General features: G+C 39.1%; 3 protein-coding genes, 1 long non-coding RNA gene and 3 pseudogenes across 17 annotated transcripts; 3 read left to right on the plus strand and 4 right to left on the minus strand.

Moving 5' to 3' along the window:
• The first annotated feature begins 4,452 nt into the window (after positions 1 to 4,452).
• On the plus strand, positions 4,453 to 14,872 carry LOC120237925 (AKT interacting protein). 4 transcript variants are annotated; one of them, XM_039241464.1, is made up of 10 exons: positions 4,453 to 4,543; positions 7,632 to 7,745; positions 9,520 to 9,725; positions 11,784 to 11,848; positions 11,936 to 12,036; positions 12,522 to 12,610; positions 12,687 to 12,785; positions 12,884 to 12,991; positions 13,782 to 13,842; positions 14,007 to 14,872. In XM_039241464.1, exons 2-10 carry the CDS (start codon positions 7,704 to 7,706, stop codon positions 14,115 to 14,117), a joined length of 882 nt encoding a protein of 293 aa, XP_039097395.1. In that variant the 5' UTR covers positions 4,453 to 4,543; positions 7,632 to 7,703; the 3' UTR covers positions 14,118 to 14,872. The 4 variants fall into 4 exon arrangements, with proteins under 4 accessions (XP_039097395.1, XP_039097375.1, XP_039097403.1 ...); XM_039241444.1 differs by lacking the exon at positions 4,453 to 4,543 and adding an exon at positions 4,647 to 4,738; XM_039241472.1 differs by lacking the exon at positions 4,453 to 4,543 and adding an exon at positions 4,647 to 4,738 and having other exon boundaries at positions 14,010 to 14,872.
• Positions 14,861 to 67,191, minus strand: RBL2 (RB transcriptional corepressor like 2). Of its 4 annotated transcripts, XM_039241422.1 has the most exons (23): positions 66,813 to 67,184; positions 63,944 to 64,074; positions 60,961 to 61,161; positions 57,807 to 57,871; positions 54,000 to 54,128; positions 49,762 to 49,922; positions 49,605 to 49,669; positions 48,793 to 48,979; positions 44,748 to 44,914; positions 40,760 to 40,869; positions 39,941 to 40,044; positions 37,061 to 37,198; positions 35,362 to 35,526; positions 34,740 to 34,851; positions 31,044 to 31,313; positions 30,584 to 30,864; positions 30,313 to 30,489; positions 23,864 to 23,935; positions 23,080 to 23,185; positions 22,276 to 22,481; positions 21,025 to 21,189; positions 16,137 to 16,308; positions 14,861 to 15,988 (listed from the first exon to the last, which is right to left on the minus strand). In XM_039241422.1, the coding sequence occupies exons 1-22, from the start codon at positions 67,050 to 67,052 to the stop codon at positions 16,138 to 16,140; spliced, it is 3,423 nt and encodes a 1,140-aa protein (XP_039097353.1). In that variant the 5' UTR covers positions 67,053 to 67,184; the 3' UTR covers positions 14,861 to 15,988; position 16,137. The 4 variants fall into 4 exon arrangements, with proteins under 4 accessions (XP_039097353.1, XP_039097344.1, XP_039097336.1 ...); XM_039241413.1 differs by lacking the exons at positions 14,861 to 15,988; positions 16,137 to 16,308 and adding an exon at positions 19,233 to 20,093 and having other exon boundaries at positions 30,584 to 30,825; positions 66,813 to 67,191; XM_039241405.1 differs by lacking the exons at positions 14,861 to 15,988; positions 16,137 to 16,308 and adding an exon at positions 19,235 to 20,093 and having other exon boundaries at positions 66,813 to 67,189.
• LOC120237952 lies at positions 41,333 to 42,954 on the minus strand (annotated as a pseudogene).
• Positions 51,241 to 52,115, plus strand: LOC120237945 (annotated as a pseudogene).
• Positions 67,192 to 82,870: 15,679 nt separating the features above from the next.
• On the minus strand, positions 82,871 to 238,662 carry CHD9 (chromodomain helicase DNA binding protein 9). 8 transcript variants are annotated; one of them, XM_039241375.1, is made up of 38 exons: positions 237,088 to 238,662; positions 192,544 to 192,875; positions 179,508 to 179,619; positions 175,711 to 175,857; positions 174,719 to 174,787; positions 174,580 to 174,635; positions 173,792 to 173,909; positions 170,426 to 170,512; positions 170,095 to 170,232; positions 162,335 to 162,456; positions 158,490 to 158,733; positions 154,196 to 154,372; positions 152,658 to 152,801; positions 152,282 to 152,537; positions 151,013 to 151,223; positions 148,989 to 149,184; positions 145,343 to 145,510; positions 144,408 to 144,587; positions 137,439 to 137,549; positions 132,445 to 132,641; positions 131,781 to 131,980; positions 127,732 to 127,891; positions 127,205 to 127,294; positions 121,521 to 121,624; positions 120,909 to 121,026; positions 120,221 to 120,278; positions 116,939 to 116,981; positions 115,521 to 115,740; positions 112,509 to 112,711; positions 108,907 to 109,203; positions 107,145 to 107,305; positions 105,810 to 106,082; positions 104,916 to 105,084; positions 98,296 to 98,435; positions 97,092 to 97,313; positions 92,722 to 92,850; positions 89,636 to 89,740; positions 82,871 to 86,383 (listed from the first exon to the last, which is right to left on the minus strand). In XM_039241375.1, the coding sequence occupies exons 1-38, from the start codon at positions 238,543 to 238,545 to the stop codon at positions 85,490 to 85,492; spliced, it is 8,109 nt and encodes a 2,702-aa protein (XP_039097306.1). In that variant the 5' UTR covers positions 238,546 to 238,662; the 3' UTR covers positions 82,871 to 85,489. The 8 variants fall into 8 exon arrangements, with proteins under 8 accessions (XP_039097306.1, XP_039097296.1, XP_039097287.1 ...); XM_039241365.1 differs by having other exon boundaries at positions 107,145 to 107,308; XM_039241356.1 differs by having other exon boundaries at positions 105,858 to 106,082; positions 108,295 to 109,203.
• LOC120238623 lies at positions 92,503 to 92,597 on the minus strand (annotated as a pseudogene).
• Positions 174,931 to 192,991, plus strand: LOC120237956. The gene is made up of 3 exons (XR_005530091.1): positions 174,931 to 175,077; positions 181,073 to 181,251; positions 192,803 to 192,991. It is a non-coding gene; the product is annotated as an uncharacterized LOC120237956 (long non-coding RNA).
• Positions 238,663 to 288,358: the final 49,696 nt, after the last annotated feature.

Genomic DNA, 288,358 nt, shown 5'->3' on the forward strand with positions numbered 1-288,358 from the left:
AGATATGCTCTATAAAGTTAGAATCATGAAGTGATTGAAAATGTTCTATAGCTAAGATTTAGAATCAGTTGGGGTTTTTCCCCAGTACTTTATATATTTTATTTTTATTTTTAAAAACATTATTTAATGTTTATATTTGAAAGAGAGAGCGCGCACATAAGCGGGGAAAGGACAAAGAGAGAGGGAGATACAGAATCCGAAGCAGGCTCCAGGCTCCCAGCTGTCAGCACGGAGCCCGACAACAGGCTTGAACTCATGAACTATGAGATCATGACCTGAGCCAAAGTTGACCGCTTAACCGACTGAGCCACCCAGGTGCCCCTATCTATTTTATTTTTCCTTTCATGTCTCCTTATGTTTCCTTAATTTGCACACAAATCAAATGAAAATGCACCAGACCAAAGCCTTAAAACACAGACAAGAAAAGAACATTAAGTATTATTGTGAGTGCTAATGTGGCTATCATGATTTTTATGTTATTTTTCCCATACCCCCACCTCCCCTATGGGAACCATGAGTTTGCACTCTCTACAGTTAAGAGTCTGTTTCTTGGTTTATCTCTCTCTCTCTCTTTTTAGTCTCCTTTGCTCATCTGTTTCTTAAATTCCACAGATGAATGAAATCATATGGTACCTGTCTTTCTCTGACTTATTTCACTTAGCACAGTACACTCCGGCTCCATCCATGTTGTCGCAAATGGCAAGATCTCGTTCCTTTTTACAGCTGAATAATATTGCATTGTGTGTATACAGCACCTCTTCTTTATCCATTCATCCATCGAGGGACGCTTGTGCTCCTTCCATAGTTTGCCTGTTGTAAATAATGCTGCCATAAACATAGGGGTGCATGTATCCTTCTGAATTAGTGTTTTTCTGTTCTGGGGAGAAATACCCAGTAGTGAAATTACTGGATTGTCGGGCAATTCTATTTTTCACTTTCTGAAGAACCTCCATACTGTTCTCCAGAGCAGCTGCACCAGTTTGCATTCCCACCAACAATGCAAGAGGGATCCCCTTTCTCCACATCCCCACCAATACTTGTTTCTTATGTTTTTGATTTTAGCCATTTTGACAGGTATGAGGTGATCTCTCGGTGTAGTTTTGATTTGCATTTCCCTGTTGATGAGTGACATTGAGCAGCTTTTCACGTGTCTTGTTGGCCATCTGAATGTCTGCTTTGGAAAAATGTTGTCTTCTCTCTTTTTTAATTGGATTATTTACTTTTTGGGTTGTTGAGTTTTATAGGTTGTTTACATATTTTTTTGGATACCAACCCTTCATCAGATATGTCACTTGCAAATATCTTTTCCCATTCAGTAGGCTGTCTTTTAGTTTTATTGTTTCCTTCGCTGTGCAGAAGCTTTTTATTTTGGTGGAATCCCAATAGTTTACTTTTGCTTTTGTTTCCCTTACCTCAGGAGACATATCTAGAAAAATGTTTCTGTGGCCGATGAGAGATTACTGCCTGTGTTCTCTTCTAGGATTTTTATGGTTTCAGGTCTCACATTTAGGTCTTTCTTCCATTTTGAGTTTATTTTTGTGTCTGGTGAAAGAAAGCGGACCAGTTTCATTCTTTTGCATGTTGCTGTCCAGTTTTCCCAACATCATGTTGAAGAGCATCTATTTTCGTCTTAGAGAAAGTACCTTGAGGCTGCTTCCATTCCCTTGGAGTCCATCATCTTCATTTTCATAATGAGCTACTTTCTTGCTGCCGAGCTGGGGGCTTACAGGTTGGTAGGTGTGTTAAATTTGAGATGCTTCTGTCCTTCATTTGTCAAATATATGGTGCATACCTACTATATCCAGCCATTGGACTGGCTGTTGGGGAGACCATGAAGAGAGAAACTCATGGTCCCTGACTCCTGGAGCTTACATATATTGTGGGAGACAGACCCTAATAAGTCCTCTCCCAAATGAGCGGAAAATCACCCTGAGGAAGTGGTGTTTCAGCTGAGATCTGTGTCGGGGAGAAAAAAGAATGTTCCAGGCAAAGGGAACAACCAGTTCAAATGCCCCACCTTGCAATGGGATGAAGTGAGAGTGCCTCACACCTCAGAGGCATGCAGGTGACTGCAGCCTTGGGAATATGGGGCCCATAGGTAGGTGTTGGCCTCGGCACGCCATTGGCTTTTGTCCTAAGAGCTATGGAAAACCACTGAAGGGTTGGAGTCTTCAACAAAAATTGAGGCCCTGTCAGCAATGAAGAAGAGGGGCATGGATATCAGGTGCACAAGGGACAGTACCCCTAGAAACACCCCCAAACATTATCTGAAACAGAACTCTCCCATTTCCCACTCCCCCATAAATAGCATGATTTGCTGTTTCTCATCCTAGTGAATGTCTTCACCATCCATCCAGTAGCTCGGGCCAAAAATCTAGGCCACATCCAGAACACCCCTTTTGTCTTCTCGAACCCCTATTCCCCAGGTCCTCTCCATGGCCAAGTCCTGTCGACTCCCCCTTCTAAATATCTCTGCAATGCATTCACTTCTCCATCTCCACCATTACATTCATGCAGAGGTCTCTTGTGCAGTGACTTTCAATGGCTCCCCAAATGCTCTCCTACTCTGGTGGCCTTTTCAAAATACAAATCTGATTGTGTCCATGCCCTGCCTTTAGGGAGGGATACAGGGTAAATCTTGATTGGCCTTAGCCCATCATGGCAGACTCCTTCCCCTTGCCCTTGATTGGTTTTGTTGTGGGCAGAGACCCAGTGACTCATTTCTGGTCACTGGATCTCATGTGTTGCTTCTGAAGGGCTTCTGGGAAAGAAATTCTTGCTCTTCGGAAAAGACCATTGGAAGAAAAGGATGCTCTTTATTTTTCGGGACACTGTCACATTTGGGTATGCTTGGGATGGCGGCAGCCATCTTGCTTCCAGCCGGAAAGTGCGATTCCAGGGACGGGTGGGAAGCGATGTCTGAAGCAGCGGGTGCTACTCCCAGAGCCTGCCCTCCTACCGTGTGACGTGAATCCCCTTGCTATATAAGGCAGCTTGACTTAGGGTTTCTGGCACAAGCATTCTCGGGCACCCAGTGCGACACTGACAGTTGTACATAAGCAATGGAAGCTTGGTGGAGAGGTCTGAGCTGGAGCAGGTCCTGGGGGAAGCCTGGGGGAAGGAAGGAGCTTACCAAGGAGAGAGTAGAGGGTGACTCCAGAAAACGTCTGGGAGAGGATGGTGAGCCTGCAAACAGGGTTGGGAGGGATTGGGCCAGAGAGGTGCCCAGGGAGACCACCCGTGGCCAGAGGGAAGGATTTCCCGCTTGCCTTCCGCTTTATATTGATTGAGGCTAGTATTAAGGACATGACAGCATTCCTAAGGGTATTCGGCCTCGACCAAAGGAAGCGACTGAGAAGTGTTTTCAACTAGGGGAGGAAGTTGGATCTCAGAACCAGCCCTGGGGATTAACAGGAGTCTGGCTGCCTGCCACTGGAGAAGGCCGTTTCACCAGACTTTCCAAGGCGACCAAAAATGGAACAACTTGACCGGACATTATTTCTCCTCTTCTGAGTGTAAGATACTGAGTCAGGTGGAGATTGGAAGGACATTCCGGGAGAAGGCAACATTGTAAGAAAAGGCGTGGCGGTGTGAAAGCCAAGGGCAGCCATCACAGAGTAAGGCTGGAGACAGACACGGGAAATGAGATGAGAATATGGGAAGGAGGCCAGCCTGAGGTGTGCCCTCTAAGTCTGGCCGAGTTCAGATGTATTCAGCCCAAAAGGGCTTCGGTGGAAAACTTCTGAGCAGTAAAGGGGCAGATGCGCTAAAGGTGTTCCGGATCGAAGGGAGGGCTTGGGAGGTAAAAAGAAAGCCAGTCAGGGGACCAGGAAGACGTCGTCAGACTTCAGTTTGCGCCACACCACCAGAGGCGCGTGTGACAAATGTGCTTTCCTGCTGCTCACCTCCCCCCATGCGGATTCTACGGGCTCAGTCTGATTGGTACATTTTTTGAAAGCTCCTCTGGCGGAAGCTACTGCCAAGTGATGACCTGGGAGTTTAGTTCCCACCATGGGCTCCTCCTACTCCGCGACAGAGAACACGGGCGTCTGTCAGCGTTATATAAAACATTCCCGTAGATTCCTCCGACCCGACAGCCACTCCGGGCGGCCCCAGGAGGCAAGACGAAGGGGCCCTCGGAGCTCGTGGCTCCCCGAAAGGGGGGCTCACGCCACGGGCCCCGCCCGCCCGTCCGCAGGTCACGCTCGGCCCCACCCCGGCCCTGCCCCGGCCCTGCCCCGGCCCTAGCTTGGAAAGACCGCAGTCGCAACAGCCGCCCTAAAAGGCCGCAGTGACCACGCACTAGCCTGTGGGCGGGTCTCTATGATGACTGGCGGATGCCACGACCAATTACGCTCAAGTGCTTGTTTGTTTCCGCCCCCTCCCACCCACGGGGCCGATACTTCCGTGAAGGACAGTTCACTCCCAGCGCTGTTACGTAAGGGGAGGGTCCGGCGCTGCCCCACCCGAGAGGAGCAGATTTGATTGGTAGGACGGAGTGCTGTCGTCCTAACGCCCCCGGAAGAACGTCCCTGACGGACAGGTATGGGAGCCAGTTGGCGCCGGGAAGCTGAGCGGAAGCGTCCAGGCTCAGGGGCGTGGGGCAGGGGGCGGGGCCCGACACCCAGAGCAGGGCGGGGCGGGGAGTCGGCAGGGGCCGGGCTGGTGCTGCGGCCAGAGATGCTGTGGGGCCGCGACGGCACTCAGCTGCCGGGAGCATTGCGTTGAAAACGTCGAGGTGAGGTGCACTGCTTGCCCAGCTGCGGCGGGGGGGCCGTGAGGGCCGTGGAGTCCTTCAACCCGGGCCGCTAGGGTCCTCGGCCCGGCATTTGTCTGTCCTACCCCGTTCTCTGGACTCCGGAGCGACGGCGGCCGCGCTGGGACACGGGGGCGGGGCCGGGCACCTGTCTCTGTTTGCAGGCACCTGCTGCGCCGGCTGCCGCCGGCCTCGGCCCGGGGCTGGGGACTCTCCGGCTGCTAGGCAGGGAGGCAGGCCCGACCGGCTCGCCTCGTCTGCGTCCCGCCCTCTCCGCCTCCGTCCTGCGCTCTGGTTGGGGGTGGGGGGAGCCGTCCCCGAGCCCTGGAGGCCCTCAGCACCCCCCCGGAGGGGCTCGGGCCCGGCCTCGAGCTAGCTTCGAGGCTGGGACACGGCCCCTGCCTTGCATCACCTCGAGACAGGTTTGTCCGGATTCCGTGCGTGTGCAGAGATGGATTTCCGCCCCGGGCGAGGGTGCCCGTCCCGGCTGTCCGCAGGGAGCCGGGCCAGGGCCAGGGCCGGGGCTGTTTTCGTCTTTTCTCGGGGCCGTGCTTGGTCTCCTCTTAACGTGGAATTTAAAGCTGTTCGGGGTGATGTCTTAAGTTAGTGCCTATTTAGGGACCAAGGCACGTAGGAAAGCAGCCCCTTTCTCTAAGTTTTGGCTCATGTCACGTTCAGATCATTCGTACAGGTCCAAGATACTGATTTCTCAGCTTGTGACATAAAGGAAGACCGTGTGTTTGGTTCATATGGCCAGCATAGGAACCAGCAGAAATTTTCAAATTGTGTCCTAGGGCTTCCTTCCATTCGTGTCACTCCTGTTGGAAAATGCTGTACCGGGCCTGGGTAGACTAGACATCTAATAAACGGTGTAGGTATTCTCTAAAAGGGACTATATTTCCAGGCGATTATGCTGCTCTTGGAAACATTGGCAGCAGTAGAAAAGATTTTCAGCTTAAGGATAGGAGGCACTGGCGGCAAGTTTTGATTCTTAAAGGCACCGTCATAGAATCATTATGCGTTTAGACGTGGAAGGGACCATACAGGTGAATGATCCACCCCAATAAATTTACATTGTATCTTAACCGGAGGGCGTCCCCTGTTAAGTCAGATCCGTCCTAGATGACAGCGGGGTGCTGGACAGTACTCTGGATCTGAAAACCAGCGTTTTCACTTGGGTCAAAACAGGAACCTGCCAGCACACATTTCTGATGTCCCAACCATTTTCTTTTCTTTTTTTTTTTTTTTTAAATGTTTTATTTCTAGGAGAGAGAGAGAGAGACAGCGTGAGCAGGGGAGGGTCAGAGAGAGAGGGAGTCACAGACTGAAACAGGCTCCAGGCTCTGAGCTGGCAGTCAGCACAGAGCCCGATGCGGGGCTCGAACCCACGAACCGCGAGATCATGACCTAAGCGAAAGTCGGCCGCTTAACCGACTAAGCCACCCAGGCGCCCCGATGTCCCAACCATTTTCATCCGTGTCCTAGTCCCCTTTAGAGGCAGATTGGTGGAGCGCTCTCAGCAGTGTTGCTATTTATTGGATGTAAGTCAACAGGTTAGTGGAAGAACCAGGAGCCTCATTCCTTTGATTTAATTACCGGGTGGCATTATGTGGTGGAAAGGAAAACAGCAGTAATTGGCATCGGGGCGGTATGGGAGACTTGGCACTCACCTGTGGATATCGCTGGATTGTCATGAAACAAATTTTTGCTGTCCAGGACATGTGGTACATGATTCTCTGATGATGTGCTTCTTAGGAATTTGGTAGAATGTTGCAGAGTTCTGACCCTTTTGCCCTTCAGCCTTTCTGATGGGTGCGGGCAGGCTGGTGCCTACAGCAGAGACCCGCGTTAAACACAGCCGCGCCTGGGGAAGATCACCAGAACCCAGGAGCTGCTGTTCTTCAGCTTGGCTCACTGCTTTGTCCCTGCGTCTGCCTCGGTATTTTTAGTAAATGACCCACTGACTTTGTGACCTTTGAGGCATACTTTCTGGTCCATTACTTGAAGCTTTGCTGGAAGACTTGTTCAGGAGAGGACCCTCTACACTTCTCTGTGGCATGTCTGTTGGCAGCTCCTTCCGTGGGTGACCTGGCAGTTTCTACACTGGAAATAGCTGAAATAAACCATTTCTCGGGGGTGGTCCTGGCAGGACCCAGTTATCCCTCTCTGGCTTACATGCTCTGCCTTCTCTCTCTCTTATGTCTTTGGCTACTAGTTTTGCTGGGGAGAATCGTTTTGTACTGAAGACAACTCGTATAAGACACTGAAGCCAGCCCCCTTGCCTCCTTAGCTCCCCTAGCTGTGCACAGTGACAGGGCTGGGTAGGTGGGTACGGTGCCACCCCTGGCCCTCCCTGTAGCCCAGTGCCCGCGTGCGATGCCAGCAGCAGCTGTTATAGTCCAGCCGCACACTCTGCATTTTGGCACCAAAGCTCAACTGTACCGCTGAATATTCTGAATCCTGGCTGAGGACTCAGTACACAGATTGCCGTAGGCATTTGCAGGTGGGAAGGAGTAGCTCAGTCAAGCGTCCAGCTCTTGATTTTGGCTCAGAACATGATCCCAGGGTGGTGGGATCAGCGTGGATCCTGCTTCAGATTCTCTCCCCCTCTGCTCCTCCCCCCAGCCTCAAGTGCACGCACGCTCTCAAAAACATAAAATAAAAATAAAAGTGGGAAAGAAACTGGAGTCAGAAGAGGGAGGAAGGGGTATTAAAGAAACTTTCTGAAAACTTTTTTCCCCTAAGTTTTTATAACTGTCTACTATATGATGCTAGTCGAACTTCTGTTTAGAGTGTCAGATTCAGTTCTTAACTATCCTGGAATTCTTAACTGTTGGTGTTGGTATGTTTCTGTGTTTTCCCATCTCATTTTTAGGTAAGGCGACTTCTGAGGACCGAAGAGTTTGATGACACAGACCACTGAATTCCTTTGTTTGGAGTCCACGTTATGAACCCTTTCTGGAGTATGTCTGCAAGCTCTGTCCGCAAAGTAGGTGTAGTTGATAAATTTAGTGAGGAAACCTATTTGAGTCAAAGTAGAAATCAAAATAATTCGTACCGAGATTGCCTATAATCTTAACAAAATTACCTGGCTTTCCTGGTTTAGGTTGTACCTTTTTTTTTTTTTTTTAAGTTTAATATTTACTTATTTTTAGTAATCTCTGCTCCCACTGTGGGGCTCGAGCTCACAACCCCGAGATCAGGAGTCCCATGCTTTTCCCTCCCAGCCAGTCAGACGCCGCCACTAGGTTTCACTTTGAGAAGTAATGAGGTTGCTGATTAAAGTCAGTTTCTGAGACTGAGATCGCAGCTCAGATAGAAACCAATTCTGGTAATCAGAATTCTAAGATTATCTTGACTTTGGTTATGTTTCCACATGATGAAATTTGTGACACATGATTGTGGTAGTCTTTTTACCTAATCTGCGGGGTTCCATTAGAGGAGCCTTGAGAAAGACCTTTCCAATGCAGTCTACTCAGCCTTGAGGGCGCTGGTTTAATTTTTCCAAACAGAAGGTCTATTTTTAAATTGCAAGAACAGTACGTTTTACGAAAGCTTCGTGCAGACAAAAAGAGAAGGGCTGTATGCCCTAATTCCACCGCAGGAGACCACCACCATTAATCATCTTTTTTTCTGTGCAGATGATATCCATTTTTAATGTAGCTCATTAAAAAGCCTGTGGCTGTACTTGAGTCAGGGAAGGGCCTGTGAGGTGGTGGTTTAATCTCTAACTCATTTAGACCTAGATCTTTGACTGGCTGACAGTGTATGCTGACCACGCACACGCGGGTCCCGTCCATCAGAGCAGATCAGAATCAGCACGAGTGAGCATAGCGTCATTTGTTGTTTCGAAGCGAGGTGCTAACATCAGGTGGTGACTGGTTTCCTCCACCTGGACTGCTTGTTTTGAGCTGCTTTGCACCTGACCTTCTACAGCACCTAAGAGCCAGGGGACTTTCTAGCCTTGTACAGTTGTCTTTTGGCTAAGTAACCCCTTGCCCTCTTTTTGGGGTCCCCAGAAGAAGCCATTTCTTTCTGTTTCATGTAAATCCTGTAAATAAATATTGGCTTTATTGTTTTCATAGGATTTGTAGCTTTAAAAACATTTCCTGTTGCTTTAGCCTTCCTTCAGCTTTGATCTCCAATACTTGGCCTGCTCAGAGGACTTTCAAGTCACCTTGATCATGGTGCTGGAACGTCCTTGTGAAAGAGCCATTCCAGCTTTTAGGTCAAGGATAAAAAAACACATCACATGTACTTAAGAATCATGGTTTAAGAATCAGGGACACCTGGGTGGCTCAGTGGGTTAAGTGTCCGACTTTGGCTCAGGTCATGATCTCGCAGTTCATGGGTTCAAGCCCCGCGTCGGGCTCTGTACTGACAGCTAGCTCAGAGCCTGGAGCCTGTTTCAGATTCTACGTCTCCCTCTCTCTCTGACCCTCCCCTGCTCATGCTGTCTTTCTCTTTCAGGAAAAAAAAAAATCATATTAACAGGGGTGGCTGGTTGACTCAGTTGATTAAGTGTCTGACTCTTGATTTTGGCTCAGGTCATGATCTCACAGTTTGTGAGATTGAGCCCCACATTGGGCTCTATACTGACAGCACAGAGCCTGCTTGGGATTCTCTCCCCCTCTCTCTCTGACCACCGCCCCCCACTCTGACTCAGGCATGCTCTCTTTTCTCTCTCTCTCTCAAAATAAAAAAATAAACATTTAAAGAAAGAATCGTGCTAACAAATGTTCTTACCACTTCATCCTGAATAGCGATCAGACGGTGAAGAGAAGGCATTAACAGGGGACGTGGTAACCAGCCCTCCACGCACCGCTCCAAAGAAACAGCTACCTTGTATTCCCAAAAACGCTTTGCCCATCACTAAGCCTACATCCCCCGCACCAGCAGCACAGTCCACAAATGGCACCCATGCTTCTTACGGACCCTTCTACCTGGAATACTCTCTTCTTGCAGAATTGTAAGTGCTTAAACTATTTGGTTAATTTTTGAATGACTTTGAGGATGAAAATGAAAATTATCCTGGTGCACTCTGTAAATGGCTGTGTCATTGAATCTTAAAGCTCAAATGCATTACCTTCCAATATCAGGTAAATAAGATTTAAAGGCAAATGTGAGGGGGCGCCTGGGTGACTCAGTTAAGTGTCCGACTTTGGCTCAGGTCATCATCTCATGGCTCGTGAGTTCAAGCCCCACGTCAGGCTCTCTGCTGACAGCTCAGAGCCTGGAGCCTTCTGATCCTGTCTCCGTCTCTGCCCCTTCCCCGCTCATGCTTTCTCTCTTTCAAAAATAAATAAAACATTGAAAAAACATTTTTAAATAAGCAAAGGCAAATGTAGGCTTGCATTTCCATGTCTGTTTTGGAGAGCAAGAGGAAGAGACTAAGATTAAGCAGGTCAGGAACTGAGCAATTTGATCTTGGTGTTCCTTTGTATGAGGTGAGGAAGTCCCCTTCTGCACAGGCACTTGCAGAGAGCGGGACAGCGGAGGGCAGCGCTCCACTGTGCGCCACCTCGTAAAAGGCCTCCTGACAGACAGAGGAGAGGGTCCCAGTCAGGGGTTCAGAAGAGTCAGGTCAGGAAGTCCGACCTTAGGCATCAACGACTGAAGGAACTGGACCCGCTAGCTTAGAGAAAACTTAGAACGTCCTTGGTAACGCTGCCTTCGGGTATTTGAAGGCCTGTCATTAGAGAGGGGGTTTGAGTTCTGCTGTGTGACCCACGATGGCAGAAGTCGGCAGTCACAGGGGAGTTACAAAGATTGGGGCTTCGGGCAGGTAAGAACCTCTGGGTCGCACACGGCTGTCAGGGGAGGAGAGGGGCGCTGGCCGCGCCTGGCCCGCCGCAGGGGCTCCCACGGCGCTGGGTCCGCGCATGTGTTCCCCGGGCCCAGGTGTGGAGAATGAGTTCTTCACCTCTGTCATTTTAAGTCATTTTAAGTCCCTTTGTACAGCGTCCCCAGGCATTCCCTCACGGTCCTCGTGCCGTCACGGTCAGAGGGTCTGAGGCCCCAGTGCAGTTGGCAGAGTGGGATCCGGGGACAGTGGTCCCTTCAGCTTTATAATGGAGGCCTTGTGTCTGAGGCCGGGCAGCGGGCAGGACAGGCTCCTATTGTGGCCTCAAATCTGCGCGGCCTCATGGTGGCACAGGCATCTGCCAGCCCTGCTGCTGCTGACGTGCTGACATTTCAGTGACTTAAAAATGGAGAAACGACTCAAAAATGTGAATACAGAAGTGTGACGGCAAGTAGGTAATAAGAACAGTCGGCTAGGGTCTAAACGTTGCTTCTCTAACAAAATTGGGGCTTGGCGGGTTCCACACGTTTCAAGGCCCTGGGTCAGCGTCCCTCCTCAGGACGCCCTGGGCCAGCGTCCTTCAGGGTCCGGTCCCTGCCGTCCTTCCTCAGGCTCCCCGGAGAGCCAGCCCCGCCGCTGGCCGCGCACGGTCTTCCCTCGCCGCAGCGCCCGCACCGGGGCCGGGCTGTGGGGGCCCCGCTGCCTGCCTTCCCCGAGGACCCCGCACGGCCCCCTGCCACACCGACGGGGGTCCGGGCCTCGGTGACGGCAAGCCCGTGCGATTTTTATTCTTAATTACCTACAGCTGTGTTTCAGGTGGCTTTTAACCGTGTGTGGGTGAAATCTGTTGTCCACAGTCACAAAAGCATTTACCCAAAATCTAGTGCCCCGTTCAGCACTACCTACTGGCCGGTTTCCAAGATGATGTTTTGGGAAACTTGGCTTCTGGGAGGAAAACTTGATTCTCTGTGTACCTGTTTGGCTTGAATCCCCGAGTCCGGGGCCCGCAGCGGCTCCGTGTGTCTCTGTGAGCTCGAGTTATAAAGCTGGGCTGGGCGGTGGACCACAGGCCGGGCCACGGGCCACCGCGGTGACGTGGCTTGTGTGTCAGGCATCTGCTGCCCCTCGAGGGGCTCCTCCTACCCTCGAAAAGCGAGTGGAGCGTCGTCCGACCCACGGATGCCGTTTCCCTCCACGCGGCTCACCGTTCTGCTTCCGTTTCAGCACCTTGGTTGTGAAACAGAAGCTGCCGGGGGTCTACGTACAGCCGTCCTACCGCTCCGCGTTAAGTAAGGAGGACTCTCTCTTAATATTTAGCGGCTCTGGTGCCTCTGACACAAACTTAGGCCTCAACTGTTTCTTATTTTTTACTACAGTGTGGTTTGGAGTAATATTCATACGGCATGGACTGTATCAGGACGGTGTATTTAAGTTTACAGTCTACATCCCTGATAACTACCCAGACGGTGACTGCCCCGTAAGTAAGGAATCCAGTCTGCCTTCGTTTGTTGGGGCCAAGGCGGGGGCTTTAAGGGCTGGCAGGATTTCTTGGCTCTTTTTCCTGAGCTCATGATTTTAGGATTTCAGTTTCCTAAAAGGTGATGTCTGCCTGGTCATCTTTCAAGGGAATTTTTGTGCCTCGTTGTTCTCTTTTGCCATGCCGGCCCCTGCCCTGAGCTTCCCTTGTTTCTCTGCGCAGGGCGCGCAAGGGAGGCTGGGAGCCAGGCCGCGGCACCGACCGTGTGCGTGGCGGCCAGCGTGCTGGAGCACAGCGACCTTGCCCCACCCTTAGTTGCAAAGTAGAGTCTTACAGGAAAATGGTGGAGGTTGTTAAGCATCCCTGTTGAGGCAGCCGACTTAAAACAACACGACTGCCTTGCCTGCGGCTCCCTGTACAGCTGTCTCTATGGGTCTAATAGGCTCCTTGCTTCCATTAAAGGACGCGTCTCTCTTTACATACAGCGCTTGGTGTTCGACATTCCCGTCTTTCACCCGCTGGTCGAGCCCACCTCAGGTGAACTGGATGTGAAGAGAGCGTTTGCAAAATGGAGGTTAGTAAGTAAGTGTTTACTTTGGCGATCCAGGTCAGCAAGGGGATGCCTCGTAACCATACGTGTCTCTCTCCAGGCGGAACCATAATCATATTTGGCAAGTTTTAATGTATGCACGGAGAGTTTTCTACAAGATCGATACAGCAAGCCCCCTGAACCCAGAGGCTGCAGTACTGTATGTTACTTTGCTATTTGTTAGTTATTTCAGATACATTTAAAGATGCAGCGAAGTAGATTATGTTGGTGACTTTTCGATTTAAACTTTTGACACAGGTATGAAAAGGACGTTCAGCTTTTCAAAAGTAAAGTGGTTGACAGTGTTAAGATGTGCACTGCCCGTCTGTTCGACCAGCCTAAAATAGAAGACCCCTACGCAATCAGGTAAGTGGTACGTGATCTAGATCAATTGCGCTTTGCCGTCCTGTACTCCTGTTTTCCAGGTGGTTTCCAGAATGGGTTTAAAGGGAAAGTGTAATCTGTTAGCCTACAACCTGTACAATTTGTTGGCAACTCGATTTCTGATACCTCTTGGGATTTCCCTTAAACAGAAAGCTTTACATCGACTGGAAAATTGTGCCAATAGTTAGCTCTTTAGTGACTTTGATTTCCTAAGAATCTCTGTAATGAGCTCATTCAAATCCAGACTTTTCTTTTTGGGTGGCAGTTTTAGCTGGAGCGCAACTGCCATATCCCCACTGACATTCAGATTTGGGGAAAGGGAGGGACTGAATCGTATAAATCGTGTGTTCCTTTCGCACTACGATACCTGGTCGTGAAGTGTCTGACATTGAGAACTGAGGAGTTGCTGATTTCGCTCTTTGACAACAGATATGCTGGGAAGACCGCGGAGCACCGTGGTTAAGGGCTTGTGCTCTGCAGACACACTGGGTTTTGTGCCTCCTGGCTTGGGTGACCCAGTTCTTCCCCTGTAGACAATACTACTTCAGGGGTGGCCGAGAGGCTGAGATGAGCAAACCCACGTAAGGTGCTCTGTAAGGGACAGTTATCCTGTGAGAGAATCGTGAGGATGGACCTCTGAAACATACATGTTTGACAAATGGATCATTGTTCCTTGTCAAGTTTTGTTAAGGGGACTGCCTTCAGTATAAAAAAATGGGTATTCTGCATATTTAGTAAACCAAAGCGGCTTAGTGTTCTTCTCTTCCTTAAGCTTTTCTCCGTGGAATCCTTCTGTACACGATGAGGCCAGAGAGAAGATGCTGACTCAGAAGGTAAGTACATAACCAGTTTGGAATAGTGAACTGTTTCCTTTCTGAAAGGTCTTCACTGGAGACTGCTCATTATATAGACAAGTTAACTTTTTGGGAACTGGAGATTCAGGCATGGGACAAACTCCTCAGTTGTATTTTTGATGTCTGTTCTTGATTATGCCTAGAAGAAGCCTGAAGAACAGCACAACAAAAGTGTTCACGTTGCGGGCCTGTCATGGGTAAAGCCTGGTTCGGTGCAACCTTTCAGTAAAGAAGAGAAGACGGTAGCCACTTAAGCGCTGGTGAATCTGGTGCCCCGTGCGCTTTCCTGCCGGACGCGGGCCTGCTGAGGGCTGAGCGGTGGCAGAGGGCCGCCGGAAGAGTAAAACTGTGCGAGCAGGGACTGCTGTCCGTGTGTCCGTGGATGCTTAGGTTCTAACAGCACGTTTTGGAAACCTCTCTCTAAGTAATGCGTTACTTCTGTCAGAAGTGTCTTTAGGGTAGGTCAGTACTCCAAATTCTTGGGGACCTCGAGGCTGAAGTATTTTCTGAATATAATGCTACAGGTAAGTCACATTCATTTACGCGAATAGAGTAGACAGTTGGGCGCACCGTCCGGTGACGTCACCCCCGTGCTTTCAGTTGTCCGTAAGTTAGGACGCGGGAGGGGAGGGGGAGAGCGAGCAGGTTCCGGAGCTCATTCGCACTTGTAAGGAAGTGGGAGACCGGAGCCTCCGTGTTCAGCCTGCTGTCCACCGATGTCCCAGCCCCCGGCTGCAGCGAGGCATGTGTTAGGTGAGGGGGAAGAAAGCAGAATGCTGGCTCGTGGTGATCCGCTTGGTTTTTTTTAAACAAATTACTTACTGTATTTTTATGGCAGGAGGGAGAAAAAGTGTTAAAACGGTTTCTAATGAAGTCAGGTATTTAAGTGGTGAATGACTAATGTGTTTTGTAGAAACAAAATAAACCAATAAATGATGGTTCTTTGTCATTTATGCAGGACACTAGCTACCCCTTTCTCCATGTAACTAAACAAAGATTAATTTATAAATGCTTTATTGAAAAATACACTTATTTTCATATAAAATTACAGTAGCAGTAAGTATCTTGAGAGGTTTTATAAATATTTTTGCAGACCACTATTCTAACTGAACAGTGTAAGTTCCATATTTCTTTCAGAGCAATATGAAGTTACCCAGTAACTTGGTTCATACTGATTCAATTTACAATTGAATTTTCTCCCTAATAAGATTATTCATTCGACTTTAAAACTGCTGGAACGATAGTGATTAATAAAGGTTTATATAGATAATTCAACAATTGTTAAATAACCTTTCTAATTTTTATAAATGGTACTATGTACTAATAAAAACCTAAATTCGCCAACCTATTTTTTAAACTGCCAGAAACACACCCAAAGAGATTTTAGATTTATCACCTTAATAGACACGTGTCTTTCAGGGTAACTACCTCCTACAGAAGAGGTCAGAAGTTTCCATATTCCCTTAATTCACCTTGATTTAAAATCTTTACTCAGCCAACGATCCCTATGAACAACAAAACACCGGAGAATTAAAAACACATGCCCAAAGGTGGCTACTGGGGCTTTAACAGTTTAAAAAAAGTACAAAAGCATCAAAGATGATAATATTGCATGTTTAGCCTGGAAGTTTTGTACTTAATAAAGTTCACATTGTAGAAAGTGCCATCGCAAATATACAGCAAAATCTGGGTTACAAAACCATGCTTTTTACAGCCCTAAAGTGCCACTTCTTATACAAGTTCACTCACACATTGCACACCAAACAGCCCAGCGCTTCCCGCACTACCACACCTAACGGGGAGAGGGAACCATGACACCGAGGGACCAGGATGCTGGGGCTCGAGCCTGGGCCCCCCGAGCGGGGCTCCTGCCCTTACTCTCGCGCAGGAACGCAAACCCTCCCACAGCTACCAGACGTTCGGGGACAAACACCTAAGTAAGTTTCTGTCCTGCGTGTCACGCCGCCGGTGGGAATGAACGAAACACAGTCCCTCTGCTGCAGCACAGCCACAGACCTCTGACACACAGGCGTGAGCACGCTCTGTCCTCCGCAGCTCTTGCGAAAGCTTTGCCGAAGAGTTAAGAAATCCACGTCCGGATTCTAAGCAGCCTTGATGGCAAGCACTGAGCGGTAGGAAAAAGGCAGCTGGGATGAGTAGAAATACCCAGAGGGCCCTGGAAGGTTAGGGAAAGAGCCCCGCACTCGAGCATGCATTAAACGGTGCTGCCGGGCAGGGTTTGCGAAAAGGCCGCTTCCACACAGCTGACTAACCTCAGTGAGAACTTCGGTCGTTAGCTACATCTTGGAGACGGCGTAATAAGGCAGAATGATTTTCTGGACAAATTCTTTTTGCAGGTGATTCACTTCCATCTTCCAAGAGAATCCCTCTCTTTTTGGTTGGAGTCTCTCCTGTCCGTATCATACTGTTAATTTCTCTCAGTCTCTATGGGCGGCGGGGGGGGGGGGGGAGAAAGGAAACTGTAAAACGCTAATAAACATCATGCAGTGTTCAGTCCAAGAACCTCGAATGAAGAATTTACCTTCAAGAGGATGAACCTCTCTATAAAGAAAAGAACCAAGTCCTAAATCCTTCCGATTTCACTCCTCAGCTGGCTGACACTCCTACCTGGGCTGGAGGGCAGAGCGGTTCTATTTTGGGCAAGCCCCAGGGGTGATTCTGATGTACACTTTGCCAAAAGTGAGAGGCTGCAACTTGGTGATTCTGTGTGTGTGTGTGTGTTTATAGTAGTTGTGGAGCGCCAACTTGCTGTGCCCTAGTCAACTCCCTGTAACTCCATTGTCCTTTTAAAAAAAATAGTGTAATTTTACACTGTATTATGCCTTTTTTCAGTCCACGGCTACTCATTTAGCGGCTGTTCTCAACTGGAATTTCGCAGGACAAGTCTTTCCTCCCTAAGGCATCCATTGTAGGTAATTTGTTAGTGTGATCTAGAAGGTACTAGGTATTTTTCATCCTTGGGAGGACTGAGAAGAGCAGGCAAATTATTTTCCGTGTTCTGTGGTGAACATGAGGAGCCCTGACTGAGAGGATCTGCCGGGTGCTAGAGAGCCTGGACCGACACAGTGTGCCTTCAGCGTGGTTTCTCCACAGGCCCAAAGGTCAGTTAGCACGTTATTTTCTAGTAGTTTGGTGGTTACAGATCCTTTTCTCCCATGCTACTTCATTCCATGTTTCCTTATGGAAAATATACTCCGGTTATTCACCTGTGTTTATTACAGGAAATCTCAAACAGGAAGGTAGGGAGGAGAGTGTAATGAAATTACACTCCCAAGACCATTACCCTACTTCACCAGTTTTGGCCAGTCTGACTTGACCTGTACCCTCATTCAGACTGTTTTAAAGCTAATCCTAGGCCTATTGTATTCGTAATACTTTATTCTGAGCACATTTTTCTGAATTTTAAAATCACCAGTGTTCTTTATTAGCATATGCACCTTCTCACCTTCTCAAATCTTAACCATCTTAATAAGAAAGCTCTCTTTTGACTTCTGCCCCCTTACGTTCCTAATCTCTTGGTCTGCAGTTTACTTGAATATTCCTTAAATTGTTAACTGTATAAATGTTATTTGTATATAATGAATATATCGTTATGGGATATATATTACAGTGTACAACTGTATAACATAATATACATAAGACATACCATACACTAATACATATTGTACATTAGTGTTAATTACATATAATTTATATACAAGACCCAGTATCTTACACATCACAATTTATACAATATGTACATATTTAAAACGTGAATAAATTCTTATTCTAAAAAAATTCATTCAGCATATGCCTAGATTTCTTGTCTTCACCACCAGGATAACTACTGTTCTCTTTCATTCACTGAACAAACCGGGCTACTGGGTAGCCTTCAGCTCTTGGGAATGCTCTCAATACAAATGTAATATTGTGTATTAAGTGGGGTTTTTTTTGCAAAAAACTGAAATCGTGTATTTTACATGCTGTTTGGAATATTCAGTCAACATTTCACCTTTGATCTTCCCATATTAGTATATATGCATCACATCTCTTTAACTGCTATACAGTATGGTATGTCTGTATCCGAGTTTAATTTCCTACTGATGTATTATTTCCTCCCAACTGTTTAACATAAGCAATGTAATAATATTCAACAGGCTGTACCAATCCACTGAAACCGCCTTGACAGGTATCACTAATGACTCCCAATCACGCTAATTATCTTGTGTGGTATTTTAGAATTCCTTTCTCATGGCTGTGTAAATGTTAGGATAGTACAGGTTGGTTCTAGACTCAAGGTACTTTTTTTTAAAGTTTATTTTTTGTGGGGGGAGAGGGGGAAAGGGAGAGAAGGGGGTAAAGAGAGAGCATGACACCTAAGCAGGCTCCACACCATTAGCATGGAGCCCAATATGGGGCTCAAACTCACATCGTGAGATGGTGACCCACTGAAGTCAGACGGTTAACCAACTGACTCAAGGTACTTCTGATCTCAGCTCTTGTCTATTGAATCATCATGACAAATGTGTCTTCAATCAGTAGTCTAATTTTGCTGTTATTTTTTGGAGAAACTCGTAATTCTGTGCTAAATTTTTTTTTAACTTTTGCAGGTGGTGGTAGGACTGAAAGACACCGATCTAGGTGCTTAACGTAACTTTTTTTTTTGCACAAAATGCCATTTTTTAAAGCTTTACATACAAAAATTCACCCTTCTAAAGTGTATACTTCTGCATGTTTTCAGAAACACACACAATCCTCTAACTACAATAAAGAAGTTTCTTTGTTCCAAAAACTTCCCACACTGCTAGTTAAGCTCCTCCCACACAAACGATGATGTTCCCTGTACCTATAGTTTTGCCTTTTCCAGAACGTCACAGAAGTGAAACCCTATAATAAGTGGCCTACTGAATCTAGTATTTTTCACTTATGCACCAGTGCATCTGAGGTTCATTTATATTGCTGAGTTTATCAGTACTTTATTCCCCTTTATGGCAAAGTCGTGGCCCGTTATCGGGTGTGCCACAGGCCTGTCTGTCCAGCTGACGGACACGTGGGTTGTCTCCCACTTTTTGGCAAGTAGGAATAGTCCTAAACTTTCATGTACATGTTTCTGTATGAACCTTAGGTAAAATAAACACCCAGAAGTGAAATTACTGGTTCTGTGGTGAGGCGTTTGCCAAGTACACTGGCTCTGCTATATCCTTTCGCACTCCCACCGGCAGTATGGAAGTTTCCATTGTTCCACGTCTCTGCCAGAATCTGTGACTGTCACTTTTTATATTTTAGCCATTCTAATAGGCATGTAATGGGTGAAACGTGTTCAGATCTTTTGCCCAGTTTTAAATTTGATTAGTTTGTTTTCCTTTTGAATTTTGAGAATCCTTTATGTTTTGTAGATACAGGTAAGAGGTTTGTAAAGTTTTCTCCTGGTTTGTGGCTTTTTGCTGTGTTTCAAAAAGCAGAAATTTTTAATTCTGATGAAATCCAATTTATCAGTCGTTTGTGGATTGTGCTTTTGATGCTGTTATCTAAGAAATCGTTGTGTAAACCATGTTCACAAAGATTTTGTTCTCCTATGGTTTCTTCTAGAACTTTCATAAGTTTTACATTTAGGTCTGTGGTCCATTTTGAGTCATTTTTGGATCTGGCTGCACAGTACGGATGCAGGTTTACTATTATTATTGTGTGTGGTTATCCAGTCATTTAGCACCATCTGCTGAAAAGGCTGTCCTTTCTCCACTAAGTTACTTTTGCACCTTGGTGACAATCTGTAGAGCATTTATGTACGGTCTGTTTTTGGGTTTTATTCTCTTCTGTCGCTCTGTATGTCTCTCCTTTTACCAACACCACGCTGTCTTGGGTAACCACAGCTTTAGAGTAAGTCTTGAAATCAGAGAATGTAAGTCTTCTGAATTTTTCAGAATGGTTTTAATAATTCTAGTTCCTTTGCATTTTCATATATATTTGGGAACCAGTTTGCTAACTTACACAAATAATTCTGGGATGTTGACAGGAATTGGGTTGAATTGATAGATCAAGTCGAAGAAAACAGACGTCTCGAAAATGTCATCCAATTCATGAACATGATATTTCTCCATGTTCTCAGCCTTTCTTTCACCAGCGTTCTGTAGTTCTCGGGATATGAGTCTTGTACATCTTTTGTCAAGACTTACCCCAAAGAAGTTTTTAATGTTATGGTGCTTTAGAAAATTTCTACTTCTCACTTGTTGCTAGGATACAGAAGTAAATTAGATTTTTGTATATTAGTCCTAGAAGCCTTGCTAATCTTACTGGTTCCACTAACATTTTTTAGATTTTGTGATTTTTCTAAGGAGACAGCTTTATTTCCTTCTTTTCAGTCTACTCCCTTGCATACGGTTATAATGTTGAATAGGAGTGGTGAGCAGGTATCTTTGCCTTGTCCCTGATCTTCATAGTGGACAACTGGGTTGCCTGGGTGGCTCAGTTGTTAATAAGCAACTTACTCTTGGTTTCAGCTCGGGCCATCATCTCATGGTTTGTTGGACTGAGCCCCACATCAGGCTCTGTGCTGACACTGCAGAGCCTGCTTGGGATTCTCTCTCTCTCTCTCTCTCTCTCTCTCTCTCCCCCTCCCTCCCCCTGTCCCTTCCACATTCTCTCTTTCAAAATAAATACACTTAAAAAATTAGTAACTTAGAAGGCATTCAGTCACTATTTTTTTTAAGCATGATGGTAGCTGTAGATTTTGTTAGAATGTATTCCTAGCACAGCGCACTGTGCACAGCGTCCAGTGCTGCTCTTGGACACAGACGCTACCTGTCCCAGAAACATTCAATAATCAGGTCAGAAATCAAAGTTTTCTGAACGAAAATTTAGAATTTTAGAATGGAGTAAAAATCCCCAAACTCCAGATTTACAGCAGAGTGAACTGTAAATAAATAAGGGATTTAGATTTATTTTCATCCCTTTCTTTTCCTATTTCCAGTTTTCATATTCCAGTTCCTTTTCCTATTAGCCCCTCCTTCCAACCCCTGATTTCTGCTCTGCTGGGACTTACTGGTCACTTCTCCCTGGTCGTTCCCATCACTCATGAGAGTACTGAGTGTTTCCCATCAACCCCGGTTCTAGCATCTTAGGAATCTGGGGACTAGTAATGGCCAGGATTTATGTTAGGCTCACCTTTGAAGGACTGTTGCTGAAGTAGTAGAAAATCTTTTCTCTAGGAGAAAGCATTGTTTCATTTTTATGTGGAGAAATGTAGATGGGATGATTTTGAGACAGCTGTATCCGGCGAGGGGAGCCTGTCCTTACAAATGGGTAGGGGGAGAGAGGAGGAGCATCCATCTGTTTGGGAGAAAAAAAGTCAGCATTCCTAAGAAAGGTAACGAAACTTCTAAACAGGTATTTTTTGTGAAAATGGTTATTTAAAACAATTTTTAATGTTTATTTTTGAGAGAAACAGCGAGTGAGGGAGGGTTAGAGAGAGGGGGACACGGAATCTGAAGCAGGCTCTAGGCTCTGAGCTGTCAGCACGGAGCCTGATGCAGGGCCTGAACCCATGAACCGTGAGATCATGACCTGAGCCAAAGTCGGACCCTCAACGGATTGAGCCAGCCAGGCACCCCGGAAAACAGTTATTTTTATTGAAAGAGCAGAGAGGTATAATAAACCAGTAGCTTTATGAATGGTAAACGGTAATGTATTAGCAGCAATAATTAGACCTAAAAAAAAAACACACAAATAACACATTAAGTGCTGGCTTTGTGCCAATCACTGTTTTAAGCGTTTTTAATATATTATGGCATTTAATCCTCACAGCAACTCTATAAACTAGGGATTATCCTATTGCCACTTTATATACGAGGAAACAAGAAACAGAGAGAAAGCTTAGTAGTTTGGGGCACCTGCGTGGCTCAGTCGGTCGAGCGTGGGACTACAGCTCAGGATCTATCAGTCCCTGAGTTCGAGCCTCGCATCAGGCTCTGTGGTGATAGCTCAAAGCCTGGAGCCTGCTTCTGAGTCTCCCTTTGTCTCTGCGCCTCCCCCGCTTGCAGTCTGTCTCTCTCTCTGTCTCAAAAATAAACATTAAAAAAACATTTTTTAAAGAAAAGAAAGCTAAGTAACTTGGAAGGTCACCGGAGCTGGTAAGTTTTGGACAACATGAATGCATGCAGTTTCTCTCCCGTATTACAGTACTTTGTAGGGAATCCAAATACCATCTTATTCTTGTCTAATGCTTCACAATAAAAGAAATTCTGTCAGTTAGTCATATGATTTCTGTTAGAGATTTACTCAGAATGAGAGATTTACTCATTTTATTTAACAAAAGAATGATTTATACGATCAGTTTACATACAGAGCAGATCAACCTATGTGATTCCTCCTCCCTCACAAGTGAAAAAAGTTTGAAATAATCCCTTTCACACTTACTACGTTTGCCTGTGAGTACTTCATGGCAAATGTTTTGATTTGTTTTATGTAGATGTTGTTGTAGAACTGAATGAGGTCGCCCCTCTCCTCCTCCTCCATATCGCTATTGGCGCCTGTGAGGCGCGTCGGTGTAGGAGGGGCGCTGCTGGGCTGTGGGACCGGCAAGGTGCTGCTTGACCTCATGACGGGACTGGAGTCTCTGCTGGCTGCAGCGGGAAGACACGGGGTAATAATAGAGAGACAGCTAACGCAGCTTGTGTTTAAGACAGTCAGTCAGATAGAGGCGAACAGCTCCCCTCTGCACTTGTTTAAGGGCAGCAAGTGGGCACTCTATTCTTCGTCCCAGGGAAAGAGCACGGGATACCAAGTATTAACTTGACCCACTGCCATGAATGTAGCAAAAGCTTCCTGGGTAGTTTTCGTTAATAAGCGACACCAAATTTTTAGGACCTGTGCCCTGCACTCGGTGATGCAAATCCACAATGAAAGGTGGTATTTCCAGAGCACGGTTCCAGTTAGCATGCCAGACTTTTCTGGAACTCAGGCCAACAAATTCCTGCCGGAAACCTTGTCTCCTGTCCCTGGAGAAAAACGTTACGCACAATATGCCTCCAGGCTACAGGATGAAGGACAAACAGCTTTGCCACTAAATCTAGAGCTCTGTTTCTTCCAACAAATGTTTTGCCAATATTTTCAGTTTCTCTAGTTGTAATTTCATTTTGTGAGCCTTAGTCTCTAGGCCTAAAAAGTGAAAACCTCCTAATTTTGTTTTTTTAAGGGTTCGTAAAGATCTTAAACACTTACTTCTGTCTTTGTTTAGTTCTGTTGGAGAATTCTGATGGCTTCTGCTGTCACTGCTACCAGAATTTCTTCTTTTCCTTTTCCCTTTTATCAAAACACTTCTATACACCTTTAGAGAGACCACAAAAAGGGGACAGATTCATTGAGCATATCCTAGACTATATGACCTTGACCTGGTGTTTAAATCTCACAACTCCATTTGGTAGAGTTGTCCTCCTCAGGGAGGTTAACAAATGCAGTCAAGGTCAAAGATCTATTAAATAACAGATCCAGGACTTATTTTGGGGCCTGTTTGACCTCAAATTCCAAATACGGGCCTATCAAAGTATGATATAAAGAGCAGCCCTAGCACCCAAACATAAGTTATTCTAAGTCAAATACAAAGATCCTGCATACCTATCCTTTGAGATAAAACTCAGTTTATGTTTAATACTGTTCATTTAAGTTTTCATTTAGTGCCTTGGTTGAAGGTACAGTACTAGTTTGGGAACCAAACCAGCCTGAAAGGCCACACAGAAACCAAACAGCTTCCTCAACTGACGTCTATCTTGTGATTATCTGAATTAAGAAGAAATCAAATATCTCACCTCATCTTTTGAGAAAAGAGGGCTTAAACTAATCAAGATGGGAAGTTGTCCATAATTAAAGAAGATTAAAGAAAAGACTTTCTTAAAGTAGAATCTTAGTTTTTAATCCCAGAGAAAAGGCCATAGAATCAACTGTGGTTAATTTTTTATACTTATCAAAGACTCGAAGTTCTTTTCACCCTCAGAGAAAATAGAGTTACCTGGCTCCGGGCTTGTGGCTGAGTCCTGTAACAACGCATAATATTCTGGAAGGACCTATCTTCTTTTGTGACCTGGCAAATAATAAGAGTACCTTGAGAGAGAAATTGACTTCAAGCAAAATATTTTGAAGAGCTCTGTGAATCTGCTCCCCAGTGAAAGTGGTGACAATAATATAAATAAACAACTACTTCAAGTCTCTGGAAATGGTCCTAAGGGCATATAAAACATAAAGAAGTACCTATTCAAGAAAACCTATTAAAATTCAATAACAAGACAGGGAGTGAGTGGTATCTGAACAAAGACATGGACTAAAAAAAGTACAGTTAACAAATGAAAAATTCACCAGAGGGACAAAACAGATTTAAACTGGCAAGGAAAAAAAGAATTAACAAACGTGATGGGCTGTGCAATCTGAAGAACAGAGAAAAGGGAAGGAAGAAAAAGCAACAGTTTCAGGGAGGCGTGAACATCATTCAACAAACATCCACAGGAGAGAAGCAGAAAAACTGTTAAAAGAAATTAAGGTTCAATGCTTCCCAAATTTATTTAAAAAACAGTAAGCCATACATCCAGGAAGTTCTAAGAATTCCAAGTGTTAGGATGATTGCAAAGAGATCTGTACCCAGACATATAGTGAGGATGCTGAAGGCCAAAGGAAGGGAGAAAATCTTGAAGGCATCAAGACAAAAAACAACTTCCTGCTTACTAATAAGAAACCCCAAGAAAACAACAGGCAACTTCTCATCAGAAACTACGGAAGCTCAGAGACAGTAGAACAATGCATTCAAAGTGCTTAAAGTAAAAAGCTAAGAATTCAGTGTCCAGCAAAGTTATCTTTCAAAAATGAATGACAAATAAATACAATCTCAGATAAAACAAAAAACAGTGTTAGGTCTGCTAACAGACCTATCTTACAAGAAATACTGAAAGTTCTTTAAACTAAAAGCAGGTGACCCTGTGGGGAGCCTGGGTGTCTCAGTTGGTACAGCACACAGCTCCTGATCTCAAGGTTGTGAGTCTGAGCTCCACATTGGGTGAAAACACAAAAATAAAATCTTAAAAAAAAAAAAAAGCAAATGACCTCAGTAACTCAAATACACATAAAAAAACAAAGAGCCCTGGTAAAGATAATTATGTAACTGTAAAGACAGGATAAATAAATGCTTATTCCTCCTTCACTGATTTAAAAAGCCACTGTATAAAACAATACATATATAATGAATTATCGGACCTAAAGCGTACAAAAATGTGAAACATCTGAGAAAACCAGCACAAGAGGAGGAGGAAAGCCGTACTGGCCTAAAGAAATGACTCCGGATGACAACTTGAAACCACAGGAACGAATAAAGAGAATCAGAAATGATAAGATTAAGATAACAAAAGCTATAAATTTACTCCTTCTCTCAGTTCCTTAAAAGTTGTAAAATTCTAAAATAACAATGTAATTGTTGGATTTATTACATTTATAGATGTAATATGTATCACAGTATACCACAAAAGATTAAAAGGAAACAGCTATATATAACACCTTTGTATCTCACTGGAGTTCAGTTAGTATAAATCTGAAGATGATTTTGATATAGTTGACGTACATATGCAGGAGTGGGGAAATTGGGGAGATGTTGGTCAGAGAGTACAAGCTTCCAGTAACAAGATGAACGAGTTCTGGAGATCTAAAACGAAGCATGGTGACTATAATTAACAATACTGTATTATATACTTGAAAGTTGGTAACAGCATTGACCTCAAGTGTTCTGACTACGCAGAAAGCTTTGTGAGGTGATGGATGTTAACTAACCTATGGTAACTGAAATGCAATATATATACATGTATCAGTTCATTACACTGTACACTCTATGGCGTACACTTATCTCAATAAAACCGGGGGGGAAAGTAGGGAGGGAGGGAAAGAGATGTATATGGTAAACCCTAAAGGAACCATTAAGAAAATAATTTTTAAAAATGGAAAAAGACACTACTGAAAACAATGCTGTATCACAAAGTATTCATCTAGTGCAAATGAAAATAGTAAAGGACTAGAGGACCAAAAAGACAGACACATATAAAAAGTAAAATGATAGTAACACTAAATGTGACTGGATTAAACAACACAACCAAAAAGCAAACACTGTCAGACTGGATTAAAAAAGATATCCAGGGGCACTTGGGTGGCTTAGTTAAGTGTCCAATTTTGGCTTCGGTCATCATCTCATGGTTTGTGAATTTGAGCCCCACATGCTTGGGATTCTCCCTCCCTCCCTCTGCCCATTCCCCAACTGCACTCTCCCTCTCTCTCTCTCAAAATAAATTAACTTTAAAAATTAATAAAATAAAAAATATCCAACTATACTCTATAGAAGAAATATACCTTAGGGGCACCTCACTGGCTTGGTTGGTTAAGCGTCCGACTCTTGATTTCAGCTCAGGTCATAATCTCATGGTTTGTGGAATCAAGCCCTGCATCAGGCTCTGTGCTAGCACTGTCTGGCATTCTCTCTCTCCCTCACTCTCTGCTCCTCCCCTGCACACACACACTGTCTCTCTCTCTCAAAAATAAATTAAAATATACAAATATATTTGAAAGAAGGATGGAAAGAGCTATACTATATAAACAGCAATTTCAAGAAAGTTGGGTGACTGTGCAAATATTACACTACAGACTTTAGAACAAAAAGTAAAAGTTACTAGAGATATAGAGGAACATTTCATAAATGATAAAAGGGTCAATCCAGTAGGAAGCTGTAACAATTATAAACAATGCACCTAATGACAGCATCAAAATATATGAAATAAAAACAGAAATAAAGCGAGAAACAGATAATTCAATAGTATCTGGAGGGTTCAATACCCCACTTACAATAGTGGATAGAACAACTCATGGCAGATCAACAGGGGCAGCCTTTATCTCCCTCTGTCTCTCTGCCCCGGCCCCCCACTCCTGCTGTTTCTGTCTCCCTCAAAATAAACAAACTTTAAAAAAAAAAAGTTGCAGGGGCACCTGGGTGGCTCAGTCAGTTAAGCGTCTGACTTCGGCTCAGGTCACGATCTCACAGTTCGTGGGTTCGAACCCCACGTCGGGCTCTGTGCTGACAGCTCAGAGCCTGGAGCCTGTTTCAGATTCTGTGTCTCCCTCTCTCTCTGACCCTCCCCTGCTCATGCGGTCTCTCTCTCTCAGAAATAAATAAAACATTTAAAAAATATATTAAAAAATAAAAAATTAAAAAAAGGTTGCGGTGCCTGGTGGCTCAGTCAGTGAGGTGTCCGACTTTGGCTCAGGTCATGATCTCATGGTTTGTGAGTTCGAGCCCTATCTCAGGCTTTGTACTGACAGCATGGAGCCTGGAGCCTGCTTCAGATTCTTATCTCCCTCTCCTTCTCTGCCCCTCCCGCACTCACCCTCTGTCTCTCTCTCTCTCAAGAGCAAATATTTTTAAAAAATTTAAAAAATGAATAGGACAGAATTCCTAAACAAAATACAAGCAAACTGAATCTATAACTGAACCAACATATAAAAAGAATTATACACCACGACCAAGTGGGATTTACCTCAAATGCAAGGTTGGTAATGTATGAAAAGAAATATAATACACATTTAAGTATTAGTAAATATTGAATATCTCCAAATTATATCTATATTTATATCTAATACTGATATCTAAATACCAGCAGAATTAAAAAAACACATAATCATCTCAATAGATGCAGAAAAAGCATCTGACAATTTCCAACACGCTTCAAAATAAGAACACTAAAAAAAAAATATGTCAGAACTTCCTCAACCTGATAAAAGTTTTTTCAGTCATGAACAAAACTACAGTTGCTATCATACTTTAATGGTGCTTTCCTTCTAAGATGAGAAACAAAAGAAGTTCTGCTCTCAACACTTTGATTCAACACCTGTACTGGAGGTTCCAGCCAGAACAATCAGGAAAGAAAAATAAAAGGCATGCAGTATGAACAAGAGTAAAATTCCTTTTATAAGCAGATTACATGACCTTGTACACAGAAAATCCTAAGGAACCTACTAAACTAGAACTCATAAATGAGTTCAGCAAGGTTGCAGGACACAAAAATCGACGATATTTCTCTGTACCTGCAATGAGCACATCCAACGGAAACAACTGTATTTATTATAACATCAAAAAGAAGATACAGGAATAAAGTCAACAAAAAAAGTGTAAAAGTTATACTATGAAAATGGCAAAACACTGTTGAAAGAAAGTAAATAATTTTTTTAAATAAAGGGGGAAATAACCTACATTTACAGATGGATGGTGAAAATTTGTTAAGATGGCGATACTCCCCAAATTGATTTATAGAGTCAACACAATCCTATCAGAATGCTAGCTGACTTCTTTGTGGCAAGAAGTCAGAATTGACAAGCTGATTCTAAAATTCATAAAGAACGCCAAAGGACTTAGACTAGCCAAACTGAATCTGAAAAAGAAGAACTAAGAGGAAGGACTTTCATCTCCTGATTTTAAAACTTAGGTCAAATTAATAGTAATCAAGAGAGAGAAAGATCTACAGTAGATGGTAATCGAGGATAGATATGCAAATCAGTGGAACAGAGTTGAGAGTCCAGAAATAAACCCATGTGTCTGTGGTCAACTGACACTTTTTGACAAGGGTGCTGAGACTATCTGTGGAGAAAGAATGTTCTTCTCTTCAACAGCAGTGCTGGGACAACTGGACAGGCCCGTGCAAAAGAATAATATTGGGCTCCTACCTCTTACCACATATAAAAATGACTAGAAATGGATCAAAGACCTAAATGTAAGAGAGAAAATGATACAACTCTTAGAAGAAAACAGAGATAAATATTCATGACTTTGGATTTGGCAATGTGCTCTTAGGACACAAAAGTATAAGCAACGAAGAAAAACTAGATAAACTAACTTCATCAAAATAAAAAACTGTTATGCTTCAAATAACACTATCAAATAAGTGAAATGAGAGTGTGAATGAGGGAGAATAAGTGAGAAAAAAAATTTGCAGATTTCTGATATGACATTTGCAACCAGAATATATAAAGAACTCCTACAGCTCAATCACAAACAAAATGCAAACGATCCAATTCAAAAATGGGCAAAGGATTTAAACTGATATTTCGCCAAAGAAGATACAAAATGACCCGGAAGTGAATGACTGACTGGGATGGCCGGAATTAAAAACTCAAATAAATAACCAATAAAGCACAATAAAAGACACTCAACATAATCAGTCATTAGGGAAATGCATATCAAAACCACTATAACGTATTGATCAATACTCACTGGGATGACTATAATAAAAAACAGAAAATAAATTGGTAAGGATGTAGAGAAACTAGACACTCTCCTGCACTGCTGGTAGGAATGTAAAACGGTACAGCTGTTGTGTAAAATATGGCAAGTTTCTCAAAAAAAATTAAATACAGAACTACCGTATGACTCAACAATTCTACTCTTGGGTAGATACACAAAAGAATGAAACCAAAAACTCAAACAGACATCCATACCCTCATGTCCACTGGAGCGACAGCTAAGAAGTAGAAGCTACCCAAGGGGCCATCAATGGATGACTGGATAAACAAAATGTGGTACATCCATATAAAGGAATATTGTGCAGCCTTAAAAAGGGAGAAAGTTACAGCTCATGCGACAACACAGATGAATCTTGAGGACATTATACTAATTGAAAAAAAGCAGTCACAAAAAGACAAATATTGTACAATAGTCAAATTCACAGACAGAAAGTAGAAGGGTGGGTGCCAGCAGCTAAGGGGACAGGGAATAGAGAGAACCTACCTAATAAAAAAGCAGTTTTATTCTGCAGGGGTAGAAATGTTTTGGAACGAGATAAAGGTTGGCTGTACAATACTGGGAAAGGACTAAATGCCACCGAATTGTTCATTTAACAATGGCTAATTTATGTTATGTGAATTTCACCTCAAGAAGGTATTTTGAAAAACAAAGTCTGATAATAAAAAGTGCTGACAAAAATGCAGAGAAATCAGGACCTTCACATACTGCTGGTGGAAAACATAAAATGGTGCAGTGACTTTGGAAAAATAGTCCAGCAGTTCCTCAAATGGTTAAACAGAGTACCTACCCAGCAATCCACTTTTAGGTATGTACCAAAGAGAAATGAAAACATGTCCATGCAAAATCTTGTACACAAATGTTCACAGCAGCATTGTTCAAACAGCCAAATCGTGAAAATACCCAGGTGGTCATCGGTGGATAAACAAAATATCATATATTCAAACAATGGAATATTAGGTCCTAAAATCTGCTGTAGTGATGGCTGCGCATTTCTGTAATCGTACTAAAAGCCACTGAGCTGGACATTTTAAATGAGTGAATACATGGTAGGTGAATTCTATCCCGTTACAACTATTAAAAGTGTTCTGAGATTAAGGAAGTAGGTTCTTTCTTTTTCCTTTTATATTCCAACTGGTACTCACCTTTGCCATCACATAAATAGCACACATTAACAACTGGTCCAGATGTCTGTCCATCATAAGTTCAGGACACTGAATTATGGAGAATTCAAAACAGGTCCAGATTTTTTTCCTCAGTTCATCTGAGATATCCAATTTCGCACAAAGATCCCGAAGGCGGACACCTGCCAAGTGGTAAACCTGGTAGATAAACAAAAGCGTTTCAAACTCTGCTTACTTGCTTACACTTCTATTTCCCAAGCTCACGCCCTGGGAAGGGTACACGACAAATTACCTTTCTAAAGAAAAGCGATAAAGAGCTGGTCTTCCTGGGCCTGATACCGTTGCCGGTCAGGGGTGGGCCTTGTTTCTGCTGGTGTCCCCCTGGGGAGATCTGCTGAATGGCCACCTGACCAGGGACTTGCAAGGTTGTTCCTGTCACCTGCGGAGAGCTCAAGCTTCCAGCCAGGGCCTGAGCGCTAAGGGGCTGGATGGAGCCAGCCACGGCTTGCGCCTGCCCTCCAACATTGACCTGGACTGGGAAGAACGTAATCCCTCCGTTTTCATTCGCAATGCCTACAGTACAGAAAATGATGACGATGAAAGGCTCTCCAAGCACGGGTTCCCGCCTTCTCCCCTCTCGACCTCCTTCCCCCCTCCACTCTTGTCTCATAGGGTCATTCCAGCCAAACCTCGGGTGACTTTCCATTTAAGGCCACCGAAAAGAACTCAATATCCCACCCTGCCTTCCTTACCTTGTACAGGAATGGTCACTGTTTGTCCATTGTTGGCTGTGACGGTGGCTGTTGCCATGGTGACCAAAGTCTGCCCAGGAACGGGAGTGACAGAAACAGCCTCCCCAGATACGTTCTGCACAGGGACAGCACTGACTAGGGGCTGTGGGGGAATGCGCCCCGGTGTCCCTCCATCAGACGGGCTATCGTTGTCGACAAACAGCCGCCTCCTGGTGGAGCTGGCTGTCGGGGAGCTGTATCTGTCATATAGTGTCGCGGGAGACGTCATGCCTGGGGTCAAACAACAGAAAAACCAAAACATTTCCACTCGAGGAAACTGAGATCTGACTTCTGTCCCAGCTGTATGTTCAGAACTAATCAGTGTTAGAAATACTTCATAAAAAACATTACAGGGGCCGTGTCATAGCCATGTTCAACTAATGAGAATTCAACCGAACACTATGAAGAGCAAAATTTAAACACAGGAATTTCTCTGTTTCACAGTGCTCCCTACTTCATTCCAGCTTCTGCTGCATCAAACCAGACTCCATGGCCCCAGGGCCTTGTGATTTAGGGGCAGTTTAAAGAATGATTCTATTTCCCTATGATACTTTTGACTATATTCAATTTCTACCTGCCACTCAAGCATGATGTGATCTCACTGTAAAGCCACTACTTGACAGGGGAACATGACGAACTTTATATCGCTGTGATGTCGTCTGGGAGCATTCCCCCCCCCCCCCCCCCGTTTTATAAATTTTCATCTTTGTCTTCTTCCACATATAGAAAATTACTAAAACTCAATAATGTTCTTCAGCAGGAAAGGATATATGTGATTTGGACTCAAGTTAAGTTTACTGTACTTTTTAAACCTTAATGAGATGTAATTCACATACATTTAAAAAAAATTTTTTTTTAATTTTTTTAATTTATTTCTGAGAGAGAGGGAGACCGTGTGAGCAGGGGAGGGTCAGAGAGAGAGGGAGACACAGACTCTGAAGCAGGCTCCAGGCTCTGAGCTAGCTGTCAGCACAGAGCCTGACACGAGGCCCGAACCCACGAATCATGAGATCATGACCTGAGCTGAAGTTGGACGCTTAACCGACTGAGCCACCCAGGTGCCCCGTAATTCACATACATTTTAATCACTTAATTATACAAATCAATGGTTTTTCGTATACTATGTTAATTCATTTTTAATAGAAATATATGTAACATATAATTTGCCATTTTAACCATACAATTCAGTGGCATTAAATACGTTCAGTGTTGGGTGACCATCACCACTCTCTGTTTCCAAAGCTGCTTCATCTCAAATAAAACAAACTCGAACTATTACGGCTCAGTCTTGTTATAATATTCACACCAGTGGCTTAATGTTTAAGCAGCAATCCCTTCTCTCTTCTGTATCTAGCTAGATAATCTGCACATCGGTGAGTTTTTAAATTTAAAAATATATTGTAGGGAGGTCATAAGGGGAGTCACAGGAGAAGTGCTGACAGACTAAAGTTTTTGTTTTTGTTTTTAATGTTTTATTTATTTCTAGGAGAGAGAGAGAGAGACAGCGTGAGCAGGGGAGGGTCAGAGAGAGAGGGAGTCACAGACTGAAACAGGCTCCAGGCTCTGAGCTGGCAGTCAGCACAGAGCCTGACGCGGGGCTCGAACCCACGAACCGCAAGATCATGACCTAAGCGAAAGTCGGACGCTTAACCGACTAAGCCACCCAGGCGCCCCGATAGCAGATGTTTTTTAAAGTTGTTTTTTTACACAGAAGAAAGGTGAATGCATTGACCAAATATAAAGTCTCAACAAATAATTCCTCTGGTTCCGTGACTCTAGTTGGACTGTAGTACAAAAGANAGCGAAAGTCGGACGCTTAACCGACTAAGCCACCCAGGCGCCCCATGACAGACTAAAGTTTTAACACTTGAATTTCCAGATGGCACAGAAGCCAATGAACTTAGCAGATTTGTATTTGGAACAAAGCAGTAGTCGCAAAGAAAGTATTATGATCATTATCTTGTAAAGTATTAAGAGACGTCATGAAAATGGAGAAGTGATAAGTATAAAGAAAGTCCTAACCCATAGATTAGAGAAGTAGAAAAATAACTAAGCCATTATGATTCCTCTTCCAAAAAATGAACATGAAGTGATTCCTGATTTTATTCTTTTTTTTTTTTTTTTTTTTTGTTAAAGTTTATTTATTTTGAGGGGTGCCTGGGTGGCTTAGTCGGTTAAACGTCCGACTTACGCTTAGGTCATGATCTCGCGGTTCATGGGTTCGAGCCCCGCGTCAGGCTCTGTGCTGACTGCCAGCTCAGAACCTGGAGCCTATTTCAGAGTCTGTATCTCCCTCTCTCTCTGACCCTCCCCTTCTCACACTGTCTCTCTCTCTCTCTCCTAGAAATAAATAAAAATATTTTAAAAAAAAGTTTATTTGAGAGAGCGAGCATGTGAGCAAGTGGACGAGGGGCAGAGAGAGAGAGAGAGAGAGAGAGAGAATCCCGTGCAGGCTCTTCACTGTCAATGCAGAGCCCCATGTGGGACTTGAACTCATGAACCATGAGATCATGACCTGGGCCACAGTCAAGACGCTTAACCAAATGAGCCACGTAGGTGCTCAATGATGTCTAATTTTAAAACCGATCTTTCTTCTATAGCAAGTACTTATCAATTATATTAAAAGGCTGACCCAGAAACAATAATATCCTCCTAATGGCATCCAACAATTTAGAACTCTCTAATAAGCTTAAACCTTGCACCTGGAAGATGTTACAAAGAACTTCCTGGTGGGGCAACCTGGCTGGCTTGGTCAGTAGAGCACGAGACTCTTGATCTTGGGGTTGTGAGTTCAAGCTCCACAATGAGCACAGAAATTACTTAAAAAGCAAAAAAGATGCCTAAACACAACCTGATGAATAGCAAAACTTCTCTTTTCTGTACTTCTTGGGCCAGCACTGCTGTTGTATTAACCAGTGTAGCACAGCTCAACTGACCAGAGCCAAAGCTGAACACACTCAGGCCATTTGGTACTTTTAACTCACTGGCTTGCCTCTACCTGATTGCACCACACAGCTCTATCTTTAAGAAGCCTTTCTGTTTCTTCTGATTTTAAAAATAATACGTATTCACCTTTAAAAATTTACAGAAAGCACCTGGAATTCTATCATCCAATAATAATCATTCTTAATAGTTTGGTTTCTCCATTTCAGCCCTTTTGTATGCTTATATATACACACACACTTAAAATACAGGAATCACATGAACATATTATATTCACTTTTTAAAGTCCCTTGTTATTTCATGCCTCTTCCTGTTCTTAAATATTCTTCAAAAGCATTACTTTTAAGGGGCGCCTGGGTGGCTTAGTCGGTTAAGCGTCCGACTTTCGCTTAGGTCATGATCTCGCGGTTCCTGGGTTCGAGCCCCGCGTCGGGCTCTGTGCTGACTGCCAGCTCAGAGCCTGGAACCTGTTTCAGTCTGTGACTCCCTCTCTCTCTGACCCTCCCCTGCTCATGCTGTCTCTCTCTCTCTCTCCTAGAAATAAATAAAACATTAAAAAAAAAAAAGCATTACTTTTAAGCAATCCATGTGGTACTATAATCACAGAATACTGTCTTCTATATAAACTCTACTGACTTCACTTATAGTTCTGCAGAATTTCAATTCCCAGATATGAGGTTCCCAAATGATTCCCCCCTAGTATTTTACACTTACTTCTTCCAAGCCCCCCAGTATCAGCACGAACTTCATTCACCCTTCTGGGAGTCAAAGGAGAGCCAGTAATACAAATATCATCTGCTCTTTCCAGGTTCTGAGGAGGCATAACCTATAAAGAATTAGATGCACAGAATATCATTATTCCAAAAAGCATTTTCATTAAAATACACTAACAGTCTGAGGCCAAAGAAAACTTGGCTCATCAGTTATTCAACCTAAATAAAATCAGTTGTCTTTTCCATTTTCATACTGATTGCAAAAAATTCTGGCGGCTTAAAAAATTCAAAACTAGTAACTACAATACTAAATATGAATCCATCTTCATTACCAAGCTAGAGAGTTAGAATATCAATCACTCTAACGTACAGAAAAGTAAGAGACCATACTGAATTCCTGCTCTGTCACTGAAACCTTGGAGCAATCACAAATTATTTCTGACTCACAGCTTTAGGGGTTTTTTCTTAGACACAGGGGTGACTGCACCATATTAAACCTAAATGCCACCCATCCACTTCCCATAAGAAACTAAGTTTAACTGCTCTCAGTGAAACAGGAATATAAGTAGACTAGAGACTCATGTACTTCTGTTCGAGAAAGATGTTAAGGTATTTTCACAAACCTCTTCACAAGTCGGAACTCTGTTTTCATTGTCTTTAATTCTGTCCCAGAGCGGAGACTCTGGTTTCCATGCCAAATGATCCAAGATCTGTTCTTCAATCTGATTAAGGTGCTTTACCACCTCTCTACAGAGACCATCTTCTGCTCGAATGAATACTTCTATCACCTGAAGTAACCAAAAATGCCCTTGGTTTAATAATTTTTTTCACCCAAAACTTGTTTGTTAAGTGTGAAGCAAAATGGGTAAATTTATTCAAATACTGTTTTATACATATTTATAGATACAACAATTCATCAAAATATAGAAATGTAAAAAATAGTACTACTTTGAAACAGCTAGTCTTCCTTTCACTATCTTTATAAATAATATATATAAAATGCATGGAATTATATACAATCTTTTGTATAATGATATATTTTAAACATTTTTTAAGAAAAAAGATGCTGATTTATTAAAGTTGAAAAATACTACTCCTAAAACTTCATATTTAAAAACTCTAGGGGCACCTGGCTGGCTTAGTTGGTAGAGCTTGATGTCAGGATTTCTAGCAATTACAATAAGCAAATGGAGTAATGAGATCTGGGGGCTTTATAAGTCACATCTTCATTAGTTTTAAATTCTTTGGCTTTATGTATGAAATTGTGGTAAATTTATTCATTTCAGAATGAATGAACTCTTGATCTCAGGGTTGTGATTTAGAGCCCCACGTTGGGTGTAGAGATTACTTAAAAATGGACTACTGTATTAGAAAGAATTAAGATAAATTCATATACCGAATAATATCAACAGAGAAACAACTACCAAATCAATGCCATCACTCTGCACCTCTATATAACATGTGAATGAGAATTTTTATTTTCTTCTGAAGGACACTTTGTTATATCCATAAAATAAAAAAGGTTGCTATATAAAACTAGCTAATGACATGTTTGCTACTTTTTTTGAAGGCTACTTAGCTAATAAAATGAAAATATTCTAAAAGCTTTTGTCAGATAAAAGGAAGAATCAAATGATGGTTTTGCCCAAAGATGTTTTCATATTATCTTAAAAGAATTTAAATAGTTCTTAGGACTCTTCTATTTCTTCTCCCCAAATAGAGTAGAAATTACTAAATATGTAATTAAAAAGGTGAGAAGAGAAAGGAGCCCCTGGATGGCTCAGTCAGTTGAACATCAAACTCTTTTTTTTTTTTTTTTTATATTTTTATTTATTTCTAGGAGAGAGAGAGACAGCGTGAGCAGGGGAGGGTCAGAGAGAGAGGGAAACACAGACTCTGAAACAGGCTCCAGGCTCTGAGCTGGCAGTCAGCACAGAGCCCGACGCGGGGCTCGAACCCACGAACCGCGAGATCATGACCTAAGCGAAAGTCGGACGCTTAACTGACTAAGCCACCCAGGCGCCCCATGAACATCGAACTCTTGACTTCAGCTCAGGTCATGGTCCCAGGGTTGTGGGATCACGCTCTTGGGTCGGGCTCCATGCTGAGCATGGAAACTGCTTAAGATTCTCTTTCTCTCTCTCTCTCGCTCTTGCTCTCCCTCTCCTTCTCCCCTGCTCAAGCTCCCTCTCAAAAAATAAAAAATTAAAAAGAAAAGAAAGAGAAGAGAGGTACTTAGGTAGTGAAATGAATTAGCTGGCAAACAACAGGAAGTTCATCTCATCTATAATTTCCTCCTAAGTATCAGATTTTTAAAAATACCTTATAGAAATGATAAAGTGGCACATCAAATATTTCAGTAATGAATGGAAAATTCCCAGGAGGCTTATAAGAAAAGGTGACGACCTCAAGGCAGCAAGCCAAAAGCGATCTATGGAATGCATCTTGTTCCAGAATGCCCTACGAAAGAAAGTGATTAACATTGAGAAACATAAGCCTACTCTAACAGGACATTTCTTACCCAGTCAAGTCAAATAAAAATACCACAGAACGTCTTATTTTCTGAGTTGGTGAGAAGTATGTGCTTACTTTCTTACAAAACATGTCTTAACTTTATAAATAAGACCGTGTTTTAGCAAAAGCAAGTATTAAAAGAATGTATATGGACTTCTAAAAATCTTAGATATTGTAAAATATCGCTAATAAAAATTACATCCCCAATAAAAATATACATATACCCTGTTGCTTGGAGGAAAAATAATATGGAAACATGTTACAAAACAGTATTTACAGTTAGAGGTCACTCATAAAAAGCCAGGGGGAAGGCAGGCAGGTGACGGGCTAAATCATCATGGACCAGAAGTCAACAGGTTTATCTCAGGAGACATAATCACATTTTCTTTTTTATTTTTGCTTATTAATTCCAACTCTATACATAAACATTCTTTGAATTAACATATTTTTTAATAAACATATTTTTGAATTAAAAAGTTACTTAGACACCAACCACATAGGCAACAGGAGGAAAAAAAAGATAAACTGGGCTTCAAAAAAAATTAAAATATTTTGGGGGCACCTGGGTGGGTCAACTGGTTGAGCTTCCAACTTCAGCTCAGATCATGATCTCACAGTTTCTGAGTTCAAGCCCCACCTCGAGCTCTGTGCTGACAGCTTGAAGCCTGGAGCCTGCTTCAGATTCTATGTCTCCCTCTCTCTCTCGACCCCTCCCCTGCTTGTGCACACTCGCTCTCTCTCTCTCAAAAATAAATGTTTTTAAAAATATTGAAACCTTTTGTGTATCAAAGGACACTGTCAACAAAGTAAGGAGAAAGCCCACAGAACGGGAGAAAATATTTGCAAAGTATGTATCTGATAAGGTATTAATATTCAGAATATATAAAGAACTCCTACAACTTGACAAAATAAAAGGCAATTATATACTATTGAATATTGTGAATAATATTCCAAGTATTATTCAGTCTGAAACAGGAATGAAGTTCTGACACATATTAAAGCATGGATGAACCTTGAAAACACGATGCCAAGTGAAATAAGTGAGACCCAAAAGAATAAATATTGTATGATTACACCTAGAATAGGTAAATTCATGGAGACAAAAAGTAGAGATTACTAGGAGCTAGAGAGAGAAGGGAATGGGGAGTCACTGTTTAATGGGTACAGACTTTCAGTTTGGGATAATGAAAACGTTTTAAAGATGGCTTGTGGTCAGGGTTGCATAACACTGTGAATGTACTTAATGCTGTTGAATTATACATTTAAAAATGCTTAAAATGGTAAATGTTATGTATATTTTACTACAATAAAAATGGTGTTTTAGTTTCTTAAGTGAGTATACAAGTATCCAATAATTATTATTAGCCCCTCAACTCCAGCTATGTTTTATATACCCTTCTGTTTCAAAATTTTAAAATCTGTCATTAATTAACAACTTTTAAATTCCTACAGCCATAATTTTACATATAAAAAAGAAATGTAAATAGTTACAAGAAATTAGAACAATTATCAGTCAATTTTAAAATTTTCTTTAAAATGTTATTTTAGGGGCGCCTGGGTGGCTCGGTCGGTAGAGCGTCCAACTTTGGCTCAGGTCATGATCTCACAGTTCATGGGTTTGAGCCCCGCATCGGTCTCTGTGCTGACAGCTAGCTTAGGGCCTGGAGCCTGCTTCAGTTTCTGTGTCTCTTTCTCTCTCTGACCCTCCCCTGCTCATGCTGTCTTTCTCTCTCTCTCAGAAATAAATAAAATATTTTAATAAATAAATAAATAAAATGTTATTTTAAAAAATAGGTTTTAGGGTGCCTAGGTGGCTCAGTGAAGTGTCCGACTCTTGATCTTGGCTCAGGTCATGATCACAAGGTTCGCAAGATGGAGCCCTGCCTCAGGCCCTGCACTAACAGTGCAGAGGCTGCCTGGGAGTCTCTCTCTTCCCCCTCTCAGACCCTCTCCCCCTTCTCTCTCACTATAAATAACCTTTATGAAAAAAACAGTTTTTAAAAAATTTCACTGATGTCAAAGTAAATACCACTTATTTCAAAATCAATTTATATTTGAGTAGTAAAATCTACAAAAAGTAATTACCTTGGTCAAAAAGCACTGGCTGAATATTTATGCTCAAGTCCTATCTAGTCAACACTCAACTTAGTCTTGCTATACAAGGCTTTCAGGAGGGTATACAGGTTAATGAGTTCATTTATTCCAAAAATTCAGGTTAAGTCTGAATGTTTCAATCCTTTTTTTTTTTTTTTTTTAATGTTTATTTATTTATGGAGGGGTAGGGGCAGAGAGAGAAAGAGAATCCCAAGCAGGCTCCACACTGTCAGCCCAGAGGCTAACACAGGGTTCAAACCCATGAACGGTGAGATCATGACCTGCGCCAAAATGAATAGTCAGACACTTAACTGACTGAGGCCCCCAGGCACCCCTGAATGTTTTAATCCTTGACTACAGAGTCGTACTGCCCATAAAAACTGTAAGTTATAGCACACGGCCTGCTGCACTGAGAAACACTAAGTGGGGGGCTGGAGGTAAGGAGACTCAGAACACAAGGTTCCTTAGGGGCCAATCTTGGTCCCTCAGAGCCATGGTTTGGTCTTTGTTTTATTTAGTTTGGGTTCTGTATGGGTGGGGCCAAAAGGGAACTATACTTTATCGTGCAAACCAATACACTGGTGGTTTACTCACAGATAGATCCATGTCTCCTAGTCTTTTCTGTTCCTGCTCAATAACTGATTCTAATACTTTATAGTAGAGCATCTCTGCAAAACGAAAATGTTTGCTGGCAATTTCTGCATAAATAATAAAAGAAACAAAAGTCACATGCAAAGAAATTATTGTAGAAAGTGAGAGTCTATCCCATCCTCTGCCCACAAAACAAAATATAAAAACCAAGCAATTATTTCATATACATGCACTTCCTACACCTGCTGTTCCCATCATTCCTAAGATTTCTTAATTTTCTTCATGGTAACCATACTAACGCTCAAAACTTTCTAAAATTATGGAATGAAATTTGCACTGTCATGGCATTCCATTAAGAGTCACTTTTTTTTTTTTTTAAGTTTGAATTGAACAGCTCTATGCTAAGAGGTATACAATTGGTTTACTATTTCCCTCATACTTGGTTCTAATTCAAAACATCAAACAACTTCTAGAACAGATCTGAGCATGCGACAGCTGTATCTGCTGAACTTATTCTTAGTATTTTGAAGAATCACTATACTTCTATATGTAATATCATCTAGTCACAAGTGAAAGTAAAGATTTTGCAAACAAAGTACCAGAAGTCTAACACAAAAAAAAGACATCACTCTAAAATTTCTCTCACAGAGAAGGGCCCAGAAACCACTTGGTTGACAAAAAAAAAAACCCTGGAATATCCATATTCTAGACCTCAATCTAAAGCCATAAATCTTTCCTTCATTTTTCTGATTTAGTTACCAAGAAAGGACACTGTATATAAACTTCAAAAATGAGAGCAATATAGACAATATTAAGCCTTACCTTTAGTTGAATTACTGAAATCCTCATCAGGCTGGGAATGCTGAGAATATATTTCATACATTTCTTTCAGTCTGTTGGCAATAGCCTGTGTTGGATCTCTGGAACATGTCCTTAAAAAAACAAAAAACAAAAAACAAAGTATCCATCTTAAAGGTCTTGCTGAGCCACAAAGTAATAAACTGTGTATAATTCTGTAATTTTACTAACCTATAAAAACAAAATACTTTGAACAGAAACTACATTTCCCAAATTATTCTAGGAGATGCCATACTTCCTTATCAAGGGTGTTGGTATTACCATTTTGCATGAAAAAAACGTATCTTGTGTGGAGTTGTACAGTTACACTTAGCATTCTTTTTTTTTAATTTAAAGTTTTATTTATTTCTGAGAGCGAGAGAGAGAGAGTGTGCAGGGGAGGGTCAGAGAGAGAGGGAGATACAGAATCTGAAACAGGCTCCAGGCTCTGAGCTGGCAGTCAGCACAGAGCCCGACGCGGGGGTCGATCCCACAAACTGTGAGATCATGACCTGAGCCGAAGTCAGACGCTCGACCGACTGAGCCACTCAGGTGCCCCTAAATTTAGCATTCTTGACCATCTAACCCTACACATCTGCAATCACTGGTAACAAACAAAACTGCCCAATTTTTCCTCAGAGGGCAATAGGACTCCCATTAGGAACTCCCGGAAGAAAGCAGAATGAAGGGGTATATAAACTATACTACAGACTCATACAAACCATTACTGACGCTCTTCATTTTTTCCTCCAAGGTGAAGTGTATTTTGGTGATTTTTTTAAACTCGAAAGGCAATATATGCTCAATGCAGAAGCAGTATACAAATTATCAACAGTTGTAACAACTATGTTTTTGTCTTTTTTTGGAATTAACATACCCTTTTAAAACTTGTTTTGAAATACGTTTAAGGAATAAAATTCCTAGAAGGGATTCCTAGTAACTCCTACTAGGAAAACCTCACCCGAATGAATACCCAGTGGTGAACCTCTATAATTATAGACACTTTGGTTGCACGTGGGGCAGAGGGGTAGAGGCCGTCTTCACGGCGCCCCTTCTTCACGGCGCCCCTTCTTCACGGGAAGGGCAGTAAACTGGTTTGTATTACTGCAACGTCCATGAGGTGATCTAAGCTGCTTTTCCTTCAGCAAGGGTTTTACCTGTCAGAAGGCCATTATGCTTGACCTCCAAATTTGACAATTTACCGATGAGATTCATCACCTTTGGAATGCTCTGATACCGGACACGTTTGCCATGTCCTAGAAGGCCACCGGAGCTTCTGGATCCTGCACAGCCGTAAGAACCTTTGGCTCACTAAGGGCTTCACTGAGCCCAGGCATTTCTGCCACTCCAGGCTTGCCCCCAGGAAAGCCACCCGGAAGAGAGCCAGTTTGAGCTCCTGTCATCTAGCTTCTTCCTCTCTCCGGGCACCCTCACACTCTTCCCCAAGGTTCTTAACCCTACTTTCTATTCTTTCTTCGATCTCTTGCTCTTCGTGTTTTCTTTCACTCTTCAATTTCTCACTCATACCTTCTCTGATGTTTGGCAATTTCCTGGGCCTTCAGTGAACTTCTCTCAGCGCAGCACTAGCATCTTCATCATAATCCAGTTCACAAGCATGGGCACAATTGTGCTGCTTCTTTCCCATGACCCCAAAGTCTGGGCTCTCCCACGCCACTTGTAATGCCGAGTCAGGATTTATTTCCACGACTCTGTCACAGTCTTGCATGACAGCGTTTGGTATCTATAATTTAATGAAGACACTGGCTTTCCTGGCATACAGAATGGCCAAGTGAGGATTCAGCTTGATGGCATCTGGGAACAAATCAATGGCTTTCTGCAATTCATCATCACTTAGGGCATCAAAAACAGCCACTATTTTATCATTTGTTGGATCCATCATTTCCTCACTCATCTCTATATTTTCACCTCCCATTTCTTGAGGGACATTGGTATCTGGTTCAATCACACCTTCACTGTCAATTTCTAGACCACTTTCCTTGCTTGATGGTTCATCTGTCTTATGTTTTCCTCCACCTTCTTACTATCTGTTTTTATTCACTGTTGCAGGTGGTATTTAACCCACCATGTTCTCCAACCACTCTCAGGAAGTGTATTTCCTTGGTGTGCAGAATGCTCGGGTCCTGCTTCCACATTTTCACGAAGGCCTCAAGTTCGTTCATTTGCGGCGGGGGGGGGGGGGGGGGGGGGGGGAGGGTCGTCCATGGACCAGAGGCCGTGGGAAGCAGTGGGTGCAGCAGAGGTGTGGCCCAGTCCAATTCCAGGCATGGGTGCTAGCTCAGCATGACTATATAGAAGCAACTATGCTTTTATTTTGATCACAGATATAAATATTCACTGTAAAAACGTAGCAAGTTTAGAAAATTCTAAAGAAAATAAAAATCAGTTATAATCCTACTATATAGAAGCAACTATGCTTTTATTTTGATCACAGATATAAATATTCACTGTAAAAATGTAGCAAGTTTAGAAAATTCTAAAGAAAATAAAAATCAGTTATAATCCTGCTAGAGGTTGCTACTGAATATCATACCCAAACAGAATTTTATTTATGAACACAGTCACAGGTACCTTTTTACAGAAAATAGGACACTCTGGTTTTACCTAGCATTTACTGGTAATATTTAACCCCACTAATGGTGTCTAAGATTGAAGAAGCTGCTACACCTAGAAAGAGATCTGGAAGCTCTAAAAATGAAGTCAGTCTTCTAAAATGTATTTATAAATTGGTTCTGTATTCTAGGCAAACAAGGTGCCCCTGAGGAAGAGGCATATAGACTCAGCCTGTTGGGTTTTAATCATAGTCAAGTTACGAATAAGACAGACTCTGTGAAAATGTAAAGGGAAATTAGTCAGCCTTGGTATTTAATAAGTCCAGCTGAGAGTAGGAAATTACTCAAGTGTATATACTGGGCCTTCTTATACTATACCATCAGAAATTAAATAGGCTTCTATAGGACCTTATCTCATCAAATCCTATACTTTCTAGGATAGGGACGTCTTGGAGGTAATATTTTCAAATAAACTCGCAAAAAATCTACGCACAGGTAATAAGATTCAGTTTATCGAGCTTTTTTCACTAGGACTCACTGACAGTCCCACCAGTCTTGGGCAGATCAAAGAACTAAAGGCAGTTTACCTCCTCTTCATGCTAAGGGTATTTTACAGAACTTACAGAAGTTATGGTGGCTTGACACTAGTTATGAATCTAACTGTTTTATCTTTTAAAATCTGACTCACCCCTCAGAAATTTGCACAGGTCCAATCCTCTTCGTGAAGTCCTTTGACAACTCCTATTTTTCTTGATCCCCCCCCCCCCAACAAATCTTTAGAACATCTGGTAACAGCTTGGTGCCTTGTGCAGTGTCTGGTGCTGTTAGTTTCTGTCTCCTGTACTACACAGAAGAAATCTGAGGGCTGCGGACTACTTGTGCTCCCCTCCAAATTCCTATGTTGAAACCTAATCCCCAGTGTGATGGTGTTTGGTGGTGGGGCACGTGGGAGCTGATTAGGTCATGACACAGAGCCCTCATGGATGGGATTAGTGCCCTTATAAAAGAGGCCCTAAAGAGTTCCCCTGCCTCCTCGCGCACTGTGAGGACAGCGAAAAGACAGCTGTCTATGAACCAGGACGCAGTTCTCACCAGACACTGAATCTTGGCACCTTGACCTTGGGACTTCCAGCGTCTAGAACTGTAAGAAATTAATTACTGTTGTTTATGAGGCACCAGTCTATGGTATCCTGTGATCACAGCTGGGGCACACGGAGATACTGAGGAAAAAGGATCACCAACAAAGAAGGAGGTCTATGTCCCCTACAGACTAACAACACATCTGAGCACGCAACTGGTATGAAATTAATAATGGGTGAATTAGGCCACTAAAAAGCAAAAAAAATTAAAATAGAAAATGGTCAACAATCAAATCTTAGAAGGCAAGAAGGACTCAAACTGACCTTAGAATCTGTTCCAACTTCTCACTTGGCGCATTCTTGAGGCCTGTTAGCATGGTGTGAAGACGACTCAAGCTGTGTGTTGCTGTAGAAACTGGGGTCACACAAGGGCTGTTATCCTTAACGTACCTCACACCAGTGAGTGGTGTGGAGATCCGAAGTGCTTTAGACTAAATGGGGGTGGCGGGGGGAAGGGGAGAGGGAAGAAGACTATTTTAAGTTAGAATGACTTTCAATTACTTCACGAATGAGAATTCAAAACAGACTTCACTGATAAATTTTAATGATTCAAGTATCTCCACTTTTGGAATTTGGACCTAACACCACTGGGAGCCACCGCTCTCCTTGTGAAGATGTGTGAAAGGACAATTTGTATTTTAGCCAGCTAGAAAGTCTCTCTCTTAAAAGTTAAACCTTTAAGACAAGGCGTACTTACCGTACTTCCCTATCATACCTACCTCAGGCCTCAGCCCGAAGGCACAAACAAGGAATATACAGGTAAGAGCATCACTGAGAAGCAGAATTTCACAGCCGCCACCCACTGCCCTGTAACTACTCAAAGACTGACCAAGAAAGCTGTGAACTAAACATGGCCCAAGTGAATTCTGTGATTTAACAAAAGCCCATCTAAATCATCAACTCTGCTTCAGAGAGCCGGAACAAAGCAAACATTCCTAGACGAGAAAACAGCCTGACAGAGAAGAGCCTTCAGTCTTCTTGCCCCTCCTTTACCTTTAGTTACTAGAATCTACCAGGTTCCCCCCTTCAAGTCAACAGCTCTTCAGGGAAGTAAATTTAAGTCAACATTCTTGAATATAAATGTGAAAAAGATAGGACTTAATATCTGAGAATTTAAGCACGAATACATATGCTAATAAAACATCTCCTCTATTTCTTCTAATAAACTCTGAAAGGTTAAGATAGCTTAGGAGTGTTTTTTATTTTATTTTATTATTATTTGTAAATGTTTACTTATTTATTTTGAGAGAGAGAGAGAGAAAGTGAGTGAGGGAGCGGGGGGGGGTGCAGAGAGAGAGGGAGACACAAAATCTTAAGCAAGCTCTGCACTGCCAGCTGCAGGGCCCGAACTCACGAACCATGAGATCATGACCAGAGCTGGAACCAAGAGTCAACGCTTAACCAGCTGAGCCATCCAGGTGGCCCAGGAGTGTTTTTTAATATTCAGGATAAACTATGTTTCTCCAGGTAGTTAAATATATTAATTCTAGAGACAGCTATAGAAATACCTGGCAAATAGGCTACTCAAGTTTAATGAGACACAGATAAGCAGAGGAATTTGCCATACAGATATAAATCTACCCATACAGATCTAAATCTACCCATACAGATGTAAATCTACACGTACAGACATAATCTACACATACAGATATAAATCTACACATACAGATGTAAATCAACATGTTTTCTGTGACTTAAACAGGATAGAGCCAAGATTCCCACTTGGTTTCAAAGAAATTAATTCTATAATTTTTAGAGGTCAGCGAGACAATCTGGGTGGATTAACTACATTCAGAAGGCTATTCCAGCTCTACCTGGCTTTTCCTATAGCCAGCTTCTTCCCCGTACATGAGCCAGGGCTTTGCTGGGAGGGAAAAACACCCTGCACGTGTACGGGAAAAGCAACAGCAGATCTTGCACTGCCTGCAGACAGCAGCGCCTCCGCAAAGGGAACGAGGTACGGCTGCCACAGACAGTGTTCTGCCCAAGGTCAGCATGCAGCTTCCTGGTAGCACTGTTAGTTCTTAGCTTAAAGCTTCCTGTGCATTCTGACCAAGAGGAGTCTTTTTTGACTCAGGTATAAATATTGATATTTTTTACATAGTAGGACATTCCTTCTCCAAGTAAACACTTCCAAACTTTAGAGTGCCCCAGAGCTCTGCCCTCTTCTATTCTCTATCAACTTATACAATCACTCTTCATGGTTTTAAAAGCCATCGGTATCCTGATGTCTCCAGAACAGACACACGCAGCCCCAACCTCTGCTATGAACGCCAGTCTTGTGTCTCTAAACTGCCACCTCAACCTGTCTACTAGGATGCCTAAAAAAAAAAATCTAAAACTAACATACCATCATAACCCCAACTCTGAGTTTTTCGCCTGAATACCTGTCAATAATAAATATTCACAGAATGCCTACTATGTACCAGGCACTGAACACAGCACTGGTCACAGCCCTCATGAAGCTTAGATTTTAACGTAGGAGACGCGTAACAAACGATTCTTTTTTCCTATCTTTGTATATATCCATCTACTTACTGTCAAACAAACAATCCTTTCTACCTACCCGCTTACCTAAGACAGTGACAAACACTAAGAGGAACACCAATCACCAAGTGAAAGGGGAAGGAAGCGCTAAAGGTTGGGGAGGATGCTAGTGGTTATCACTCTACGCAGTGGTCAGTCTCTCAGACACCTGAACGAAGCGAGGAAGTAAACCACATGAGTATCTTGAAGAAACATGTTCTGGGTAGAGGAAACGGCGAGAGCAAAGGCTTTCAGTTGGGGTATTATCTGAAGGAGAACAGAGGTCAATGTGACGTGAGCGCAAGGGGTGAGGGGGAGAGTGGTAGGAGATGAATTCAGAGGCGGCGGGGCTACATCCCTGAAGACCTCAGAGGCCTTTGTAAGGACTTCAGCTTTTACACCATTTATGCAACTAGAGTCATCGCCATTTTCTTTCTCTCTCATCCTGGATCTAAGCCATCCGGAAACCCTGCGGGCCCCGTCTCCAGTCCAGCCCCAACACCACCACTGCTCTGATCTGAACCACCACGAGCTATCACCAGAACCAGTGCAACAGCCTCTTAACTCCCTATTTCCACCCTGCCCCACCAAACACCCCCTGTGTTTTCCATAACATCTTCCTAATGGCTTTCCTCTCAATCAGAGCAAAAGCAAAAATTCTTACTAGAGCTTCCAAAGCCCTGCAAGGCCCAGCCTGTCCCTTGTGACTCCCCCCCCACCTCACTTTTCCATCATTCTCTCAGTCACTCTAAGCCTACCACACAGTGCTCTCATTTTTCCTCCAAAAAGCCAATCATGCTCCTCCCACAAGCCTTGGCACCTGCTATTCTCTGGGATTCAAACACATTTCTCAGCTGGTCACAAGATTTGCCTCCTCACTGCACATCTCTGTTGATGGTACCCCCCTCGGAGACACCTTTCCTCACCGCTCCATCCATAGCAGCCCAAGGCCCACCCACTCTCCAGTCTCCCCAGCACCCTAAACTACTACCCTATTTTACTTTTCTTCATACACCACCATCCAACATCCTATATATTTACTAGTTTGGTTATCTATTGTCCATCTCCCCACAATGGAATATAAAACAGGGTACTCATGGCTATTGCGTTCACTGCTATATCCCAGTATCCAGGACACAATCTGGCATACAGAATGCCTTTAGAATATTTGCTGAATGAGTAAGTAAGCCAGTACTAACCAGTCTGGTCTTACAGGTGAGTTACCCCTTGGAATTATCCACAAGCCTCTGGAGGCATCTGTCAGAGGCTGTGTATTTTCTGTGAACATCACACAATAGAAGGGAAACTCTTAGTCTCCATCATCCTAATTGTATGCATGAAATAACACCATGATCCTGAAACTCAGTTTAACGGAATTTTCCTAAAGACTACAGATGATCAGTTTCTCTAGTGTCAAGATGAAGGTACCATTCAGGTCAATTGACATTTTCTAAAATGCTTACTACGTTCGATAGGTAAAGGCTGTACATTACTGGCCCATTTTGTCAAAACTAACAGTTATATCAGCATGGTATATCCACTTAAATTTATATTAAATGCTCTTTCTCTCAGATCCAACCGAAAACTCTGAAGGTTGATGCTAACAAAAATTAAATCAGTAAACACAGAGACAACATTTTCAATTAAGGATGACAGGATTTTGCTTTTTCATACTGGAAGAAGTACAACACACACACACACACACACACACACACACACACACGTTCCAGAACCACACAGAGCCCTTCAGGCATGTCTGCTTTCCTGGCAGCAGACAGCTCACCCTGTCGAAATGCTGCTGCAGGATGGCCTTCATCTGCGCCCTGTCAGCAGCCTCTGCTCCTGGACCAGAGTTCAGACACCGTGACAGAGTCCCAATTTCCTCTTCAGCATCCTCTCCGAGAAATATCCTTTCATCTAAATTCCCAACGGATAAGACATACTCCTCGTAGGCCTTATTGATGGCTTTACTATAGGGAGAAGAGAAAAAAAGACAAGCAAAATGAACACTCACAGGACTACCATTTCAGTTAGTGTTTGAGGCCACTTAATTTGTTCATTTTTTTTTTATTTACTAAAAGTTCTAATAATTTTGTGAAGGTTAAATTTCAGATCATGGTTAATTACAACTGAGGCGTATAAAATACACGCTTGCTACACTAGGCTCACCCTTCAGACAGTGAGTGTATTTTGCTGACAGTATATTGGTGAGGGTGTACCGACCTGCCTGGTAAGTGCAGCTTCTGGTGAGACGCTTAATTATCTTTCCTAGTGCTCTAGGCACCTTTGAAGTCCTTACAACTTCTACATCATCATCATTTTGACCTATATAGTTGGCAAAAGAATTTCTTTATCTCAAAAATTATTATCCAAAAGCTTAACTGTTGAAGCTTTAAAGAACAGCCACACAATTTCCAGTAAATTTAAATCCGTGTGCTTAGAGTAACAGTTGATGGATTTTATTGTTTTCCTATGTTCTCCCACAAAATGTATTCCAAGTTTCCAGGGTACAAACAATGAAGACACTAAACTCTGAGGCTTTCTAAGTACACAATTTACAAAATATTAAAATGGCCTGATAACAGAAATACTCACAAACTCTCTGCAAAGTTCCCAGGTTCTAAAAACCCTGTAAGATTTTCTTCTTTTCCCTTAAGGAGCTGTGATGAAAGAAAAGGTCCTTAAGTCATTACATTAAAACAAATCTTTCCACAGAAAATATTTTCACATAGTTTCTTTACTACTTACAAACCTTTTTTTCATAGAGTTTCCTAATATAGGGTTTCCAGAAATGTTCCTTTATTCCCTTTGCTTCCAAAACGAGGCCATCATGTAGGGAACAGAGCTTCTCAATGACACAAGGTGGGTCCGAGGAAGGTTTAGAATCCTTAGCATGAAAATCTTCAGATAGGCCTATAATGAACAGAATCACAGAACAGAGAGATCAGGTAGCATTCAACAAAACAAATCATAATAAACCAAAATACAAATAGTCTAATCAGCCTACGAGTTAGCATTTGAGCATATTGGAAACAGTGTATAGGGGCATAATTTGACTCTAAATATACCTCTAAAATAGCAAAGACAAAAGACAACATATGCAGTAATCTCTTCAATATCATCCTTAGCAACATACTTATGGCTATGTGTCCTCAAGCAAGGGAAACAAAAACAAAAGCAACTACTGGGATTATATCAAAATAAAAAGCTTTCGTACGGCAAAGGAAACCATCAACAAAACAAAAAGGCAGCCCAGTGAATGGGAGAAGATATCTGCAAATGACTTATCCAATAAGGGGCTAATATCCAGAATATATAAAGAATGTATGCAACACAACACCAAAAAAGGCCCCAAGCAGTCCAATTAAAAAATGAGCAGAGGACCTTAATAGACGCTTTCCAAAGAAGACATCTAGATGTCCAACCGACACATGAAAAGAAGCTCAATATCACTGATCACCAGGGAAATGCAAATCAAAACCATAATGAGATATGACCTCACAGCAGTCAGAACGGCTATTACCAATCAAAAAGACAAGAAATAACACGTTGGGGAGGATGTGGAGAAGAGGGAATCTCATACGCTATGGGTAGGATAGTAAATTGATGCAACTACTTTGGAAAACAATATGGAATGTCCTCCAAAAATTTAAAAAAGAAATACCATATGATCCAGTAATTCCATTGGACATTTACCCAAAGAAAATGAAAACACTAGTTTGGAAAGGCCTATAGACCACCATGTTTACTGCAGCATTATTTACAATAGCCAAGAGATGGAAGCAACCCAAGTGTCCATCAATAGAGGACTAGATCTCTCTCATTTTCTCTCTCCATCTCTGTTTCTGTCTCACACAAACACATACACTCACACAAGAATATTACTCAGCCATAAAAAAAGAATGAGATCTTGCCATTTACAACAACATGGGTGGACTTAGATGGTATTATGCCAAGTGAAAGAAGTCAAACAGTGATAGGTACCATATGATTTCACTTACATGCGGAATTTAAAAAGCAAAAGAAATGAAAAACAGGCTCTTAAGTATGGAAAACAAACTGGTGGTTGCCAGAGCAGAGGTAGATGGGGGGAGTGGGCAAAATGGATAAAAAGGATTAAGAGTACAAACTTCCAGTTATAAAATAATAAGTTGCCCCCCCGCCCCCCACCGCCCCACTGGAGTGTTCCTGGGCCTGCTGGTCTGTGGTGAGCCCGTCTCTGTTCTACGGGATGGGGTTTGCTGTCAGGAATAAGGCTTGTATCAAGAGACACCAAGTGAAATTTAGAAAACGACAAGAGGGCAAGACTAATTACTATGCTTGGAAGCGCTTGGTAATTCAGGATAAAAATAAGTAGAACACATAAATACAGGAGGACAGTCCACAGAGAGATCAGAGAAACATCTGTCAGATTGCTAACGCTCGTACAGAAGGAAATATGACGGCTTGTGCAGCACACGCTTGTGAACTCCCAAAGAGCGGTGTGGAGGCTGGCCTGGCAAAGTGTGCTGCAGCGTGCTGCATGGGCCTGCTGCGGCCTGCAGGCTTCTCAGCAGGTCTGGCCTGGGCAAGGTCTAAGGAGGCCAAGTGGAGGTGAGTAGAGATGAATACAGTGTGGAAAGCATTGATGGTCAACCTGACGTCTTCGCCTGCCACTGGGATGCAGGGTTTGCCAAAACTACTCCTCTAAATAAAGTTCCTGGGGCCCTGAAGGGAACTGTAGACGGTGCCTTGGCTGTCCCAAATGGTACCAAATGATTCCCTGGTTGTGATTTGGAAAGCAAGTAATTCAGTGCAGAAGGACAGCGGCAGCACGTCATGGGTCAGAAAGTTGCAGATTATATGTGCTGCCTAATGGAAGAAGATGAAGACACTTACAAGAAACAATTCTCTCAGTATATAAAGAGCAAAGTAACTCCAGACATGGAGGAGATGTGTAAAGCTCACACTGCTCTGGCAGAGAATCCAGTCTAGGAGAAGAAGCCTAAGAAAGAAGTTAACAAGATGTAGATGTCTCCCAAAATGTCTTTTGCCCAGAAGAAAGAGCAGGTAGCTCAAAAGAAGGCAAGCTTCTTTAGGGCTCAGGAGGGGGCCACTGAGAGCTAAACCAAACCACAATTTCTATGAAGGTATTTCAGATAAAGACAATAATAAACATATTCACTAAGTAGCTAAAATAAATGAAGAAAGGGGCGGCTGGGTGGCTCAGTTGGTTGAGCATTTGACTTCAGCTCAGGTCATGATCTCCCGGTTTGGGAGTTCAAGCCCCGCGTGGGGCTCTGTGCTGACTGCTCAGAGCCTGGAACCTGCTTCGGATTCTGTATCTCCCTCTCTCTCTGACCCTCGCCTGCTCGTGCTCTCTCTCTCTCAGAAATAAATAAAAAACATTTAAAAAATAAATGAAGAAATAAAAATAAAATAAAATGTACGAGGCATAGAGATGAAAAGTACAACATGAGGAATGTAATCAGTAATACGGTCATAACCCAGCAAGGTGCCAGATGGTGACTACACTTCCTGTGGTGAGCGCTGAGTGATGCAGAGTTGTCGACTCACTATGTTGTACACTTGAAACTAATGTGACAGTGTATGTTAACTGTACTTAAATAAAAATAAATAAGCAGTAAATACAGATAAAGTGTATCACTACTCAAAAAGACTTCAGTTAATTATTTATCTGGAGACAGTTAAAGAAAACAAAAGCTGAGGTAACAATTTTAGCATATTGCTAGAAGAGCTAAAAAACATGAAAAATAAAACTTTGCAAATACGTCTGACATTCAAATAAAAAATACAACTTTGAAAAAAGTACTATTCAAAGTATATACTATTTCTATACTTTCATTTCATTATATTAGATGTAGTTAACATATTGATTTACAGCTTATGCTTGCCCAAGACTCAGGATAAGAATAAATAAATAAGGGGCGCCTGGGTGGCTCAGTCAGTTACGCGTCTGACTCTTGATTTCGGCTCAGCTCATCATCTCACAGTTCATGGGATCGAGTTCCGTGCTAGGCGGCTCTGGACTGACAGCACGGGGTCTCTCTCTCTCTCTAATAAATAAATAAACTAAAAACAAACAACAACAAAAAAGAATAAATAAATAAGAGGAGAAAACCAAAAAGAAGCCACTGCATAGAAATATAAAAGGGAGTTAGGAAGGAAAGGAGACAAAGGAGAGAACGTGAAAAACATTAAATGTACGAAGCAGGAACAACTAAGTAACTCCACTAACTTTAAATATCTACCTTGGGGTCACCTGGGTGGTGGCTCAGTCAGTTCAACTTCTGACTCTTGACCTTGGTCCAGGTCATGATCTCATGGCTTGTGGGATCAAGCCCAGTGTCAGGCTGTGTACTGACAGTACGGAGACTCCTTGGGATTCTCTCTCTCCCTCTCCCCCTGCTTATGTGTGCATGTAATATTTATAATATTAATTGTAAGTTATAATTTGGTCTCTTACTGCATATAATACATAGAAATAACATGGCCTTAAAGCTCGATTAAATGTATTGCCAAAATAATCATTCCTATTCATCTTTTTAGTTTAAGAGCTAAGAATTCATTTTACTTATTCACAACCATACCGACTCCTCTTCTGTAGGAAAAAACCTGAAATGAAGATCATTTCAATAAATCCATTTTGAGCTCCTACTGTGTGTCAGACGCAAAGCTTGGCAACGTAGAAAAACAACATCAGTTTAATGTGACTTTGCTACTGTAGGTTTTTAAATCCTTCTTGCTGTTTCAGAAATTTCTCAACTTGTCATGTAAGACTTTACACTTTGTAATGTTTGCAACTGTTCTTTCCATAAATATTTTTACAGGGGTTTAAGTAATTATGAGTACTGTAGATTATGATGATGGAGCTTTTCAAAGCACTTAACGTCTCTGATGCTAGGAAACCTGTGGTATATGTACTGCTCCCAAGAATAAACACAATGTAGAAATGTGAGGTTTCTAATAATCTTTGATTTACACACTTACCTTTAAAATTAGGGTTCACAAGTTCTTTACGGTTGGAACACTGAAGGGCATTTCCATAAACCAAGTCCAAAGCACACAGCAGAAGATGATAAGAATTGACCAAATCATCACTAATCATGGGGAAATTGCCTATAGGAATACAAACAGTTATCAAGTAAATCTGCATCAACTTTACAATGGTTTAAACATAACGTCTCCCTTTAATTAAAATGACATTATACACGCACCGTACAACACTTGACTCGAAAGCTACATAAAGTGTTCTGGCAAATTTGCATTTTGAAATATTACTCTTAAAGTCTAATAAATTTCTGAGAGTGTAACTAAAACCAAAACTTTACAAAAAATGACATTCATTCACTCAATCCACAGTCATTCAACAATCATGAAATCCCTAGTAGCAGACTAAAATTTTATCACTGCTTTTCTTTGAAAATTCTAAACAACTTCATACATATCTCCAATGGCAGCAAATTCTTTACTGTGAAAATATTCTTCTGTTAAGAAAATGAGTAGATATTATATACCCAAAACTAATATGTTACCTATATTGAAATTAAAATTTTAAACTTAACTAATTAAAAACAAAAAAACTGAAAAAACTAAAATGAAATGAAGTGAAAATGAAAACACAATGGTTCAACATCTTTGGGTCCAACATCTAGTTTAAAAAGCAGTTCTAAGAGGGAAATTTATTAAAAAAAAAAAAAAGCTTAGTAGAAATACTTAGGACAGGAATAGCTGAAGAGTGATTTTTTCATGTATATACTTTAAAAAGGCCAGAACCTATAATCAGACTCCTAATAGTAACATTTGAAAGATTTTCTAATAGTAATACAAACTGATACAAATTAATACAAAAGGACCACAATGAAAGGTATTTAAGTCTAGAGGCAATATCCTGGAAATAATGCTGATGCTTAGTAAACAAAGAAAAAAGAAGCCCAAACTCAAACCTACAGAAACATGTCATTTCTGAAATGCTAGTTTACATCTAACACTAAAATCAGTTTTTATAGGCAACTGAACAGTTTTATTCTTAAAAATTAAGAAATATATGGGGCGCCTGGGTGGCTTAGTCGGTTAAGCATCCGACTTTCGCTTAGGTCATGATCTCGCGGTTCGTGGGTTCAAGCCCCGCGCCGGGCTCTGTGCTGACTGCCAGCTCAGAGCCTGGAGCCTGTTTCAGTCTGTGACTCCCTCTCTCTCTGACCCTCCCCTGCTCACACTGTTTCTCTCTCTCTCTCTCTCTCCTAGAAATAAATAAAACATTAAAAAAAATTAAGAAATATCTCTAGAGTTTTTAAATAACTTTGAGCATATCCCTTTTCCCATGAAACACAACATATAAAGGCTTCCTAGTGATTTTACATCACATGAATTCAATTTAAATAGCTCACATACATCTGAGGAATTATTTCTAAGCCTCCACATTTTTACACTTAATGCCTACCCAAATGCATGCAAACACCCACCCACCCACACACACACACACACACATACACACTGCTTTGTTTCAGGCTTTTTTCTTTTTTTTTCTCCTTTCCTCCAAAGAAAGTTACCACTTACCTCTGCATATCAGGATAAGTCTTTTGTATAGAGGATTCAATGAATCAATTTAAATGAATTAAAGAGAAAAAAATACTTTTCTGTTGCCAGAAAAGTGAATGATAATTAACAGGTTAAGTGTTGCACTGATAGAACCAAACTAACTTGCCTGCTTCCACTATAAAGATTTTTAATATTAAAGGAGCCGGTTTCTCAAATGTAAGACAGGAAGGGGCACCTACTGGCTTCAAGCTACAAAGCCCGTCACACTGACAAGCCTAAACTTGTCACTGGTGTGTACTTGTCATCAAGGGAAAAACAGCAGCACAGTAACTTCTAACAAAAAATGCCCCCACGGGTCAGAATCTAATTTAAAGCCCCTGGCTGTCCCAACGTGACAGACTTGGAGTTTCAAATCCTGACTTTAGAAAGAAATGTCACTTTGCAAGGGAGGTAGGGTGTCTTTCCAACAACAAAGATTACTTGTTTAAACTCCAAAATTGGCATATTTATCAGGAATGAGGAGACTGGTAGATAGTAAAACAGGAAGTGGCACCAATCGGTCTTCAGGCCGCAAAGCCCTTCATGATGACAAGCCCCAACTTGTCACCAGTGTGTACTCGCCATAGGAAGTCAACAAGGGTAACAGGCACAACCCTGGCTTACCTATCAGGAACGACAGTCTGGGATGCCTGTATGCTGCAGAGAGAGTCACGGGGAAAGGGGCGATAAAAGAGTACAATACAACTCTCCCCCAAATAACTAAATCGAGACCTGAATAAAACTAATTAAATCTTTCCTTTATCAGAAAAGATCGTAGTGACTCATATGAGATCACAGCGTTGGACTGTCAGGAGACGAAGCCTCTTCAGATTAAATAATTACAGGCTGAATTAATAACACCACTCCACCATGGAGTTAACTGCAGAGACAAAAAATATGCCACCCAGTTGATCGAGAGAGACCAAAATGTAAGTAAGGAAAATAAAATTCTTTTAAAATAATTTCTATCGTATCAAATACACTCATTCCCAGGGACACATATGCCATCAAAAGCATAAACAAAAGAGATAAAAATCCCAGAAGTCAGATACACTTGCCCACAACCTAATGGCACGCTTAGTATCATATATACTACCAGCGGCGCAAGCTAAAAGTGGCAGCGAGGGCTAGTGGCCATGAGGAGAGCAGCTTATATGCTCCTACACCGCCTTTTCGTGCCATTTATCATAGTACCTTTATCTCCACTAGAGAAACACGCCAGCGTGATGGAAAGCAAAATAACTAACAGTTTATTTTTGGCAGAAGAAAGACTTTTCTTTTCAATCAACCACGTAGCTCAGGGAGGAAGGATGGGCTGTCACCTAAACAGCTAGAGACGACCAGCTATAACCAGACACACCAAACCCGGAGACCCATGGAGGGACACATCCTTGCTCAAGGGCCTTCACATCTGGCATGAAACCAAGAGCTAGATCTGGGTTCAAATCCTAGCTCTGTTTCTAGCAGTGAATTTGGGGGCCTCCATTACCTAGTCTTTAAATAATTTGGGCTACTTGAACTAATAATGAAAATCTCTTACATTTATGAAATTCCTTCCAGCTCTATGACCCTTTGATGATAACTTTGTATTTTATGGGGCTTGCTGAATAGCAAAGGCATTCTACAGAGTTTATGTAATTAATATAATTGTATTTTTTCTTCTTCTTTAGATTACTAAGAATCATTTCTGCATAGAAATATAGAGAGGACACACAAAAATATAAAAACATATTTCACTGAAGACAGACCTCGGGTAAGTTAAGGGAGATGAGAGGGGAGAGAAAATAAATTGTATCCAAAGGCACTGGAGCAAGTGTATTTATCTGAACAAGATGCAAAAAGTCATCTGGACTACACTAACGGTGAGCAGTCACCCTCAACAAAGTTAAGACCCAGCTCATGAAAGATACAGCTCAAGATACCGATACAAACCACTACTGTGTTTTCAGTCCGTAATTCAGAAGAATAGCTCTGGATGGAAAAGATGTTATGTAGGAACAGATTAAAAGGATTTTCCATTTAATAAAAGAAGCTTTGGACATTATAAACAAATTCAAAAGACTTATGAAAAGACAATACTTAAAAAACGCATCTGAGATTCAAGCCACTGAGAAATTTTTCAGTTGAATCATTTCCTGATACACACTGCAGATGGACAAAAGTAGTACCTGAACATTTAAATGAGCTAACATCTGGATAAATATTACTCTGTCTTACCTTTTGCGTATATAAAAAGCACCCAACAAAAATGGAAAACTTCGGACACGGTACAGGGCTGTCGCCTGCAGGGGAGAAAGAGAGTTGTGAGAGAACAGAAGAATTCAAAAAGGACATCACAAATGACTATAAATGAGGTAACAAACAAAGCCCACAGGTAAAGGGAGTCATAGGAGATTCACTTCACATGAAAAATGTGAAAGAAGTTCTGCTCCAACCAAACACTGGTAAGGACGGAGCCGGGAAGAGAGTTCACCGCAGAAAGAAGAAAAGTCTGAAGAACTATAAAAGGCTTTCAAGGTCAAGACCGGTAAGGTAGAAAATGCGGAACAACAGTTCTTTTGATGACACCAGCAAGGCTCATGCTGCTGTAGGACCCGTGTATGCCCTCAGACAGCTCCCCACTTTCCCTTCATCGCGGCTAGTGGCCTGTCAACCCTCGCTTCCCAAAGACATTCCAGGTTATATCGGGTCACAAAAGGACTACTTCATGTAAATTCTAGGCTTCCCAGAATTCCTTCCTCTTTATCCTTAAGACTCTCCGTGACACTTTGCCAAGCTGTCTGCTAAAGGGAGTTTCGGACTTGTTTTCAGCTCTCGGCTTTTCTAGCGAAAGCTCTGCCACTGTTGAGAGAAGACATCTGCTGTCTCCACATCCCAGCGAGGAGCTCTGAAGGGAAGAATCAGGAGACTGGGGTTCAGTTCTCCCACGGTCTATAGCTCTGCACGCTTGCCCCCATGTGCCTCGGTCTCTTTATCTGCTGAACAACTAGTCTCCTTGCATAGGAAAAGGTTTGTACTTAATTCAGCAGTCCGTGGCAAGGCTTAAATGTCAGTGCCCTGCTTTTAAAAATGGCCTCCCTACCCCAGGCACATAACTATCCAGACTTGATGCCTACCAAGATAAAAATCAGGTTTTTTTAAACATTTTTTTTCTTAATTTGAGAGAGAGACAGAGACAGAAAAAGAATGGGGCAGAGGAGCAGAAGGAAAGAGAGACAGAATCTCAAGCAGGCTCCACACTCACTGCAGAGCCTGATGGGGGCTCGACCTCCTCAACCGAGAGATCATGACCTGAACCAAAATCAAGAGTCAGACAGGCAACCGACTGAGCCTCTCAGACGTGCCTCTTTTTTAAAATTAATCATTTTAAAGTCAACCTTTTTAGCTTAGAACCCAAGCCACTCTAAACACCAAATCTGTGACTCAAGCGCCCTAGAACTTACCCTTACTGACTTTACTCAGCCAGTTGCCTCTTACTTTGCCACTGCGCTGTATACCTCCTTTATCCTGTACGAAGAAGGCTCCATCTACAGCTCCAGAGTCACCCATCAAAATCCTGCCCATCGTTCCTTCTTCCATGGAGCTGTACCCGAGCGGCTCATGCGCAGTGCTTTAATGTTGCCTCAGAAGCTGTACGTTTCTGTTATCTTTCGCATTTATGCATGCCTCCTCTCCACAACTATACTGTAAGCTCTCAAAAGACCTTGGCTGTGGGTTTTTGTTTTTTTCAATACTTGTGTCCTGTGTCATCCCTAACGACATACTTCACACACTAAGTTCTCAATATGTACCCAGTGACAAACTTTCAGAGACTGGTATGTGTGGGGTATAGTATAGAGTCGTGGTACAGCACAGGGGTTCTGCAAGCGACTACTGGTGTCAATGACAGCTCCACACTTACTGTGTGATCTTGACCAAATTACTTAACCTCGTATGTTTCCCCGCCTGTGACAACAGCATCAACCTCAGAGAGTTGTCGTAGGGATTCATTCAAGTAATACAGCTTTAAATCCTCAACAGTTCCTGCCCCATAGTAATGCTCAGTAAGTGGAATACATTATCATCACTATGAGCCAAGAGTACTAATAAAAGTATACAGTATATTTTAAACTTTTAAAAATAAAGTTATCTTCTAATTTTCTTAACCAGAATTAGGTACTATACATAGCCTAATAGACATCAAAGGAAGCGCAACCTAAAATCATTTTCTACAACACTCCAAAGAAAGAAGATAACCTACATCTTTCTGTAAATGATCACATCAGCCTCGCTCGGATTTAGAACAAAGCATCTATTCAAACTGTATTTAACTGTACAGAGTCAACTCTCCGAAATCACAAGCAAACTGGACCAGCTGCTTCCCTATCAGAGGGGTCAACTATACAAGAAAGTACACAGTTTGCTTGATTTTTAAATTGATTTTTGCCCCACTTTTCTTGTCAACATTTTTCTAGTTCTATTTTAAGAACAACTTCCATTTCTACCTTATAAAAAAGGGTTCATGATAAAGGTAGAGGATTTGGATCCCGTGACCGCCTTTATCTCTCAGGAAAGATGGGAAACGCCGAGCCAGAATGAGGCTACAGATTTTGAAGACCTACTCAGAAAGCACAAAGTCATAACAGTTTCTTTACCCCTATTCTCCCGCTGTCCAGCCTCTCTACTCTTGATTGGTTGCAAACATCAAAATACATAGAGAAGCCAGGACGCAGGGGATTATTGCCTACTACATCTGACATAAAAGTCAAATAATAGAAATAGTTGATATTATACAGAAAATAATAGTAACAGTCAACATAACCAATAACATCAAATTAAGGAGTGGCTAACTGGTGCAAATACATAAGGTCTGAGGTCTGCATTTTGGGTTGCTTAAATGAAAAGGGAGAGTTTATAGAAAGAATAATCCCGTGCACTTTGCAATATGAAGGAGGCCAAATTCTTCACGGCTAACATACAATGAGAAGGAAAAATCATTATTTAAAGAAAGCCACCGGAAAGAAAGATTATTTATGAAATCACAAATGTTTTTTATAGACTAGCAAAATATGCTGAGAGACACAAACCGAGCAAAACTGCAGGACAGATTTTTAAAAATGTGTTTTTCCTGGGGCGCCTGGGTGGCTCAGTCAGTAAAATGGCCGACTTCAGCTCAGGTCATGATCTCGCACTCTGTGGGTTTGAGCCCCGCATCAGGCTCTGTGCTGACAGCTCGGAGCCTGGAGCCTGCCTCGGATTCTGTGTCTCCCTCTCTCTCTGCCCTTCCCCTGCTTGCTCTCGGTCTCTCCCTCTCTCAAAAATAATACACATTAAAAAATACATATTTAAAAAAATGTGTTATTCCTGACTAACAAATATAAAAAAGACATACCGCTGCTTTCTTCCTCTCTGTTGACGCGGCTGCTCCTCCTGAGGATATTTAAAAATGTCCTGGAAAATGGGTTCATATTTCTTAAAGATTACCGCTGACACAGTGAAGTTTCTTTCTAGCCTCTCAGTACGCTCTCTGAAATGTGGGGGTAGATTCGCCATGTCTTCCCACTTCTTCATCTTGTTAAAAAATTCAATTAAGCTGATATTAAAAATAAACAATGAGATATTTTCAAAATCAACACAAAGGTAGGCTACACAAATATCACTAAACCAAAGTGAACTCGTTACATTACTTTTAGACAGTGATATAAGATCCCAACTCATGCCTCTGACTAGCTTCGTGTCTTACCGACTGGTGTATTTCTCTGATTTCCCTAATCTACTTCTTTTCAGAGATGGCCTGAGTTTTTAAGTTATGAAATAGATAAAAATACAAAACAAGTCATCAGAGGAATGCAACCAAGACTCATAGACCCAACTGCCAGATTTAACAAACATTAACATATTGAATGAATTGTCATGTTCGCTTCAGGTTCAACGGAAACAGCCAAATTCTCATTTGTACTCCTCCCCAAACCCAGGGCCCCCTTTTTTCCCCCTAAAGAGGACTACCATTCTCAAGTGAGTCTGAATCCTTCCCACCCATGTGTTTATATACTTACTGCTTAATGCACTTACTATACCATCTATATATATCCATAAACAGTAAGTAGTATCATCTTTATGTGTGGTTTTAAGATTTTATACGAATTGTATCACACTGTAAATCGCATTCAGCAACTTGTTTTTTCATTCAATGTTTCTGAGATTAACATTAATAAGTGCAGATCTAGTTCATTCATTTTAATGGTTAAAAATATTCCTGCATATGAACTACCATGACTTTTTGCTTTCATTCCCCAACCAGTGCAAACTGAGGTTTCTAATTTTACATTAGAAATGTAATGTAATGTAACGAACACATTCTTGCACCAGGATGTAAGAGCTTCCTTAGGGACTATGCCAAGATGCAGAATTGCCAAGTCAGAGAAGGTGCATCTTCAACTTTCCAAGAGACCGCCAAATTTGCCACTCGAGTGGCCGTGCCAATTTACAGTCTCCCAGTGCACACCAGCAATACAGACTTCCTGTTTCCCTACATAGTGACTAGAGCTGGTTTTATCAGCCTTCAAATTTCCTTGATCTAAAGAGAATGACAGTTACCCTGCTTTGACTTTGAACTTCCTTACTGAACTTGTTTATATACATCTATCAGCTATGTGAGTTTTGAGCTTTGTGAAATCACATTCTTTCCCCATGTTTTAGTACCCATTTAGTTGTCAATCATGCAACCATTCGTTAGCAGTTCTTTATATAATTCTGGACACGGATCTTTTGTTCTTTCTACATATTGTAAATATCTTTTCCCAACATACTCTTCGTTTCTAATCCATTTTAGTCCAGTATGGCAGAAAAGTAAATAATCTGAACCCAGGGGTAAAATTTAAAGATAGAAACTGAGTTTTTGAAATGGAAACACAACTGAAGCCTAGGACTAGATTACTTGCATTAAAATGTTGGGTAAATTCAATTTACTATGGTTTATGATGATTCCATAATTTGACCTTTGCTCCTAAAGTTCCTTGTCTGTCACTTAACTGGATCACCCTGCCTCCATTTTTCTTCTCCGTAATGACCGTACTCTTGCACCTTATTTAAGTCCACTTCTGCAGGTGTGCAGACCAGATGTTCAACTCTTTATGCACTGCCTCTTGTTCTTAGGCCTAAATACAACTCGGGACGGAGTTCAAGGTTAAATAGGCTACAGCTAAAATATTACATTTCTTGTTCATTATTTTAATAGTAAGTGATTTTTTTAAAACATCAGGTACATAAGTGTTGACAGTGTTGACAGTGGCATTTCCCCCACAAACTGCCAAATATCCTTTTCCCACCAATCTTTAATAAGCCATAAGAGAAAAGTCACCCAAAAGGCACAAATAATAAATGTAATCAATTACACAACAGATAGAAAAAACAATTTCTGCCTCTTCTTTAAAACATGATTTGACCCTTTCAGAAACTGATCATAATAGTGTTGTATACCAGCCCCCCCGCCCCAACAGCAATTGAAGAAGTATTTACACATTCCATATATATTAAGATACAAATCCTGGGCATGTAGTTCTAAGTTTAATACCATATTTTATTTACCTTTACAATTCAGAGTATTTCCTAAAGTTTCTCTAATATCCTTATTTAGAATTTTCCCAAGATCATACAATAATAAGTCCTAACCTTTAATAGTATACTCTTCATATAAGACTTCTGTTTTTAAAGTTTATTTATTTATTTTCGAGAGAGTGAGTGGGGAAGGGGCAGAGAGAGAGAGGGAGAGCAAGAACCCCAAGCAGGCTCCACACTGCAAGCGTAGAGCCTGATGCGGGGCTCAAAACTCATGAACTGTGAGACCATGAGCTGAGCTGAAAACAGGAACTGAGGGGCGCCTGGGTGGCTCAGTCGGTTGAGTGTTAACTTCGGCTCAGGTCATGATGATCTCACCGCCGTGGATTTGAGCCGCGCATCGGGTTCTGTGCTGACAGATCAGAGCCTGGAGCCTGCTTCCGATTCTGGGTCTCCCTCTCTCTCTGCCCCGCCCCTGCTCATGCTCTGTCTCTCTCTCTCTCTCTCTCTCTCTCTCAATAATAAATAAATGTTAAAAAAAAAAAAAAAAAAAAGAGTTGGGCCCTGGACCGACCAAGCCACTCAGGTGCCCCCGTACAAGTCTTAGTACATTAAAATTTCAATACTTTTCACGAAAGAAGTAAAATATAATGGATACTAACTTAGATGTGATAAAGGAAAACCATGACCTAGTCTCTAAATCCAGCACTCTTTAGGTACAAATGCCCTGGAAATGATAAACAAAGAGAATTCTATCACCATGATTTTTGCGCTTTTACATTTGTTACACTCTACTTTTCAAACTCGGACATAGTTACCTCTGCTCAGAACATCGCAGGATTCTAGTTAAAGACACATAGTTTCCTTCAACCGTCCCTTTGCTTACAGTTGGCACAGATTTTCTGCAAGCCACATATAAGGCACATGCTAACCAGTGAAGGTCATTTCCCTGTAAGATAAAAGATTACTGAGTTTTAACTAGTGAGCTAGATATACATTTCAATATAAAAAACTCTGATGATTAAACTGAAAAGTGCTACTTTTCCATCTGTGGGAAACTGTTTTCAATGACGCCTCCATTGCCTGTGCTCTCTTATACTGTGACACTGACAATTTCACACTGGGAGATAGCAATCTGTTCTGTGTCCTTGTTTTCAACTATCTCAACCAGGAGCATAGCAGAAGATGATACTATGTAACTTGCAAGATCAAACAGGCAATAAAGATTCTACCTGGCTCAGCTCTCAGTTCCTGTGCCTTGGGGCGGGGGGAGGGAGGAGACCTTCTGTGGGACAAATGAACAGTCAGCCTCAATTTCCTTATCGGAGGGCTGCGAAACAGCATAGGAAATACAAGAAATCAAAAGATAAAATTCTATAACCGATACTCTGTATTAAATATCATACGAGCTTTATTCTCCACGAGACTGACATCGTCCGTTATCTTACATCACCCTGACTATAAGCTCCAGGAGTGCAGGGAGTTTTAAGTTTTACTCACTGCTCTATCCCCACCGTCTACAACAGTATCTGGCCAAGAAGAGGCAAAAAGAAAAAAAAAAAATTATAAATGAATAATCATCCATTTGCTGGGTAAACTGAGCTAAGAATCTGAGATCCAAGTCTTAAAAAAAAAAAGACCTGAGTAATCAAACGTGTTTTGAAAAATAATATACTGGGGCCCCTGGGTGGCTCATTCAGTTAAGCCTCCGACTTCAGCTCAGGTCATGATCCTGTGGTCAGCGGGTTCAAGCCCCACATCGGGCTCTGTGCTGTCAGCTCAGAGCCTGGATCCTGGTTTGGACTCTGTCTCCCTCTCTCTCTGCCCCTCCCCCACTCATGCTCTGTCTCTCTCTCTCAAAAATAAACATTAAAAAATTTTTTTAATCTTCAAAAAAAAAAAAGAAAAAGAATATACTATTATTTGCCACTTGCTTAACTAACACTGGATTTCACAGAACTTAACCCCTGTGAGATGAGATACCTCAACTATGCGGTGAGAATACTTCTACGTAATGAAAAGATTATCGTAAGAATAAAATAAGAGCTTCTTTGGAAGCACTTATGCCCATAACCAAAGAGCCGCAGGAACCACGGACCACAGAACCCCTGAAAAATAAATAGGAATATGGCCTATGCAGCCACATCACCTAAGTATACGAAAGAGCTCTGCACACTCTAAAGAACAAGCACTGTCCACGACAAAAACTACGCATTTTTTAAAAAATATTTTTATTTATTTCTAGGGGGAGAGAGAGAGAGAGACAGCATGAGCAGGGGAGGGTCAGAGAGGGAATCACAGACTCTGAAACAGGCTCCAGGCTCTGAGCTGGCAGTCAGCACAGAGCCCGACGCGGGGCTCGAACCCACGAACCGCGAGATCATGACCTAAGCGAAAGTCGGATGCTTAACCGACTAAGCCACCCAGGCGCCCCAGAAACTACACATTTCTTATCAAACCTCCAAATCAACGCTGTGACGTAGGTACCAAGAAATTCAAATTTACATATCACAGAATTGAGTGGTTAATTGTCCAAGGTCACCTAGGTCAGTCAAGCTCTATAGACAGCATATCACTCGGCCTTCCCCCCCACTCGCACCCCCCTTTTTAACTACAGGGAGAAGGAATTGAAATAAAATTCTATTCATGCAGGAATAAAAAGGAACCTCGGTGAGTCACACACTATCAGAAACACCCTATTATAATTAAATGATACTTTGGGGAGGCCCTCCCCTTTTGAGCCTATCTGCCCTACTCTTTCCACAAACTAAAACATGTTGTTCCAGAAAATCACAGCCTCGGGCTCCACGCCACACACAAGCCAACAGCGGGTAAACAAGCCACACTTCCGCGTCACTTCCCATTGGTCCATAAAGGGGAGGTGCCTACGGGGTCGAGCCTCACTGGCTAGAATGGCCATTTTTCTCAGCGGCGAGCCCCGTCCAGAGAAAGGGACACAACAAGCCTAAATCGCAGCGGCTGTGGGGTCCTGTGCAACGTCCGGGGTGACCAAAAGGCCCTCAAGGCTGTCGCAGCCCCAACTTCCTGGGGACAAATGCGGGCGTGTGTCTCTATCCAGGTAGGCAGAAAGCCCGTGTCGCTCGCCCGAAGGAAACGAACACGGTTTCCGCACAAGCACAGCCCCCGAAACTTGACAACGCGTCTACCCCACGGGGGCGAGGCGGGGACAAAGGCACTTGGGGACAGCAGGAAAGGAAGGGACAGAGACGCCTAGCAGCCCAGGCGCTAAACTCGGGTTACTCTCCGCGGGAGCACGGCCAAAAGTCCCCTCCCCTCCTCCTCGCGGTCTTCACAACCGCACCTGTTCATTCGGCCAACAAGGTGGCTGTGGTTTTTGCCAATCGTGGTCTCAGCACGCGGGGCACGACCTCAGCCCCGCGATGCCGCTTTAGGGCAAGAAATATTCCCCGCTCGGAACCCGAAAGAGAACAGCTGCGAGACGGGGGTCACTCTCTGGGCCGCTAGGAGCCTTCCGACAGCCGGGTCTGCAGGACTAGGGGCCGCAGGGAGGACCCCCGCCGCCCTCCACGCTGGGAACCGGAGACCCGGGACCGGCCCGAGGGTCCCCGCCGGGCGCCCGACCCTGGGAGGGGAGGGGCCCACCCCCGCGGCGGGGCGCGGCAACTAGGCCCGGGAAGCACCCCCGTCTCCTCCCCGCCGGCGCACCTCCAGCGTGTAGCTCTCGCTCATGTTCCGGTAGCTGTCCCAGGCCTCGGCCCGCGCCGCCTCGTCCATGTTCAGGCGGCTGCACAGCTCTTCGAACCGCTGCAGGGTTTGAGGGGCCGGCGAGCGGGCCAGCTGCGCGGCGTCCTCCGCCTCGCCGTCGTCTTCCTCCTCCTCATCCGAGGCTCCCGCCGCCGGAGGAGGGGGCGGGGGCGGCGGCGACTGGTCGCCTCCCGACGGCATCGCGCACCCCTGGGCGGCCGGTCCTCAGGTGAGCTGAGGGCCCGGGCCCGCAGCCATTCAAACCGCAAAGCGCCCGCCCGTCGGCCGTCTGCACCGCGACTGCGCCGCCACCAAGGAAGCCCGACCTCAAGTAGGCACCCGTAGTTCTGAGCACGGCCTGCTGGGACATGTAGTTCGGGCCGGAAGCCCACGGAGGTCAAAAATCATACTTAAAGGGGCGCCTGGGTGGCTCAGTCGGTTAAGCGTCCGACTTCCGCTCAGGTCGTGATCTCACGGTTCATGCGTTCGAGCCCCGCGTCCACTCTGTGCTGACAGCTAGCTCAGAGTCTGGAACCTGTTTCAGATTCTGTGTCTCCCTCTCTCTCTGACCCTCTCCAGCTCATGCTGTCTCTCCTTCTCTGTCAGAAATAAATAAAAACATTAAAAATATTTTTCTTTAATCATACTTAGTAACTAAACTCCTGTTGTGTTATTTGGGCTAAAATAAAAGAGGCTTCGCTACGTTTTAAGTAGGCCCCCATGCTGAGACCGTTCAGTAGAACCTTACTGAAGAGAAAAAACATCGACTTCTGACGATGTGTCTAAGGTGTCTCCAAAATTAATCCTCAATATCTGGATGTCCTTATCCTGAAAATAAGGATAATAGCAAGCAAGGAAGGACTTTCTCCTTCTCTCTCTCTCTCTCAAAAATAAATAATAAACATGAAAAATTTTTAATGTGTGTCTGATCTGGAAACTTTTGATCATGTCCCCCTAAAAGAATTACCTTCTAGCATATTTTAAATTTTTTTTAACATTTATTTTTTGAGAGACAGAGCCTGAGTGGGGGAGGTGCAGAGAGAGAGAGAGAGAGAGTCAGAGATTCCCACACAAGCTGCAGGCTCTGAGCTGTCAGCACAGAGCCCAACTCCAGGCTTGAACTCAGTAACGATGAGATCATGACCTGAGCCGAAGTCAATTGCTCAACCAACTGAGCCACCCAGATGCCCTACCTTCTAGCATATCTTAAAGTTGACATCTAAAATATTTCATTATAAGTTTGATCAGGTGTAACATCCAACATGTAATTATAACCCTTTTAAAATAAAACTGTTACTAAACTTTAAATATATCCAATGAACTCTAAGTATCATAACAATTTGATACTATCAACACTTTAAAATAGATGAACAAGGGGTGCCTGGGTGGCTCAGTTAGTTAAGCATTTGACTCTTTATTTCGGCTCAAGTCACGTTCTCACAGTTTGTGGGTTTGAGAGCCCCACACTGGGTTCTGTGCTCAGTGCATGGGGCCCGCTTGGAATTCTCTCTCTCTCTCACTCTCTCTCCCCCTCCTCTGCTTGCAGGCTCTCTCTCTCAAAATAAATAGATAAACATTTAAAAATACATGAACTAGTTCTTTAACAATTAGAAATTCTATATTGTTCTTTTCTCTCCTTTACCTCTATTCCCATTCCAACAAAATTTTATCTTAATATGTTTTGTGCTTGAAAGTTCTTTATTGATTTATTTCATATTTACTTTCAGGAAAACCATACATACAAATGAACTTTTTCAAGTATCCTTCTGTTTATTCTTTTATGGCAGATTCATCGAGGTATAATTTGCATGCAGCAAAATTTACTCTTGTAAGAGTACAGGTCTATTAATTTTTTTTAATGTTTTATTTATTTCTAGGAGAGAGAGAGACAGTGTGAGCAGGGGAGGGTCAGAGAGAGAGGGAGTCACAAACTCTGAAACAGGTTCCAGGCTCTGAGCTGGCAGTCAGCACAGAGCCCGACACGGGGCTCGAACCCACGAACCGCGAGATCATGACCTAAGCGAAAGTCGGACGCTTAACCAACTAAGCCAACCGGGCGCCCCTAGGCCTATTAATTTTGACAAATACGTACAGTTATGCCCACCACAATCAAACTATAGAACATTTCCACCACCTGAAAAGTTTCCTACTGCCCCTTTTTGGTAAAGCCCTCATCACATAGCCCCCTGGCAACCACGGACCAATTCTCTGTCCCCATAGATTTTCCTATTTTCTAAAATGTCATATCAATATAATCATACACTAGATAGCCTTTGAGCTTGACATCTTTCAACTTAGCATAATGTCTATTAGATTCCCTCAAGTTGTCACATGTGCCAGTAGTTTGTTCCTTTTATTGATAAGTAGCATTTTATTGGATGAATGTCCCAAAGTGTATTTATTCATTCTCAGATTGAAGATATCTGAAGATATCTTGGTTGTTTCCAGTTTGGGGCAATTATGAGAAAAGCTACCATAACATTTACATAAATGGTTTTGTGTAACACGAGTTTTTCATCACTCTTGGGTAAATACCTAGGGGTGTGCTATGGGCTGAAAGTGTGTGTCCTTCCCTAATTCATATGTGGAAGCTCTACCCCCGCAATGTGATTGTATTTGGAGATAGGGCTTTTCATAGGTGATTAAGGTTAAACGAGGTCATCAAATGTGCGGCCTTATAAGAAAACCACATGCATAGACAGAAGAAAGGCCATGTGAACACAGAGGGAGAAGTCAACCTCACAGACTGAAATGGAATGCTACTCCTGGGTTATATGGTATATATTAAATTGTATAAGAAACTGCCAATTTTTTTCTTTTTTAATTTTTTTAAATGTATTTATTTCTGAGAGAGAGAGAGAGAGAGAGAGAGAGACAGACAGACAGACAGCGTAAGCAGGGGAAGGTCAGAGAGAGAGGGAGACACAGAATCTGAAGCACGGTCCAGGCTCTGAGCTGTCAGCACAGAGCGCGAGACGGGGCTCAAACCCACAAACCATGAGATCACGACCTGAGCCAAAGTTGGACACTCAACCAACTGGGCCACCCAGGCGCCCCAGCCAATATTTTTTTTTTCCTAAGGTGGCTCTATCATGTTACATTCCCACCCTGCTGGAAATTTAAGTTTGGGGATTAAGTGGTACCAACTTCAAGTTAACAAAATAAAAATAAGTCATGGGGATGTAATGTACTATGTAGGCAATATAGTGAATAATATTCTGATAACTTTGTATGGTGACACATGGTCACTAGACTTATCATGAGGGTCCTTTCATAATGTATAAAGATAGTGAATCGCTATGAGGTACTCCTGAAACTGATAGAATATTGTATGGCATTATTCTTAAATTGAAAAAAAAAAATCAATTTAAATGTATTTCCGGTGATCATGAGGCTAGAATGACTGTATCCCTTCAGATTGAGCGATCAGATAGCTGTTATGCGACTGTGGCTTCAACTGCATTTGCCCTGTGTTTACAAGTCCTCACAAGTGTTCAGAGAACCGTGTGTTGGTACCAACAGAAGCCTTGTGTTTTCAGCTTTCGGTCAAAGGCACTATCTACTCAGGGAAGGCTGAGCGGAATTTCTATTTCACCTGGGGCCTGAAGAGTCTCTTCTTGAGACCTGAGTTAACTAGCATGGTATTTGTGATGAATCCTAGTCAGGTGTTCGTGTCCCGTATGGGCTAATACTAGAAACCCAGCAGGTCTACTTCTTTAAGCCAACTTTCCCTATTATGAATGAGCATTTATTGCCAAAAATCCAATCCAAGCATGAACGACAAAGACGAGATGGAATACACGGGGAAGCCTCGGCAATCTGGAATAAATACAACCTGTCCTGTTAGTTGCCAATAAACGATTATAAACAGTCATGGCCTCATGATGCCTATGAGGCCTAAGGAGTAGGTATTGGGCTACATACCCTCAACTGTTTGTACTACTGAGTTTTAAAACACTTTGTCTAGGGCGCCTGGGTGGCCCAGTTGGTTAAGCGTCTGACTTGGGCTCAGGTCATGATCTCACCGCTTGTGGGTTCGAGCCCTGCATCAGGCTCTGTGCTGACAGCCAGCTCAGAGCCTGGAGCCTGCTTCAGATCCTGTATCTCCCTCTCTCTCTATCTCCCTGACCCTCCCTTGCTCACACTGTGTCTCTCTCAAAAATAAATTAAAAAAAAAAAGTTTAAAAAACATTTAAAAATGCTTTGTCTATCTTTATCTTCCTTCCTGCATTCAGGCGATGTTTCTTTTCACTGAGGTCACCATAGGACCTGTTTATAACCTTTGTTCTCCTTTCTTTTACTGGGGGGAGGTGGACTTGCAAACAATAACTGTAGTGTCTGGGAATGTGTGTCAACTTAAGGACAAATAGGCCATGAGTGAGGGCCTCACTCTGGGTGGAGAGCATGGACGTTAACTGAGTCAGTTTAAGACATCAGTCATAACTGGGGCGCCTGGGTGGCTCAGTCTGTTAAGCATCCGACTTTGGCTCAGGTCATGATCTCACAGTTCGTGAGTTTGAGCCCCATGTCTGGCTCTGTACTGATAGCTCGGATTGTGTGTGTGTGTGTGTGTGTGTGTGTGTGTGTGTGTGTGTATCTCACTCGCTCTCTCTCTGCCCCTTCCCCGTTTGTGTTTTTTTTTTCTCTCTCTCTCAAAACAAAATAAATATTTGATATTTTTTTAACATGTATTCATTTTTGAGAGAGAGAGAGAGTGCGAGTGGGGGAGGGGCAGAGAGAGAGGGAGACACAGAATCTGAAGCAGCCTCCAGGCTCCTGAGCTGTCAGCACAGAGCCTGAGACGGGGCTCGAACCCAAGAGTGGTGATCATGACCTAAACCCAAGTCAGACGCTTAACAGACAGAGCCACCCAGGCGCCTCTATTTTTTTTAATTTTAAAATACTTATTCATTTTTGAGATAAATATTTTAAAAAAGAAATCAATCGTGACCAAAAAAAGTCCCCAGGAACCAGAGCAACCTTGGAAAGAAGAACAAAGTTGGAGCCATCACACTTCTTGACCACACTTCCTGATTTCCTATACTACAAAAGCAATCGTAATCAAAACAGTGTAGTATTGGCATAAAAACACACGCATGGATCACTGAACAAAATAAAAAGCCCAGAAATAATCCCACACATCGAGGGTCAATTAATATACAACGAAGGAGCCAAGAATTTACATTGGGAGAAGGATAGTCTATTCAATAAATTGTGTTGAGAAAACTGGACAGTCACATGCAAAAGACTGAAACTGGGTCATGTGTGTCTTATATGATACACGAAATCAACTCAGAGTGTATTAAAGACCTGGACATAAGCCCCGAAAACAAACACCTCCTCAATACTGGTCTTGGTAATGATTTTCTGGATTTGATGCTTAAAGCAAAGGCAACAAAAGCAAAAATAATAGTAACAAAATAAAACAAAGTTTAAAAAAACATTAAACTAGGGGCGCCTGGGTGGCGCAGTCAGTTAAGCATCCGACTTCAGCTCAGGTCATGATCTCACAGTTCATGGGTTCGAGCCCTGCGTTGGGCTCTGTGCTGACAGCTCAGAACCTGGCGCCTGCTTCAGATTCTGTGTCTCCCTCTCTCTGACACTCCCCTGCTCGCTCGCTCGCTCGCTCGCTCGCTCTCTCAGAAATAAAACATTAACATTTTTTTTTAAAAAACGTCAAACTAAAACCTTCTGTGTAGCAAAAACAAAATCTGCAAAATGAAAAGAATTACCTAAGGAATGGGAGAAAATATTTGCAAATCATATTCGTACATCTGATAGGGGATTAACATTCAAAATATATAAAGAATATTTATATGTATAGAATCATACAATTCTATTGAAACAGACAATTCCAGTAAAAAATAGAGGATCTGAATAGACGTTTTTCCAAAGAAGACATACAAATGGCCAACAAATCCATGAAAAGGTGCTCAACATGATTAATCATCAGAGAAATACAATCAAAACCATAGCTACCACCTCACACCTGTTAAAATGGCTATTCTCAGAAAGCTAAGAGATAAGTGTTGGTGAGGATGTGGAGAAAAGGAAACCCTTGTTCACTGCTGGGGGGAATGTAAGTTGGGGCAACCACTGTGGAAAACAGTATGGACATTCCTCAAAAAATCAAGAGCAAACTACCGTATGATCCAGCAATCCCACTTCTGGGTATTTATCCAAAGGAATTGAAATCAGGATCTTGTAGACATATCTGCACCCCCGTGTTCACTGCAGCATTAATTACAATAGCCAAGACATGAAAATAACCTAAGTGTTCATCGATGGATGGATACATAAATAAAATATATATGAATATGCAACATGGGATATTATTCAGCTATAAAAAGAGGGAAATCCTGCCATTTGCAACAACACGGATGGACCTTAAGGGCATCATGCTGAGTGAAGGCAGAGAAAGACAAGTACTATACAATCTCACATGTGAAATCTAAAAACAAATAAACTCACAAAGACAAAGAAAAAAAATGGTGGTTGCAAGAAGCAAAGGGTAGGGAGTGAGCAAAGTGGGTGAAGGTGGTCAAAAGATACAAATTTCCGGTAATCAAATAAGTCCTGGGGATGTATGTACATCATGATGACTCTAGTTAACGATACCATATTGCGTACTGGGAAGTCGCTAAGAGAGTAAATCTTAGCAGTTCACATCACAAGAAAAAAATGTAACTACGTACAGAAACAGGTAGCATAGTAGAAGGGATCTTTGTGATGACATGGCAGCTTCTTGGGTCACACTGCTGCAGTCCAGACTGGTGGCTCTATCTGTCCCACCTAAATGCGCTCCCCCTGTCTGGACGGATTACGCTCAGTCTTCTGAAACTACTTGACGATGTGTTCTGGGGTGGGTTTATTTTCATTCATTGCGCCGGACATTCAGGAGTAACTCATGTCCTGCAATCTTGGGAAGTTTTCCTGAATTATTTAGTTCATGGATATTCTTTCTTTCATTTTCTCTACGGTCCCTTCCCGGAAATCCTATGAATTGAATACTAGACCTTCTAAATTGCTCTTACAATTTTTTTCCTCTTTACCTTCCATCTCTTTGCCTATTTCCTGAAACACTTTCTCAACTTAATATTCCTACTTAACATTTCTGTAGAATTTTCATTTCTGCGGTCATGTTTTTACTTTCTAACTTTTTGTTTTCTGAATTCCATATACAGATAGTCTACTGTTATGTAGATAATATATATGCTAATGTACATTTTTTTCCTCTTTTTTTTTCTCTCCACGGATGCAATTCTCATCTCTTTGAAAACTTTTGGGAAGATTTTCTCTTTCTGCAGTTTCTGTTCCTTTGCTGTTTCTTGTTTATCTGTTTAGGTTTCTATCTTCTGTGTTAAAAGTTTTCCTACGAAGTCTGGTAGATCTTGGCAATCTGCTCATCATCAAAAATTGGGGGATAAGAACCTGATGGTTGTTAAGAGACTCTTAATACAGAGGACAAACTGAAGGTTGATGGGGGGCGGAGAAGAGGTGGAAACGGGTGAAGGGCATTGAGAAGGGCATTTGTTGGGATGAGCACTGGGTGTTGTATATAAGCGATGAGTCATGGGAATCTACTCCCCAAACCGAGAGCACACTGTTTACACTGTATGCTAGCCAACTTGACAATCACTTAAAAAAAACTGAGGGTTGTAAATGGACATAAACATCCTAAAACTGGATAGTGGTAGTGATTATACAACTCTGTAAATACACTAGAATCTATTGAATTGTACATGTTTCATGGGTGAATTTGTAGTATGTACATTATATCTGAATAATTTTTTTTTTTTAAAGCTAATAGGAAGCTCTGAGTACATGAGTGAAGCTTGATGACTGTAGGACATAGGTTTTTCAGCCTTGGGGCTACTGACATTTTGCACCTGATAATCCCTTGTTGTGGGGTGGGAGGTGGGGACTGTCCAGTGCACTGTCAGATGTTTAGCAGGACCACTGATATCTTCCCAGCAGATGCCAGAGGGACATACACCTACCATCAAGCAGCGACACCAAAAATGTCTCCAGACATGGCCAAATGGCCCCTGGGGAGGAAAAATTGCCCCACCCCCACCCCCACTGAGAAACATCATGTGCTATTTGTTGGTAATTAAAGCGCTATTTGTTGGGCTTCCCAACAAATATGAAAATACGAAATAGGAAATATGAAAATAGCTTTTAAACTATTTTCTCAGGAAAGAATTACTCAGAGTCTCCAGCACATTATCTTACAATCTCCTGCTGCAAAATAGAAATCTCAGATGCCAGAATTCTGGGAGCCAGCTGGGGGGAAATGGCTCAGGATGTGAAGCTTTCCTATCAGTCACTTAATCCTTTTATTTCAATACGGTACCCACGCTCTTGCCGGTGCCAGGAGCCTCCCCGAGCAGAAACAGCTTTCCGCGTAACAGACCTCTGGGCCTCTGCAAAGAGGAGAGAGGGGCAGTTAGTGGCAACGGGTGGGGAAGGGGTTCTAAGACTTTCACTTTTCCTGTTAAGAGCTGCTCTTTTATCCTTAGTTGTAGATGAACTTGGTGCTGCTAGTTTGTAAATCTTTTCAGGATACAGAAACGCAACATGGATTCATTTTCAATTTCCCTTTCTTTTTTTTTTCTTTTCTTTTCCTTCTTTCTTTCTTTCCTTCTTTTTCTCCCTTCCTCCCTCCCTCCACCCCTCCGTTCCTTCCTTCCTTCCTTCCTTCCTTCCTTCCTTCCTTCCTTCCTTCCTTCCTTTCCTTCAGATCTAATTATCTTCATTAAGCAATGCATGAATCTGGCAGCATCCCATTTAGTAAACAGAAAGGAGCTCCAAGTTTTCAGCTTTTCTTATTGCCAACTTGGAATTTAGCCTTTTTGGAGACTTTTGTAAATTTCCACTGGTCTGCTTCAGTTTCCAAAATTTCACAACTGTTTTTGATTTTTTTCCCCTATTCTCCTGGTACTAGAGGTTTGTCATTTAAAATAATTCCCTTTAGGGGCGCCTGGGTGCTTCAGTCCAACTTCGGATCAGGTCACGATCTTACACAGTTTGTGGGTTCGAGCCCCGCGTCGGGCTCTGTGCTGACAGCTCAGAGCCTGGAGTCTGCTTCAGATTCTGTGTCTCCCTCTCTCTCTGACTCTCCCCTGTTCACGCTGTCTTGTCTGTCTGTCTCTCTGTCTCTCTCAGAAATAAATAAAACATTAAAAAAAATTTTTTAAATAAATAAAGTAATTCCCTTTATGGGTCAAGTATTAGACTTTTTTTTTTTAATGTTTATTTTCTTTTTTATTTTTGAGAGAGAGACAGAGTATGAGCGGGGGAGGGGCAGAGAGAGAGAGAGAGGGAGATGCAGAATCTGAAGCAGGCTCCAGGCTCTGAGCTGTCAGCACAGAGCCTGATGAGGGCCTTTGAACTCACGAACCTCAAGATCACGACCTGGGCCAAAGTCGGAAGCTTAACCGACTGAGTCTCCCAGGTGCACCTTGAGTATCAGACTCTTGATCTCAGCTCAGGTCTTGATCTCAAGGTCTTGAGTTCAAGCCCCAGGTTGGGCTCTTTCCTGAGTGTGAAGCCTACTTGAAAAAAAAATTCCCTTTCACAATTTAGTGGATTTTGTGAGAATGCAGAACTATATGCATGTGGCCACACTATCGTACATTCCCGCCAGCCATGTTTGAGAGCTCCAATTTCTCCCTCTCTTTGCTAACACTTGTAATTGTCTGCTCACCCTAGGGGGATGAAGTTGTATCTTTTTTAAATTTTGATTCCCATATATCTGATGGCTAAACAATGTCAAGCCTCTTCTCATGTGCTTCTTAGCCATTTGTATACTTTCTTTAGAGAACTGTCTATTCTAATCTGCCCATTTTACAACTGGGCTTCAGTTTCCATTGGCTGGGTTGTAAGAATCCCTTCTGTATTCTGATACTAGGTCTTTATCAGATCCATGATTTGCAAATATTTCCCCCAGTTCTGTGGGTTATCTTCACTTTCTCGAAGGTATCCTCTGAAGAACTAAAGATTTTCATTTGGATGAAGTCTAGTTTATTTTTTCTTTACATTTTTGCCAAAGATCACAAAGATCTGTCCCCATGTTTTCTTCTAAGAGGTTTATGGTTTTATTTCTTACGTTTTGGTCTGTCTATTCTGAGTTAACTTTTGTGTGTGGCGTAGGGAAAGGGTGCAACTTTATTCTTACGGATATAAACATGTAGCTGTTCTGAATATCCTTTTCCCCGTTGAATTGTCTTTGCACGCTTTTCAAAGACCAACTGACATTAAGTGTAGGATTTCTTTTTAAATTTTCATTCCTGTTCCATTGATCTCTATGCCTATCCTAACTCCTATGCTACACTGTCTTGAAGTTTTGAAATTAGGAAATGTAAGTCCTCCAACTTTGTTCCTTCAAAAATCATTTGCCTATTCCAGATCCTTGCATTTCTATATGAACCTTGGGAGTCAGTTGTCAATTTCTGCAAAGAAGCCCGCTGTTGTTGTTTTTTTTTTAAATATAGTTTATTTATTTTTGAGACAGAGAGACAGACAAAGCGTGAGCGGGGGAGGGACAGAGAGGGAGACACAGAATCTGAAACCGGCTCCAGGCTCTGAGCTGCCTCACTGGGGTTTTGATAAGAACTGCACTGAATCTGTAGGTCAATTTGGGGAGTCTTGCCATTTATTTAGATCTTTCCTTAATTTCTTTCAATGATGTTTTGTAGTTTGCAGTGAACAAGTTTTACACGTCTTTTCTAAAATATATTTCTCAGTATTTTGTTTAATGATGCTGTTATAAAATTGTGCTCTTAATTTCATTTACTGATCATTTCTGCTTGTGTATAGAAATATAATTGCTTTTTCCATATTGCACTTGCATTCTGCAGTCTTGCTAAAATTGTTTATTACTTTTAATAGTTGGTTTTTTTTTTTTTTAGCAAATTTCTTAGGATTTTCTATTTATAAGATCATGTCATCTGCAAATAGTTTTTCTTCTTGCTCCCCAACCTGGATACCTTTTTCTCCTTTTCTGGCCTTATTATCCTGAATAGAACTTGCAGAACAATGTTCAATAAAAGTGCCAAGCACGAACATCCTGGTCTTGTCTTAGAAAATATTCAGTCTTTAGCTATTAAGTATGATGTTAGTTGTTGGTATTTTATAGACGCCCTTTATCAGGTGGAGATAGTTCTCTTCTATCCCTACACTTTTCAGTTGTTTGCTTTTCAATCATGAAAGGGTGTTGGATTTCATGAAATGTTTTTTTCTGCATCTATTGAGATACTTTTATGGCTCCCCCCACCCCCTTTTTTCTGTTAATAGTACATTGATTGTTTCTTGTATGTTGAACTAATTTTGTAATCCTGGGATAAATCCAACTTGGTCATGGTGCATAATCTCTTTCATATGTGGTTAGATTCAGTTTGCTAGCAATCTGTTGAAAAATTTTGCATTTTATAGTCATACAGGTTATCAATTGGCAGGTTCCTTGTGGTGTCTTCGGCTTTTGTATCAGGATAATACTGGACTCATAAAACACAATGGGGACTATTTCCTCTTCCATTTTTGGATGAGTATGTGATGGATAAGTACTCTTTTTTCCCCTCCTGTAGAGAGACCACCTCACCCAGGGATCTTATATTTATTGTTGTTGTTGTTAGTAATTTAATCTTGATAATTTATTATACTCCTTATTTTATTATAGTCTTTTTTTTCAAAAATTTTAATTTTTATTTTTGAAAGAGAGAGAGAGAGCACAGTGGGGTAGTGGCAGGGAGAGGGAGACACAGAATCTGAAGCAGGCTCCAGGCTCTGAGCTGTCAGCACAAACGCGGGGCTCGAACCCACAAACCGTGAGACAATGACCTGAGCTGAAGTCGGACACTTAAAACAGTTGAGCCACCCAGGTGCCCCTCTATTTTTTTTCTTGATTGTTTCACCAGTTTGTGCGCTAGAATTTGTCATTTCATCCAGCTTTATCTAATTTATTGGCATACAATTATTCATAATGTTCCCTTATGATCCTTTTTGTTTCTGGAAGGAGGGTAGGAATGTCCCCTTTCATTTTTGAATCTAGTAACTTGATGCTTCTGTTTTTTTACTGACCAGTCTAGCTGTAGGTTCATCAATTTTGTTGGTCTTTTAAAAGAACTACCTTTTTGATGTGAGATCTTTTCTTTTCTTTTTTAAAGTAGACTCTCCGCCCAGCATGAAGCCCAATGCAGGGCTGGAACTCACAACCTGAACTGAGATCAAGAGCCCAAGGATCAAGGCTCCTGAGTGACTAAGTCAGTTGAGCATCTGGGTCTTGATTTCGGCTCAGGTCATGATCCCAGGCCGGGATCAAGGGATGGAGCCCTGTGGCAGGCTCCATGCTGATGGATCTTGCTTGGGATTCTCTCATCCCTCGGCCACCCTCTCCTTTCTCACTCTTTCTCTTTCTAAAGAGAGAGGAGAAATGGAGAGGGAGAGGGAGAGAGGGAGAGGGAGAGAGGGAGAGGGAGAGAGGGAGAGGGAGAGGGAGAGAGAGAGGGAGAGAGAGAGGGAGAGAGAGAGGGAGAGAGAAGACACTCAACTGACTGAGGCACCCAGGTGCACTGAGATTTTTTTTTTTAGAAATTTATACTTATAAATTTCCTTTTATGCATCATTTTGGCTGCATCACCTATGTTTTGGAATGTTGTATATTTGTTTTCATTCATCTCAAAATATTTTCAACTTTGAGATTTCTAGGATTCATTGGTTATTTAGGAGTGTGTTAACTTCTACATATCTGTGAATATCCACACTTTGTAACTGACTTCAAACTTCATTCCACTGTGGCTGGAGAACATACCTTGTATAATTACTTCTTTCAAAATTTGACTTGTTCCATGGTCTACTTGGAGAATGCTCGTGTGTACCTTAGAAGAATCTTTTTTTCCCCCCTTTTGCTATTATTCAGTGATGTGTTCACCAAATGCTTTCTTAGGTCTAGTTGTTTTATCCCGTCATTCCAATCTCGCTTCCTTGTTGACGGTTTGCCTACTCGTTCTATTGTTATTCAAAGTGGGATGTTGAAGTCTCCAACCATTATCGTTATTTTTCCTTTCGATTTTGTTACTTTTTACTGCATGTATTTTATGGCTCTGGTGTTAAGTGCCTATGTGTTATATTTTTCTGATAGAATGAGCCTTAAGTCATTACAAAATGTTCTCATTCATTTCTAGCAACATTTGTTTGTTTTAGAGCTTACCTTTTAGGAGTATAGCCACTTGAGTTTTCTTATATTTACTGTTTACATGATATATTGTAGATATATCATGCACATATATGACACCGTCTAAGTAATGCATATATATCTAAATAATTCACATTAACATACATAAATTATTTAGATTATAATCAATGCAGGCGTGTCAGATCAGCGGAGACACTATATACTAAAAAAACGCTGGGACACTGCATAACAATTAACGCACCAAATATTTAAAAAAAAGTACACATGTACAGAATTTGGGCGTGAAAAGATTTTTCTGTGGAAAAATATCAGAAACTTAAACATGAGAAAATGGACTATCAATACGACCACATAAAAATGTATAGCTTGCACACATTTAAAAAAAAAAAACAAAATTCACAGGCAGATTGAGAAAAATATTTACCACTTGTATAACAGGTATTGCAGAAAGAACAAGAACAGTTAATGCACAGACTACAAATGGCCTTATGAAGAGATATGAGACTTTATATTACTAATAATCAAAGAAATATGAGCTATCAAGTTGACAAAGATTAAAAGATGTTCTAATACCCAGGGTTGCTAAAGAGACATTGGGAAGGAAGTAATTTTACTGTCTGTTCTTGGGTCAGAAAATGGTAACAGTCCGACTGGTCTTAAAATTCAAACATAACTATTTCATGCATAGGTATTTATTCTAATAAAAAAATCATAAGTATATGAGAAGACTTAACTATAAATGTATCATTATTTAAATAGTCCCAAACTGAAAAACATCTCAATGCTCAAAAATTGGGCATTAAATAAGCTATGTCCCATCTATATAGTGGAATGAGAAAGTCCTTAAAAATGTTGTGGAAGATTCTTTAATGATGTGGAAAAATTATCATGACATAATAAACGAAAAAAAGTTACACAATGGTACGTACAGTATAACTCCATTCTTATTAAAATAATATATAATATGTATATGCAAAGAAAAATGACCCAAAGCTTAACAGTTTTATCTCTGAGCTTTTAACAGTGTGGGAGTTTTGGTTTACTTTGTGCTTCCCCAACTCCTCCTCCCCAACCTCCCACCCCCCCCAAATTTTCTAGAATAGGTAGGTCTTAGTTTTTAGTAAGAAAAAGGAAGAATAATTTAAAAATTCATCAAGATGTTATTTTTGCCTATTAATTTGGCAAAGATTACTTCAAAAAGACAATACACAGTATTGGTAAGATTTTGGGGTGAGCATGCACAAAATGTATGCTGCTGTGATAGTATAAATTGCTACTAATGGTATCATTAAAAACTTGGCAACACAAATCAAAATCCTTAAGAACAGAGGAAGTATTTTCACTTCTGGGGATTAAGGAAGTCATAGGGATGGATGCAAAAGATGCATTTATAAATTCGAATGTCCATTTTTAAGTACATGGTTAAATTCCATCTGTATGAGACAATACTACGTATCAAACATCACAACGCAGGGCACTTACTGACACAGGTCAGTATATTAAGGGCAGACAGTAAATATTACGTCCCATATAATATTGATTTAATATGAAAGTGTGTAAGTTTCCTAGGGCTACCGTAACAAATTACCACAAACGGGGTGGCTTCAAACAACAGGAATTTATTCTCCCACAATTCAGGCCAGAAGTCCCAAATCCAGGTGTTGGCCGGGTCACTTCCTTCTGGAAGCTCTGAAGGAAGATCTGTTCCATGCTGCTCTCTTGGCTTCTATGGTGGCTGACAATCCTTGTTGGTCCTTGGCCGGTAGCTGTGTCACTGCAGTCTCTGCTTGTTGTCTTCTGACCTTCTTCCCTTTCTCTCTGTGTCCTCTCCTCTTCTTACAAGGAACCAGTCATTGGATTTAGGGCCCACCTTATTCTAGCATAACTGCATCTTAACTAATTACATCTGCCAGGACCCTATTTCCAGATAAGGTCACATTCTGAGGTTTGGGCTTGACATAAATTTTTCTTGGACACAATTCAACCCACTACATGTATGTAACATACATATTAAACACATTGGGCATCTATATGAACAGTATTTATCTTGGGGTGGGTTTATGATGATTTAAATAGTTTTCTTTGTGCTTTCCTGCATTTTAGAATAAATAGCTTATGTACTGGAGTTGTATTTACGTAGAGACTAAGTTCTAAATCTGTTAAGGTGAACATTACTTGTAGTCAACAATCACTCTCTCCTATAGCTCACAAAATACAGAACGTATCATTTTGTACATAGCGTATGGTCTCTCAGAAACGTCTAACATAGCCAGCCAATTCTTCCTCTAGCACTGTGTAGATTGCTGTTCCTCTGGGTGAGCACTAGAGGAAGCAGTTGGCTTGTGTTTACATGCTACATTGTACAGAAAAGAAAAAGAAAGGTTTTCTAAGCATGAAAGTATAGTTGAATGGGTTTCAAGTTAAATGAGTATATGATGAGACTCTACTGTTCTACTTCTCTAATTAGAGGGAAACTAAATTTCTTTCATGTTTATAAAAACACCAAAAACAATCGTGATGAATTAGGAAAGACTCTTCAGATCAAGGGAAAGAAAAATAATTACTGATTTCCAAAATGTATTCCTTTAAGGTTAGGTATATCGCTGAGTCTTTCTGGATTTTTTTTTAAAGGTTAGGGGAAGGAAATAATGATATTGTAGATATGATTATAACCAACTTCTGCTTTTTAAAAATTCTTCCAAAGCATTCTTTCCTTTTAAAGGTTTAGGACTACAGTTTCTTTTATAACTAGATTAAGATCAATTATATATAAAAGTCAATTTAAAAAAAAGGAGTATTGTCATGTACAGAGGCTGACATCATGGGTAGTCAAAGAATATGTTTAATAAAAAATAATTAAACTTCCATTTGCTCTATAGAACATCATAGAAAGTAATTTAATAAATTACAAATGACTTTTTAAGACGTTTGCTCAACTACAGAAAGCAAATTCAGACTACACAAAACACAACTGGTAAATATTGCAAATGTCCAAAAGAAAAATTGGACTAAGACTTGAATCATAACCTGAAACAAGGGCTATAAATACAAGGCAATAACAGCTATAATTCTTTTAGTAACTACCGACACAAACTCGGATATCCTTCCAACTGCAACTTTAGTATTATGTAATTCTACGGATTTCTTTTCCTTATAACCCTTAACTTTACACAACCATATATGCATTTGTTTTAAGCTGAGAGCTGGACAACTTTTCCCCAATCAATACTAAATAGAAGTGCCTTGAAACCCAAGAGAACGTTGAAAGTTAGTATTAATGCTTTGAAAACTGCAAATTGCCTTATTACGTAGAAAGAGAATCACTAAGATGTTAACCAAATTCATTTGACCGTAATTAGGAAAATACTTTATCTCATAAATTTGATATAAATTAGAATTTTAGTGACAAGATCTAGGGTTTTTTTTTTTCTTTTCTTTTTTTAAAATTGGGGAACGAAAGGAATAAAGATCATGTGGGTAGAACTAGAGGGAGAGAGGGGGAAGTGTGGATGCTGTTGAAATACTTTCACCGGCAAACTAGGCTGACTGTGTTTGAGAAACTTTGGCTATCTCATAGGTGTATTCTAGTTAAACAAAAGTGCAATACTGCAAAGGGAAGATACTAAATATGTAATATATCATTTTCATGATGAAGAATTACTACCCACTTCTCCTGGATGGGCATTAGAGTGACTATTGCTAAGACATTGCATAAAGGACTATCAATTCAAAGTACTATTTTGGGAAAAATACAAAAATCAATACAATCCCAATGGAACTTATATGATTTTGTAAATACATGTAACACTGTCTCTCTAACAAGGAGTTAGTTATTTTACATACAGAGACATAATTTACTGGTAAAGACCTTGGAAAATCCAATATAATTGCTGGGCTCATGACAAAACAACAGAGTTTTATCAAAACGTACTGAAAGTTACTTTTTTCCTGTGGGAGAGAAGTGGGGTACTTTCCCCCCCTAAATTTATCCCCTCACAAACGTTATCACTGATTTATTCAAGTACCAGAAAATGCTAACGTCTTTCTCTCCTTAGGAAGTAAATGATATTTTATGTCCAATTCAGTTCCAATTGTCTTAAATGTAGATGAAGGTGAATCTGGACCTCTCCATCTTGTCGGAATTAATAGCAGCTTTAGCAGGAGAAACTGTATCACAAATCAAATGTCAGACAAATTTTCCATGAGAAAGGGTTCTAAGAAATTGATCAGAAGCCTTGGGCTTCATTTTTGTGGTTTACGGGTATAACTTGTACATATTTTTTGAGAGTATTCAAAGTGCATATTCTAAATGGGCCAACTCAGTATATTTAATATAAACTGATAACCCAACACTGATTCCGGGCAACATTTCATCTGCTTCTACCTAGAAACTCAAAATGAATTCAGGCTATTCTGCATATTACTTTACCACTATCCTCTGTTAAGTTTGCAATCTTTCCATGACATAAAACACAAATAGAAATCTACACAAAGAAAGCAAACGGACAATTTCTTTGACATGAAGTATGCTGTGTTGAAAGTTCTTTTCAGTGGCATGTCATGAGTTTGCCTTTTCTGAACCCTGGAAACAGACATTACTCATCTGAGACAGAATTATTTCTGAGAGGAGGCCCAACGTGGAAAAAGTAAACCTAAGTATGTCTAGAGGGTGCCAAAGTCACATGACACAGGATTATTTGATGACTTGATTTTACCGACAGCAGAGTTAAGCTCGGGAAAAAAGCAAGTCACAGTTCTTGCCAGATTAACATGATATATAGGATGTGTTTAAAAAACCCCTGAAAACAAGTATAGAATTAGAAACGAATGTAAACTTCCTAAACTAACTCAGCTGAGGTAACAGGTAGCCAGTTAAATTGGCTGATTGGGAAACTTATTTCTTCTTGAAAACACACTTGTACCTGAATTGGAAGCATCAGCAGTGCATCACAACACGAGAGCATTTTCATGTAATTAAAGCAATGGATGGTGATGTAGATTCTACAGCTTTCATGACATTCATTAGCTGCCCAAATTATTGCTGAGTTTTGATCTGTAAATTATAGGTGTCAAGGAGGCTGTAAAACTATATTCAAATTAAATCAGTAATATGCATAAAGTATTCTGTGTTCACTGCAAATATATTAAATATACAACTCTTATTGAGCATCATTTTCATAAAATTAACCCCCAACAAAATTATAATGCCTTTTGTTGTAATTTTACACCTTTATGTATTTGATAGTACATACGAGTTCAGGAACTTAGGAATCTTAAGAAATAATACATGCAAAACGTCTCTGAAAGCAGTTTGCACTTCTAAACAAATAACTGAAATGTTCGGTCAGTAAGTTATTGATGCACTCAACACTGGGGTATTTACAATTAATAATTAAAGAAAAAAAATCCAAAATCGGTTCATAACTTAAGTGCAGTCTGGGAATCAGTCTTCGTTACTAGAATCTGAATCCTCAGATGACGACGACGTACTCTCAGATCCAGACGAAGCATCGGCTTTCTCTGAACCCTCGTCTGTGCTGTTCTCATTGAGAGGACTGGGTTCAGTTCCCCCTTTGTCTTCCTGATCTCTAACTCTGGAATCTTCCTCCTTGACTTCTGTGGACTTAGATGAGCCTAAGTCACTGTTTTTGTTTTTCTGTACATCAAAAGTATTGGACTGGGACAAAGTTGGAATATGAAGATTAAGGCCTGGAGTGAGAAGCATCCCTGGATAGAGTATATTGGAGAGGAGGAGTGGGTTAAGAGCTAACGGGCTGGCAGCTGCAGCTGTATTTAACGCAGCAGTCGAAGACGTCGAAGGAGAACTGGACACAGAGTTTTCTCCCCCATTCTCTGAATTTTGACTCTCTGTCCTTTCTGTTTTTCCTTCTAGCTCCTTAGGGTCATTTCCCTTTTTATCCTCTGTTCCAGATTCAGGAGGCTTTGTCAGGAGCCCCCCCATGCCCAACAGATTTGGTAACCCAGCCATTCCTGACAGCAGCATGGGGAACATGGCGGCCACGTTTTTAGCTTCTCCTCCAGAAGAGAGGCCGGCAGGCATTCCCATCAGCCCTGCGGTCACTTGCAGCGACTGCAAGTTTTGTAGGTTTTGCTGTAAGGCCTGAAGAGTTGTGAGATCCACCCCTGGAAGTAATCCATTGGCTGACAAAGGATTGCCTGAAACGCCGCTGGCAGTTGTAGCCGCCGCTGCCGCTGCCGCCGCCGCCGTCGTGGCCTTCGCAATTCCACTTTTGGGCCGCCGCCCCCGCCTGCTGACCTCCTCTCTCACAACAGGACCAGTGAGAATACGCTCATACATACTTTCTGGAAGAAACCCCTACAAAAAAAATCAGCAACAACAGCTATATTAATATAGCTATCAAATTAAAATCCATAATTATTCAGAAACTTAGTCTGTGCTGATATAACAGAATAACTTATGAAAGACATAGCCTAATTTCACGTAATAAGTAGTGGCCTGAAATAGTTCTTTCACTTCTCCGTTTTTATCCTAGGGCAAGAGAGCAGGAGGAGGCCTCTAGCTTTCTTCCATACTGTGAAGCATACGTTTGGACAACGATTCTGGAAAAGAGAAGGTCCACGGGCATTTTTTCATGAGGGTTACTTCCAAACCTGTACATGTCTCACATCACCAGTGACTCTAAAAGACTAAGAAGGAAGTGCCTCTCTCTCAATCTAGAAGAACGATAAGGACAGAGAAAGTAAGTAAAAGGTTAAACGAGAGGATTCATGTGAACCTTCTGTCACTTGGGGAATAAGGGAGAGAGAGAGAGCCACACTGAAAAAGATACTCAAGTGATTTTCCTGTGACTCTCTGGGCTTAGAAACTCCTAGAAGTCATAGAAGTTGAGAATCTCCAGACCAGCACTGTCTAATAGAAACGTAAGCCACATAATGTAATTTAAAATTTTCTAGTAAATGCATGTATTTAAAAAGGTAAAATAGAAATAGGTGACATTAGGGGTGCCTGAGTGGTTCAGTTAGTTAAGAATCCTACTCTTCGTATCGACTCAGGTCATGACCTCATAGTTCGTGAGATCAAGCCCCGCATCAGGCTCTGTGCTGACAGTGCAGAGCCTGTTTGGGATTCCCTCTCTCCCTCTCTCTCCGCCCCTCCCCTGCTTATTCTCATTCTCTCATTCTCTCTCTATCCTCATCTCTCTCTCTCTGTCTCTCTCTCAAAATAAATAAACATTAGAAACAGGTGATATTTTTTGTAATATAGTCTATTTAACAAAATTTAACCAGTATGGTTTCATTTCAATATGTAATATATGAAAATAAAGATATTTTATATTTTCTATTTTTTCCAAACTGTCTTTAAAATCCTGAACTAGGGTGGGGGAATGGGCAAAATGGGTGAAGAGGAGTGGGAGACACAGACTCCAGTTATGGAATGAATAAGTCATGGGAATAAAAGGCACATTATAAGGAATAGCCAGTGATGTTGTGATAGCATTGTATGGTGACAGGGCAGCTGCACTTTCTGTAGGCACAGCATAATGTATTAACGTGTCAACTCACTAAGTTGTACACTTGAAATTAATGTAACATTGTGTGTCAATTATACTAAAAAAACAATTCCAAACCAGTGTTTTACACTCATCACACACTCTATTTCAGGCTAGCTACACTCCAGATGCTCAATTGCCACACATGCTTGGTGACAACCATTTGTGACAGTGCAGCTCTAGACAGCAATTTCAAAGACACTTGGGGCACTACTTTTAAATTGTGTTTTCAATTGATCAACTTATTTGTTTTCTTTACAAAAGCATCAGGGTTCACTGCAGAAAATAAGACAACAAAAAAATACAAAGAAAAAAATCATCCATAGTTTCACCATTCAGAGATAACCATTGCTAATGTTTCAGGATGTGTTGTGCATATGTACAGATTCTACCATTCTCCCTGCTTCTGTTTCTATAATAAATAGAATCATAATAAACACAGTTTTATAGGCTGCCATTTTCATTTGGACACCTGTAGAAATAATAGCTATTCTTTACTCAGCATTTGCCATATGGTTAGGCTTTGCTTTTCCAAGAGCTTAATTACTACCTCATTTGACATATTGTGACTTTTTACTCCCTTGTCATTAGATGTTCTTCTAAGATACAATTACTTAAAATATTTATTTATTTTTGAGAGAAGACACATGAGCAGGGGAGGGGCAGAGAAAGGGAGAGAGACTCCAAAGCAGACTCCACACTGTTTGAGCCCAACACAGGGCTCAAATTCATGAACTGTGAGATCATGACATGAGCAGAAATCAAGAGTTGGATGTTTAACCAACTGAGCCACCCAGGTGCCTTCATACAGTTTTTAAAATAGTTGTGCAAAGGGACATCCAGGTGGCTCAGTCAGTTAGGTGTCTGACTCCTGATTTCAGCTCAGGTCATGATCTTGTGGTTCATGAGCTCAAGCCCCATGTCAGGCTCTATTCTGACAATGTGGAGTCTGCCTAGGATTCTTCTTCCCTTACTCTGCCCTTCTTCCGCTCACCCTCTCTCTCTGTCTCAAATAATAAACAAACTTAAAAAAATTAAAATAGTTGCATAGTTTTCCAATATGTGGATGGATCATTAACATATTCCAATTTTTTACTACTATACTATGACGAATATACTTAAATATTTCTTTCCTCACATCTTTGAGGCATTGCTCAAATAGTTATTTAAAACAAACAAACAAACAAAACAAAAAAACAAATAGCTATCTTAGAGGTTAAAATGAAAACAGATCAGCCTATATTGATTCTACATTCTAACTCAACAAGCGTCTGAGACATTTGTAACCTGTACTGCAAAATAAAAACTGAACTAGGGGCGCCTAGGTGGCTCAGTCAGTTAAGTGTCTGGCTTCAGCTCAGGTCATGATCTCACGGTTTGTGGGTTCGAGCCCCGCGTTGGGCTCTGTGGTGACAGCCAGCTCAGAGCTGGAGCCTGCTTCGGATTCTGTGTCTCCCTCTCTCTCTCTCTGACCCTCCCCTGCTTATGCTGTCTCTCTCTCTCTCTCTCAAAAATAAAGAACATTAAAAAAAATTTTTTTTAAAAACCGTGAACTAAACAACACTGTCACAGATTCATGAAGCATTTCTTTAATTCTTGACTTAAAACTTAATCTCTGATATAATTAAGTGGCATCTAACTTTCCTTTTTGAGTATAGTTGACACACTGTGTTACATTAATGTCAGGTGTAAAACTTAGTGAGGTGACACGTTTACACATCATGTGTGCTCACGGAAAGTGCAGCTGGCGTCTGTCCTGTTACCGTATCACTCACTGTGAACCTTAGGCTGTGCCTTTTATTCCGGTGACGTAGTCATTCTGTGACTGGGAGCCTGTACTTCCTGCACCCCTTTGTCTATTTTGCCCATCCCTCCACCCACCTCCCCTCTGTATTTAAAGATCTAATTCTGCTTTTTGTTCTGTTTTATTTTTGACTATTTTTTTTAGATTCCACTTATGAATGGTATCATATCGTAGTTGTCTTTCTCAGTTTGACTAAACAGCAATTTGATCTAATTTTCGAGATGATGCCTGAGTTAGTGTGTGAACTACTCACAGACTGCTTAACAACATCTCCCCATTCAGGAGCAACTCCATATTCTGAATTTTCTTTCAGGAATCGACATAAGTCTTTCAAAGGGGGAGCAAATGCACCTCCAACCTGTGAATGAAAAGAAGACTGTTAGATACTTAAAAAAAACACTACTAAATATGAAGACATTTCTTGCTTTTATTCTGTGCTGTACAGAGTTTATTTCTTGAACCACCTTTGACAATCTTTACTAAGAAGGACTACCACAGGCCAGAAGTACTATGAATATATCATATAGACATGTGGCAATGTAAATTTTAAATGCTTTAGGTAAAGTGATGAGAACAGTAAAATGAATAGCCACCATCTACTGTGCACTTACTATGCTGAATAGGTGATATCATCTAGTTAAGAGCATATATACCCTTTGGAGTCAGACTTACCAGCTATGTGAAACTAGGGCAAACCAATAAATCCCTGTGAGCCTCAGCTTTCTGATCTGTAAAATGGGGATAACAATACTTCCCTCATAGGGTTTTATCACAATAAAAATGAGAAAATGCATGTGCTTTAGCACCGCATCTGGCATATAATACATATGTTATTCATATTAAATGCCAAGTACACTAAGGATTTTAAGTACGTCATTTATCTTAGTTCTCAGTATATCCTCTGAGACAATATTATTTCTGTTTTTCAAGAAGGAATTAAGCCCCAGAGAAGTTGTATAAATTGCTTAAAGCTAGAGCAAGTGTTGGGGTCAGCTTTCAAACTTGGGTCTCAAAAACTCATGCTCTTGGGGCGCCTGGGTGACTCAGTCGATTAAGTGGCCGACTTCGGCTCAGGTCATGATCTCGCGGTCTGTGAGTTCGAGCTCCACGTCAGGCTCTGTGCTGACAGTTCAGAGCCTGGAGCCCATTTCATATTCTGTGTCTCCTTCTCTCTCTGTTCCTCTCCCACTCAAGCTCTGTCTCTCTCTGTCTCAAAAATAACTAAACATTAAAAATTAAAAAAAAACCAAACACCTCACGTTCTTATCTGTTGTGCAAATTGAAACCCTAAAGTATAAAAAGTATATATAACTTTCGACCATGAGAAGTGATACAACCAAGAAGTCATAATATGAAAAAATTTAAAAACTATATATAATTAGTATGAAATGAAAGCAAAACGATTTGGATCTATCAACTTCATACTCCTTTTGGAGCCTAAAGATACTTCATAATTCCTTTTCCCATACATCTCTGGAAGAATAAATGCTATCTCCTGAGAGACACAGGCAGGAGTTTAATGCGGTCAGGTGGAAGACCTGCGTGCATTCTTTTCTAGCGATTCCTACAGTCTTTACTGAGTCTCGGGAGTTTCTGTTCTGGTCCCCTTCTTGTCACCTCCTTCATTATGCTCCAATTTAAATGGAGGCCCTCGGGGTGGTTTATGGGGATTTAGCAGGTAGATTCTCTTCAATCCTGTACTATGGAGACTCAGAACAATAACTAACAACAAATTAATGAACAGGTCTCTGATCAGGTTACATTTAAAAATAAAATTAGTAGCGTTTAATGCCTAACAAGTAAAATACACAATTGTTCCATTTCCTTAAAACTGGCTAAGACAAATTTATCCATAGCTAGTATTGCTAATTTTTGTTTTAAGATGAAGCGCAAAGATTTGGAACATAATCTACATAAGCACAAAATTAAGTAAAATGCTACCAAGATGTCATCTTGTTCTTTCCCTAATGCACCCATGACATCATTTTAAAGTACTAACAAAAGCTGAATAAGCTGTCCCTACAAAACTGGGGAAAGATCAGTGTTAATTTTCATGAGCTGGCACACGCAACAATATTAAAACAATTGCTAAGTTAATTCACGAGTGAAGGAGCTCAATGAAAAATTTGTTGTTCTTATTCTGAGGCTGTCCGTTTCTTTCTTTATTTTGTTGCGTGCTCATCCGCATACAAAACAGAATACAAATACCAGAGCTGTAAGATTACAAAAGGACTCACATGGGTTCTATCATTCATGCTGTGAGTTGAAAGAGGCATCTACCAATCCAAACGTAAACAAATACAATTTGGGGAAACAAATGTTGAGCCGCATTTGGTTTAGAATTAGAATCTGGAAAAACCTGACTCTTGCCATTCATCAGTGGACAAAGCACTAAGATAAACACAGCAGGGCCCTTATTCTATAAGGGACCTTTGTTCAAGACATTTTGTTTTCATCTACCAGAAAATTATGCCATGTTGATTTTATTTATTTATCAAGTTTTAAAAATTACTTTATTTCTTAAATTTACAACCAAGGCAGTTAGCATATAGTGCGATAATGATTTCTGGGGTAGAATCCAGTGATTTGTCCCCTACATATAACAGCCAGTGCTCATCTCAGCACTATGCTGAATTTAAAGGAGCAGGACACTTTATGGCCATCTGACAGGGAACGACAGTAATAAATATAAATCTACGATGGCTGTGACGAGAACGGTACCCCTTCCATCAGAGTTCCCCAACCCGTGCACCGCAGACACTGTGGGCTGGTGTTGGAAGGCTGGCATCTGCACCGGAGAACGGTTAGCAGCATCCTGGCCTCCACCTGCTAGATGCCAACAGCTGCCAACAGCCTCCCTCCCTTGCTTGCCACCGGCCCACCTCCCAAGGTGTGGCTACCGAAGATGTCTCCAGACATGGCCAAGTGTCTCTGGAAGACAGACCCGCCCTCTGTGAGAGCCACTGCTTCGGATGTGCTGCCCCCGTGCAGTGTCATGCTGCTTAGGCTCAGGCACATGAAGTGACTTGTTTATTTCATTCCCTAGCTTAGCCAGAGACGTGGCATTGAAATGAGACTGCACAAAGCTACAGTCCATATCTTGTCTGACAAATCTGCTGGTTAAAAACAGAACGCTTCAAGATCCTTGTGCACGGGCCATCCTGATCTTCTCTGCATTGTTCCAGTTTCAGCCTATGTGCTGCCCAAGTGAGCACAATAAATCTGCTAGTTTTAATCCATTTCCCAGTCTGTTAGGAAATTCTGCATAATGAAATAGGGTTCTAGAGATCCCCTAAACATTGAATCAATATAAAGGATTAACCACAAATATATAAATACCTTTCTGGCATTTCTTCTGTTAATCAGCTGGACACGTTCTTCTCCAGTAAGACTATTAACATCAAGTTTATTAGGGTTTCTGCAACGATGCCTTTTTTGTTTGGGTCTCCCCTCATGGAGCTGCATTCTCTAAAATATATAACCAAAGAAATAGCTTTAAAACCGTGCAAACATTACAAAAGAGCTGATCCAAGAAACTTATTCCTGTAATACTGCATAATACATTAGATATCTATATCTAACAATGGAGAATTTGCCCTTTAGTTACACTTTAAAAACACTTAAACTTTAAATATTGTTATATTTAATACAGCTGACCCTTGAAGAACATGGGGTTAAGGGTGCTCGCACAGGCACAAGTCCTCATATCTTGAATACCCCAAAACTTAACTGCTAATAGCCTACTATTGACCAGAGGCCTTACTGGTCACAATAACACAAATAGTTGATTAACATCTATTTGTATGTTATATGTATTATATCCTGTAGCCTTACCAGAAAATAAGCTCAAGAGGGGTGCCTAGGTGGCTCAGTCGGTTAAGCGTCCGACTTCGGCTCAGGTCATGATCTCATAGTTCATGGGTTTGAGCCCCGCATCAGGCTCTGTGCTGACAGCTCAGAGCCTGGAGCCTGCTTCGGATTCTGTGTCTCCCTCTCTCTCTGACCCTCCCCTGCTCACGCTGTCTCTATCTCTTTCTCTCAAAAATAAATAAAGCAATAAAAAAAAAAATAAGCTCCAGAAAAGAAAATGTTATTAAGAAAATCAAAATGAAGAAAAAATACATTCTCCATACTGTACTGTAAAAAGCCCACGTCTAAGGGGACACACACAATTCAAACCTTGTTGTTATTTGAGGGTCAAATGTGTAATAAAATATTAAATAAGACTTAAAAGGTTACCGATAATGCTGATGCAGCCTCCTGGAAATTGTACAGTTCTTTTTCTCCTGCTGTTTTACCTGAAACATCAGATTTTTTTCTGTGCTGACACAATCTGCATTTGTGCTGGTTGTGGCTCTTCTCTCTCTTCATCTAATAGTTTTTCTTATCTCTTCACAAGTAATCTCACAATGCTAAAAGCCATTTTTATTTTGTGAGTGGGAATCGAGGTTTGGAGAGGTTACCTTCGTCAAGGCCACGCAGCTAGCAAGTGGCAGGATCTGGCAATAAAACTCTGCATCAGGCCACGCTGCTGACGTCTACAGTTTAGCAATGCAGGGCCTGATGTTTATAGCTGTTTTGGGCCGACGAGAGCATGGCAAGAGACGAATGCTCACACTTTTCTGCAAGGTATACCGGTCCCGTCACAGCCTGGACCTAAATTCACCTTTTCTGTCTAGTTACTACGGCCCCACTCAGTCCCTCACACACCCTGAAATGTGAAGCTAGCCACTGTTTTATGAACGCGCCTCACAACCCTAACCTCTTTCAACTCTTCATAACTGTTTTATAATGCCTAGAATAGCCTTCTCTGTGTTAACCTGGTCAAAGCTACTTATTCTTTATCATCCATCAGTCATGTATGTCAGCTCTATCTTCTTTCCATATTTCCGCAGACACTTTGCCTAGGCAGAGTCATTCCTATTCCTTTTATCTGCTTCCACGGTACTCTATACGTACCCGTTATTATATATCTGTATCTATCATGTTATAATTATTTAGCTCTAGAGGTATCCCAGGAGAGCGTGAGAACCAAAAAATCATTAACGTGAAGCATCCTTCAGAGATCAAACTAATGATTATCTTGTATTCTTTATCACAACAATGCTGCTTTTAAAAATGTTTTAAAGTCTTAATAATAGTATGTAATGTTATCTAGAACATTATGATAAAAAGTTTAAAGTTTAAGTTTAAAAACTTAAAGATTCCTTTGCAGTGATGAAAGACAAATAGGTGAGTCCTTTACAAACTACAGTTTACATGCCACAAGGGCAAGAACTTGATATTGTTCATAGTTTTATCCTCCATCCTTTTTAAGAGGGGCCAACACACAGTAGTTACTCAATAAATGTTTGTTGCCTAGATAAATGTTGTTTTCTAACATGTTAAGTTACCGGGTTAAACTAATGATTCTCATTATTGTTGGAATTGCAGTATCATTCTAAGATCACCCATCATATTTATTAAAAACCCCTCCCCTCATAATTATAAGAGCTTTATTTGGCTTAAAACAATTTTTTAAAATTTATTTTTCAGAGAGAGAGAGAGAGAGAGAGAGAGAGAGAGAACACATGTGAGTGGGGAGAGGGAGAGAAAAAGAACCTCAAGCAGGCTCCACACTCAGTGAGGAGCCTGACGTGGGGCTCGATCCCACTGCCCTGGGATCATGAACTGAGCTGAAATCAAGAGTTGGATGCTCAGTGGACCGAACCACCCAGGTGTCCCTATCTGGTTTTTTAAAAATCAAAAGTAATTAAAATTTATTTGAGAATGAGTGGTATCCTTTGAGAAAACCAAGAATATGAATGGCATGTGAAAGCCAAGAACGAGGCACTCAGGTTATTTCCTGGGGTCAATAGTAGCAATGTAGAATTCTAGACTACGTACATAATACAGACCAAAGACCGCTGTAGGGACTGGGGCTTTTGTAGTTCCTTTTCATGAAATAAATAATGAGCAATTTTTTTTCTGTTAAGAAAATTTTATCTTTAAAATAAAAGACAACTTTATCTCTATATAGAATTTTTTAGTGTTTTTTTAAAATGTTTTTTTTTTTAATTTATTTCTAGGAGAGAGAGAGAGAGAGAGACAGCATGAGCAGGGGAGGGTCAGAGAGAGAGGGAGATACAGACTCCGAAATAGGCTCCAGGCTCTGAGCTGGCAGTCAGCACAGAGCCCGACGCGGGGCTCGAACGCACGAACCGCGAGATCATGTCCTGAGTGAAAGTCGGACGCTTAACCGACTAAGCAACCCGGGCGCCCCTAGAATTTTTTAGTCTTTAAAAGACTTTCAGTTTTTAATCACTGGCTCAAGGAATATTTATAGAAAGCTAGATACTATTCTATGTATCAGGAATTATGTACTAAAGAAGTCCTGGGGATACTAAGGTAAACCTTAAGAGGCTTACAGAGTACTAAGGCAGCTTCACTGGGTTATTCATTTAATCTTCATAATGAAGGCGGATATAATAGGTCTGCCAGCTTCACTGTATAGAGGATCTGACAGAAATTTTAGTAATCAGCATCTGACAGTAAAATATTGCAAAATGAAATAACAGATGTCAAGGAGTAAGAAAAGCCATATGCCTATAAGATAGTGAGCACAAAGTATTTCAGGGGATGTAAAAATGCAAATGAAATATAACAATTCTCACTTTGATTAATATAAACTCAATGTACGTCTGGAGAGCCACAACAGCTATATTGTTACAGCCTGCAGAAGAGCTTAAAGGTAGTAGCTTGGATACTGGATTTAAAACTGTATACCTTGAAATATTTACTTAAAATTTTAGTATTTTAAGTACTTTATCTAAAAATGTTACAACAATGCTATTCTGATAAAGGTGTCATGAGTGTTAAATGAGATAATATACGTTAAGTGCTAATTACAATGCCAGGTACACAGCTAAGTCTCAATAAATGTTTAATATGATCATTAGTATTTTCTAAAAAAAATATTTATTTTGAGAGAGAGCACAGGTATGTGTGAGTGGGGGAGGGGCAGGAAGAGAGGGGGGGAGAGAGAGAATTCCAAGTAGGTTCCATGCTGTCAACACAGAGCCTGACATGGGGCTTGATCTTAAGAACTGTAAGGTCATGACCTGAGCCAAAATCAGGAGTTGGATGCTTAACTGACTGAGCAATTCAGGCACCCCTAATATCATTAGTATTTTACTTTATTTTTATTATTTCTTAATGATTATTTATTCTTGAGAGAAAGAGGGAGAGAGACAAAGACAGAGTATGAGAGGGGGAGGGGCAAAAAGATGGGGAGACAGAATCTGAAGCAGGCTCCAGGCTCCAAGCAGTCAGCACAGAGCTTGACACGGGGCTCGAACTCATAAACTGTAAGATCATGACCTGAGCTGAAGTCGGACACTTAACTGACTGAGCCACCCAGGCACCACTGATCATTAGTATTTTAAAATAAACTCCTTGAGGAAAAGGATTGGAAATTTTATCCATTTACAATCTTCAGGTCTTACATAGTACTCTGTATATTGGAGGTGATTTTTACTATTAAGCACAGAATGGAAAAATGGTAAATGCCACTGATGAGAAAAATGGTAATTACTTTTTTCTGTTAGCTTTCCTAAATCTTGGGCAGAACGCGTATTTACATAAGTAGGTAAAAATTTATGCTTCATCAGTATAGATATGATAAGTCCCAGAAATAAAATTAATACCAAGAGTCATAAGGCATCACCTACAGGAATAAAAGCTCCTAAATCTTCCACATAACCTGGGTGCTCCTTAAGCCACTTTTCCAAATCTTTCCTCTTTGGCGCATCGTCGCCTGCAAGTCTTGTCCCATCTTTAAGGTTAATAACTGGAACCGGACTTTCTGTATCCGGAGGTCCTTGAGGCTGAGTGTAGGACAGTGCTGGGTTTATCCCTGTAGAAATCTGGGAGCTGGTTAGGCCTACAGTTACCTGCAGAAAAACACCAAATGGAAATTTTATTTCTGTGCTTTATCATTCGATTTTTGGTCCAAGGAAGCAAATCTTTTATTTTTTTTTATGTTTTTACAAATAGTTTATTGTCAAATTAGTTTCCACATAACACTCAGTGCTCATCCCCACAAGTGTCCTCCTCCATGCCCATCTCCCTCTCCCCCCCACATCCATCAGTCCTCAGTTTTTGTCAGCATTCAAGAGTCTCTCATGGTTTGCCTCTCTCCCTTTCCCCCACCATTTCCGCCCTTCTTCTCCCCCTTGGTCCTCCGTCAAGTTCCTCCTAATCCTCCTATACGTGCACACATATGATATTTGTCCTTCTCTGCCTGACTTATTTCGCTCAGCATAACACCCTCAAGGTCCATCCATGTTGCTACACATGGCCAGATTTCATTGTTTCTCATTGCCATGTAGTATTCCATGGTATAGATAAACCACATCTTGATCCATTCATCTGTTGATGGACACTTCGGCTCTTTCCATGTTTTAGCTATTGTGGAGAGTGCTGCTATGGACATTGGGGTACATGTGCTCCTATGCATCAGCACTCCTGTATCCCTTGGGCAAATTCCTATTGCTGGGTCATAAGGGAGTTCTATTGTTAGTTTCCTGAGGAACCTCCACACTGTTTTCCAGAGGGGCTGTACCAGTTTACATTCCCACCAACAGTGTAGGAGGGTGCCCGTTTCTCCACATCCTCGCCAGCATCTAGAGTTCTCTGACTGAAGCAAATCTTTTTGAAGAGGAAAAAAGTAAGTTGTTTAAAATTCTTCTAAACTTTTCAAATTTAAAATTTTCATGGATCTTGGGCAGTGGTGGGTTCCTTTGAGATAGAATCCAAAAGTATAATCTAATTTCCTAGTTAATATTTTTATGCTATAAAACATTCATAGAAGAGCAAGTACGTATATTTACTAGGACTGAATTGTGGACTCAAGGATCAGTAGTTTTTACTTACGTGATTAGGTGGTTTATTTCTGTTAAAAAACAGGATGTCAACACCTTCTACATTCTTCCTCCTTCCTCGCCTTTTTTTGACTATCGGCTGGTTGTCTAATCTAACTCCATTGGCACCAAGGGTTGACTGAATGGAAGTACCTAATCAAATTTTAAAAAAATGCAAAACAGTGATCAAAATCTAGATGTTAAGCAAATTAAAAGCAATAATTTTTCTAAATACATGGAAGTGTTCATTTTTATTTTATACCACCCCTATTCCTCATTTGAAAGTTTGGAAAACTATAATCAACTTTTTGACTTGTCTCTTCAAATTCCTCCCCCCTCCCCGAAACTCACACATCTTGTCTTCCTCTCCTTTTTAGAGGAGGAAGTATGTCTTTCTCATGGATAAGACAAACCCTTCTTTCTTCTTTACACGCTTTAATTCCTACGTTTTCTGAAAGCTTGTTTTATCAGTCTACTTTCTTGTGCCAAAATACCCTATTCTACATTAGATTCTTTTCCTCAACTTAAAAACATGGCCTAACTCAAACAACACATAAACCTCTTTCAGCTTTTTATAAATTCCAAAACTTTTGAAAGGCTAGCATTTGTGTGGTTTTTTACACAACCAACTCATTCCTCAGCTTCCCACAGTCGATTCCTGTGCCGGCCTTTGTAAGGATTTTTAAAATCTCCACTGACCTTTTAGTTGCCAAGTTAAGCTGACCTTTATCATTCCACATTTCAGTAGACTCTCAATAAAAATGTCTGCAAGCGGTATGAATTAAAGTTCTACGCATTCAGCCATTTTCCAATAAATATTGATCAAATAGTTTGTACGTAGGTACAAGGTCTTATGATGGTTCAAACAGGAGTTAAACATGGTTTCTGTTCTCAAAAGGTATGTAATCTAGAACTCTCCTTAAAATATTATTAAGGATGAGATGTTTGTTCAAAATAATTCACAGCTTATAGTAAGAAATGCATTTTCAATCAATTCAAGGAAAATTTTTAGAGGAAGTCCAGTGTATCCCTGAATAAGGGGCTGCCCTTTGGCTGTACAACCTTATGGAAGCCGTTTACTTTCATCACATCTCAGTTTCAAAAAGGCACCTTAAGTCATATGGTAAGGAACTGCTAGTTACAATGACTAAAGGCAGGTCTGCCTATAAAAGCACACTAGGAAACTAACATGACTTTCATTAAAATGAAAAGCTTTCATTATTCATAGTGAATTCCATTATAACCAGACTACAAATATTATAAAAGATTTGAAAATACTTTCACTATAGCACATTTTACTTATTTATTTTTTTAAAGGTTTATTTATTTTTATTTATTTATTTTAAGAGAGAGAGAGAGAGAGAGAGAGCGCACGCAAGCAGGAAAGGGGCATAGCAAGGGAGGGACAGAGGATCTGAAGCAGGCTCTGCAGATAGCAATGAGCCTTATGCAGGGCTTGAACCCAAGAGCCTTGAGATCATGACCTGAACTGATGTTAGACACTCAACTGACTGAGCCAACCAGGTGCCTGTAACACATTTTAGCTATAATAATAAAAAAACTTTCCCAAAGTACCATTTTTAAAGTACTATTCTTTTTTATAGGAACTTCTCGTAAGTTTCTATTGTGTTTTTTTTTCTTAACTTTATTTATTTTAAGAGAGAGAGAAAGCATGAGCAAGGGATGGGGCAGAAAGAGAGAGAGAGAAAAAGAGAGAGAGGATCCCAACCACGCTCCGTGACATCAGTGCAGAGCCTAATGCAAGGCTTGAACTCACAAACTGTGAGATCATGACCTGAGCCAAAATCAAGAGTCAGAAGCTCAACTGACTGAGCCACCCAGGTGCCACATGACTTCCTATTTTAATATGAATGAAATACCTTATAATCAGCCCTTTACCTGCAGGACCCCAACCCTCAATACCTGCCCCAGGTCAGTTTTTACGTTGTCTATGATCCAGGTTCACCTTCTCTAAGCAGGCTCTGATTTCATAAAATATCTCTCCAGTAGGAATTTACACATACCAGCTAGGTCAATCTTATCACAAAACCATACTATCAAGTCTCTGGTTCATGCTATTTCCTGCTCCTCTTGCACCTCTCCCACGAAAGCCACTTTCCAGAAAGACCATTATCTAATGTTCCCCTTATACATCCTTTTCAATTCTACCTCTTCCAGAGGACTTTGCCTAAGTTTCTAGACAGCAGTGACTTCCCTCTTCTCTGGTAATTGATTAACTATAATGTGTTGTTTTGTTAATGTATTGTGTAACATTTAAAAATTTTTAGGGGCACCTGGGAGGCTCAGTCGGTTAAGTGTCCGACTTCAGCTCAGGTCATGATCTCATGGCTCGTCAGTTCAAGCCCTGTGTAGGGCTCAGTGCTAACAGTTAGCTCAGAGCCTGTAGCCTGCTTCAGATTCTGTGTCTCCCTCTCTCTTTGCCCCACCCCTGCTCACGCTGTCTCAATCTCTCTCTCTCTCTCTCTCAGAAATAAATAAAATAAATAAATAATAAAAATTTTAAATATGTATTTATATTTGAGACAGAGAGACAAAGTACAAGAGGGGGTGGGGCAGAGAGAGAGGGAGACACAGAATCCAAAGCAGGTTCCAGGCTCTGAGCTGTCAGCACAGAGGCCAGCACCAGGCTTGAACCCATGAACCGGGAGATCATGACCTGATCGGAAGTCAGACACTTAACCGACTGAGCCACACAGGCACCCCAATGTCTTACTTATATTTTAACATGTAGGTCTTAGTCTACCAAGCAACTGAAAGGTAGACAGTGTCTATATTTCTTTTTTACCTTCCCTTTAGTACTATTTCCAGTATGATATAAAAAAGTACTTAATATAATTATCTCTGGAAAAACAACTGCATATGAACCTAAGTGTACATTTATAAACATATCCTATTTGGCAATTCATCAACATACTCTATTTGGCCAGTTAAATACTACTGTGATGCCCTTCTCTTTCTTAAAAAAACCAAGCTATCATGATTTATTTTTGAGGGTGATTTTTATAAACATTACTGATTTATGCTAGAATCCAAAATGGAAAAGTTAACTTAATCTCCTTTATAAAGTCTGTATTGCCTTTATTGTAGATGTAATTATAACACTATTAAAAATAGCTTCTTTCTGCTGAAAGTCTACTACGTGCCATACACTGAATAAGGATTAACAAGTGTTTTCTTAAATCACTGAAAACAACAAAATCATAGATGTATTAATATTATTATTTTTTCATTAAAATTGTTTTTGAGAGAGAGAGAGCACACTCATGTGAGAGAGAGTGGGGAGGGGCAGAGGGCCAGAGAGAATCTTAAGCAGGCTCATGCTCAGCACGAGGCCCAATGCGGGCTTGATTCCACAACCACGAGGTCATGACCTAAGCAGTAATCAAGAGTCGGGTGCTCAACCAACTGAGCCACCCGGCTGCCCCGGCACAGAAGCAATACTAAGCCTGTTTTGTAAATGAGCTCAGAAACATTAAGTTACTGGCCTAATGTCACAGCTGGCAAATGACAGGATGAAAGTGGAGGTTGTTCGGCTCCGTCACCATCCTCTGTTCACTATTCCAGGTAGTTTCTGGAATAGGCTCTTTGGTTTTGTCTTATTGTAATTTATGCTACTTTACTATCTTTTTCACTAATTAAATTACATTACAACCTGCATCTTTATTGGAAACTTTCAGATAAAATTCTGAGGGACCCATATGAATGTAAAAAGGGCCTAGGCTTTGGAATACTAAGAATTATAAATAATAGCACTTATTCTGCATCTAATTTTAAAACCTGTGAGGTACCTAATTTTAAGATTGGTTTAGCATCTAATTATGTACCAGACTCCATATTAGCCACTCTACATATATTATTTAGCTCACCCAACAACTCTTTCCTACCCCAACCCTTCATTTCATAAACAAGGGAATAAATTATTAAGAGATGTTCTAAGAGTTGAATAGTAAGGCAAATCTAGATTTTACATTTTTAATTCTTTTTTTTTTTTAATATTTTTATTTATTTCTAGGAGAGAGAGAGAGAGACAGCATGAGCAGGGGAGGGTCAGAGAGAGAGGGAGTCACAGACTGAAACAGGCTCCAGGCTCTGAGCTGGCAGTCAGCACAGAGTCCGACGCGGGGCTCGAACCCACGAACTGCGAGATCATGACCTAAGCGAAAGTCGGACGCTTAACCGACTAAGCCACCTAGGCGCCCCTACATTTTTAATTCTTAAGATGGATGAGATACAATGCTTAGATGGTAACTCTGTAGGTTTAATGTCTGAGGCTTTTTAATATTTTGCATAGCTGCAGATTAGTGTCACAATTACTATTTATACTATTAAAAATAGTACTTACCAAAGTAACCTTTAAGTAACCTTAAAGGTGAAGACTGTACAACGTTCAGCTGCAATAGCAATAAAATGTTCAGATGATCTTAGTGTCAATCCCATTTTGTGGTGGAGTTACCAAAGTACAAGAAATAGTATTTCTTTTTTTTTAAAATTTTAAATGTTTTTTTAAAAAATTATTTCTGAGAGAGAGCATGAGCAGGGGAGGGTCAGAGAGAGAGGGAGACACAGAATCTGAAACAGGCTCCAGGCTCTGAGCTAGCTGTCAGCACAGAGCCCGATGCGGGTCTTGAACCCATGAACTGTGAGATCATGACATGAGCTGAAGTCGGACACTTAAGTGACTGAGCCAGCTAGGTGCCCCAAGAAATGGTATTTCTAAACCCCACTTAGGTTAGTCAAAAGAACCCACAGCTTATCTTCCCCATTTGTTCCCATTTTTTTCTAGAAACACAGAGCTCCTTTAATACACTATTCTTAATGAAAAGCAGTTTGGGGACTGGTACTTCAGTAGTAGAAGCATTGCTGATTCACATTTGAACTGCAGTCTGTACCTTTGTGAAAGTCCAGCAACTAGAGAATTACAACGAGTGGTTAAGGAATCTGTAAGGGGCCGAAGTAATACTGACGGTATTAACTTTTAATTTAATTATGGTTTATAATTAAAAAGTTGTGACAGCAGCAATTGGGAATAGCAATCCATTTAACACTTATAACACAGCATTATTTTCCCAAATCGTAGGAGTCCCACACGCTGTGCTCACACACAACAGGATTCTGACATGTTTCCCAATCCTGCATGGTAGCCAGGTCTAGTAGAATACCGAAACAGGGCCCTCAGCCTTCTCCAAAGGGTAGATGTAATGGAAACCCAAGTCATCAATCTGCTTTAATTGAAAACCTGCATTTTGTAAAGACTCAGCTGATCATGAGTAAAATTCTCAATTTTTGATACTGCACTTTAAAAGGGATACAGATAAATTAAAGCACACTAGACCAAGATCAATAAAGCAAAATGAAACAAAACTTCTTACAGACCTCAGTGCCTACAGAGCACACAGCATGTGACATCAACTTGGTATCTAATAAATACTCTTAATTCAAACTGTTAAAAGGTTAGAAGAGATACAGTCCCAAGAGGAGGAAGTATGATCACTGCTTTCAAAATGTTAAGATGATCATGCAAACACAGGAATAGGTTAATTCTCAGATGCCTTTATATTTTTCCTAATTTAAAAAAAATTAAGTTTACTTATTTATTTTGAGAGACAAAGTGGGGAGGAGAAGACAGAGTGGGAGAGAGAGAATCCCAAGCAGGCTCCACGCTGTCAGCACAGAGCCTGATGTGGGGCTTGAACCCACGAACTGTGAGATCATGACCTAAAGTGAGATTAAGAGTCAAATGCTTAATGGACTGAGCCATCCAGGTGCCCCAAACTTTATTTTTTAAAAAATATTTATTTATGAGAGAGAGAGAGAGAGAGCACACAAGCGTGCTCACCAGGGGAGGAGGGGCAGAGAGAGAGGGAGAGAGAGAATCTTAAGCAGATTCTACATCTAGTACAGAGTCCGCTGCGTGGCTTGATCTCACAAACTGCGAGATCAAGACCTGAGCTAAAACCAAGAGTCAGACGCTCAACCATCTGAGCCTGCCTGGCACCCCTGTGATGGCTTTAAAGACAGAATTTCAATCACTCAGAAAGAACAATTGCAAGCAAAATTTGCTTCCAAGTAAGAAGGAATTTTGTGATAATTAGAGCTGCCCAGTAATATAAATGGCTGTTGAAGGTACTAACAATCTTTTTTCTGTAAATATTCCAACAGAATGAAAGATTATCTTTCAGGGATTGGTCATGATATTTCCTGTACCCCAAAGACAACTGGAGTGCACTATCTCGAAAGTCTTTCTAAAACTTCTCATTTTAACCTCCTCTACAAATCACCATTCATTTGTGATTTAGGTGTTTGCTTCTGAATTCATAATTTGCTTTTATATTGAAAAGTTGTTTGAGCTTTTATCTGCATAAAGTGACTCGACAGAATATTTCCACCCAAATATTTAAATCCCCAAAACCAAACTGCACCCTGCTTTAAAACGTCAGTTTAAAAGCCTCAACAGGTTTTTAAGAACTAAAATTATATTGATTAACTTACAGACTTAAAAGAGACCCTGGCATTAGAGGATGCATGACTTTTTTTAGAAGAATAAATACAAGAGGATTTGGAAAAGGTGGCAGGAGTATTTCCTGCTGCAGCAATTATTATGACCATATTCACCTGACACCGGCACGGATTTGGGGAAGTTGGCGAGGCTGGTCTCTGACGCGCTCTGCAGGTCCCGAAGCCGAGCGAGGTACTGCTGCTGCCCCAGGGCACTGTCTTCACTGTCGAACGGTCTTTTCTGAGCAAGGCCTTGCTTCTGAAATGTCAACTTCAAACCACCTTCCTGTTAACAAACACCATTATTAAGAAAGAAATGATTAGAAAAATAACTCATTTCAGGTTATTAAGAGAATTTTCTTAGAAAAAGTGAAGTAAAAACGCTGAAAAGTTAATCATCTTTGTATTCAGAAATGAACTAAAGAAAAAGAACATCAATCGATTTCTATATGTTTTCTATTTTAAATGAAAAAAATAACCAAGTACTACATACACTTTTCTGAGCAAAACAAAGTTTTTCATGTGACTAGTACATTGGAAAACTATCAGCTTGAGATATCCTTCTCTATGTACATTATTCAGATGACATTTTAGAGGACGTTACCCACGTATTAGACAATGAATAATCAATTTAGCTTCAAAAATCACACTGAAAAATGAAATGTTACCAAGAACAGGGCATGCTAAATGTTTAAAAGAGAAAGTGCACTGACATACCATTTAAATATTATATAAAAGAACCAAAACAATTAGAATTTGTCAGACTGTTTAAGAAAGCATTCTTGATTGGCAGGACTATTTTCAGAAGTATAGGTAGAGAAACATATTTAATGATGATCCTTCTAGTAGGATATTCAAGTCTAATAACCTGGATATCAAAAAGAAAACAATCCAAATACCAGAAAACAAGTATGTGAAGGAAGTAAGAGTGAGAGCAGGCAGCCACTTGCAGAAAAAGCATGCTGCACACGCAATCGCAATCGGGTCCTAGGGCAATAAAAATAAACATACGTCTTTGATTTTCACTGTAAACTCCTTTTCTCGTACATGCTTCTTCACCTTTGACATCTGTGTTGACTGATCATGTTCTTCTTTAACACCAGAGCCAGGGGGAGTGGATACACTGGGTTCGCTGTACTCTGTAGCTGCACCAGGACTGTCCAGCAGTTTTGTGGTATAGAAAGAGGCCACTGTGTTGGCATCGTAACTTCTTCTAGCAGAAGGCCACTTCCCTTTCAGAACTGTTTGACAGATACTGTCCAGCCGGTTGATCATCACACGATCCTGGAAAAGCATGCAACATCAAAGTGTGATTTCAATAATCAGGCCAGACTTTTGGAGATAAAATGGCTCAGGGCCTCAATGGATTTAACCTTGGTACAACATGTGTGCATTTGGTATGTGTACGTATTCTCACATACATACATAATTCTATAAGCATTAAAGTACAAATTGTCATTGGAGTCCAAAAATATATGATAGAAATAGTCTTCTTAATTTCATTTATTTTTTAAAGTAGGTTTCACGCCCAATACGGGGCTTGAAACCACAACCCCAAGACCAGAGCAGAGATCAAGAGTTGGATGCTTAACCCACTGAGTCACCCAGGCGCCTCAGCCTTCTGTTACTTTCATAATTATACAAGTAATATAATTCAAACAATTCAGAAGTAGGTAACAGTAGAGTTCTCCACTCCCTCATTAAACAACCTCACTCCTAACGGTAAGACTCTTATACTAGTCTAGCCACATACTGAAAGAATTGTATTGATCCAATCTGAACTTCTACCACTGAAAGTACATGTACTTAAATGAACTTTTTAAAAAATGGTTGTTTTAATTTACTTTTGAGAGAGAGAGAGGCAAAGAGAGAGAGAATGCCAAGCAGGCTCCATGCTGTCCATGCAGGGCCTGATGCAGGGTTGCATCTCATGAAGTGTGAGATCATGACCTGAGCCAAAACCAAGAGTCAGATGCTTAACTGACTGAGTCAGCCAGGTGCCCCAAATGAACTTATTTTTTTGAAGTCATAAACGGCTACGGTAAATTTCTTCAAGGAGACTCAGTTCAAAGCATCTATTCTAAATAAGCCCTTGAATGCTGTATGTGAATGTTAGCATCCATGATCTCTTATTCTAAACATTCTAAGGTTATGTTGAGAAATATACACATTCAAGTACACCTATTTACTTGATCACGGTAGTTGATACTTTTGATACTAACACCAAAATGCCATCCTATGTTTTATAGTGGCCTATTTTTCCACATAGTAAGAGTATCTACCATGAAAGCAACATAGAGAAATACTCAAAAAATGACCTGTTCTAGCAAGACACTATTCATTTACCTTTGGCCAATATGAGGCTGCTAGCATGTATCCTCCTTGCAAGATGTAAGCGGACTCTGGGGTCCCATTGTTCATCTGGAAACTATCTTGGGTCTCATCCTGGGTAGTGCTCAGTGACGCAACACTTTCCTCATCGTAGGCTTTCACGTGAGGGGTGCCTTCTGCTAAGAACAATTATAACTGTTTTTAAAAAGATCGCATAAAACAATTTTATATATACTTTTCAAATCTTACATAATTATTCAAAGGGAAAAGTTACAAGTAAAAACAAATGGTAAAAAAGGAAAAAAAAATCCACCTAGAATACAATAAAGTATGCCTTGTTTAAAAAAATTAGCACAAAAGCAAAATAAGTGGCATTTTGAGGGGGAAGGGTTAACAAAACATCCCTTTCTGCATGGGAATCTGACCCTCAGTTAACCCTGTAGGGTCTGCCTCCCTGTAAACATATAAACGCCAGAATGATAAGGGCATTTGGACTGACGGGACCGTAAAAACCCGAGGAGCACACGGAAATCCTCTTGGGAGGGGCCTGTCCTGGCGGCTGCCCTGAAACTCAGGCCCCCGAGGTCGTTACAGGAGACGCTGGTCTCTGCAGGATCTGAGGCGCCTTAGGCCGGACTGGCTCTTGCACCCGCTCACCGTCCAGCATTGCCTGGCACCTGCACTGCAGGCTGCAGCAAGGACGCCTACGGGAGAGGGCCACCTGACACTCCTCTGCAGACAACTAGTTCCTGTGTCGCACTGTCCACTCGGAACCCCTTGGCAGTAGGGCCTATGATACTCTTGCTGGTCTGACTGCTTCATCTAGGACTCTTGGTGGCTGTCACAGAATATGACCTTGATTTGTTCACTGATCAGCATGTTCAGAAAAAATGGAACACTAAGTTGAAGGCGATCACGAAGAAATACCTTACTGTGTAAAATGTCTAATTTCTGTCTGATTAGCCCATTTTGCAATGCCTTGAATATCGAATAGGGACTGTGTACCATTAACACTTGTTTCCTTTTTGGTAGTGCTTCTCTATGAAAATCTGTACATATAAAACCGGGTTAACACTTGTAAAACGTGCTTAAATTACGTGAACCGAATTCTTTTTCATTTTCCCTTGAAATGTCTGAAAAGAGCAAAAGCATTTTATGCATATACCTCGCTTTGGGACTTCTTCTTCTTCACTGTCACTTTCTTCTGATGAAGATGAAGAGGAGGATGATGAGGAAGAGGATGAGGATGAGGATGAAGACGATGCTGAAGAACAGGAGGAGGATGAAGAGGAACTAGAGCCTGATCGAGAGTCGGAACAAGAGGAGGAGGAAGACGAGGAAGAAGATGATCTGGAAGAACAGGATGATCTCTCAGAATCAGAGTCAGACTCAGAACTAGATTCGGATCCTCTTTTGTGGACTCGCTGTTTCTTAGAAGCTGGGTTTGGAGTTAGGGGTTCTGTTCTGGCTGCAACCATGCGTCTGTCTGTTTCACCTTTTCCACCAGATTTCTGGTCTCCAGTGGCCTGCGGTAAAACACCGTTCTTTGGACTTACAGGCTCAGACTTTATTAGTGTCCTGGTTTCCTCAGAAGACATAGATTCTTCTTCAGAAGACTGAGGCTCCTCTTTAAGATTTTCACTTTTAACTTTCATATCCTCTAGAATAATACCTTTAGCATCTAGGAGCCTAGGTAGAGAGGTAAGAGGAGAAGCAGAAAGTGCTACTTGATATTGCTGTAAAAGTGGGGTAGAAGTCCTTGAAGAAGCCATCTTACTTTGACTGTAGTTCCTTTGAGCTGCCATAAAGGAGAGTTCAGGATCACGAAGAATGTGATAGTCTGTTCGGCTCACCCCATGTTTAGCAGCTCCAATGAGCAAGTCCCTGTCATGAGGGCCACATTCCCACCAGACTGGCAAGTCTGGATTTGGATGGCAAAGCTTCAAGCGTTCAAACAACTGTGGATGTCGGAGGGCCTGTTCCCGTACTTTCCTTAGAAGTTCAATGCGATACAAAGTCCTGGAAGCACGTTCTTCTGTGATTGGCTGGATAAAAATATTTGGATCCACCAATTCTATGTTAAAACGAGAATAAAAACATTAAGCTCAGAAACACTTTATTACAGATTTAAACAAATAATGCAACTTCTAAAATGTAACTCTACTTGATATCATGGTGTAGTTCCCAGAATTTCTTTTTAATATTTTTAAATGAGGAAAAACATAAATTTTTAAAAGAAGTACCAAAATCCATCCATACATACAGTGGATCTTCTGAAAGTAGGGAAAACATGACATTTTGGGGAAATATGATAATGTAACTAAGAATTTACTTTTAAGAAATTCCCTATGAGCTGTCCTTTACTAACCTGTCTTTTTTTTAAAAAAAATTTTTAAATGTTTGTTTTTGAGAGACACAGCACGAGTGGGGGAAGGGTAGACAGAGAGAAGGAGACACAGAACCTAAACAGGCTCCAGGCTCTGAGCTGTCAGCACAGAGCCAGATGCGGGGCTCGAACCTGGGAACAGCGAGGTCATAACCTAGGCTGAAGTTGGACGCTTAACTGATTGAGCCACCCAGGCACCCCACTATTCTGTGTCTTGGAAGATAAAAACACTTACTTGAACTCATTTATAAATACACATTAAAACCTTTAAATCATACCCGATAAACAAACAGAAGTTCTCATATTTCTAGCCGCAACAAGGAAATTCAGGGCATTGCAGTGAACTCACAGGAACACCAAAGGCTTTCTTAAAATTTGAGGGAAATGCAGGAACACTGTTAAACGCTATGTGAAGCAATGGCTTGATCTGGTTCAGTTTCAACATTAGATCTTGCTATATTCCCTTTGATGCGGTTTTATCTTTGTGGGCAGAGATACTGACAGTTCAAAAAAACATAGGGGCTTGTAGAAATAATGCGGGACCCACTTAAAGAAGCTCATAATGGCCTAATTTAGAACAATTTGAGTATCAAAATAGAGCATTGGGTTCTAACCTACAGAGTAAAATAAATATGAGTCCATTCTGATAGGAATACATAAATAATTGATTAGCAGATGAAATGGAAACAACAGTTTTTGCTTGCAGCAGAATTCCACAGTAAAAGCTGTTACACCCAGGGATCTATGCATGCATACTAATGTCAATGTGTGGAAGCTTGAGGAGAAACAGGATTTGTGTGTCTCAAAGTATCTCCTCAAGATATCTGTTGACTGCAGGGGAAAAGACAGCAATTTTACATGGGAGAAACACAGCAAAAACTAGCATAACCCAGCAATCAAGGGCAACACCATCAGTGTTGGCTATATTGACATCATGAACCCATGATATGTTCTGAGAGGGACACATCATTTCTCTTGACCTCTTGACAAAAATGCATAACCTCAATGCAATAAAATGAAAACCTAAGAGAAATCCAAATTGAGGGATTTGTGGCAAAATAACCCACTGATATTTTTCAAATGTGTCAGGGCCATAGAAGACGAGAGAAACTGAGGGTCTGTTACAGACTGTAGGAAGCTAAGGGGAAAGACCAGCTAACTACAATGTGGGACCCTGGAACACAAAAGTCCATCAGTGGACAAACCAGTGAGATCTGACTAGGTATTAGTTAATAGCATTGTACTGTTAGGTTCCTAGTCTGATAATTATACCATAATTTGTCATGTAAGATTTTAACATTAGGGGAGGCAAAGAGAGAGGTATATGGAAATGGAGTTCAGAATAAAAAGTTAAAAAAGAAAAAGGACCACGCAAACATCAATGTGGAACAGGAAACAAGAGTGGCGTACCCAGCCCACCTCCAGCCAGGATCTGAGAGTTAGACAGTGCCTGACAGGCATATACATCTCATTAAGGAGTAACTGCGGTTATTTAAGAGAGAAAAGTAGTATTTTCTCTTCCAATATTATGTTTTCAAACAATTACTAGATTGTTGGAAACTAATACTTGTTAAGTTGTTTGGATCTAATTATTCATTAAACAGAACTACTGGCCTCAGGTGCTATAAAAAATTACTGAGACAGTAAGGGCTCTACGAACTGAGGAAGTTTGGAAAACTGATCTAAGTAAAACTTCACTCAAATTTCTAACAAGAAAACTACGTTTTCAATCATTATTTAGTAATTAACCCTTTCCTTTTTAAAACTGGAGTCAAAGTGGTTAATTTATTCACCACATTTTATATTGCTTTTGGGAATTATGAAAAGAAAGAAAAGAAAGAAATGAGGGCTTCTTAAAAACCATAAATAATAGAAGACACAATACTTTGCTCTATCTCTTTAAACCCATGGAGAGTTTCTCAAAAGGCCTGTAAGTAGACTACTCCTGAATTATCTGGTATTTGGGTAATCAAGGGACAAGCTACTCTATTCAGTAAACTGACAAGAGATCTGTTAGGACATAAAATCAAAACAAACAAACAAATCCACACTAAATTTATGTTTTGATTAGCCATTTATATTTTTACTATGAAATAGGAGTAGGAAGCCACTGGGTTTAGCAGTCAGAGATCATACTCAACAAAGAATGGAGATAGCTGTTTAAAATAGCATGATTGAGAGGAATTGCTGCCAGAATGAGCTGTTTCTCTGGGCTTCAAAGATGATGAAAGTCGCCCTTCTGGGTGAATCTGCCGTGCCTGGGCTGAGCACTAGCACCTCTGATTGTTTGCTTATTTATTTTTAAGGCTCTGGGTGATTTTTTTTCCTACTAAAACTCTTTGAAATGTCTTTAGAGCGGAGGCCTCTTTCTCTGCAAAATTATTCATTGACAAAGCCCTCTAAAACAGTTCCTTTAAGATGGACTAAAACTCGGGGCGCCTGGGTGGCTCAGTTGGTTAAGCGTCTGACTTTGGCTCAGGTCATGATCTCACCGTTGGTGGGTTCGAGCCCCATGTTGGGCTCTGTGCTGACAGCCAGTTCAGAGCCTGGAGCCTGTTTCAGATTCTGTATCTCCCTCTCTCTCTGATCCTCCCCTACTCACGCTGTCTGTCTGTCTGTCGGTCTCTCTCAGAAATAAATAAAACATTAAAAAAAATTAAAGAAAAAAAAAGATGGGAATAAAACTATAGGTTAGTTCTATCTACCAGAAGCTACCATCTATCTTCTGCCTCCCTCTGATCATCAATCTAATATTGAATAAGCATTGACTATTCCTCAAAACTCAAGGTGTAACCTTATTCTCCTTTGATCTCATTATAAAAAGCGGGATTAACAAACAGAGGGAATCTCTGAATATAGTTAACTGAGAATTTTGAAAAATAACTGATGTGTTGAATTAGACAGTATTAAAATTAAAACATTTGGAAATTTCAAAATTTTAGTGATTTTTGCTTCTTTGACCAAAACCAGGAAGAAAAAAATTTTATACTTACCATCTTTGGAAGGAAGACGACAAACCCTCCGACACATAGACATGAATGCATATAAATACTTCTCCAAACTATCATCAGTTTTCTTATGCAGCCTAGCCATAGCTCTAAATTTTGTCCAGTCGAATTGGCCTCTGTCAGGATCAAATACCACTCCAAATGTAGACACAACTCTATAAAAGTCAGCTTCTTCTCTTCTTGTCCATCTATTTTGAGTCAGATTAAAGAAAGCGCCACATTCATCATTAAAACAAATATTTATTAACGCTCAATATAATGACTCTAATAAAATTTAAAACATTTCAAGCACCTAACACTTTAAAGGATTAAATGCAAGGGTACTGCCTTGCAAATACATGCTAGTTGACTCGTCTGTCCAACCATGGTTCCCTTCCTTCAGAAAAGAATAGTTTTCTGCACATCTGCTATGTAAGAAAATATGCAGGGGATGTAAGATTATGTGAGACATGATGACCCTACCTTTAAGGAAATGATGAAACATTTCAAACATATTTCTGGTGTAAGGTGGTATGCTATAGTTGAATGTGTTCTAGGAAGCAAGGATCTTAGGAGAGTGCGGAAGACAGGAGGTCCAGTTCAGACTTGAGTGATCAAGAAAGCATCACAGAAGTAAGTGGCTTTTAAGAAGGAACAAGACTAAGATCAGGTAGGGAATTCTAAGAAGCGGGCACAGTATAAGCAAAGTAGGAAGTAATCTACATTTTGGGGAGATGATGAGCATTCCAGTTTGAGAAGGATATGGCTCATATTGGGGGCAGGAGGAGATAGGATGGGGGTCATACTATGAAACACTCCACATGCCTGGCTAAAAATACTCTCTATTCAGTTGAGAGCTCCTTCAGAGGGTAATATTACACTCACCTACCACAGATCTCCAGTCTAACTTATAGACACTTTTAAGTTAACCCTGGTTAACTTAAGGAATTGTGTGAATGAGAAAGAGTGTATGAAACCTTTGAAAAACATCAACAGGCCATTTTTATCATACCGCTACATTAAGGAGATTCATGTAATAATGTTGCAAAAACAGCCTGGGAAACCAATAAAATCTTATAAACCTTACACCTGGGTGGTAAAAGTAGGCACAGAACAGGAAGGATGAATTAGAAAACTACACAGAACACACAAAAATAGAATTTACAACATACGAAGGCAAGACAGAGAAAGGAAAAATGTCCTTACAACATCTTATATTAGTGTGATAATGAGTAATTTATTTGGATAAGTGCTCTATGAGTGCAGGAACAGAGTACTGTGAGCTGGCCTATTTGAGAAAAAAAATTAATACAAGAGATAGGACAGGTATTGAGTTCTAAAGGATGGGCTAGGCATGGGCTAAAGAGGAGGAAGAAAAGTGTCCCAGATGGTAGGAACAACACAAGCCAGGGTACCGTGTCAAGAATATGTAGGATATTATGGCTAATATGAGGGTATAGTACTGGATAGAATTAGAAATGCATGCTGACATCTAAACTGAAGAACCTCTTAGACTGAGGCTTAAGAACTTAAACTTTATATTTACAGTAAGTAAGGAGCCATTGAATACATGAGAAAACTAGTATTTTAGGAAGATCAATCCAGATCTGACAGACCAAGGGAAAATGTATGTGGTAGGTTAAAGACGGCCATAAATTCTTTGCCAATCTTCCCATGGAGAGGTGCACTCACTTTCCCTTTCCCTTTCAGCTTGGTTGGCCCTGTGACTTTTTTGACCCATAGAAAGTAGCAGAAGTGACACTCTGTAATTGCTGAGGCTGGGCCTTAAGAAATCCCCAGCATCTATTGCCTTGGTCACTGGGAATGCTCTCCTCATTCGAGCTCCCAGCTGGGAGCCCAGCACCAATGGCCAGCCATGTGAGCGAGGCCACTTCCTACCTTCTGGCCATCTCAGCACTCCTGCCAATAACACGGGAAGCAGAAGAACCACCTGGTCAACCCACAGAATCATGAGAAATAAAAAATTGATGTTTCAGTCACCACATTTTGGGGTGAGCTATTATGCAGCTGTACATAACTAAAACAGTGTATTTACAGACGTAGTAGTGTCGGAAGAAGACTATGTCTAGGACACTGAAAATCTTGTTTCAGATGAATTAAATTCTGGTTATGATGGATGTGATGCAAATAATACAAAAGAACAATGATATATTTTCCAGAGAACATCTGAGGATCCAGGTTTAACAAGGAGGCCAGGCTATTGCTAAACATCACTATTCTTTTCAGTGTACTCTATCCCCTTTAAGAAGTTTAAGCTTTTGGGAGAAGGGCATGTCCATCTTCTTAACAAAGTCTTTTGCAAAAAGGTAGACTATTTTTTTCTCCTTTGATATCAGTGGTTGCAAGGGTTCATCTTTTGTATAAAGCAGAAAAGGACTTGTCTTCCATACACTTACATATTTCATAAATGTCAATGTAAAAATGAGGTAGAATGGGGGCGCCTGGGTGGCTCAGTCAGTTAAGCATCCGACTTCGGCTCAGGTCATGATCTCCCGGTTCGTGGGTTCGAGCCCCGCATTGGGCTCTGTGCTGACAGCCAGCTCAGAGCCTGGAGCCTGTTTCAGATTCTGTATCTCCCTCTCTCTCTGACCCTTCCCTGCTCACGCTGTCTCTCTCTCTCTCTCTCTCAGAAATGAATAAAACATTAAATAAAATTTTTTTTAAAATAAGGTAGAATGGACTTTCATATAATATAAATGTGTGCTTTATTAAGAATTTAATTCTCGAGTTTGCTCTGTAACTTCATTTTTTTAATACCTCACCTCACTGTTCATAAGCATGACAAAATAATGATTAAATATGAAGAATGGCTAGGAACAATCAGATGCAATTATCTTTATCTGTTTGACATATTTGTGTGCATGCATACAGCACTTTGCTTGGCCAACTTCTCTAACTATATGTGTTTCACAAAGTGAGATAATCATACTCTAACAGCTTCAGAATGAAAAACTACATTTAGATACTAATATTAAAAATTCAGTGCTATTGTCTTACCTCTGCTGTCTTTCTATCTTGGCTGCCATTTTAGGATTAAGAGTGGCTTCTTCATAAAGAGGCTGCATGACAGTGGCAGGCACTGAGAACGTGGGCTGTATCTGTTGGATTTGTCTGTTTTTATTAGTACGCTGATATGCAGTGATGAGACGCCTCAAACGTGTGGTTAAAGCTGATTGAGTTGGCCAATAAATTTTATCACCTTCCATCAGCTGACCATCTATATTTAAAGAAACTCATGTCAATAATAAAAAAAAACCAACAACAAAAAAATCAAAACAACCCCGCCTGCCCCCCCAAACTAAACAGATAATGAAATGAAGCTCACAAAAACAGCAAACTTTCCTTACTTAAAATAGGTATTTTTTCAATCTCATTATGTGGGGAAAAAACCCACACAAGCCAACCTCTCATAAAAAAAAAAAAAAAAAAGTTTTCTTTTAACTACAGCTCTAAAACCATTACAACAAACTTTTACAGCAGCTCAAAGAAAGTAGGTCACAGTGGAATAAAGAACCACAATATTATCTTCTGAACTTTGCTTGCAGAGAAAATACAACTCTGGCATTTCCAAGTCTAATATGTTTTACTGCCTGGCAAATACTCAAATGCCTAATTTTAATGAATCAAAAGTCAAACTAAAATCTTTGAGAAGTTGAGTATGGTCGATACCTTTAAGTAAAGCCTTTTTCTGTATTAAATCTATCTCAATGTATGTGAGAAACAAAATATTTTAAAGGTCATTAGTAAGGAATGTATATTATAAAAAATTCCTTATGACAATGCTGTCACTTTTATGCTTCTGTTCACCTAATAAAGTGCAGGACCTAGCTCTCTGTTTTCAGGGAATAATCTTATAATTACATACACCATAATTAAGCAGTAATCGTTCATGCTAAGCAAATACTACTCCTTCTTTCCTAGTCAAACTATGAAAAGCTGAGGCCCTATTCCACCTGGGTGCCAGCTGGGAGTGAGTGTACTCTTGTTACAGTATTGTTTCTTTCTTGATAATCAGAAGGAAGTAGAAGCAAGACTCTGCAAAGGAAGGCTTTGTAGAAAAGGGGTGTGAGAAAGAATGGATCCTAATGTGCATATGTAACTAATAAGTTGTTGGATGGGTTACTGAATTAACACTTTAATGATGAAATCTCCTACACAAGTTTAATAATCTAACCATAAAATCATCAAAGCTTTGATTCCATAAAAGTTTTGTGAGTCACTGCATAAATACTTGCAACTAAAACTACTGTTAAATTTCCAATCAACTAGTATGTCTTATAATGATTACAAGTGTCTTCAATCAAAATTTCATATACATCTAAAACATCATAAGAGTGTAATAGTTTATGGATTTCATGGTATCATGAGAATGTGAATTTCCAATAATACTAAGTAAAGAGATAAATGCAATGTACCTCCATCTGCTATAACAAGATCTCCTGGTGAAGAAACATCATCCTTTTAAAAGAAAACAGAAATTTGTCACAGGGAAATTGGGTCAAGATACATTAAAGAAGAAAAGAGAATCAGATTTCTTAATATAGTAATAGGAGAACTTTTTCCAATAGAATTTTAATGATTAATTTATCAAAAAAATTTTAATTTCTTGCTCTAAATTCCCAATCTTTTGCACTTCTCTATTGCCTTTTACACTTTAGGCCAGTTATTTTCCACTGAAATTTTCCTCTTCTGGGACCACTTTTTAGCCTAGTTGCTTTTCCTCCACTCCTCCTCTAACTGTAAATATGCCCTAGGTTTTATTGTTAACATGTTTATTTTCATTCTATATACCAACTTCCACAATTTAATCATCCTCATATTTGATTATTAGCTGGAAAATCTTTTCTCTTTCAGCCTTGAACAGTTTGCTTGTGGCATACATCTAATCTTTATCTGTCAACAGAGGGTCTCCAATTAGATATTCCAACATTACAGTAAACATATTCATAACTTTGGCGGTTTTATTCCAATGACTACTATTTTTTAAGTTTATTTTTATTGATTGATTGATTGATTGATTGATTGAGAAAGGATCCCAAGCAGGCTCTGTGCTGTCAGTGCAGAGCCTGACACAGGGCTTGATCTCATGACTGTAAGGTCATGACCTGAGCTGAGATCGAGTCGTAGGGTTAACCAACTGAGCCACACAGGTACCCCGATTTTTATCTTTTTAAAGTTTATTTAAGTCATGCCTGCACTCAATGTGGGGCTTGAACTCTCGGCCCTAAGATGAAGAGTTGCATGCTCTTCCAACTGAGTCAGTCGGGTGCTACCGAAGACTATTTTCTATTATTGTTTTAGGAAAGCCTAATGTTAGAATTTGTCATTCTTTTGCAAGTGGGTCTTTTTACTCTGGTTGCTTTTAAACATGTTCTCTTTTTGGAATATCTGCAATTTCACTAGGATGTTTTTTGGAGTGGATTTAATTTTATTTATCCTGCCAAGATTCACTTCATTTCTTGAACCTCAGGATTCATGTCTTTCATTAAGTCTGAAAAATTCTCAGCTGGTTTCTCTCTTAAAATGGGTCTTCTCCATTATGCTCTCTGGCCGCTCCTTCTGGAATACCTATCGGACATATACCAGACATCATCATGCTATCTTCCTTGTCTCTAAAAGAGGTTTTCATATTGATTTATTGACTCTCAGTCCTAAGTTCATTGCCTCTCATACCTTTTACTGGCTCTAAGAAAATGGATCGGGCCTCTTTAAATACTATGTTTTGCCAGCGAGCATGATGTCAAGCTTTGTCAGTAGTGGCAGCCAAAGAGACACTGTAGGAGGAAAAGTGTTTTACTTCTTTGCTTGGGGTAAGCTCCTCCCCGTGCTCACCTCAGCAGTTCAAGCAGCTTCTTTAACCACCTGTTGGGCCAGGAGCTTTCCCTAGCAACCCCACCCTTGGGTGGTTCTGTAGGGAAATGCCTCCAGTGAGACACGGCCCCTAGGAAAAGCTCCCTTGGCCACCCTGGAGGGTAGACCTCCAGCAAGTTCCTGAGGGTGGATCTCCAGCAAGTTACACTGGCCAGCGAGGCATCACAGCAACTGTTTTGCCTTCCAATGCGGGTGTGGCCACACCCTCCCCAAAGAGTCGGGACCTCAGCCCTGCTGGACGGAGCCCTCTTCTTGGGTGCTCTGTGTCAGCCGTCAGAAGAGTAGCTAATCCTCCATTCTGCAGAGTTCTCTTTACTTATCAGCCAAGCTCTCACTACTTTAGTGCCCCGATTACAGTCAATAATTCTGTAAACTCTCCCTGTTCAATTTACTATGTGGTTTCTCTCTCCTGATCATGCTACACTGTGGATCCTTTCCTCATACCTGTTTTCTGGGTAATGTCTTCTCTCAAGATCTGGGTCTAATCTGCCTCTCCAATACAATGTTTAACCTAAAATTTATTTAGTTTTAACTTTTAATAACTGTATTCTCCACTTCTAAAGTTTCACATCATTCTTTTTCCATATGTCCCTATTCTTTTAAAATCAGATCCATCTTATTTTGTTCTTGGGTCTTTCTCTAATGTCTTTAACCATTTTTTTTTTTTTTTGTCTTTAACCATTTAAAAAATTACTTATTCTCTATTTTAACAGATCTGTATCAGAAGTTCTTAGAGGTCTAATCTTGCTCTTTGTTGTATTTGTTAACATTCACTCCTGGTAAATTGTTCCTCATATATTTAAAATTTTTGGATTTTGACCTCATTTCATGGACAGCTTCTTCAGGACCAAGTGTAGTCTACACTGAAGCTGTTTCTTCCAGAATTCTTTTCTTTTATGTTTCTACTAGGTACCGCAGGAGTATTACCAGCTTGGGATTCTTCTATGTCACATTTTCAGCTCCAGAGTCCCTGGATCATGCAGGTGACGTAAAAGAAATCAAACCATAAGCTCAAGAGAAAGCAGGCCTATGGCTATGAATTCTCAGGGGAAACAATTTTTTCCCCTACCCAGAGCTCGCACTGAGCTAAATTTCCTTGCTGTTTCTTGGTGTTGTTTGTGAGACGGTGCTTTCCTCTGTGGGTTTTCGTTCTATACAGGATTTCCATTCTCACTGCCACACTCTGGCCCAACTCTCTCTTGTCCTCATACAGCCATAAGTATCCAAGCCCCTTGGCCACAAAGACCAGCATGCAGGTACCGCACCATCTAGTCCTTTACCCGTGCCCTTGTTAAGTATTACAGAATTCCTCATCCTTTTTAACCCCACTTCCCCACTCCACAGACTATTTTCTGTATTTTCACCCAACTCTGCTTCTGTGTTTTGACTTTCTATAAGCAGAACATATAACTATGTTTTCACAGCTCAGAATTCCTCTCTGCTCTACCTTCGACTTTAAACCCTTTACATGGGTACAGTTTCTTTCTGTTGCTACGTACTTTTAGTATCTACTTCTCACTCTGCTTTGGGATTTCTGCCCCAACACCATGCTGCTTAGTTCCTAGCAGTGCAGCATGGGGGCATGCTCCACTTCATGCACATGTCCACACCAGCCTCCGGCTCGGCTAGAAGGGAGATCTGGCAAATTCTGAATGATTATTTGTGGTGTCTGTTAACCTAAGTGGATCACTAACTTAGCTGATGTTCTGCAGAACAGAATTAGGTATAAGGAAAACATGAAGGAAGAATACACAAAAGAAAAAGCGACCAAAAGCAAACCATGGAGTGACCAGAATTGAGGATTTAAAATAGGATCCAAAGCATACCTCCATGTCATCTTTAAAGATAGCTGGGGCAGGTTTGTATTCCGGGTCTTCCACATCCCTGTGAAAATGCCAACAGATGCCACAGTTACTGTACTGGACTTAAAGTTCTCTTGACAGGGCAAATGGGAGTCTCGCTGGAAGGGCTTTTTAGTGTGTTTTCAGACTGAAATTTCTGTTCTTTGCCTGAGGAGTCGAAGCCACAGCATGAAGATGGTTCTATGGCAAGTCGGAAGAAAGCTACCGTTTAACTGACTCTTACTACCAAGTTCACATTTAAATGTGGTAATATTAACCTCAACAAAGTCACTTATTTTTCTCTTTTGGTAAGAAAACAAAGATAGTAAAGGCCTTTATTACAGTTCACAAGAACAACATCAAATTTCTCTTCAACTGTAATATTCTTAGTTGTCTTCCCTCTTGTGCCCTCAGAATTTTATGGCCTTAATGGCCACGACCATTAAGAATGGAAAAATGAAGGACTCATCACAAGAATGGGTATGAAGCAGGTCCAGCCTCTTCCTTGATCATACTGTTGGATAAGCACTAAGTGATCAGAGTATCATTAGCTCTTTTAGATTGTAAATTCCAATTCTCTTACCACTGCATTATTTAAAGATACACATCACTGACAGACTATGTGATGCTGACAGAGATACATGGAGAAATCAGGACTCTGAAGCACACATACCCGTCCATATAATCATTTGCCCTCTGTTCTGCAGCAACTGCTTTCTCATCAGGTTTTCCCACTCTTTCCAAGAAGCATAATGCTGGGTCTGCACGAATAGTGTTATATTTTTCATAACCTGGAGGGATCATCAATTATGAAAGTAAACAGGATAAAAGAAAAATGTATAAATATAAGCACTCCACACATTTATGGTGGATAATGTTCCTGGACTAAAGGGGCAATATATTAAAATGATATATATTAAGCATGTCTTCTAGAAATAATCACAAATTACATGATCTGGGATATGTATATTTTAAAAATTGGATTAAATTTATTAGTTAAAATGAAAAAGAGGAAAACTGATCATACACAACACACCTAACCTAAGAACTCTTCCTGAGGGGAGGTTATGTGAGACTTCTGTCCAGGAGTGGCAGGCCACTTATGCCACCCTTTCATGAAGAAGTGTAGGGACTGACAGACATAATTTGGTAGTGTGTGCTTTACATGGTATTTATAATAACACACATGTTACTGGAATGAAGCTGTAGGTGGAAATCATTAAACTGACAACTAGTTCAATTACACTATACACAGAAGACTCTACCTACCTTACTTCTCACTTACCATGTTTAAAAACTCCAATAAGGAGTGACTTATCAGCATCAAAATCCCACCATTCAGCAGGAACTTCTGAGTGGTCTGGCTCTGGGACCCAAACATCAATGTCACTTTAAAAAAGAAATCAGGATAGGGCACTATGAATGATTACAAAGAAGTTAAAGAGGAGGCAAAACTTTACCTAGCTTGTAAACAGCATTATGGCTTTTAAGAAAAAGACGTTAAGATCTTATTTCATTAATCTTTTTGTTTTTGACAATTACCACTGATTAAAATTACAAAATTCCACAACATCAACAAAGTTACCGTAAAATGAATTAATATTCTTAAGCTCAACAGAAGAAAAGTTTCAGTAGGTTTACTTTACTCTTAATGAAGCATATTCTTTCCACTGATTTCCTTTAGATATAAACAAAATGTTTTATGGGAAGGTAGAATCTTATGTCAGCAAACAGCGGACAAAAATCAGCTGGTTCAAATATTTCATTTTGCACACCAGCAGACTTAGGCCCTAGAAGGGTAAATTAATCACTTTAGTCTGTAAAGCAACTGTATCTCTTCTAGACTGCTATTGGTAAGAAAATCCCACTGAAAAATTAAGCATAGGTTATAAGTAAAGGAAAATGGCAAGTTTTTTTTTTTTTTAACTTTTTACTTATTTTGAAATAGCGAGAGAGAGAGAGAGGAGGGGCAAAGAGAAAGAGAATCCCACGTACGCTCCAAGCTGACAGCACAGAGCCCGATGTGGGGCTCGAACCCATGAACTGCAAGATCATGGCCTGAGACTAATTTCAGAGTTGGACACTTAACTGACTGAGCCACCCAGGTCCCCCTACTTTTTATATTTACTCATAAGACTTAGAAGCCTTTTGTTTTTATGGCCATTGTCCTTTATTTCCACTATATTAGTGGTTAAATATTGGGTTCTTGAAGACTAGCCTGGAAACATATTGACCATTTATCAGTTTCTTTCTTTCTTTCCTTCTTTTTTTTTTTAATTTCTGTTTTTAATGTTTTATTTATTTCTGAGAGAGAGAGAGCGTGAGCAGGGGAGAGTCAGAGAGAGAGGGAGATGCAGAATCCGAAACAGGCTCCAAGCTCCAAGCTAGCTGTCAGCACAGAGCCTGACCCGGGGCTCCAATCCACGAACCGTGAGATCATGACCTGAGCCAAAGTCAGACGCTCAAGTGACTGAGTCACCCAGGCACCCCTCAGTTTCTTTCTTTCTAAGTTTATTTATGTATTTTATGAAAGAGAGAGAGACAGCAAGAGAGGGGCAGAGAGAGAATCCCGAGCAGGCTCCATGCTGTCAGCTCATAGCTCGACATAGGGCTTGATCTCAAGAACTGTGAGATGATGACCTGAGCCAAAATCAAGAGTTGGACACTTGACCGGGTGAACCACCCTGGAGCCCCTATCAATTTATTTCTATATGAAAACCAACTTACATATGGACTTTTGCTACACAACTTAGTTGTAAGTAGGAAACTCCTCATTTTGAAAAATCTATCTGTATAGGCCCTAGTTAATTAACTTATGAAATTTTGGTGCTGAGACAAGATGAAATTCTACTTTGTTTTCATTATGTTTTATTATATCTCTGATTCTTTGAAAACTGAGAATTCACGAATGCCAAACAGGGAAATTCTCAACTAGAATATTTGATTTCCTAATATAATTTATCCTATCCAATCTCTATCTTCTTTGTGGAATAAAATAGAAGAATGATGTGTGTGTGTGTGTGTGTGTGTGTGTGTGTGTGTGTGTGAAAATTAATGACATTTATTCACTAATTCTTGTCAGACATTAGTTATAGGTCAGGCTAAAGGAGACGATGGCTTGAATCACACTGGTAAAGAAGTAAACATTTCAGTCTTTCCACGCATGGCAGATTTTCCTTTTTAGCATGGTGTACGTGTTACTCACAAAAGGTTTCTGAGGGAGTAATAATTTCACATGTTACGCAAAGGAAATTAGGTTTACAAAATTAAAAATGCTCTCTAGTAGTTGTTTCATACTAATGAAAACAGCCATATTGCCACTGCATTCATTATGGACTTAATAGTTTTTAGTACTTTATTATACTGTCACTTCTTAGGCATGATACTTATATATAGTATAAAAACAGCACTTTGAATGTTTTAATCAAATTGTGAATCAAAAACGTGCCATTTTCTGGGTTGCTTGGGTGGTTCAGTCACTAAGGATCTGACTCCAGCATCTGACATGATCTCACAGTTTGTGAGTTTGCGTCCTGTGTTGGGCTCTCTGTCAGCGCGGAGCCCACTTTGGATCCTCTGTCCCCCTCTCTCTTTGCCCCTCCCCCACTCATGCTCTGGCTCTCTCTCAAAAATAAATCATTTTTAAAACACCATGACAAATGGACAGGAAATTACTTTCTATTTTTCATACATGTTTGCCAGCAGAAAAAGGCTTTTAACCCAAGGAATACACAGAAAAGGATGGAGACCTTTATCTAGATTCTTAAAGGAAATTAACTGCACTTAAATAACACTATTACCTCTAATTTTTCTTAAAAACAGAAGGTCTGAAATCACAGTATTTTCCAGCTTAATCAAGAAAAATAGAGAAAGAATGATTTTCCTGTGATATGGTAAAAGTTGAAAAAATGATGAGGAAAAATACAGTTAAAGAAGATATTTATTTTTGATTGATTTCCTGACTAGGACTGAAGAAAGCATGAGAACCAAAAGATGAAGGCAAGAAGAAAATAAGAGGGTCAGGTAGTTCCCCTCACCAACCATCAGGTGGCACTCTAAGCTCAGAACACTGCGATTAGCATTGGAGGTGGAAAGATTTCCTACTTGTAAAGAGCACATACCTACCCTGTGTTCCACTGTAAGTGACAAATGCATGTTAAGTGTTTGTTAACTGCTAGGGAAAGGAATAGGATAAGGTGCATGTGCTGCTGTTGTTGATTTCTGTTTTTAAAGATTCAGTTCAGGAGCTGTCTCCTGCATAAAGCTGCCTTTAACTTCCCCAGGTCAGATTGCTCTTTCAAAATATATTTAAACAGCACTTGTTCAGTGCCAATAATAGCAATGATAAGGCAGACACTCCCTGCCTTCATGAAGGTACCCCTGCAATACTGCATGAGGAGTGGTGTGCCAGGGAACTCCGGGTACGTGCTTGACCTGGAGGCTGTGCTGACGCCAGCTGAGCAGGAAGGGCAGGGAGAATGGAGGAAAGGAGGGAAAGGGAATGTTCCAGCAAGACTGCAAATGGCTGGCGGTGTTAGTAATCATGGCGCCTATAAGAAGCGTGGACCTGAAGTTCAGAAGAGAGGTGTGAACTGGAGACATCTGGAAGACCTTGGTACAGAAACAAAAACTGATGGGGCATCTGGCTAGCTCAGTTGGAAGAGTGTGTGACTCTTGACCTTGGGGTCATGAGTCTGGGCCCCACATGGGATATACAGATTAATTAAATAAATAAAACTTTTTAAAAAAGATAAAAAAATCTTGACACCGCAGAAGAAAGACAGCATCCTAGAAAAGTAGAGGACAAGAAGACAGGGCCTATGAGGAGACATTTACGAGACATGGTGAAGAGGAGGCTGCAAAGCAAGAAGCAGAAAGAAGCTAAAAAGAACATGTATCGGTGAATGCTACTGCAGACACACTTTAAGGCAGCAGTGGTCAAGCAAGGTGAAGTAAGACAAACACTAGGGTATAGCTGTGCGCTCAGCAGCAGCTTACCGGTGGAGCAGGGGGTGGGCAGAAGAGAGGGGTGGAAGCTGAGCTGTGGTGGGTGCGTAGTAAATGGGAGAGCAGAAAAAGGAGACACAGACACAGAAGCCTGTGAAATCAAGGAGAGTGATAATACAGTAGCCTGAGGAGACACAGGTCCAAAAGCGCTGTGTGTGTTTGTGTGTGTCTATGCTGATGTAAATATGTTAACATTCAAATGAGAAGTCGGGGTCAGGGGAGATTAATGAAAGAAGACACTGTAGGGGTAATTCACAGATCGTAGTTTCTCCATAAGTGGAGGCCAAGGGAAAAGAGGGGTCACTGAGGCAACAAATATGTATTGGGTGTTACCATGTCCCAGATACTAGGGGCTGTGAAAAGATGATCAATAAGATAGATAGCATGTTTAACCTTCAAGCAGCTTCAACTGTAATGGGAAGAGAAAGACATACAAGTAAACATAACTTTAATAGTAATAGGCATTATGAATGAGATAAAATAAAGTTACAAAGGAGTGAGTGACTGGTAGGCTGCTTTAGCTAGGGAGGCCAGGGCAGGCCTATCTGAGGAGGTAAAACTTGAATTGAGGCCTGAATGATCTCAAGAGACAGTTCTGGGAAAGATGAGGTGTAAGAGTGTACCAGGAGGCACAGCACGGAATGAGCTCAACATGCTGGAGAAACAGAAACACCAGCGTGGCTGCAGCACTGTGCGTGAGGGACAGAGTGAGGGTCACAAATTATGTAGAGCCACAGGGAATGTGGATTTTATTCTAACAGAAATGAGATGCATCTGGAAGGTTTGAAGGAAAGGAGCACCATGGCCTGATTTGCTTTAAAAAGATCATTCTGGTTGCTGTGTAAAGGTCAGCTTGTAGAGGAAGAGGCAAAAGTGGAGGCCGAGAGATGCAATTAGGAGGCCACTGCAAAAGTCTAAACATGGTGTAACGGTGGCTTGCACATGTGGTGTCAGTGCTCAGAATTGGGCCTGTTCTGTACTTTGTGGAGCCCACAGGTCTTCCTGTAGGGCTTGAGGGGAAGACAGGAATCAAGAATGTCCCCTCAGCAACTGGCAGGTACATTTAGTAAGATGGGGAAGACTTGTATGTGGGAAGCTTGGAGGGAAAGGGATGGAGACAGATTTGGAGAGCTAGGCAAAGTTTTAGATGTCAATTAGACCTTCAAGCGACAGTGTTAGGAGGCAGCTATCTCAGCTCAGAGCTCAGAGGAGAGGTCTGGTATGAATAGCTAAGTTTGAGAGTCATCTAACTGTAGATCAGGTTTGGTATGACGAGGCAACAGCAGTTTACTGAAGGAGAGTAGAGACAAGCAAGAGAGATGAGGGCAGAGTTCTTGGTCAGTCCAATGTAAGAGCAAAGGAAAATGAAGAGGAAAAGACCAATGAGGAAAAAGGACAGTCGGGGAGTATAGTTGCATGAATGCCTGCAGAAGACAGCATTACAAAAAAAAAAAAAAATTACAGAAGAGAGCATTTCAGGAAGAGGGGAGAAGTAGAATAAGAAACCAAGAGCCCAGGGGGTTGGACAGATCATATGTGGACATAAAAGTCTGTTACCATTCTTCTACTGCGTTAGGAGAGAAGAACAAAGAATGAGCACAGGAAGGCTAAGTTTTATATTTGGTGGCAGGAAGCTTGCTGCTGCTATAGCTGTTATTGTTCTTTTATCATTATTATTATTATTATTAATATTGCTTTTAGTGAGAGCCAGATGATGATGATGATGATGATGATGATGATGGTGATGATGATGATGATTGATATTGCTATTAGTGACAGAGCCAGATTGAGACTAACAGGAAAGGCAACAAACTGGTAAGGGTGAATTCCGTAAATTTGATAGAATTTTCTTCTTGTGAACTTCACTGAGTAAGTGGCCATTTTGATGTATAGCTTTCTGGTCATATAATTTTTGCCTTATTATGTTATTGAAAATATCAACAGGTTACTTAATTAATTTACCTTGCATCAACTCCATCAAATACTTTCTGACACTCATTTCCAATGACTTCTTGCTTCAGATAATACAGCATTCTTACACGAAGCAAAACCCTAAAATGAGGGAAAGAATATCAAAAGACACAAAGATATTAATCTTAAAAGAAAATTAATCCATGAGGTTAAAATTGGAAAAGGATTTGTATACAGAATTTTTATAATTAAATAATAATTGCTTCTGATTAAATAAATCTCATTACTACCATATATATAAAATAGGTTTCTCCAAAATCTTCACAATCATCATTATTTAATATCCAAGTAAGATATAATGAAATCATTTGGAGGCCAGTTTTATTTCTCTCTCTGTTGATGAAAACTGTGACACAAGAGGTACCATGATTTGCTGAAGGATACCCTGTAAGATTAAGATTAGGATTGGTCCTAGACCACACTGTCTGGGTACTCAAAATCAGCATGCGTTAAGATTTTTAATAAATTCAGATATATAAACTTTTAAAGAGTTGTGTTAAAAATAACCTACTACCTACTTATTACAGTGGTGTTTTATATGTTTTTTATATCCTTCATCTTGAAGTAGCTGTTCAGGATTATATTTTCGAAGCCATTCTGCTTTCTGTATATCAAATGAGCTTGTTTGAGTCTTTACTTTCTTCCCTTTTCGACCCCTGGGGACAGGGGCTGACAGGCCTGTTAAAATGAGAAGGACACATGAAATCCAGGGTAATTTGTAGAAAGACTTGCAATTTGAAAGATTTTTTTCTAATACAAGAAATTTCTGGAGACTTTCAGAGGTCTGTGCAGGCTATATAGAGATCTTTGAAATATAATGGTAACAATACTGACCCATTGCAAGGTAAGTTAACATGATTGCACACACATATTAAAAGGTGCCCCCAAACACCCAACAATTCTGTATCTGAAATTAATCACTGTGATTTCCATTTTATTGTAAAACACATTATTTTTTCCAAATGTAAAAACTGAAAGCTGAAGCCTGTACCTCCACTTTACTTTAAGCTTCTCTAGTCACAAAATAGTAAGTTTTGGCCTCTTGATTTTCAAAACTGCATTAGGTTTAAAAAATTTTTTTAACGTTTTATTTATTTCTGAGAGAGAGAGAGAGAGAAGAGAGACAGACAGACAGACAGCATGAGCATGGGAGGGCCAGAGAGAGAGGAAGACATAGAATCAGAAGCAGGCTCCAGGCTCTGAGTGGTCAGCACAGAGCCCGATGCGAGGCTCGAACACACAAACCGTGTGATCATGACCTGAGCTGAAGTCGGATGCTTAACCAGCTGAACCACCCCAGGTGCCCCTAAAACTGCATTAGGTTTAATCACTGTGGATTCTTGTTTAAGAGAGCTAAATTCACTTTATTTGATACTTTTATTGTGAAATCTTCCTTCCTTCCTTCCTTCTTTTACTGTTTTATCTTTAAGTAATCCCTACACCCAATGTGGGGCTCAAACTTACAACTCCAAGATCAAAAGTCACATGCTCTCCTGACTGAGCCAGCCAAGCACCCCTGAAATATTTCAAAAATACAAAATGTATTCCTACTCTTAACCTTAGCATATTTCGTCTGTGTTTTATTAAAGGAAATAAATATGCATAGTTGAAGTCCAATTCACTCCTTCCTTCCCAGAGATAATCACTACCCTGAATTTGTCTTTTTATTCCATGCGTGTTTGTATTCATAGGTTGGAGAAATATTTAAGTTTTCAGACATTGTATTACACATGCAATTCTGCAAATTATTGATTACTTTGGTTATTTTTTTGAGATTTACAATTGTTGATTCACAAGGCTGTAATTTATCCATTTTGGCTGCTATTAAAAATCTATTGTACGACCATCGCTGCACATATGCCACCACCTATTAATCTTTAATGATGCTTGAGTTGCTTCACTTACAGTTTTTAACAATTACTAACAATACAGTTTTGATTTCTTTCAATTCCTATCTCACATATCTTTTCCTTGCTCTCTTCTACCAGCCAAGAACCTCACCACAATGATAAACAGAAGCAGGATGTGAACCTGTCCATTTCTTCTTACAATTTTGTCAATTTTGCCTTTATATTTTGAGACTGTTTGGTGTATAAAGTTCATAATTGTTGTATCTTCTTTTATGGATCAGTCATTTTTATTACTGTGTAGTGTCTCTTTTTGATCCTAATTAATGCCCACCATCTTAAATTGCTATTTTTTCTATGTTAATACTGTCCTATATTCTGGAGTCCACTCCAGTCATATTGATTTGGAAACTAACCAGGGCATAATTAAAAACATACATACTTATTTTTCCTAATAAAATCCATAGATATTCTATATAAACTTCTCCTTAACAAAACTGTCTCAGATTTCACTGCATAATCCTATTTGTGTTTTCACTTTTGCTACATGCTAATTAATATTACACGAGATCTGTTGTGCCTGACTATTTCTTCTACAGCACCTTATTCTTCTTCCAAAATCACAGTACATCTGAAGTATCTTTAAAGATATTAAGGCTGGTTCAAAAAAGTTGTCTTTTCCTTGCATAGTCCTTATTTACTCCGAGTTCATTTAGTTGGTTTGTTTTCCGTCTGCACCTCTCCTGTTGGAAACTTTCCTCAGATGTCTGATATCCTTGGTTGTTTGCTCATATTTGAGACAGACCAAAAAGTTGACAGATGGTCTGACTGGACTCACTGAAGGGCAATCTGCTGTTACCGTTCATATCGTGAGGTTCTGCCCTGATCAGACTCAGTCATCTCTACCACCATTGTGGGGCTCAAACTCACGAACCTGAGATCAAGAGCTGCACGCACCTTTGACTAGGCCAGCCAGATGCCCCCCCTTTTAAAGTTTACTTATGTATTTAAGTAAACTCTACCCTCAAGGTGGGGCTTATAAAAGATAAAGCCTCCTTTTTAAAAATGACCATTATCAGCCCTAAGAAATGCAAATAATACTTGATACTTAAATTTACTGTTATCTAACAAATATAATTGAAAAAAATCCCCTGGGTTGTTTGTTTCAACCAGGGACGAAATAAGGCCCCCACAAGGCAAGTGGTTGAGGACTCTCAAATCTCTTAGGTCACAGCTGGGTTTTCAATCTCGCTCTGTTGGTACTTCAAACTGCACAGTTCTTTGTGTGGAGCTGTCTGTGTCCTCGCAGCCTCTGCCTACTAGATGCTAGTGACATGCTCAAAGCCCTGCATGGTGGCAGGACTGGGCACAGACCATGTCTGGTTGAGAACCACTGGTTTTGGATAGCTTCTCTACCCGCCTGACCCCCCTTTGTTGAAGAAACGAGGACATCTGCCTATAGAATTTATTAAGTGTAATGCTTTAAAATTTTTTTCCTCTTTACTGACATGTAAGTGGAGCTTCAAGGAAAGGTGAAATTACGTTTGTGTCCATCTTCCATCCTTACCAGAAGTCAGCTCTGCATGGTACTGATTCTACTGCCTCCTCCTAAGACAGTGTCCAGTGACCAGCCTAATCCAAAACAGGTGCTTTCTGTTCCCCATCTCAGAACCAGTTTATTTACCTCACAGTACTCATCACATTCTGTCAGTATTTATCTCCTTTCTTACTATGTCTGTCTACCTGGCCGGAATGAAAAGTTCATGAGCTCAGGGATCTTGTTTCTTCTTATCTTCCCAGTACCTTGCACGAGAAGCACATAGTAGGAACTATAACAGGTATGTGTTAATTAAATAGAACCAAATCGTAACATAACTTTCAGGGCATCGTAATCTTTTTTGTCTTTATGGAAAATTCAATTACTTTATGATGTGAAAAAATTATTTTGTGTAGAAAAGAATGTTCTATTAGAAAGGATGTGGGAGAAAAAGGGACTTCTATGTACCTCTGATAGAAATGTAAATTGGCATAGTCATATCTGATACCAAATTAAAGAATTTATGAAAACTTAAAATGTATGTATCAGTGTTTCCAAACTTTAATATACATACTTTAATTGCTAAGGAACTTGTTAAAATGCAGATTCTGATTTACTAAGTCTGAGGCCTAAGATTTCGTACTTCTAAGAAGCTCCCAAGAGATGCTGATGCTATTAATCCCTAGACCACGTTGTAGGTATGAAGATGTACACACACTACCCCTCAACAGTTCCATTTCATGGTATTTATTTTAGTGAAAGATTTATTCACATGCAGAAGGATCTTCACTGAAACTTGTTTTTTCATTCTCTACAACGAGAAATGGCCTAAGTGCCTGCCCATCATTAAAAGCAGGTGCTAAATCAACTAAAGAACAGCCACAGTATGAACTACTAAAAGGGAGTTTTAAAAATGAGACAGATCTACATGAACACCGATGGGAAGACTTCTTAGACAACCTGCGAACTGACCCATGTTGGATTAACAACCAAATTGCATGTAAACCTGTATGTGAAACCCAACCAAACTGGTAACACTGGTATTTTCTAAGTTGGAACTTGAATTGAGTGTGAAGCTTAAGGGTTCATTAGTGCACTCTATAGTGCTTCAACACTTCATAGCGTACTACGGTAAGTGCTACCTATAAAACTAAAAGAGTAAATGTCATAAGAACGTTCTTACCTAGATGATTTTGTAGCTCCCGGGTCTGCCCATCTTCCGTTGGAGTAATGAGATCCCATATGAAGCCTTTAATCTTCTCATCTCCTCGGTAGTGAACAAGGCAATATGCTAAGAGGGCTCGGCAAATTATTTCTACATCGTGCTCATTCAGCTGCCTTTTAAAACGGCCATGGGACAGAATCTCTCTCCATCGGCCCCATCTAGTTAAAAAGGTAAACTTACATTAATACTGAGTCAAGTTCTAGAGAAAAACAGAACTTATGGATAAAAGGCCTGAAAACTACAAAAAAAACATTTGTCAAGAATAGGATTTACCTAATAAAGTTTATTCCCTGGGAGTAAAATGCCGACCATGGTATAGTGATTCAAGTGTATCTGATTCAATAATGGATAACAAGACTATCCATTTTTATATTACTAAATATGCAAATCTCAAAAAAACAAGGAATTTGACTTCAGTGATACATTTATAATTTAAAACTTAAGGATATTCTATTATTCTGCTACTAAATATATGTTAAACATATAAATAAAGGTATTTTAAATCTATTTAAATTTTTATTGATTCTAACAAGATGAAAAAATACACTAGAATACAGTGTACATTTTCTGTAACTTTATATAAACAGACTATTAACAAGAAACATTAAAAATAATATTTTACCCATAAACTAGAAGATTCTTCTCTACTCTAAAGCATTCAGTTCTCCCATAGCCATTGGAACGATCACAGGGTCTCCGGAGTTTGGGCTTTTCATCTCCTTCGCTTTCGGCTTCAGATAATTCAGCCAATTCATCTTTTGTGGCACTAAAGGGTCTTGTTTGCTTCCTAATTCTTGGAGTGTCAATTACCAAGCTGTTCTGTAAAATTGTTAACAGCTATTACTTGAAGGTCTTTTTATTAATTTGCTTACAACAGTGTTTTACATCTTCACCTTTCAAATTGTACAAACAATAAAATAACTGTCAGAAAAAGAAATTACTAACAATTTTACCCACCTACCAGATCAACTTAAAAATTTTTATATTCCTTTAAAATCCTTATTACCATACACATATAATACTGTGACATCACAGTCATAGGATGAAAAGATTTTGGTATTTGGCTTTATCATTAATATGAAAGTTACTGTGTTATGCTTCTATACTAACCATAATATAGTTTTAAACTATATTTATGCATCTTAGTTTTCTTTACCTAATTCATAGTTTAGATTGTTTATAATCTTTTTTTAAAAGTAGGCTTCACATGCAGCGTGGAGCCCAAAGAGGGGCTTGAACTCACAACCCTAAGATCAAGACCTGGGTTGAGATCAAGAGTTAGATGCTTAATAGGCTGAGCCACCCAGGCACCCTAGTTTTCAATTTTTAAAATATATAATGCTAAAGTAAGTCTTTGTAATCCAAGCTTATCCTAATGATAAATTCAAAAAAGGGAAATATCTAGAAATGCAAATACTGGTCAAGGATTTAAATATTTTATAGATCCAAAAACATGTTTTAGTCCTTTCCAAAAGAGTTATATTAATACACAAAAAGCAAAATAAATAAGTGTATAAACAACCTCACCATGTTCAATTCAGTGTAACTCATTCAAAACAACTTACTGACATGCTTTTTACCTTTAATGAAAAATTTCTAAGTTAGGAAGATATACCTGGAGAATATGTAAAAAGTCTTTTTCTCCTTCAATTTTACCCACCAATTTTAGAATTCATCAATGGGTCTCATCTGCTACAATTACTACTGTGGCAGATTTATGGTAGAACTCTTCTCTTCTTCCTTCTATATTTGTTAATTGGCCTTTTACAGTAAGAAAGAGTAGTCCTTTTGCCCCACCCCAGCTTCTTTAAAAACAAAACAAAAAAAACTCTATATTTTTTGAGCAAATTTTCAAGTCTTTTGCCCATAATCTTTTGAGTTTTTGATGTATTTTTGATCACCTTATATGAGCTTTCATATAACAACAGTTCTGACTTTCATATACACTTCTGCTACAAATAAGCCTCACCAGCCTGACTGCCCTTTTATTTTCCATTAAGTACTTTTTAGTCTTATGTATTTAAATATGCCAATCATTTCCTTTGTGATTTCTAATTTAGAATGTTTTCACACCAAATATTTGATAAAACAGAAAACTAGTTTTTCCATTTTCATGCTTTCATTCAAAGAATTAAAAACATTTTTATCACAAGCTGGAGTTGACTTGGTATACAGTATGTCATTATAATGTTCCTCCCAATGCCAACTCCATTTCCTAGTCATGATTATTATATAATGCCTTTTCCTCTAATATTCTTTCTTTCTTAAAAAAATTTTTTTAATGTTTATTTATTTTTAAGAGAGAGAGTATGAGCGGGGGAGGAGCAGAGAGAGAGTGGGAGACACAGAATCTGAAGCAGGCTCCAGGCTCCGAGGTGTCAGCACAGAGCCCAATGTGGGGCTTGAACTCACAATGGCAAGATCATGACATGAGCTAAAGTCAGCTGCTTAACCAACTGAGCCACTCAGGCACCCCTCTAATATTATTTCTTTATTAAAACTTCTAATTTGATTTTTTTCTGTTATTTTATTCTTGCTCTTTATATCTTTTTCTCAGTAAAATGCTGCTTTAATTATGGTTCCTTTATAATACATTATGTTTTAACAGATAGTAAATAATGCTAGTTTGCCTTCTTGTATTTCATTTTAGAAAAACCATTTTAAATGTCTTTTTCAAAGCACAGAAAAGAAAATGTAATCATATGAGTATTAAATGAGCACATGCTTATATAAGTTTATTCATAAAGTGCTTAACTCCTCCAGGTAATATACAAGGCCCTATAATGGGAGCCATATCTATGGTCTCTGACCTTGCCTATCACCTCCACACTGCCTGCATTCTGCCACATCATTTCTATTCTGGAATACACAGAGCTTATTTCCACCAATGGCTCACTGCCATTCCCTGTTCCTAGAAAGATTTTCCTCATGTCTTTACACTGTTGGCTCTTTCTGGTCATTCAATCTCAGCACAATTGAGAGTGACCTCCCTTGACTACTTTGCTTAACGCTGTCTCTACACCTCCCAGCATTCTCTGCCATCTTTTATTTTCTTCCCTCTCTGAAATCACCTTACGTATTTGTTTACTTTTGTCTCATCTACCCAAATTCATAAGTTCTGTAAAAGCATGTGCTCTGTCTTGGGCACACTGCCCCTACTGTGAGAATGGCACTTGACTCATAAGTGTGCTCCAGTAGGACCAAGCATAAATGCATGAGTGTCTGTGGATCCCCAATACAGACTTTTGAAAAATCACAAACAAGTATTACACTATAAGCACTGTTCTATATCTCCCTCTCTTTCAAAATTTAACTGTCTTGGAGCTCTTTCTATATCACTAGTACATAGGGATGATTATTTTTACTTATTGCATTAGACAGTAACATGCACTAATCCTCTATCATAAGAGGTTTAATTAGTTTAGAAGTTTTTTCTTAAACAAAAAGTGTGGCAGTGAGCATCACTGTACTATATTATCATTCATATGGTCATGAATCATATAATCATACCTGTATGATTATTGCTGTAAGACAGGTTCCTAAAAGTGCATTTAAAATAAATAAACATTTAATATTCTTGACAATTCGTTTTTCCAGGGGAACTTTAGATATTGTTTGGTTATATGAAAAAATTGTTAACATTTTGATTTGGGTTGCTTTTCTATGTTTATAAACTTTTTGTTTTTAATTTTTTAAGAATGTTTTTATTTATTTTTGAGAGACAGAGCACACATGGGGGAGGGGCTGAGAGAGAGAGGGAGACACAGAATCTGAAGCAGGCTCTAGGCTCGGAGCTGTCAGCAAAGAGCCTGATGCAGGGATCGAGCTCATGAACCGTGAGATCATGATCTGAGCCAAAATCAGAAACTCAACCAACTAAGCCACCCAGGTGCCCCTATGTTTATAAACTGTTAAAATGCTTAAAGTATATCGTTTTCTTGCCAACTGACAAATCTCTTAATTAAATTTGATAATTTACTGAAATCATACACATCTGTCAACAGGTATACTCCTAAGTAGTTTGTATCTTTTTTCCCTACTGTGAATATATATTTTCTTCTGTTATATTTTTCTACTTTTGTTAGTACCAATATTCAGGAAGGCTAAATGGTGTATTTATCTTCTATCCAGTTAATTCATTAAACTCATTTATTTTTTTTAATGTTTATTTTATTTATTTCAAGAGAGAGAGAGAGAGAGACCAAGTGAGCAGGGGAGGGGCAGAAAGAATCCCAAGCAGGCTCCATGTTATCAGCGCAGAGCCAGACATGAGGTTTGATCTCATGAACCATGAGATCATGACTTGGGCTGAAATCAAGAGTTGGAGGCTTAACTGACTAAGCCATCCAGTTGCCCCTAATTTTAATGATTAAAAGAATCCACTGCTTCAAGATTCCCACTGCCTTTTTATTTTTATTTATTTTTTAATGATTATTTATATTTGAGACAGCTCAAGTGGGAAACGGGCACAGAGGATTTGAAGTGGGCTCTGAGCTGACAGGCTGACAGCAGCAAGCCTGATGTAGCTCAAACTCAGGAACTGTGAGATCATGACCCAAGCCCAAGTGAGACGCTCAACCAACTGAGCCACCCAGGTACCTCTCCATTGCCTCTTTAGACATATAAACATGCCATATGTAAACAATGGCATGTTTATAAATATCATTTCAAATTTACTTGTTTGTTTCATATACAATTATATATATTTCTGAAATATGTGTGTATGGCTATGGTGTTATTTCTCATTGTAAAGTTTTACATTTTAAAAGACTATCTGGGGGCGCCTGGGTGGCTTAGTCGGTTAAGCGTCCGACTTTCGCTCAGGTCATGATCTCGCGGTTCGTGGGTTCGAGCCCCGCGTCGGGCTCTGTGCTGACTGCCAGCTTGGAGCCTGGAGCCTGTTTCAGTCTGTGACTCCCTCTCTCTCTGACCCTTCCCTGCTCATGCTGTCTCTCTCTCTCTCTCCTAGAAATAAATAAAAATATTTAAAAAAAAAAAAAGACTATCTGTTAAAATAGATCCCATGCATCAATGCTTAATACGTAATTCTTTTAATCATTTAGCAGTTATCTTCATAATAATGCTGAGAAACATTGATTCCTATACAATAATTAGACAGGTGTTTTATGAAGTAAACAGTTATGTTATTATCAGTTCTGCAAATTGTAGTTTAGCTTTTCGGCCCTTTCTTAGCTCTAAGGAAAGTTAAAAAAGAAACAGTTTTGCCACTTTCTTGACTGCTTTTGTTTTCTCCTTTTATGTCTGACTGGATCATCATTAATGGGAGTGGACTCCAAAGAAACAAGGTTAAAGAGCAAAATAAACATAACTGATGATTTGAAGACATTTTAAAAGTTAAAAAACACATTGAAATATTAAGAATATAAGTATCCAAACTTAATTTATCCTTGTATTACAACCAATCATGATAGATACCAGAGGTATTAAATTGAAGCAGTGTCTGACTCAATATATGATCATTCTAATACTTTACATCAATTTATTTATGAAGATAAATTTACTTCAGTAAGTACACAGTTGAATACCTTACAGTATTATAATAATAATAGCAAAGTATCCCAAGAAGTAATTTTTGAAAGGGAAAGAAATACTTACTCTGCCACTGATGGCATCTATATCTATTTCTGCCTTTTTAGCCCATTTTTGCCAGAAGTTAGGATCATCTAAGGAAATATCTGTCCGGTTTCCAGATGCCACAAAACTTGCCTGAAATACATAATGGCAGTTTTTCAAAATGTTTTGAAGTTTAGAGGAAAATCTATCAAAATATATTTGAAACAATATCTCCTCACATTTACTGGAGATAGAATTTGAATTCAGCATACACACATACATTCAAAAGATATTCCAAATGTGACGGTCTGCAACATAGCACAGCGTCTGCTCACATCAAAAGGCTGACTGCCAACATAGGCTGGGGTTTTTAGGAAAGGATTAAGTAAGTTATTACTGTTGTTTAACTCAAGCTTTTGGTAAGTAAGGATCAAATCTCTTTGGTCAAGAAACTACACAGGACAGACATATGCTTTCTAGAAATACTACGTGAATATTAAGAAACTAGGTTAGAACAAGAATTTCTAACCTGCTTGCCCTATACAGCTAATTTTCTGGTATACTCCTACTTTATTCCTATCATATTTTTAAAGAGACAGGTCTCCTAAAGAAAATGCGATACAGGACATGAGAAATTAAAAAAAAATCAGTCTGTCTTTACATTAAAAACATTTTTCCTTACCACAACAATACTGCATAGTCATTGTAAAAATTTAAAAGATTACAGAAGAACAAAAGAAAATATAGATGATTTACTCTCTTAAATATTGTATAAATCAAGTTTAGTTGGAACAAACTTTAGATATTGCAGCTCAGCACTGTCACTTACAAACTAATAACCATTATTTGAAACTTAAGTTCCTGAAAATAGACATGCCACTTCAAAGAAAGCCAGGAAAGTGCTTTATAAAATGAAATAAGCAGTAAAGATACATGATGCTTTAAAAAAGAAAAGAGCCTAAAAGGCATGAGAACACTTAAAACAGTTAAAGGGAAGAATATAGTCACACTTTTTTCAAAAGAATATGATTGGTAAATGGCTTAAAGTAATGCCTAATTATCTGGGATATAATCAAATGATAAAAATCTTCATTAAAAAATCCATCGTGATGGCATTTTAAAAGGCAGAAAATTGCACATTAAAGAGATAATAAACCAGCTATAAGCAAACAAACCATTTATGACACTGAAGGTTAAGTTTGGAAGTCTGAAAGTTTGATGAGTGGAAAACTGATAATATGAAGGAATCACTGTAAATTTGATTTTTGAATGTAATGATAAGTATTGTGGCTATGTTAAAGAAATCATTATATACAGGGGCGGCTAGGTGGCTCAGTCGGTTAAGCATCCAACTTCAGCTCAGGTCGTGATCTCATGATTTGTGAGTTCAAGCCCTGCATTGGGCTCTATGCTGACAGCTCAGAGCCTGGAGCCTGCTTCAGATTCTGTATCTCCCTCCCCCTCTGTCCTTCACCTCCTCATGCTGTGTCTCTGTCTCTCTCTCAAAAATAAACACTAAAAAATTTAATAATAAAAAAGAAATCTTCATATATATTATACATATGCCTGCACATATGCTATCTGGGATTTCCTTTAAAATAATATGAAGGAGGGGCGCCTGGGTGGCTTAGTCGGTTGAGCGTCCGACTTTCGCTTAGGTCATGATCTCGCGGTTCGTGGGTTCGAGCCCCGCATCGGGCTCTGTGCTGACTGCCAGCTCAGAGCCTGGAGCCTGTTTCAGTCTGTGACTCCCTCTCTCTCTGACCTTCCCCTGCTCACGCTCTCTCTCTCTCCTAGAAATAAAATAAAACATTAAAAAAAAAATAAAAATAAAAAAAATAAATAAAATAATATGAAGGATGGATAAGGTAATGATGAAGCAAATTTGGCATGAGTTGATAATTCTTAAGGCTGAGGGATAAATCTACAGGTTTTATTATACTACTAGTAGTCTATATTTGTAGTTTGAATCTTTAGACTGTGTCTAACAAATGAATTAGAAACAAAATTAAAATCCTAAATGCCTCTTGTGAACTTAAAAGATTCTGTTCATGACAATGCTTACCAAATATTAAGCACATTCATTCCATCAAACATTCTTTTGAGGCTGGGTTATTAAAATGCTTGTATATAATAAGTGTTGAAATATTATAAATGTTTAAAACGTACATTCTGCTGGCATATTTATGAAATGGAAGTGATGGAAATAAAGGTTTTAATGAAATGAATTTAAATTTCATTTTTTTTTGCTTGCTCTAAAACTATAGCTTTGTAGGCCCTAAATGTAATTACGACGGTCCTTATAAGAGAAAGAAGAGGAAAAGGCTATGTGGCAACAGAAGCAGAGATGGAGTAACATGGTCACAAGCAGGGAATGCAGGCACTCAAAAAAGCTGGAAGAGAAAACAGACTCTCCTCTGGAGCTTCCAGGGGAGACCAGCCTTACTGATACCTGGAGCTGTAGCAGCTAAGACTCATTTTGGACATCTGACATCCAGAACTATAAGAGAATAAATGTGTGTTGTGATTTGTCACAGCGGCAACAGGAAATAATACAGTGAGATGCCTCTTCTTGATAAACCACATATTATAAAAATTCATATCCAACCTAAAACAGCAAACACTAACTAACCTGATAAAATGAAAAGGAGTAGCCATCATCATCTGCATAAGAAGTGTTTGATGAGAAGCAAAGTAGTATGATTGAGTAGAAGGAAGAGATATCTAAGTCTGCTCAAGTAATTCTTAAACTTCTACTTGTTAATTAATTCAGAAATGAATTTCTCATAACTGAGCGCATAGGCTATCTATACTTTCAAATCTTCATTAATCTAGATTCATCTACTTCCAGGAACACTGAAAGGTTCACTGAAGTTCTTAGGGTTTTATTTTGTGCTATACAGTTCCACTGAAAACATGCTTCTTGAGATTTAACAAGGCTAGCAAACGATCATCTGCTTTACATGGACATTTGACATGAAAAGCCATTAAGTATGAAAAGCCATTAAAGGTTAACAGCTAGATTTTTGAAACATATAAGATTATGGTTGCTAATCTTATAAAAGTTCTGTGTTACTGTGGATAATCACTTTTATTCTGCTACCAGATCACTGTTGATAATTAAAATAATTTACCTGGAAGAAACTATACTTCGCAACTAAGCAGCTTTTGTTATATTTGTTATAAGAAAAATGATAAATGTATTTTTCAAATAAAATTTAAAAATATTTCTAAATAACTTTAGATGCTATTGTTGAATGACACAGAGCCTATTTTCAAGATGACTTCCAAAATTCTGAAGGATTTTAACAAATTAATGCCTACAGAAATAAAATGCCTGTTGCAGAAGATGTTCAAGTAAAGGCTTACGTATTAATTCCAAATGTTAAATCTTAACATTCTTATTCCTCCAAAAATATTTTTCCTACAATGACCTCCTCTAGTCACTAAACCCATTTATTATTTACAAGAGCAGACATTTCAAATGCTGAAATGGCCATCTTCCTACATCAGAAAGTAGCAGAAAAGATAGTGGGTGCCCAGAAGGGCCCTTACAAACAAGCAATCCACTGAAGCTTGATACAGACTGTTTTTGTAAGTTAAGCAATTCAAAGTCTTGTTCTATACCAGAAAATTAAAAAATCCGACTAGAATATTTTCTATTTCTAGGATCTATCTGATTGCCCTTATGAAAATTATCTCAAAATTAAGTTCAGGTGATATAAACACTTATATTTTAGTTACCAATAATGAGTTACCAATAATGAGTTTTATTGGATGGATACGTAGGAAGTCTAAATATACAGTCTCATTATACACTCTGCTCTCTCTCTCTATATATATATATATCTTTTTTAAAAAAAAATTCTTTGATAATGCAAAGAAATGGATTGGAATTACTCCATTTATCCAAACCACTAAGAATAACTGAGCACAGAGGAAGTCTTTGGAAATTCCAGGAAAAAGTATAAAATACTATTAACTTTGCACCTCTGGTGCCTCTACATACTGGTGCCATATTCTAATATGCCAACTGTCCACTACACAGTGGCATTCCCACACAACTGTGGAAACAAACGAATTCTAGGACAACTACAGGCAAATTCTCTGGACTCACTCAGCTACTGAAGTACCTTTTCAGGTGGCTCTCTTTTTCAAATACAAGTTACTACAGGTCTGAGAATTTCAAATAAAAATTTAAAGGCTTAAGTATTTCACATTCTTAGAGCACAAGTGGTTATGACTAGAGTATACCTGAGTAAAATAATTCTTATCTGGCACTTTATTGTAAAGTAGAAGAGTAGAAAAGGTCAAGATTATTATGCTCTTGCTTTTTTTAAAAAAAATATTTGTTTTCACACACACACACACACACACAGAATCTGAAGCAGGCTCCAGGCTCTAAGCTTTCAGCACAGAGCCCGATGCAGGGCTTGAACTCACAGACCACAAGATCATGATCTGAGCCAAAGTCGGAAGCTTAACCAACTGAGCCACCCAAATGATCCTATGCTCTTGTCTTTAAAGAGGACTTCCTCGGGGCGCCTGGGTGGCTTAGTCGGTTAAACGTCAGACTTTCACTTAGGTCATGACCTCGCGGTTTGTGGCTTCGAGCCCCGCGTCGGGCTCTGTGCTAACTGCCAGCTCGGAGCCTGGAGCCTGTTTCAGAGTCTGTGACTCCCCCTCTCTCTGACCCTCCCCTGCTCACGCTGTCTCTCTCTCTCTCTCTCTCCTAGAAATAAATAAAGCATTAAAAAAAAAAATTTAAAGAGGACTTCCTCTTGGGAGTCTAGAAAGACTCCCAAAGGTCAACTGTCCAAGGTCACTCAGCTTATGAGTCAGAATTCAAACTCTGGCATTCTGGCTTTCCATGATGACTCTCATTAGCATGGTAAACGAGGAAGTCTGGGAATCACCTATGGTCGTTAAATGCTTTACATATGCCTACATTAACTAAAAACCAAAACAACTTTAAGAAGAATATCCCTAGGCATAGAATAACCAACAATGGTGATTTCTGTAGTAGCTGTACGCAGTGCATTGACAACTTAGTAGCGCCAAGGAACCCTGAGTAAATAAGATTTCTCAGGAAAGAAGCCAAAACCATGGTACATCTACCCAATCATGAGCAGTTGTAGTTCTCAGCCTTATACTTCTGCACTGTTCCTTTTGTTTCCACAGTACTACTTTGGATTTATTCTTTGTCAACTCTCAAATCTCTACCTGTATCCTAAGCAACTCTCCTGGACACCTCCTCTTGGATCCCCTGTAAAGGCCACAAATACAACAGCCCCAGTATTTTGTTTTCTCCACATAAACTTCTCTTTCATTCTCTATCTTACTTAATGATAACCATGACCTTTCTAGTTACTTGAGCCAGAGATCAAGTCCTTTTTGATTCCCTCTTCCATACTTTTCCAACTGGTCATCAACTCCTGTTGATTCAAGTGGCACTCCACTACCCTAGTTCACCCATCATTGTATCCTATATAATCCTCTTATCTGGTATCCCTGCCTTTAGTTTTTCTCCTTTCAAACTCAATCTCTACACTGCTGCTCACGTTAAATTTCTAAACTGCATTCATTTTGTCCATTTTCTGCTTGAAGGGATTAAAAAGCTTTTTAACTGCCTTAGGATCAAGTTCAAATTCCTCAAAATGGAACTTTTTCAGTCCTTCATAATTTGGGTCTAACCTCCCTAATCCCTTCATTTTCATCTCCATTTAATTTATCCCGTGCATCTATACATGCCTATGCATAGTCCCTGAAATCTTCCTTGCAGTTTAGCAACACAGGATCCATTTCTTGTGAGGCTCTCTGTAACATGATGAAATCCACACTTCCTTCAATACCCAGGTGTTATTTTCTCTGCAAAGGCTTTCCTGATTCTCTGGCTCTTCCATTTTATGCAATATTAATCATTTTCTTCTTTACTTTTTCAGCAACTAGAACCCTTTCATTTTAGTATTCCCAGCATTTAGCAAAGTATCTGACACAGGATTTCATTAATTTGCTGAAGGAATCAAGAGAAAAATTTTCATTTGAAGACTGATATTACTTTGGAAATAGTCTCTATACTACCTGCTGTAACACAGAGCTCTCCATAAAGATAAAGAAAGACTTCTGGGTTGAAAGTGGAGACGGGGGTACAGAAAGGGAGTACAGGAGAAAGGGGAAAGCCTGTATGAATCAGTGCAGGTGACACAGAATATTGCAATAATAAACTTTCAGATGAATACAAGATATAGATATACCATGTCTCTTTCTTAAAAAAAAGGGGGGGAGGTAAGTCTAGGAATTTAGTAAACTTATGAAATATTTTCCCCAAATAAGGTGGTTATTAACACTTCCTTTCCAGACACAAATTTCATTTTCCCCTCCCCAAATTAGATTTAAGTATTTAAGATGAAATTTGAAATCCTTTCTCTTCTTTAAGTACTTTAAATTACTGTCAGTTAATATAAGATGATTTAACCTCCTAGACTATTAACTATTACATCTTGCTCTGACTTTGACATAGATGTTCTTTAATTTCTAAATCTGATTTTAAGTGTTCTTTTTTTTTTAAATATTTTTATTTATTTCTAGGAGAGGGAGAGAGAGACAGCGTGAGCAGGGGAGGGTCAGAGACAGAGGGAGATAAAGACTCTGAAACAGGCTCCAGGCTCTGAGCTGGCAGTCAGCACAGAGCCCGATGCGGGGCTCGAACCCACAAACCGCAAGATCATGACCTAAGGGAAAGTTGGACGCTTAACCGACTAAGCCAACCAGGCGCCCCTGATTTTAAGTGTTCTACTCTGATTAATACATAGAACTATTCCTGGTTATTACACTTACTCCAGTATATGTGAAATTTGATATGAGAGATCAGAAAAAAAAAGAAGGAAAAGAATATTTTACCTACTTCTTAAACATTAAGTAGGTACTCTGCAAATGATTAGCAGAGAAGAGTGGAAGTTTTCTTAGTAGTAAACATAACTGGTCTTGTTACAAACTATCACTCACTGTTACCTTGGCAAATGTTGACCCACGTCCTTCAGACTCAATTGTAATAGTTTTTGTACGACGTAGTAAAATCTGATCGATATCCTCCTCACAGAATTTAGAGCCTTCATCTTCCTCCTCCATAATAGCACCATAAGCACCTCTTCGAAGCAGGTCTTCTATTTCCTTTTTGGAAAGCTGCTGAATCTAAAGTGAAAATAATTTTGGTAACAGTATTATTTTGAAATTCATAAAATGAGAAAGCATCCCTAAAAAACTTCAAAGTACAAAGAGTCATGTTTAAATTGTATTTGGGTTTACAGTATACAAAAGAGAGAATTCTCGGAAAGAATACATTGAAATTGTTGACTTTTGCTTATTATCTTTAAAGTAAGATTTGCCATGTGCCTATAATAACTTCAGTTACATCAAAGCATATGGGGCAGGTAACATCTCTAGGTTATTTTTAGTAGTAGGATTCTACAATTGTCACAAGCATAAGATATGAGACAATAATCTTGAGGTGAAAAAAGAAATGCCAAAAACATCACTTATAACAAAACAAAGCTAATGCAGTAGTCTGATACTGAAAAAAAATGTGAAAAACTACTTATAGAAATGATGCAGAAATATTCACAAAATCTGTATTTCTATGCCAATATTCTGTGTCACCTGCACTGATTCATACAGGCTTTCTTGTTTCCCCTTTACTTCCTTCCTACCTTTGCAAAGACTTTCTACCTTGCAAACATATTCTCAGAGTTCACAAGCCCTGCAGCAATATAGACAGAAAAGGATTCACAAGCATTAACTAAATATGAGTCTATCCTGAAATGCCCCCTTACATAAAGGCATCTATTCAGTGTTCAGGATGGATCAGAATAAAATGATACACGACCTAAATTTCAAATTAAAAGCAAATAGGAACATAAAAACTCCAAGTAAAAAGAACATATACATACACCACCAACATTACTTTCTCTTCCGCTCATGCTCTGTAACACAGCCTTATCTAGACCCAGTTTCAGACTGGCTCGGTCAAACATCTCTCTCTCGTATGAGTTACGAGTTACTAGTCGGTAGACTTTAACTGCTTTATTCTGACCGATTCTGTGGCAACGAGCTTGGGCCTATTAAAAAAAAAAGGAAGAAAAGTTATAGATTCAATTTATCTTACAAAATAGCACAAAAGGCATTACACAAAAGGCACTGAACAAGAGAGTATCTCGATGGAATACAAAAGTATGGAAGAATTTTCAGAAACTCTTGTTATTGCATTAGTTATATCCTTTTTCTAGAAATAAAGGTAGTGCTTGCTAAAATGAGAAAGGATTCCACAGTCAGCAGTAAGTTAAAGCTTAAGCTTATATTTCAGAGCATATAAATCCATGAAGAATTATTGTTTTTTATTTTTCCAAATGTTTATTTTGAGGGGTGGGCAAAGAGGGCAAGAGAATCCCAAGTAGGCTCCGTGCTGAAAGCCCAATATGGGGCTTGATTTTACAAACCATGAGATCATGACCTGAGCCAGAATCAAGAGTCAGGTGCTTAAATGACTGAGCCACCCAGGCACCCCAAGAATTCTTGCTTTTTAAGCAGGGTATCATCAATATAATTGTAGACAGTAACATAAGCTCTATGAACAGATTATTTTTACTTGCTAGCAACTGAAGGTTTAAATTTAAAATCTAACCCTAAATTTCTCAATTTTTTCCCTACTACCTTATTAACAAACTTTTCAATACACTTTAGTTAAGCTGGGTACTTTGGAAGGGGATAAAAACTTAAGGTGAATACCTCTGGAGATGTAAGTTTTACTTAAACAAAGAAAGAATTACTAAAAAAATTTTTTTTATGTTTATTTTATTTTTGAGAGACAGAGAGAAACAGGGCACAAATGGGGGAGGGGGAGAGAAAGAATGAGACACAGAATCTGAAGCAGGCTCCAGGCTCTGAGCTGTCAGTATAGAGCCCGAAGCGGGGCTCAAACCCACAAACTGCGATATCATTCCTGAGCCGAAGTCAGATGCTCAACTGACTGAGCCACCCAGGCACCCCAAAAAGAATTATTTAATATATGGACATGTTGAAAGTAGAGACATTAGAGATTACATAAGAGCTTCATATTTTTTTTAATGTTTTATTCATTTCTGAGAGAAAGAGAGAGTGTGAGCAGGGGAGGGTCAGAGAGAGAGGGAGATACAGAACCTGAAACAGGCTCCAGGCTCTGAGCTGGCTGTCAGCATAGGGCCCAACGTGGGGCTTGAACCCACAAACTGTGAAATCATGACATAAGCCGAAGTAGGATGGCCAACCAACTGAGCCACCCAGGCGCCCCAAGAGCTTTATCTTTTATCTTCAAGTCCTATTAAACTTAAAATTTTATTTTGAGAGGCAGAGAGTATGCACATTACCAGGGGACAGGCAGAGAGAGAGAATCTTAAGCAGGCTCCACGATATCAGCAGACAGCCTGATGCAGGGCTCGATCTTATGAACTGTGAGACTATGACCTGAGCCTCAATCAAGAGTCAGACACTTCACCGACTGAGTCCACCCAGATGCCCCTAAACTTAAAATCTATGTAATAAATTTAGACTCTAAAGTTTCCACAGAATAAATGGTTTTTCTCCCAAATTATTAATCACCTTTCCATTACCTTCAGAAGACTAAATCATAAATTGCAGCTTTACAATTTATAGGTGGGACTGATGTTATACTCTTTGTTGACATCTTTATTCTCTCATGCTCTTTAGAACTCAGAATTCTGAGTCAAAAACCTTGGTCCAGATCTAGTGAAAGTATAAGAGGCCAAATTTTTCATTAGCCTATAAAGATTAGATCTACGTAAGTAGGAAAAACCAAGTTAGAGGGAGAAGTTAGGGAATCTGATGTAGTTTTTCCAGTTCTTCCTCAGGTTCTGTAATGTGATTTCATGATTTGATGTTAGATTAACTTTTAGAACATCACATGCACTGTAGATAATTTTAGGTATAAATATGTATCTGCAAGGCAAATAATTATGGTTTGGGTTTATCCTACAGATTGTTAAACTACATCTTATGGACCAAATCTGGCCTGCCAACTAAGAATGGCTTTTACACTTAAAAAAATTTTTTTTAATGTTTGTTTATTTTTGAAAGAAAGAGAGAGTACAAGTGGGAGAGGGGCAGAGAGAGAGGGAGACAGGATCTGAAGCAGGCTTCAGGCTTGGAGCTGTCGGCACAGAGCCTGACATGGGGCTCAAACTCCCAAACCATGAGATAATGACCTGAGCCAAAGTCGGACACTCAATCGACTAAACCACCCAGGTGCCCTGGCTTTTACACTTTTAAACAACTATAAAAACAAACAACAAAGAATGGGTGGCAGAGACCTTATTTGGCGCACAAAAAGCCCAAAATATTTTCGAAATGGCCTTCTACAGAAAGAGTTAGTCCCATCTATTAATTCTGGATCTTTGATATTTTGAACTAGATTACATATAGTTACACAAATGGAGCTGTTAAAATCTTATTTTTTAGTAGGCCAGGTTTATTCTCAGTAACAATTTATTGTATTTAGAATTATAATTACCTAAAGCAATAGTATTAATTGCAATACAATAAAGACTACCAAGAAGAGAAAAATATCTCTTATGTTCTCATATCTTTCCTAGATGCTTATCTTCTGCATACTCTGATGCTATTTGATCACTCTATTAATATTCCTGTTTCTTTGAGATTCAAGTATTGTCTTAACTTACACGTACACCTTAATTCTGTATAGAATTTCCTAAAAAGGCATCGCCTATTAGATCTTAATTCTATGCATACTACATTATATGAAGATTGAGAAGGTGAAATTAGGATAAGTGCTTACTTTTCAGAAACTAAGATTCTGAGATTTTTATTTATTGCAAAGAAGTTATTGTTAAAGCTCTCTCAAATTTACATAATAGGCTCAAACAAATACTGTACTCAAGCAGGTAAACCTAATTAGAAGATACATAATCTAAATAAATGTATTTAATCATTAAATTCAAATTAAGATCATTTAACTTATTTTCTTAGGGAAACCTACATAATAGTTTATCCAGATAAAAACACAAGAGGTGGGGGGCACCTGGGTGGCTCAGTCGGTTAAGCATCCGACTTCAGCTCAGGTCATGATCTCACGGTTCATGCGTTCGGGCCCCGCATGGGCCTCTGTGCTGAGGAATAGCTCAGAGCCCGGAGCCTGTTTCAGATTCTGTGCCTCCCTCTCTCTCTGACCCTCCCCTGCTCACGCTGTCTCTATCTCAAAAATAAATAAAACATTAAAAAAAAACACACACAAGAGGTGGAATATTAAGAATAGTTATAGGAATCAAAAAAGAAATTTATTTATTTAATCTATTTTATTTTTGAAAGAGAGAGAGAAAGAGAGTATGGAGGGGCAAAGGGGGAGGGAGAGAGAGAATGCTAAGCAGGCTCTGCACTGTCAGCACAGAGTGCGATGCACCTCTGAAATTCACAAACCGTAAGATCATTACCGAACTGAAACCAAGAGTTGGATGCTTAACCGACTGAGTCAGCCAGGTGCCCCTCTAAAAAGAAATTTAATTCTCTGAGCCAAGAAATGTATTTTACCTGTAGGTCATTCTGGGGGTTCCAATCAGAATCAAAAATTATACACGTGTCAGCAGCAGTTAAGTTGATGCCCAACCCACCAGCTCGGGTGCACAGAAGGAAAACAAATCGATCTGAGTCAGGTTTACTAAATCGATCTATAGCAGCTTGTCGCAGATTCCCTCTGACTCTTCCATCAATTCGCTCATATAAATATCTATCAAATGAAATGGCATAAATTTAATTAGATGAATATAATGAAAATAAAGATACATTCTATCAAATGTAAAGTCAGTTTTCCTGTGACATTAATTTACCATAAAATCAATAAGCAATATCACCCCAACCAGTTTCTATGGTTTTTTAACTCTTGGTGTTGGTGGTAGGGAGAAAATATAAAGCATTCTAAAGATAAAAAATCTTTGCATTCTTGATGTATAGGTAAAATACCATCATATCATTTTCAGTAGCTGGAATTTAAAAAAACATGAAAAACTACTTTGCTGATCTCATTATAATAAATGATTTTTTTACAAGAATCAAAGACTTTCATAGAACCTCAAGAAATCTACCGATGTTTCTCTGTCTCAATCATGTTATTCTCTCGAGATATACTTGACCACAGCTACATATCTATCAAGGGCAAACTATAATGCTAATTCTTTTTCTTCCCCAACTTTTTAAACAAGTCTGCTTATTAAAAGGATCTGAAAATAGTAATACAACTTTCAACGACATTTAACAAATTTCCAAGATATTAACAATATGAAACATTAAGACTTTGCTTCAAAAAATTCAAAGTTTTCTGGGTCATTCCAAATCATGCTGTAGAATGCTAATTCTTTAGAGTCATTACTATTACTGTTAAGGAACTAACTTTTAACTTTTTATCTTTCCTCATTTACATAAAATTCAGAAACTCATAGACACCATTAAAATTAGAATACACTAAATTTTAGGAACTAGGAGAGGAATACACACATTTGCCACACCTGTTCTGGTTCAACGCACCTCTTTACACAAATAATTTACTAGAGTCTCGGAGCTCACTTTTGTCTCTGAACATGGGGCCTATGAAATGGGGGTGTGGCTTCTGGGAACAAGACTTGTGACATTAAAGAAATTTGGGGTTTTCCATGAGATTCATCTTTATCTTATATAGTTCTTTGTGTAAGAAGATAAAGAAAATGTAAGAAGAGCTATTCTTAGGAATACTGCACCTTTATCTTCTATAAAGTTGAGAATAATACACATTTTGGAAGCAGACTAAAGGAGTGGAACCCTGAAACTTAAAATAGAACTAGAAATAATATAAGAAATAAAAATGAACTACAGAATTTCTGATAATCTAAACTAGTATAGGCCTTTACTTATCTATAAGGGTCAAAATTCGCTGAACTAAAATCTACAGCTGCATCTGCAGATTCCCTTTTATGGAAATATGTCAGTATCTGACTGGACCATGCATGTTCTGAGAACATATCCTACAATAAATATCCTTTTTATCTAAATACTGATTAGACAATATTTAAGATTTATTGTCATGCACCAAAAGAACACAAAACTCCACATTAAACAAATGAAGAAGGATTAAAGCACGGACAAGTGTCATATGGTAAATGGCAAGAGTGAAAGTGCAGCAAGTTCAGGTTCTAACTACAATGAAAGATCTGGAAAGGTGTTGAACCATGTTTTTTTTAATTTTTGAAGAGGGTTATAAGCCCATTTAAAGAGTCATTACTACAAGATCCACAAATCAAGTAAAATGTACACTAAAAAGCCATTCCTAGGAAAACAGACATCCATCAATTAACAAAGTTCACTTAATCAGTCTCCTTAGCCCTGCCTACCATGGGCAGCATACATAGAAGAGCATGTGACACATAACCTTAAGGAATCCTTACTCACAAATTAAATGGATTCTTACCTAGAAAAAGAGAAAGATGTGAGTAAAGCTGGATTACAGTACAGTGACACCAAGTCCTTAGCGGCATATATGGAGTGTAATTCATAGTATAATTCAGTGGCTGAGTCACATGCCTTACCTTTTATGAATGAGATAGTCCTCCAGGATGTCAAGGCAGCGTACCATCTGAGAGAAGATGAGCACTTTGTGACCTCCGGCTTTCATTTTGGGAAGCAATTTATCTATAAGGACCAATTTACCAGCAGACTGGATCATTGCTTGAAGATGAAAATCAGAAGCAGCTGGATTATACGTATCCCTAAATTCTCCAAGTATTTTCTCCTCAGCACCTGTCAAAGACACGTAAGAAGACAGCATCAGTGCACAAATGCAGGCAGCTCCCGGTTGCTTTCTTTTAAAAACAAATCAAAATTAGTGCTCCTCTGTGCTTTTGTAACACATTAAACTTTTCTGATGAGAGGTAGACTGTTTTTATTAGTATTATTTATGTTTGTGACTAAACATCCACCAACACCAGACTATAATTTCATTGAAGATATGGGCAATGTCTTAAAGCATCTTATTATCTGTCCAGAGCCCTGGCAAACGCCTTATACAAATTTATGTTTCCTAAATATTTAATGAATGCTATTAGGGAAAGAATTAATGAAAATATGGTCCTAATAGTAGGTGAGTAAACATATTTTTTTAAACAAACATCTATTATTTAAATACTGACAGGACAATGATCATCACAGAGGGTGATCGCAATTAATCTGGATGTGTCTGTGGGTGTCCTCATGGTCATGAAAACAAAGACAATTAAAAGGGAAGTCAAGTTATAGGTCTTTGTGATGCATTCTTCCTCCAGAGAGTCTCAGCACTATTATAGGCTCTCTGCCTGTCTGGTCATTAAAGAATAACAGGACTGAAAAAGAGTTCATTACAGGGCTAAAAAGCCACATGTCTTAGATAAGGATGGGATTATATTCCTAGGAGTAAGCGAAAAGATTTACAGAGAGAATGTTAGTAGAGAACCTAATAAGACTTTAAAAAGGAACAGGATTACAGCACAAAAACTGAGACACTAACTGGAGACCTGGACTGCAAAGAGACCAGGAAGAAGAAAAATGTAAATCCAGAGGCCCAAAAGTAGGCTGTGCTGTCTCTGCCCACAAGGAGGATTCTACTGCAGGGGAAATTCCAGTCCACAGTAGACCAAAGGCAAGTCCTGCCCCTGCAACCTCACATGTGATCATGGGGCAGCCAGATGCTCAAACACCAGAGTGGTGCGTCACTGCCTTTCCTTGTAATAGCCACTGCTACTGTTGGTTGTTGTTGTTGCTGTTGTTTATTCATGAGCACTTGTTCAAAGAAATAGTATTTGCTTGTAATCCTTTATAGCTACCTTTGATAAGATATGGATGATTGCAGCACTTCCTGAGCTCCATCATGGTATTGACCAAGTTAGGCACATTGGTCTGCCCTGCTCCTTTGGATAAAAAGGAGAAGTTCTTCTCCAAAATAGCCCGATAGTATTTCTTTTGAATGTTAGTAAGTTCCACTTCAATGATCGTTTCTTCCTTTGGTGCCAGCTTCTTCTCCACATCTTCTTTCAATCGCCTCAACATCATAGGTTTCAGGATAGCCTGAAGTTTTTGCACCTGTATAAGAAAATGATGAAAAGATACATAGCGTATATGCGCATTTAGTTACAAATACATATACACGATCACAGTGATAAGAGATTTGATGCATCTGTTTACAAAGACCAAGGAGGATACCTGTTCTTCTGTCTTGAGGTCCCCAAATTCTTGCATAAATGTTGATTCAGAAGGAAACCTTAAAGGTTCTAGAAAGTGAAGAAGACTGAATAGTTCTTCAACTGTATTTTGGAGAGGCGTGCCAGTCAAAAGCACCTTGTGTTCCTACATGAAGCAAGAAGAATTCATGTCACATACCACAGTACTAAAATTATATGAAAGCTGACACAGGTTATCAAATATTCAGTGTTTTTCAAAAGCAAGTATCTTTTCCAACCATAATTTTTAAGAGTAAACTCAAAATACATCGCTACTCACAAATCTTCACTAATTTACTTTCTCAATTGGCTTTTGAAAAACTATTATCATTCTCGTAATACTTCTCTCTGCAGGTTATTTTTACTTATTCATGCTTTAAAAGAAAAGTTCTAAATAATTAAGAAGCATATTTTAGATTTTCTCAAAGAACTAGACCTTTCAAGTACAAAGAAAGTATTTGTTTCTTCTGTACTCAACCATTCTTGGTATGGTGATTTGTACACAAAATGGTTCTCATTCTTTGTAATGTGGCTAATCATCACTTGACTTCACAGAAATACAATTCTCAGATCATTAAGGCTACAATGCAACAATATGAAGAGCTGACTGGAACATGCTTCTAAACTAGAGTTGCATTACAAATTAAACATAATAGTAAGAGGAAACAGACAAGGTATTCCTTTCTTTTTTTTCTTTTTTTTTTTAAATATTTTTATTTATTTCTAGGAGAGAGAGAGAGACAGCGTGAACAGGGGAGGGTCAGAGAGAGAGGGAGACACAGACTGTGAAACAGGCTCCAGGCTCTGAGCTGGCAGTCAGCACAGAGCCCGACGCGGGGCTCGAACCCACAAACCGCGAGATCATGACCTAAGCGAAAGTCGGACGCTTAACCGACTAAGCCACCCAGGCGCCCCAGACAAGGTATTTCTAATGATAGTATGAATTATCTTTTAAAATTTGATTTGACAGTATCTCTAAAATTCCCAAGCTAAATATTTGTATGTGTACCTGTATATCTGCATAAGCATGTATATGGCAGTAAATGTTCCGTCTAGAAAGACACACACTAATCTATAAATACTGGAGCAGGAAGTGGAACTACAGGGTGGGTATCAATGGGGATTAAAAAGGAGGACTTCAATGCTTTCTTGTATGTAGTTTTGCATACTGGAGTTATTTGTTCAGGGGTCCATGTACTAATTATGTGAAGTTAATGAAATGAAAATGTTAAAAAAATGCAAAAGACTCAGATTTGAAATAAGCAAACACACTAGCAAGAAGATGACTTTTAAAAATCCCATTTATTAATTATAACCAACATATGCTAAGCATGTGAAATTTTGTTCCTTAGTAATTAAACCAAAACAGGAAACATAAAAAAACCTCAGCACAGACCGAAATCAGATATACCCATACTTTAAAATTGAAAAAGGAGTACGTTTAGCGTTAGTTCTCTTCCTCTGCATTTCACTAATTAGCTAGGAAACTGAATGAAGTCAAAATAATGATAAGTTACTTACCAGATTCATGAGCTTCAGACCTTCAAGAAGTTTACAATTTTTATTTTTTAACCTATGTGCTTCATCAATAATCACACAACGCCATTCAATTGCATTAAGCTCTCCACAGCCACCAAGAATCATTTCAAAAGTGGTGATGATGGCTTGGAATCTGTAAGCTCCTCGAATGATACGCCCCTAGAAATTTATTATCAAATACAGTAATTTGCTAGAATGTCTTCATCACAATTTTTAATTCCTGTCAAATTGCATACAAACACATCTAAAGACATCTGCTACAAAACATTTTCCACTGAAATTTTTATATATGCATATATTTTCTTTAAATGAGGTTTAGCATTAAAACTGTATTAGTGTTTTCAAGAATAATAAAAAATGTATACCAACACAATGATTTAATTTATAATTATATTCAAATAAGTATTCCCTGATAAAATGTTTTATAGTTTTTAAGAGTTATAGTAATAATTTTAGATCAAGAAAGAAATGGCCATTACAAAACTGGCCAGTAAAATTTCAATTTGAGTGTTTATTGTTTACAGCCATGCATTCACACATCAATGGCAAATAAATAGTTGACATCAAAATTAACCACCTGAGTTGTTCATTCAGCAAATATTTATTGAGTGTCTATGTGCCAGACCTTGTTCTAGATGCTGGAGATATGGCAGTAAATAAAATACAAATAATTATCCAAGTGGAACTTACATTCCAATTATTCAAATGCCACATAGCCATTAAGAAAAAAAAATTTTTTTTTTAAGTTAGGAAGTACTAAGGGCTGTGAAATAAAACTGGGATAAAGAGTAAGTATGGGATCAGAGGTGACCACTATAATGTTATGAATTGGCTGGGAGGCCATTACTAAGAAGTGACATTTGAGCAAAGTCCTGAAGATGAGGGAGAAACCCAGGTGATACCCAGAGGTCTAGTGGAGAAAGCATTCTTGGAAGGAGTAGCCAAGTGTGAAGGCCCTCATATGGGAGTATCTTTGGCCGTCTTCACATAATAGTAAGAATGCCGAGTGGTTGAAACCCATTGAGTGTGGAGGGGATGAAGCTGTACTCAGACTTGAAAGTGTACTAAGGACTTAGTTCTTTCTCTGAGCAAGAAGCTATTGGAGGGTTTTGGGACAAGAAGTGCCATGGTTTGACATATATTTTAAAAGAATAGTTTTGGCTTCTGTGGTAAAAAATAGTCTGAAAGAGGCTAAGGACAGATGATAGAGACCATTTAAGGGAAAAAATAGTCTGAAAGAGGCCAAGGACAGATCATAGAGACAGTTAAGGGACTGCCATATTAATCCAAGCAAGAGAGCATCATTGGAAGTCATGAGAAATATTCAGTTCTAGATGTATTTTGAAGGGAGAGCCCACAGGGTTTGCTAAAGGATAGGTATAAAATGAGATAAAAAGAGTATTCAAGCTTAACTGCAGAATTTTTTAGCTTGAACAACCAGAAGGTGGTGCTACTATTTACTACAAAGAGAAAATTCAGGATTTTGGACATGTTATATTTGAGACAACTACTAGATATCCAAGTGGAATAGTTGAACAGGCATTTGGATAGGACTCTGGAATTCAGGAAAGAGGAGAGAGTTCGTGATAAGATTTGGGAGTTTCTAGCAGTATAGATGGGATTCAAGTTGTAGGACTGAATGGAACCTCTGATGGAATGAGTATGGATATGTAAGTATCTGAAGACAGAGCTCTGGGTCACCCCCAAGTTCAGATAGGGAAGATAAAAAGGAACCAATAAAAGGGGCTTGAGAAAGAATGGGTGATGATATAGGACAGTACAATATCCTGGAAGCCAAGTCAAGGGAATATTTAAATGGGACTGAAAACTAAAAACTATCAACTGAAAACTATTAGGGATCAGGAGAAATGAAGGGTTAAGAAAGATTGTATATTCTGATTTTTTTTTTAATTTTTTTTTTTTTATATTTTATTTATTTCTAGGAGAGAGAGAGACAGCGTGAACAGGGGAGGGTCAGAGAGAGGGAGTCACAGACTGAAACAGGCTCCAGGCTCTGAGCTGGCAGTCAGCACAGAGCCCGACGCGGGGCTCGAACCCACGAACCGTGAGATCATGACCTAAGCGAAAGTCGGACGCTTAACCGACTAAGCCACCCAGGCGCCCCTGTATATTCTGATTTAGAGTTTAATTCCTACTATTGAAATATATCATGGCCATCAAATTGATCCAGTAGATTATTATTAGAACAGGGGTAAAGTTTAAGGCCATGGCATTTATACAGCTCTAACAACCTGGGATAGAATGCTTTCAGTTAAAGGGAAACACAATGTTTAAGAATAAGAGCTTTTGAGTCTAAGTAACCTGGGTTTATTAATCCTAGTTTTGCTGGGATTTTGGAGAAAACTATATAACTTCTTTCTACCTCAGTTTCCTCATTTATAAATGGGGCTAATGTTATTACCTATTTACAAGGTAGGCATTACAAATAGTAAGTGAAATACTGTATCTAAAATGTAAGGCATACTGCCTGGCACATGATAAATACTCAATAAATGTTTGTGATTATTAGTGTTCTTATCTCTGTTACTTTTTTCAGGGTAAGTCAGAAAATGTTAGCATAATTTTATTACTACTATGATGTCAAGCTATTAAATAAGTCGAAAAAGCAGAAGGTACGTATTCAATTAATTTATGTTAAAATATACCTGAAAGAGTTAGCTCAAAGTTTAATCTGTATTTAAAGCACAATTCTATTTATTTCATTTTTAAAGGAAACATTTTTACCTTTTAAAATTTTCAACGTGTTAGAAAGTATTCTTCTAGAACGTATAACATTTACAACAAAAATATAATATTTAACATATTCTATTCAGTTTATAACACATCAAGAATCTTTTAGCGTTTTTGGTTATCATGTTTATATCAAGTTTATATGAGACATATATTAAAATTATAACCGTGTTAAACATCTTTAAACTCCTAAAATTTTAATTATACCTTCTCTATATATATTCTATGATACCATACACCTCTTAAATTCTACAAATGTATGATTGGGAAGAATAAAACACTATAGAAGGAAATCAAACTATAATCCAACTGAAATGTCATAGGCTTGAAAGGTACAAAGGTGACAGTTTCAATAAAACTGAGGAATAACTAAGGGGTTAAACAGATGCTTAATTTCATAGGAAATGTAATTGTTTCAACCATAAAAGTAAGAGGGACAATGAGGTTGAAGGAACTAAATCAATTCATCCATTCTCAGCCTCCAATAGGTAGAAAATCTGTTACAATTGGGAAGAAAAGCAGTAGAAAGCTGGGTGCATTACCTTACTTCAACCTGCATCATATCCCTTGACCGGGCTATATGTTATAATGATTCTTATAAAATAAAAGAATTAGTGAAAGAAAAATAAAATGTTAAGGTGCTACTGAGGCAGAGTTTGAGGCAATAAACCTATTCCAATTAAAAAGTATAATTTTGTGTGAACTGTGTTTTTATTGACTTTATTATTTCTTAATAAAATTCTTAATCTAAAAGAGTCCTATTACCACTCAGAACTGCAACTAGCACGTAATGCTTTCTAGACTGAACTTTCTGCTAGAAAATTCTTTATTATGATATCATCTCTTAATTTTATGTTGTGTGTATTTAGTTGAAAAATAAGAAGTCTCCTGTTAAAGAATAAGAGACCAAAGTAAAACAGAAAATGTGCCTTTAGGATTCAGGGGGAGAAAAAAGCCACCAAACCGCCAGAGTACTGGAATAACCAATCCAAAGGGGAAAAAGATATAGAGGTGTGCTTGTATCTGCATACAAAACAAACAAGCCACACTTTAAAATATGTCTAAAAATCAAAATCCTTTGAACATGAAAGAGAACCTATGGTTTCATATGAATAAGCATATAAACCCACTGTGTTCACTGAAGATTTAAATTCTTAAAATGGAGGGAAAAAACTGGAGGATGATCAAAGAGACAGATATAATTCTAAAAATAAATTTAATATGCATTTAAAAGCAATTAGGAAAATAACTATTCTAGTTGAAGAATTAGGGCTATAATCAAATTTAGTACATTTGTATAAATCAGCACACTTTATAGTGAACTAGAACATGAACCTAATTCCTTGTCATTGTTCTCTTCAGCTACTAAAATTTACTGGAAAATAGATAGGGCAAATAAAAAGACTGAACTAAGATGTTGGTAGGCAAATAAAATCCATCCTAAATTTGAAAATAATGAATGTGTAGTAATTAGCTTTTTCAAACCTGACCTTTCAAACAACGAACAAAATCACCAGCAACACACCTGTGAGTCCCTGAAGTACATCTCATATTGCTGTATCATCTGTCTGCTAATCAGGCTCCCATGATAAACCACAACATTAATATCAGTCCATGTACGGAATTCTCTCTCCCAGTTTGCAATAGTAGAAAGTGGAGCAATAATCAGGAAAGGTCCTCTTATACCAGTCAGAAGGATTTCGTAGAGGAATGTAATTGATTGAATGGTTTTGCCAAGACCCATTTCATCTGCTAAAATGCAGTTTCGTCTGAAATAAACAAATATATCGTCCATATATACATTGGGTTTTTCTGTACACTACAATGTTCTTAAAGATAAATATACAAAAATGAGCAAAGATCAAGTTAAAATACTTGCATCTGTAAAAACATAAAAGTTGCTAAAATACATATCATTATTTATATATATAAAATTATAATCTTATTATAATCCTGAAGAGGGAAAACTAGATTTTTGTAGCTCCAAAATAAAGATATCACCTGTTAGAGGTATCATTTTGTCAAAGGATGAAATGGCAAGAGGAAGGCAAACTACATATAGAATTTTTTCAGGAAGCAACTATTAAATACCTTCTATATCTCAGGGACAGTATGAGAAGATGGGATACAAAAGAAATAGAACATGTTCTCTGCCTTCCAGGGGCTTATATCTATCAAAGAAGCAGACATGCAAATAAATAAATAAATAGTCATGCAATGTGCTATCATAGAAGCACAAATACAGCACTGATTTTCAACTTGGGCTATGCATTAGAAGAACGTAAAAGCCTGAAAGAAACACAGATACCCAGGGCTTTCCTTCTACACATTATGATTCAATGTGAATGGAGTAGGATAAAAGCACCTACAATTTTTTTTTTTTTAATATTTTTTATTTATTTCTAGGAGAGAGACAGACAGACAGACAGACAGCGTGAGCAGGGGAGGGTCAGAGAGAGAGGGAGTCACAGACTCCGAAAGAGGCTCCAGGCTCTGAGCTGGCAGTCAGCACAGAGCCCGACGCGGGGCTCGAACCCACGAACCGCGAGATCATGACCTAAGTGAAAGTCGGACGCTTAACCGACTAAGCCACCCAGGCGCCCCATTTTTTTTTGAAAAAAGTTCTACAGATGATGGTAATATATGGCCAGTTGCGAATCATCAGAGTGAAGTTTATTAAGAAGCTCAGAAGAGTAAGGGTCCAACTCTGGCAAAAAGAGATGGTAGAAGAGATCCCTTTCAGAGAGGAGGTTAGTAACAGGTAGGATTTTGCCAGAGAGCACAGCCAAGGAGTAGAGGTATGAAGAACAAGATCAACTGGGAGACTACAAATATGATTTTGAGATGAGGGTAAAACAAGGAGGGTATTACTAAGATATGAAGAGGTCATACATAAAGAAGGTTAGACATCATTGTGTTATACAATGGGAGTCAGTGAAAAGTTTTAAAGAAACATGATGAGACTGGGTTTGTATTTTGAAGTTTACTCAGGTTCTGCTGTGGTTATTCGAAGGTGAGGTGACTAGAAGCTGGGACACTAATTGGCGAAGTACTGTAATAATGCAGGAAACAATGGTGGCCACTTGGACTAAGGGAGGGGGGGACAAAGAGGAGAGAAAGTTAATTAAGATTTGGAATGATTTGGACTTAGTGGCCAAACCAGATATACATGGTGTTGGATGACAGCCAGATTTGAGTCTGGGTGACTAAACGAATTGCATTATTAGTATTATTATTTTTTAAGTGGGCTCCATGCCCAACATGGGGCATGAACTCATAATCCTGAGATCAAGAGTTGCATGCTCTACTGACTGAGCTGGCCAGGTGCCCATGAATCATGTTATTCTTAACTGAAATACAAAATATGGAGGAAGAATAAGTTTGGTATGGAGGAATCAGGAAATGATACGGTTAATTTTGAATTTTGTGTTTAAAGAGTTGGTGAGATAGACTTTAAGGATAACAAGAGGCAAACAGAAATAAGGGCTTGGAGTGAGTTCAAGGCCTTAGTTAGAGATAGAGATAGGAGACCATTAGGATGTTGTTGATAAGTGAAGGCACAGGGAGGGTGTGGAGAACAAACCTGTACTAGCAGAGAACAAAAGAGGAACTTCAGGAAGAAAAGCAACACTGAAAGGGTAGGCAGAAGAAGGAAAACCAGCAGACCTGAAAGTCACAGGGTCTGGACAGAGTCACACTATGGAAGCTGCTGGGGGCAAAAATGGGGGAAAGTTTAGAGAAGGAGCAACTAACACCCACAGCAGCAAGGACACAGTAAATTAGGGCTAAAAAGTACCCCGCGGATTGGGAAACAGAGCATTACAAACATAGAAAATCAAATCCAAACAACAGGTTTAAAGAGAGCTAGAGATGAGGAAATGGGAAGAGTCTGTATGGGCTGTTCTTCCTAGAAATTACAAAGAGGGCTCAAGGCAGCCAGACAGGGAAACAGAGCCAAGAAGAGAAGGTTTATCTTTTTCTTTCTTGTATTTCTATGACAGGTTAAACCCAGATTTGTTGGCAGAGTGAAGGGACAGCACTAGTCTTGAGAGGGCTTGAAGATGTGGGAGTGGGGGGAGAGTGGACAGAAGTGAGGTCCTGAGAAAACTGGGTAAGCTGCATGTCAAGAACGAAGGTGGCAGCCTGAGCCTTTGTCCTGGGGAGGCACCTTTTAACTTCCGGGACATGAGGACCAGGTAAGAAAAGCTACGAAGCGAGCCTCGAGCCTGACTGTGGAGGCGGGCCGGGCTCCTCTGTGGAGCAGTCACACAGGGGAGGAGGGCCGGGCTGTGACAGAGGGCCTGAGGGAAGTGCTGAAAGTTTAAAACAAGCAATGGAGCACATGGGGAAAGGTACTGATGCGGGAATACAAGTAAACCAACATTCTGTTAACTATTTTCCCTGGAAGGTTCTCTTGGGAAAAATGATAGTCAATATTTAGAAAATATAAACTGGAAGAAAGAGTGCTGTGAGAGGTAACAGGTCACCCCTAACTCCATGTAACTATGTCTCATGACTCCCCATTATCCCATTACTCCCCACAACTCAGAAGAACCAAGTGAGGAGTAAGAACACAGAAGAATGATTCTGAATAAAAGCATCATCAAATTTTTGCTATTATTACTACTAATAATGCTTTGTTTGCTCTTTTGTATACGCCACCACACTTTATCAATCATGGGTCCGTTTTTCACTTCTTTTGCAATTATCTTTTCCTCTCAGTAAAAAAGTGAGATAACATTCCACAGCATTTTGAACAACTTGGAAAATAATTAAAGGGGCAAATTTATTACTAGGTTCTTATATTTTGATATCTTTTCTTTTTTTTTTTTAAAGTAGGCTCGATGCACAGCGTGGGGCTTGAACTCATGACCCTGAGACTGAGAGAGTTGCATGCTCCACTGACTGAGCGACCCAGGCGCCCCTTATATTTTGATTTCTACTCCTCATCAATTGTGGACAATCTGCTTCTTTGAAGACTTAAACAACAGACCTACCTAATTCTTACTGATATAACTGCTCACACTTTACTAATCAGATTCAATTTCTGGCAGACAGCAGTATAAACTGATAAAGAGAAAAATATTCTGTAACATAACAGATGTTTTTGTGACAGTAAGAAAGGTATTTCAAATTTTATTATTAATCATCTTAATTAATCATCTGATTGGCGTACCTTTAAAGGAAAGAGCTGAAGTCAAAATCCTAAATTATAACTTACCTAATTTCCTGAGGTATTCTCACGTTCAATTATAAAAATTCCATGAAAGTAACAATATAGCAACATCAGCACTTAGCTTATATAACATATTTTGACACATATAATAAAACAACACACTAAATTTTCTTCTATTAAGATATACTACATACCTATTGTACCAATTGAATAAGAGCCAGTTGAGTCCTTCCAGTTGATATTCCCTGAGTTGATTGCCATTTTTATAGTCCCTGGATTGATCAATTTTTTTCCAAATATTAGCAGGAGGACGATCCTTTGTAGAGAAACAAAGAAGGATGTATTTCAGAATTTTTTAATCTTCCATATATCTCATACATGGTAAAAGTATTGCTTTTAATTATAGAAACATAACATTATATGGTGTTATGACAAAATTTTACAAATATCTAAAGATGAAATTAGTTCTGCACAAACTCTTCCACAAAAATGAAGAAGGCAGCATATGTCAACTCATTCCATGAAGCCCTGATACTAAAATCAATGATATTACAAAAACTCACTACAAATAACCTAATGAATACAGAAGCAAAAATTCACAACACAATTTTAACAAACGGGATCCAATACTGAAAAGGATCATGACCAAGTGAATTTTTCCAAGGAATGGAAGGTAGTTTAAATTTAAAAATTAATCAATGTTGATCGACAGACTAAAAACAAAAATAGGTAATCTCAAAAGATGTGGAAAAGGGATTTAAAAAGCCCAACACTTATTCCTGATAAAAATACTAATTAAAGTTTGAATAGATGGGAACTTCCTCATCTGATAAGGTACATCTAAGAAAAGAGCCAAAGTTAACATCATACTTAATGGTTAAAGACTGAATGCTTTCTCCTTAAGACTGGAAAAAGGTAAGCATGTCCACTGTCCCCACTTTTATTCAACACTGTACTACAGGTTCTAACATGTGCAATCAATTAAAAGAAATAAGGCATTAAGATTAGAAATGAAGAGGTAAAACTAAATTCATAGAAGACATGATTTGTCTATGGACAAATCCTATGGAATCTACAACAAAGTTAAACTAAAAAGTGATTTTATTAGCAAGATTGCATGATATAAGATCAATATACAGAAAAATATATCCTACCATTGTAGAAACAATTATAAACACATTAAAAAATACCATCGTAGGACAATATCCAAAATATGCACTATTTAGGAAGATATATCACAAAAGTCATGTAAGACTGGTATATTTAAAACTATAAAACACTGCTGAGAGAAATTAAATTATGAAAGAAGATGTATATAAACAGACTCTCAGAGACTGAGACTCAACATTGTTGTTAATTCCTTCCAACTGTAAAACAGATTCAATCTAACTCAACCAAAATCCCAGTAATGTTTCTGTAGAAATTGACATGCTGATTCTAAAACCACATGTAAATATAAAAGACCAGAAATATCCCAAACACCCTGAGAATTAATAAAGTTGGAGGATTTATATAATGATTTCAAGATTTGTAAAAGTTAAAGAATCAAGACTGGGTAGAACTGGTGTAAAGATAACAAATAGATCAGTGGAACAGGACACAGCATTCAAAAATACACCCACATGTATTAAATCCATTGACTTTTGACAAAGTAGGACAGGCAACTTAGTGGACTAAAGATACTTATCCCCCCCCCCCCCCAATTGATGCTAAAACAACAGGATACCCATAGCAAAAAATGAGCTTTGATCTGTACATGTACTATATACAAAAATTAACTAAAAATTCATCATAGACCTACCAATCCCTATCAAAATAACACTAGCATTCTTGACAGAGCTAGAACAAACAATTCTAAAATTTGTATGGAAACTGAAAAGACCCCGAATAGCCAAAGCAATCTGGAAAAAGAAAACCAAAGCTGAAGGCATCACAATCCTGGACTTCAAGCTATATTACAAAGCTGTAATCATCAAGACAGTATGGTACTGGCATAAAAACAGACACTTAGAACAAAGGAACAGAATACAGAACCCAGAAATGGACCCACAAATGTATGGCCAACTAATCTTTGGCAAAGCAGGAAAGAATATCCAATGGAATAAAGACAGTCTCTTCAGCAAATGGTGCTGGGAAAACTGGACAGCGACATGCAGAACAATGAAACTGGACCACTTTCTAACATCACACACAAAAATAAACTCAAAATGGATGAAAGACTTAAATGTAAGGCAGGAAGCCATCAAAATCCAAGAGGAGAAAGCAGGCAAACGCCTTTGACCTCAGCCACAGAAACGTCTTACTCACCACATCTCTGGAGGCAAGGGAAACAAAAGCAAAAATGAACTATTGGGATCTCATCAGAATAAAAACTTCTGCACAGCGAAGGAAACAATTAGCAAAACTAAAAGAAAACTGACAGAATGAGAGAAGATATTTGCAAATGATTTATCAGATAAAGGGTTAGTATCCAAAATCTATAAAGAACTTCTCAAACTCAACACCCAAAAAACAAGTAATCCAGGGAAGAAATGGGCAAAAGACATGAGTAGACATTTCTACAAAGAAAACATCCCAGATGGCCAACCGACACATGAAAAAATGCTCAATATCATTCTTCATCAGGGAAATACGAATCAAAACCACAATGAGATACCAACTCACACGTCAGAATGGCTATATTAACAACTCAGGCAACAACAGAAGTTGGCGAGGATGCAGAGAAAGTATCTCTTTTGCACTGCTTGTGGGAATGCAAATTGGTGCAGTCACTCTGGAAAAAAGTATGGAGGTTCCTCAAAAAATTAAAAATAGAACTACTCTATGACCAGGCAATTGTACTACTAGGTGTCTATCCAAGGGATACAGGTGTGCTGTTTCAAAGGGACACATGCACCCCGATGTTTAGAACAGCACTATTGACAATAGCCAAAGTATGGAAAGAGCCCACATGTCCATCGACAGATGAATGGATAAAGAAGATGTGGTGTGTGTATATATATATATAGATAGATAGATAGATATACAATGGAGTATTACTCAGCAATCAAAAAGAATGAAACTTTGCCATTTGCAACTATGTGGATGGAACTAGAGGGTATGATGCTAAGCGAAATTAGTCAGAGAAAGACAAATATCATGATTTCACTCATATGAGGACTTTAAGGTACAAAACAGATGAACATGAGGGAAAGGAAGCAAAAATAATATAAAAACAGGGAAGGGAAGAAAACATAAATGTACACTAAATGTAGAGAACAGAGGGTTGCTAGAGGGGCTGTGGGGGCGGGATGTGCTAAATGGGTGAGGGGCACTAAGGAATCTACTCCTGAAATCACTGTTGCACTAAATGTGAACTTGGATGTAATTAAAAAAAAATAATTATATAAAAAAATTTGTCGTAGACCTAAATGTTACCTAAAACTAAATAAAAAAACTTCTAGCAAAGATTTCTTAGATATAATACCAAAAGTAGGGATCCATAAGGAAAAGACAGATGAACTGGACTTAAACAAAATTAGGAACTTTTTCTCTTTTATAGACATTGTTAAGACAGTGAAAAGACAAGCCACAGACTTGGAGCAAAAATTTATAAATCATGATAAAGGACTTACATTTAGAACATATAAATCATTCTTAGAGCTAAATAATAAGAAAGCAAACAAGTCAATGAAAAATAGGCAAAATACTTAAATAGGCACTTTATTGAAGAAGATACACTAATGAAAAATAAGCACATGAAAATATTCTAAACAACATTAATCATTAGGAAATGCATATAAAACCACAATGTCATACCATTATATACATATTAGAATAGCTAAGATTAAAAAGACTGTCCATACCAAGTGTTGACAAGGACGTAAAGCAATTAGAACTCTTATACAATGCTGTGGGGAATGTATTATGGTATGACCAATTGGGAAAAAGTTTGGCAGTCTCTTAAAAAATTAAACAGAATGCCTAACTAATGACCCAGCCGTTTTACTCATGGTTATTTATTGAAGAGACATGAAAGCTCATGTCTAGACAAAGACTTGTATACTAAGGTTTATAATAACTTATTTCTAATAGCCAATACAAGTATTCATCAAAAGATGAATGGATAAACAAATTGGGGGCTATGACAGCAAATACTACTCAGTAATGCAAAGGAATGAATGATAAATACATGCAATAACATGAATCTTAAATGCTATATGAAAGGAGCCACACAAAAAAGAACAGTATACTGTCTATATGAAAATACAGAACATTTAAAGTAACGGATAGTGATATAAGGAAGGTAGGTAATTGCCTACAGGAGAATGGGGGAGTAGGGGAAGGAAGATTTTGGCAGGAGGGATTACAAAGGGGCATGAGAATATGGGAGTAATGGACAGTTCATTATCTTGAGTATAGTGACAGTTTTAGACATCAAAACTTACCCAACCGTACACTTCATATATGCAATTTATTATATGTTGCTTCAAACTCAATGAAACTGTCTTTTAAAAAGATGATGTAGCTGAGTCTGGTTCAAGATGGTGGCAGAGGCGGAATCTGAACTCAACTTCTCCCACATACACCCTAAATCTACAGCTACATATGTAACAATGTCCTCTGACAGCAACCCCACAACTAGCTGAGTAACTCCTACACATCGGGCAAATGAGAAAAAAACAGGTATGACAAGCTGAGACACAATCTCACCATAATCCCGGTCTCTTGTGTAGTGACCCATAATCAAGAAGGAACTTACAACTCTCAGCTCCTCCCTGAGAAGCAAATGGTTTAAATCCCACATATTGGCAACCCAAATTTTAAGATCTGAACCTGAGATGAGCCCCCAAAACATCCAGCTTTGAAACCTCACAGGGTTTGCATCCATGAAACCTACAAGGCTATACAGCTGGCCTGAGAGACTCTTCTTCAGGAGTTCATGTGGACTCACCGGGTAACACCCCAGGGCTACTGCAGAGGTGACCGACTGAAAAGGATGATGTATATCGAATTTTAACTCATATTTTAATTCTAACACACATCTCTATACCACCTTTGATATTCATGGTACAACATTTTCCTTTCAGAAAAAATCTAGAAGCATAACACTATGCAAAAAAAAAAATCATTTACATATATACTTCAGTCACGCTTTTCCAATATATTTTTTCTTCCCTAGTAATAAAAAGCTCTGTCATGAATTTATTCTGGATAGCCAAGACATGAACTTTTTTAAGATTGCTGGTTGGTTGGAGAGAGTTTTAGCCCCAAACTAGTAGGATCTAGGTCTCAGGAGGAAAAATACGTTTCTGAGAAACAAACACAAGGTTTCCTATGGTGTCCCACTTGCAAATGAGAGTATACTGTTCCTAACCAACAAAATGACACCTCTAAAAATTGCCAGGATGGTCAGGGTCAGCATATGGTAACTGTGAATGAAAAACAAAATGGGCTACCAGTAATCTGAAAACAGCTGGCTATTAAAGCTCTGCTGTAACTAAATACAATCAGGGTTTACTGAAGAAAATATTTCTTAAATGGTATCCAGTGAACTTAAATTTCCAGAATCTCTAAAAATTCTTTATGTTTTTTATATGTTGTTTTATGTATTTACCAAGGACTAAGGCAATGTTTTTTGCAGTCATGTGCATCAAATACATCTTTTAAATTTTTTTTTTTAACTGTTTTATTTATTTCTGAGACAGAGAGAGAGACAGCGTGAGCCGGGGAGGGTCAGAGAGAGAGGGAGACACAGAATCTGAGACAGGCTCCAGGGTCTGAGCTGGCAGTCAGCACAGAGCCCGATGCGGGGCTCGAACCCACGAACTGTGAGATCATGACCTGAGCTGAAATCGAACACTTAACTGACTGAGCCACCCAGGAGGCCCCAAAATCATCTTTTTTAAAAACACTTTTGCCTGGGGTCTGCTCTCAGATATTCTGATTCTGAAGCCAGGAAATAGAAAACCAGGCACCTCGAATTTTTAAAAAGTTCCCAAGTGATTCTGATATGTACAACTGACTGAGAATCACTGATTGATGAGGCTAAAAACTAGGTTACCACTGAGGTACAGTCCCCGAATCCAAAAAGAAAATCTTTCCCTTCCATTACATCTCTTGACCCACACCTCCCTTAACTAGGTAACACTTTTGCTTCTCCATACAAGGGAAGGCATTCTGAAGTCAAAGGAATAGGGGTTAGGCAGCTGTTCTCTTGGTAAAAGATGATGGATATTACTGAGAGATAAATTAAAAAGAACAAAGTTATTATAAATATATGATCTAGTCTATGAACAATTAATTTATTTCCTACTCTTAATGTCACATCTCTACATTTTTCACAGCAGACTTCTTTGCTGTGATGCTAAGGGAAAAGAGATCTGCTCCTGCCTTTCCATGTATCAATTCCCTCTTCAGTGAGGTAAGAGATTTGTATGACCAAATTACATTTGGAAGAGGACAGGACAAAATATTTAATAAAATCATAATACGTCCCATTGTGAACTTCTTTTGGTTAGCCCCAAAACTGGATTCACAAGACAATAATCCTATGTTTTAGGGTTGAAAGTAAACAATTTTAGGAATTAAAAGTAAAAACATCATATAATTATTAGCAATACCACAACTTGGCAGAGCCTTCTAGAATTCTAGTTCCTGTACTAGAAAAGTCAATAACCTATTCAAGTTTTTTTATGTTTTGACCAGGGAAGAGATATTCATGTAGTCACTAAAGGAAAAAAAAACCAATATACTTAAAGGTTCTTTAAAAATTTTTTTAATGTTTATTTATTTTTGAGAGAGAGAGAGACAGACAGACAGACAGACAGAACATGAGTGGGGAGGGGCAGAGAGAGAGGGAGACACAGAACCTGAAGCAGGCTGCAGGCTCTGAGCCATCAGCACAGAGCCCAACGCAGGGCTCGAACCCACAAACCCTGAGATCATGACCTGAGCCACCCAGATGCCCCAACAGGTTCTTTTAAAATAAAGCTATTATTGAAGGAGATGAACTATTTAGTTATAGAGAATTAACTGGTTTATAGAAAAGAAGGCAAAGGTGACTGTAATAAGGCTTTTTCCTTAATTACATATAGAGAGATTACCTAGAGCTGAAACAGATACATTTTTTTTTTTAAGTTTATTTACTTTGAGAGACAGAGAGAGAGACTGTATATGTGTGTAAGCAGGGGAGGGGCAGAGAGAGAGAAAGAGAGAACTCTGCATGACCTGTACAGAGCCTGACACGGGGCTCCATCTCATCAATCGTGAGATCATGACCTAGGCCGAAATCAAGAGTCCAACGCTTAACTGACTGAGCCACCCAGGCGCCACTGAAATTGATATTTTTGTTATATTTTTTTATTAAGTTTATGTATTTGAGAGAGAGAGAGAGCGAGAGAGCGAGCGAGTGGGGGAAGGAGAGAGAGAGAATCCCAAGCATGCTCCCCACTGCCAGTGTGGAGTCCAATGCAAGGCTCAAACTCACAAACCCTAGGAGATTATGATCCGAGCTGAAATCAAGAGTGGGACACATAACTGACTTAGCCACCCAGGAGCCCCTATTCTTGATATTTTTATAAATGGCCTGAGAGAAAAAGTAGTGGGACATTCTTAAATTCAGATATGGGCAGAAGCATTTGCAACTTTCCTGGAGGGAAATCTGAAGAAATGTTCATCGAAATTATAAATGCACATATGCTCTGACCAAGTGATTATACTTCTGATTTGTCTTACAGACATTTGCACAAGGGGCTCAATGTTCAATGTTCACATTGTTTATGACAGCCCCAAACTGGAATACCCAGTTTTTAGAGGAATAAATTAACATACATAAGATAGTATGTATTAATTTTTAGAATACAGTATTCACAGTATGCCAAAAACAAAATTACAAATGCAGAGATTACATTAAATCCATTGAACAGAGAAGTGTTATGATTTTATGAAGTTGTCCAAGACATGCGGCTCTTACCAAATGTCTTGTGTCAGGCCTGGAAGCTTGTAACTGTTCAAACTCTTCTATTTTTGCGACATCTACATCTTCTTTTAGTTCCCAAGTACTATCTTCATATGGTAAAGAGCACCACTTTACTAAGTAGTAAATAACAGGCTGTAAAAGAATGTTTTCATTTTACCATTTTGAAAAAGAGTAGCTAGAAACAGTCTGAATATACTAACCCTCCATCCATAAAAACTAAGGAACCATTTTTCAGTGTTTTTAGGCCATTACTTTTTTAAAAACAGCAGGTTTTAACATTTGAAAAGTGTTAGGTTTTGTGTTTTTTTTTTAATTAAATATTTACCTCACCAGTATCTTTATCTTCACAAAAAGAGACTTCTAACACTCTGTCTACTTCAACGTAGTCTGGGTTAAATGGTTCCTCTTCCATCTATAATTAAAAAGTAACTTGATCAATATTTGACAAAGAAGTAGAAAGTTAAAAGCGTTATAAGCACAATTTAACTAGCTATTTTCTATAGAACAAACGTAAGTTTGATTTTGATTAAGTTTTCAGTGAATGGGATACTTCCCTTTTAATTTCCAAAAGACATCTAAGATATCTGTATTATGATCACCATGTTATATATAAATAAAACCAACCAAAAAACATTAAAAAATAAGGTACCTCAGATAAGTAGCTTACTCTAGAAGACACATTCTTTAAAATTTTCTGAAAAGGGTCTCTGTACCTTTCTTTTGCCACTTTCCTCAGGTCTACATGTTGGGGGCCAACCACCTCACCTGCAGGCTCATCTCTCAGTTGTATCAAACATTCTTGACCTACTGATGATTCCTGGGCTCAGGACCCAATTACATAAGTGAATGCAGACTCTACCTGAGTGACCTCAAAGTGCACTCATCTACTCTTCAACCTCTGTATGCTACTTTCCCCTACTTTCCTACTGGGTTAATGGTAACACAGTACTCCCTCCACCCCTAATTCCCAATTACACAAATTAGACATGAAGTCACCTCAGATTCTTTCTCCTTTTTTTAATCTCCCACATCTCCTGAGTCATCAATTCTTACAGATTCTGCCTTTAGCTACAACTCAGATGGGTTCCTCCTTCCTCATTCTCCCTGCTTCATCACTTCTTACTTGGACCTTGACAACCTCCTAACTAGTCCTCAACTACCTTCTTGCTTCCCTTTAATCCATTTTCACACTGACCCTGGGGTGATCCTTCTCAAATATAAATCTTACCCATGGCTCCCTTGCTTCAAATCCTTCAGTGACCCTCCCTTGTTTGGGGATCAGGCCCACATTGGTTTGTGTGGAATGAACAGGATCCTACCTTTTCCTCCAGCCTCATCTCCTACTGCTTGGCCAGCTGTACCCCAGATTTCATGCTCCCGAAGTACAAAAACACAGGCTTTTCAAACTCCATGTTATGGCGAACCTCCATGTTTTTATACTCCTTCTTCTCTCTTCTGAATAGTTTCTTGTTCCTTCTCTTGTCTGCCTGGCTGTTTCCTATTCATTCCTGAATGCCTTACTTTCAATAGCCCTTCTCGGCTATCTTTGCTGCCTCTCTTCCTCTGCTTAACCTCTAAATACTGTAGTGCTCCATGGTTCTGTCTTTAGTTCTCTTCACTGTCTCAAATCCTTCCTGAATGATAGTATCATCTCGGGATCTCTTGGTAACAAAGAGCACTGCCCAACATCAGAATGGGAATGAGGTACTTTAAGACAATCTGCATAGTTCCAATTTATGTTGTACCTGAGTCAAGTGAGAAAAATTAGTCTTTAAGAAAAATTAAAAGATTATTAATTCAGTACTTCTAAAATCTTTAGCTCATTAGAAATTTCTGTATTAGAGTGAGGAGGTGAAAAATTTTTGACCTCCCAGCATCCATAAACTGAGTAGGTCATTAGAATCATCAAATTTTTAAAGTAGACTTTATAATTACAAAGGAAGTAACAATAACTTCATGGTGAAAAAATCTGCCAGATACCAGCATAATCTAGTGATTACAGTTAACACCACCAGTAATGGGGCAAATGGGTATCGTGCACCTCCCGATATGGCTTCTTGAGAACAGGCTACAGGATCATTTCTGTGCTGGGTCTTATTATTTTAATTCCAGTGTAGTTACCATACAATATTAGATTAGTTTCAGGTGTACAATATCGTGATGTTCTTTTAAAAAATGCATGACTTGAATCCTGAGGCAGCATCAGACAACAGCAAATTTAGGTACATTCTACAAAATAAACTACCTATACTCTTTTTTTTTTTTTCCTTTAGAGAGAGAGTACGAGAGCAAGAGTGAATGCACACTAGTGGGGGAGAGGGGCAAAGGAAAGAAAAGAATCCTAAGCAGGCTCCATGCTCAGTGCAGAGTCGAATGTGGGGCTGGATCCCACAACGCTGGGATCATGACCTGAGCCGAAATCAACTGACTGAGCCACTCAGGTGCCCTCATCTATACTCTTAAAAAATGTCCAAGTAATGAAAAACAAAGAAAGACCAATTCAAAGAGACATGACAACACAATTCAACATATGATGCTGGACTGGATTCTGGACCAGTTTAACAAACACGAAAACACATTTTTTACTATAAAAATAGTGGAGCAATTAGTGAAATATGAGTAAGATTCGCAGACGAGCTAATACTACATCAATGTTAATTATACTATCATGAAACAGAATTTTTGAAAAATTAAATACCGACGTGTTTGCAACTTGCTTTCAAATGGTTTACGAAAAAAGGAATGCACATGGGAGAGAGGCGGAGACGGAGGCAGAGGGAGAAGGAATGTGCATGAAAACCAAACATTGTAAAGTATTAACATTTAGGGAATCTTGTTAGAATATATGTGGGAAAATAAAATGTTCAGCATAAGGAATAGAGTCAATGGTGCTGTGATGGTAACGGACGGTAGCTACACTTGTGGTGAACACAGTGTAACACAGACTAGTGGAATCACTGTCACACCTGAAAGTAATATAACACCGTGTGCCAACTATACTTCAATTATAAAGACACAGATACAGATGCAGATATATATGCATGTGAATTCATTGTACTATTTCTGCAACTTAAGATTTTTCAAAATAGAAGCTCTAAAAAAATCTTCAAATTAAAATGTTAATGAAAAATTAGATGGATCTAAAACTGCTCTAAAATAAGCCTATTCAAAGAACAAAGTAAAAAAATTTAGAGTGGAAAAGGACATCAACTAACAGGTGAGACCTTTCAAATGAATTATTCCTATGATGTTTTGTTCGTACACACACAAACCTGGCATAGAAAATATGCAACATATTTCATGGACTAAAAAATCTTAAGTTTCTATTTATTTGCTACATGACCATTTCCATTACTTGAATAACTGCTGATAAAATTCTTTCAGACATTAACCCACTCATATTCAACTCTTAAGTATTCAAATACATGTGAATTTAAAAATACAAGAAAAAAGTAAAGATAAAATAAAATAAAAACAGAAGAGTTATCTGACACTGAATTATCAGTGTTCCTGCTGCAGCTAGTTTCCAAGCTAAATTTGGGAAGAGAAAATTACGTAGATGGCATTTGTATTCAAATATCAAACTTGGAAGCCTAAGAATTAAAATGAATAAGACTTAAATTGTTGATAAATAACACTACAGGCGTTCAGAGTTCAACACATAATAGTTTCATTGATTTCCTTTTCTTACGTCTGCAAAAAAATGTGCTCTTTGTGCTTGTCTCAGTTTGAATCGTTTGATTTTCTGCTGGATCCTTTTATCTTTCAAAAGCTGCTGTTCTGTGGCCCACTCACAGTGAAGATAGGAGCTAAAAAATTTTATAAAAGCAACACATTAGAATGACATAGAAAACCATGTTTTGGGGGGCTTTTTTAGACTTATTTTTAATCACAGCATCCAATACAAAATACTCAACTTTACGAATAGGTAGCTCATTATTTCATTTAGTGTCAACAGAGTCCGTACAATTTCTAAAATAAAGCCACTGTGATCACTATATCCTGAGAAGACTAGTATAAACGTGTACAATTTGCCACACAGGAAAGAATGGTAAACCAAGTCATCGGGGCAACGAGTTGTGATTTATCAGTTACTTCTTCACTGTTTTAGCTCTGTTATGATCAGAAAGCTAACTGATTTTGAAACCAATGTAATTTTATTTAAAACATTTTCTTTCACCTAAGTCTAGGAAAAAGTGGAATAAAATCTGAAAAGTTCAACAATATAACAAGTAACGTCTATAATTTGTAAAAGAGTATTTTATAAAGATTCGTTTTGATGTTAATAATTAGTGTTTTCCGGGGGAAAAATTCACTTAAATTTTAACATAAAGGGGTTACAGCCTTTTAAGGTTATGCACTAATAAAACCCTTTAAATGCAGGTAAAATAAAAATAATAATTTAACTTAATATATTTAAATATGTTAATTTATAGTTAAATCAGCATTTTCTATTATTTTTCTAACTCAGATACTTACTAATTCTTGTATTTTACAAAAAATTCTTCTGTGTCAATCATTACTCCAGGTGATACCTAAGGAAATAAAATCAACACTTAGGACTGTAATGCTCAGGCTGTGTAATGTAAAGTGTGCAATGTAATGTGCGATTACTTACTTCCTTTTTTATAATTCTAGAAGACAGGATTTTATCCACGATTGCAGCATCTTCTTCACTTGGATTCTCCTATGGGACAGAGGAAAGAGAATACAATGTCACATTCTAAGAACTCCTTTTGTTGCCACTTTGAAGGTTTACGAACACACTAAAATCCAGCAAATGTTTATTTAGCACAAGTGCCAGGCGCAGCGTTAAATGATAGGAATACGAAAAGGGAAAAACATCACTGCTGTTATTGTCCTAGACGTCATCTGTATCGCCATCACGGGAAACACACTGTGCTTAATGGGCTCAGTGTCATCACCAGCGCTTTACACACACATTGACTAATCTAACCCGCACGAGCACATGACAAAGTAGGGGCCGTTACTGTCTCCACTGTACAGATCAGGAATCTCAGGCACAGAACAGAAGTGCTTGCCCAACGTGTCAGATCACTCAGGTGGTAGGTGGGTGGCTGGGTCACAACCCAGACAAGGAAGATGGCAAGAATACACAGAGAGGAAGGTGCCCACACAAAGACTCAGAGTGCACCCATGTTTGTAACGCCGGAGGAGTCAGTGCTTGTAAAGAAGTAGCATGAGGTAAGGCCAAAAAAAAAAGCCACACAAAGGGCTTTGTATGCTGGGCTAAAAATGCATCATTATATCTGGGGGAGCTATTAGAGGAGGTTTTAGTAGAAAAGTACTATGATCAGGCCTGTAATTTAGAAATATTCTGCAGAAAGGACAGCATTTGGAGGCATTTCAGAAACACATATTTAGGGGGTGAAAAATATGGTGATAAAGTGGATGAAGAAACAAAGGAAGAAAACAGAAAGGATGAACCCCTAGGTTTCTGATCTGAATAATTAATGGTTCCTTTAATTACAACATGGAATCCAGGAGGAAAAGTTGGAGCAGGTTTTAGTAGGAAAGATAATGGGAGTATTTTGAAGAATGTATGTTGGCTCCAAATGATTTGTAGTTATAATCCCAGTTCTGTCTTACCACAAATAACTGTAAAGGCTGTTCACCAGGTAAAGGAACTGAATTCTTTTTTATTTTCATAGATCCTTTGATCTCTTCTTCAGATTGTTTCCCTTCTGTGTCTTCTGCATATTTTTTTCTTTTAATTTGACGATTTGATCTTCTTTTCTGTAATGAACCATAAGGATCATATTTATATGATAGATTTTAAAGGAAAGACTTAAAAGTAATTACTCCTAGTGTGGCAATTTTGTACATTATATTTTTGAAATTGTCTTTAACATCCATCTTTTCTCATTTTTCCTTTTAATTAAAGAAAGATTATAATTGGCCCTTTGCCACAGACTTAGAATCTTGTTCTACTTCCTAAAGTTTCAAGTAACAGTCATACCTTTATTACTTTTCTTTAGAAATTATTAGGATTAAAAATTTTTTTATTTAACTACTTCACACCTTGGGCAAAATATATTTTATTAGTAATACCTTTATTACTTTATTACTTCTCTTTAGAAACTATTGTTAAGAAGAGTAAAGACATATTTTATTTAGCTATTTCACACTTTGGACAACACATATATTAAAGTGTTAATACTTTTACAGCTTTTGCTCCAAACCTAAAAAGTGCATCAGATATATACTGGTTAAATAATTAATCGGGGACATAAAATTAGAACAAGATATTAAATCATTTTTACCATAAAACCCATGAATTTCTGTTTAAAACAGAATAAAAACATTTAAAAGAAATACATAAAATAATCCAGTAAATCTACCAAATAATTAAATGTATATGAAAGAGAAACCAGTGTTTTACTAACTTTACTAGCTTCCCTTAAAAAATAAAGAACACTTCAAAAGCAGAAGTAAGCCTTCTGAAAAGTACTACATTTTAAAATAATCTAAGTGATTTAAAATCAGGTATAATACACACGGCTTTACTTACCTCCCTAAATATCTAATATTTGATGTTCCCCACTATAAAATCAAAATCTCCACACTGGCTTGAAAATTTCAAAGGACTTAGGTTTGCTTTTTCCCCCACATCCCTAAAATCTCATGGGTGGAGGCATCTCAGCCAACTTTTCTATTTCTCAGGGTTTGGTAAATCTACCTTTTCTTCCTTTCTCCATGCCATTTTCTATATTTAGTAACTCCTGTGACATTCCCCCACAGTATAACCAGCAAAATGACCCATGCATTCTCCTTTTGGTTTCTGCCAATATGCTCAATTTGATAGGCCTTTCCTATTTCCACAGCCATTACAAAAGTGTCTCAATCAGTGTAGCAGGCTGAGGACAAACTGTTATCTGCATTCAAAAAACTGCAGTGGCCTTAAATGTGCCTCTGCCTCTTTCTCTCAAGTTGTGGAATACTGAGAGAAAGAAAGGCACTGACATGGTGAGTTAGGGGAGGTTAGTAGATAACCTCATGACTCATTTAGGATGGGTCACCATCTCCTGGTGACATGAAGATATTTACCTTTTCAAAACTCAAGGTGATACTTTTATTAATATGGGAGACAGGAAGGTGGCATAGAAAAGTGATAATAAAAGGAACTTCTAGAAACCCAAATCTTCCCACATCCTATTTTGAAAAAAAATTATCATTATTCGAGGGAGAAATTCTATGGATCTCTAACCTAACACTAGATTGAAGGAATATTTAGAGTTCTACGACAGGTATCACACAGTTCTGAATACTCAAGGATAGCTTAAGTTAATAAACCAACAGTGACATTTATTATTCTAACAATAGCATGTATCACCAATGTTATGTCTCAGTGGGCACAAATCTTCTAAAGAGTGAAGTTTAAGAATAGTTCAGTATACTTGTAGAAGATTCCATTTGATGTTTTCAGCATTAAAGTTTCTTTTCTGGTCAGTGAGGTATCTCTTGGAACTTTGAAATGCCTCATTTAGGTCTTTAGAAAATTGTAAATGAGTGGCCTGAAAGAATCCTTTGCACCAACAAAAGTGTATATTTAGGTGATTCTTCACAAGATAAAATGAGAGCCACGTTAACTAAGCTGCATACTCATCCTGTGAAGACTTTACCAGTCTAAAGGATGACTTAAAAAGTGTGAGTTATATGATTACAGTTGGAATATTATAAAATTATTATAGATACTATAAGATTATAGCCGGAATCATTACAGAAGAATAAATTATATTAGAATAAATTATATTCTACTAGAGAAGATAGCTACACATCAGGCCAAGTCAAATGAGGGGCCGCTCTCAACAAATTATCTTTCTCTGTCATGTAATATCTCTACTACCTTAAAAATACAAAAACTAATTTGGTGTACTTGTCTGGCTTTATTTCTTTATAATGTTTTCAAAGCACAATTTAAAATGGTAACAAATTCTTTCTTTGAATTTTTTTTCTAGCTTTTTCTTCTTAGAGGCTTCAACAGATCAAATTACAACACTTTACATAAGAAGTCAGAAATAGGCTTTTAAACAACTAATACATCATTCCAATAACGTTACTTGTTTCCTATAATAATCCTAACATCATGTGCTGTATGGGCTTTTTAAAAATATGAAGTCTGCAAATATAGTCAGACTACCGAAGTACTCTATATGAAGATTAAAGGTAAAAAACTTAAATATCACATTAAGATTTTTATTCCAACTGACTCCAAACCTAAAACCTAAATTAGTTTTTATGCCTTCAAATCTTGACAGTCCACTGTGGGTAAAGGCTACATGGCCCTTTCCATCATTCATATAATGGTACATTTAAACATATCAATAATATAGATTTATTATCACTTATTAGAAACTATTTCTTTCCTTCCCCACTGATATTTTTGTGTTAAAGCAACACAGCAAACTATAGTGAAAGGTATGGAAGAAATGCGCATGTTAACCTATTCTACCATTTCATTGTTTGGTGATTGATAACCATACTGGAAAAATGGCCAGCAGTATTCTAGCAAAAATTCAGCTGAATTTTCTCAGGTTAAATAAGTTAATGTAAGTTTGCCTAGGTTAAGGATAACATGTGAAGAAAACGCCAGGCCATATAGTATCAGGAGCTTCAGTCTCTGCCCTTACCTCAACTCTTGCAGCAGCCCAGGAGCCTTGAGCCACTACTCTCCCATTGGATAAGAAGCTGCATAAGGAAGAAGAAAGGCCATTCAGGGGCTTTCTGGCCCCATAATTCAACAACTGCCACCACCCATACGGCCTAGAGTCGTACTTTAATTATTAGAGAGCAGAGGGTGGCCTGAATTATTATGACCTTCGCTACATATATACTTTTTAACTTCACAAGGTTATTTTGAATATCCACCTATTCAAAAAAAAAAAAAAAAGGCAAAATGCACAGTATTTTTGTCCACATTAGGGGATTTTTAGTAAAATTGGTTATCTTTTCTTTGACAGAAGCAGACTAATGGAATTATCTCTAGGAATGATTCAATCCATTTGCTCTATCATTGTATGTGATTCTCAAAATTAGTATCTCTGTCATTAAGTTCACTCAAAAGCACTCTGTAAGTACAGGGTAATATCACTAGATATTTCTCCATGCTAAAAGCCATCAGGGACTTTGGACTGTTATTTAACCTCTCTGGGCTTTGGTTTCATTATCTGAAAAATGAAGGGTTTTGAGAGGATATGTAAGTTCCCTCCCAGATCTAGCATTCTATGGTAATACTACTAGGAGCACGTTTTAATAATGCAGTCTTAAAGTTCTACCATGTAATAAAATATAGCTTCACTACTAGAGTATAAATAACCATAAAGCAGTTTTATGCTATCTAATTCTACCAGTGCTTCATTTCTTGGAAAAAAAAATGTAATACTCACTTGAGGGTCTTCCTCTTTGAGTGTGTGCCGAGGCATTTGCTCTGTGTCAGATATTTCATCTGAAGACTCATTCTTTCTTTTTTGTTTCTTACCCAATGTAATAATGAGTTTGCTGTTTCAAGAGGAAAAGAATCAACAGTAAGAACTCTTTTGCCTTTTTCTATTTTTGGTCATATTAAGATTGGCATGATAAACTTTTTTCCATTTTGTATCACATGAATGTTCAACCAAAGATGATAACTATCATGAAATCCATAATGACATTTTCAAGACAAGAACTATATTCTAGTGGAACAAACACAAACCAATAATACAGTTAACATACTTGTAAGTATAGAAAGGCAACCATGTTTTATCACTTGTTTCTCAGGCTCAAAATCGTTTTTCATGGGAAAAATGTCAGATGATAGAACTGTACTTAATAATTAAAATAATCCATTTATTATCTTGTAGGTTTGGAATGAGGGTTCTTTTTCCCCCCATCTACCTCTTACTAAATTCAAACTCCACTTAATGTCCTTCCCTAGAAGTCTCTACTACTTTTTACCCTAATTTCTCCCCTACACAAACACTTTAACAAGGAATTGTTCTTTCATTATTTCACTCATGTAAAGGCTTATCTTAGCTGTACTGTATGTTCCTAAAACGTTAAAAACTCTTCTTTTATATTGTCTTTTTTTTTTTAATTTTTAAAAATGTTTTATTTATTTCTGAGAGAGAGAGAGACAGAGAGAGACAGAGAGAGAGAGAGAGAAATAGAGAGGCAGCGTGAGCAGGGGAGGGTCAGAGAGAGATGAAGGTACAGAATCTGAAGCAGGCTCCAGGCTCTGAGCTAGCTGTCAGCACAGAGCCCCATGCGGGGCTTGAACCCACAAACTGTGAGATCATGACCTGAGCCAAAGTTGGATGCCTAACCGATTGAGCCACCCAGGTGCCCCTCTTCTTTTATATTTTCACAGTTTGCCTGTCTCTCTCTCAGACATACGTGTATATGCGTATATTAATATTTATACACACCCATCAAATACAAATGTTTAAAATGAAAATGTATTTTCAACTTTTTTTTCTTGATCAGAAGTATAGAAATTACAGAGCTCCCACATTTCCTTATTTCTGTTTCCACAGATGAGAGGGCATGATTTTTAAAGCACTATACTAACCACAAACCATGCTAATTGCTTATCAAGGAAATTGTATTTTAGATATCCTTATTTCCAAACAGAGAAAACTTCCCAAAATACTTTCAAGTGTGATATATCAGAAACATAGAAGAATTTTCTTCAACAATTATTTACTAACGTGGGAGAACTTAGAGGTTAAAACCACACACTTTGAAATCATAGCATCATAGATTTTAAACCTAATTCCACCATTTACCTATCTGTAAGACACCTGGCAAATTACTTGATCTCTTTTAGCCTTAGTTTCCTTGCCTGGAAAATAGGGGTATTCTAATAACTACTTCTACTGTTGTTGAGATTTAAGTGGGATAATGCATATGAGCTAATCTAAGCAAAGTCCTGATACAGTAATTTCTGAACTAACCTCTAATTATTATATGCCAGGTGCTCCTAGGTTCTAGGATTTGAAGATAAAGCGGACACAGTTCCTAACATTAAAGTATCACTGGTTAGAATATGAACACAGTTAAGAGGCAAAAGTGGAAGTTAACTCCGGATATAATGTGAACACAAAAGAAGAAGTGCTTATGTCTACTGAAGAGTAAAGGAGGAATACAGAAAAGGTAAAGTTTGAGACAGGAAATGAATAATAAAAGGGAGTTTAATTAGTAGTGAAAGAAGAGGGAAGGTACATTCCAAGTAGGGGGGATGTTACAGAAGAATGAGAGAAATGTGCAGAGATAAGGTCATGTCAGAAATACACTAAGTACTGCAGCACCTGGGTGGCTTAGTCGGGTAAGCACGGACTCTTGATTTTGGCTCAGGGCATGATCTCATGGTTCGTGAGTATGAGCCCTGATGTCTGCTGTCAGCACGGAGCCCACTTCCAATACTCTGTTCCCTTCTCTCTCTGCCCTGTGCCGCTCAGACGCGCAAGTGTGCGCGCTCTCACTCTCAAAAATAAAATAAACACTAAAAAACAAAAAATACACAGAGCAGTGCAGGAGGAGGAAACAGAGATGATCATCTAGGCAGAGTGAATCAAAGATCCTTGTATGACATGTAAGGAGTTAATACTTTGGGTTAAGGGCAGCTTTTAAGCTCCACAGGGCAGGAATTGAAAACGGAATCTAAATCTATCTGTCTTGTTTACCACTGACAACAAATGGCTCTGAGATACTCTGAATAAATGAAAAAAAACTAATAAAGCAATTGTAAGGTATGAGAATTTTATACCAATAGGTTCTAGGGATTTAATAATATAGCATGATGATCCTAGTTAAATGCAATACTTCACTGTATATTTGAAAATTGCAGAGTGAATCTTAAAAGTTCTTATCATAAGAAAAAAATTTGTCACGGGTAAGGGGATGGGTATTAGCTACACTTACTGTGGTAACAGGTTTATAATGTGTACATATGTCAAATCATTATGCCGTACACCTTAAACGAATACAATGCCACATATCAATCATTTCTGTAAAATTGGTGGCAAAAGGAATTTCCAATGAGAGCAATGCAACTCAAAGAAGTAAAATGCAAGGCAGGGAAAGGAGCAATCTGGCAAATGACAGGTCAAGTGAGAGATGGAGAGAGCAACGCAGGGCTATGGCCATATGGATGAAGAGGTGAAGAAAGGCACAATTTTATTATGAAGGCAGAATTGAGAGATGTGGTCACTGACTGGTTGCCTAGATGCAAGAAAATTCTAGAGTTATTCTCAGATTACTCTTGTACTGTATTGCACGATTACCACCTTCAACAGGAGAAGGATGGCTCTAACTTGGTATGTCACCTGCACTCTTCTGACGATGTGAAGAAAGCGAATGAGAGGTCCAAACACAGCTTATGTTGGAACTAGGAAATCAGAGAGGGTTCAAAAAGATATTCTGAAAAAATATGAAGGAAGCAGCTGTGTTTATATTTCATTCCCTCTCACAGCTTTCACTGGTCAAGTCTTCCCCTGTCTGGTGCTGTTTCCTTACGTTGGTTTACCTCCTAAAATACAACTCTCTCTTGAGGTCATGTCTGCTATTAGATACCCCATGATCCCGTTCTTCCTCCCACTCATCCGCACTTCCTAACAAGTCGTCTACACGGACGGTTTCATTTTCAGTCCTCAACCTGCCATTATCTGAACTGTTGGAACTACTTTTCATTTTCAAAGCTTCCACTTATCCAGCATTTATGGAGCTGGTCACTGCTGACTTTTGCACGCATTCTCTCATTTGATGTTTGTACAATTCCAAGAGGCAAATACTAGCATTTTATAAAAGGAAGTGGAGGCTTAGCAAAAAAATGTGTTCCAAGTCACACCTACAGTAAGGATAAAGATAAACATGAAGCATGCCTCATTCCAAAGCTTAAAATCCTAATGTCTGAGGCCACAAAGGACCTTTGTAATGCCAAACCCAAAGGGAATTTTTAATGTTTTATCTAATAACGCATAACGAATCAGTTTTTCCTTTTCTGTATCCTTGGCTCTGAGACACAATGCTCTCCTGGTTCTTGCTAAACTTCCTTTGCTCCTCTTCCTCCATCTATTCTTAGTATTGTTAGTTTTCAGCATGATTCAGTCCTTGACAACTCTTTTCTATCCGTCCTGTAAACTTTGGTATTTCTCAAACTAGGGTCTTCAGCCTCCTTTTCTATTGACAGGCCCTGAGAGATGAAATCTATTCATAAAAACAACTGTTTCTTAGATATGTCCACACAGATATCCCACTGATAGCACAATCTCAAAATGCTCCACAATCTCAAAATGCTCCAAATACAACCCCTCACTTTCCCCAAACCTAACAGTCTACTAAGTGAAGTTCAGAAAAGCACATGCATCAAAAGAAAACAGGTTGGTGAATTTTCTCAAATGAACATGAATGTGTAACCAGCTTCTAGATCAAGAAACAAGACATTATTGGGGCACCTGGTTGCTCAGTCAGTTAAGTGTCTGACTTTGGCTCAGGTCATGATCTCACAGTTGTGGGTTCGAGCCCTGCGCTGGGCTCTGTGCTGACAGTGTGGAGCCTGGAGCCTATTTCGGATTCTATGTCTCCCTCTCTCTGTCCCTCCTCCACTCATGCTCTGTCTCTGTCTCTCTCTCTTCCAAAAATGAATAAATATTTTAAAAATTAAAAAAAAATAAACAAGACATTATTAGTTTCCCAGAAGTCTCCTCTGGTTCCTCCTCTTCCAGTAAAAACCTTCTCCAAAGGCTAAGCCTGATGTTTTCTGGGATTACACAATACAGCCTAAGACACTTAGGCAGTTGATCTTCAGTGGCAGGGTCAGGGATAACTGTAAGTAAATCAGGTAGTAGAAATACACGTTTGAGTACTCTCCCATTTGCTATACATCTCCAAACCTAAATGTATGTTTTAGACTAGTCTGTATATGAGGCCAAAACTAGTAAAAAGGAAATTTAGCTACTTAAATAACAATTTCCCATGAGATGCAAACTAAGGCCTGTTAATACCCTTCAATATGTTGCATAAAAAGGCATTTTCTCAATGTTGGGTAAGCTAACCGAATGCATCTTCTGATGCAGGTTGCTTAAAAACTCAAATCTATAAGGTCACTTAAAAAATCAAATCCCAAAAGTAAAAAAAAATCAATGAAATCAGAAGCAGAGATACTTAAATATTTTGTATTTATGCCTTACAATGAAGAGGTTATCCTGTTCCTCTGTGGTAGTATAAGGTAATGAAATGAAATCTCTCTCAGGACAGTGTACCAGGCTGCTTAAACATTAGTTTTATAGGTAAGTATTGCCTAAATCTCTATAAAAGAAATACTAATAACTGTTGCCAGATCAACCTTAGACATTCACCCTCTGTGGTGGAGGAGGGTAAGTCAGATAAAAACATCTCCCATAATACCTTGGATAAGCCTTCATTATATTATTTTTAAAATGCTCTTTAATAAAAATTTTTTAATATGTATTCATTTTTGAGAGTCAGAGCTTGAGTGGGGGAGGGGCAGCGAGGGAGGCAGAATCCAAAGCAGGTTCCAGGCTCCAAGCTGTCAGCACAGAGCCTGATGTGGGGCTCGAACCCATGAACTGTGAAATCATGACCTGAGCCGAACTTGGACACTTAACTGACTGAGCCACACAGGTGCCCCTACTTGAAAAATGTTCTTCAAAACAAAACAGGGCCTTTTAAATTTTATTTTCCATATATTCTCTATTTTCTTCCAATGTTGTACTACAGGCCTGGAATAGGCATCTTTTTTCACGAACTCATTAACCATTCTTAATCCAAGCAAAAATTTGTTTAAATCCTAATTTTATAAGAGATCTTTCAGATATATTAGTGATCTACAAACCTTTCAAAGTTCAAAATATTCACACATACCCTTTCTGTTCAAAAACGGTGCATTTCCATGGTAGGAAACAAGTTGATTCTAAAACATTAAGTCATGCCTGACTGACATATTTCTGAGTAAAAAATACAGATATATTTTAAGACTTAAAAACTAGGGTTACTTATACAGAACACTGATTCTTGGAAATAATGAAGTCAAATTGGTTTGTTGTAAAGTTCTGAAACAGTTATATAGGTGATACTACAAAGGGGAACAAAAATTAGGTTGGTATTAATGAGTAATTTCTAAACGTGTGAGGCAGACTTCATTAGAAGGCTGTCTGTTAAAAATAAAGATTCCTAATCAGAAAACCTGAGACAAACCCAAACTGAGAGACATTCTATAAATTCACTGGCCAGTGTGCTTTACAGGCGAAAACACCATAAAAGACAAAGACTGAGGAACTGTCCTGAATTGGAGGAGGTGTAAGGTGGGAGGACCACACAATGAAACGTAGGTTCCCGGCCAAAACAAACGGAACTGACAAATTTGACACAAGGTCTCTAAGTTAACAGAATCGTGTAAGTGTGTGTGTGTGTTTTCTGTGTTTGACAATCGTGCTTTGGTTACATAAGACGTTAACATTTGAGGAAGCTGGGTGAAGAGTCTAAAGGACTTCTGACCTACTTTTGCAAGTCTGATATTAGTTCAAAATAAACAGTTAAAAAAAATTACTGATCTGTAGGTCCCAACCCTCAAGATTCTGATGCAGGAACCCTGAAGAGATTCTGACATGCCACCAGGTTTGGGAACCACTGGTTCAGCTACTGTCACAGAAAACTCTAAGAACAAATATTCAGGATAATAAAACTATTTTATATTCATAAAGCATTTAAAATACCAACGTGCTTTTGCCTGTAATATCTCAGTGGATCCTGAGAAAAACTCTGACATAGATAAGGTATCAGTCCTACAATACTAATAGGGAAACTTCAGCTCCAAAAGGTGAAATAAACAGCCCAGGTCCCAAGTTTAGTAAAAGACAATAAAGGTCTCTTTATTCCTGGTCTACTTTTTCGAACACATCTTACTGATTTTAAAATAAAATGACATTACACTTCAGTCAGTCAATAAATACTTAATTTCAATAAATATGCATAGTTTAATGCATACAGAGAAATATGAAACTATTACTGTCATTTTGTAATTAAGGTTAAAATTTATCTTATTTTCAAACAACCAGAAATCTCTACTGCCCATATAATGACAAATGATTGCCATAAATATTATGTGAGGGAAATCAGATGATCCAAAAGTAGAAAAAATAAAATGAAATCAGATAAATAAAATACCCAATTACCGAAGAGCGTTCCATTCCTCCATCATGGATCAGAAAGACCCTACTGTATGAATTCTAAAATAAGACTGGATTATAAATGAAACTAAAATTTCATTATAGATACATTCTTCATATAAACTGACAGTCTGCTATTCTTAGAAATATCACCAAAGTAAAGTGCCAAATACAGAATATATTAATAATAAAGGCTTTTTGCAAGTTTTTTTTTTTAACATTAAAGGAATCTGTTATCAGTGTTAGCAAATTGTAGCAACAGATATTCAGGCAAGTGAAAGAACTAAATATCAAAACATTGCTTGTTTCAGACAGCAAAGGGCAATTTCAAACTAAGTATAAATTTGAAATGTTAATTCATTTGATAAGTATAGGCACTAGAAAACCTCAGTGTTTATACTTGACATCTATATTTGATTTTCAGATGTAATTTATGCACTCATCTGAATCCTGCCCACATGTTTATTAGCAGAGGCTGGGTAACAAGCTGCATTCTACACAGTGTCAATCTGTAATTGCCCCCTGCTGATTCTCTCTTTGCAATAATTGGACAAACAATGAATCTTCCCCAATTAGTCCATTTGTTGTAATTAAAGCATCCAATTCATCATAAGTGAAGGAAACAAGCAAAAATACTATTTCACATTATAATGCTGAAAGGCACTGCGGCTACTTTTAAGGTCATAAAATATAAACTTTTTTTTTAAAAGAAACACTTATAATCTGGTGAAATTTCTCAAATTTAAGGGTCAAGTCACGATGCCAGCTTAAACTCCTTTGGGAAAAATAAGTTTTAAAAGGTTTCTTTATTTTAGTTAAGCCTTAAATTTGTGAAAGTAACATTGCATACTCTTGGTAACTTGGACTTCCTGTTTAAGGACAGATATGATTTTTTTCAAAAAGCTGAATTCACTGAATTGTTTCATACAGTTACTAAGGATATAAGTATTAGCTAAGTATTAATCACAGTCAATATGCTTATCAGCATAGTTTCTTATTCTTAAAAAATACTTTGTTTTTTAACAAGAAAATGTGAACGTCTGGGTGGCTCAGTTGGTTAAGCATCTGACTCATGACTTTGGCTCAGGTCATGAGCTCATGGTTCATGAGACCAAGCCCTGCGTCCAGCTCTGCACTGACAACATGGAGTCTCTTTGGAATTCTGTCTCTCTCTCCCTGCCCTTACCCCACTCACCTAAGCACACTCACTCTCAAAATTATTATTTTGAAAAAATATTATTTCTCAAAATAAATAAACTTAAATAAAAAAGAAAGTATTGTTTATGCTAAAAAAATATTGACAGAGTAGGAGCATTAAATCAAAAACTTTACTTCAGTCATTCTAAGATACATATTTTTCCCACATACTAACATCTACTGAAATCAAGATTCATTTAATAATCAAATATATGCCATAGTTTTAACTTGCCTTTTTTTCCTTTCTTACTGACACACAAAATAATGGTGTATCTTATAACCGATGACATCTTAGATCCAATGAAATACATACAACACACTGTTTGCTAATAAAAGACCTTAGTAAGGTCTTACATTTTACGTAAAAGTATACTTCTTAAAAATGGAACTGTAAATCTTCATTAAATTCATAATAACAAATAATGTATGCTGTATCAATTCTTTCTGCAGATGAATGTTTCAGATTTTCATGGAGTTTAAGTTTAGATCTAAGGAGTGAAATCAATAAAACATTTTACCTGCTTGGCATTTAAAAATTATGGAATTTCTATGGACTACTAATGGTATATGATTAATAATTAAAAATACATAATAAATGTACACCATACATTTTTCAAAGTTTTTAAATCATATGCCCAGAAACAATAATTAATACATTTATATTTTATTCAAACAGATATTAAATTGTTCTATTTTGAATAAATTCAATCAGAGTCTTGTCATTTTATTAATAACATGGACTATAAAGTCATAATTCTCAATTTCTGATGATTCCTTGTATTTTTTCCTCAGATTTTGTTTGTTCATTTTTCCCCATATATTTTGTTATTTAGATATAAATATATCTCTACAGCATGCATATGGACAAACCTACATTTAGTTTTGTTCACAAAACACATACATACATATATGTGTATATATATGATGTTAGGTAATTAACAAATTTTATTTCCCCTCTTCCTTCTTGGGGTTTCAAACAAACTACAGCTAAAAACAGGCACAACATAATTTCAAATTTTAATTATGTTTGTTTTCCTTTACAACATGACATCCTTAATTTCTACTTGAATTTGATAAATATTTCCTAATTTAGATGTTTACTGCTTTAACTAAAGAGAAAGGCTATTTCCAGCACCCGATATCTAGCCATACAGAAAAAATAATTATGGATTACACAAAAAAGAAAACAGAAAGTTTAATCATGAAGAACTACTACTGATTAAATTTATGGGGACACAAAACATTGTTAAGTATCAAAATCTATCTATGTGAATTGAATAATCTGTAGTACAAGGAAGTATTCTAGCTGGCAACATGGAAACATAATTTAAATGTCAAAATTACAAGCCATAAATTTTAAAATGCTCCAATCAAATCATGTGGTATTCTTTTTTAATGTTTTAAAAGGTATTTATTACACAGACAGTGAGTGCACGGTAAATCGAGAGAAAGAGAAAGAGAGAGAGAGGGAGGGAGAGGGAGGGAGGGAGGGAGGGAGGGAGAGAGAGAGAGAGAGAGAGAGAGAGAGAGAATATCTTAAGCAGGCTTCATGCTCAGGGCAGAGCCTGTCAAGGGCCTTGATCCCTGACCCTGAGATCATGACCTATGCCAAAACCGAGACTTGAATGCTCAACTGATTAAGCCACCCAGGTGCCCCAAATTATGTGATATTCTACTACACAATCTCAAATCACAAATAGAGCCCTAAGAAAATTCTACTTGAAGTCTTAGAATGAATTTATTTTATAATTTAACTTTCTACTATTACTAAGCTATTCTTGTGGTTTCAGCGAAGGATTAGTTTGCCATTTCTGTTTTTGATTTATCAAATCAAATTCAACCATTTGGTACCATTTGATATTTAACCTTTCACTCATTCATCCATTGGACAAAATTCATTCCACTCCTTTCATGGAGCATCTATTATGCGCCTAGTGTTAGTAAAAAAAAAAAAAAAAAAAATCTGCTATTCTACATGAAAGGGAGCTTGTTAGAACCTGACTGCCAAGATCATAAACAACATTAAAGCAGAAAAAGTTTGTTTCCTGCCCTACCTCACTCTTTATTTTACACCTGCCATTTCCATTTCAACTCACACCCTTCCACATAATAGTGGGCAACTCTTTCAAACTCAAGGTATATTTCGAACAAAATTTACTTCTCCTGAAATGCTACTCTAGCTACTTGATAAACAGAAGAAGCAGGCTCATGAAAAAAGCCATTAATAAGTTAACCTATTACCTCTCTTAAAAATTAGTAACTGTTTTCGTTTGTCTGTTTGATTTTCTTTTTTAAGTATATGTGCTACTGAATTGCGCAGCCTCCGCTTGATTTTTTAACTGGTCTTATTTAGGAACAGAGCCTTAATGGAAAGAGAATCTAGGCAGGTAAGTGAAAGTTTAGGCTTGAAAGAAGGGGCGTGGCTCATGGTCACAGGCTTCTCCCAAAATAGCTACATGCTATTTACATTTTCAGAAAACAATAATGGCTAACATTTATTTAATTCCAGGTACTGCTCCATATGCTTTAAATGTTACTAAATTATTTCATCCTCAAAATAACACCATGAATCAAGTACTATCATTATCCCCTTTTCACACAAGAGGAAACTAAAGCTTGGACCTGTCCAGGGTCACACTGCTTGTAGGGGACAAAACTGGGATTTGTACAAATGTTCCTGACTCCAAAGTCAAAGCACTTAATCAAATTTGCACACTGTGTGGCAGCCTAACTCACAGAGGTGTAAAGATTAAATGAGACTCTACAAAAGTGCTCTGAAAAGGATACATTTTCCTTGTATTAAAATATTAATCCACAAAAGTAGCAGAAATAATGAAAAGGTTTCAAGCACCCTAGCAAGCAAGGAGAAGCAATACAATGACACGTATGGGACAAATAAACACCAATTCTGACTATATGTCAACCATAACTCACTGTTTACAAATTTAGTTACTCTAAAAATTTCTATTTTACACTGCTGGTGGTTAAGCTCCAGCATACATTCCCCCTTCAACTTCATCTGGTATCTATCATTTGATATTAGCAACAGCACATTTCTCAAATAGAAAAATAAAACTTTCACAAGAAAATATCTAATATACCATGAAATACTGTTAATTAAAATTATGCAACTAAACTATTTAAATGATGACTTCACACAGAAATTAAAAACTGGGCATATTCAAAATTTAAATATAGCAGCTTACTGGAAAGCACACTAGTGAAAATATTTCAGCTCACTAGTACAGGTAAGCTCCCATTTTACTTACTTGGCTGCAACTTATAAATTCCTCTATCAGAAGGATGTTCTTATATTCTCAACAAGTTTTTCTCCAGCAACTACTCAGTGTCTTGCCACATATTTATCTTTTCAGTACAATTCTCAACTATTTTCTCAAGAATGCAATCTCTAAAAACAATTACTAAGTTGATCAACGCTGTACAGTATTAAAATCATTTGTTATAATAATCTCTAACAAAAATATAAATACCATAGGATAAGTCAAACATTCTACTGTGATATGTTACTACCCCCTACTACATTCACATTTTTCAAAAATCCATGTTTCTCTATTATAATTATTTCTAATTTCCTCTTATATACATTGTTTCTCTTGAACCAGATTTAATTCTTGTATCTTTTGCCTCTAGCTATTCCCTCCCAAATGTAAAGTTACTGTAACTTTTGAAGTTTCTTTCCCAGTTTCTCTTGGTTTGTACATTATTTTCTTAATGCCCTTCCAAACAGTACACCACTTTGCCCATGTCTCTGTGTAAGTTACAACTGGAAAACTTTAATTATACTAACTCTTCATGCATTAAACGATTAAATATAAGATTTCCTATTTAAACAAGACATAATGTTGAAAAAATCAGATACTTTTATGCAAAACCATTAAACATAAAAGGAGTAGAAACTTAACTTCCAAATTTCATTTTAGCTGTCTGCAAATAAAATGCAAACTCACAAATATTAATTACTGCTCTAGGGCAGGAGAGCCCATGTTATTTATGGTTTAGATGGAAAGGCATCAAGACATAACACTATAATTCAGTGTGGAGACTGCATTTAAAATGCTGAGACTTAATTTGTCTTACAAATTTGTGTCAGTTCTCAGCATCTATATAGTGTATCAGTAATTTCCTAAGCAAATGAAGATTTTCATAATAAACAAATTCTTTACTGTGTACTCTTTTGTGTGGGGGAAAAAAAGAAAGCAGATTAAACACTTTATCTAAAATTAAACACTTTATCTAAAATTTCACATAAAGCCTTAAAAATGACCAAATATTTCTGCAAAAATAACTCCAAAAGGTTGGGCTTGGGTTATTTTCACCCTTTCACGCAAAAATTGCATATAATACATATACTAACATTTATTATATTTTATTTTTTTTAATGTATTAGGTAAGCCGTCAAATAAAAACACTAAGTGTTTATGTACCCTCCTAGAGCAATTCCTTGTCCTTATAATTCTCTTGGAGCATTAATCCTCACCTGGCCTCTTTATTACATAAAGTAAATCAGAGAGATAGTGAGGGAGTAAATCAGGGAGAACTGACATCTGCTCATCACTGATTTTACAGTCTTGGTTTTCTGGCCATTCCATTTAGTCCAAAGTTGTGGTTTTTTGAGAAAACGCTGTATTTCATTTTTCCAAACTATAAGGTGCCCAATGAAGTACAACTAAGAGGTAAAGAAACCTGATAAAAAAAAAATTTCAATGCGCTTCCTATAAAGAAAGAGAATTTAAAACTGGCACTGCAATGGGTTTGATTTTCCTTTTTCTATTCAATGTATGCAATGTTCTCCTATAACTTCCTTTTACTAATATTAACGTATAGAAAGCTTTGTTTACAGAATAGTAAAACGCAGAAAATCTTGGATTATTGTCCAATTCATTCAAAAAGGAAATAAGCTACACATAGTAACTAACAAGTCAAAACTTCAAAGTAGGAGGAAAATACATCACACGCAAATCAAAAGTAAAAGATGAGACAGACTGCACTTTGACAAAAAAAAAAATTCAAAGGGAGTAAATTGATTTTGAAACCAACTTACCCAATTTTTGTCTTCTCTTTCAACTTAGAACAAGTTTTTGTTTTTTTGCTCTCTTTGTCCTTTGGCTTGGATTTCATCCGTCTACCTTTCTTTTCCTCCTTTCCTTCAACTGAAGCACTGGGAAAGTTCTCAGGACTCATTACTCGTGGAATATTACGTTCCCCACGCTCCTTTGCTTTTGCTATGGCCTCTGATATTATCCGATTAGCCTTTTCTTGCTTGCTTTCTGATTCCACCTTTTTTCTCTGTTTCTTCTCAGACATGACCCTCACCTGGGTATTCTGCAACTTAGTGTATGTCCCAGAGCCGTCACTCTTCTTGGAAGATGGAGGCTGGAGAAATCAGAATACTTTTTACACAACATATCAAAGTACAGCTAAACAATTTAACATAAATATCTGGACACTGAAAGTTATGCTTAATGAAGTAAAATACCTGAGCCAACACGTGAGTGCTACAAACAAATGTAAAATTGTAACATTTTGCTGATCTACAAATTAGTGTAGGTATATAAACAAAGCTCAACTACTGCTTTTAAAAATGGTTAAAGAAGGATAATGTGGATTCACTGCTATTTTCACAGCATTCTTGATTAGTTAGCTGATTCAAATTTTGTCCTCCAAATATTCTGTGCGTTTGAAATAAAACTCTTTTCTTTCCTTTTCACTCCAGAACTCTGAAAATTATTAATAAATTTAAGATAGCAATTTTGATTTAGAATAGCTAGCCCTTATAGTTTATTATTATTTTTAGAAATACAAAGCTTCTCTGCTTTACAAGAAATAAGAACTGGAACCTGAAATCATTTAAATCATTTTTTTAATGTGCAATCTATGCAGCAACATAGCTAGTTAGTAAACAGACATTCCCATACTTAAAATTAGAGAAAGTTTTAGTTTTTCCGTGAAAGAGTTAAGTGTGGATTTTTTTCTTCTCTCTCTATATCATAATAATTTTGCTCAAGCAATTCTGGGAAAAAACCTCAAGTTTTACAGTTTTACGTTAAAATTATTAATATTTTAGCAATATCACAGGAAGCAGATCAACAGCATTTTAAAAAGACGATCTTCTTCAAACACACATTCATCCACATATACTTAGATCACAGTTTTGTTATGTTCTTACCCGTAAACATGCCTCTGACTACAGCAAAGGAAAAAACCACCAGGAATTTCCAAACACATTTTCATGCTGATTCCAGTGGGCTTCACTGGATATCTTTTCTATACCTGCCTCATCAAAGGTTTCATAGCAGTGCTGCAGCACTGGGAAAGGAAGGAGGGCTTAGAATGCTCACTAAAATGCCACCTTAAGGCCTACAGGCTATAACAAATAACCAAGACTCGAGAAAACAGCAACAAGCTCAAGATGGCGATGCAGTACGACTCCCGCAGCAGCAGCCAGTAATAAGGAAGGTTATTCAATCCCATTAGCCTTTTAGCCCAAAGAACCCCTCCTCCTCCCACTCATTCAGGCTTTCACTTACCCTTCCTCTTGGCCTCTTCACTGAAGACATTTTTGGCGTCAGACAAAGGCTTGCCCTCTGCTTTTTCACCACCCCAGGCAGTGCTCAAGAAAAAAGCATTGAAAGAAGATTCCTAAATGGCCTATTTAGCAAGCTGCAACCAAGAGATGCACAACCCTCCACAAACACACATTGTGATTTATCAACACATTTCTGCCTTGGCAAGTTTATATCCACTGTTCATCCTATTTAGATATGAAAAAGGCTGTAAACCCCTCCTAAAAAGCTGAATTTCCTCAATAGCTGTAAGCAGATAGCCAGATTCCAACAAAGCACAGAAAGAAATGAATGCACAAAGCATCAAAATGCATCAGCATGAATATTAGAGATGTCGTTAAAAATACTGACTCCTTCTGCGGAAGTAGGCCAGCAGATGGTGCTACCAGTTATTATTCCATTAGACTCTGCAATTTAACCCCCAATGGACTGTTCTTCCCTCCATGTAACACATTAACTCTCGCGCTGCCATTTCCTGCAGTAAAGTTTTAGAAAATATACGTAAAAGCTGATTTTAAAAGATCATCTGAAAACTCAAACTGTGGCGAAGTGGCTTTCTGCAGCTATCAATGATAAAAGAGAATCGAATGCAACTTTTACTGGAGAAAAATACTTTTCTCCAGGACACCATAAAATACTGAAGTAGGAGAACAGCTAAAGACGAGCAAGGGTTAAAGAGCAGGTCATGCAAATGAACACATAACAAGTGACTTCTCGTTAAGAAATTAGGTAAGTTCTCTCAGAATTCTTCTAACAAAAAGCTAACACTGTGGTTTTAAAAACAGACAAATGAAGCTATTTTCATTTAAATACTAAAGAGAAGTTTAAGATTTTGAAAAGAACACACAAGAGCTGCCTATATGCCCACAGAGAGCAAACAACACCTCAAGTTTTTCCTTATTTAAACCTGGAAAAATATGTTAACGTATATTCCTAACATCAAAAACACATAAAACATTCCTGACCTTTACTCTTCATGTTCTATTTTAACTGAACTGCTGAGTTTTTCAGATTAAATTTTGGTTTTAGTCCCTTGCTAAAAATAAATAACAAGTCTTCCTGAATTTCGGCACTAGAGCTTCTCTTTCTATAAAAAAACTGAGGCTGTTTTAATAAGCAATGCCCTTAAATACCTAAAACACAATTTTCACTGCTTTAAAATTCAAGTTTACTTCTTTCACTAATACCGTTTTTTTCAGTCGGCCTTGGCAAATTATCTGATATTTCTTTCAAAGAACGATTTTTGGGTTTTACCCCCCCTTTTAAATGGAAGGTCTCAACATGGAGCAAAATTATATGACCAATCTCCAAGAGAGACAAATTGGAAAGCAGGAGAGGAAGTTAAGTTTGGAGAACCACGAGCGGCAAGGAGTCGATCACAGACTGCCCTGAGGGGTCCTCTACATAAAAATCGCAAAGACCACCAGTAAGGCTTATCACTTAGTGAGTGCTTACTAAGTGCTAGGCACTGCTCTAAGCATTTTTCACAACTAACAACTAATTTGATCCTCAACAATAGTAGTGTAATAGTGATAACAGAGAGTAGAGGAGTAGCAAATGATAAATATACTCAGAGCAGTATTGCAAAAAGTTAGAATAACCCTGAGAGCAAGCAAGAAAAATCATAATGATAACAGTAAGAGCTAACTAACACTTATTTAATCCTTACTGTGTTCCCAGCACTAGTCTTCATATTACATACAAAGTAACTCAATTTAGCTTTGAAAGCACCCTGTGAGACATGTACTTATAGCTGAGGATACTGAGGCATGAAGAAACAACTCCCCCCAGATCACACAGCTGCTGACTGATACAGCAGGGATTAAAAGGCAAAGAGCCTCATGAAAACCATACTCTTAACCACCGTATGATATCATATGTGGTTCAAATATCATAATTTACACAGGTTAATCTGAATATAAAAGAAACCAAGTGACTTTCTCAAAATTCACAGACACTAGCAATAAAGCAAGGATGAAATTAAATTTTTTTCCAGTGCCTTTTCCAAGATGTAGAAATCAACCAGATATGGGTGGGTGAAGACCAGGAAGGATCACTGCTTGGTTCCTAGACCAAGGCAAGGTACAAGAAGGTAAAAGAAATAGGAAATATAGTCAAGAAAGGATGTGTAGATAGATGTGTGTGTTAAGTTCAAAAGCTCTGGTAACTGAAAGTTTGAGACTGGATCCTCAGAGAGGGCAGGGTTGGAAAAGATGATGTAGATTCTCTTGCTGTTTTCTATCAATATTCTTAACTCACTGACACTATCCTCAGAATCAAAGATGCTTTCCAAAATATATCACTACTCCCATTAAAGTTTTTCAATAGATTCTATTCCTTGACTCAAAATCCCAATTGTTTCACTATAAATCTCAACAGTAGACAGTAATAGAGAAATCCATGGTCATATGTTTCTTCTGCTATTAGAATACAGTATTTTAAAATATTTCCACAGAACCTCAATTATTGAGGTGTTAAGTAGCAGAACATTTTTAATGTAGGTCATTTCCCAATTCTCACATATACACAAACATACAAAAGGGTAGTTGACGTGCTTTTTTCAATGTTATACAGTCTTCCTCTTTTCCCTTATATAAGCACTCATCAAATTCTGTCAAGTCCACTTAATTGTATTTTGTTCTATTTTCCTCCTCATCCCAACAGTTTACTTGTATCAATTTCCCACTTGTTATGGTTACACTGTAGTTATACAGAAAAATATCTTCCTTATCTTTGGTGATGATGAAACATTAAGTCTGCAATCTACACTCCTATTGCTTACAAAGTCAAAGAATTCTTTGTATTTCACTTATGATTTTCCTGTTTGTCATAGTTTCAAAATATTTTTTTACACAAGTTGTTTCAAAATCTAAAATAAAGGCCAAGATCATGCTCCCAAAAAATCTGTATGGTAAACAAAACATACAGAAACATACATACAAAAAAAACATATAAAAACAAGGAACATACATTAATATCATATCTAAACGTTTATAAGACGAAGTCATAGCAAAACATAAAGATGATCTCATATGTCATACATTATGTTGATAGCAACTGAAAGGAATAGATGGAAGATCCTGTATATCATATTTCAATACCAGGGAAATGCAAGGATTTATGGTATGAGTGTCCTTTAAACCACAGGTCATTACCTAATAGCAACTCGTGATATAAATTTAGTGGGTCGAGACGAGCACTAAAAAAAAGAAAAAAAAAGAAAGGAAAGAAATAAAAAGAGTGAAAAAGTATGGCATCTAGCCTTTATGAATGCTACATGTTACAAAATAAAAAAGTTTTCATACCACCTGTTACATCTTTTTTCTTTCATGAGAGAAAGAAGCAAAGGGATTTCTTGGTGAAATTAGAGGTATTAAAATCTGAGGGGGGAGTCAGATCTCTCCTCTCTTGTTGGAGTGATTTTCCCAAATACCCCATTCACATTCCAATAGGAATTTGTCCATTTCAAATATTTTAGTTGCATATACATAATTTAGATTATTGAATTACCAGTGTGTAGGTGTAAGTGGAAATTATAAATTTCCAAAAAGAAGGGGAGAACTCACACGGCCACGATACATGTACTACAGAACACAGGCTCCCCTACTGGAGAAAATATATTTCTATTTCAAACAGGGTCTCAAATAATAAAACAGATTCAATTCCTTACTCAGAATAAAACACAGAACAAGGAATTTTAACAACACAGGTAAAACTGTATTATAATTAAAAATCTTCCAACCTTTCTCAGGAGAGGGGACAGGTTTCAGAAAGCGGGGTCGAGGCGGATGGAGGTTCCAATGGAAGATTATATAAAATAGAACCTATATAGCAAGTATTGAGCAAAACTTAATGTTATTGCCTAGAGACACAATGTAGAAATAACAGAAGAAAGAAAACCAACAGGGACACCTCAAAACACCAAGTTCAGGGAGCTAGCAGATGAGGAGGAGGAGTCAATGAAGGAAAACAACAAGAAAGGTAAGTAGTGTTCTGGAAGCCTAGAGATCTTGAGATAAAAATTCTGCAGTCAAGGGGCACTTGGGGTAGCTCAGTTGGTTAAGCATCCAACTCTTTTTTTTTTTTTTTTAATGTTTATTTATTTTTGAGAGAGAGATAGAGTGCAAACTAGGGAGGGGCAGAGAGAGTGGGGGACACAGAATCTGAAGCAGGCTCCAGGCTCTTTGCTGTCAACACAGAGCCCAATACAGGGCTCGAACCCATGAACTGCGAGATCATGACCTAAGCTGAAGTTGGATGCTTAACTGACTGACTGAGCCACCCAGGCACCTCAAGCATCCAACTCTTGATTTCAGCTCAGGTCATGACCTCATGGTTTGTGAGTTCAAGCTCCATGTTGGGCTATGCGCTGACAGCACAGAACCTGCCTAGGATTCTCTCTCTCCTCTTCTCTCTTTGCCCCTCATCCCCTCTCTCAAAATAAATAAACATTAAAGAAATTCTGCTGTCAAATGTAAAGTATAATATAGTAATTTAATATTATAAAAATAAGTCTTTTTCTGAGTTTTACCCTTAAATCTCTGTTTTCAGAGTTTTTGATGGAAGTGAAGCAATTAATTTACTTTGCTTTCCTCACATCTGTGAAGTGCCACGTTCACAAACTAAAGAAGGCCTACTCTTATCTTATGACTTGTATTAGTACCTAGGTTTCTACTTTTAGCTAACCACACATTTTTTTTCTTAGTGTGATAAATCTTGAATTTTACATTGAAAAGGTAATACTGTTAAAAAAAAATACTGCTTTTAATCATCCATATAGCAATTCAGGCAAATAGTACATATTCATGGAAGTTATATTTTTCTAAATAAAAATTCGTTTTATGACTTACAGGAAACACAGAGTGAGAGGGACACATTAGAGGATATATTGGGGGTATAATGAGCAAAATCCAGACTGTGGGAAATTCTACAGACAAATGACTGTCTCCTCTACAAAGGAACAAAATGAAGGGGAACCACAAATTTAAAAGGGATTTAAGGAGGTGCCTGGGTGGTTCAGTCGGTTAAGCATCCGACTTCGGCTCAGGTCATGATCTCATGGTTCATGAGTTTGAGCCCCACATCGGGCTCTGTGCTGACAGCTGGGAGTCTGGAGCCTGCTTTGATTTCTGTGTCTCCCTCTTTCTCTCTGCTGCCCCTACCCATCGTATTCTCTTTCTCAAAAATAAACATTAAAAAATTTTTTTAAATAAATAAAAGAGATTTAAGACTAAATGATGAGAGAGAAAAACAGACACTTAAACTACGTATCAGCCAAATGTAATGAGTAGCCCTTGTTTTGAAAGTGACCTAAAAAAATCAATTATAAGAATGTTTATTATAGTAGGAAATTTTAACTTTGACCAGATATTTGATTATGAAGAAATTATAAAAGGTTTTTTAGGTGGGAAATTGATTTTGCAGTGGTGTTTTATTTTTCTTTTTTAAAAACGTTTATTATTTACTTTGAGAGAGAGAATGAGTGAGTGAGCAGGGGAGGGGCAGAGAGAGAGAGAGAGAGAAAGAGAGAGAGAATCCCAAGCAAGCTCCACACTTTCAGCACAAAGCTTCATATGGGGCTTGAACCCATGAAACTGTGAGACCATAATCTGAGCAGAAACCAAGCTCAACTGACTGAGCCATTTAGGTGCCCTTGTGGTGGTGTTTTAAAGACAAAAAAAAATGTGTCGTTTAGATAAATAAGTTGAAATATTTATAGATGAAGTGATATGATTAAGATATGCTTCAAAATAATCTGTGTAGGAGGTGGGAATGATAATTAAAGGATCATAGAGATGAAACACTGCTTATAAAATGATGGCCACTGTAGCTGGGTGATGTATACTCTACTTTGGTGCACACTTGAAATGTTATATAATAAAGAAATCTAAAAAATTATAGTCTAGTCAGGGAATAACAAGTAGTGTGGCATAACAAGAAAAGGAGGTACACGTAGAAGAGTCAAAAACAACAAGGACTGAAAGGTAATGGGTTAATCATCAAAAATGTTATCAGTTAATGCTAAAATATCCGGACTTTGTCTTTATGCTGAAGGAATGAGGGAATCAATAAATGATTACATACAGAGAAGTAAGGGGATTCAAGTTTTAGATTTAGGGTCACTAAGTGGTTTCAAAAAAAATACCTGAATACTTGATGAAAAAGTCTATTTATGAAAAGTTATTTATAAAAAGGCCATTCATGATATGAACACAAGTAATATTGATAAAATTGATAAAAATACCTTTTATTTTATATTAGTGTGTATTCCTTTTTCAATGCTGTATTGTTTAAAAGTTCATCTCTTGCGGGGCACCTGGGTGGCTCTGTCAATGAAGCATCTGACTTTTGATTTCACTCAAGCCATGATTTCATGGTTCATGAGATTGAGTCCCCCGTTGGGCTCTGCGCGGACAGCATGGAGCCTGCTTAGGATTCTCTCCCCATCTCTCTCTGCCCTCCTCTGCTCATGCTTTCTCTCTCTCAAAATATTTAAATAAACTTAAAAAAAAAAAAGAGTTCATCGCTTGCTTCCAGATAAATCAAAAGTATATTTTAAAAACCTCACAAAGTTGACTACTTTCTTAACATTAAATATACTAAATTCATCAGTCTATAAATTAGCTATGACACTAGAAGCTATTCTCAACATACTGTTGTGATTAAGGCATTGGCTCTGGAGTCAGCCAGACCTGAGTTCTAGTCGCAGTTTCTTCATTTACTTGGGCCTCTGCTTCCTCCTCTGTATAACAGAGATATAGCACTATCCACCTTGTGATACCAGGACTGTAGTGAGATCTAATGGATAATGGGCTTACTATGGTGCCTTGCAAACAAACACTCAACGAGACATCTGGTGTTACTCTTGTTACTGCTAAAATGAGAGACTGTGCCCAACTCAGCGCATCAATCATATCCGAGTATATGATGTCAGTACATCTTATTACTTACTAGAGAAACTGCTTCCATTCCTTGGTTAAAGTGGTATCTACCATGATTCTCTACTATAAACCTCTCCCTTTAGAATTAATACGTATTTTATGAGACTACACATATGTCTTGTTTCTCATATACATTTGCCAAGTAATTTTAACATGCGGTGATGGTTCCTGCCTGTAACAATTATTATGGTATTTGTCTAATGCAAATTTTCTATTGTTATTATTCCTCCCACATTTTCAATTGGAATTCTGCTATAAATAAAAGCGGTCTCTTTTCTCTATTTTTTCATTCAATTATTTATACAGATAGTATGTAGTATACTATACATTGTATAGACTCATGGACATTTATTTTATTCTAAGGATTATAATCTGGTACTATGATTATTTATTTGTTGTTCAAATTGTCCCAGCTTTGGCCATTTAGAGTATATTTGGCCACTTCCAGACAATTCAAAACATCACACCAATAAAAAAAATTAAAATATTATATATAAATATCACTTTGGTAAATAATACTAACTTCCCATAGCACCTTTTCTAAAATGCTTCTTAGGGGAATAAGTTTTCTTTTTAATATTTATTTATGTTTGAGAGAGAGAGAGAGACAGAGAGAAAGAGAGAGAGAGAGAGAGAAAGCGGGGGAGGGGCAGAGAGAGAGGGACACACAGAATTCAAAGCAGACTCCAGGCTCTGAGCTGTCAGCACAGAGCCCAATATGGGGCTTGAACCCACCAACTGTGAGATCATAACCTGAGCTGAAGTTGGACATTTAAATGACTGAGCCACCCAGGCATCCCAAGAAAAAATTTTTTGAAGACCTCTTGAATATGTTAATTCACAAACCATTTTCTAGGCCAAAAGTTTCCTTAATTTCTGATGTATTTTCTTTTTTATTTAAAAAAATTTTTTAACGTTTTATTTATTTCTAAGAGAGAGAGACAGCGTGAGCAGGGGAGGGTCAGAGAGAGAGGGAGACACAGAATCCAAAGCAGGCTCCAGGCTCTGAGCTGTCAGCACAGAGCCCGACATGGGGCTCGAACCATGAAACGTGAGATCATGACCTGAGCTGAAGTCGGCTGCCCAACCGACTGCAACTGAGCCACCCAGGCGCCCCTCTGATGTATTTTCTTATTTCATTTCACAATATTCCTAAGTGGGTAAAAATAAAACCAAATGTTATTTCTAACTTTGCAGACGAAAGAGGTCAGGCACAGATGAGACACGAACCTGTCTGACACACTGACACAACAGTAGAGTTCAACTTGTTTAAAGAACAAAATCATTTTCCTAAGTATTGCCAGTGCCTACCATTCCTATAGGTGGACTATGGACCCAAAGTTCATAAAGCATTAAGTTCATGATACTCTATTAGGAATCAGTAACCTTTCCAAGTCGCCATCATTGGGTTTTCTCCCAGACTAAGAGAGAAGTTGGAGTGTGGCAATGGCACTGTGACAAAACTCAACGGTGAAGTGCACTCTGACAGCCTCGGCAGGTCCTGATAAAGTGGAAGGGCAGCGTGTAAGCAAACTGACCAAGCAGTTGCATAATTGGCTTGGTATCACAAGCCATCACACTCTTAATTCTCTTGGCAGTGTTTCCAAATGAAGTAATAAATACGAAGGAAAAAACCTCTTTCAAGTCTTTTAAAGGAAGCAATGAGAATCAGTTAGGTTGAAAGACAACTTATTTTTTGTATACAATGCATTATGAAAAGCTAATTTTAATTTTCAGAATTCTGAGAAAATTTCTAAAAAACTGTTAGAATACTCAAGTGATTATTAACAAACATAAATCACGTTAAGGGGAGGGGAACATAAATACATTTGCAAGAAGACAAAATGAGGCATGTAACCTTGATATGCAGTTGTAGGCAAAAGAAATATAATTTTATTAGATGCTGAAGAGTAACCATATGTAAAAAGTCAAAAGCATTTTAAAAATCACAAAGCATATGAAATTGTGTCATATTAAGATTTCATCTTGCAGAATGCAAAGACAATAGTGAGGGAAACTGCATTCCTGGATGCAATTCTAACCACAAGAAAAAAATTACTTGTGGAAGCAGAAGTGATGAGAACCATATACGCATGCCCTTTTGGTGTCTATGACAGTCTAAGCATGGCAGTTGTGTGTCATTGGCTTTATAAAGATAGAACTTGTAAAGTTAAAGGGAAAAAAAAGTATCATCATATGACCAGAAATTAAAAAAGGATGGACAAATCAGTAAGGTAGGAAATGTAGTACCTTGAGTCAGGACTTAAAAAACAAAATTTACAATGAGAAATGATTCTAGCAGGGAGGGAAACTGTCTCCAACAGCACTGGTTGTAGCCATACAGGTTTCAAAGAGGCAGAGCACAAAAGACAGAATTAGTAACAGCATGAGAGGCGTTGACCTGTAAGAACAGTGCTGTGAAGGGCACCGTGATTTAAGGTTTGATAAATGACTAAGGGCAATTAAAAATGCTCTGCTGACTGTTTTGGAACAGCTAGGATCTTGAGGGTACAGTGTGTGAGGGGTGGGATGGAGGGGAAAGGAAGGGTAGAGAACGAGCAGAAAGATGACAGAGGACATCATTAAGATGGGGAAGGGTGTAACCCTGATGTTGAGTCTGAACTTGGTGCAGTCATGCTACATTTCTTTTAAGAATAGAAAGAAGCAAACCTAATCCTGTCAGGCGAGCCCGTCCAAAATTTATCAAATAGATTCTATTTCCTCAGTTTGCTTTAAACCCCTCCAAATGAGTATTTTCAGTTTAAATTTGTGAACTGGTGCCATCCAGTCAATCTCCTGGGTTCCTATTGGCATTTCATTTCAGCTTGATCTCTCTTCAGCCACCCTACCATTAGTTCTTAATTAGCCTCCCTGTTAGCACATCCCCAAAAATACTGATTAAAAAAAATCTTATGAGGCTGAATCCATAAGTGGGCATGCTTGCACACATACACAAAACAACTATTTACATAAAAAATAAGTGGTACATGCCTTAACAGCAGCTCATGTGAAAAATACCAGGGAATTTTAGCTCACTGTAAGCTAAATGAGTGTACGGCGTTATGTGCTTGCCAAAAAAGCAAATTCAATCTCAGACTGCACAAACAGAAATGTGGTATAATGAACAAGATAATTACAGTATACTCTAGTTTCACCAAGAGAAGTGTATTCCGTCTTGGGTTTAAGAGGAACATGAGATAGATCACTCATACAAGACACATTATTTGAGTCCATACTACCTGCCAGACATTGTTATATGTGCTGGGAATAAAAGAGTAAATAAACAAGATAACGTTCCTGCTCTAATACAGCTAAGATTTTAGAGAAGGAGTGAAGAAAATAGGAAAAAACATCAGGTGAAGGTAAAGGCTATGTTACGCAGGGAATGAAAATAAGATGATGTGATTCAAAGTGGTAGGGTGACGATTTTAGAATGGACTCAAGAAAGGTGTAAGTGAGGAGGCTATTTATAGTGAAATCTGAATGAAAAGAAAGACTAGCCAAAGAAAGATTGGAGTTAAAGATGAATCAGAAATCACCTTAAGCAGGCTGAGAAATTAGCTATAATCCAAAATAAACATACTGGTTTTATGTCCTCGTAAGTTTCCCTACTGAATAACATTTGCACCGGCCATACTATACTTCCCCGTTTGTTCATCTAGAAACTATCCCATGAAAATGAGCACTCTTGCACCTCAATTCCTCTTTAGATCTGAACAGATCCTGTTCAGGTTCTACATTTTAAAGCTGATTCCTCCAGTAATGAGCCAGGACTATTCTCTATGATCTCACTAAGACAGTATTTTTGAACTATGAGCTGAGATCTCATTTCGACCCATTAATTCAGTAGATAGTCATTAGCATTCTTTATAAGCGAAGTAGAACAGAGCTTTGTAAAATGTTTGTTACATCTTAATACACACTCACCACTACAAATATATATTCACAAACATTTTATAAACAGATACTTCTCTACTGGGTCTCAGTCAAAAAAGCTTGAAAAACACTGTTAAAAGAGGTTAACAAATGCTTCAATTTCATTTCATAGGAAAATTCAACCCAGACTCCTATTTTGACCTACCCTATCTGGGAGGTGTTAGCTAACTGAATGCAAGAAACAAAATCCTAAACTTACACTAGGAAGTAAGCTCTATAGAACTACGAGTATCTCCATAAATACCTGGAGACCAACGCACTATATATCACACAGAATTTTAAAAAATTGATAAATGAATGGATGAGTAAAGGTTGAATTAAATTCCAAAAAGCTTATTTTTCTAACAGTAAGTATGCTTGTAAAGTAAATGCTTGCCTAAAGAGAGGTTTGGCCTCTGCCCTCAGCTTCTGGGAGTTAACTTATGTCATACCTGATAGGAATGTCTTTGTTTAAGGCCAGGAGCTGGCCATCTTCGATCATATGGTGAGGTTGGCCATACCGGAAAGACCAATCACATGATTTAGGGTGAGGGGCTGTGAGTCATCTACTATTAGTTAACCTGGAGGCTGAGATCAACCATGTGAGCAATCAATCATGTCTACTTAATGGAGCTCCAATAAAAACTCTGACACTGAGGTTCAGGGGAGTTTCTCTCGTAGACAATACTCTCTGCCTAAAATCACACATTAGTGTTGGGACCCGATTCCATGGGGAAAGCTTTGTGTTCGAAACCATCCAGGACTGCTCTCTGTGTCTCTGTGGCTAATTCTAACCTGTAATCTACCCCATAATAAACCATAACCACAAGTATAATAGCTTTCAGTGAGTTCTGTGAGTACTGCTAACATATTATTAAAACTAAGGGTAGCTTTGGGAACCCCCAGAATTTGCAGTTAGTGTCAGAAGAGAGGACAGTTTGGGGACTGTGTTAATGTCGCCATGTGATTAACTCCCGAGTAATACTATTCAATGAAAATAAAAGGTGTGATGAGAAAGTAAAGAGATCTTGATCTGAAAAGTATCTTCAAATGTTAGTTCAAATTAAAAAGAGTTTCAAAATATTTGTAAGACTCATAAAAGAATGAAAACTAAGATTGGTAATGATTCCATTCTACCAAAGGCTTATCTATAGGAAACCTGAACTGAGAAAACGATTTCCCTAAATATTCCTATACAAAAGCCTCAAAAAAAAAAAAAAAATCTGTACACAGCAAAACACGCATGTAGCCAGAAACTGGGTAAAGGATACACTGGATCTCCCTATATTATTTTTTTTACAACTGAAAGCAAATCTGAAATTATCTTAAAATAAAAAATATAATTTATAAAAAAGAGAGCTTAGGCCTTTCCTAAGCTCAGAGACCCTCTCTTGCTGGCCTTGAAGAAATGAGCTGCAATGGGGTCTACACCAAAGGAATGAATTCTGCCAACAACCCTGGGAGCCTAGAAAAGAACCCTGAGTCACAGGTTGACATCACCGCCCCAATGCGCATGTTGGTTACAGTTTTGTGAGACCCTAAGCAGAGCACCCACATAAGCTGTGCTCAGCCACTTGATATAGAAAACTATGAGATAATAAATGGGTGCTGTTTTAAGCCACTAAATGTGTGGCTAATTTGTAACTAGACAGCACAACTAAAACATTCATATACCCCACGACTGAACAATTTCACTCCCAGATACATACTCAGGATAAACACATATAAAGTTTAATAACCAACAAAACTGATCTATGAGTTCTAGGTCAGAATGGTCAGAAGCGGGAGAGCAAGTAATGACTGGAAGGAGGTCTGGGGAGGCTTCTAGGATCGTGATAATTGTTCTGTTTCTTGATCTGGATGTTGGTGACATAGAGGATGTTTACTCTCTGAAAATCCATCAAACCATTCACTTATAAACTGTGTTTCTGTATATATGTCATATTTCAATAAAGTTTACACTAAAAATTATAACTCAAGTTTAAGACTATTATTTAATCTTATTATCATTGATCTGAGTAAACAACAATTCGTTACATGTAGATATTTAAATAAACTATAATGATGTCTTGATACAAAAGACATTAATTTTCTCTGTCATATTAACATGGTATTTCAGAAGGTTTTATTCAGAAAGAAAACAGTAAAAGAGAAATACAGTATTATGCATTTCTTCCAATATCTTCCACAAAATGCTAAGAGTCCTGAGAGTTACTTTGATCAATGTTATTGGTGATAAGAAATTTGGGACTGGGGCAAAGGAAGCTCTTTAAGATGCACAATCAAGGGGCCTATCGGTGGCTTTGTTAGTTAAGTGTCCAACTTGATTTTGGCTCAGGTCATAATCCCAGGGTTGTGGGATCAAGCCTTGCATTGGACTCCATGCTGAACATGGAACTTGCTTAAGTTTCATTCTCTCTCCCCCTCTACCCTTCCCCTCCCCTGTTTGCATGCTCTTTCTCTCTAAAATAAACAAACAAAACCCCACAATCAAAACATGGACAGAAAAACGAGAGTGCTGTAGCCTATATTCACTTTTAGGTTATTATGTTTCTGAATAACATAATCATTACCTCTCTCTCCAGTTATATGTCTAATTTTGTTATACTGTATATTTCAGCAATACTTAACTTTCAGTTTTTAAAAACTTGTTATACCAATAACTTTGAATTTATTGTTCTAGTCTCGTGTGTCCTTTCTCTAAAAGGTAGCCTAGGAAATGTCCATTTAAAGCTCAGTGGAGATATCACTTCCTTTTTACAATACGTCATTTTACTGCTATACCTGCCAAAGTATACTGTAGTCACTTACAAATAGAGGTCATATTATTTTTTTAACATATACTTTTTTTTAATTACAAAAATTTTTAAATATAATTTATTGTCAATTCGGCTAACATACAGTATGTAAAGTGTGCTCTTGGTTTTTGGGGTAGATTCCCATGGTTCATCGCAATAAAGGTCATATTCAATTTGTATTTCTGAAACTTTGTCACTGTTTGATACAGTTCCATCATCTGTACAAGAGTAATCATATATCTAACCTAACAGAATTAGGCTGCTATGAATTTAAATGGGACAATTCAAATAAAGGATCTTAGAATAGTACTGGACATCTATAAAGCATTCAGTAAATGTTAGTGTTAATTATTATGATGAAGAGTAACAGTCTTTTTATAAAGAATTCTCAAAACTCCGTAACATGAAAACAAATCTTTTTTTTTTTTTTTTAATATTTTTATTTATTTCTAGGAGAGAGAGAGACAGCGTGAGCAGGGGAGGGTCAGAGAAAGAGGGAGTCACAGACTGAAGCAGGCTCCAGGCTCTGAGCTGGCAGTCAGCACAGAGCCCGACGTGGGGCTCGAACCCACGAACCGCGAGATCATGACCTAAGCGAAAGTCGGACGCTTAACCGACTAAGCCACCCAGGCGCCCCAACAAATATTTCTTTAAATGGGCAAACATTTTAAGCACTTTACCAAAGATGAGAAACAAATGGCAAGTAAAAATTAAGAAAAGACTTAGCAATACTAAGTGGTGAAGAGAACTTGGAGCACCTGAAACTCTTTTTCACACTGCAAGTGGGAATGCAATATAGTATTGGCATTTTGGAAAACTAGTTGCTTTTTACAAAGGTAAATTTATATGATCCCAGCAATCCCACTCTGATATATTTACCCAAGAGAAATGAAATCATTTAGTAATACAAAAACCTATACACAAATGTTTGTAGAGCCTTTATTTTAATTGCCAAAATCTGAAAACAACCCAAGTGTCCTTTAACTGGTGAATGCATTCGCTATCTTTGCTACATCCATATGATGAAATGCTATTTAGTAACACGAAAGAACACACTACCCCTTACATGCAACAAAGAATACATTATGCTAAGTGGAAGAAGCCAGACTAAAGAGGCAAGGTGCCATTATTCCATGTATACAATACTCTCAAAAATGCAAAACTGCAAAGAAAGAAAAATTAATCACTGGTTGCCAGAGTCTGGGGTTGGAGGAAAGACTGACTGCAAAGAAGCATGAGAGAATATTTGCGGGGAGATTACAAAATTCTCTATCTTGACTGTGGTGTGGTTTTGCATGATGCACTCATTTGTCAAAACTCCTAGAACTGTATACTAATAAAGGTGAATTTTACAAGATGTAAATTATATCTCAATAAACCTGCATAAAAAAAGACTTATGTTCTCTAGGCTTCAATTTACATATTAAGAGGCTAATAGACTAGACCTCTAAATCTAGGTTAAAGTCTTAAGATTCCTTTCTCCTAATCCCAGTAGCTGTCCTTGAAGCCTGTTTCCGGTGACTGTTATCTGTCTCTAAATAGTGCCTACTCTTAGATCTCTGGATGCTATTTTCTCACTCATCTGCTTTCAGGAGCCTGTGACATGTGGTTTGACCTCCTAAATACCACACAACTGCCTAATTAGATTTCATTTGGTAAACTACTGCTGGATCTTACAATTCCTACCTCATTCCTCCTCTCCTGTCCTAAACACATGCCATACACACATATGCACGCAGGGACTCACACCTCTTTTCCAGGATGGCCGATTGTACAAACTTCAACGGACTCTTCATAAAAGACGATATGCACTTCTGGCCAATAAGCCCATGAAAAGATGCTCAATATCATTATCCATTAGGAAAATACAAATTAAAACAATGAGATACAGTACACAGCCAATCAATTGATTAAAATTAAAAAGACTGACAATACCAAAGATGGAAGAGGAGGAGAATCTGGATCTCCTAGTTAGGAATGTATGGTGTAGCTGGTTTTGAAAGCAGTTTGGTAATTTGTTATGAAGTTAAACATGTATATAACATAGGACCCATTATCTTAGTATATACCTCAAAAGATATGAAAACTTGTATGCAAAATAACTGAACTTGAATGTGCACGGAAGCTTTATTCATAGAGCCAAAAACTAGCAATAACTCACATGTTTATCAATAGGTAAATGGACAACTGTAGTATAGCCATACAGTGGACTGCCAGTCATAAAAAGGACCAAACCACTGGCTCACACAATAATATAACTGAATCACAAATGCATTATACTGAGTAAAAGAAGCCAGACTCAAAGGCTCTATGATTTCATCATTCTCAAAACAGCAAAAATATAAGGGTAAAAATCAGTGGGTGTCAGCAGCTGGTGACTAGGGGAGGGGTTGCTACAAAATAGGTTAAAGGAATTTGGGAGGGACATGGAATTATTCTGTAACTTGATGAGTGGTGGTGGTTACTCCACCTACATAATATATTTGTCAGAACTATGCACTAAAAATAATGACGTCTTTTTTTTTTTAACATTTATTAATTTTTGAGAGACAGAGTGTGAGTGGGGGGAGGGACAGAGAGAGAGGGAGACACAGAATCTGAACCAGGCTCCAGGCTCTGAGCTGTCAGCACTCAAGGAACCACAAGATCATGATTTGAGCTGAAGTCAGCTGCTTAACTGACTGAGCCACCCAGTCACCCCAAGAATGACTTTTTTTAAATATTTAAATTATATCTCAAAAAAAATCACACTAACATAGGTAGATCTCACAAATATTATGCAGAGTGAAAAATGTCAGACACAAGGGCACACACCAATATGGTTCCATTTATATACAATCTAGAACAGGCAAAACCTATCTATGGCGACAGAAAAGTAAGTGCCTGGGGCCAGGGATGACAGGGTTACTGCCTGCAAAGGGGAAAAAAGAGACTTTTGGGGGTTATGGAAATGTTCTTTACCTTGATTGTGGTAGTGATGATATAGGTATATATGCTTGTTGAAACATATCAAGTTATACTCAAAATGGGTATATTTTTTTGTACGTAAATTATACCTTAATAAAATTAATTTTAAAATGTACTTACCAAGTGAACATAAATGAAACAGGATTAATTTTACCTTCATTTATCTATTTAATAATTCCTCTTCCTTTATTAGTTTTAATTAATTGCTTCACTACAAATGAAAATTTGATTATAATATTCTAATTTCTATAATTTATGCTCGTCTACTGGTGTGTGATAGATAACCAATTTAGAAAATAGTTGGTACATAAAGGTAATATATTCAACAACAGACTCTCTGGGGAACAGCAAGAAATATGAGATTGAATGCTATCCACAAAAAAGTTGATATTCTCTTATTGTAGAAACTATACACAGTAACACTTTATGTATGAGAAAAGGAAGCAGAACAATAATTAGATGTTTGGGGGAACAGCTAAATCAGTAAGAATCACAAAGGAAAAGGACACTTGGGTCTGTGCTCTAGGAATAAGTTAATTTTTTTTAATATTTATTTTTTGAGAGAGAGTGTGAGTGGGGGAGGGGTGGGTGGTGGGGGGAAAAGATGATCCAAAGAAGGCTGTAAGCTGACAGCAAGGGCCCGATGTGGGGCTTGATCCCACAAACCACGAGGTCATGACCTGAGCTGAAGTCAGATGCTTAGACAGAGCCACCCAGGAGCCCCAGAATAAGTTAATTTTTATAATGAAAAGATAATGAGAAGATGGTCAAAGGAGGGAGCTCAGCATGAGCAAAGGCATAACAAGTGAAATAAGATTTGCACAGAGCATCATTCCACAAACTATACTCCAAGAAACATAAAATGTTAAAACAGTCATATTCATATAAGATTCTGAGATGCTGCCTTGTATTTTCCCCTTCTTTTTTTCTTTAAAAGAGTGTTTTATTTATTTATTTTTTAATGTTTTTTATTTATAAAAAAGAGAGAGAGAGACAGCGTGAGCAGGGGAGGGTCAGAGAGAGAGGGAGTCACAGACTGAAACAGGCTCCAGGCTCTGAGCTGGCAGTCAGCACAGAGCCCGACGCGGGGCTCGAACCCACGAACCGCGAGATCATGACCTAAGCGAAAGTCGGACGCTTAACCGACTAAGCCACCCAGGCGCCCCTGTATTTTCCCCTTCTTGAAGCATTATAATAAAGTTTAATTTAGTAAAAGATTACTCTGAGAAGTCCATAGAAAGCCCGTAGTAATTAACCTTGAATACATTCAGTGGGCAAAATCATGAAAACACTTTAGATTCTCAGGGTAGACAACAACAACCGTTTTATATATTTTAAAAGCCTTTTTTAAATTATAAAATGTTTTTAAAAGTTGAGAAGGAAATTAGGTTTGCCCCACCCATTTCCACCCTCTGAGACAGAAAAGCCATATTATATTATAAACTGCTATAATCTTTAGCAGCAATTAACGGATTTCATCAGTGGTTCATCCATATTGGAAGGAACCCTGAAGAATGGGTTCGGGGACCCATGTGTACCAGAAATTTGCTGATTGTATTCTGATTGTGTGTGTGTGTGTGTGTGTGTGTGTGTGTGTGCGCGCTCACAGGGGAGGAGGAAGTATAAACCACAGTTCAACATGGCAGTTTGAGAAGACGCAAGAGGATTTTAAAGAAGAGGGTAAGGGAATGAAAAATTTAATATTAAAGTATATCCCTATAATACAAATACAAAAATAACAAAATATAACTCACAATACATCTTCAGCATTAATTTTTAATCTATTTTATTAATCCTAAATATTTAAAGAAAAATGAATTTAGGGGCACCTGGGTGGTTCAGTCAGTTAAGCGACCAACTCTTGATTTTGGCTCAGGTCATGATCTCATGGTTTGTGAGACCGAGCTCCATGTCAGGCTCTGCGCTGACAACACAGAGCCTGCTTGGGATTTTCTCTTGCCCTCTCTCTCTGCCCCTCTCCTGCTCTCTCTCTCTCTCTCTCTGAAAATAAAAAAAATAAACTTAAAAATTTTTAAAAAAAGAAAAATGAATTTATTTTTATACCTTCCTTTCCTATTCATCATCCTGTAACACATGGAATAAACTGTAGCATCTACACTTGCATTATACTCTGGCAAAGGCTGTAAAAGACATTTGCTAATCGTTCAGTTTAATGCAATCTTCCAGGGTAACCTGGGTGGTTCAGTTGGTTAAACATCTGACTTGGGCTCAGGTCATGATCTCGTAGTTCATGAGTTAGAGCTCCACATTTGGCTGTCTGCTATAAGCATGGAGCCTGATTCAGATCCTTTGTCTCCCTCTCTGCCTCTCTCTCTCTCAAAAATAAACAAACATTAAAAAAATAATGCAATCTTCCAAGATGACCTATTAAAACCAAAAACATTTTCAAAAAGGAAACACTGGTATAAATAATGAATTCAAAGTACAGATCATTATCTCTTATCAATATAGACACAAACATCCTCAAAAAATAATAGCCAATATGTATATATTAAATATACACATCATTAGCAAGTGAGATTCATCTAGGAATGCAAGGTATTTGAAAATCAAGTAATATAACATGGTATATCAATGGCATAAAGAATAAAAACCACAAGATCATCTTAAGTAATGTAGAAAAAAGCATTTGATGTTGAAGCTCAATATCTCTTTATAAATAAAAACACTAACAAACTAGGAATAGAAGGGAGCAACCACACCTGGTAGCAGACATATACAAAAAACTCACAGCCAATACCATACTTTATGGTAAAAGACTGAATATTTTCCCTAAGATCAGGACCAAGACAATGATATCTTCTCTTCCACTTCTACTCAACATTGTACTAATATTCTAGTTGGGCAATCAGGAAAGAAAAAGAAATAAAAAGCATACAGATTGGAAAGCAAGAAGCAACACTATCTGCAGAAGATAATACGTTTTACGTTTTAAAAAAACCTAAATAAATATTTGCAAATTGTATCTGATTAAAAGATTTATATCTACAATACATAAGGAATTCCTGTAACTCAATAATAAAATAACAACCCAATTTAAAAATGGGCAGAAGATCTGAACAGGCATTTCTCCAAAAGGAGAAATTTAAATAACCAATAAGCTCATGAAAAGATATTCATCTTTAGCCATCAGGGAAATGTAAATCAAAGCTCCACTGAAGTACCACTTCACAACCACTAAAGAGGCTATAACAAAAAAGACAGATAGTAAGTGTTGGCCAAGTATGGAGAAACTGGAACCCTCACACACTGCTGGTGGGAATGTAAAAAGGTGTAATTGCTTTGGAAAATAGTCTAAAAATTACTCAAAAGGTTAAACACAGAATTATGGTATGACCCAGCAATTCTTATTCCTAGACATATACCCAAGGGAAATGGAAACTTGCATGGATGTTTGTAGTAGCATTACTCATAATAGCCAAAAAGTGGAAACAACCCAACTATGCATCACTAAAGAATGGATAAACAAAATGTGGTACAGCCATACAACCGAGTATTTGGCAACAACGACAAAAGAATTACCTATATGGTAGATGATCTTTGAAAACATTATGCTAAATCAAAGAAGCCTATCACAAAGGACCACATTTTGTAAGACTCCATTTATTTCAAATGTCCAGCAAAGGCAAATCCATAACATAAGTTTGTGGCTGTCTAGAGCTTGTCTACCCACCTTAAACGGCAATACATGAATTACACGATGAGCCCCACCTCGATAGGGCTATGTTTTTTTTTTTAATAATGAATTCTATGGAAGTAAAACAACTTTACTCTCATTGCTTTCTTGAGGATTGCAAAGTTACACTGAGTTTACAGTTACTATTATAAAATATTGTTATAGTCATTTAAATAACCTTGTTTCTTTTTTCTAATGTATTTTACTTAATCACTTAAATACCAAGCAAGTCCTCTGCTAATGAAAAGAAACTATTTCCAGGACCTTTCTATATAACCTTTGTCTCAAATTAAAAGCTGCAACTTACTCAATTATATGGTAAAATGAAGTAAGACTGCACAAAACACCACGATTAATTTCTTCTGCATAAATATAGCATTATGTGTTTTCTCAGTTTCCCAAAAAGTAATCAGAAGCTTTCGATACTAGAATGCCATGTATCATATTCCTGGAAGTTAAGAATATTTATATTAACATTTAAAATACTCATTCTACCTTTTTCATCTTTTCAGCCTTCAAGAATATTTTCATCTTTCTTTTTTCTTTCATAACCGAAGATCTCAAGAGTAGTCTACAGATGATACCCTGATTTTCTTATCACTCACAAATTCCTTTTGATTTGGTTTCTGTTCCTCTATCCTTTTTCTACAAAAAGTCCTTTCTTCATGATCACCAATTACTTCTCTGAACCATTCAATAGTCTTTCATCTGTTTTTATCCTCTTCAGTATCTTAATTTTTCACATCGTGGCACATCACTTTTTCTATGGATTCAGAAACACTACAAAGCCTTAGACCTAATTATTCTAATTCTTTTTCTCTTCTTTTTTCCTTATGCCCCACAAATGCACGTTTCCCAAGATTCTGGCCCAAACTCTTTGTCTTCTCACTCTATACTTTCTACTTTAGTTATTTTATGATGTCCCATACCTTCAAACTATCTCTTTGTAGCAGAGACCTGCAAAATAAAAATCTTCTGAAGCCTAGTGTTACATTTTTCAATTCACTGTAGATCTCTTCACCTAAAGTAGTCTAACTGCCTCTGCTGTGTTCCACTTCATACCAGATTCATCTGGCATAGGTTTTATTGTGGGTTTTCCCTACCCAAAGTCTTCACTCCATTGGCATTCAAGGCCTTACACATGGCACCCATCTAACTTCCCAAATCATCTCACTGCTCTAAATACCATTCATTCATTAAAATATATTTCCCTTCCTTAAAAAATAACAATCTAGGCACAAATCACTACATACACACCTACAGATCTTTTAGTTCTATACATGTTTTAGTGAGTGATAAATGTAAGATTAAATAGAATAATCTGTAGAGTTTAGAAGACAGGCACACAAAAAATATTAACTAAGTATCACACTAAGCACTGCATGGATTAGTTTATTTTAATATTGAAAACAATCTTATGTGGTTGGTACCAATATTATCCACATTTTATAGATGAGGTAATGAAGTATAGAAAGATGGACAAACTTGCCCAAGGGTACATGGCATGTAAGTAGCAGAAAGAAGCTTTAAATTCAAAGCTAATCCAAAGCTGCTATTTTGTTTGTTAATGTTGAATTATACAATATTTCTAACATAGAGAAAATAAACTAACACCCATGCAATGAAATAGATAGTAATATTTGCCTTATTTAGTTTAAAGTTCTCTGTCTTCCTCTCCTGTCCATTCCCCTCCTTCTCCAGATGTTTATGGATATGTATCTCTGTGACAGAGCTACAAAAAAAATCTTGAAAAGATACATGATAAAGTGAGAACAGTGCTTTGCTCTGGGAACAGGGCTGAGGATTCCAATGGTTATCCATCATTTTTCATTCTTAAAAAGCAAACAAACAGATTTCAAACAAATGTGACATTTGTTAAACCTAGGTGGTGGGTTATAGGGATCTGTATAACGCTTCTATACTTTTATGGTTTTGCATAGCTAAGTTGTCTAAAAAGTACCAAAATATAGGTTAATGCTGATTCAAGGCTTAGTCTAGAAACTGGTATTTTTAAATGATACATCACTTTGATCCTAACAGCTGCAAAAAAAAAAAAAAAAAAAGGATTATATAGTAGGTGGACAGTTGTTAACTGCAGTGTTGAAAGGACTTGTGTTCACAGAACAAACAGAAAGTGAGCTAATATATACATTCTCACACATACACTATATTAATTTAAAAGATGTAATCTTACCAGGGATTTACAATTCCACATAGTAAATGCTAATGAAAAATAGGTCTTTTAATATATTTAATGCTTTATTTTTTTTTAAACTTTTTTTTTTAATGTTTTATTTATTTCTAGGAGAGAGAGAGCGTGAGCAGGGGAGGGTCAGAGAGAGAGGGAGTCACAGACTGAAACAGGCTCCGAGCTGGCAGTCAGCACAGAGCCCGACGCGGGGCCCGAACCCACGAACTGCGAGATCATGACCTAAGCAAAAGTCGGACGCTTAACCGACTAAGCCACCCAGGCGCCCCTATTTAATGCTTTATTAATATAGGGCACAAATGTATGAAATCTTATTTTAAATAATTATAAAAAATAAACTTATTTTCGCCCATTTAAATTAAGCCAGATTTCTTCTTCACAGCTGAAATCCCTATGTACATTTAAATAAGTATTGAAGACTGATTAATTCAGGGCTTTTCTAAAAATCAGAAATGTAAAAAGAATCTGGCTTACCTAAAATATAAGGAGCTTTAACTTTAAATATATTATGGAAATGACAACACAAACTGCATTAAACCCAAATGGCAAGTGCTTCTCAATCCTCCGCCGAGACAGCATCAGTTTCCAGGACAGGAGCCTGGGTACTTCAGTTGGTTAAGCGTCCAACTCCCCATTTTCGCTCAGGTCACGATCTCCGGTTCGTGGGACCAAGCCCCACGTAGGGCTTTACACTTATAGCATAGAGCCTGCTCTCTCTCTACCTCTCTCTCTGCTCCTCCCTCACTTGCTCTCTCTTTCTCAAACAAATAAACATTAAAAAATATTATCTTCTGAAGTTACAATAAATCAGCTAGTCAACAAGAGTAAAATGAACAACTGAAAACAAAGCCTTATGAATCCATTAAATTTTTCACAATAGCAAAAACTCTGATATAACGAAAGTAACAAATTTTAAATGATGGTGTATGTGCTTAATCATGCATAGTAAAATATTTGTTTCACTATTTAAAACTAGAGATACCACTCCTCAACAACTTTTTCAGGATCAACTAGAAGAATTAAATAGTGCTTTAGATGTTAATGCATCAAATATCATGCTGAGATATTAACCTTACTTTACAAATAGGAAAATTTTTTAAAGAAGCATTTCATTTTGCCTCCGCCATTAAGTCAATTTAATACTCAGAAGTATATCTGAGCTACTGTAAAAAAAATTAGTTTACACAGTACCTGAGCAAAAGAGATATCTTCCTTTAGTTTTAATCTTTTCTAATGTTTATCTTGCTCTGCTTATTCCTATAACTGTCATTCCAACTTTTACTTTAGTTTATTATAGGAATTATTACATGACAATAAGTACCATTCCTAAAAAAACATGTACATGACAAGTACAATTTACTTATATCCACCTTTAGCCAAAAAGTAAAATTCTAAAATAAGAAACTCGAGAAATTGTGGCTCTCATACTCATTAAAGATACCCATTTCATTAACCATATTATTATTAATAAAAATCAGAACGATACTGTTATGCCCTTAAGAAGTCCACAGTAGTGAAAACCAAATGTATCCCTTCTGCAGATTTCAACAGGTCTAGAGGCTTTCTCCCCACCAAAAGTACTGTCATCTATATTTCTCCTTAATATATCACTAGAACATTTTCCGATACATATCTCTCTCATTCTTCTCTCCCCTCAAGGTAAAATAAATCTAAGAGATCCTTAGCAACTCACTTGTCTTCCTCAAATTATGCAAATCCCTTTAATTTATCCCAATCTTAGCCAACATTTTCCCTGAAAGAAAAAGCAATTTAGAAAGAAAATTAAAACAATGGTAAGGAGGAGACTTCAAGAATTTCAGAGAGGAACTCGGTCATTTATAGACTCTTGCTCTTCAAAGGACATCCTGGCAATAAGAAAATACATGAAATCTGTATGTCAGGGGGCGCCTGGGTGGCTTAGTCGGTTAAGCGTCCGACTTTCGCTTAGGTCATGATCTCGCGGTTCGTGGGTTCGAGCCCCACGTAGGGCTCTGTGCTGACTGCCAGCTCAGAGCCTGGAGCCTGTTTCGGAGTCTGTGACTCCCTCTCTCTCTGACCCTCCCCTGCTCACACTGTCTCTCTCTCTCTCCTAGAAATAAAACATTAAAAAAAATTTAAAAAAAAATCTGTATGTCAGGTTTAGAAAAGTTTTTTAAATGACAAAACAATAAGAGTGGGTATATTTTTAACTCTCATATCATGATCAAAACTAGAGGGTTAAAATACTTCTTTGGAAAGATATTTTAAATGAAAATGATAAAAAAATTAAGTAGCTTGTCCTAACAACTGGAGAAACTTGAACATGAATTAGATTTCAGATGATATGTGAAATTATTAATTATCTTAGGTGTGATACTGATTGTGTAGAAGAATCTCCTCATTCTTAGGAGATGTATGAAGAAGTATGTAGAAATAAAGTCTCATGACTACAATTATACTTTCAAGTCATACAGCCAAAACCAACAAAATGTATGTACTCATTTCTAAATAAAAATGAAACAAATATGGCAAAATGTTAACAACTATTGAAGTGAAATCACTTATTTACTCTTCTTTCATTCATTCCCTTCATTTATTTGCTTCTCTGGATAGTAAATATTTTTAATTAAAAAAATCACCCCAGAAAATAGCTTTCCTGATTTACTGCTATACTAACAACTCACTGAATGGAAATACACGTTCCCAGAAGACAATTTCAATGTAGTCTGGAATCCCAAGAACATAGGTAGCTTGCTTTTAGGAAAAAAATTTAGAACAGTACAGTCATCTACAAACTCTTAAAAGTATTTCATAAATCAACAATATTTTAATTGATACAGAGCCCAACATACAGATAATGATTCCCACAGAGAGAAAACAATTCTCCTGGTCATAGACAACCTATCCACATCCCTCATTAATTTATCGGCTCTCACCAACGAACTTAACAAATCTAGGTCACTGCTCATGAAGAAAATGCCTTCCTTGAGATCGGGCAAGAGGGGTCCCTTCCTTGGGCAGTACCATTTAGAGGGTCTGGTTCCTCTGCACATCCCTCCTAAGGGCCAAAAAGATATATTACCCCTTCCCTCCTCAAAACATGCTCCGGGTATGCAGGAATTCTCTTCCTAAAACAGTCTCACACCTACTTGCAGAGCCTACCTCCATCTACTACCTAGGTCTGTTCTCTCAAGGAAATCCTTGTAGGGCAAGGGATATATATTGCCAGTCTGTGTATGCTTAGGACAAAGAGATGTGAAGAGGAAGGTAGAGCTTGTAGATGGAGGCTGAGAAGTCCACAAGTGTGTATGAAGCCCCTGGGACACACAGGATGAAACCTGGGTGGGAAAGAGAAGTAGAATGTTCCACTTCTGCCATGTTCTGGACATGGAACTTTAGAGTTCAAGAATTCTAAATTCAAATCAGTGCTTCTGTTTGTCAAGGAAGAAGGACAGAACCTATTTAACAGTTTATTGGCTTTATTTACAACTTTTAAATACTCTAACATACAATAATGAGAGCTTCTATTTGTACTTTTCCCCGGGACCCACAAATATTAGGGATATGCCTGGTTATGTAAGAAAAACAAGCAATAAAAAGGAAACAGGATCAGAGAATCTTTTGTAGATTGTACCACTAGAAAGCTCTGTAAACTTTACATCTGGGTCTCAGTTCTTACAACCGGAAACTTCTAAAAATTGATTCATGATTAAAAGTACTTTTAATTCTTAGGGCGCCTGGGTTGCTCAGTTGGTTGAGTGTCCAACTCTTTAATTTCAGCACAGGTCACAATCTCACAGTTTGTGGGATCAAGCCCCTTCTTGGGCTCTGTGCTGACAGCATGGAGACTGCTTGGGATTTTTCTCTCTCCCTCTCTGTCCCTCCTCCTCCCCTGCTTGTGCTCTCTCTCTTTCTCAAAGTAAGTTAAAAAAAAAAAAGGAAAGAAAGAAAACTACTTCTAGTTCCAAAAATTAAAAAAAAATCCTTAAAGTAAGGAATCATTATTAAACAACAAGCTGGCTTAACAATTTATGAAAGCACTTTCAAATTCATTGTCACATTTATTAATTCCAAATATATATGTTCATGTATTACAGACAAGAAAACTGTAGAGATGGTAACTTGCCTAAGACTCCTATGCTATTATGACAGGGCCAGAACTTGAACCCAGTCCTCCTGACTCTAAAATAAGTGCTTTCTCCACTTTATCAAAGAAACTAACATCTGAAAACCCACCTCCAAAAGATTTGCTGTCTGACACCAGAACTGACAGACAAATGGCTGATGCCAAGGACAAATATGAAAATGATCTTATTCCACTCCTTCAAAAATAGCTCATTTATCTGATGACAAAACTTCATGGCTTCTACTTTCTAGTATTATGCTTCAGTTCAGTAACATACAACCACATGCGTAACATTAAGAAAGCATTAAAAGCACGTGACATAAAGCAACAGGGTCAACAAGAGCATTTTTACAAAATAAAATATGGCAACACTTTGGAAATCAGATTATCTGGGAAAAAATAGTACTGAGCCATGCAGTATTATAATATTTAATGACTTAGCTTGAAAGTATATAAAATTATTTTGTAATCAATAATAATGTAAACTGTTAAAACAAAAATAGCAGATTATGTATTACAAAATCATAACTTCTTTATCTTTTCCCAGCATCTACTTTTCTCAAATCTGTGTTCAAGTCTTAGGTCTGTGATTTATGGACTATCCTAAGTCTAGTTTCCTCATTTATAAATTAAGTTGCCAGTATTAACATCATAAGATCATTGTGAAGATAAAATGTGATGACCTATGAAAAAACGTGATGCACCCACTGTGATGTCTGGTATAGAACAGGGGCTTACTAAGTAATTACTCAATAAAAATTTGTGTGTTTTTTTTTTAAAAACCACTGAATTTACTAAAATCAGTTAAATATGCATTATTGGGAAATATGAAACTAAGTTTTGGACAGTCAACTCTAAATCACTGCCTTCTAGATCATGAGATTACCCCTAGCATGAGAAGCAGAGAGAAAAGACTGAAGAGAAAAATAAGGATAGATACTCAAACAGCTTTTCATAACAAGATGTCATAAAGTCATAAACTGGGTCATTGTTAAATTTATTCTTTAGGGATGAGACTGGGTGGCTCAGTCGGTTAAGCATCTAACTCGGCCCAGGTCATGATCTCACAGTCTCTGAGTTCAGCCCCACATCAGGCTCTATGCTGACAGCTCAGAGCCTGGAGCCTGCTTCAGATTCTGTGTCTCCCTCTTTCTCTGTCCCTCCCTGGCTCATGCTCTGTGTGTGCGCGCGCTCTCTCTCTCTCACTCTCTCAAAAACAAAAAACAAAACAAAACAAAACAAACACATTAAATTCATCCTTTAAAGCAATATCTCTAATTGGCCTCATGACTTGTGGAAGGCAGAATAATGACCCCCAAAGATATCAATCTCCTAATCACCCAAATCTGTGAATACGTTAAGTTATGCTGCAAAAGAAAATTCAGACTGCAGGTGAAATTAAAGTTGACCTTGAAAGAGAGAGAGATTATACTAAATTGTTCAAGGGCCCAATGCAATCACAAGGGTCCTTATAAGTGGAAGAAAGAGGCAGATGATGGTCATACAATGAGAGAAGGACTCAACCAGCTGTTGCTGAAGGGGGCCACAAGCCATAGAATGTGGTTGGCCTCTATGCACTGGCAAAGGCAAGAAAATGGATCCTCTCCTACAGCTTCTAGGAAGGAATGTGGCCTTGTCAACACCTTGATTTTAGCCCAGTGAGACCCATTTTAGACTTCTGAGTTCCAGGACTATGAGATAATAAATTTATGTTGTTTGAAGACACCAAATTTGTGATAATTTGTTACAGCAACAATAAGAAACTGATACATGACTATATATTCCCAAACTCAAAGGCAACAGAGGCTCTGTATGACCCTGAGCAAGCTATTTAACAACTCTATGCTTCAAGCCTCTATCTGTAAAAAGAGTAGGTGATAAGATCTACCTCACAGAATTGTTTCAACGGTTAAATGAGACAATATGTGAAGCCATGAACATGACTATAACTGTTCCATACGTATTGGCTATTTGTTATTATTATTATTCACAAGTATACAAGTCTTCAAAGGAAAGTCTGTACATTTACCTTGATTTTCTAGGGCTCTGTCTAATCATGGGTATAGACAACAATTTATCTACAATGATGTTCATTATGCCATCCAAGAATAATACACTGGTGAAATTATGGCACTTCTACGTTATAAATTATTATGAAGTCATTAAAATAGGAGTGTAAGTCTTCCAATTAAGGCCAAGATGGAGTAATAGGAATTTACCATCACGTATGGAAAAACCAAAAAACCAGGCAAAATATATAAAACAATAGTTTTTAAACGATGGACATCAGGTAACACATAGAGTGATCCCTGAGAGAAGGGAAAGAGATGAGCTAAGATTGACTACTGTCTCAGCTTACTTCAAGGGGAGTGTTTCCAAGCTGCAAAACAGAGATAGGAGGCAGCCACATGAATCTTACAGCCTCCTTGAGTTGAGGGGACAGAGCTGGAAGTTGAGGAAAGCCAAGGCAGCTAGTATGCAGGGAAAGTTCTGGAGATGAGACAGCTTCACAGGGAAACACCTCTAGAGATCTTCATAAAGTCCCCTCTCAAGGTTTTAGGTGAGTACTGATTAGTGCTACTAGTTCGTGGAGAAACTACCCAAGGCCTAGTACAAACTACTTGAAAGCAGACTTCTCACTAGGGCCAAGAATAGTTCATCTTCCCAGAGTGGAAAATCTTGTATTTCACAAGGTACTGGACAGAGAAGGCTATTGTGTCAGTAGCGTGGGAAAATTAAAGATTGCTCTAGTCCAGCCTCACAAATCCTAAAAACAGATCTTATACAGAGAAGCCAATTTCTAAGTAACTACATCCTAGAACAAAATTCAAGAATATTTATAGGAATGTAAAACTTTCCATCATTTAACAAGGTAAGATGCAAAATGTCTGGCCTCCATTCAAAAATTATCAGGCATGCAAAGCAGAAGAAAACACAGACTACACTGAGGGAAAAAATCCATCAACAAAAGCAGACTCAGAAAGGACACTGATGATAGATGTAGTAGACAAGGATAGTAGCACAGCTATTATAATTATACTCCAAATGTTCAGTAAGTTTGAGGAAGGATTGAGCATGTTAAGCAGAGACGTGTAAAGCGTAAAATGAATAAAAATGAGATTTAAGAAACATACTGGATGGTGATTACACAACAGAAGTGTAGTGAACACATACTAATAAAAACTATCCCAAAACAGAACCACAAAATATGCAAACAAGGGGCACACGGGGGCTCAGCCAGTTAAGTGTCCAGCTCTTGATTTCAGCTGAGATCATGATCTAACAGTTTGTGGGTTTGAGTCCTGCACTGGGCTTGAGTCCTGCATCCCGCTCCGTACTGAGTGTGGAGCCTGCTTGAGATTCTCTCTCTCCCTCTCTGTCTGACCCCCTCCCCCACCCCCTTTCCCCCCGCTGTCTCAAATAAATAAACTTAAAAAAAAATCTAAAACGAAAGGCAGTTTTGGCTTAATTAGACACAGATTTTTTTTAATCATAAATCACACCTTTGTGCATACATAAGAAGGAAAGTGTAAGTGAAATAAATCAGTTGAGGTATTCCTAAAACTGCTTCAAATTCAGAGTCCTAAGCTTCATCAATTTCCCACTGAGAGTCATCAGTATCTAAGTTCATCCCCATAAAATTACCTTGGGTGCCATGAAAAATGCTGGTGATGAAGCATTTCCTAAAATAATTCATAATATGAAAAGCCAAGGCTGAGAGTCTCCCAAACATGGTTCTGTAATTATGCAAAGCTAATTTTCTTTGAATCGGGCTCCAGAAACATTGCCAGCACTTAGAACAAGAATTGCTTTCTACCAGGGAAAAGTGCCTTCTGCTCCTGTCTCCAGAATTTCCTTCCATCTGCTGCCTCCCTGACACTCTGAATGCATGTACAGGTAATTCTGACCACTTCACAACCACTGCCTCCTGAGAGAGATTATAAAATGCTATCAACTGAAAGATGCATCCCAGTTTCAGAGGTCTTCAAATATCAAAGATGTAAATCTTGTAGTAGATGAAATAAAATATTCTTATTAAAAAAAAAAAAGTGTGTCCTCATAAAGACTGTACACTAACGTTCATAGCACTTCTATTCATGATAATCCCAAACTAGAAGCAGTATCTTCTTCCAAAAGACAAGTGGATAAACAAATTGCAATATATCCATAGAAAGGAATACTGCTTAGGAATAAAAAACAAAATGAACTACTATACCTGTACCTACTGGATGAATCTCAAAGCAACTACACTGAATAAAAGAAACCAGAGAGTACACACTGTATTATTCCATGGATGTAAAATTCTAAAAAGTGCAAACTAATCTATAGTGACAGAAATCAGATCAGTAGTTGCCTTTGTGGGGTGGGGAGTGGGAAATGGAAGAAAGGAGCAACAGGAAACCGTTTAGGGTGATGAGTATGTTCATTACCCTGTGTTGACAGTTTCACTGGTATATATATATCAAAGTTTAGCAAAGTGTACACTTTTAAGTATGTTCAGTTCATTATATGTCAAATATATCTAAATAAAGCTGAACATTTGAAACAGAAAAAAAATAGGTAAACAGATACAGAACATAAGACTAAAAGCATACACACTGCATGTCAACTATACTTCAATTTTTTTTTTTAATGTTTTATTTATTTCTAGGAGAGAGAGAGAGAGACAGCGTGAGCAGGGGAGGGTCAGAGAGAGAGGGAGTCACAGACTGAAAGAGGCTCCAGGCTCTGAGCTGGCAGTCAGCACAGAGCCTGACGCGGGGCTTGAACCCACGAACCGCGAGATCATGACCTAAGCGAAAGTCGGACGCTTAACCGACTAAGCCACCCAGGCGCTTCAACTATACTTCAATTTTTAAAATGACTGAAAGCATAGATCCCCAAATATAAAAAAGGAATTATTTCTATTTGGTGTGATAAGGAGTGATTTTTCTTGCTTATGCTTTCTAAACTTTTTCTGAATATTTGCAAGGAACATGTTTACTACCGTAGTTGTCAAATGTCTAGATCTTTTCATATACTAGGCAGTCAGTAGATGCTTGAAATAAATCACTTTCATTAATAGATCTGAAATATTACAAATACCCAAAGGAGAAACACAAAGCTACATAAAGTAATATTTAGAATCCACCACCATTTTAGATTATTTATATATCTTGTCTAGGCATATACTGCTTACAATACATTATTCGAGAGGCTGGTTCATGTATATTTGTTATATGGGTCTTATCGCCCTCATGAGTTACAGAAAAGCAGAATGCCTACCATATGTCTTATATATGTCAAGTATTAAAAATATATTTGTTGGGGCGCCTGGGTGGCTCAGTTGGTTAAGCATCCGACTTCAGCTCACGTCATGATCTCATGGTTTGTGGGTTCGAGCCCCGCGTCAGGCTCTGTGCTGACAGCTCAGAGTCTGGAGCCTATTTCAGATTCTGTGTCTCCCTCTCTCTCTGCCCCTCCCCTGCTTGCACTCTGTGTGTATCGTGCTCTCTCTCTCAAAAATAAATAAATATTAAAAAATTAAAAAAATAAAAATATATTTGTTGAATTCATCAACAAATGAATATCTTACAGACAAAACTATCTTAAAATTATAACTGCATCAGTGCTTAGCACAAGGCATATTCTCAAAAGCACATACCAAGCACATACCTAAAGCACATACCAAGCAAAGACTACTTTTTATTTCACACACAGCATGGCATCATGCAAAATCATACAGGCTGACAAAGTACTTATGAAACTGAATAAAAAATTTCCAGAATTTGTTCATATAATCACAAGCTTCCAACATGAAACACAGCTCAGAAATTATACAATGGTACTCTGAGATGTTATGGCATTACACAGGGTTCACAAAGTAAATGAGCTCCTTAAAAAAAAAAAAAAAAAGGCTGATTCCACGTCTAACGGAAATTAAAAACACCTTCTTGCACCAGAAAGCAGAGAAATAATTAGACTGATAAGGACATGTTAAGAGGGCATGGAGTTGGCTTGAAAGGATTTCCACTGGCCAAATATTCAAAAATAATAATGACAATAGCTTATAACATGTTTAATGTTCTTTTGAATCCCTGGGTCCAACTCCTGATAAAAAAAAAAAAATTCCACTTTTTAATTTATTTATTAATTCCAAAGGGGGAAAAGGTACTTTTACTAAGTGATAAAACTCAACATCACCAATAATGGGACAAACTAACATCACGCCTCCTAATGGAATTCAATGGAATTACATAAAATCATCTGCAGCATTCTTACCAAAAAAATAATATTTAAGCTGTATTATGAAGAAACAATTAGATAAATACAGGCAACTGGCTTGGACTTTTTAAAAAATGTCAGCATCAGGAAAGAACAACAAAAAGCCCAGAAAACCTGTATTAGGTTAAAGGAGATTTAAGGACTAAATTAACATTTAATATTAACATATAACATTAACATTTAACCACTTAAATGCAATGTCTGGCTTTTTGACTCGGATCCTGGATTTTAAAACAAACATCTCTAAAGAACATTATGGGATAGCTTAAGAAATTTGAATTTGTCGGGGGCCGCCTGAGTGGCTCAGTCGGTTAAGCGTCCAGCTTCGGCTCTGGTCATGATCTCACGGTTCGTGGGTTTGAGCCCCGCATCGGGCTCTGTGCTGACAGCTAGCTCAGAGCCTGGAGCCTGCTTCAGATTCTGTGTCTCCCTCTCTCTCTGACCGTTCCCTGCTTACGCTGTGTCTCTCTCTCAGAAATAAATGAAAAACATTTTTTAAAAAGTTAAAAAAACAAAAAAGAAATTTGAATTTGTCAGGTAGGATGCCTGGCTGGCTCAGTTGGAGTGTGCAACTCTTGATCTCAGGGTTATGAGTTCGAGCCTCACTTTGGGTATAAAGATTACTTAAAAATAAAATCTTTTTAAAAAGAATTGAAATTTGGATTGCATAATATTTGTATAGGATTATATTGGATTATACATTATGATATTTATTGTTACTATCTGTTAATTTCTTGATTGTGATAAAAGTATACTTATAGGAGAATATACCTGATCTAAGTAGAGCTATGTTAAAATAACTGGGGGTGGGGGCATCTGGGTGGCTCAGTGGGTTGAGTGTCTGACTCTTGACTTCTGCTCAGGTTATGATCCCAGGGTCGTGGGACTGAGCCCTGCGTTGGACTCCATACTCTGCTTAGGATTCTGTCTCTCCCCTTCTCAGCAGCTCTCCCCTGCTCATGTACTCTCTCTAATATATATATATCACAAACTATTGCAAAACTCTTACAATTATATATATATTCACTGTTGATGAATTCAACAAATATACATATATATAACATATACATATATAAACTATCATGATATTTTTACTGGTGATACTAAGTTTTAACACTCATTAAAAGTACCTTTTATTAAAAATAAAAATAAGAAAGCAACTGTGGCAAAAATTAATAATTTATGCGTCTATGTCAATGGGGATATGCATGTTTATCATATAATTCTTTCATCTTTTCCACAAGCTTAAAATATTTTTCAAAATAAAAAGTTAAATAAAATGATATTTTCAAAATCAACAGTTGAAAGGCATTCATAATATTAACATTTCTAATATCATTTAAGCTGACCTGAACCCATTTTTGTTCTTGTAAAATAACAAAACACAGGCCTAGCCTTATAAGTATCTTCCTATTTTACATTTAGTACCTAGCATAGCAACTGACATATAAATAGCAGGTGCTCAAAGAACATGTGCTGTTTCTGCTAAGCAATTAGTAGTTGTTTGACTTTAGGCAGGTCGTTTCCCTTCCTGACCCTTCAAATACTTGATCTGCAAATTCTGGGAAATATTACTAACTTGCATACAACCACATTATTACCAAAAGACTCAAATAATGTTAACAAAACCATTTTCCAAAATACTGTGCAAATTTTATTACTATTTCTATCTTTATTCATACTCAATGTTTACTATTTTAATTTTTTAAAAATTACTTCTGAAAGTCTTACATTCATTTGAGGTATTTAGGAGAATAAAGCCCTGGAAAATTTGTCTAGCAGTATCACCTTATATTTCTCAGTAACTATTTCTTTTTTGAAAGAAAATGTAGTGTTCCAAGTTGAATACATAGCACAGTTGAATACATCACACAGCTTTGTTAGAGTTTTGCAATAGTTTGTGATAAATTTAAATAGATGAGAAACTCAAAAGAAGAGGTCCAGTTGCTTTCTTGGCTCTGACATTCACAAAAGCAACTGGACCTCTGACAGTTGTATAATATATGTTCATATATTATTATATGGATACAAAGAATCAAATAATGAGAGACTGCTAAGAAGTCATGAAACAAAGAGATAACCTAGAAACTGCAACTCCTCCTTTAAACAGGATAGGCCAAAAAAATGTATTTTTTATTTGTAAATCACTCATTCCAAAACATTTAGCTGGACAGCGAAGGGAAAGTGCTGGAAACCAATGTCAATCAAAACTGAATCAGAAATGAAAAGAGAACAACTCTGAAGTAATATAGATCAAATAGGAAAGTATGATTTTTCCAGTTTGAGTTCTTTGAAGGCAAAGGACCATATCCTTCATTTTTGCAACCTCACTACCCAGCATAATCTCATACACCTGGTGGTCACCTAGTAAACGTTGAATGAAAGCATTAAAAATGCAACATTTCCAAAACACACTTTTATAAAATTCAGTATACACAATTTATACCTACATTTTACAAATAACAATAAGGGTGTTTTTTTTTTAAGACTAAAGATGTATTTAAAACTTTGACACATTAAAAACTATATATACCAAATAAACAAAACCCCCCAAAAGTTAACTTATCTCTCAATTTGGAGACAATCAGTTATAACTGCATTTTATAACAACACACGAAATCTAAGTATGTGACTATTGTATGGTATCACTCTCATTTCTGAGTTTAAACTACAATATGAATCTGATAACTAGCTAGGAAGCAAATTTTTACTTCTCTAGCACTGTTTTTGGTTGTTTTTTTTTTGTATTTGAGAAGAGAAGAAAACCTTGTCCAGCTCGAAAATTCTATGAAATTCCATGAAACTGTCAAAGTAAACTTGTACTGCTTTCAGGCACACAAACATATTCATGCAGGAAAAAATCTTGCTTTAAAGACTGTCCTTCTTTCATAATTGGTAAGGTATTACTTACATCATAAATGTGCAAGGTATTATTTGTACAGTTGAGCATAGCAAATTACCAGATTTTATTTAACTGAAACTGCAATCCAAGCTTCCCAACAATGTGCTTACTATCCCTTTCCCTATATTACCCACACTACATTGTATTAAAATATTTCCTTAGTTTAAAATAATCTCAGCCGAATAAATGAAGAAACCTGATCACCCACAATATGTATTCCAAAACCACCGTGAATCCATGTCATCATAATAGGTATAAAGTTGGATGGCTCAGTAGCCCTAACACATTGCTTTCAATTTCAGACATTAATAACAAGTAAATGAGTAGTCCTAACCTATTTGGAAGTGCACCTCAATAATGAAATTAAATACAATAAAATTTTGTTAGACCTACTTTTAAGTTTGGCTTGGATCTCATGCTCTTCTCATACTGCACAAATCCACAAATTTCTCACCAACTGCTGCTGCCTCTTCCCCACCCCTGGAATTCACTTCCTGTTCACTTTTCACCCTTAAGTATGCATGTTAGAGGTCAACAGCCTTAAAGCTGCTGTTAATGATTGGAGTTTCTGTTACTCTGCTTTGTGGTAGGCACTGCAGAGCTCAACTCTTCTACTACAGTATGGTACACAGGTTAGTTATTAGAACTAGCTACTATTCCACAAATTTCTCCATTCAAATAGAATATTTTCATCCTGAACACATGACAGAAACGTCAAAGCCAAAACCTAGTTCACTTTAACTGGGGGGGGAAAGGACTAAAAGGGAAATTCCTAGACATAATTTCTATTCTGTGTTCTGGCTTAGACAAGAGGAATTCTGAAACTTATTATGAGCAATACCACACCAAATGCATAAACTCTGATCAAGAGAGGGATGGTGTTTTATAAGATTTTTAATTGGTTCAAGGAGACAATCTTAAAACTCCTTAATTTTTTCTCTTTTTGTCCAGAATATTGGAGTGACAAGTTTTTTTAATTACATTTATCTGTTGCTTTATTGACTTTAAAGTCACCACTAGGTGAAAAAAAACCTAGCAAAGAGCTCGGGATCCTCTGAGTGCAACGAAAATGAACATACAGCAAATCCCTTTAGTTTTACATAGGTTTTCCTCTCTTTTTTAAAAACAACTTTCTTTATACACAAAATTAGCTATGTTTCTGCTTAAGAAATGTCTTCCAACAGGTTTTTTCTACAGTGGGGATCCTTACTTAGGTGTAAGAATAACCATACTTGAATATACAAGATCTCCCTATAAAACTCTTCATCTCTTCCTAACATTCTACCACCGTCGCCCTCTGGGGGTGAGAGAGGGTGCCATATAATTAAAGATTTTCATGCTTAATAGAATACATTTCAACTATCTGGAAAATGTACTTATCTTTAATAAATTCCCTGACATTGCTGGATAGCAGGGAACTTGTCACATTGCTTTATCTTTCTTCATTATTTGTAATCACCACTCAGGAGCTAAACAGGCAACAATATGAATGATACGTGCTGCGATGAAGCCCAAAAACGATAACTGCAGAGTCTTAAGAGTGGAAAAGAACCCACCAATTTAGTCCATTTTACACCCACTACAGGAATTTTTTCTGTGACACATCTGAGCCGTTTTATTTACCTGTTTTCCTTCAAAGAGATTTCAAACTTCTTCCTCAGCATTACATGATCATCTGCTGCTCTGTGACTTTCACTTAGCAGGCCTAATTCTGACCTCCAACATTCTTTTTTTTTTTTTTTTTTAATTTTAAATGTTATTTATTTTTGAGAGAGAGAGAGACAGAGCACAAGCAGGGGAGGATCAGAGAGAGAGGGAGACACAGAATCTGAAGCAGCTCCAGGCTCTGAGCCATCAGCACAGAGCCTGACGTGGGGCTCAAACTCACAAACTGTGAGATCATGACCTGAGCTGAAGTCGGATGCTTAACCCGCTGAGCCACCCAGGTGCCCCTCCAACATTCTTTAAACACTTGAAGAAAGCAATCAGGTTTATCTTTGGAGCTTTGTTGTTGCCATCTTATTTATTATACAATTTTATAAAAAATGTCTTAGCACTCTTGGAAGCAATAGCTATTTTGGTTTACTTCTCTTTGTTTTAGCAGTGTTTTTCCCTTGGATAAACTATTTGCCAACGTGGCCAGAAAACAGGAGATGCATGCTCTTTTCCACTTAAAGATTCTAAAACAAGTTTCTGCCTCATCAGTAGATTTTTGAAAGGGGGAGGGGGTGAGTAGGGAAAAATCATTTCGTATATTATTATTACATATCACAACATACTAACATCCTCTGAAGGAATGGAAAAGTGGGTAAGACAACATGTAATGGAATCAAACTTGGTTTGAATCCAGTCTGGCCACTTGGGTATCTCCACACTAGCTGTGTGACTTGGGGTATATACTATTTAACTTCTCTGTATCTTAATTTCCTCCCACGGAAATTCACAGAAATAACTGTATCCAAATAAAAGGAGTGTGGTGAGGGATGATGTGTTAATAAATACTAAGTATTCAAAATAGTGCTTAGCACAAAGTAAGTGCTCTACATGTTAGTCATAATTTTTGCTACTGCTGCACATCTATTTTAAATTGAATTGTCATGGTTATATATGCAAGAAAAATATAAAGATATTTTAATTAAACATGATTCGGATTTTTCCAGTGCTCAATAACTTTATTTTTTACATGGTTCTTAGCAACCTTGTAATGGTAAACTATTCAGCATTCAAAATCATTTTCATAAAAACAGTTAATGACTTGAAAAATGTCTGCAACATAGTAATTTGGAAGGTGAAAAGAGCCATTTGCCAAAAAGCATGAACTATAATGACCTCAACTTTATTTCTTAAAATGCAAAAATAAAGGGGCGTCTGGGTGGCTTAGTCGGTTAAGCGTCCGACTTTCGCTTAGGTCATGATCTCACGGTTCGTGGGTTCGAGCCCCACGTAGGGCTCTGTGCTGACTGCCAGCTCAGAGCCTGGAGCCTGTTTCCGTCTGTGACTCCCTCTCTCTCTGATCCTCCCCTGCTCACGCTGTCTCTCTCTCTCTCTCTCCTAGAAATAAATAAAAAAAACATTTAAAAAAATTTTTTTAATAAATGCAAAAATATGAAAGTGAAGGACAGGGATGAGAGACAACAGATCTCAATGGAAACTCATACAGCAAAATGTCAACAATGGCCTCTTTGGTAATGGTATTACAAGTAACATTTTTTAAAAAATTTTAGTGTTTTAATGTTTTTAATACTTATTTCTTTTGGGGAGAGAGAGACAGTGTGTGTGTGTGTGAGCAGGGGAGGGGCAGAGAGAGAGAAAGAGAGAGACGTGGAATCTGAAGCATGCACCAGGCTCTGAGCTGTCAGCACAGAGTCCGACGTGGGGCTCAAACCCAAGAACCATGAGATAATGATCTGAGCCAAAGTCAGATGCTTAACTGACTAAGCCACCCAGGCGCCCCCCCAAGTAACTTAGTTTTAATTTGCTTGTTTTATATATTGTCCAATTTTTTAAAAACCACATATTAAATTTTTATCCAAAAATAAATCCATTGTTTTAAAATGTGTCCTACATAAGCTATTCAAACAGTTCTTTCTCTACTTTCTTTAAAAGCCTATAGGTAATGTAAGCTTCCCTATCCTTGGGAAGAAAATCAAATAAAAATGCAAGGTACTAAATAAAGTAATGAATTCATCACCATATGAGGCCAACAAGGAATTATGTGTAATTCTGAACATCCTAAAATTCTATTTTGTTTTGACTGCTTTTCAGTTATCCCACATATTTTACACGCCTATCAAACTTACACTAATTGAACTGATAACACTGAGAGATCACACATGTTACTTCTACTTTACAAAGCAGACAAAAATAAAAGATTTTCTGTTACAAAATAGCAAAAGGTGTTTGTCATAAGAGAGCAATGAAAAGTTTATAGTATGTTTTCCTCAAACTTCCTGTGCTCTAAAACTTACACAGAAAAATAAGCTAGTACTTTCTCTTATGTTTAGTGAGTACTTCTATTTAGGAACACTGGCTATGGCTTCTTACCTTTTTTCTTTTCTCATGGTAAAATTCTAGAGTCAATTATATAAGAAATGTTCTCAGCAATATTCACTGTTTGTTTGTTTTTTTAATTTTTTTTTAATGTTTTATTTATTTCTAGGAGAGAGAGAGACAGCGTGAGCAGGGGAGGGTCAGAGTGAGAGGGAGTCACAGACTGAAACAGGCTCCAGGCTCTGAGCTGGCAGTCAGCACAGAGCCCGACGCGGGGCTCGAACCCACGAACCGCGAGATCATGACCCGAGCGAAAGTCGGACGCTCAACCGACTAAGCCACCCAGGCGCCCCCAATATTCACTGTTTTTAATGACTGACATAGACTTCAGAGTACTTACTTCAAGACATTTGAAATTATCTCCACAACCACCCCACCTCAGGTGGGAAACAAGAAAAAGCAAGGCTTTGAAGTGTTCTTTATGCATCCAACACCCTTACTGGAGCCTTCTAGAATTCTCAATAGAGTGCCACTATGAATTTTCACACATTAGGTTAAAGAATATCTTGTTTCAGCTATAACAAAATGAATCTCATTTTTTTAAATTTGGATAAACCAAAAGTTATGCCAAAGAAGAGATTATTTTTTAATATCATAATATATATATACATTTAACAATGTTAATTTAGTCTGAAATGAAATTACTTGCAATTAAGAGAGACAGTTAAAAAAAAACTTAAAAGAAAAAAAATTTATTTCCAAAGAATCTGGGGGAAAGACCATAATAATGTAGGAAGAGCTACTCATTAATCAACATTTTTGCTATGTAGTAATCATAACCATGCAGAACATGCTGAAAATTACATAGATGAAAAAAACCTGTAAGCTCTGCCAACATTTATTAAAATTACACATATTAATCATTCAAATTTCACATATTTAGGATATGTGACCTATGATTCAGTGCATATAAAGCCTATCTACAACCTATAAAACTCAATCATAATAATCCTCTACCTTCTCTACCAAATCCACCCTTCGTCTTCACCCCCACAATCGACAACTACCAAGTATTATTCTTAACACTAACAAAAAGTAGGAAACTTGAGAACAGCTTTTCAATAGGTCCAAACGGTTTTCCAAATGAACTGCCCTTTATCCAGTTTTGAACATCTAACATAAATAATAAGAAGTTAGCAAAATAAAACAAACTCGGGAACAAAAAGGTGAAAAGATTTAAACAAAGCCATATAAATGTATCAGTAGAGTAAGATGATTTATGAAGGTTGCTTAGGATGGATCTGAACAAAATTTCTCTGAGATAATACTATCTACATGTTAGCATAAGGAACTACTTTAGTTATTTCTAATTACGCTTTATTCATTCCAGATCTATAATTTCTTTCAAAGGCAGTAGAACACGTTTAGAAAAACATGAAATAAAAAAAATTAAAATGATGACATGGCTCCTAGAAAAATAAAAGTAAACAGTAAATAAATTCTGGGTGTCATAACTTCAAGTATACACTAAACAAAATGACTAGTCCAACTAGTCAGAAATGTAGCTATTAAGTAGGTAGATGACCCTAGGTTCAGGCAGCAGGGGTTTTTCCCAGGGTCCTTCTAAAGAAGATGCTTGATCCTCTTCCAGTAGAGGGAGCAAAATCATAATATTCTACTCAGGCCACGAAAGAAGAGGGAGGGCTTATGAGTGTCTTTTAAATATCTTAAAATCTATCTAAACATTTCAAAAAATGTACTGAAAATACCATTTGAAACCAATAAAATCAAGCTAAGGGAAAAGATATAAAGATTTTATCTTCTTCAAACACCTGGAGGCTTTGAAATGAATAAATGGTCCCTAAATGTTCAATTTCAAGTACTGTGATATATTACATTGTCCACCAAATCTCAGAGGTAACCAAGTACTGAAGCATTTTAGGAATCCTTAATTTAGCAAGATTTCAGACAAATGATAAAATATTACACTAAATTCCTTTTTATAATAAAAGCAACATGGTAACATGACAAAAACTATAGAAAACAAAGGAAAGTATAACTGCACTATCCTGAAACAGCCTATTTCAATATTTTTCTCATATGCATATTTTCATACTGCTATGAGAAAAAGCACAAGTATAAAAACCTTTAGGAAGTGCTTACTATATACTAAGTATAGTTCTAAATACTTTTACATATTATAATTTTTTTAGTCCTTACTGAAGTTCTACTAAGTAGATCCTGTTATTATTCCACATTTGAAAGGTAAAGCAAATGAGACACACAGAAATTATATAATTAGCTACAAATCACACAACTAGTAACAGTAGCTAAGATTCTAACCAAGGTAGTGTGGTACTGAGCCTGTACTCTTAACCACTTTACTGTGATCTTAACTTTGAATTATGCTTTTCCCCCATCATTAATACGGTCTTCAGTGTTAGTCTTCAAAGTCTTTTTAATGCTTGTGACAGTCCACCTATACGCTACAATAATAAACTACGATGCCTCAACTGTCCTATATAGATAATAGAAGATAAATATCTTTGGGTATATTACTTTTGCCACATTTTGGGTATTTTTATATTCAAATATACCACCAAGTTGTTTTTCAAAATATCTGTATCAGTTAATGAAGGCATACAAGTTCTAATTTCACCATAAACTCACCAGCATTAAGCATTAACATTAAATTTTTTTCTAATACATAAAAATGAAACCACACTGCAAACTAAATTATTAAAGTTGTATATTATTCTGAATGTTTTGCTTATTAATTCAACTTACCTTTTTATGAATTTCAGCTCCTATGCTTTATCCAGTTATCAGCTGAGGTCTTAAAAGTTTGCTTATCAATTTATATGAGCTCTTTATAGGATTATTAACATAATAAACATTGAGATAAAATGTCCCCAGTCTACTGTTTTGCTTCTAATTATGGTTTTCATTTTTGACAACAAATTCTTCCGTTAAAGGCAATTATAATTGAAAGTTACCAAAAAGGCTTTAAAACCTGACTATTTTCTAAATAGAGAAGTTAATGTATTGCTCTGAGCACATCAATGAATAACTTCCAAATAGAAGACTATTAAAGCAACAAAGTATGTCAAAATATGCATATTCACCTAACAGAATGACTGAGTTTCAGCAACCTTCAATATGTCTCACATAAAATTAACTCAACAAGTAAAAGTCCATCCTACCCCAAATCACCAAAATAAAAGAGCTACAAACCTGTCGCTGTAAATATAGGCGGTTTCTGTCATGTAAATGCTGATGATTTGAAAGTGATGAATGCCAACTGCGAGCTGGACTGTGCAACTGAGTTTGAGCCATCTCTGAAGGCCGAGTTACCAGATGTGAAGTAAACTGCCGTTCAAGGTCATGATCTAAAACATGACTTGAATGATCTTGTCCAAATGTTGCCTCATCAAATTGGGGGAGGAGACCCTCCTGCAGGAGGTCTTCTGGGTCAAGTCCTGTGAATGGCTCAGTTTGAGACTCCACTTGATGAAGTAAATTCTCTTCTAAAGATGAAAAGCCATTAGTTTCTACGTGATCATTGAAATGGCCCATTTGAGTTCCTGAGTCAACAGGATCTGGGAAGTTCATGTGCACAGGAGATAATTTTGAATTGCTATAATTACCCTGAGGATGTGATGAATGCAACATTTGGAAATTACTTGAATTCAACGATGTATTGGGATTTAGCATATGCTGAGTGGATTCTTGCTTGATTCCCCTATGAGGTGAAAAGGAATTACTTCCAGTAAAATCAGATAAAGGCTGATTTGTATGATTAGGTGCAAGAACGGCAGAAGACTGCAGAAGACTGTTGGGTGAGACGTGATTACTGGGAAAGGAATAATGTGAAGAAAACTGCTGTGAATTACTGACAGAACAAGAAGTCATATTTGGAGAAGGTCCATTAAAATTCCCTTCTTGGTGATTGCTACACTTGAGGAAGTGCACTGAAGGATTTGATGTTTGAGGAAATTGCTGCATTGAGAGAGACTGTTGCGACGTAGATGCATTCGTAATTTGTGATGAGTGGCTAACACTGACTCTGTGTGGACCAGAAACATTGACATCCATAAAATTTTTAGACTGGCTAAGAGAATTTTGCCCTGGGTTAAGACTGTTTCTGCTTTGCTGTGAGCGTAGTGAAGTGCACTGTGTTTGTTGTTCACTGGCCTGAAATAAGGCAAAGTCATGGTGTACCACAAAGCTTTTATTTGGATGCATAGGGTGAGAATGTCCTTGTTGATGGAAAGGAGACCCATTTTGATTTGAAATGCTGGTAGCTGTCTGATGGCCCCACATTGGACTGCCATCTGCTACATCTGGAAACAAACCATTGGGTTGGTTTTGGGGGTGGATTGGAGAACAATTAAACTGAGAGTGTGGAGATAACACGTGTTCAGCTGGGCTACCAAAAGGCTGACTGACCTGGTGAAATTTCATTGAATCAAACTGATTTAACTGCTCATAATCAGTTATCTTCTGATGTGTTGGAGTACCTTGAACATGGTTCAGTGAGTCTATGTGCAAAGGTTCAAATTCTGCACCCAGGTTCAATTCATCGACTAGTGAAACAGGTCCTGGCTGTACAAATGCATCATCTGACAAACCTTCTAAGGTCTCACCAAAAAGATTGGCATCATCAAAAAAGTCCATCATTGGATCTGTCATCTTGAAAAATCCAGTGACGATCTGGGCTGTTTACTCCAAATGAAGTATATTCAGCTTCTCTATAGCAGATATTATCGGATCATTTCCAAAGGTCATCAACTAATCCGAAACAGGTCAATTTCATTATTGCTCTAGATAATGACATGTCATGAAGTGTCAGAATCCTAGGAAAATAAGAAAAAGCAATTAAAGTTTAATGACGAGTATTCATAGAAGTTCTACAAAGTTTATATAGGATTTAAAAAACCTATAATCTCAATGTACAGTATTCTTACTAGAATAATTCATTGCAAAAAGCTCATTAATATTCCCTACAAAGAAAAAAATGCTGGTGCATGGGACATGACTATATGCATTTAAAAGCAATAATGTATACGCTTCATTTTGAAGTTCATATATTTTGACAGAATGTAAACTTGAGAATGGTATGTCAGAACTCTCACTTAGACCATAAAACTGCCAACACTCCCCAGCAGTTCCGCCATGTATAAAAAATATATGTATTACACTTGAAAGTTATGTCTTGTTAAGATCGCTGACATCAGATCTTCTGATTAGTTGACTGTGTTGTGATGTTTTGCTCTAGGCCTCCTGAGCAGATAAATCTATGATTTCATATAGTATGTGGAAATATGTCAAGAAGAACAATTTTAAGATTTCATGTTAAACTGGCCCAAATGAGATGAGTTAGCCATCAGGTCAGCAGACAGGTGGTATGTTCCCACATCTTGCTATCATGGTGCCCTTGCCCACCTCCATGGAAGATGAGCCTTCCTAAGAGCCGACTGATTTAGATACCCATGTAGTAAAAGCAAGCAGCTTCCTTTTAATGGTCACATTCATTACTCTGTCCCTACGTCTCCTGCTGTCCCAGTAAATCATTTGTAATACAAATATTGCTTATTTACTAAACTGTACAAATAGATGTGTGGTAACAATCAAGCTGAGGCAAAAATAAACAGGAGCAGCTTGAGCTAAGCAATAAATTAGTCTTATGATAGTCTTAAGAGAAAAAATGATTACATTTATGTAAATATATGTATACACACACACACATACACGCTACTTCTGTGTGGAAAGGATCTAACATGAAACAGCTAGCTAATTTTCTTCTAGGCCTGTATTATTCAAAACATTTTTAACAAAGGCAATTTATGGCTCTGCCCTATTGTCTTGCATAGAGAACCACAAAGGAGGTTCCTGCTCCTCTACATATTAGTTTATTTAGAAATTAGCAAAGGCCAGTGGCACCTGGATGGCTCAGTTGGTTAAGTGTCCAACCCTTGCTTTTGGCTCAGATCATGATTGCACAGCTTCACGGGCTCAAGCCCAGCATCGGGCTCTGCACTGGCAGTGTGGAGGCTGCTTGGGATTTTCTCTCTCTCTCTCTCTCTCTCTCTCTCTACTCCTCCCCTACTTGCACTGTCTCTGTCTCTCTCAAAATAAAGAAATAAACTTTTAAAAAATCAGAAAAGGGCTAAGAAACCTTCCAGAACTTCTATTTTGGAAGGCCCATATTAAGAAATATCAATTTCCTAAACAAAATGTTCATTATTTTAATGTAGAAATACTTTTGAAAAATTCTGAAAAGTAAAAACTACCAAAGTCTACATTAATTTTAATTAGAAATTGACTTATTATTAATCACAGTGGTATCTAGGTGCTTTAACAAATATACGATTTTAGAAGTAAAACACAAAAACAAATATTCTTATAGACTTTATAATTGCTATGTGGTCTCAACTGAACAAAGCCATCAGAAAAATATAAGGAAGGTTAAATCACTTCTCTGGAGCATATATTATTTTCAGCTTCAGACTCCAGACAAGAGAACTTTTATGTATACCTAAGTCATTAATCAGGAAATCCTTGTCTTACGCTTTTATGGATGTATGATTATCAAGAAGAACATAAAAAGAAATACAATGAAAGTTACCAGATCGAATACATCATCAAATATGAGGTACATCATTAGTTGATATAACATGAAGAAAAAAAAATGATGCCAATTAAACCATGGCACTACACTTCACAATTTTATTTTATAATGAATGAAACGCCTTTTTTTTTTTTTTTTAAAGGTTTTTAGACTTAGTCTTATTCCAAAGGATCTGACAATTTCTTCTGCCTTGAGGGACTCTGCTTGGTCCATAAAACACTTGATTGTTGCTCTGTAAGTAAATGTGGAATTGCTGTCATTTCTTCAACAAATATTTGCTTCACTAATGTTAAATTTACGCTTTGCTACTCTGTTTCTGTGCCTTTATGCATAATCAATGCCTTTTTGGTTAAGTGCTGAAAAATAGAGTATATTTTTAAGGATTTTTTAAAGAGCAAACACGTGTAGTAATAATGTATGTAGCCCAAATGAAGCAATGGTGAGATAAATAAGCATGACTGAGTCTCTATACACACAGACAACTGCTCCAGGACAGCCAGCCGGCAAGTCCCGACTGAGACACATGCCAGTTTCAGAGATATTAACAGGGGAAAAAATATGCATCTTAGGATTAATTTCTTTAATAAAGAATGTATTACTTCAAGAGTTCAGAATCCAGAACTATAATCATCTACTGCCCAACTGAAAGTTTAAAGTAAATTATTAGAAGGATATGACATTAGTTGTATACTTCTATTTACTGTGGTAACAGTAAACTTCAATATAAATAAATATAAAACATTGTTAATTTATACAGACTTACTATAGGCTTATATATCTTTTATTCTTAAAAAAAAAAAAAAAAAAACAGTTAAACACTTTTAGGAGACTGCTCTGGAAGGAAATATATATCAGAGCAGTAATAAAATAGTCCATACGGGAAAGAACTGGTATAGTCTTTGAAATTTTATAGATTACACTAAAGCAGAGTGTTTTCTACATTTATGTAACCTTAGCCCTAACTAAAATATGGGAGAAGTAGAAATTTTAAGAAAACAAGTTTGCCATTTTCTCATCCGATAAACATTTATGGATAAATGACAACTTACACACACTTGGATGATGAGTAGTAACTGATATCTGAGGGAATTTAGACAAGTAAATACATTATCAGTATTTATTACTTGTACTTTGCTAAAAGTAAGTACATAAGAGGAACATCTAATGATGAAGAAAATGAACATAAACACCAATATTAAGCTAAGTAGATACAGATTCCATATGTGATAAGATATATATAGTCAACTTTAGTTATAAAAATAGAGACTAAAGGTGAACTATGAAAAAATGCCCATAAAATCTAAGAAAGCCATGTTTTCTAATTTGAACAGCTTATTTCTAATTTGAAACAAGGCTCATTTAAGTCCCTCTTTAAGATCTATTGTCATAATTCATTCTGTAAATATACCATTTTTTTTTTAATGTTTATTTATTTTTGAGAGAGAGACAGAATGGGCAGGGTTGGGACAGGAGAGAGGGAGACATAGAATCCAAAGCAGGCTCCAGGCTCTGAGCCATCAGCACAGAGCCAGACGTGGGGCTCGAACCCATGAACCTCAAGATCATGACATGAGCCGAAGTCGGATGCTTAACCAACTGAGCCACCCAGGCGCCCCTGTAAATATACTATTTTCTAACTTTATGAAAATATCACATCAAACTCATTTTAACTTGCTGTTTAATTGGGCAATTTTTTATGGACTGTCTATTATATCCAAAGCAACTCTGTAGAAACTACAAAAGCTTCTGCCCTTAGGAAGTTCAGAATCTAAATGGAGGAAGAAGGGGGTAATGGCATGAGAAAAGCACATTACATATTGAATAAAATATGGTAATTGTGTCCTGAGAGAGGCATAGGCTCATCTAAAAGATAATTTACAAAAAGAACATATTTGGCAAGTTATTCAGGAAAAGCTTCTTGGAACAGTTAGCATTTGAAGAAGTCTTGGAAAAGGACTGGAAAGGACGGTCAAAGAATTCAGGAATAAAGAAATGGCAGCAAGGAACTAAATACGTATTCAGGAAACAGTATGACCATTACAGAGGGTATACAAAGGAAGAAAAGTAGAAAATAAAGGCAGAAATGTAAGTTGGGAGTACTGCTGTAGGGGACCTTATCAATTAAGTACATTAAAATAATGTGTGGGGGAGAGAATTCTTCTCATGTTGAGAAGTATTTAGAATCAAAATAAAATTACTTCTCTATCTTCATTTCTACATTTACTGAATGCCAATGACCTGAGGATCACACAAAACAGATTCAAACATCAATAGGACAGAATCCCTGCCTTCACAAAGTTCATAATCCAGAGGGGAAGAAAACACATAAACACATAGTAATATATGCCTTCGCAGAGACGTATACACAGCCACTATGTTATCGTGATACAGATTAGATCGCAATTAATTACTTCTGGAGAAGATCCGCAAAGGCATAGAGATGAGCTAACACCTGAACTGGGCCTTAAGAGGAAACATAAAGTCATTGAATATGTGTTCCCCAATAGGATTTACATATATAAATGTACGTAGGTTGTAAATGGACTTCCTCTATGTCTAACAGTTGCTTTTTTCCCAAGGCATCTCTATATTCTCCAAATAAATCTCTCAATATTTTTCTCCTAAATGAATTAGTCTTCCCAGTAAATTCTACACGTGAAGAGTCTCATCCCATTTAAGACGAAGAGCATTGATCCCCAACAAATTATTCACTTTTCTATTAGTCATCTCTTCAGTATTTCTATATATTAAATTGTGCTACATTAATTTTTACTTTGTTTATGAACGACTCATAGCTATTCCAAATTTATACTTGGAGAAAACTCAGCTTTGGAATCACCTGACTCAACTGTCTAGTAATCTGTGCATACTACAAGTAACACTCCATTATGATTATGTATTATATTTCTTTTTATCTTCTCTCCACTAGACTATACACCCTTGGAATAAACGAACACCTTTATCATCTTTGTACCCTCAGTATGTTGCCACGCACAGTAGGCACACAATAAATTTTTGCTGAATTAATGGATGACTGCATAAGAATTAGAAAGAACATGATACTTAAGAACACAACAAAACATAGACCGGAGTCCTGGCTCTTCCACTTTCTAGCTGTATGACTTTGAGAAGATCATATACTATTTGTTTTCACCTGTAAAAAATAAATAAATAAAAATAACAACACAAACTATTAACAGTCCTGTCTGCCTCAAAGGTGAATTATAAAGTTCTGTACTAAATAAAGGAAGCAGTAACCCCTAGTAAAATAGGAAACAGGTGTTTTACAATCTCTTCACTCTCTTGCATTAGTCCTAAAACTGGCAAGAACACAGTGGGAACACCACAAGAAATGCCCAGAGGTGAAGGAAGACACAGCATTTAAAGAACTACTCAATAGTGTAGTGTGGCCAGAGCACTACTAGCCAAACCAGAGGCAAGCAGAGGTCAGATATCCAAGGCTTTAAATTAGCCATGTTAAGAAATCTGGACTTTATCCTAGAGGCAGTAGGGAGCTATTTCACTGTTTAAAATTTCTCTGGCGTAACACTTGATTAACATTTTTACTGTGGTAAAATTATCATCATGGGTGGCTATTAACATTTGAAGATATTTTTATTTTTTTTATTTTTTTGTTTTTTAAATATTTTTTATTTATTTCTAGGAGAGAGAGAGAGAGAGCGTGAGCAGGGGAGGGTCAGAGAGAGAGGGAGTCACAGACTCTGAAACAGGCTCCAGGCTCTGAGCTGGCAGTCAACACAGAGCCCGATGTGGGGCTTGAACCCATGAACCGCGAGATCATGACCTAAGTGAAAGTCGGACGCTTAACCGACTAAGCCACCCAGGCGCCCCTAAAGATATTTTTGGACAGCAAATAGCAATGTTTTCAATGACAGTGACCAAAACACTTAAGTTGTACCCAGAAACAGTTTTTTAAATTAAAATGATAATGACAGGGGATATCTGCCATTTTAAGGAATATCTTTACTTGGGAAGATAAAAAGCTGGAAAACTTGAATTTCCCTTTTCTTTGTTAAAAAAAAAGCCTATGAACTTCTAGAACAATTCTTGTTAAGGAAACTACTTGAATACCTGTTAAAAGCTTCTTTAGAAATTGTTTTCCTCCTGCCTTCCTAAGCATGTACTTTGAGATTGTTTAAAATAAACCTAATTATGACAACCTGCAAATTTTTGAAGACTCATGTCTTCCCTACAGCTTCTCTTTTCAAAGCTATAGGCAAAATATTTCCAGCTTACTGAAATGTGAAAAGTCCTATATAAAAAACAAATACTAAAGAATACCCTCAGATGAATAAAAATGAAAACACAACACAGCAAAACTCATGAGATGCAGCAAAAGCAATGGTTTAAGGGACCATTGTAAGCAACTGCTTTAAAAAAAAATCTCAAATCAATAACGTAACTGTACACCTTGAAAAAATAAGCAAACTTGGGGCACCTCGGTAGCTCAGTAGGTTGAGCATCTGGCTTTGGCTCAGGTCACAATCTTGTGGTTCGTGGATTTGAGCCCGGCCTGGGGATCTGTGCTGACAGCTAGGAGGCTGGGGCCTGCTTTAGATTCTGTGTCTCCCTCTCTCTGCCTCTCCCCCACTCACGCTCTGTCTTTCTCATTCTCTCAAAAATAAACATTAAAAAAAATTAAAAAAAGAAAAAGTAAAGGAATGAACAAACTAAATGCAAAGGAAAAAGAAAGAAATAATAAAGATTAGAGTGGAGATAAATGAAATAAAGAAGAGAAAAAAACAGAGGAAAATCATTAAATTAAACATTAGTTCTCTGAAAAGATCAACAAAATTGACAAATCTTTAGCTAGATTGGCTAAAAGAGAAGATCCCAATTACTAAAAACAGAAACAAGAGGATATTAATATAGATTTTATAAGTCTATAGAAGGACTGGATAAGTCCTTTTTATATAAGAATAATAAGTCCTGGGGCACCTGAGTGGCTCAGTTGGTTAAGTGTCTGACTTTGGCTCAGGTCATGATTTCACGGTTTGCGGGTTTGAGCCCCGCATCGGGCTCTATGCTGACAGCTAGCTCAGAGCCTGGAGCCTGCTTCTGATTCTGTTCTGATTCTGTATCTCCCCCTCTCTCTCTGACCCTCCCCTGCTCACGCCGTGTCTCTCTCTCTCTCTCTCTCTCTGAAATAAATAAAACATTAAACATTAAAAAAATAAGTCCTTTTAAAATTAGAATATAACAATATGAACAGTATACACCAAAAAATTGGATAAACTTAGATGAAATGAACAAATTGTGTGTCACATAAGCTACAAAAAAGAAACTGAAAATCTAGAGACCTATAACAATAAGATTGAATCTATAATCAAAAACTTCCAAACAACAAAAGTCCAGGACCAAATAACTTTAATAGTGAATTCTACTAAATACTTAAAGAATTGACACCAATTCTTCTCAACTTCTTCCACAAAAATAAAAAGGTAGAAGTACTTTCTAACTCATTTGATAAGGCCAACATTACCCCCGATAATGAAGCCGAAGACATTCCAAGGCAGAAAAACCCCAAAACCTAAAAATAAAACAAGACACTAAAGACTAATATCTCTTATGAACATAGATGAAGAAATTGTCAACCAAATACTAGCAGGCCAAATCCCACAGCACTTTATACATATATGGTATATTATATGGAAAAGTGAGAATTATCCTGCACATGTAAAGGTAATTAACATACAAAAATCAATTGATATAATACACTGCATGAATAAAGAAAAGGTAAACGAACACCACTGATGCAAAAAAAAAGCATTTGACAAAATTTTGACAAAATTTTGACACCCTTCCATGATAAAAACACTTATTAAAATAGGAATAGAAAGGACTTTCCTCAACATGATAAAGTCCATATATAAGCAACTTACACCTAACATCAAACTTAACGGTAACAGAATGAAACCTTTGTCCTCAAATCAGGAACAAGACAAGGATGCCCACTTTCACTACTTCCATTCAACACAGACTGACGGATCTAGCCAGAGAAGAGGCAAGAAATTAAAAGAAAAGACATCTGAATTGAATTAGAAATGAAGAGGTACAATTATCTCTGTTCACAGATAACATGATCTTATATGTGTGTAGAAAACACATACACAAACTGTTGGAGCTAATAAACAAATTCAGCAAAATTGTAGACTACAAATCCATGCAGAAAAACCAGTTGTGGGGCGCCTGGGTGGCTCAGTCAGTTAAGCATCTGACTTCGGCTCAGGTCATGATCTCACAGTCCATGGGTTCAAGCCCCGTGTCGGGCTCTGTGCTAACAGTTCAGAGCTTGGAGCCTGCTTCGGATTCTGTGTCTCCCTCTCTCTCTGCCCCTCCCCCTCCCCCAAAATAAAATAAAGACATTAATAAAAAAGCAGTTGTTATTTCTGTAAGACAGTAGTCAACACTCTGTAAAGGAAATAAAGAAAACAATTCTGTTGGGGCACTTGTCTGGCTCGGTCGGTAGAGTGTGTGACTCTTGACCTCAGGGTTGTGAGCCCAAGTCCCATGTTGGGTGTAGATAAAAAGGAAAGAAGGGAGGGAAGGGAGGAGGGAGGGAGGGAGGAATTACTTAAAAGTAGAGATTACTTAAAGATAAAAGAAAGAAAGGGGAAGAAAGGAAGAAAGAAAATTCCATTTACAATAGCATTAAAAAATAAAATACTTAGGAATAAATTTAATGAAAGACATGTAAGATGTGTACACGGAAGAATGTACATTGTTTTGAAAACAAAACACTGCTGAAAGGGAGTAAAGTAGATCTAAATAAATGGAAAGACATCCTGTGTACATGGACTGGAAGACTTAATATTGTTGAGATGACATTAATACCCAAAGAAATCTACACATTCAATGCAATTCCTATCAAAATCCCAATGATTTTTTTGCATATACAGAAAAAGCTCATCCTGAAATTCATATGGAATTTCAAGGGACCCAGAATAGCCAAAACAATATTGAAAAAGAACAAAGTTGGAAGACCCACACTTCCCACTTTCAAAACTTACCACAAAACTACAGTAATCAAAACATATGGTATTGACATAAGGATAGAAAATATAGACTGATGGAATATAAGGAAAGTCCAAAATCAACCCTCACATGGTCAACTGATTTTTGACAAGGCTGCCAAGAACATTCAACAGGGAAAAAATAGTCTCTTCTACAAGTGATGCTGGGAAAATTAGAGAGCCACCTGCAAAAAGATAAAGCTGAACTCTTACCTTACATCATAAAAAAAATTAACTGAAATAAATCAAAGATCTAGATTTAAGAGCTAAAGCTATAACCCTACTAGAAGAAAACACAGGGGCAAATCTTCATGACTTTGGATTGGCAATGGTTTCCTAAATGGAACATCAAAAGCACAGATAATAAAAGAAAAAAGAACAGATAAATGAGACTTCATAAGAATTAAAAACTTGTGCACCAAAGAACAGTATCAAGAGAGTAAAAAGAGGGGTGCCTGGGGGCTCAGTCAGTTAAGATGGCCGACTTCGGCTCAGGTCATTAAGGATCTCATGGTCCGTGGGTTCGAGCCCCATGTTGGGCTCTGTGCTGACAGCTCAGAGCCTAGAGTCTGCTTCAGATTCTGTGTCTCCTTCTCTCTCTGCCCTTCCCCTGCTCACGCTCTGTCTCTGTCTCTCAAAAATAAATAAGCAAAAAAAGAGAGAGGGGGGCACCTGGGTGGCTCAGTCGGTTAAGCATCCAACTTTGCCTCAGGTCATGATCTCACAGTCTGTGGGTTCGAGCCCTACGTCAGGCTCTGTGCTGACAGCTCAGAGCCTGGAGCCTGCTTCAGATTCTGTGTCTCCCTCTCTCTCTGTCCCCCCTCTGCTCACACTCTGTCTCTCTCTCTCAAAAAATAAAGACATAAAAAATTAAAAAAAAAAAAGAGTAAAAAGATAACCCACAGAATGGAAGAAAATATTTGCAAATTATATCTGATAAAACTTTAATATCTGGAATTTATAAAGAACTCCTACAAACTCACTACTATAAACAACCCAATTTTTAAATGGACAAAGGACTTCAATAAACATTAATCCAAAGAAGATATAAGTATGTCCAGTAGGGGCACCTGGGTGGCTCAGTCGGTTAAGTGTCTGACTTTGGCTCAGGTCATGATCTCACAGTTTGTGGGTTGGAGCCCCGTGTCAGGCTCTGCTGACAGCTCAGAGCCTGGAGCTTGCTGCAGAATCTGTGACTCCCTCTTTCTCTGTCCACTCCGCTGCCCAGGCTGTCTCCGTCTCTCAAAAAACAAACAAAAGTTTAAAAAAAAAAAAAAAAAAAAGGAATGCCCAATAAACAGAGATACTGCAACATCAATCATTAGGAGAATGCAAATAAGAATCACAAAGAGATTTCACTTCACAACTGCTAGGAATATTATTTTAAAAATGAAAAATAACAAGTGTTTGAAAAGATGTGGAAATTGCCATTAGTAATGTAAAATGGCACAGCCACTATGGAAAAGTGCGGTGGTTCCTTAAAAAGTTAAAGAATTACCATATAACCCAGGAATTCTACTTCTATACATCCCAAAGAATTAAAATATTTATATGCAAATGTTCATAGCAGAATTATTCACAATAGTCAAGAGTTGAAATCAATCCAAGTATCCATCAACAGATCAATGAACAAAATCTGGCAGGTACCTAAAATGGAATGTTATTCAGCCATAAAAAGGGGATAAAGTTCGGATACATGGTATAATGTGGATGATCCTAGAAAACATTACGCTGTTATAAGTAGACACAAAAGGGAAAATTGTGATCCCACTTATATGAAATATTTAGAATATTTGGAATAGGCAAATTCATAAAGATAAAAAGATTAGACACTACCAGAGGCTGGGGAGAGGGGAAAATAAGGAGTTATTTCTTAATGAGTACTTTCTGTTTGGGGGCGGTAGGGGAAAAATACAAGGTAGTAGTGAAGGTTGCACAACACTGTGAGTGGAATTAATGCCACTGAATTATACACATAATACATTAAAAACTTAATTTAAATTTAAAAATATTTTTTATTTAGGGGCACCTGGATGACTCAGTTGGTTAAAGGACCAATTCCTGATTTTGGCACAGGTCATAACCTCACAGTTGTTGAGACAGTCCTGCGTCAGGCTCTGCACTGATGGCATGGAACCTGCTTGAGATTCCCTCTCTCTGCACCTCCTCTGCTCACTTGCTCTCTCAAAATAAATAAATAAACATCTAAAAAATACTTTTAATTTAAAAAGCCAGACATGTTCTTTCCTCAAGGCCTTTGCACTTGCTATGTACACTCTCCCCTCATTTCATCAGTTCTATTCTCAAAATTAACTTTCTCAGTGAGGCCATTCTTGACCACCCTATCTAAAGTGTCACCATTTCCAGGGTGCCTGGGTGGCTCAGTCAGTTAAGCGCTGACTCTTGATTTTGGCTCAGGTTCCAATCTCACCGTTCATGGGTTCGAGCCCCCGCATGAGGCTCCACGCTGAGAGTGTGGAGCCTGCTTGGGATTCCCTGTCTCCCTCTCTCTCTGCCCCTCCCCTGCTCGCTCACTCTCTTTCTCAAAATAAATAAACATTTTAAAAAATAACATAAAATAAAATATCACCATTTTCTGTCCAACAGTGGATATTCCCCTTCCCTGCTTTATTTTTCTACCTTAGCACTGGCTAACATTTTAACATTCTATATATTTTACATATTTATCATGTTTAAAGCCTATGCTTCCCATAAAATGTAAGTTCTAGGTCGAACTTTTTTATTTGATGTATCCCTAGTACTTATTAAACAGTATATAAAACGTAGTAAGTAGTCAATAAATACTCATGGAATGGACAAATTTTTCTTTTTGGGTTGGGGAGAGGGAATGCTACATAAGGCAGAAATGGTTTGTGTTCTTTTAAAAAAATCTTACATGAAACCTTTTTAAAAAATGGCAACACTGGCTATCTGGACATTGGAGCTTATGGTCCATGTAAAAAATATTTTTGATTTTTAATTGTGGTAAAACATATATAAACAAAAAACTTACCACCTTAATTAACCATTTTTAAATGTACAGTTCAGTACCTTTTAAAGTATATTCACACCGTGCAACCACTCTCTTTTTCATCTTGCAAATTTGAAGCCATGCATCCATTAAACAACTCCACATTTCTCCCTCCCCGCACCCCTGGGAACCACCGGTCTTTCTCTTTCTAGCAATTTGACCTTCTAGATACCTGACATAAGTAGAACCACACAGTATTTGCATGTGACTAGGTTATTTCACTTCGCATAATTTCCTCAAGATTCATCCATGTTGTAGTATGTGTCAGAACTGCCCTTCTTTTAAAGGCTGAATAATATTCCACTGCATGTATATTAGGCCTATTTTTTTATTGTTCCCCCCCCCAGTATTTCTCAAGTTCTTTTTGAACAAGAAGCATGACATGCTGTTGAATCTACCCTTTGGTAGTATATTCAGCTTTTTTTTTTTTTTTTTTTTTTTTAATGGGAAGTAGAGTAAAAGATGTCTGGGTAGCAACACAAACTGTGGCCCAATTTTCAGCCCTCAAATGGTTAGAAAACTTCTACCCAGGGGGCACCTGGGTGGCTCAGTCGGTTGAGTGTCCAACTTCAGCTCAGGTCATGATCTCACAGTTCTTGAGTTCGAGCCCCATGTCAGGCTCTGTGCTGACAGCTCAGAGCCTGGGGCCTGCTTCAGATTCTCTCTCTCTCTCTCTCTCTCTCTCTCTCTCTCTCTCACTCTCTCACACTCTCTCTGCCCCCTCCCCTGCTCATGCTCTTTCTCTGTCTCTCAAAAATAAATAAATCATGAAAAAAAAAAGAAAGAAAACTTCTACCTAAAGTACTCTGAAAGTAATTCTCTAATATGGACATCAAGAATGTCGCTGCTTAATTTACCTAACAGTTACTTATAAGCTTACACAGATATTTTCAAAGTAGGCTAACAAAAAGAAAAAGAAAAAATTCATTACACTGAACTGTAGACTAAAACCTATCGATATTATTTGTTTTTCCCTTATCAGGAGACCAAAATTCTAATCTAATTCTGACAGTAACTGAATGTGTGACAACACAGTTAGCCCTCTGGACTTCATCTTCCTTGTCAATGACAGATTTGGATAAGGTGCTTGTGAAGGTATCTTATAACTCAACATTGTATGCTGTGGTTTATTTTCCATTCACTCAAACATTATAAAAATTCTACAGACTTTCAAGAAAGGCATTTTTAAAAAATTACACATCTACCCTAATCAAACTAGAGATAAAAACTCCTTCAGGAAAAAAAAGCTTAAAATTCTCATCAAGGAAAAAATGCAAGGAAGATATAAAGTGGTGGGCCCCATATTCTAAAATACAAATTTACTGAAATTAAATTTTTAAAACATTTTTTAATTTAAAAAAAGACCTTGTTTAAAAAAAACACCATGTTTTTTTCTCCTCTTAAAGACATCAATCATTACCTTCCATATGTAAAATTCCTTTAAAAATTATGTGAAAGAAAGTCATTCTAAAGTTGTAGAAATATCCTCATCATTTAATTTTTCAGGCTAATATGACCTTAATATATAACAACATGAGTATCAGCAAAAATTAGAACCCAACAGAAATATACACTGATTTGAAAGTTATCCAGAAGGACATTCTTCTAAATTATTTTCAATGGCTAACTAACAATTAAATCCTGAGGCTGTTCTATTAATGTACAGAACACAAAGTCATTAGAGAAGCCCATAGAATAAAAGACTTTAATGTCAGAGTCCAGTCTCTGTATTTGTTTATACTGTCCTATTATATCCCATCCTTAACTCTGTCTGCTCTATGTATCATTGACACATTTTGGATTAATCTCACTGCAGTATATATAACTTCCACTGTTTAATAATAAAATAGATTCAGTAGTCAACTAGGAAAATATGGGGCTAATACAAGTAGCAATAACTCCAGGGCTGAAGGACCCCAGTTTCCAACTGCCATCTCTCTAAACTGGGTAACCTTGAGCAGTTCTTGGAACCTCTCAGTCTGTTTCCCTTAGGTGATCATCTATTTGGCAGGGTTATTCCAGAGTTCAGAAGAACGAAACCAAAGTCCCAAAACATAGTAAATGCTCAATAGATATGTATGTTCGTCTCACTGACCTACATAACTAAACATATAGATCAAGACGCTACATTAATTTGCTCAAAAATTGCTAAGATCCAAGCCTGTTATATCTGTTTGTAATCAGTTTCCAATTCATTTAAAAAATATTTATACAAATCAACAGTATCATCATATGCCAATATCTGCCTTTGCCCTCCAAACCTATATACTTGTTTATTTTATTCCCTTCCTAAAGATATCAATGCCCCTCCACCCTTACTTGCTTCTATTTTCCCTTAGGTAGTCCATGCTCAACCATGTTGAAATGTTGCCTGAAATCAAACTTTCTTCCATCTCCATTTATATGTACAGGAAGTTCTCAATGCCTACAACACTGCCCACCACCTCCCACCTTCCTCCACTTGATAAGTAATGTCTTTGAGATTAAACTCAAGTTCTACTATCTCTAGGAAGCCTGTATATACATGTATGTGTATACACACACACACACACACACACACACACACACTTCCTCCACTTGATATGTAATGTCTTTGAGATTAAACTCAAGTTCTACTATCTCTAGGAAGCCTGTATATACATGTGTACACACACACACACACACACACACACACACACACACACTCTCACACACTTTCTCCTCAAACTGGTAAGCACTCTTTTTTTGTGTCCCATAACCTACACACCATATTATCTAGTAGTACACCTAGAATGTGTACTTTAGAAGGTCTAATTTACTAAGTCTGTCTTACCTACTAAAGATGAATGCAGAGATTAGTTCTTATTCATCTTTGTATGTCTAGCATTTACTAGCACAATTCCTGGCACACAGTAAACACTCAAACACTTTCAAGAATTCAATAATTTCATAACGAAAAACAAATCTCATTGATCTTTAATGGTTACTCCAAAAGCTGAGTTCAAAAACCATTCTTTTAAGCAACAATATATCATTTTTATGGCTTTAAGAAGCTCCTACTGAACTGTCCACTTAAAAATGTTTAAAACAGTATATTTTCTGTTATGTATATTTTACCATAAAAATGCCTCAGTGATCCAATTTAAGGTTTAATTCCCAATTATCCCTCAGTCAAAGAATCTATTTTCACTGAGAAGTGACCCTACAAAGGGCCCTGTATAGCAGAGCAGTTAAAAGCTCAGGCTCTGAAAATAAGATTAGTAAAAGACTGGAATCCTGGCTTTATCACTTACTAGCTGTGTAATCTTAGGCAAATCACATAACCATTTTGAAGCTTAGTTTCTTCACCTGTAAAATGGGGATTCTAACAGTACTGATCTCATAGAACTACTGTATAATAATCCACATAAAGCACTGTGTAAACAGTTTGCAATCTGTTCTCCTTGGAGCACTGGATAATCTTTAGTCACTCAAAGAAAAGAGGGCTTTAGACCCCATTTCCCCCTCCCCCATTTCCTCACCAATAAAAGATTTCGCCCTGAATATTCTTTATGTATCTTACAGATTGAACTTTCAAGTAGGATTTTAAAAAAACAAGGGATTCAGGGGCACCTGACTGGCTCAGTTGGTAGAGCATGGAGTCTTGATCTCAGGGTTGTAAACTTGAGCCCCACATTGGATGTAGAGATTTAAAAAAAAAAATCTTAGAAAAAAAGGGACTCCTTGCTTTCAAAGGCCTGAAAATCAGTAATGGAGATAGCATTCATTTTAATGTTTATACTAACATCTCCATCTGCAGACAGTGATTTACTAAATTCAATTACTTACTTTGTTGGCATTCACACTTAATTCAGGCTTGCTTTGCATCTTACAGAAACAGAAATCTCTGAAACATAATCTCATCTCTACTCTTGGTAAAAGGTGATTGAGGATCATTTGGGGCTGATACTGAAAACAGATTATAAATTTCCTGGTTGCTACTGAGCCAGGTCAAGTTGTTTAATTGAAGTAGTCCTGAACATCAATCATATACCTAAGTATATTAAGTATAAATATGTATTATAAAGCCAAATAAATTTAATATTAAAAACAGGAAGCTGACTTAAACTCACAACTTTCCAAAGTTTGAAATAACACTAAACATTGAGACCCAGGTTGATTATTATCACCTAACCTGCAGGGTTGTGGCACAGTTTAGAAGTACATTCAAAGTTTGTAAAATACAGTAAGCACATAAGAAGTGCAGCTTTCCCTCTCATACGTGTCGTTCCTGATTTCCCAAGAGTCAAGCCCTCCCATGACTACTGAGCTTCTCCACACTGCCTCAGATTCTTTCCGTAAGAATCTCTCATCAGTATCCTCATGACCATTCACTCAACCCACCATACTATATTAACACCTCTGTAATTTGACCTCCAGATCTCAGTTCAGTTCAATTAACATTTCTGCATACTTATAATATTTATTATATGCCTGGCATAGTTCTAATACCAACCTGTACCTTCAGTGTGGTCCATGCTTTCTTTTGCTCAGAAATGTCTAAATTCATTTCCCTATGCTTCTAGACCATCTCTCTGCAGTTACTTTATGTTTTCTCTCCCCAGGCCTCCCACTGGAACTTCCCCAATCTCACCCAAGGATGATTTCACCTCTTCCTTAGTCTTCTGAGGTTTTCCAGTTGAAACTCACCAATCTTCTTTTTAGAAGCATGTATCTCTCTTTGCATCTGGCCTTTTTCTTCTAGCTGTTCTCAGAAGAGGAAGTATGACTCTTTTCCAAAGATAAACCTTTCACCTCTTATTACCATTCCATCTAGCTTTAAGCAACTTATACCCACATACATTTCAACTTTTTAATCATCTCCTTGCAATTACCTGCTTCCTTTCTAACCTTAAGCAGTGAGGGGTGCTTGGGTGGCTCAGTCGGTTAAGTGTCCAACTTGGGCTCAGGTCATAATCTAACCTTAAGCAGTGGGTCTCCAGACCTACCTTAACAAAAAGGTACAAATAAAATCATCTTATGTCTATCCTTCCATTCAAGGACAAATATTGAGAATCAGTGATTCACTGCGTCCATTTTCCAAATACCCACTTGCCTGTTCACCTCTTGTATTTTAGTCTCTGCTCCCATTAAATTACTACAACTATACTTTAAAGGGTGACTAATAAGCTCCTAGACATATCCAAATGTTCTCTCAATTCCTCTGACCACTAAGAAACACTTGCCACCACTAACCAACTGAGAGAAACAAAACTCAAAAATGCGATCTTCTATAGGAAGCCTCCAATCATCCATATGTCTGCATCTATCATATACTATTTAGGCACCAAATGCTCAAAGAACAAGACCCGTGACTTATGCACCTGTGGTATCAGCCACGACCCTGCTTGGCCCATAACAAAAGCTTTTTAAATGTTTTCTGAACTCAGTACAGGTAACCCCTCTGCCCTCTGAAAATTCTCTCAGCTTCTATAACGCACCCTATCTTGGATTTCCTTTCTAACAGCTTTCCTTGCCTTTCTGATTCATTTAACGTAGTTTAACAGAAACGAGTTTCTCTGCAGTGACTTCATGTCTATCAAACCCACTTAGCATTTTGAATTTAGTCAAATGTTGACACATTTTTCTCAACGTTATCTTCTAAAATGCGATTTCACATTCAAATCCTTCAGAAACTCAATTCCATTCTTCTTGGAATACTATAAATTATTTAAATATTTTTCCTTACTACTGATGTAAAATAAAGATATAAAACTCAATTTCCCACTACTTTAATGACACCATATAGCATCTCATTGCCTTCCTTTAAGTCTCTGACCAAAAGCATACCAAGAAAGCAATAGCTTGGGTCCCTATTTACATAATGATGCCTATCCCTATTCGTAGCCCTGGGAGCTTTGGTCATTTCTGACACAACACTATTCATCTCAGGAATAATATACAACCTTATAATTAATACTCTCCCTCCTCCTTCCCCAGGGCCTTAGTTCAAAGTATCATGTACATTTCACCTAACAGTTACCAAATTCACTTTGACCACAAGTTTTTCACAGCTCCTTCAAGATTAAGTTATAGATATATCTTATCTTTTTGTTCTTTCCTAACTATATCCCTTAAAATGCTGTACAATTCACTGTATTTTAAAACCAAATGTTTTTAAGGATCAAGAAAAGACATTAAGATAAAACAAAATTTATGCAAAATATATGAAACCTAACCATTATCCTAATACTTTTTTCCCCTCTTATAAAAGAATGGGATATAGAAGTTATCTTTCAGAAGTTATTTGACTTTGAAAACAAAAAACTAGCGGCGCCTCGGTGGCTTAGTCGGTTAAGCCTCCGACTTTCGCTTAGGTCATGATCTCGCGGTTCATGGGTTCGAGCCCCGCGTCGGGCTCTGTGCTGACTGCCAGCTCAGAGCCTGGAGCCTGTTTCAACCTGTGACTCCCTCTCTCTCTGACCCTCCCCTGCTCACGCTGTCTCTCTCTCTCTCTCCTAGAAATAAATTTAAAAAAATTTTTTTTTAAATTAAAAAAAAAAAGAAAACAAAAAACTATGTTTTTTTAATATGCTGTAATCCAACAGGCACAACACAGATACTCATTTTTGGACTGAAAATCTTTTAGATTTGCTATTTCATATTTCTTTATACTATGCCTCATTTAGGTAGAAATAGCTATTCATCACCAAATATCCATCACTGGAGATTTTTTAAAAAAGGAACACAAGATTTTTCAAATACCATATAGTAGTATTTTAATCAAACTACATAATTGAATATAAAGTAACTGGCATTCTCATAGACTGCTAAAAGGAGTATAAACTGGACCATCAAACATGGAAAATGATACGGCTTTATTGGTAGAGTTGAATATATGCATACCCATGACCAGCTTTTCCACTTCTAGAAATATATATGCCACAGAAATGCGTGCATGTATGCCCACCAAAAGGCATATACAGAAATGTTCATATCAGTATTATTCATAACAGTTCCAAACTGAAAACCTGTCCATCACACATCAGAATCAATAGCAATGAGAATGAATGAACTACCTCTGCACAGAAAAACACGAATTAGTCTCAGATATAATATTAGGCAAAAAACCATACCATATGATTTCACTTACATAAAGTTTAAAAACAGCCAAAACTACTCTTTGGTTTTAAAAGTCAACATGGCGGTTACCTCTGGGAGGCTGAAAGGGGGTGATAACTGGAAGGGAGTGAGAAAGGAGCTTCTGGGATGCCAATAACATTCTATTCCTTGACCTGGGTAGTAGTCACAGAGATGTGTTTACTTTGTAATAAATCATAAAGCTATAGACTAATGACTTATACACTTTTGTGAATGTCATAACTTATCAAAAAAATTAAAAATCTAACTGAAACAAAATGAATCATGAATAAATATTTATAAGTCATTGTTTAGAGTACATGTCATTCAAAACAATATTGGTAAGCAAATATAGGATGGTCTCTGAAAGGACTCAAGTACACTCTGTATACTACTGATTTTAACAGGTGCTCACCAAATTGGAACTAAGTGTAGTCAGTAAATTCACTAATTCATGCAACCTCTGAAATAAAATATCCCCTAATACTAGAAACCTCAGGCAACTCAGTTTCTCTGGAGCTCAATTTCTTCACCGATAAAACAGACTGAATCAGTGCACCAAATCTATCATCTTGAATTCCTAGGTTTGTTTTAGGTAAAGCTGTCCAGCTCCTTTACTGGAAGAGAAAATGTTAATGAATAAATATTTAATTGCCTTTAAAGATAAACACTGCAACGATAACATAACTGAAAAATACATAAATATATAGAATTCCAGTTAATCCCATGAAAAAGAGTAACTTTTACTCAGTGTGTAATAAAGCACAATATTTTAAGATAACACAAAATTTATGTAAAATACGTGAAACCTAACCATTATCCAAACCATTTTTTCCTTCTTCTTGGAAAAGAATAAGACATATTAGCAGTTATCTTTCAGAATCATAGCCACTGATTTCCAATAGACTAAAATTCAATATACTTTATACTGCTGCTGCTTAGCCAAGTAAACTAAACTGAAATAACCACTGAACAAGAAAAATCATCTTTTTTTTCCCCTTCAGATTTCAAACTGTGTCGCTCTGTAGCAATAACAATATTTAAAATTACTGGTTAAAAAAAAGTTTTAAGGGTCCCTGAGTGGCGCAGTCAGCTGAGAGTCTTATTTTGGCCTGGGTCATGATCTCATGGTTCGCAGGTTCAAGCCCCACATAGGGCTCTGTGCCGACAGCTCAGAGCCTAGAGCCTGCTTTGGATTCTGTGTCTCCCTCTCTCCCTCTGCACCCCCCCCCCCCCCGCATGCTCTGTCTCTGTCTCAAAAATTAACATTAAAAAAATATTTTTTAAGTTTTAAAATATAGTAAAAAAAACTATTTGCTTAGTTAATAATGACAAATTAGAAGCATCGGCTTCTATAGCTATTTGATAAATAATAGCTCCTAATGGCCTGCAGTTAGGATTTTACTCACAAGCACCAAAAGCCTCATTAAAAATGATAAATTTAATATCAAGCTGCCCACAAGCTCGCAACTTCAAAGAGTGCCACTTTCTTGAGACCATCAAGATTACAAGACTTGTGTTCTTCACCATCATCCAAATAACACTGAAACCCATCTGATACTACGTTCAGGTTAATTTTTCCCCTCAAGGCTTCTTTTCTAGTATAGTGTGTATTATTATACTTTCACAAAGAACTGTATTAAAATTTTTTTCACAGATCAACTTTCAAAAACTGAACTGTACTGTTAAAAATTAAGAGCATTTCAAGTTCCATGGGGCGCCTGGGTGGCTTAGTCGGTTAAGCGTCCAACTTTCGCTTAGGTCATGATCTTGCGGTTCGTGGGTTCGTGGGTTCGGGCCCCGCGTCGGGCTCTGTGCTGACTGCCAGCTCGGAGCCTGGAGCCTGTTTCAGTCTGTGACTCCCTCTCTCTCTGACCCTCCCCTGCTCACGCTGTCTCTCTCTCCTAGAAATAAATAAAAACATTTAAAAAAAAAAAAAGAGCATTTCAAGTTCCTAATTCTTCCAACAAAAATATGAAGGTTGCTTTTTCTTCTCAACACACATACTAAGAGTATGTCATAGTGTGATGTCACATATATATACAGCTAAACCTACTCTAGCTGAGGCACTGATCGTTGAGATAAAGGTAGTCTTCCTCCCTTCATGCTGCCTTCTAAAGCTTTTGTCTGGAACTGTGTTCAAAACTTAATTTCTGGCCAAACCTTTTCTTCCCCTCACGTTCATCTCAGAAAATCTCACCACCATCTTTCTAGGTCCTCAAGCCAGGAACCCGGAGGTCGCCCTGACACCCTTCCTTTAACCTCCACTCCAATCTGTCATGACGTTGTCAATTCCCTTGCCACTCCCCCATCAAACTGGATGATACAGCTACCCCAGAGCCAGCTGCTATCATCTTCCCTTCTTTGCTGCCATCCTTGCCTTTCCCTAATCCATTCCTAACTGTTACTCTTAAAATCTAAAGCATATTACTCCTCTACTTCAAAATCTTCAATGACTGATTGTAACATCCTTAGTAAAACCCAAGTCTTTAATGTGTCCTGCAGGCCCCTGTATCATCTGCACTCTATCTCTCATCCTGCATGGTGTTGCTTGATTATTATACTCCTGCCACTTTGAATGTCTTTCATTTCTTTCAACATACTAAGTTCTTTCTTGCCTTCATATTCTTCTTTCTTCCAAGAAACGCTTTCCCTTTCTAGCTTCCTTTTTGTCTTGACTTAAAAATATCACTACCTGAGAGGTCTTCTCTGATCATACAATCCCAAACCCTCCCCACTTTTCTTTCACAGCATTCTTTTCTCTTCCTTTATTGAATTCATCATAAGTAATAATTTTACATTTGTTATTCACTTGTCCATGACCTGTTTCCACTATTAGACTGTAAATTCTACAAACGCAGGAATCATTTAATAAATTTATTATGCAATATAATAAATACCTAAATAAAGGAATCTCTTAATAAATCTGTTTAATGAATGAATGCATGTGAGTGATGGAGTTCAAAGAATAAATTATAGCTTAAAGTGGCTTTCTCTGGGTTTCCACTTAATCATCTGACCAGCTTTCCAACGGTTTCTACAAGGCCAGTGCTCTAAGTCCTGAGCTATTGAGCCAACTGCACCCAACTGTTTCTAAAAGGGAAGAACAAAAGGTGTTCCCACAAAATTAAAAGCAATAGAGGAAATGTCAGGAAGTTGTATGTGACATGTCAAATAAGTGAGACAAATTATAACACTACGGTCACGGGAAGGAGAAATCTCTAAGGGCTACAATGACAAAAGATGATCTTATCCACAGGGTGGAATCTGACCTGAGTATTCAGACTGGTAAAATTCAGGGGCAGGATGTATGGGAGTGAACCCCAAACAGGTAAAGAGAAACAAGTGTCAGAAGACAGTTATAAAACTGGAATGCAGCAACTTATACTCACAAAGTCAATAAGTGTAAAAAAGCTAAATCTTCTATCATGTAAATCAGAATATGGTCAAGACATGTTAATCATCTTAACACCACGACAGCTACAAAACATTTAAAAGGTTACAGTAAAATCAGTCTGTCTCCTCAGTGTTCATAAATCTCTTCTGATTCCAATTTTTGGCTTTCAAAGTTTTTCAAACATTTATGACAACAAGCTTTCATTATTAGTTTCATAATTCATTTTCAGCCTAACCAAATGCCTTAAGTTTCCATATTTCTACCAATGGTGTTTATTTCCCCAGTGTATATATTATTTCAGCCATACTTATTTTTCCTTTATACTTTGACCTCTCTAGGATTTCATTTTTGTCTTCTCTGTCAAAGTGTTTAGTTGACTGTTACTTTTACTATATTTGTATCAGGGATGAACACATCTAACCTCTCAGAATACCTAAAATGTTCACATGCACCAAAATTTTTATTTTACTATTGAAACTTCAATAGATTTTACTTCTAAGTCTGTAATTCTTCTTCAGTTCCTGCCTCTTAATTTTATACATTAAGCCCCTCCTTCAGTTCTATCTTGTTTCTATAGGTAGACTGCCAACGTCTAGTTCAATGTCTTATAGAAGGCATTCAGTTACATTAGAAAAGGGGTTTGGAGCTACAAGTTTCTAAAGATACTTCCAAGTTGAAAGTTCTATGACTTATATCATGGGCTTTTTTTTTTTCTTAAACAACACTGCTTTCTTATCTTTACTCATACCACCCACTTGAGCCTATTCTTTTAAAAATGTTTTCAGGTAAGGCCAACTATACCACTATTTGTTTCAAAACCTCTGCCTTTCCTTACACTTCAACCCAGCATAATTTTTATATTTCAGAGGAAGGACATAGCTCATGGATACTCAGAATCACAGAATTGTAAAACTTAAGAAAACTTAGGTTCACAGAGGTTAAGAAACTTGACTACAGCTACACAGCTAGTAAAGTGACAAAGCCTGATTCTCTCTGCTCCGAATTCCAAGTCAAGAAGGCTTACAATTTATTTTCATAATGCTATTTCTTATGTCCTTACTGTATCCCCTCCTAGTTAATCACAAGGTTTTTGTTTTTTAATTCTACAACACCCACTCTCCTAAACTATCCAGAATGACAAAGATATTGAATCAAATCTGGGAGACAATTACTTTTTTAATTTTTCTCCCAAAGCATTTCATGTCTGTATTATATGATCTGTGGTTTCAAGGACTCACTAAGGACGAGACCTGCTAACACCCTGGAGTACACTGTAACTACTTAATGGGAAAGGTCTAAGCAAGAGAAGCAGAGATAAAGTCTTGGAAGATACAAAATGCATGTTTAACTTGCTGAGAACAATAGATGTTTTTCAGTTAACAGGTATCTAGCCAGTATGTATCCTATGGAAGACTCGACTCTCAGCAAAAAGTCCCACTTAATTTCAAGTTCTGTAAATCTAACAGAAATGAAGAAACCCCATGTTCATCCTTTTGCACTGAAACCCCCTCGCCCAAAAAGACACACACTAGTGCACATGTACACACTCCTCCCTCTGCAATGTGGAATCCCCCCGCCCCCCAGGTAAGTTCACCTTCTGTACGTGAAAGTGTTTGTGGACCTAGCCATTCTTTTAAAAAGTACCTGTGCAATTATGTACAGTTTAGGTACAGTAACGTTACACAAGAGGAGCCCCTTTTTCCCCCCGGTTCAAGATGCTAGCTTGTTAAGTAGAACTGGAGTTTGAGATCAGAGAAAAGGGAGGAAAGTAGCATGCAAAACGGAGAAACTAAAAGGTGATAGTGATTTTATTAATGAAAATAAACTTTATTTAATACGGGACAATTGAAGTAGTTACGAGCATGTCACGTAATGGATACGAGTCACAGCAGTGTCAAGTCCCAGACTCCCAGGAAAAGTAACTGTGTAACACTGTTCATACCACAATTTAAGAAAATTTTTGTCTACTTTGTTCTGAAAAGTTTTATTTTTCTTAAAAAAAAAAAAAGCAAAACAGAACTAAAAAAGGAACAAACAGAAACCACTCTGAGCTGGCCACTGCGACGACAGACCAGTAAGACACCCAGGCTTTCCGGGTCATGCTTGGCTTTGGGATGCATGTCCGCGAAGACAGCCCTGGAACCACCCATCACGTCCCACACCCAGAGCCCAAGAAGGCGGCAGCGGCGGTGGGGTCCGGGCCCCGCTGCAGACGTGGAGAGAGGCCCGCGAGGCTGCCCCTCGGGGCGAAGGATCACGGGGAACGCAGTGCGGTCGTACCCCGGAGGCCAAGGGCCGGGGGCGCCCAGCGCTCGCGCGGGACGCCCTGTCATGAGTCACGGAGGCGAGAAAGCGGGCGGGCGGGGGAAGAGGCTGCAGGATGGAGGGAAGCCCGACCCTCGGGAGGGAAGCGGGCGGACCGGGAGGCCCCGACCTCGCGCGGGGCGGGGAAGCCGGGCCCGGCCCACCCTGCCCTCACCTCCGCCCGACGCAACAGGCGCGGCGGCCGGGTCCCGACCCCGGGGTCTGCGGGCAGGGGGGAGGAGGGGCGGGGGCAGCAGCCCGCAGCCATGACAGGCGCGGGGCGGGCCGCGGGCGGGCTGGGCCGCACGTGCGGGCAGCGCCCCCTCCCCGGCCTCCCCGCGCGCCCCGCCGTCCCCGGGCGCGGGCCCCTCACCTCCGGCGGCGGTCATGCGGCCCGGCCTGCCCCGACCCCCCCACCACCCCACCCTCCCCCTCCCCGGCCGAGCGGCGGCGGCGGCGGCACGTACTCACCGCCGCTCGCTGGCTCACGGGCTTCGCCATGACTGAGGCGCCCCCGCCGCCCCCCGCCTCGACCGAGACTGACACGCGCGGCTGGCCGGGCGGGGGCGGCCTCAGGCGACCACCCGGCTGACAGAACCCGCCCCCGTCTCTCCCCACCAGTTGAACAGCGACCGCTGCCCCGCGGTGCCCCCGGGCTTCCTCCCCACGCCTGGGGCGGCGGGTGGCAACGGCGGGCGGCGGCGGCACTTACCGGCGGCGCGGCCAGGCCCCCCTGTCAGCGCGGGGCCGGGAGGGAGAGGAGGGAGGAGTGAAGGGGCACCGCCTCCCCCGCGCCGCCACGCACCCGCCTGATTGGCCCAGTTCACTCCCCCAGCGCGACCCCACCAGCCCCTGCGAGCGGCACTCCGGCAGCACCGGCGCTCCATTTGCATATTTGTGCCCGCGCCGCTGATTGGCCGGGGCTCGGAGGGGCGGCCGTGACCGCGGCCGCTCCCGCCGTCGCTCCTGCCGCGTCGGGCGACCCGGGAGGGAGGATCCCTCTCGCCGCTCCGCTTCCCCCCGCGGTCCGGCCCGACCCGGGGCGGAGGACGGCGGGAGGCGGGGTCGCCGCCCCGCTCCAACATGGCCCCGCCGCGCCGCCGACCCAATCGCCGGTGCGGTTACTCCGGGAGCCCCGGGCGGCCTCGGGGCGGGGAAGCGTTGGGGCCGGGCGCCCTCTGGCCGGAGCGCGGGGCAGTGCAATGGCCCGGGCTCCCCTCGCCGCCCCGCCGCGGCCGCCACGTCAGGCCGCGCCCTCGCGACGGCCTCTCCCCTCCCCGCGGCCCCGCCGCCACGTCAGGCCCGGCGGGCACGCCCCGGCCGCGAGCTGACCAGTGGCGGGGTCGGCGCCGAGGTCACTCAGGCGCTGGGCATCTCTCCGTCAGCCCGGGGCCAACCGGGAACCGAGAGGCTTTTCTGAGCCTCCCTTTTTGAACGGCGTGGCTTGGGACCCGCGTCCTTCCCCCGCGCTGCCCCCGCCGTGACACACGCGCGTGCTGTAAAATCGGGCGCAGGGAGAGGGGCGCCGCGATGATGCAGCGATTCCGCCCAGGTGCTAAGCACCTGCCGTGGGGAGACCCAGCCCCAAGTCCCCACGTACCGAGCCGGCGAGCGCGCACCGCAAGGGGTGGGGAGCCGGGACTCACACCTCGTCTTCCCCGCGTTCAGGCCCACGTTCTGATTTGCACAGCGATGGACAGAGGGCGAGAAAGCACAAACAGAGAGGGGAGAGAAAAGGAAGAAAGAAAGGAGGCACAGACGGATACCGGTCTAGGAGTAGGTGGCCTACCAGAAAACCACTGGCCGCCAAAGTTGGGGGGACACCTCGGGTTCCCTCTCGCTCTGTCACTAATTAACTGTGTGACCTACATTAAATCATAACGTGTCCCAGAGCCGCGGTTTTCCCTTCTGTAAAACGAAGGGGCTGGGCAGAATTTTCCAAAAGCCTTCCAAGCCCTAAAATCCTGAGTCTCTTTCAGGCTCTGTGCTGGCTTTCATGCCTAATTAAAGCTTTAAAAGAAACACGACATATTAGAATGGGAGAGAGACAAAATAATGGGATGTTAGAACTTCAGTCTGGCTACCTTCTGTTTGTTCGAAACTGTTTACCGTTTCGAATCCAGTGTGGGCGATATTCAGCGTTCACCTTACAGTTGACAGGATTCTCTTGAACTTCAGACTCCACAAAAGCAGCACAGAGCAATGTCACTGTGCTTGTTTATGCCTGACCGGAACGGAATGGCTGCGGTATACAGAGTGCTAGTTGCCAGGTAATTTCATTCTTTATATTCCCGCCCCCCCCCCCCTCCCGCAGGCCCGCCAGAGCGGATCAACACAAGTCTATTTAGCTCAGATACTGAAGGGGCTGCGAGGACACCCTGCTGAGGGAGAAGTTACAATTGCAGCTTTGATTCCCCTCAAGGATACTTAATAACAACCACATACAAGGCTAAGAATGCACAGGAACGTTCATTCCCGAGCTCCCTACACTACTGCTTATTTGAATACTGCTTTAGTTTGCAAAGTCAACCTGTTGAATGGAATTTAAGGCCAGGAACATATCATTTATCTGGGCTCAAGCAAGAAAAGAAGACATCTCATATCTTGTCTAAAACTTTGGCTACTTTTTGCAGAACTTTCCTCCCCAAGAAAACTCAGGTCTTCTTGAATCTGTGAAGGTTGCTTACATTCGGCGATTAAAAAGTATTATTATCAATATCATTGTTTTCTATTATGATCAATGGATGCCTTCAGAAGTATGCAGAGGGGCATCTTGATGTCGGCTCGGGTCATGACCTCACGGTTCGTGGGTTTAGCCCCGTGTTGGGCTCTGCGCCAACAGCACAGAGCCTGTTTAGGATTCTCTCTCCTCTCTCTGCCCCTCTCCTGCTCGTGCTCTCTCTCTCTCTTTCTCTTTCAAAATAAATATATTTTAAAATTTTTTAAAAAGATGTCCTTATGAAAACTGGCCTCTAGAAAGCTGTTATTTAAAACTTACATCTGTCTTTTTTATGTCTCGTTTCTTACTATAGACTGACATTTCTCATTTTCTACCTAACCACCTTCTTTCCTTTTTTTTTTTCCAAGTCCACCATGAACTTAGACACTGATAAATTTTCATTAGTTTAGATTCTCAGGTTTTGAGTCAAGGTCTTCTGTGGGATTCTCTTAAGCACATGAGTTTTTGCGACATTTATTTTGACTGTTCATAGAGTGGTTTTCACTTATTAAATTTTTAATGTTTACTTATTTTTTAGAGAGAGAGACAGTGCAAGCAGGGGAGGGGCAGAGAGCGAGGGAGACACAGAATCTGAAGCAGGCTCCAGGCTCTGAGCTGTCAGCATAGAGCCCAACACAGAGCTTGAACCCACAAACCATGAGATCATGCATGACCTGAGCTTAAAGAGTCAGACGCTTAACCAACTGAGCCACCCAGGTGCCCCTGTCTTCACTTATGTCTTAAATCTTAGTGGCATTCTTGCTAAGGAAGGTTTCTGAATATATGGACTCTGAAAACATTATTGCAAAGGATGGCTCTAAATCCCAGAATTAAGAGGCTAGATCAGTAAATATTATCCTCTGCAATTTAATTAATTAATTTTTAAAGTTTTATTTATTTAAGTAATCTCTACACCTCACATGGTGCTCAAACTCATGACCCTGAGATCAAGAGTCACATGCTCTTCTGACTGAGCCAGCCAGGTGCTCCTACCCCCTGCAATTTGAATGACTGAAAATCAGTATCATCAACAGCAAAATCTAGCAACCCTGGCCTGCGATTTCCATCAGGCAATGCAGTCTCCAGAGGCCGGTGGTGGCAATGCTCTTCGGGTCCCTCTATCTCACTCTAGAGTAAAAGTGGCTCCAGTCTTAGCCACTGCCTTTCAAACCAAACAGGTCTGTCCCCTGTTTGCAGACATGATGATTCAAGTCACCAGAAAGCCTGTGCTATGACAAAGACCAGTTCTTCACACTCTGAAGGAAACATTCTACCAGTGCTTCCAATAGGTACCAGGTACTGAAATGTAATCAGGCGTAGGCAGCGTTAAGGATTTACATTCATTATTTCATTTTACCTTCACAGCCAGTGTACGAGGAAGGGACTCTTTTTCCCCCTGTACAAATGGATAGGGTCCAAAGTCTTGCCCCTGATTACACAATCATTGAGTGGCAGAGACAGGATTCAAACTTAGAGCTGTCTGGTCCTCAAGCCTGTAACTCTTAACCATTACACTATATGCCTCCTTTCAGCCGTACTTTCCAATTCCACCTTTAGCAAGTAACCTGTTGGCAACGAATTTGGTATCTTAAAAGGGGGAATACCCCTATGGGCATTTAGGTTCAGGACACCAAAAAAGGAATATCCCAAAATATAGCCATCAGATGACATCTTCTGGCAAGTTTGAGGAATATGAACCAGTGCTCTGGTACCTGTTCACTTTTAGGGGAAACTGAGGTACTCAAAACCTAAAACTCACCTCTTAACTGTTAGAATGGCTATTATCAAAAAGACACGAAGTAAGCGTTGGGAGAATATGGAGGAAAGGGAACCCTTGTGCACTGTGGATGGAAATGTAAATTGGTGCAGCTGCTAAGAAAACAGGATGGAGGTTCCTCAAAAATTAAAAATAGAACTACCAAATGATCCAGCAATTCTTCTTCTGGGTTTTTATCTGAAGAAAACAAAACCCCAATCTGAAAAGATACACACTGCCACCCCTTGTTCATTGCAGCATTATTTATAATAGCCAAGACATGGCAACAACCTACTTTTTAAAAGTTTGTTTGTTTAAGTAATCTTTACACTCAACATGGGGCTCGAACTCATGACACCAAGATCAAGAGCCACATGCTCTTCTGACTGAGCCAGCCATGGGCCCTACCCCAAGTATTTATTAATGAAGAAACAGATAAAGGCAACGTGGGATGTATATATACAATTGAATATTATTCAACCATAAAAAGAAATTGCTATTAACAACAGTGATGGACCTTAAGGCTATTGGACTAAGTGAAGTCAGTCAGACCAAGAAAGATAAATACCATATGATCTCATTTATGTATTAAATACAAAAACACCCAAAAAACCCAACCACCCTCACAGATGCAGAAAACAGATTAGTGGTTTCCAGAGGAGAGGGTAGTGGGGGGTGGGGGGGAATGGGTGAAGGGGGCCAAAAAATACAAACGTCCAGTTACAAAATAAGCCAGGGGTATGTAATATACAGCATGGTAACTACAGTTAAAGATACTACAGTTAATGATATGCATATTGCATATCTGAAAGTTGCTAAGAGAATAAATCTTAAAAGTCTGCATCTCAAGGGGGAAAATTTTTGTAATTACGTATGGTGATGGATGTTAACTAGACTTATTGTGGGGATCATTTCTCAGTAGATACAAATATCAAATCATTATGTTGTAGACCTGAAACTAGTGTATGTCAATTATACCTCAAGAAATTTTTACAAGGCCTACAACTGCAAAACTAAGGATTAGACCCTACCTCAGTGAGACCTGCAAGAGGGATGCCCACAGAATCGTCAAAACATCCTTGAAAAAAAAAAAAAAACTATAACAAAGACTGAAGTGAATATAACGCTACATGTTAACTACACTAGATTTAAGATTAAAAAAAAAAAAAAATTCCTTTAGGACTCCTGGCTGGCTCAGTCAGTAGAGCATATGACTCTTGATCTCAGAGTTATGAGTTCAAGCCTCACGCTGAGGACAGAGGTTACTTTAAAAAAATAATAATGATGGGGCGCCTGGGTGGCTTAGTCGGTTAAGTGTCCGACTTTCGCTTAGGTCATGATCTCGCGGTTCGTGGGTTCGAGCCCCGCGTCGGGCTCTGTGCTGACTGCCAGCTCAAAGCCTGGAGCTGTTTCAGTCTGTGACTCCCTCTCTCTCTGACCCTCCCCTGATCACACTGTCTCTCTCTCTCTCTCCTAGAAATAAATAAAACATTAAAAAATAATAATAATAATAATGATAATTTAATTTTTTAAATCCTTCAAAAAAAAAAAAAAGAGTTGAAGGACTCACACTTCCTGATTTCAAAACTTACTACAATACTACAGTAATCCAGACTGGGCAGTGCTGGCCCAAGGATAGATCTCTATAGATAATGGACTAGAATTGAGAGTCCAGAAATAAACTTTTACATTTATGGTCAATTTATTTTCCATAAGAGTCTAAGACATGTAAATTGAGAAAGACCACTGGATATACAAATGGGAGACAATGAAGCTGGACCCCTACCTTACACTATACAGAGAAAATAAATCAAAAGGGATCACAGACCTAAATGTAAAAGATAAAACTATAGAACACTAAGAAGAAAACATAGGCAATGGTTTTGGGTCAGGCAGTGGTTTCTTATATAGTGGATGACACCACAGTATAAGCAACAAAAGGAAATAGGGATACAGTGGGCCTCATTAAAAGGTTTTGTACAAGCAACCAAAGAAAAAATAGATACATTGATCATCAACCTAGAAAAACTCTTCTGAGTCAAAGGACACCATTTAGAAAGTGAAAAGATACCCACAGGATGAGAGAAAATATTTGCAACTCGTACATCTGATAGAGATCAAGTATCTAGAACATATGAAGACTTCTTACAACTCAACAATAAAAAAATAAATAACCCCATTGAAAAAATAGTCAAAGTATTTTTGAATACTTTGTTTTTTTAAAAAAATTTTATATTTATTTATTTTTGAGACAGAGAGAAGCAGAGCATGAGTGGGAGAGGGGCAGAGAGAGAGAGGAAGACACACCGAAGCAGGCTCCAGGCTCTGAGTTGTCAGCACAGAGCCCGACGCGGGGCTCAAACCCACGAGTGGTGAGATCATGACCTGAGCCGAAGTCAGCCGCTCAACCGACTGGGTCACCCAGGCACCCCTTGAATACTTTGAACAGACATTTCTCCAAGGAAGGTAAACAAACAGCCAATATGCACATGAAAAGATGCACATCATCATTAGTTATTATGTAAGTGTAACTCAAAATCACAATGAGATACTACTTCACATCCATTAGGATGGCTCTAATAAGAAAGACAGGCAACAATAAGTGTTGATGAAAATGCGAAGAAACTGGAACCCTCACACATTGCTAGCGGAAATGTAAAATGGTGCAGCTATAAAAAGTTAAACAGTTAAGTGACCCAGCAACCCTCCACCAATGAAATCACACAAAAACTTGCCCACAAATGTTCACAGCAGCATTATTCATCATAGCCCCCCAATGGAAACAAACCATACGTCCATCAACTGATGGGGAGATAAACAAAAATGGTCTATCCACAGCACTGGAATATTATTCAGCCATTAAAAGGATTAAGTACTGATACATGCTACAACATGGCTGAACCTTGAAAACATGCAGAGTGATAAAAGCTACATACAGAAGACGACATATTGTATAATGCCATTTATATGAAATGTCCCTGATGAGCAAATCTCTAACGACAGAAAGTAGATTAGTAGTTGCCTAGAGCTGAGTTAGGGGGAAGGGGATGAAGAATGGAGAGTGGCTGCTAATAATATTTTGGGGAGGGTGATGAAAATCCTCTAAAATTAGTTTGTGGTGATGGTCGCACAAGTCTGTGGGATGCACAAGATACCAACGAAGTGTGGATTTTATGGTAAGTGAATACTATCTCAATAGAGCTGTTTATAAAAAGTGATGTCTAGCCACCAACTTCCAACTTCATTATAGTATCATATACATTAAGTCCAACAGATATATCCAGCAGATATATTTTAATAATACTTATTAAATTAGTTAAGCAGCAAATCATTTTATTTTTAAATTAATTTATTGATTTTTGAGAGAGAGAGAAAGTGTGTGTGCAAGCCGGGGAGGGGCAGAGAGAGGAGAGAGAGAATCCCAAGCAGGCTGCACCCTGTCAGTGCAGAGCCTGACATGGGGCTCGATCCCACAGGCCGTGTGATCATGACCTGAAACGTTATCAAGAGTCAGATGCTTAACCGGCTGAGCTACCAGGCGCCCCAGCAAATAATTTTTTAAAATCTGAAGACTGCGGTTATTTCTCATATTGAGCTTGCCAGTTTTGTCACTTTGGTATAATTTATTTATATGCATTTAAATAGCTACACCATATATGTGTATAGGGTTGGGTGCAGTGTCAATTATGGAAGGGATTACTGTCTCCATATAAATAATAAATTATTAATAATAAATACCTCATATAATAAATATGGACAAATGTGTGTATAAAATATCTTCCCACTCATCTTTATTGATGTTCACTTACAGCTTGAGGCACTAAGAAAATGTCCTTTCACAGACCAGTGATAAGCACTTACAAATGTTCAGGTATGCTTTTTTGACCTTTTACACATTTTACGAAGGTTTATAATTTAAATGATTTATGCCCCATTATATTATAGAATATAACATAATTTCCATCTTTTTGCAGTAACGAATAGTAGCTTGAAGAGCTCAGGCCCTTTACCAGTCTAGGAAAAGAATTTGAAAGGAACTTTGGTTGGTTCCACAGTGAGTGAAAACTAACTTCACATTATCCTCTGGGAGTTGTGAAATCCCCTTAACTCAGTAAAGAACAGAGGTTCTTTTTAGGACAGGACTGAAGGGCATCACTAAAGAGCTCTTTAACCTTCTTTTTCAGGCTCTTGTTCAAGCAGATAGAAAAGAAGGCAAGGAAAGCTTTCAGCTGTAGCTTAAAGTACCTCAAAGATCATTTGAAAGTGTGTTCAGCACTGTTTTCAAATCTAGAGGCTGCTGATAATAACAATATCCAGAGGATGTGTTCAGCCAGGTAGCTGTCCTTCAGACTCTTACTCTTGGGCCTAGTTAATCAGGGACAGATCTCGGAGCTTCTTTGTTTTATCTAGTTGATCTCCTGCGTTTAGCCTGGAATATCCTTGAAAGCATGATCCTGCTTGACGGTTCAAATCTTCCCACTTCTTCTTTTACAAATAGTTGCTTGTCCTCGTGTTAAAAGGTCTTCAGGGGGAAAAAAAAAGTTTTGCTGTTTTCCTTGATAAGATATTACCGCTCATCCTTGGGCACCTCCTTCCCTCTCTCTGTTCATCTGCTGTTTTCGTGTCATGTAAGCAGTTCTGGAGAAGTTACTTCCAAACCAAGTTTGGAGGGATCAAATGCATGTAGTGTGGCTGCTACTTGCAAAATGAATTCATTCAACCAATATTTGAAGAGTATCCATGAAGGGTTAGATGCTGGGAAAACAATGAGCAAGACAGATGTGGTCCTTTGGCCTCATGGCCAATGATTTTGCCACACGAATACCCCCTAATTAATTATTTTTATTAACTGTGGTAATACGTAACCTTCATTTCCAGGTACTGTAATTGCCGTACTTCACAAACCACGTATGATCTATATACTACGTAACGTGAGAATTGATGAAAACCATAGACATATACATTTCTAATCAACTGGCTTGTTTTATAGGCATTATGGGCATTTTATTTCAAGAAGAAACCCATCCTGATGCAGTTTAAATCCATCTTGTCTTGTTTAAGCCTCAAAAAAGAGAAAACTGTCCCAGGTTTCCTCTGAATATTTCTTGACTTGTTTTTCCTCCTTAGTAGTGGCCATGACTATTATTCAGTCCCCTCTTTCCATGATCCCATCGGCTAAGTTTCACACTCTTACTTATGGCATGGGAAGAACGTATATTACTGTTAGAAATAAAAGAAATCCTTTAACAATTACCATAGGCGGTTTTTTTTTTTCTTTCAATAATCGGGTGCCACGTCGGGCTCTGTGTTGACAGCCAGCTCAGAGCCTGGTGCCTGTTTCGGATTCTGTGTCTCCCTCTCTCTCTGACCCTACCCTGCTCACGCCGTCTCTCTCTCTCCCTCTCAGAAATAAATAAAACATTTAAAAAAAAGATAAAAAAATAATTGGGTTTTTCCTTGCCTCATAAGAATTTAAGAAGGGGTATCTTTCTCATTAAAATAATCTTTTAAAGCACTCCTATTTTACCCAGACATCATTATGATCTCTTATGCTAAAGCATTTGGAAGTTATTGGAATTCTTGGATGTTCTTGCTGAGGATATATATTAATTATAGTTGTTTTCTTTGCACTGAACCCCATGGTTTGTTTTATAGAGGATGAGTAACAATATGCCAACCAGAAAAATTAATTCCAGGTTATGTGAGTGAAAAAAAAATTTAAATTTAATAGGCGAAGGACCTCAGAAAGTTTTGCTAAAAATAAGTATCGGGGTGCCTGGCTGGCTCAGTTGGAAAAGCATGTGACTCTTGATCTCGGGGTTGTGTTTGAACCCCATGATGGGTGTAGGGACTACAAAAAAAAAAAGCTTTAAAAATAAATCAGTATAGGGGCGCCTGGGTGGCTCAGTCGATTAAGCGTCCAACTTCGGCTCAGGTCACGATCTCACCGTTCATGGGTTCGAGCCCCGCGTCGGGCTCTGTGCTGACAGTTAGCTCAGAGCCTGGAGCCTGTTTCCGATTCTGCATCTCCCTCTCTCTCTGACCCTCCCCTGCTCATGCTGGATCTCTCTCTCTCAGAAATAAATAAAACATTAAAAAATTTTTTAAAAAATAAATCAGTATAGCTTTTTTTCTCTGGTTGCCATGAGATGTTAAGCAGTTAGTGAGCCTGCACAGTTTAAGTAGAAGTCTTGTGTGAAAACAAAGAAGGGAGCTGGGTCAGCATTTCTTCAAAACAAGAGATTCACAGAAACATTTAGGGTCTCCTACAGGCACATAGCCGATGGCTCTGACCTTAGACATATCTGCCAAACGTTCTCCCTTCCAGAAAGTTTAGTTGGGTGGAGGCCTCCAAAGCAGTGTGTCAGAGAAGTGAATGAGTTCGAAAATGAGGCCAGTTCTGCCCCGCCGATAGGCTGCAAAGTGATGGTTAGCAACAAGATAAAAGACTAAAGAATGAGGCCAAATCCTCTGGATATCAAATGTTTATTTGCATTTTTTTTTCCTTTTCATAGCTTATCTTGGTGCCATGTAGGACTGCCGAATTTTTTCTCACCGTCAGCAATTTTTGGCTAATGCCACCGAGCCTTCTTTGTCCAGCACACAGGACCCTGGCTCGAGCAGGGTACTTCCCTTTGTGCATCCTTGGCAGAGCGTGTCCTATTTGGCAAGAGCTCAGTGAGTGATCCGTGTGAACTATAAGAAATGTCAGGCTGGCACTTGCTCGCTATCTGCCACTCCTCTTTCTAGATAAAGGAAGGGGATAGCAGTCTTTTCTGTTCTCAGACACACCACCCTCCTTGTCTCCGGACCTTTTCAGCCTCTAGTCCCTCTGCCTGATCGTTGGCTCCAAAGCACTGTGGCTCCTTCGAGTCTTGCAAAAAGGGCTTATCGGAGAGGCCTCCCTTGACCCCTAATCGTCTGTCTCCTTCACATGCTTCGCAGTCCTGGCTGTGTGTTTACCATCTGTCTCCGCCCACTAGAAAGAAAGTGTCTGTTGCCAGAGATGGGCTGTCTTGTTCCTGGAAGTTCTCCCAGCCCCTAGAGCACAGGTGCTCAATAAATGCGTATTTTATACTGAACTGTTCACCAGACATACCTGTAGTGTTCTGGCAGAACAAACTGCTGTCCCCTAGGATTATCCCCCCTGGTTTTGCAAGGCCCTGGAAACCTCCAGCAGAGATTCTCAAACCTCAGTGCGTATTAGAGTCACCTGGGAAGCTTAAACATTACCTTTGCTCAGACCCTGCCCTGACTGAGGGGTGATGAGTCTCAGGCATTAGCATGTTGGAGAGGCTCTCTGTGTAATTTACTCGTGTAGCCAAGGTAGCAGAGTGCTGCTCTCAGGGACAGGGAACGGAATGCTTGCCTGACTACCAAGTTCTCATGCTCTAGGTGAGCCCTTCCGGGGTCACCTCTGTCTAGGGCAACCCAAAGCGTTCTTCAGACTGCTCCTGCGCCTTCTAAATATCTGCTTCATTATCACAGAGGGGCAGAACTGGGCACAAACCATTTGAAAAATTCGCCTCTAAGGAAAGAGAAAAGGCATCCAAGTAACCTAGGATCTGTTAATATTGGCTCTGAAAACCTCCAAGCGAAGGGAGCAAGGTACAGAGCCCTTTTCCTTTCTAAAAGAAACATACATACACAGACCTCTTTGCTTAGCCATGGAAGTCAGAGGCAATCAATCAATCAATCAATCAATCATCTGAGCTGCAAAGCAAACAAAAAACAGTGCTGCCAGAAGTGGGCAGGATCCAAATTCCATTCCCAGGTAGTAGTGGGCTCAAAAACACTTGCCCATATTTTTGGGGCACCTGGGTGGCTTAGTTGATTGAGTGTCTGACTCCTGATTTCAGCTTAGGTCAGGATCTCACAGTTTGTAAGATTGCTTGGGATTCTCTGTCCCTCTCTCTCTCTCTCTGCCCCTCCCCTGTTCATGGTTTCTCTCTCTCTCTCTCAAAATAAATAAATAAACATTAAGAAACCTTAAGGAAAAAAAAAACACTTGCCCATACTTTTTATTATGGCAAACTCTAAACTTTCAGGCCTTACTTCTAACTGGGACCTCTACTTTTTTTAACGGAAAAACGACAGTTATTCGTGTTTTTCTCAAGCCATGCAATTAATAAACTGGCTTTTTTCCTTTCCTTTTCAAAATCACCGTCAGAGATGTTAACAAAAACTAGGTTGATCCCAAAAGTCCACTGGTTTCCCCTCCAGACAGAAAAGCCAATGACTATAATAAATGGGGAGGACAAAGGATTCATGGTGGAAATATCCGAGTTACAGTCCAGGGGCTTCCGCCTGCCAACTGAATGAATGATCAGCAACTTTTCTTGCCTGTGAAATGAGAATCATAACACCTCTGCTGCCTGTTTTGCATTGTTGTTTTGTTTTGTTTTGTTTTTACAATGTCCACAAATTGTGAGAATGTTACAGCGTGCAAATGAAAATTACTGGTCTTCTGTCTTGTAGGTGAGCTTTTAAGGAAGAAAAAAAAAAAAAACAATTCCAGTGGTTACAGTAATTAGAAACACTGATCTAGGTGGGGCGCCTGGGTGGCTTAGTCGGTTAAGCGGCCGACTTTCGCTTGGGTCATGATCTCGCGGCTCGTGGGTTCGAGCCCCGCGTCGGGCTCTGTGCTGACTGCCGGCTCAGAGCCTGGAGCCTGTTTCAGTCTGTGACTCCCTCTCTCTCTGACCCTCCCCTGCTCACGCTGTCTCTCTCTCTCTCTCCTAGAAATAAATAAAACATTAAAAAAAAAATTAAAAAAAAAAAAGAAACACTGATCTAGGATATACTATGTGCCCAGCAAAGTGCTTAACAAAAACAAAAACAAACAAACAAACAAAAACCTATCCACAATCAACGCTTGCCTTGGGCCACACGCTTGGTATACACCCACCACTAGGGAAACTGAATCCATTAGACCAGAACAGTAGGTAGATCAACAAACAGGGAAGGCAATTTCCTTTGCGGGAGAAATTCAGCTCAGCCAAGTGCAGAAATAACACTGAAAAATCCACTTATTCATCTCCAAAAGTCTATTTCCACCCCAGGACCTAAAGTTCTCTCATTTCCCAATGACGATGTCCAGACCATGGAAGGGACTATTTAAATTGAGAGACCCTCCTATCAGTCAAGACTAGGGCAACAAACTTGAATAGTGTGAGTTCAGCAAGCTTCCATTCAAGGTTTTGGGGTAGATCACGGGTTCTGGAAAGTTGAAAATTGACAGCAGTTTTGCAGTTGACTCGAGGACAGCTTAAAACAGCAGAACTTGTGCCTCCTAACTTCTCAAAGCTGGAAACAACCTTAGACTGTCCTGGCTGAGAATATGCTGGGATGGGTATGGGTTGAAAACCTATGTGATCCAGATAGGCCTTTAACCTCACCCAGCCTTAGTTTCCTTATCTGTCAATAAAACAGACACAAAAATACCTCCTCTGCAGGGTTAATCATCTGAAGCTCAGAGCTGATATATATAAAGTCAGCACATATTAGATTATCAATAAATTCCAGCTAATTTTTAAAAGTCAGTTGAGTGAGGGGCATCTAGGTGGCTTAGTTGGTTGGGAGCCCCACATCAGTTCAGGTCATGTCTCATGGTTCATGGGTTCAAGCCCCACATTGGGCTCTGTGCTGACAGCTCAGAGCCTGGGGCCTGCTTCGGATTCTGTGTCCCCCTCTCTCTCTGCCCCTCCCCCACTCACGCCCTGTCTCTCCGTCTCTCAAAAATGAATAAACGTTAAAAAAATAATAAAAGTCAGATGAGTGATTTTCTGGGGCACTTGGGTGGCTTAGTCGGTTAGGCATCCAATTTCAACTCAGGTCATGATCTTGTGGTTTGTGGGTTCAAGCCCCGTATCAGACTCTGTGCTGACAGCTCAGACAGAGCCTGGAGCCTACTTCAGATTCTGTGACTTCCCCTCTCTCTGCCCCTCCCCTGCTCATGCTTTCTCTCTCAAAAATAAACAAACATTAAAAAAATAACTTATCAGATCCTGTGAACCAGGAAAAGTTTTTTTAGTAGCAAATATGATCAAGGCAGTATCACAAAAAGAATGCATCTGTTCACCAAAACAAAGAAAGACCATCCCCTCAAACAAGCTGTCAGACTGGGTAATGTCAGAATCCCCCCCAATATCTGTCGGCTGCTTGTCGATTTGATTGATGCCTGAGGTTGGGGCCAGCAGCAGCAATTGTACCCAGACAGGCAGTGGACGGAAGGCAGGCTCAGCTGCACGCCTCGCAGTCTGCCAACCTCTACTTCCTCTACCAGTAACCCTTATCCCAGGGCTGATAAACTCATCTGGTGATTTTGAAACTTTTTTGAAAGCGGGAAAACTCTTTCTTCAAGAAATTGAAATGGGGCAGAATTTCCAGATGTAAAACACAGAAAAGCAGAAGCCCCAAAGAGAAACCAGAACAAAGGCTGAGCTGTCTTACTGCGCTACTGGGGATACTCCGCCCTTCCCCACCCCTCTGAGGCATCTCTGGAGTCTTCCTAGGCTGGGAGGGGCACATTTTGAAAACCCTCAAATCCAGCCTCTCACTCGCCAGGAAGAAATTGAACGTGGAGGGGCTGAGCCCTACCGAAGGCTGCACAGTGGGTTTGTGAGACGGCCAATACTAAGGCCTAGGCCGGTGGCTTCTCGGTTCAACCTTTATCTCCCCGTCTGCCGGCACTAGTCAGATGTTACTCGTTTTCCCCAAATCACGCACTGGTTAAACAGATGAGTCGGAACCTTGGTAAAGCGGCCAACTGGGCAGAGGTCAACCCCCTAAATTAATTTACCTTCTCATACTGTCAGGTTGGTCAGATGTCCCTCCTTTGCCCACCTTTCCTATCGTGTTCCACGATGTACCAAAGGTGTCCGTTTCTATCAGAGGGCATAACTGGCCTGCATGGTGTATCCAACTACCTTGAATTAGTTGCCAACATTGAAAACTCAGGCCTTGTCCAAAAATTTGGATTTCCACCTGCTATTGAAAATGAAAAGTTCTAGGGGCGCCTGGGTGGCTTAGTCGGTTAAGCGTCCGACTTTCGCTTAGGTCATGATCTCGCAGCTCGTGGGTTCGTGCCCCGCGTCGGGCTCTGTGCTGACTGCCAGCTCAGAGCCTGGAGCCTGTTTCAGAGTCTGTGACTCCCTCTCTCTCTGACCCTCCCCTGCTCACACTGTCTCTCTCTCTCTCTCTCCTAGAAATAAATAAAACATTTAAAAAATTAAAAAAAAAAAAAGAAAGAAAGAAAATGAAAAGTTCTAGCAACATTGAGTGTTCAGACTCCATTGGTAACAACCCCAGGGGCTCAGCAGGGGGAGGCATGCACCTTCCTACCTGTCCCAGTCCCCGCCCCCACCCCCCACCCCGGTCCACACCTGCTGTGGCCACTGGTGTCTGCTCCGTATAGGCATCTGACTTTGTGACCCATGGTCTAAACCTTGTGTCTACAGAAGCATTTTTGAGAATTGACCTTACAGGAGCCACAGTGAACCGAGATACAGATACAGAGGGCCATCTAATTTCAAAAGACAAGGTGGATGTCATCATAAATAATGCTGCTTTCCTGCACCGATTAAAGAGGAAACTTTCACAGTTTTCCTGACTCATTTATTTCCTGAGGGCTGTGAAATTAACCAGAGACTAATAGTGTTACAAGTCCCTGAACTGCTTTCCTGTGTGTCCCGAGTTATATATAGCACAACCCCAGACACTCCAAGTCCCTCCAGAGATGCATTCTTTTTTTTTTTTTATGTTTATTTATTTTTGAGAGGGGGGAAGAGGCAGAGAGAGAGACAGAGAAAGAGAGAGATACGCAGACATGGAATTTGAAGCAGGCTCCAGGCTCTAAGCGATCAGCACACAGACCCATGTGGGGCTCGAACCCAGTAACTGTGAGATCATGACCTGAGCCAATGTTGGATGCTTAACAGACTGAGTCCCCCAGGCGTTCCAGGAGATGCATTATTAAACCACACATCAGCCTCTTCCTGCATCCCAGGGCACCTCACTCACACTACGTGAGAAGGAGCTGAGGGCCCCAGGATGAGGCCATGCAGCCGCAGGGAGGAGAAAGGAGAGTGGTTCCATTCTGGCCTCCAGCCTGGCAATCCAGGCTCTCCCAGCAGGCTCCTCCTTTCACACTTCCCCAAATCTGTTCCCTTCACACACACCTCCTCTCTTCCCATCATCTAACTCTCCTTCCTCCTTAGAATTTACAAAAGCATCTTGTAAACAAATTCACAGGGAGCTTTCAATAGTTGATAGCTGTGTATTTTTATTTTAGCATTTTAACATGAAAGTATGGACGACCAACAATAGAATTCTAAGGAGTGTGATTAGTAGGTGAAAAGAAAATTTGGAGATTTAAAAGGTCTTATCCTCAAATTACTGCCAAAAGCTTCATTTACTTTACCCCAAGGGCCACCGCTATATCAGTCTCCCTCCTCCATGACTTTGTTCAAATGGTACTTTCTCAAGGAGGCTTTCGCTAACCACCTTAAATGAAAATTGTGACCCTCCAGGGGCACCTGGGTGGCTCAGTTGGTTACAAACTCACGGCTTGTGAAATCGAGCATTGAGTATGGAGCCTGCTTGGGATTCTGTCTCTTCCTCTCCCTCTGCCTCCCCCCGNAGCATTGAGTATGGAGCCTGCTTGGGATTCTGTCTCTTCCTCTCCCTCTGCCTCCCCCCGGCTCTCTCTCTCTCTCTCTCTCTCTCTCTCTCTCCAAAAAAAAAAACTGTGACCTTGTTTCCTCTACACCACACTCCCTAGTGGATTCCCTGCTTTATTCTCTTCCATATCACGTAGCACACGACGATAGACTTATTATGTTCTACTTGCTTTTTCCCTCTATGTTCAGTAGAGTATAAGCTCCATGGGATAACGACTTCTGTGTGTCCTTACCCCTGTGGTGCCATGGCCGTGCCTGGTCCTTAGCAGACACTCACTGAAGGCCTGGTAAGTAAGCGAATCTGTTGGGCCCAAGCCCCAGGGCGACAACTACTTCAACAGTTAATGGACACAAAGTAGCATTTTTTGATGATGAGAGTGACTACAGATTTAAAAGCTGGAAGGGACCTCAAAAGTTTTCCCTTTACGTACATATATTTTGGAATGAACATACATTTCCTTTCCTCAATATTTTTAAACATGAAATACAGTCTTCTTCTTCTTCTTCTTCCTCCTCTTCTTTTTTTAAATCTAGAATAGATCTGAAGTCGCCCATCTGGGAAGCAGGACACTGAATGAGATGGCTTCCCCCACCCCACCCCCCATAATGCTACAGTATAACCACAGCATATGTAAGGTGTAGGGTGTGGTGGTGGTGGTGGTGTGTATACGTAGTATAGCAGGTCCATCTCTAACTAGATTCTGAGCCTCTCTTCTTCTCCTCTGAGCAAACAATGATGGAGTTCAGTCCTTTATCTGAAATGTGTCCTGTAAACACATGCAATAAGACCTCATTTGAAAACAAAGCAGAAGATGTTCCTGGCTACTTAACTCCATAGCGCCGCCTTCTTGCTGTCCTTTGGGAAAGAGCTGTGCATTGTGTTTATTCATTGGTATTTTTACCGTTTTGCTGTGCTTCTTGGAATTCCTCAAACAGCACATTTGGGAAACTTGGATTTATTGCCCAAACACAAACATTATGAAACCTGAACTTCTGGTTCAAGTGTTCTAACCCGGCACCAAGGTCAGAACACAAGTGGACTGCCGGATCCTGGACCAGTTTGGATTGACAGTGACAAAGTGCATGTGCTAGCCGGACCGAACGAACAGGCTGAGGTGCTGAGCAGAGGTGGGCTCAGGAGAACACTGAGAAACGCGCCATTTCAGCACAATACGATAGATAATCTATTGAGAAAAGTTTTTATCACCTATGTGACCAGAGGTATCACCAGTGAAAATGTTAAGGCCCGGAGAAGGTAAGATTAAGTTACCAATCCCCCAGCTCAAAGGAGTGTAGCACAGAGATGAGAAAATGACCTACCTTCTAAGCACCTGAACTGATGGAACTCCCCAAACATAATCTCACAGATTTTCAATTCTGGTCTTTACTACAAGTTACAAACTATCCTGAAGAATAACAAAGGTCATTCGTTGTAGGACGGGGCAGCAATAACACAGGTTTGAAAATAACCTCAGTGGCCATCTTGGAGGCCTGGTTAACCAAATTAAGGGAACACCCATGCAATGGAATACAATAAAATCTTTTTTAAAAAAAGGAGAACCCTCCTTATGATCTGAATTGGTTATTTCAAATGAGAAAACCAAAGTCTAGAATAATAAAGTATGGGGTGGGCGGGGTGTGGAGGGGCAAAACAAGAGTACATGCATATAACTCTATGTTCTTTCAATTAAAAAAAAAAAAATCTAAGTAGGCTCCATACCCTACAGGGGGCTTGAACTCATGACCCCGAGACCAAGAGTTGTGTGCTATATGGACTGAGCCAGCCAGGCGCCCCACAACTATATTTCCTTGTGTCCATATGACATTTCTTTGGACAGGTATGTAAAACTGAAGCACTGGCTTCTAGAAAAGGGCTCAGCACAATGGGGAACAAGGTTTAGGGGAGATCCCTCACTGTATATCCTGTGGAATTTTGAGTCAAACAAATGTAATTCCTTCTCAAAATTGATAAAATCAGTATTTTAAAAGAAAAGTTCCTGAATGAGATTTTAAAAATTCAGCTCTGCTTAATCTAAGGGCGATGGAAAAGAGAGCTCATGGTACCATTCTTGGACCATTCCTGTAGCTTTGAAAGTTTTTCAAAATAAGATTACAAAAAATGAAAACACACACATACACACACCCCAAACCAAACCCCACCATGATCCTCTGCTCTGGGGTAATAACGTTGGATGTCTCCGGCTGCAGGCTGTCAAGGAAGGGGAAATGCCAATGAACCATGAGATGGAGCCCCACATCGGCCTCTCTGCTGTCCCTCTCCCTCTCTGACCCATCCCAGCTTGTGTGTGTGCTCTCTCTCTCTCTCAAAAATAAATTAAAACATTTTAAAATTAAAAAAAGAAAGAGAGAGTCAGATACAGGCTTCTTAACTGAAACTGGCCAACTCCTCCTTGTGTTGGCTAAATACATGGGGGAAAAAAGAAAATGTCACATCAACCCATTACTTCCATGCTTTGGCAACAGAGCAGGTAAAATGCCAAACATGTAGGAAAGGACTTATATGCAGGCAGAGGTTAGAGTTTGGAAAAATTCTCTTCATGGACCCCAGGGAAGAGGGGGAACCCTTGAGGGCTCATATCGAACAGGGAAGGTACTTCCTCTGTGAGGGCTTAGCATGAGTTGATGTACAATGTAGTGGTTTATAATGGAGGAAAGCTTGAGTGAGAATGAAGGAACATGGATTAAGAGTCAACATATTTGTGTTTCATTCCTGACCCTACCTCAACAATTATCATATGACCTTGTAGTTTCCTTTAGAAAATAGAATCATGATCACTGCCTCACCTACCTTCCTGGGCAGTAGTGAGGACCAAAAGATAAAAAAGAAAAAGAAAAAGAAAAAAAGAATACAAAGTAATTTTAAAACTGCAAGGCACTAGAAACAAGTGTTGGGTTAATAAATATGAGACAAAATATCTTTTGATGGTTATTATGAAGTTTTCAGAGGGGCAAATGTGGTCTTCAGGGTCTGACATATCAGAATGTTCCAGTCCTAACCCTTCATCTGCTGTATGACCTGGGGCAACCCCAGGAGCCTCTCTGAGCCATAGTTTTTTCATTGCAGAATAGGGTCAACACTGCCTACTTAACAAGAGGCTATGAAAATTAAGTGGAGCAACCTGTACAAAATGCTGGGTACACAGAGAGCTCACAAGCATGCACTCGCATCCCCTGTGTAATGAATTATGGTCTCAAAGGACTCTTTATTCATTGACTGACTTCATTCATCAAACTGTGTTATCTGCTCAGTTTTTCTATAAATCTAAAACTGTTCTAAAAAGCAAAGTCTGTGGACACCTGGGTGGCTCAGTCGGTTGAGCATCAGACTTCAGCTTGGATCATGATCTCACGCTTTGTGGGTTCGAGCCCTGCATCAGGATCTGTGCTGACAGCTCGGGGGTTGGGGCCTGCTTTGGATTCTGGGTCTCCCTCTCTCTGTCTCTCCCCCCCGACCTCTGTCTCTCTCTCTCAATAATAAACATTAAAAAATTTTAAAAAATAGGGGCGCCTGGGTGGCTTAGTCGGTTAAGCGTCCGACTTTCGCTTAGGTCATGATCTCGCGGTTCGTGGGTTCGAGCCCCACGTCGGGCTCCGTGCTGACTGCCAGCTCAGAGCCTGGAGCCTGTTTCAGTCTGTGACTCCCTCTCTCTCTGAACCTCCCCTGCTCACGCTGTCTCTCTCTCTCTCCTAGAAATAAATAAAATATTTTTTAAAAATTAAAAAAAATTTTTTTTTAAATAAAGAGTAAAGTCTATTAATTTAGTTATTTATTGAGCATATAGAGTGACTGGGAACGGGGGATTCTGGGCCAGACCGCTTGGGTTTGAACCACAGCTCTCTGCCATTTACTAGCTGGTTGACCTGGGGAAACGTATGCAACAACTCTGCACATTGGGTTTCCCATCTGTAAGCACTATGTACATTCTTGCTATTAGCACAAAATAACAATGATTAGACATTGTACTCATGGGAATACAGTGGTGGCAAGGCAGTTTAAGTGAGGTGCTCTGAGATCACCTACCATAATCTTAAATGTAGAGAAATTTAGGCCCAAAGAGATTCAGTAAGTCCAAGGCCTCAAAGCTGGTTAGTGAGGAGGGCTAGGGAAGATTAGTCAGGACTGGGAAGAGAATTCTAGACTGCAAGCCACCATCTCCTCCACCCCATGCTGTGCAACCAGATTCAAGGCCTGGACACTGAGGGCCCAGGAGGTACCAGAGTAGGTTCTGGAGGTTGGAACTGGTCCTATAATTCTGCACATTCCTGGCCTCCACCCTCTTTCTCCGCCCCATCCCGAATGGTGTCATTCTTGCCTGGCTACATGTGATCTTCCTGCAAATTTCAGATTTGGAGTTTATGGTAGAGACAACCAGAAGATGCACACTCCCTACACCACCTGCGTTTCTTTTCTGCTTATGATTTTTTTTTTTAATTTATTTCTAGGAGAGAGAGAGAGACAGCGTGAGCAGGGGAGGGTCAGAGAGAGAGGGAGTCACAGACTCTGAAATTGGCTCCAGGCTCTGAGCTGGCAGTCAGCACAGAGCCCGACGCGGGGCTCGAACCCACGAACCGCGAGATCATGACCTAAGCGAAAGTCGGATGCTTAACCGACTAAGCCACCCAGGCGCCCCTGCTTATGATTTTTTTTAAGTTTGTTTATGTTTGTTTATTTTTGAGGGCAAGAGTGACAGCACCAGAGAGAGACACAGAATCCGAAACAGGGTCCAGACTCTGAGCTAGCTGTCAGCACAGAGCCTGATGCAGGGCTCAAACCCACGAACTGTGAGATCATGACCCGAGCTAAAGTTGGATGCTTAACCAACTGAACCCCCAGGCACCCCTCTTTTGTGCTTATGAATCTTAAACATGCACAAGGGTTGGGTCTCTCAGAGACCTTCTGTAAAGGGACAGATCCAGGTTTGGTGGGGCCTGAAGAATATACAGTACTAGGGGCTCTCTTTAGGAAAGGAATGCACGAATTAAAAATTAGGTACCAGGCCTTGGTAGGGACACACGTAAGTGAAGCATCCTGAAGTTCAAGCATAATTAGCTTCCTGGTAGTGCTGATGCATAGGGGCACATGTACCCCAATGTTCATAGCAGCACTCTCAACAATAGCCAAAACATGGAAAGAGCCTAAGTGTCCCTCAACGGACAAATGGATCAAGAAGATGTGGTTTATCTACACGATGGAATACTACATGGCAATGAGAAACAATGAAATCCGGCCATGTGTAGCAACATGGATGGACCTCGAGGGTGTTATGCTGAGCGAAATAAGTCAGGCAGAAAAAGACAAATATCATATGTTTGCACGTATAGGAGGATTAGGAGGAACTTAACAGAGGAACAAGGGGGAGAAGAAGGGGGGAAATGGTGGGGAGAGGGAGGGAGGCAAACCATGAGAGACTCTTGAATACTGAGAACAAACTGAGGGCAGATGGGGTGTGGGGGGAGGGGAAGGGGGTGATGGGCATGGAGGAGGGCACTTGTGGGGATGAGCACTGGGTGTTATATGGAAACCAACTTGACAATAAACTATTTAAAAAATAGAAACTAAAAAAATAGAATAATTAGCTTCCTGGTAAATGGAGCTCTCCTCCTATACTTATATCTAATTTCCTTCCTCCTTCTACCCCTTCCCTCCTTCTGCCCCTCTCTCCTTCCATCCATCTCACTGGCACCTACCCTGATATCTAGCACCCACTGTGCATCAGGCAGTAACTTCATATGTTTACAGTCTGATTTTAAAAGAGGACTTTACTCCACCGTACAGATTTCTACCCAAGTTATGATAAATGCATAGCTTTTCTTTTTTTTAAAATTTTTTTAACGTTTTATTTATTTCTAGGAGAGAGAGAGAGCGCGAGCAGGGGAGGGTCAGAGAGAAGGAGTGACAGACCCTGAAAAAGGCTCCAGGCTCTGAGCTGGCAGTCAGCACAGAGCCCGACGCGGGGCTCGAACCCACGAACCGCGAGATCATGACCTAAGCGAAAGTCGGTTGCTTAACCGACTAAGCCACCCAGGCGCCCCATCTTTTCTTGATATAAAAGAATAAAATGATGTATAACCAACCTGTGGGTGAGGTATAAACATGCTATGTCATCAGGCTGTTAGAGTGTGTAGACCACAAGGAAGCCGGGGGCTATGGTTTCCCATTTACATTTGTAAACATACCCAGAAGCAGAAACTTACATGTTTGGGACGTTCAACAGTCTAAACAATCCTCTCAGATGGGAGTGGGGAGGGCTTAACAATCGCGAGAAAAGAATATCACACAGCTGTGCACAATTATATATGATTGATATAATATTTTTACACACATCATCTGATCTAATCTGGTTTTATTAAAGCCCCCATAAGACAGGGGCACCTGCGTGGCTTAGTCGGTTAAGAGTCCGACTTTCACTTAGGTCATGATCTCGCGGTTCGTGGGTTCGAGCCCCACGTCGGGCTCTGTGTTGACTGCCAGCTCAGAGCCTGGAGCCTGTTTCAGTCTGTGACTCCCTCTCTCTGACCCTCCCCTGCTCACGCTGTCTCTCTCTCTCTCTCCTAGAAATAAATAAAACATTAAAAAAAAATTTAAAAAAAACCCCATAAGACAGATTGAAGACTGAGGCCCAGAGTGATTTGCCAAGGTCACTGAGCTGCAGATTGGGAAAGTCGGGCTTTGAAGAAAGACTCCAAGTTTGGCGCCCATTCTAAATCCACAGGATCTGCAATCTTCAGTTACTGCCGCTTTGTACAGGGGCTTGATGCCCAAGGATGAGGCTTAATGTCTGATTCTGAACACTTCCCTTTCATTCCTTTCCTACAGCGCCTCCCCCTTGCCTCCCCATTACCCTCACATCCAAAGGACACAAAGACTGCCCAGGCAACCGCGGCACAAAGAACCCATAGACAAAATCAGGAGAGGCCACTTTGTGGATAATTTGGAGGCAAGAACTCGTTCCCTGTCTGGGGGAGCTTTTCTGGGCTGGGATGACCTGAATGAGTCACCTAGGTTTATGCCTTGATTTGCATGGTTTCCACCTCTCCCCTTTCCCTGGGCAGCACGTCCCCCAGTCCCAGAGGGGGGCTGCATCTGTTGGTCCCCAGCAGCCTGCTCAGTCAGGGCCTGGCCCCGATTGCCACCCCCTCTGCCCCCGCCCTGCACACAGCCTCCAGCCTCCCCACTTTCCATTTTCAGGCCTGTCTGGCGTTGTTCTGGTTCATGGAGTGGGAGTACCTCCTCCCACCGCCCAGGGTGTCTCGTCTGCAGCCTGGGGCTACCCCCGGCGACACTCAGGCACCGTGCCCGCTGGCCTGGCGAGCCCTCTCTGAGGACAATTAGAATCTGCTGTAATGGAATGTTTGCAATATAGGTCAAGGTGCTCTCAGAAGGGCCCAGGGGAGGATCAGCTGACTGGGAGGTGGGTGACTCAGCGGTAAGGACAGGGGTGGGAGCCGGAATCTCCAGCCCCAGAGGCCTGCAGGAGGCGGTCAAGTTGTCTCCGTCTGGCTGCCTGTCAGGGGAGGAGGAAGAAGCTGCTGGAAACGGAAGGAAGGCTAAATGACCTCTGGTGGCCTATTCAAGGTGGCATCTACGTGCACGCCAGGGTGGCCTGTTAACCCTCCGTGAAGCTGAAGTCTCTCCCGGGTCCGTCTGCCTCCGTGGCTTGTAAAGACCCAGTTAGCTGCCTCCGCTGCCAAGGAGGGAAGTCAAATGCCCAGAAGGCTCATCACTCCAGACTCCCTCGGCCCGGCCCCCCTGAAAGAAACCAAAGCAGCTGGTATATCGTAGGAAAGGCAGCCATCCCTAGTCGGAGGCAGTTTGGGTTTTCCCCCCAATTAA

Source organism: Hyaena hyaena, unplaced genomic scaffold (assembly GCF_003009895.1).
Source record: "Hyaena hyaena isolate Hyena2069 unplaced genomic scaffold, ASM300989v1 scaffold_7, whole genome shotgun sequence".
NCBI lineage: Eukaryota > Metazoa > Chordata > Mammalia > Carnivora > Hyaenidae > Hyaena > Hyaena hyaena.

Excerpts from the sequence above, each read along its gene's own strand:
- LOC120237925 (XM_039241464.1), top strand. The coding sequence starts at position 7,704 with ATGAACCCTTTCTGGAGTATGTCTGCAAGCTCTGTCCGCAAA. Across the intron at positions 11,849-11,935 it reads GTCCTACCGCTCCGCGTTAA|TGTGGTTTGGAGTAATATTC; the intron begins GTAAGGAGGACT and ends TTTTTACTACAG. Across the intron at positions 13,843-14,006 it reads AGAAGATGCTGACTCAGAAG|AAGAAGCCTGAAGAACAGCA; the intron begins GTAAGTACATAA and ends GATTATGCCTAG.
- CHD9 (XM_039241337.1), bottom strand. The coding sequence starts at position 238,545 with ATGACAGATCCAATGATGGACTTTTTTGATGATGCCAATCTTTTTGGT. Across the intron at positions 149,185-151,012 it reads GACTATCTCATTCATAAAAG|ATATTTATATGAGCGAATTG; the intron begins GTAAGGCATGTG and ends TTCATTTGATAG. Across the intron at positions 89,741-92,721 it reads ACAGAAGAAATGCCAGAAAG|GTTGGAGGTGCATTTGCTCC; the intron begins GTATTTATATAT and ends TTTCATTCACAG.
- RBL2 (XM_039241405.1), bottom strand. The coding sequence starts at position 67,052 with ATGCCGTCGGGAGGCGACCAGTCGCCGCCGCCCCCGCCCCCTCCTCCG. Across the intron at positions 64,075-66,812 it reads GCGAGAGCTACACGCTGGAG|GGAAATGACCTTCACTGGTT; the intron begins GTGCGCCGGCGG and ends TTTATCTTACAG. Across the intron at positions 22,482-23,079 it reads AGAACTAAACAAAGACAGAA|CCAGCAGAGACTCCAGTCCC; the intron begins GTAAGTGTTTAA and ends TTCCCGCTGCAG.